Genomic DNA, 288,358 nt, shown 5'->3' on the forward strand with positions numbered 1-288,358 from the left:
AACAACAAAATACCCAGTAAAATATAACATTAGCTACACAAAATATTTTTGTAGGAACCAAAATATTTTAAGCAAAATATGGAAAAAGTACATATAAACTTGGTTTACATAAAATCCAAATCCCAAATATGATTATATCAATGATAACAATATTGTAATGTAAAGGTCATACTACATACAAATCTAAAAGGGAGCTAGATAGCTAGCCAAAAGAGTAAAAGCCATCTAAAAGGCCAGACCCAAAACTAGATGGGTAGCTAGAAAGGAGGCCGAAATTTAGCTTGATAACTAGAAAAAACAGATTTAAAAAAATGTAAAAAGCTAGATGGATAGCCTGCTACATAGCTAAAAATGTAGGAAGATAGCTAGCTACTAAGCTAAAAAAGTAGCCAGATAGGTAGCTAAAACGAAGAAAAAAAACCTGCACATTTTTTGCTCATTCACTTTATGAAACCCAAATACTGGATTAAAGTTTTTCGTGTACCACTAGGAGGCACTAAATATTCCACACAGTCCTTTTAAGAAAGACATGGCAAGTATTTCAAATATTTAATACCACTTCACCCAAAATCTAAACATGTTTCCTAGAAATCCTTGAAAATCTTCAACAATACAACATGAAAATTCAAGCAACTTCAAGGATTTCAAGATCCTGTGGGAACCCTGCAGACTACTCGCAGCCCTAGGTAGTTACAATAACTTGTACATTTACACAAAGATTAGGCAAGTCAAGTAACAATATAAATATACAATCAACAGTGACAGTAATGATGTTAAAAGGAAATGGCTTTGGCTCAGGAGGTAAAGCTCTCGCCTTGGGATCAAGAGGTTGCAAGTTTGATTCCCGGCTCCTCCCAATTATCTGTTGGGCAAGACACTGAATCCCTAATGCACCCGGATAGCAGGTAGTTGGCTTGCATGGCGCTGCTATCGGTTAGTTAGTGTGTAAAAAAGGGCTTGCATACCTGTCAACCTCCACGGCTCCATGCCCTTACAAACTGTTGTATTTTCCCTTACAAAATACGAAATAATCTTACACCATTTTTTTTCAGACGTGTTTATTTATGTTGTTTAACATGTTATATTGTACACGTGTTTCGTTATATCATATATATTGTTAATTAACATTTTTTTGGGTGAGATCCTGAGTTGCTCGACATGAATGAGGTTTATTACAAAAAAGTTCAGAAATTAAGTAGCTTGGACGTTTACTGTAGGAGGAAAAAACACATGCAAATGTAATTAAGTAGAATAGTACATTTTCTTATTCATATATGTATATATTGATTTATTTTCTGCACTAAATTATTGTTGGTAATGTACTGATTAAAGGGATAACCACACACCTCTTTTTTTCCTTTTTTTCCATTTATACTTCCTTTTTTTCTTAACTTCTTTATACAACATAATAATTCGTAATATAATGCATCAAAGCAAGTGAGCCGTTTGAGAGACGGCTCTCGCAACTAATGAGTTGAGCCTAAAAAGCCGGTTCTCTAAAAAGAGACGGAATTCCTTTCACTACGCACCTACCACGGAATAATGCATGATGGGAAATTCCCAGGCGGCAGACGCACGCGCACAGTAGCATCAAACCTCTCGCTTCGTTTGCAACGAAAAAAAACGATACCGAGATACCGAAATAGAGGCTACCGTGGCGAACTCCTTTGACTTGATTGATTTGCCGTATCGTGATAGTCGGTGTATACCGGATGGTACCCATAATTGACAAATTAGCCTTTTTCCGTACAGATTTTCTTGTACGTCGTACACGTCTTAAAATGCATAATAAACGTACTTTGTACGGCAAAAACGTACAGGTTGACAGGTATGGCTTTGGTAGGTCCTCATTGACTTCATTGACTTGAAATGTCAGACCATTTACATTTTCTTTATTTTTTTCCCTCAAACTGGCCATTGAAGGATACAAAGTGACAATGTAACATGATTTGATTTAGATTTGTAACACCCTTAGCATGTCTCAGCATTTATGAAATACCGGATAATATTTACAGGCTAACCGCAATTCTTGTCTTAGAAGACGGTGCATAAAGTAGGATGACGATGTTTCTGCAGCCCTTCATTTAATGCTGCACGTGCGGTTACGCATGAAGCACCCCTCCTACCTAACTTACAGCATTTTACATGTTAGTGTGGTAATTGCTATTCAAGTATTCAAAGTTGAAGTAAATAATTATTTTAATAGTTCAGTCTTTTTGAGGTTTTTTTCTCACTCAGATATCATTTATTTCTAAAATTGATTTCCCACCAAATGAAAGGAAAGACTTTCAGTCGTTGAATGGTTTGATGTTTTTTTTTTTAATTTACAAATGGAACAAAGAAACAATTGTCTTATAGGAAAAATGTGGAAAAGGGGAAACAAAGACTGAACTTTTTCGTTTTAACACATATACATTATTTTCTAGTCATGTTTAGAGTCACCGGTGAGCAAAAGCCTCGGAGCGAGCGCCCTACCATCCAGGCTATCTAATTTGCGTCACCGGTGTCAAAGGGCATGGCTGCAAAGTGCGCCAGCGCTGAGATCGTGGCCAACAATTTGAAATATGATATAACCAATCAATGAAAAAAAAAACACAACAAATACAAATTGAGAGTTCCAAAAAAAAATCTTTGTTCTGCTTTCATAACCAACTCAGAACCAAAAATTTACCCGAAAGGCATATCCCAGTTAGCAGTTGGTTCTGCCGACTTACGCCCATTTAGATGGCCGGTTACCGCAATTAATGTATTTGTTATTATTGTTTTTTTATGTTGTGGGTTTAGGTGTGTGGCGGGTGGTTAGGGTACCTTACACAAGCATGATTCCATTGTGGGGCCAGAATAGTTGGTTAGGATACCCGCGGTCACTTTAATTTTAAATGTAATTATTTTATTCTGTCATGTGTTTTAGTGTGGTGACATGTAAAATGTACATTGCTAATCCGGCTAGGTTGAGTGTGGGAAATTATCCATCCATCCATTTTGTGCACCGGTTATCCTCAGTCGGGACGCGGGGTATGCTTGTGCCAATGCCAGCTATCTTCGTGCAGTGGGCAAAGGACACCCTGAACTGTTCACCATCCAGTTGCAGGGCACACAGAGACAACCACTCATACTCTCACTCATACCCAGAGACAATTTTGGAGTAACCAATTGACCTGCCTTGGAATGTGGAAGATTAAAGAAGAAAACCCACGCAGGTACTGGGAGAACATGCAACCTCTGTGTAGGGAGGCCAGAAGCTGGGCCGACGACTCAGCCGCAGTGCCACCCTTGGGAAGATCATTTAAATGAAATTATTTAAAATTTGAACACTATCATGGTGGACTCAATTCTAACTGCTTCATGTCTGTTAACTTGAATTAAATAATTGTTTATGATTTAGTGCAAATGTTTTTGTGCAAATAATGACTCAAATTTGAAAAGCTCACGGCTTTAGTTTTTTTTTATTCAGTGCTTCATATTACTGTTGTCTGACGTGGCTTTTAATCCTCAGCCCCAGTGTTGTGGAATTATCTGCCCTCTGAGATTCGATCTGCAACCTCAGTGGAAGTGTTTAAATATACAGTATGTCACAAAGGTGATTACACCCCTCACCTTTCTGCAGAGATTTCATCATTATGTTATTAGACCCCACGAAGAAACATCGCTTTGTCACAATGAAAGGAAGTCTGTGTGAAGCTTATATAGCAGTGTAAATGTATTTTTTCCCTCAAAAAACTCAAAAGATAGCCATTTTTCGATTGTTCTCAGTTATTTTCGATTGTTCTCAGCTTAGGGATGCTGCTGGAAAAGTGAATTTCCCTTCGGGGATGAATAAAGTATCTATCTATCTATCTATCTATTAGTTGCTAAACCCCTGGTAACAAAAGTGAGTACACCCTAAAGTAAAAGTTACTGAAGTTAAATATTTTGTGTCGCCAATATGATTTTGCAGAAGCACCTTTATCCTCCTGGCCTTGGATTTCACCAGAGCCTCACAAAATTGCCACTGGAATGCTCTGCCACTCCTCTATGACAACATGACAGAGCTGGTGGATATTTGAGATCTTGTGCTTCTCCAACTTCCGCTTTAGGAGGCCCCAAAGATGTTCTAACGGGTTTAGATCTGGAGACATGCCTCGGTCATCTTTGAGGTGAATTTGGGGTCATTGTCAGGCTGTAAAATTGTCCTGTGAACCAGTTTCATTCATCGCTCCAGTATTTCACAGTAAATGCTTGAGTTCATGTTTAACTCAATGAAATGAACCTCCCCAACTAGATCGTAATAGTTTGGGCTGTTAACGATGTATGGACTATTGTCTGTTGCATTGGCTCGCAGACAGTTTGACCGTTTGTTCCATCTTTCTTTGCTTCATATAACTAATAGGATGTATTTTTTTATTCCTATGTAGTTATTTTATGTATGATTTTTCTCAATAATAATTTCAACTCATTTTGTAAATAGAGAGCACGTGAGAATGCTTGATGACCAAATTGAAGTTTAAAACATTTCCAAATGTCCTTGCAAATATGAAAAAAAAAACCTCGATTCAACCGAGTGCACATGCTAAAATATTATGAGACTATGAGTGGCTCCAGAGTATAAGTTGTACCATCCCAAAATATGCAAAATTAACAAGGAAAAACCACACATAAGTCGGACCGGACTGGGGGAAATTTATTTAACTTTATCTTGAAAGGCAATTTAAAATAAGAGAACTACGGGCTAAATAAATTTGTACGGTAAACGAACATTACATGATTGATATGCCTGTTAATTTCAGTAATGACACAATATATTAAAGCGCCATTATGTAATATTCAAGCACTAGATGGTACTTTTGTCCAATGCGAACGAAAATCAGTGCCACAGCAGGCAACAACATGGCAGACAAACATGGCCGCGAGTTAAGTAAGGATTTCACCATGTAAAAGAAATACAAATTTCTCGAACTGTGATTCTTTTTAAAAAATAACATTGGTATGATAGTCCATGTATTTTTGCCCAGTATTAAAATCAATGTTTTCTTTTTACTGAATTGTTTGTACTACTAGGAAGAACTAAATATTACACACTGTGCTTTTAAGAGTTATTCAGATAACTCTAGCATAAAATAAAATGCTAACCAAACCATCATTTTCACTCCAAATCCCTTAATTCAATTAAATATTCATCTTCTGTGTCACTGTCACAGTAAACAATCCGCTGCTTCCATCTTTCAGTTCCACGTCGCTTATGTTGGACTCTTAGTCAACAACGCTTTTTGATTTTCACTATTTTCTGTCACGAAGCGTGGTGGTGGCGTGGAAGGTGACCGGACCAGAACGGAGGCAGGAGGCATGAAGGGAGAACTCAAATGCGTTGACGATCCATAGGTTTTATTTAATAAAATAAAAGTCGCCCAATACTCCGAGGCAAAACAGAACAATACAGAGTTCCTCCGGCACGAACTCAACAGGACAAGGCATAACAGACTAAAACAGGACAAGGCATAACAGACCGGGATTGTGAATAATGAGTATTAACCAGCACCCGCCAAACCCAAAATCCAGCCTTAAATAGCAGAACAGCAATCAGCTGATCTGCTTCAGCTTGAGTTTGGGGGCGTGGCATACTGGTCGTCATGGCGACCGTGACATTTTCAGTCTGTTATTTGCAAAATATGATTTTCTTTTTTGGTGTCATTTTTGTTCAGTTAATTTTATAAATTACCGGTGTCGTGCCAAAAGATGTCCCCACGCATGAAATGTCCCCATAGCAGGAACACGCAAACGTCACTAAAACAAACAGTAAAGCTCAAAAAATAAACAAAAAATGTTTAACCCAAATACCCAAACACCCAAACAAGTTAAGCACCTCGGCACCCAAGTTGGTCATGCTTTCATCCCTCCAGATGAAACGGGACACAAGAAAGCGACCATGTCACTCGGGTCAGGGTGACACAACACACTTTTCTGTTCAACAGCAGGGCCCGACAGCTTTTACTGGTTTACCCCTGCCGCATCATCCGCATCATCCGTTAGAACACGTCTAAACATCCCACTATCCTTTTACAACACCACTCCGCTCATTCCTATCACCAATAAGAACTCTAGCTTCCACTATATTCAGAACTCTTTTCTGCAGTGCACTCACACCATCCATCCACGTCAAGTGCGGCCTTCCTCTTGGTCTCCTTCCATTACTTCTGCTCTATAGATCCTCTTCTACAGTCGCTCCTCATCCATCCTTTCCATGTGTCCATGCCAACCGAGTACTCTCTTATCCACACGCTTGCTCAGTTCCACTACGACTCCAGTTGTGTCTCTCACAATTTCATTTCTCAATCCATCCAATCTTGTCACTCCTAACATACTCCTCAAACACTTCATTTCAAAAACACTTAATTTCCTTCTCAAATCTGCATTCAGGCTCCAAGTCTCTGCACCATACAAATCAGTCGGCAGAATCACACTCTCATACAGTCCCCTCTTAACATCCATACTCATACTCTTGTTGCTCATCACTCTCCTCAGAGCACCCAAAACATTGCTTCCTTGATTCCCTCTGTGCAATACCTCGCACTCCATTCCACCAATTGCAACCACATCACAACCCAAGTACCTAAAACTTTCAACATCCTCCAGCACCTGTCCATGCAACCTTATTTTTAACGCCATGCCCACTCCATCAAGTGAACACTTCATCACCTTACTCTTCCAACATTCACTCATAACTTACGCCTATAACACACTCATGGCTGAAATTATATATCAGGTAATAATGTGTAAACAATTTCACATGAAAGTCTCACCGTAGTAGAAGTTGCACCCCTGGCCAAACTTGAAAAAAACTGTGACTTAGATTTCAGAACATACGGTAATCACTGCCGACTTCACTGCTTGTACAGCCTGGATCCCCGAACCTTTCTCCTGTCATTTTGGTAAAGCTTGTTTGCCTCAGGTGATCTGGACACTGTTGCTTTGTTGCCTGCCTTTCCTTGTGACAAACACTGCCCTAAAAAGGACAACCGTTTGACTTTACTAATCTGTGTTTCTGCATTGTGCTTCAACGCCATCATAAGAGGGTCCTTGACAAGGTAAAATAATACTTACAATAAGCAATTTTTCTTCTAATAGACCAGGAATGTTTTTTTAACCTACACATTGAATTAATATCATTATATCTCTTACATAGGGGTCACAGTAAAGATCTGGTCTAAAAAAGAAATTATTAACTTATCTTTAAAAATGAATTATCCTTTGAATTTATTTTCCTATTATGTAAAATAAGTATATGTTCCCATAATAATATATTTAAATTAGATCTTAGAAAGGATTTTAATCCTAATGCTTCTTTTTAAAAATGTCACAGGGTGCCCTCACACTACCCCAGAGGTATGCAAACCACCATTTGAAATCTACTGGTCTATTTTTTTTCACAGCATGTAAAGCAGGTTCATTTTTATTCAAAATGTGTCAGTTTAAATTGTATCAAAATTTCCATTGAGAAAAGTCAAGTCAAGTCATGTTTATTTGTATAGCCCTTAATCACAAAGAGTCTCAAAGGGCTGCACCTTTACATGTTGTATCTTATGAGGACTGGCTTCATTTGACTTTTATAATGTTAGCAAATTCTTTCAATGAAGCGCTAAAAAATCAGAAAGACCTGACTTGTGATGTTGATAAAATGGTAAATGGGCTTTGTTTCTCTGTTTTTCAGAAGTAACGTGTAAAAAGATCTACAATAATGAGATGATACCAGACCAGCAGATACATATCATCAATGATATTCTCTAAAGAACCTGTCCCCATTTTTCTGTCTTTTTTTTTTGCATGAATGGGATGTTTGAAATGAAAATGAGTTGATTTTTTTCATTTTTGTTTTTGTTAGTAATTATCAACGCTGCACATATTTGTATATATTTCATGTGGGTATTTTCTTCTGGCCACGTTGGCCAATACAGGATAATAAATACACAATGCTAATTGTTGTTGTTTTCATTATTACCTTCATATTTCACCTGCATATTTCTGGCAGATTTTTGGTTTTTGGGTGCGAATTATAGTCCTAAAAATACGGACTATTTTTAACATAATATATTGTGACGTGGGCAGCACGGCGGCGCAGTGGTTAGCGCGTGTGCGGCACAGTTCTAAGTTCTTGGGAACCTCCTGTGTGGGTTCAAATCCACCTACCGGATTTCCTGTGTTTGTATGTTCTCCCCGTGCTTGCTGGGTTTCCTCCGGGCACTCCGGTTTCCTCCCACATTCCAAAGACATGCATTTCAGGTGGATTGGCCGGTCCAAAATTGTCCCTAGGTGTGAATGAGCGAGTGAGTTGTCTGTCCCTGTGTGCCCTGCGATAGGCTGGCAACCAGTTCAGGGTGTCCCCTGCCCACTGCTCAATGATTGCTGGGATGGGCTCCAGCACCCCCGTGACCCTACTGAGGATAAGCGGTGCAGCTAATGAGATGAGATGAGATAATGTGACGTATTGTGTATTAAATTTCAGATTTTCAAAACAGATATTTAATCTATATACAGCAGATCCGATGCGATACTCCCTTTTTCCCCACAGTGACTGTGAAGAGCTGGAGGTGTCCTCAGGACGGGAGGGGAAGCGCATCAGTTCAACGGGTTCATGGAGTAGATCGCTCGCCTCCTCCCATCTCCCTGCCTTGCTTTCTCTCTTTCATTACTGCAATTCTTGGAGGGGATGCAAAAAATACATGTGAAATCAGCGATCGTGGGATGCAGCCACCAAATAATCGAGATTGACATTTTTTTAGGGACAACATACGCTAAAAGCTAATAGCTGCCATCTTGAGGTCATTTGAGGCAAACTTGTCACCAAGCTCCACGCTAGTGATGGCAATTTCGGCTCTCTTTAAGGAACCGGCGTTTTCGGCTCAGCTCATAGAAAAGAGCCGGCACTTTCAGCTCCCAAACGCTCCACTGATTTTTTTCCTGTAATCCAAATACATAATCCATATGTAATCCAAATATTGCCAATAATAGAAGAACATTAAGCATCAAATGAATTACAAATTTTAAAATTGCACAATGGCAATACTGTATATTATAATTGCCTTTATTGTTTCAATCTACAGCAGTTGTCCCCAAACTATGGCTCAATTCCACATTTTGTCTGACCCTGTAAACAATACCAGATAATATTTTGGTGCATTCTTTAACATAAGAAACCATTTAGGAAGTCTGGATACACGTTTTTGTTTGTAACAGGATTTATGCTAGGATGTCCTACCTACTCCTAATACCAAAGGGCCCCAACCAGGGTTTGAAATGGACACAGGTGTCCGATCACCTCACACTTGTTCCCAATTATTCTGCACCCTTCAAAGGACATTTTGATCTGCAGACGTTGTCAGGACATTCTTATTTTCCGCATTCATTTTCCACCATTTTCACTTTCTCCAGTGTCATTCTGATTTGTGAGGTTTGTGCTTTGTTTCTGGTTCTGACCGTTTTAATTGTTATTTTTGACCATTAGTTTGTTACTTTGTTGATTATTTTGTTATTAAAGGCCATCTGTTTTGAGCACCTCATCTTTTCCTGCTTCCCGCATTCGGGTCACCTCAAAATCACAACAATTCTAATTTGAATCGCTCTAAGGAAAAACTCAAACTTTTGGTCATAAAAACACAAATGTAACAATGTCATTGTGTCAACTATACCTTCCATTGGACAATATTTGAAAAATAAAGACAGAAAGTGCCAAAGGTGTTTACAGTAATGTTTTAATATCTTTTACACTATAGAAAAATAAAACAATTCTACAACAATTGTATCAGAAAAAAAGTCAAAAGAGAGTCATTCATGCTACCAGCTTACATTAGCCTCGTTTTTTTACAGTATTTATTTTAAAAATCCACTCATGTAGCAGCAGTTGCAAAAACTGTCGCATGAAAAACTCGAGAGTTGTGCTTTATTATACGAAACCTCAATCTAAGTAGTTAATCGGTATAAATAATATCCACATTCTTATCAACCCACCCACCCTCGCTGCTTTTATTGATGAACAGCCGATTCTCGTTGATTACTTCAGAGAGCCGGCTCTTAAAGCCGTCTCGTTCGTATACGACACATCACTACTCCACGCACGCCAGATGCCGGGGTGAAAGCGCTCAAGAATGGCGAGATCTCTGTGAAGGAGAATCCAAACATGATGCTGGCTGATGGATGTTACAGAGGAATGGAGAGAATAAGGGCTAAGATTGCGTCGGACTCTTTACCGAGAGCTTCCTCTTATCCCCTGCAATACGCGCCCCCCGCCGCTTCCCAGCTGCAGGGCAGCGACATCCAGGAGCTCGCCTCCAAACGCGTCGACATCCAGAAAAAACGCTTCTACCTGGATGTCAAGCAAAGCGTGCGGGGACGATTTTTAAAAATTGCCGAAGTGTGGATCGGAAGGGGCCGCCACGATAATATCCGCAAAAGCAAGTTGACCCTTTCCATGTCAATGGCCCCCGCGCTCCGCTATTGCTTAGGGGACTTTATCGATTATTACGCCCGGATCGGGCTACGGGGTAGCCCCTCGACACCGCCTCAGCTCGACACCCGCAAAAAAGCGCCAGAGCCAGGCTCGTCCCCAACCGGCTCCGCGGCGTCAGACGACCACACGCATCGCGTTCTCAAGAGCGAATTCATTGAAAGGGACAACAGAAAGTACTTTTTGGATCTGAAGGAGAACCAGAGGGGGAGGTTCCTGCGTATAAGACAGACTGTCATTAAAGGTAATCCCAAATGCTTAAACGTGCAAATTGTGTGGAGATAATTCATGGCTTTTGCGGGCCTTCATGGGGCCCTAGACAAAAATTAAATTTGGAGGCTGTAAACAACTACTTTCTGTTAACATTTTTTTGTAAATTAACGAGTAGCCTATTTGATAGTATATATCAATAATCATCACTCACACACGAGCAAAAATGTATTTAATATTAATTTTACTATAGACGCTAACTGCTCTAAGGGGCCCCTAGTGGTCGCCAGGCCCTAAGCATCCATAGTTGATTTATGCATAAATTCTGTATACTGTATCATTGCCCATGCCTGAATGGGGCCCAAAGCAAAAATTGACAAAAGAAAAATGATTGATGGTGCACCTTAAAACCCGGTGCGCTTGTAGTACAGAAAATACGGTACAGAGTTCCCTGCCCTCGCCCTCGCCCTCGCCCTCGCCCTCGTCCTCGCCCTAACCCTAACCCTAACCCTAACCCTAACGCTAACGCTAACACTAACACTAGCACTAGCACTAACACTAACACTAACACTAACCCAAACCCTAACCCTAACGATTTCATTGGAGGAACACCAGCCCCTTAACAAGCCAGAAGCCATATTGTTTTGGGTTCATTAGTTGAAGAGGTTACGGGTGTTTTCAGCAAAGCTTTGGCAGTTATTGTGGAGAATGCCTTGGTGTTGTCGTCGTCGTCGTTGAGTCACTCAAGGCGCCTAAGGTAATCCATAGTAGCGCCAGACTCGCTCGTGGGATGCTCCGTAGTTCTCCGAAGGAGAGGGGGCTGCGACTGTCCTGTGCCGCCAGGCCTGACGGGGTGTGACCCAAGCAAACCAAGCAGACGAAGCCTCTAAAGTCCTTAGTACGTTCGGACAGGCCGGTGCATGATTTATGGAAGCCCCGTGGACAGGTAGTATAGGTGATTGGGGTGTGGTCGCAGCGAATGGTTCGAAAGCACCACTGGCATTTGGACTGGGGGCCAGGGTTGCTCTCGAAGTCGCCCGCCCTAAGAAGAACAGAGAGAGGAGAGTAGAAGAGAGAGAAAGAAGGACAGATAGAAAGAGAGAAAGACAGACAGAGTAAAACGCAAGAAGGGGGAAAGAGAGTGAGAGAGGTGGGGAGAGAGTAGGAAAGAGAGGGATAGAGAAAATGAGAGACAAGAGTGTAAAGGGGGAAGAGAGAAAAGGAGAGACAAAGAAGGAGAGGACCAAGAAAGAAAGAGAGAGCGAGTCTGAGTGGATTGAGTTGGATTCGTAAGGCTCCCCCGGGAGAGAGCCCATCGCAGGACACCACGGGAAGGTTCCTAGTCTTCGTCCTGCCCTTGGTGTTGTCGCAGGAGGATGCAGTAACAGTACAAAAAGGGCAGCCTGACAAAAAAAGGGGCTACCTGGCAAAAAAAACACATGGAGTGCCGCTAATGGAGGGGCTAACTGGGACCGATCAATGAAAGACAGCCTCAAACTTATCACATAATTACTGTGTTGTTACTATGCTGTTACCTGGTTAATTATTAGAAATAGGGTTAACCCTCCTCTTGTGTTAGGGTAGCGACCCGTTTTGGATTTTAAAAGCATATAAAACATTGACCCAACACTGCTAGCTATTTTCAAAACTGGTCTGCGGACACCTCACCTGTCCTTAGGTGGCACCCTGGTGCCCGCGGGCAGCAATTTGGAGAACCCTGCTTCAGAGGAAACAAGCCAGATTGGTCAACTTTGAGACTAAAATTGTTGAATCCCCCGGCGTATGGAATATTTGGCAACATATTTGCATAATTATGTGTCTGTGCCTAATTGGAAAACAAAATCTGTTTGCCAATACCTTTAAAGGGCACGGCACAATGGGCTACTACGGTCAAGGCATCGAGCAGACCATCGTGCTACCCGCGCAGGGTCTCATTGAGTTCCGAGATGCACTCTCGCAGATCATCGAAGACTACGGCGAGGACGACTGTGACGATCACGTTCGAACCCCGGCGAGGGACCGCGAAGATGGCGCGGAGCTGCCGGAGGCCGCGTCCTTTCGCGTGGACAACAAGAGGTTCTACTTTGACGTGGGCTCCAACCGCTATGGAATCTTTTTGAAGATCAGCGAAGTGCGCCAACCGTACAGGAACACGATCACGGTTCCTTTAAAGGCCTGGGCAAGATTTGGAGAAAATTTTATCAAGTATGAGGAGGAGATGCGGCGGATTTTCAATTGTCACAAGGAGAAGAGCACGGACGCTCGGCAAGACAGCAACGAACAGGAGGACTGAGTCAGCGAGCTGAGTAGTAGGATGGACATACCGTCACTATGGGCAGTCCATTGGGGGCCTAGCCCCCCCGCCAGTAAGAGCTTGTGATCCCTGATCTCTGTTAATTGTACTACGCCATGCATTTGATATGCCCGCCTCAATGCTTATAAACTGTCTTCTTTTCTTAATTGCGGAAGTGTAAAAACTGAAAAAACACTTCCCTCAAGGAGGGCAGCTGCTTTCCCATCATGAGCTGGGGCTTCAGCTGGCCAATGAGCCAGTCCTCCGTTGCTTTCCTTTCGCAGTCGCCATACTTTTCAAACGAATTCTTGGCTCATCCCTAATTACATCTGACACTGAGTTGGAACAAAATTATCGATAATTAAAATATGATACTAAAATACAGTTTAGGCACAAATGTGATACATGTTTTCTTTTTAATGTTTTACACTACATGTGAGTTTTTTTTTAACTCAAATTTCGAATCCTTTTTAATGCACAGCTCTGATTGCTTTATAACCAAGCCAAATGGGCTTTGGAGCACCTTTTAAATATACAGTATATGATCGATGTTAACTTCATAGGAAGCGTTTTCTCATGGTTTCAAACCATATTCAGCTGACATTGGCTGACACGATTTTCTTTCATCTTGCTGCTACGGGTAGCTCTTAACAACTAAAATCTTGTGAAAGGCTGGGCATAAATATTAGAAGAAAAATGGTGTGTTTTGGTCTCTTTGAGTCTCCGTAATTTGTAATCTTCCTTGTGCGTCGTAGCACTCGTTTTCAGTTGCACTAGACCATACACAGTGTCACTTTAAGTGTAAATGGGAGCACAAATATTTGTGTTAGTTAACAAAAATTTCATTTAAACTTAACTGTGGAAAATGGTGCCCAGATCATATGTAATGTTTTTTTGGGGGGTTAGACGTCAAGTCACATTTATCTGTATACATGTTTTTTTAAAAAGTATTAAAAAGTATTGATTAACACGGGGATAGTGCAGCCCCACGGAGCACGGGGCTAGGGTTCAGTTCCAGCTACCGCGGCCTCCCAGTGCGGAGTTTGCATGTTTTCCCCGTGCCTGCCTGGGTTTCCTCCTGGCACTGCAGTCTTATCCCACATTCCAAAAACATGCATGTCAGGCTAATTGGCATAGGTGTGAATGAGCAAGTGAATGGTAGTACAGTATATGTCTGTGTGTGCTGGCAAACACCTCTTGAAGATAGCTGGCATGGGCTCCAGCACACTACTGAGGATAGGCGGTGCAGAAAATGTATATATATATATATATATATATATATATATATATATATATATATATATATATATATATATATATATATATATATATATATATATATATATATATATATATATATATATATCGGCGGCGCAGTTCATGTCATGGGAACCTCCTGCGTGGGTTCAAATCCAGCTCCAGATTTCCTGTGCGAAGTTTGTATGTTCTCCCCGTGCTTGCGTGGGTTTCCTCTGGGCACTCCGGTTTCCTCCCACGTTCCAAAAACATGCATTTCAGGTTAATTGGCCGGTCCAAATTGTCCCTAGGTGTGAATGAGCGAGTGAGTTGTCTGTCCCCGTGTGCCCTGCGATTGGCTGGCAACCGGTTCAGGGTGTCCCCTGCCCACTGCCCGCAGATAAGTGGGATGGGCTCCAGCCCCTCCGCGACCTTAATGAGGATAAGCGGTACGGCTAATGAGATGAGATGAGATATATATATATATATATATATATATATATATATATATATATATATATATATATATATACATGGTACATATTTTTTGATGTATAGCCAATCACTTATTTTATTTGCTTGTTGCTAAAGCTATGCAAGCAAAATGCTGCATTCAAGGTACTGTCACATCATTACTGACTTTTTTTTTATGTCATTTTTAAGTCGGTCATTTGATTGTTTTTGGCTAATGTCTTAAGGATCATAATTGACTGATTAAATGTTTAATGTTTAATTTGTTTAAATGGTATCCTCATATTTACAAATATTCAATCAAGGTAACTGAAATGAGTCTTACTAAGTCTATCTGGTTAAATGAATTGAACTGAATTTTCTTTATCGTCATAAATAAAACATTAAAACATTGTATGCAATGAGTTTAGAGATGGCTCGCCAGGATAAACACGTACTTAAGGCATTCAAGTGAAAATAAGATAAAACATTGTCAGGATTATTAGTGAAATCAATTATTGTTTATTTGTATGGCCCTTAATCACAAAAAAATCTTAAAGGGCTGCACAGACCACCTTTACAACATCCCCTGAACTGAAACCTATATCTTTACCAGCCAGCTTCGCTAGCATTAGCAGCTAGCATTTAAGAGCATCGGACTTTGGAACATTGTGATTTTATTTTACGTGATTATTTATGGTCAATTGATAATTTACTTTAAAATGTGATGAAATGTCCTTTTGAAGATTACAGTGATCTGCCTGTCACAACAATAAGTAAGACTGTTATCCTTCGCTTCTTTGTGGGTTAAAGAATATTTTGCGAAACATTATCCCTAGTCACATATTGCTGCAAGCGGCAGCAGGCAGCATACCTTTCTGTCTGGCCTGCTTGCTCTTTACACTGTGCTGTACACCAAAAAGTGAACTGTACTCGTGCGGCTGCGATCCATTAACCCCAATCCCATATTGCTACAAGTGGGGACCACTAAAAGGCACTTTTGTTGAAGAGATGTGCCGTTCTGCATAAAAGGAAAAGCACAGTGATAACCACGTTGCATTATCCCGGTCAACCATTGCAGGGAGCGCGTGTTGGCTATTATTTTTTCCGTACTTTCTGCCTAGAATGAACAGCACCCCTGCGGTTACGATCCTAGTCAAAATATTTAAAACACATTGCTTGGAGACTGGCCTAAGTTGTAATTATAGTGCGATGAAAAGAAGTGCAATACCATTTATCAACAACTAGAATTTAGGATTCTAAAAATAATAATTGATCATTCAGAGGGTCTGCATTGTTTGTGGGGTTTTTGTCTAAAAAGGTAGATTTTAGAATTTAATCTCTGTTAACGGTTAAAACCAAAACATCTTAATTGGAGGTCAACCTGATATATTATAGATATTTTGGAATTTGTAGAATATCGGTTTGGGCATTTTTATTTATTCAACGGGCTTATCATATAGGCTCAGATGCAGCCGAGCCTCTCCCTCTCTTTCCTGTCTTGCGGCTTCTGATTAGATAAGCTAAACCGGGCTCCATGGTCACAGACTGCAGGTCGGAGGGAGAGTTCAGACATGTAGAAGGTAAACTTCAAAAATTCCCCCCCAAAATGTAATAAACATTTCAATGCTCTACGTCTCAAACTCATTAGTTCCTCAATTAGGTGCGTGTTTTTGTCACTGAAAAGAGCATAAAAAGCATGCTTGAATGGGAGGCTGAGTGATTAGCTGTTACCTTAACGTTAGTTTGTCAATCTGGCTCTGAAACAGCACTGTTAGTTATTGGTTAAAGTGAAAGATTAGTCATGTTAGTTGTGTGTAAATTCTAATTTATTTACTGTAAAATGTTTCAGAGCACTATTAGAGTTTTAGTTGAATTTATAACAAGTAGTCTTTGTTTCTTTTTGCATTAGTAAAAAAATTCTTACACCAATGTCTAAGCTTTTAGGTGAATATTGGCTACAAATATCGGTTATCGGCCTCTTAATACTAATAATTGTTATTGCCCCTAAAAAACCTATATCGTCCAATCCTTAGTCTTAGTGTATGGAAAGCAAGCTGATGGCTTTGAAAGTCAACGATATACACCATACTTTTCGGACTATAAGGCGCACCCAATTTTTAGGTGTGCCTTATAGTCTGTTTTTTTTTAATATACCGGTACAGCAAATTTTAATAGTGTCCCAAACCATGGACATGCTTGTCTTTGGAGACGTATTGCATGTGTGGCATACTAGGATGTGGATTCATTTTAGGAACAACCAAAATCAGTTTATACTATAGAATAATAAAAGTCATATATTAAGACCGCGTTAACCTCAAACTTGATAGCTGAACATAAACAGACAAGAAACACACACATACACACACACACACACACACAGTTTTCAAAGAAAATTTTATTGGCATTTTTATGTTAATGACGATAAAAAATCTTGTAACTTAAAAAAAAGATACGACTAAATGTGTTACGTGGTAAATATGCATTTTGAAATGTGTCTTCATATAATGATCATTTTAACGACAATACATTTTTTTAATAGTTAAAAAAAACGACTATTCATCCAGGTTTGAAACTTGAATATCTGTTTTAAATGTAACAACTATATGAAATTGAATTATGTACAAAGGAGACAGATTTGTTGTTTAGGTGTTTGGTTGGGAAAAATAAATGTGCGTCGGGACTGGACTTTGTTCAGAGTTTCATAGAAAAACTGTTTTTATAACAAAGATCTATCTTTCCAACCTCAACGCCTTAAGGGACAGTGTGTATTATTAGCGCCACCTAGTGGTGAAAAAAATGTAATTCATGATAATAATAATTGTAGATTTGAATACTAAGCAAAAATATATTTACTATGATATGAACATGCATTTATTTAAATAATCGGAAGTGTAGAAATTTGTCTTTATTCGACATAGGATGAAGATCACCTAGAGGGAACTGACATGATTGGCCATCTTGGTGCCATTGGTACCCCCAAAAAACAAAACTTGTCTTTTTTCTTTCCTTTTCTTTCTTTTTTTGTGCTTTTTTTCTCCCCTTTCTCTTTATTTTTCTTATGTTTTCATTTATCTTTTTTTAATGTGTCCTCCTCCTTCTTTAATTTTTTTCTTCCTTTCTCTCTTTTTCTTTCATTTATTTTTTCCTTTTTTTTCTTTTGTCTTGCTTTTATCAAAATCTGGCACGCTACCCTTCCCCAGAGGGTGCCAACAGGGTGTGGAACTGGACACACCTGAAGCCAATCTCCCCACACCTGCTCCTAATTATCTCAAGACTTTATATTATCATGCTTGTTGACATATCAATTCCATTTCTGCTGTCTTCCACTATAATATTGGGTTTGGTTTGGAAATGTTGTTGCTTTGGGACCACCATTTTGTCAGGTTCTTTTTACCATTTTTTTTTATCAAATACCATCTGTATTGTTGAGCACATCTGCCTCTCTTCTGCATTCCCTGTGTTTCGGCACACCTGCAAAACTGACAGCTTTCTTATTTTTGTCTTGTTTCCCTTTCTTCTTTTCTTTCTTATTTTTTTCATTCCCTTTCTCTTTCTTTAAATTTTTAATTTTTTTTATTTCCTTTTTTCTTTTGTTTTTTTTTACCCTTTTGTCTTGTTTCTTTTCTTTTACTGTATTGCAAAATGATAGGTAAAATATGACAGGCAAAATGTTGCAATTTGGTCACTTTGAGTCTCCGTAGTTTGGATTATTCCTTGTGCTTTGTGGCCCTTTTTTCGGTTGTACCACACGATACAGAAACATATACACACCGTCTCTTTAAGTACTATGATAGTGAGTCGCTCTTAGATTTCTGTTGTTTTAATTTTGTAATAGAAATTTGCAATGTAGTTTATTCTAAATCTAATTTTAAGGCATGCAAGGAGTGTAAAGGTGGAATTATTGTTGAAAATGATAGCAAAAGAGTTCTTGTCATGCAGTTTGCTTCCTCGGTTTTGCCCTATCTAGTTTTCACAGTTCTCTATGGAAAAAAACACCAGTTAAGTTTTTGTTTGAAAGTGAATTAATGTGAAAAACAATGGTATGTTGTGTGCATTTTAGGTAAACGTGTATATTGGTGTGTCAAGTAGAAATTAAAAAAAAAAATTGAAGTTTAGTACGAAACTAATATATCCACTCTATGTAAAGTACTTTATTACCTGCCTTGTCATTTTTGGATTAAAGGTATGTTTAGAAATGATAACAAGCGGCAAAGTTTAGAACGTATGCATGTTACTGGTTGGTTTATAATAGGAAATATACTATGGGGGGGAAATGGTGCTATGAATATAAAGTATAAAGGTGCTTCTATGGACCCAACCTAAATGCATGCCAAAGGGAACCATAACACTTGAAAATAGAATCATACGATGTCTTAGTGCTGTTCAGTTTCCTATCAGACACATTAGTAATATTTGAAAAGGTCAGTTGGTGGATATCTTTGTTTAGTCTTAAAGGGACATTGTGTATTATTTAGCACCTCTTGTGGTAATATTAATTTGAATAATAAGCAAAAATACACAAACTATCATATAAATGGGCATATTTAAAAAATGACAGTAATCCCTAGTTTATGAGTTCCAAAAACGTCCCGTGGTAGTCAAAACCCGTTAAATAGAAGCTTTTTTTTATATTTTTAAATTATGTATGTATTACTCAAAAACAGACGGCACGGCAGCTGGGTAGTTGGCGTGCAGCCCCACGGTGCGGCAGTCCAAGCTTCAATTCCAGCTGCTGCAGTTTCCCTGTGCGGAGTTTGCATGTTTTCCCTGTGCCTGCATTGATTTTCGCTGTGCTCTCCAGTTTCCTCCCGTATTCCAAAAACAGGCATGTTAGGTTGACGGGCCGGTACAAATTGCCCCCTAGGGGTTACATCTGCCCACTTTCCAAAATCAGCTGGGATGGGCTCCAGCACCCCCGCATCCCTAGTGGGGTTAACTGGTGCAGAAAATGGATGGGTGGATGAATACTCAAAAACAAACCCAAGTTACATGTTGAAGTATTTGTTTGAAAAGATAAAAGTACTGTACTTTATATAGCTTTCGTGTTTTTTTTTTTTTTTTACAAATAACTTCTGTACTGTCAAATTATAATTTTAAAAAGAATCTTGCCGTTTTATTGGATAGCTGTATGGATTAAGGACACAGTCCACTTTACGTGATAGTTTGCTGCTACTATGTGGATGTTATGGAAAACTGCATTTACCTTCCTGTTTTGTCCTACATTTTGTAAAAAGCTTCAGAGAGATGTTATTAAGCGCCAAAGCCCTGCATGTGGCTCCAGAGTAAATTTAGCGGGTCGAGAAGTTTAACTTTATTGGCGATAGAAAGCCTTTTTCTCTGTTTAGCCAATAGGAAATTAGAACGCAATGCACAATGAAGTTCTGCAAAGTAACAAAACCGTAATAAGTAAACCCCGATACATCCTGGGATTACTGTTCCGTATTTCCGGACTAGAAGGCGCACTGGACTATAAGAAGCACTTTCAAAAATACTGATTTGGAAAAATTAAAAAAATCACATATAAGGCGCACCTGATCATAAAGCGGGTCAGATAATAAAAAACATATTTCAAAGACCATAAACAAAACTGGTTTTGCTGCTAAAATGAAGCATTTCCATCATACATGTAAGTAGCAGCATTTCACTGTAATGATGGACCTTCAATTTGATCTATCCCACTTTGAAATTCTTTATTTGTTTTTTGGGTGTGCCTTGTAGTTCAGAAATCACGGTACCCTTCACTCAAGAATTTAGCATTCATTTTACATAATATGAGCCTCACTTAGAGAGGAATAACATGATTGCCGGCCATCTTGCTACTACGGTTACCCAGAAACCTCAAAAGGACCGTATAAAAAAAAAAAATTGTGCATTTTAGTCACTTTGAATTCTTTGTTGCACTAATTTTCGGTTGTATGGTGTAGTGACTACACCATACAGTGACACCTAGTTGTCAAATAAAACACACTGTCCCTTTAAAAACAATGTCAGCTAACTGTTATATAGCCTGTGTGCCTGCAGCCATAAAGGCAAACAACATTGCTGAAAACATGTTCACTATGATTTAGATGTGTTTAAATATGGTTGATGTAGCAAAAAATGTAAAGCATCTTGGTTGTCTAATCCAGTGTTTTTCAAGCAGTGTGCTGGCGTATATTAGTGTGCCGTGAGACCTTGTCTAGCGTGCCGCAGGAAATTGCCCAAATTGCAAAAAAAAACACTAATAAAATATGCCAACCACTGTTCAATATACTGTATTTGATTTCTATAGTGATCACCAAGTAATTGTCACTTTCATATCAGTAGGAGGCAGTAGATTACTTAAAAAAAAATGATATACTAATTATCTGCTCATGAGGTACTACAAGGAAATATACAATAACTTATTGATATATTTATTGATATTGCTATGCCATTGGCAAAATAAAATAAAGCAAATCAAGTCAAAATCTTGCACATAAAACGGCAGATTATATTTAGCTTCTTTTTTGGGGGGGTAAAATCAAACAAGCAGTAAAATGAGAACGTAGTAAAAAAAACTCAGTTCCACTGGCGGATATGTTTTTGCGTATTTTAAATGTTTAACTGCTGTTCTTTGTTATTTCACTGGAAAAAACAAATTATAGTAAAAATTTAAAAAACGGTTAAAAAGAAGATAATATCCAATGTTAGAGCAAATAGGTTATCACAAATTATAAGTAAAACGTACTCTTTATTAAGGAAACATACTTTAAGCTTTGAAAAATTACACAAAACTGGTGCAGAATTTTATTTTTAAACATTTTTGATGGAAAAAAAGTTTGCCGTGGCTCAAAGTTGAAAAACACTGGTCTCATCATTGTTACTTGAGATAGGAAAATATGAGCTGAACGCATTTGCAAAGAAAAACCCATGCATATTTCATTGGTTTATTTTTTTATGTAATAAAGGTGGGTTTGATTCGCTGGTGTTTGCATCTTTTCTTTTCCTGTACTACTTCTACTTTTTTTTCCTCTTATATTTTCCAAAATTTGTCAAGACCAGAACAGAGACAGGACCCACTTGCGTTGCGTTTCTCACAAGTTTTAGTGGAAGAAAGAGAAAGGGTTACGCCCACGATCCGGTGATTGCTTGATGCGGGAAGCAGGTTACTCTGATACTCGGATTGTGCTCCGAACGCGGAGGTAGATCATCCGTGGCGAGTGATGGCGCTGTCGGGGATGGAAAAATGGGTCAGGAGCCGGGACAGGAGAGCAAAATCGTGGTCGGGGCGAGTCGTAAGTCAGAATAGGAGAGAAGACGTGGTCCGGGACAACAAGAGGTCGAAAGCTGAGACGGGAGAGTAGACGTGGTCAGGATCAAAAACGGGTCGAAGGTGGGGGACAGACGGGAGCAAAAAACGGGACAGGTGGGAGTCAGGGTCGACAAAGTCTTGCCTAGTGTTAACTGAAGTTCGCAGACAGACTGACTAAAGGGAACAGACAGGACTGGGTACAAATACTGATCGGGAGCCAATCAGAAGCCACGGCAGTTGGCGCCAAAGGAGCGGGCACAGCTGAGTCACATCAGTAATCATGACAATATTTACCACAATGCACATTCCAACACACTACTTGTTATTGTTTCAGTCACCATTACATAACTCTCTGCAGGTGCAGCAACACATATTGGAACACAATATAAACAGGTGTGAACAGATGTGCATGCTGTATCTGCGTTGTGTTTTTGGTTGTTAATATGGTGTGCAAGAAACCAGCACATAGGTCGACATGCGACTAAGACGTTCGCTTAAAATTCCTTGTGAAACAAAAATAAAGACTTCTTACTATTTGACAAAAGTACAGCTTTTGATTCATAACATGTCAAAGAAAATAAAACACCTGACGTTCTTTACTTAACTCACACAACAAAACGTGTCAACATGGCTTATTAGCATGCATTAATAACACAAATCATATGTACAGCATATTAAACATTGTTTTATATCGACAACTGATTAATGCATCCTCTCATCTTCTGAAAACAAAAGAAACACTGGTGTGAAAATTGGCAAAAAAATGGGCCTTGACTAGGTCAAAATAAAATCCCCTGCTTTAATTGAAAGAGAACACATAAACAATAGACAGTGTAAGCCTACCCCCTAGTGACGCCTTTTGATAACTGCCCCACATCCACTCCATCTTTAAAATTACTGTACTGAGCAACCACAGTAACGCCTAACATGAAGTCAAGACATGGTCATATAAAATGCATGCGCACACTCACAAAGTACAAAATAAACATTTTGTTCTGAGCCAAAATTACACACAGGTCGCTGCTCTTCTTATTTTGACCCTCTGCCACAACTGCCTTCCCCTTTCCAGCCTCATCTTGTCATCGTTCATCTCTACTACCTAGGCCTCAAAAGATGACCTATTGGAGGGGCTTACGCAGTTTTCTTGGTGGGTTTCTCTGTGGAGCTTCGGGAACAGATACTGTCCTGTCACAAGTGCCACTTTCTCTCTTGTCCTTGTTGGCTTATTTCCATGTCCAGCTCCACTATACTTGTAGTTCCATCCTGTTGGTCCATTGTATCTGTAAGAGCACTTTCTTCACATCCCACCATGTCATCCATTATTTCATCCTCTGCACTGTCAGAATCAGTCACAGAACCTCTTGCAAACTGACCTGGCTCGGCATTTGCTGCCCCTACTCCCTTTTGCACCGGGAGGTACATAGTTTGGGTGAGGAGCTTGAGGCGCACCACTCCTTCGGTGTCATACTCTTCAGATCGGACGAGCTAAACAGGTATGTTTGGTTGCTTCTTCACCACAATAGACAGACATGACACCCATCTGTCCCCTATTTTCTGCTTTCCCTCAACATGACATACCTCGACTAGTACTCTGTCCCAATGTCAATTGCCCCCTCCCCGTTTTGCCTGATTGGCTTCCCTCCTATTTAAACTCAGTGCTCTCACTCACCCTTTGTCAGTCCGTCAACGAACCTGTGCACCCGCAAGACGTGTGCTTTCTGTCACGGTTGCCCATTGCCCTCAATTACGTTTGGCGCCAGCTGCGGCTCATTGCCTGATTGGCTTCTCTCCTATTTAAGTTCAGTGCTCTCACTCACCCTTTGTCAGTCTGTCAAAGATCCTCTGCACCCGCAAGACATGTGTTCGACTTGTCCGGTATCCTGCTTGTGTATCGATCCCGTCTATCGCGTCCTGGTTGATATCTGTCTCCAGTATCTGGTATCGATCCTGTCTGTCTCGTCTTGTCTGGTATCAACCCTGTCTGTCCTGCATCTGCTTGTGTATCTGGTATCGATCCTGTCTGTCCCGTCCTGTCCGGTGTCGACGCCGTCTGTCCGGTATCTGTTTGTGTATCTGGTATCGATCTCGTCAGCCTCTGGTTTCCTGTTTTTTCCACTCCGGACTTTTGGAGACTGGCGCAAGATATAGGACAGGATGAGACAGACGGGATCAATACTAGACACTGGAGACTGATATCAAACAGGAATAGATAGACGGGATCGATACCCGATACTGGAGACTGGAGTCAGATATCAGACAGTACGAGACAGACGGGATCGATACCAGACACTAGAGACAGATATCAAAAAGGAAGAGATCGATACACAAGCAGGATACCAGACAGAGACAAAACACACGTCTGGCGGGTGCAGAGGTTCGTTGATGGACTGACAAAGGGTGAGTAAGAGCACTGAGCTTAAATAGGAGGGAAGCCAATCAGGCAACGAGCCGCAGCTGGCGCAAAAGGGGCGGGGCCAATTGAGGGCAATGGGCAACCGTGACACATGGACATGGATTTTTGGCAGGGGTACGGCATAACAGCTGGTCTTTTCCTACTTTCACCATTTTCATGCTTCACTAACATATAAAAAGGAAGAAAAAGACAGCGGGCAAACGCATGAAGTCATCTCCCAAATTAATTCAACCTATTTTTTCTGCTCCGAATAGCTTTGCTAAAAATAAGATACAAAGCAGATAAGTGCAGTGGAAAATAAAGCATAAGGTCTTTTTTCACTTATTATCACATACTTAATGGAGAAAACTATAACCTTTTTAAGGACACTTCAAACGACGCACTCCACATTTAAGGAGTGGAGAATGTTGAGTCCAATTGAATAGCAAACAGCCGTTTGTTAATTAATTTGTAACATGAGTCCGCACTAAAGAAAAAAATGATGTGGGGCAGATACTATGCACATGGCAACACAGAGAGGCTTCAATCTGATTGGTTAAACACATTAGAAGCTGGAGCGCCAAGAAACACACTACAGTATAGCATACTATACACAATTGTTTCTTCATTTTCCTCATTTTGAGGTTTCTAGTTTTTCCATGCCCTCATATAGGTTTTAGATGAGGGGATGGTGTAATAACAGCCAGTAGTTTGCAATAATCTGTGGTCTGGCAGCCCTTTGAGACTCCTTATGGTTAAGGGCTATATAAATAAACATGACTTAATTGACTGTGGAGGGAAAAATAAAGAGGAATCATGGAAGAGCAGTGAAAAGAAATTCGGGTTAATTCGGCAGGGGGCAGTAGTGCAACACATAGTTTTTATTTCAGAAGAGGAAGGCAAGGACGACTTTTTTAATGTGAGAAGGGAGGAAGGAATAACAATCAAACGCCGTGTATGGAAGGCCACTCCACACGTTTGTTTACGTATTATGAGGACGCTTATTTGTGTTTGGAGATCCCAAATCTGACAACCTGAAGACGCCGAGTCTGTATTCCATTATCATAAACACTGGTAAGTTTTGAGTGTGTAGTTTTTAAACATAATATATTTGGGACAGTACTAATTGTCTCCGTGTAGGAAAATAAATTGTATTTTTTATTTCTAAATCGAATGTTCACTTTGCTAGTGTTTACCTTGATTCAAGGCTTGCTACGTCGTGGAATGGTTGTTCAACGCTCATAATTAGCTAGAATTCACAACGTCCCGACACAGCTGAGCGTTAACATTCTTAATTGAAACAATTTAAATAAGGATCCATGGATGATGAACGCTGACTACAAAAGACAAACACAATCACCATTGTTGGATTAATAATGTTCATACTAAGTAAATACGTATTTTTTGTTTCTTATGCACCCGGTCAGACTTTTTCATACGGCCTAATGTTAAAAATGTAATAAAATATACACAAAAAGTTAAAAAAGGACCACTAATGACAGTATGGATTTGGAGCCACTCTGGTCCTGCGTGTCGCAAAAACAATGAAAAGTATTTTTTTTTCCATTACGTGGTGTTTTTATCATGTATTCATATGATTTATAAAGATATTGATCAAATTTGATGAAAAAAACAACTTCTGAACTAGCTGTATTGTTTTCTTTTTTAATTTTAAATGCATATCATCAAATTTAGTGCTTTAAAAAGAGACACAAAATCTCTGCTTTCATTCAGGGCACCAAAACCAATTTTATTAAGTGTTCACACAAAAAGGAATGTAACATGTACTTGTAAATATCTTTATCTTTGTTAATTGAGATATGCATATTGTCGCTGCCATTCTTAAAGTATTATCTTCATATTGTTTTCATTTTTTTAAATATTTGCCTGAATGGAATGTTCAAATTATAAATAAAAGTGAGATATGTCTGGTTGAAATGGGAGCGTCAATATGAAAAAAATTTGATAAGCCTACATTAATATTATTCTTCATGTATTGGTGCGGTATCAGATTTTACACCAAAAATCAGATGTTATTTTTTTTTTTTTCCTCCCTGCCCTTTTGCCATTTTTTTATAATCCAATGGGGCCTACACTATAGATACCTAATACTATAGAGCAGAAGTCTCCAACGTGGTGGCCATGGGCACCAGGGGGCCAAGGACAGCTGAGGTGCATGCGGACCTGTACTGAAAATAGCTCCCCAGTGCTAGGTCATTGTGATTTTCTAGTGAAAAGATTTTTTTAGTGGTAACCTGGTACTAACATAGTAAAAAATGTAATAACTTGATAGGTTGTTATTTTAGTCCAGCGTTTCAAATAGAATTTGTGATACACTGGCAGGTGGACAGTCTAGAGCGGTTCAGGACAATGATCCCCCGGTAGAAAAAGTTGTGCATTTTAAATTCAAGCGCATCGATTTGGAACATTTTTCGGACAAAACGAAGAAGCTAGATCGATGATCAACGTGTGCCCCTCTATTCCATTCTTCTATTCTAAGCATTGTAAGTGACAAATTGATTGTTATTGTAACATGTGAAACACACAACAAAATTAACATTCATCTTTGGTACCGTGACGAAAAATAGTGTGATAAGATCAAATTGACTGCCTTTTCATAGGTCATCCATACATCTTATGGTCCAGTAGTTAGAATGCGGTGCTCTCCCCGTTGTGACCCAGTTTTGATTCTTGTTGCATCCAGCAGCAAAGTTTGAGCTAAGAAAGAGTGAGACTAGAGTTTAAACTTATTTCTAATAAAAAAATAAGGGGTGTGCATAGTACTCAAGTGCATGTTATGCAGTGTTAAATACTGTATATCTCTCAATATTTCTTATTAATAATATAAGTTTATGAGACTCTGGTGGGGCCAAACCAGGAAGTAGTTCACCAATCATGCAGATGATTGCAGACTCCTGCTATTTCTCCTTCTTTATGTCCTAGCTACTCCAATCTCATCTTTAGTGAGAGTTCAAGTGTAAAGGAATAAAATAAGATACTGCAGAAATCTGCCTTACACTATGGAAACACTGTTTCAAAATTCCAAGGTGTTATTCGATGGCATCACAGTTAGCCGTTAACTTTATGACACTTTCATTCCAGTCAGGTGATGGGAGTTGTTAGGGCCTGACATAGTGTCCTAGAAATCATGGAGAATGACAGCAAGCCTCTGTTGAGTTCAGAGCAAGCTGGAGAGAGTTTTTCACACAGGGGCTCTACCGACTCGCTGGACTCCAGAGCTAAAAGGTATGATTCACACAACCACAATCTATCAATATATCTTTATACCTGTGCTGCACTTTTTCATCGCTGATTGATGAACAATTAGGGGGTGGGTATATTTGTGAACCTTATGATATTGAATATAATAGAAATGCCTTAATTGTCACTGATATCAATGTGGTGAAACATAGTATGCTTCAAGATTAGACATGGCACTCCAGGGTAAAGATTTTATAGGTGGAGTGCATCGTTGTTGGTGTCCTTAAAGCAGTGCTTCTCAATTATTTTCTGTCCCGCCCAGCATTGGAAGAACAAATCCTCTCTCCTTTCTGTTTTTGTCTTTCATTAGAGCTGTTAGGGGAGGAACACATTAGGGTTCAGGAATTGGGGATGAGGGGACTGCTGGAGAGTGATGTCATCCTCTTCCCCGCAGTTTTATTTTATATCTATTTCAGTGTATTATAATATTATAAAAGTAAGAAAAGGCCTGCTTTTAGTAGAGTGCAAACGCTAACCTAAAACCCCCCAAAATAGAAAATAGTTTATTCGAGCACACGTGTATCATAAATGAGCTGACTGAGGCTGCGATCATGACTCTAAGCCAGGAAATGGTGGTAGAGAGTAACATATTTGCAAATTCCTTACAACTCCCTTAAAGAGCAAAATAAGATAAGAGTGTCAGGATAAGTAGGCAAAACAGTTTACAACATAATGCTTAGAGACGTTACGAAGATATGGAATGAAAAAATGGTGCAATGGAAATAAGTATAATGAATATGAAATGGACCTTGATAAACCAGGCATAATTCAATTGTCCTGTGGCATGATTTGATACTACTTTACAGAATGCAATATGGAAAGAAACAATTACAGTAGTTAAATTAAAATTTTACATCTAAGGGTTTATTTAACAAGTGTGGAACCTGTTGACTCCAAGGTGGCGTACAGAAAGCTTTTCTTGCAAATAACAGGTTCAACTCAGGTAAGCTAGGAAAAATTAACGCAGGGGTTGGGAATGTATGACATTAGAGCTAGATATGCTTCTTGTCATGAACATATTTGGCTCGGCGATTTAAAAAAAGGGTGATGCTAAAATCCTCTGTTATGTTCCAATCGAAGCATATGCAAAGCAGAAACATTGCACTAAGGTTAGGTTCAGTCCAGTATATACAGTACCGTAATAAAGTATTTGCCCCCTTCCCGATTTCAGAGTTTTTTGCATATTTATCACTCACTAAGGTTTCAGACCATCATAAAATGTAATATCACACAGACAGAACCCAAGGAAATACAGAATGCAGTTTTGAAATGTTGATTTCATTTATTAAAGCACAAAAAATAAAAATAAATGGCTCTATGTGACAAAGTAATTGCCCCAGAAGCTAATGGCGAGTTGGGCCACCAATGGCAGTGATAACAAAAATCAAACATTTACAATAATTGGTAGTCTTTCACAATGCTGTGAATAAATTTTGGCCCTCACCTTTTTCCAAAATTGCTTCACATCTGCCATATTGAAAGTTTTTTTTACCATGAAATGACCGTTTAAGGTTTCACCACGATCCAAAGAAATTCTAGAAGATATTTGAAAATGAAATCTGTAATTTTGGAAAAGGGCACAAAAGCCAGTTACTTAAGTGTTGAGGCTCACTTTGACCATCATTTTTGTCCTAAATAGTGGTTTCAAAACAAGATGCGAGCAAAGTTATTTTGTGAAAATGTCACATATTACTACAAACGAGAATACTGACGTATCTTGAGGAAGAGAAGGGAGTGTTTGTACTATGTGTGTATAGCTCCACCCATCTCTACTGCTAACCCATTCAAATTGCTCCGGGTGTTTAGCTAGCACTTTGGAGTGTTTAATGTTTTTTTCTCTGGGTTTTTATCATAAAGTGTCTGAAAAGTAAACATAGATTGTTTAATGAGCTTCCATGTAAGGGCCTTCCCTGCGATGTACAGGCAAAACTGGGTCTGCTGGTGTGACACCGCGACTGTAAAATCGTTAAAACTTTGCCCTTTATAGACTGGACCGAACCAATTTATATCTCAGTGCAGTTTTGGCTTTGCCTGTTCTTAACTAATCCTTGCATAATTCATATATGGATCGTCGCAGACACAACTTGCAATGGTCACTTTTATCTCCGAGCCATATGTACATAGGTTCCTGAATGCTACAGCCTTCTAGTATACTCTTTTACTATACTTTGTGATGGGATATTTGAGTTTTTGGGCCTAATTTCTCATAATTCACAAACCACATGGAGCCAATGTCCTGTAATTCATTTCAAAATGCTCAGCAGGTTTTTTTGGGGGGTGCGTTTCTCAGCGGTTTACTTAAAATCTATTGTGTAACATTGAGGAAGTAGTACATTGGGTAAAGAAAAGCAGGCAGATATTAATTGCTGTTGTCAGCTGCAGGCTGTATTTGCGCCACTGAACACTTACACAGTTCAACTTTCAAACACATTTATGAACTATCATATCTTCAAGTATGTGACATAATATTGAATTACAACTGTTTATAGATGGTCATTGCTCATCCGCTGTGCCGTGAGAATCAAACTGGTGTTGCGCACCGAAGGTAAAAATTGATAATTTGATTATAAAAGCATTTTAGGTAAGGGGGTGGTCTCATACTAAAACCTTAGGCCACATGCGGCCTTTAGGCTTTTAAATCGGTAATATTACCCCTAATCAGTGTTCCCTTTAAGCTGCGCACTGCTCGCACAATTGCGCACTGCTCGCACGTTCTCAGCGCACAAGAAAATCTAGCCAGCGCACAAAAACGAGGGCTCAAAATTACTTATTAAGAAGCGACTTAAGTCAAAGTTACAGTGCATGAAAGTAAAAATACACGGGTTCCCCTGACATTGTGTCCTAAATGCGGTATTTTGAAGTCGAACGAAGTTGAGTAAAGTTAGTAGAGTATGTAGAGAACCGGCTTCTTTGGCTCGGCTCACTAAAAAGGGTCCTAAACGGCTCTTCAGGTTGTTTTTGCTTCTTTAATCCCAACATGACCAAATATTAAGTAAAAGTATGCACAAAATGACTCAAAGGAAGGGGGGAATAGAACAAAAAAGGAAAAAATACCCAAATGAAAAAGTAGTGAAAAGCTGAGAAAAAAAGAAACAAAAGGAAGAGGAAAAAAGAAGGAAACATTTAGAAAAAAGCCAGAAAAAAAGAAAAGAAAGAAATGTAGGAAAAAAGTAAATAGAGAACAAAAAAAGTAGCAGCTCGGAAAAAAATAAACACAATGAGATTTTTTTTAAAGGAATTTGAAAAAAAAGTAGAAAAAAAAACACCGAAAAAAGAATAAAAGGTTTGTGTTGCATTAAGATAATTTCCAATTTTATCAAGTGTATCTTGTTGCCAACATTGTACTTCCACTAAAAAATGTGATTAAGTACAGTTCTGTATCTTACAACCGACTAAATAAGCCCCCAAAAATGTTAATATTATGCAACAAAATATATCAGGAAATAAAAAGAAATGGATATCTTGTGAAAGAATTGCAAGAACAAACGACATTTGTAGGCCGTACAACCTTTGCAATAGTACATGAGTCAATTCATTCAAAAGAGAAAAATAATTTTGCATTGCCGGAAACTCAGCAAAATGTAACTTGATGTCAAGTTTTGGACATGTTTGATAATTAATTATCTTGCCACACTTGGGATTATGGTGGCTCACTATTGTTTCAAGCGTTGCTCACCAACTTTGTGTGAACGCTCAGACCCGTGTAAAATTAGAGGGAACATTGCCCCTAATGTGTAAACTGGAATACTTAATGCTTTTGTATGAAGCTGATGTGTATGAGATAAAAAGAGTTTTGTATTTAGGAGAGAGTCGGCCAAAAAGAACACCAAAATGTGGCTAAAGCCACAATAACCACCATGAGTAGAAGCCACTTCTAAACATTTGACTGTCTATGTCAAAGCTGAAAGTCAAGCAGAGCAAAATTGATTAAAAGGCCACTGATTTATCTTTGGCTTCTGACAAACAACTGATTGTTGGGTAATACTTTCGATGCAGTTAGTTGGCACTTGATTGTTTTTGAGGATATCATGAACATTCTAAGAATGAAGTGCTGACTCCTCAGAGCCGCATGCACTTGACAATAGCTTATTTAAAGTCAAAGGCTTCGTACACCGGCAAGCTTTGTCACTCTATAGTCCTTAAACACGAAGAAGTACAAGATAGGAGTAACAATTAAAAGTAAAAGTTGAAGTATTTTTGAAAATACTTTAAACTGAAAGAACATAAGTACCATATTTTCTGTACTATATAAGACGCACCTAAAAACCAGAAATTGTCCAGATATTTGAAAGTGTGCCTTATATACACCGCAGAATACGGTGAATAAGATTGCCATATAATTATACGTGTGCATTATTACAATAGGTTTTAAGGTATACAGGACTAGTGAATTTGTATAATGATTGATTGATTTATATACATTGCTTACTATAATCGCCAAACTTTGTATAGGGTGCAGTGACGAAAGCGCCGACACTTAACCGCCAGACAACCAGTAGTTCAAGTGACATTTGAAAAGGCTTTAGATTTTCTTATTATCACACTATTTTTGCTCATGGTGCCAGAAACGATTGTTAGAGAATGGAGAAAACAGAAATTTTGTTCTGAAAGATATAAATAAACACAATGTCCGAATCATCATCAGATACCACAAAGACTTCTTTCCTTCGTCGTGATTTTTTGTGTTTATATCTTTTTAATTCTTATCTTTCTCTAACAATCCTTTCTGGCACAGTGAGTAAAAATAGTGTGATAATGAGATTAATCAAATGCCTTTTTATATGTCGTCTGCATCACTAGTTGTCTAGTGGTTAGGTATCGGCTTTCTCGCCACCGCGACTCTGGTTTGATTCCATTTGCATACAATGTTTTGCTATTCTGGTCAGATTGATCAATCATTGCTCTAATATGTACCGTAAGTGTATGAAACGTGCAACAGTTACACGCGCAACAGTTATACACAAATGAATATGGTGGTTTTTACTGTTGTTTTAATTCCATGTGTCTTATAGTTCAGTGCGGCTTATGTATGAAAATATATACGACCAAATACTAACCACTATATTTGTGGTGTGCGCCTTGAAATTTGTTGCGCCTTATAGTACGTGAAATACGGTGCTCAATTTTAAATGTATTTAAGATAAAAAGCAAAAGTTCTTGCAACTGTGAGATGCAAGTATTGTACTATTTTACTTCAAATTGTTCCTTATTCACTGATTTGCATGAGACTGCATTTTTTAAGTTAAATTGAATTGAACATCTTAATTGTCATTGATAAAAACGTAGTGAAAAATTGTATGCAACAAGATTAGAAACTGCATTTTAGGTTTTACACGTAATAAATAATTTAAAGATATAAAAAGACAAGGAAAAATAGGCATAAATATTTACAACATAGTGCTTAGAGACTGGCCCAAGTTGTAATAATATTGCGGTGAAAAATGGTAGGAGTGCAATAACATACATAAGTCCAAGTTGTACTATATTTTTCAGTTTTGTGTGCCTATTTAGGGTGGTCATTGCCATGGGGAAGAAACTGTCTCTGAGCTACTCCTTGTTATAAGGGTCCTGTAGCGCCTCCCAGAGGGCAACAGGCTGTGGCTGGGGTGAGAAGAGTGTTTTAATAAGGTTGATGGGTCTTCTGCAGTGCCCTAAATTGAGAAGATTCTTGTAAATTAACCTCTGAAATGTCAGTTTTTCATATTATTGATGACAATTAAAAGGAAAAAATACGTTTTTTACCTTCGAAAATGAACACTGAAATCAGGTATGGCTCTCTCAAACGCAATAAACTATTTAAAAAAAAAAGTGCACCTATGAATGAAGTATCATGGGCTTTAATGTACTCTAATTTCTGAGGTCTACTATTAACCCAGCCCATGTACACACTCAGTCTAATTTCTATTTGTCACATACAATTCTAGCAATGCTGACACAACAAAATATATCTGAAATCCTCATGTTACCCAGACGTTGCTACAGACAATCTAATGGTAAATGTTTACTCAGCCAGCTCAATGCATTTCAGTCAAATAATGGACTCCAGGCAACTCAAGGGATTGTTAGTGTCTACCATTTCACGACCCTGCATGTCTGACATTTCTTATGTTTTCTGCTAAATAATAAACCGGGTGTTTCCATCACGTCGGTTTTCCAGGAATTTACTTCACATACCTCATCAATCGCAACTGTATTAGAAGACGGTATTAAAGGTTTTAATCTATTTAGGAATTTCACAGCGTCTGACTAACTTATAAAGCATTTCACATTCATGTGCCATACATTATTGGGCATTAAAAAAAGATAGATGGATAGATACTTCATTCATCCCCATAGGGAAATTCACACTTCCAGCAGTAAACTCTTGTTGTGTTCAATATGATTAAATGTTCAATTTTTAACTTGGATCAATTTTATGGTAAACAATCCGGTAAAACTCCTAAATTATACATACTCTAATCAAGTGAATATTTTATGAATGTACCAGAATTTCATATTGTAATTTGTTATTATCAATAACAAAGAAGACAATTCTAATTCTACTTTTTATGTTTTAATACATTGTCTCAGGTGTGTCACAGCCAAGGTTTTTGGTTTTAGGGATACCTTTAACAAGTTGGCAGGTACCTGTCAGCTGCCTGTAGGTTAGCTTTATGTTATGTAAAATGAACACAAATTACTTGACTACGCATATTTGAAAAATGTGTGTTTATACTATATGCGTTTATATTTCCCTTTCATATTGCGTTTAATTCATGTTAAAATACAATTTGTTTAATTTTAGGTTCCTCATTGATAAACGGAAACCTGAAGGAAGCTAATACCTGTATCACATGGTTGAGTCCGCGGGCAACATGCCCCCCAAACAGAAAAAGTCAAAATATATATACAAAGTACATTATGTACTACTAATGAAAAACAGTTTTTTGATCCATCGTCCCTTTGCTTGTCTACATCAAAAATATTACTACAGAAATACTACCAAAAATACTATTAAATTGCTATAAAACTAAAAATCAAATTTAGTGCTTAAAAACAGGGACCTTATTTTTTTGTGTGCTTTGATTCTGAAAAGAAAATAATAGTATAGAAACTTGACAAAAATACTACTACAATAATACTATAATACTAAAATAATACTGCAAGAATATTACCACAAAAGTTTTACTAAAATACAATTTCAGTAATAATTTAAAAATACTAAATAAAAACTACAATAATACGACTATGTAAATACTACAGAAATACCACCAAAACATTACTGCAGTAGTATTACGAAAATACTACAGTTATACTAAAAATAATCTACTATGGAATCAATACTCATAAATACTACATAAATATCACTACGGAATACTTTAATACAAAAATACTACAGCAGTAATAATATGGCAGAAATTCTACAAAATAGAACTACAGTAATATTACAAAACGACTACAGATATACTATATTTTCTACTATGGAAATACTACATAAATACTGCAAAAATTCCACTATGGAAATACTACAAAAGTACCATTAAAATACGACTGCAGAAATACTACAAAAATACTAAAATAAATAAAATATAAGTAATACTTGGTTGGTAAGCTGGTTGGATCCCTTAACCACTAGAACAGTAGGGGCACCATTTCATGTGGTGTGTTTTGGGCAAGTAGTCTGGTGGCGCGTATTCCTCTTCTGGCCAACATGTTTCCACCTGGTCTTGAACCGGGGACGTTTTGCTATGGAAAACTAGATAACATAGTTATTGCTAATATATTATTTTGCCTTAAGTGTTAGTGCTTTAAAATCAATGTGATGAGCCTAATATTATTAGATAGACATATCACATAAATATTTCATATGTATATTTATTCCCTAATGAAAAAATTGGATAATTCGTTAGGATCGGGCCCTTGGCCAAATATTTTTACCCAATGTGGCCCCGCCTCCAAAGCGTTGCCTACGATTGTTGTATCAAATAACATTACTAAAAAAAGGCTCGTATTGGCATGGATACTGGTAACTGGTATCCTTATCAAAAACATTTTTAAAAAACGCTAATAGCAGCACAGCTGATGCAGCCAACACCGCTAAATCAGTTGGAAAATTTGCTACTGTAAGTTTGTTGCCCCTCTGTCTGTAATAGACCAATTACTCAAAAATTGGTATAAGGTGCTTTATTCCTGGACCCTGGCTATTTCAGCTGAAAATGAAAATCTCCATTCTGATCCCTGATTTTGGTTTAACAAACAAAGCTCATTAAAAAACACACTTAAAATTTTATAGTCTTTTTATGTTGTTTTTTTTATACCTACAATGTTATACAACATTGCAAATTATTTGATAGTCACCACTCTAAATGTATTCAATTAAGGGAATTTGCTAGCCACATTTAAAAAAACAAAACTAAAAAAGCTTGAACACTTATTTGTCCGATATTTCTAGGCCTTTCTATGTGGAGCCTAGAAACATTGTCGATGATGAACCTCAGGAGCGTGTGTCAGCCGAGGCTGCCATCCTCAACAGTAGAGTGCACTACTACAGCAAATTGACTGGCTCTTCTGACAGGCTGCTGGTAGGTTTTTCTCATCTCTAAACACGGTGCTTCCATTCCAGAATTAGAAAATAATGGCATGTACAAAATACATGCGAGAAACAGGCACATTTGTTTAAGCTTCTTCAAACTCAAGACCTCTATTCGTTCTGAATAAGGTTAGTCACTTGCGTGGGTTTCCTCCGGGCACTCCGGTTTCCTCCCACATTCCAAAGACATGCATTTCAGGTGAATTGGCCGGTCCAAATTGTCCCTAGGTGTGAATGAGCAAATGAGTTGTCTGTCCCTGTGTGCCCTGCGATTGGCTGGCAACCAGTTCAGGGTGTACCCTGCCCACTGCCCGATGATTGCTGGGATGGGCTCCAGCCCCCCGCGACCCTACTGAGGATAAGCGGTACGGCTAATGAGATGAGATGAGACTTCATTTACACTGTACATTATTGTCCAGCAGGGGTCTCAAACTCAATTTACTTGGGGCTGCCAGAGCTTGGGTTTCTGTGAGGTTGTGTTGCATTATGTTTTTCACAAGAAAAGATCTACAAAAAATGTCTACTGTTTTCAAATATCTTTGATTTTTCTTTACAAAAGATCTAAAAAAAAAAACATTTGAAAAATGTATCCAAAATGCATTTTCTTCCCTGTGCCTGCATCGGTTTTCTCTGGCTTCCTCCCCATTCTAAAAAATATGCATGTAGGTTGATTGGTGAGTCAACATTTTCCTATGTATAAATAAGTGTGCATATGGATTGTCTGCTTCTCTGTGCCCCTTGAATTTGTTGAAAATTATGGTCTGTAGTGTGTACGTGATGCCAGGGGCCAAACCATAATTTAGCTAGCTAATCAAAATGCAGACTCGTATCAATACATTCTCCCTTTGCTTCACGTGTCTAATGAACAAAGACATGTTTGCCATTTTACGCAGTCAGTCATCATTCTTTTTTTTATTTTTTTTATTTTGACTTTAAGATTTTTTTTTCGACATCTCCTCAAACCCCCCTTTGTTCTCCAGAGTCCACCGAACCACGTGATCCCTCGGGCAGAAGAGATCTACATCTACAGCCCATTGGGGACAGCTTTTAAGGTGTCTGGCAAAGACTATGTAACAAAAAATCCCAGTATCATCACCATGTAAGGTTTATCAAAATCTTTGATTATATATCAAAGTTTTTTCCCAGGCTTACCGCGCACTGTGTTAATTCTTCTAGATTTGCAATATGGAACACAATGATGGGCACATCCATACTCAGCATACCTTGGGGAATAAAACAGGTTGAACATTAATTTAAGTATTCAAATAGTATATTTTATCTCTGTAAATGAATGTCAATATAAAAACGGTTATGTTTTTCTATTTTAGGCTGGTTTCACCCTTGGGATCTTCATCCTTATCTTCACAGGCTTACTTATGCTGTATTGTTGTTATATCGTCCTCAAATCACCAAAGGCAATACGTAAGTAACGCAACCTTCTACATTTTCATAAAAAATCAATTTGTATTTTTTTTAAGTTTGTGGAATCCCAGTCAAGAAGTCGCCGCTATGTTTGTCTCAGGTCTAGCTGCTACAAGCACCCAAAGCGATCAAAACTCGCAATGTGTTTTGATGGTGAAAAAAAATGCGTGAAGCTCCCAATTTGTCTCTTCATTTCACAAAAAAACAATATTAAGAGCAAACTGGCGAGGGTGCCTCGTGAAATTCCTTTATAAGCAGTGTAAAGTAACAATTAGCTTGAATAGTTTAGCTTTGTGTACAACAACCATGAAGACAAAAAAATCGACTCTGAATAAAGTACTAGAATATTTTCTTCCAAAACGCAAACAACTTTTCCCAGAGCCAAGTCTAATCTTGTTCCATACAATGCTTCACAACTTTCATATCAATGACAATAAAGACAATTGTAATTCTACCAGCCGAGTAAAAACTTTGAGTCCCATTAATCGAGAAGCATGAAACTAATAACATGGCTAGCAGTAGCAGTTGGAAAACAATGCCAAAACATAAGTAGAATAAAACCATGTGGCATAATCTTTTCTTCAAAACACAAATACACAATTCTCTTACCGATGCGGCAACTCAGTGCTTTGAGCAGGAGCACGGTGTGCTGCACCTATGACCTCTTCTTTCCACATTTGGTCTTAATGAACACAAGAAAAAATTGTACATTTATTGAATTTACTCTGGAATTGTACAAAATCAAAAAAAACTTATCTAAAACCAATTGGGCACCATTAGTATAGACATATATGCATAAATAAACCTTTGTCCGTTGTCTAGGAACAGGCAAATAACTACGTCAAAATCAGGTAAACATTTTTATCCCTGTAAACCAAGACCCGACGCATTAGCAGAAGAACAACAGTAAATTAAAAAGAAATGTCAATTTTGGTAAACCGCAAACTAAGTAACATAAGTACTTAACTATTATGGCACTTAACTACTACAGTTTTAACAACTGATGTTTGTTCTTTGGACTGCAACTTAAGAAGTTCTGGTATGCGTAGTTGATGTTGATGCCGCCTTTTCTGTAAGTTACCGCTCTAAAAAGAGGCGCTGTTGCGCATGAGCAAATCTCAGCGTAGATTTCTTAATGTAGAGATGCCTCACACAGTTGGAAAAACATTTCTGGCGACTATAATCGACAATGAAATCCATTGTTGACTATTTGTATTTTCAATATTTATTCACAACATCAATCAATCATTGCAGCCCTATTGTCAAGCTGACCTTTTCTCTCTTAGTAGTGAGCTTGAGCATCGAGTCTCTCTAGGTCAATCATTGCCTCTACTGCGCTGGATAAGTGCTAAAGTCATTATTATTGAAGGATGAGAAAATAAAAATGCAGAAGCCTTGTTAAATTCAAAGGTAGCCAAAATTTACATGGCGAGCACTTGCATAGAAATGAAGTGCTTTGGTAATGGAGTCCGTTTTTTTGCAAAAGTCTGCTTCGTATGGATTTCTCATTCCTTCTTAATGTCATTAAGGAAAAGTGGCTTTTGTTTACCATATTTAAGCTTATTGCCAAGCCAATTAATTACTCTGTGATGGCAGCACAAGGCATTTGTCACCTCTCTGTCTTTGTATGTGTGTGTTTTTTAGCTTATGTGGACACATCTGACTGGGAATTTCCTGATGTTTGTCGATACTATTTTGGCAAGTTCGGTCAGTGGTCCAGCCTCGCATTTTCAATGGTGTCTCTCATCGGAGCCATGGTGATTTATTGGGTCCTCATGTCCAACTTCCTCTACAATACTGGGCAGTTTATCTACAGTAAGACAACAGCACTCATTTCGAAACAGAATTATCGTTTTCCCATAAGATTTCACCTTCATTTAGAATTAGTTTGCACAGTAATACAAATGAGAGATTATGAAGGCAATTTAAGATCGGGCCTAAAAAACCCAGCCCGAGCCCTGACAAATGAACTTTATTTGCAGGACTGAGACAGACGCAAACCCAAAATTTAATTTTTCTTTTGAGAACTCAGGAGGAATTTATGATAACAAATTAAAGTATGTCTTCTGTAATGAAATATGAGCTAAACAGGGCTGTATAAACATTTATATTTTTTAGATTTCTGTGTGTGCGGAGTAGAGGTAAGATCAGGCCTAAAAAAATCCAGCCTGACCCAGGCCCACAGGTGTTAAAGTCCAGCCTGAGCCCGACCAATTAATTTATTTCCACGGCCATAAAAGTCTCGGATTTTCTTCAAATCGTGCAGTGCGCCCTATCATGTGGTGCGCCCTGGGTGTGATGTAAATTGGCGGGCGTAAGGTTGGATGCCCACCCCGAGACTGGGAGTTCACAGGTTCGAGCCTTGGCCGAGTCATACCTAAGACTTTTAACATTTTGGGATGAAATCCGGTGTTTGGTGATATCATCCAAATTTCCAATTGAATGTGACTTGTTTGCGACGCCATAAGCTTCCTGCTTGTGTATACGAGGACACATGACACACAATAAATTGTTGGCGGAAGTAATCATGAAAGAACGGTGAACATTATCTGCACCACTTATCCTCAGTAGGGTCCTGGGAGTGTTGGAGCCCATCTCGGCTATCTTCGGGCAGTGGGCAGGGCACACAGGGACAGACAATTCGCTCGCTCATTCTCACCGGGGGACAATTTGGACCGACCAACTAACCTAACATGCATGTTTTTGGAATGTGGGACGAAACCGGCGTGCCCGGAGGAAATTTACGCAAGCACGGGGAGAAAATGCAAACTCCACACAGGAGGTTCAATCTCATGACCTCAGACCTGTGCCACGCACGCGCTAACCACTGCATCGCCGTGCTGCCCCGTTGTAGTGTATGTAGAAATGTGAAAGTTATTGTGAAACTGGAGGCTGAACAGAGTTGTCCCCTCAAACATTAATTAAATCAAAAACCTCACTTTCCCACCACTGAATGCTTTCCATGTATTTGTCCGCTATGGTGTGTTGATTTCTACGCTACACACGGAAGATCATAGAAACCTAGCAGCCGTAAGAGATGTGCCTAAATTCGACTCGCCTGCAAAATCTGACTTCCTATCACGTAAACGCGCTCTATGCTTCTGACAGAACGTGTGTCGCGATCGTAATCTGTCTAATGTTGTACTGTATATTGATTGTCAAGATTAAAACAATAAAGTGATCGTTGTCTATATAATGACATATGCAAACATCATCAACACCGCACTGCTGAGATGCATAGTTCTTGCGAAAGGAAGTCTGACCTGAAAGTCCGGCCTGACGTGAACGTAATGAATGGCAATTTCATTTCTGACTTGGGCTTGGAATTAAGATTTTACCTCTCGGCAGTTTTCTTTTTCAACCCGTGCTTGCTTCTTTAATCCTATATTGAGGGTTTTTGCTTTAAACTATGCATTTCTATCCTGTTTACAGACTATGCTCATAATGTTAACGTGTCCGATTCAGAGTTTGGAACTAATGGCACAGACAGACGTAAGTCATAAAATAAATGTATTTAATTGTATTATGATTATTAAATTCTCAATTTCATTTTAGCTCAATTTGCTCTTGTACAGTGGCCCCTCTACATACAAGTTATTCAAGATGTTTTGCTTCTATTTCTCCCCCCAGTAATTTGTCCGTATCCAAACACTGACGCTGGAGGCAACCAGACTTTCAGTTCTTTGTATCACTCCATAAGTACAAATGAAACATCTGACGTCAACTCCTTTGAGCGCTGGTGGAGCAAAACCAACACCGTTCCTTTATTCCTCATTGTTCTACTGCTGCCATTGCTGTGCTTCCGATCAGCCTCCTTTTTTGCAAGATTTACATTCCTTGGTGAGTTGTAAAAATGTTGAAAGAGAAAACAAAAAAAATGTGTGTTTTAAAGGTAATTAATATTGGAAATAGATATTACTGTAAGTTCTGGCCTATAGAGTGCACCTGTCTAAAAGCGGCATGCTGAAATTCAAGAACAAAATTTAATTTTGTATAATTTTGTCTATTTACAAGCCGCACTTCATTTTAAGCCGCAGGCTTAACCATTCATAAAAATAAACTAATTCACTCTCATTGGGGTGGCAGTAGCTCAGGGGATAGAGCGGTCTTTTTGGGACCTAAGAGGTTCGATTCCAGGCTCCTCGGAGTTAAATGTCGAAGTGTCCTTGGGCGAGAACCTCTAATCTGCCTGCTAAGCATGGCTGACTGTATGATTGTGTGTTTGAATGGGTAAATTGTGAAGTGCATTGGATGCCCTTAGCAACTGGTTAAAGTGCTATATAAATACAGTCCATTTACCAGTTCTTGCATTTTAAACCCGGCGCACACCTGGTGCCAACCACTTGGGGAATTTGGCATTGACGCCATTGGCTACAGAACGCCAATGGTGCCGTGCCCCCACACACCTGACGCCGTTTTTAGCTGCGTCGTTTTCCGTTCGGCTCCAAAGTATGGATCTTTTGGCCAAGACAGCGATTGGAAATACGACCACATATTTACTACTGTGCTGAAAGAAACCGCAAATGACGGGTGCAACACGTAGAATGTGAGCCTTATTTCTATAGATTACAGTGCAGGGCCAACCATAGTGACAAATTGCAGCAGTTACATGTCTTTTTGTGTTGATGTTATTGGTGGTTTCAGCATTAAATTATCGTTCCTCAAGGATTAAGGGAAACTTCACAAACCTGACATCCACGCCGATGATACAGAATTGACAAGTGTAGCGTTTTTGATAGATAACTTACACTTCTGTTTGATTCAAAGGAATTAATTGAGGACTTGCTTTGTGGGTGAAAAAGTTGAAATATCTTGAGTATGTTGTAAATATTAAGTACTTTCAAACCTCCCGTTTTGCTCCTGTTAGGTATAATATGAATAATTTTGCAGAAACATGGACTCATTTTTCTCAAAGGGCATCATACATTTTTGCAGGTCCTTTCTTTAAAAGAGCGCATGCCGTGTTAAATAGAGCTGTTCTCTATGCCGCTATGAAAAAAACGCAATGTATTCAAAGCCGCCATGTTTAAAATGTAGCAACGTCCGTAACTTAAAGTGGATTCAAATTATTTGTTGTTATTATGTCATACATATATATGTACACTTCACTCAGTGATGATATGCTGTTCATTGTTTAGGCACCATCTCAGTTGTCTACCTTATCGTCTTGGTCACAATCAAAGCCGTTCGTCTCGGCTTTCACCTCGAGTTTCACTGGTTTGACACTACCAACTTCTATGTTCCAGGTAATCCTATACATGTCTACCTTATATCTTCCCACACTTTTCTCAACCCGTACTTTTCTTTGATTTAACTTATTTGTTATGTCCCAGCAAATTACAATCTTGACACTAAAATTGAAAGAATCATTTCTAAACAAAACATTGGGAAATGTCTTAAGGGACATTATGATCATTGAATATTTTTTAAAATCATGTATACTTCTGGTACAAGGAGACCAGACTTTTAAAATTTAACTTAAACTGTCAGCTTTTATCTTCCATTTAATTAAGAGCATTTTGTGGGTGGATTGGAGCGTGATGCAGAGTCTGTTACTACAATTTAGGGAAAAGCTGGTAGTCTTGTGGAAAATATTTTAACATGCAGGCAATTTTAGTTTAATATGTGAATATTGCTAATATTAAGGTTTTTTTAAAGACCATTTTCCCCATTTTGGACATAAACGCATCTGGCCTTTTCCACCATTTAGAGAGGGAAGGCATCCACTTTTTTTCCCTTCCATTTTTCATTGGTGATTAGTCGATTCTGTTAAAATATTTGACACAAAAGAGATTTCACAGGATGCCAGTTTGTGTTTTGCCGATTATCAGATTCAGAGATCAGATTCAGATTTACTTTATTGTCATTCGTGTACACGTGTATACAGAACGAAATGTCGATACATCTGACCCGCACAGTTTCCTTGAGCGTCAGCCGGGATAGATAAGATTAACCATGTCTTCGTCAGAATTTTAGCGCAGCAATTCGTCATCTCTCGGTTCGATGCCACTTCCAGTTGTTAATTGGTCCAGTTATTGGGTCTGTTGGTTGATTTCAACACCCATTAGGGCAAATCTGCTTTTGTAAACTAGGATTTGTTACCAAAATAAATGGCTCAGGTAAGGACCTTTAGAACAGGTTAGGCATTCTTATCTGAAGTCTTCTCTCTCTGTCCTACTCGCAAGTTAAAAATCCATTGCTGTCATCTCTCCTTATTTTAAATGTCTACTAAACTTTAGTATTAACACTAGGTCTCTTAGGTAAATGGTCCCCAACTTTTTCTGTACCACACTCTGGTTTAATATGACAATATTTTCATGGCCCCAGGCAATGTCGGCATTATACATGTTTGTATTGTGTCCTAAAATAATTAATATAATTTAAGTAATAACATTGATAATGATACTCTGCTAGCCTCTGGGAAGAGGTACTGCAGTGTGCGGTGCAGGACCACCAGGCTCCGCAATAGTCTAGTCCCCCTGGCCATTAGACTGTTAAATGGTCAATCTAACATATAGTTAACTTAAATCTAAACGGCTGCTAATTTGACTTTTTGCACTACTGGCAGTTTTTTTATAGCTTGCCACTCCTTGCACATTGCTCTCTGCACTATTGTAATTACAGCGTTATTGTTACAGTGTTAATGTTACTGTGTACCTGACTTGTTAACCTGACTGCCCATTTTGCACATCTGGGTAGCTACTCTTCTTGCACTATCGGCACTATGGTAAAATACTATACGTAGCCAAAATACAATACAACTTTATTTATATCTGTACATTCAAGGAAACTGTGGGGGTCAGATGCATCGACATTTCGTTCTGTATAAACGTGTACTAGAATGACAATAAAGTATATCTGAATCTGAATCTGAATAAAAACAACATTGATAATGACAACAATAATAATATTTGGCTGTCCTCGTCACATCACAAAATCACGTGACACAGGCAACTCTGCAGCAACTCACTGGGACCCACTCTGGTTGTTATTTGATAAATATACAAACCCTCCAAATGGACTGTTAGTGAATATCTGTTGGTGTTTTGTGGTCTGTGTGCACTACTTGTCGTGTTGATGGAAATGGGGTTACATGTACACTCAACCTGCAATAATCAAACATGTCTTTTCTCAATTTGCAAATGTTTTCCATGGCCACTACTTTGTTTTTCTATTGAAGATGTGTTCAGCATTAACTTTGTAACGACACATAGTGGGTTGCAGTTAACCCAGAGGTTGGAAACCTTTTTGACTCAAAGAGCCATAATATATATATATATATATATATATATATATATATATATATATAAAATTTCATTAATTTATTTTTTTTTAGAGGGAGCCATACCATATTATTTTAAGACAAAATTTAGCAAAACCGCCAGACACGAAGGATTTTTTTTAATTTATTGGTGCATTTTATTTTCCTTGTTACGTTAGATAATTTGATAAAATCTATGAAATAATAATAATCCCAGAGCCTGTGGCCCAAATTAATAAATATACAACTCTAAACTGGTCTCCCTCACACAGTTACTTAAGACCATTGAGGCTCATTTTGACCATCATTTTTTTAAAAATAATGTATTCAAAACAAGGTGTGTTTTTTTTGTCAATATGTCACAAAAAAACTGCAATTGAAAGGTTTTTGGATGTACTGTATTTTCCTTTAGCGCAGTGGGCGCTAGTTCAAGAGAGTGGATCGTGCTGTGTTGCATAGCTCCGCCTACCCCAACCGCTTACCTGATCAAATTGTTCTGTGTGCTTGGCTAGCATTTGTTGGTAATTACAGTTTTGTTGTGTGGGTTTCTATCATAGTGTCTCAACACTGAATATACATTCAAAGCCTATGCAATCAAGGACAGTACAAACATCTTCTTTGTTCCTTTATCTCTTTGTTTTCTTTATCCTCGCTGTAAAATGTGGACCTGGAGTGCCATGTTCAATTTCGTTGTCACAATATATTCAACCCATGTTGTAACAATGACAATAAAGGTCTATTCTATTCTATTCTATTTTATTCTTTTATCAGCTTTAGTGTGTGTGTGCAGCCAACACAGGGTCTGTTGGTGTGACACTATAACTGTAATCTGTAGGTAAAACTGTGCTCTTTATATATTGGACCAAACAACATGCAACACCTTCGTCATCCCGATAATTATTTGTTGTAAAAGCTTAAAATTTGGCGAAAGAACATTTTATTATTACGAAAAGAAACAATGGATATTTGTTATAAATTCAAATAAAACCTAAATAGCTTTCTAAAACCTTTTTAAGTAAATAAAATAGAATTTTAACACAACTATCATGACTACTCTTTCACTTAAACCAAACACTAACAGTGAAGGAAATAAGATTAGGCTTAGCAGCAACTCTCATAAAGGTACCTTAAAAAACGTGTATAGCTCCTTTGATTTTTTTTCTAACAATAGATAAATGAAAATGTCAATACAACCAACATGGCTTAAATTAACTTAAAACAAAAATTGCATTTAAATTTCAGCGAAGCTGACAAGTTGAAAAGTGTGGGCACTCCTCTTTTAGAGCCAGATAGACGAACCAATGTTATTGTAACAGCAAATCACTCAGCCTTCCACTTCAGTATGATTTTTATACTCTCTCTCAAGCACAAACACACACGCTTGATTGACGATCTAATGTTATGATAAGAGCGAATATATCAGTCTCCTACTGAACGTGCCTTTCTAAAACAAGGAACGTCACTTTTTACACCATCTCTTAATCATAAACATGCTTTTCTCCTACCGACTTTTTTAATATCTCAATATTATCGGTGGTCTACAGGCATGTCTGGACAACTTAGCAGAGCTGCCGCTCAATCGTTATTGTACCTGCTTCTATAGCTCCGCCCCCTGGTCGGTGATTCAATCAAAAGGCTCGGGGTGGGTAGTGTCCAAGGAGAGAGAGGAGTAGGAGAGAGGGAGAGCAAGGTTTGGCTTTATCTTGGCCTTGCTCTCTCGTTCTCCTGCTTCTCTAACTCAGTTTTAGATATATTTGATTTGAGTTTTTGTTTGTCTTTCTAGAGTTGCGACTGCTCTTCCCCCAGCTGACTGGTGTTCTCACGCTGGCTTTCTTCATTCATAACTGTATCATCACGTTGATGAAAAGCAACAAACATCAGGAAAACAATGTGAGATTTCATAACTACTGTTTGTAAACAGCCTCAGACAATGTAAAAATACATAAAACTCCCTCTTTAAGGTTATTCTTCTTTTGAGTGAATCATTTCCAGATGTGGTTCTACATTTTTACTGCTGGAAGAAGAAAGGGCCAGCCTCAAGTTTTACAAAATTAGAAGAAAAATAAACATGTAATAAAACAAGAAAAATTGTACTATTACAAAGCTGAAATATAGTAAGATATCTTTATACTATGGAATAAATTGCATTGTAAAAATGATAAGATTCTTTAAAGGGGCAGTGTATATTATTTGACCAGTAGACTTTGTTGTATTGTGAAGTGCAACTGAAAATGAGTGCTAAAAAAAACACAAGAAAAAGTACAAACTACAATCACTCAAAGTGACAAAACAGCACCATTTTTCTTCTCATTTATTTTTATTCAGCTTTTCATCAGGTTTTTTTTTTTTTGGGTATCTGTAGTAGCAAGATGACAATCATGTCAGCTCCCTTGAGGTGAGACTCATGATATTTAAATTAAATGCAAATTTCTCAACCTAAGAATATTTATTAAAAAATGCACGACTATATGATAGTTCATGTATTTTTGCTTATCTGATTCAAGGGATATTTTTTTTAATAACAGAAGGGTTTTTTTTTACCACGAAGAAATACACACTGTCCTTTTAATAATTTATATTATATATGTATGTAATATAATAACCACAAATTAATGAATACAAATAGTGAATAATACTTATTTTAACAGTTTAATTTTATAATCCTAGAATAATTTGGTAGAAATAGTTAAAAAAATGGCAACACCCATTATTTGATACATATTCTATTGATTATAATTGATAATATAATTGATAAATAGATGGCCTTTACTGTCGTCATACGTATGTATATTTAGATTTGAGCATCTGCATTCTGTGCAACAAAATAGAAATAAAACACATTCTTATGATAATGAGTAATCCACAATAACAATATAAAAACGTTTTATATACCAAACTTCCTATTCTTCTCAAATAATGAAAATGTAGTCGTCAAACCACTAAACTCCATGTTTTATTGTCATTTCTTGTTAAATTGTCTTCAAATTCACATCCTGAAGGAATTTATTGGTGCATTTGATACTTAAGGAAAAGAGACCCTAAAACCCACATTTGCCTATCTTAAAAAACATATCTTACCTCTAAAGCAATACGGACGCTGTACTACTTACAAACAAGATGCGTTCGGGACGATCGTAAGTTGAATTTGTTCGTAAGTTGCTTCGGTGCTATATTTTGTTTGTACTAACAAATAAAAATTTAATAAAATTATAACCAAAATGAAATGAAAATAGTTCCAAAAACGTAACCATAAATGCTAAATATATTACGAGAACAACATCTTATCAAATGTGGTAGAACATGAAAAATAATACTTAAAATGAGTAAAATCATCTGCCACCAGTACAAGGTAAACGGGAGACATGAGCTGTGTTTTTGAACTATTGTTAGCTTTTAAGACCTATAGTGGTACCTCTTAATAACAGCACCTCTAAACATGAGAATTTTGATATACAGTGGAACCTCGGTTCTCGACCATAATCCGTTCCAGAACCCTGTTCGAAAACTGATTTGTTCGATTACCGAAATCATTTTTCCCCATTAAAAATAATGTAAATCGTTTGAATCCGTTCCAACACCCTGAATGTTTACCTTTAATGTTTAACGCAAACATAAAGCTAACCCAGGCTAATCGTACGTTCGCGTTACGTTCGTACGAAAGATTATGCTAACATGAACGTGTAAAAATTTAAAAATCATGTCGTTTACAAGTCATTTAGCACCCGGGTCGCCACAACAAGTGGTGAGCGGTTCATTGGAAAGGGGGCTCCGTTCCAACACCCTGAATGTTCGGCTCCGTTCCAACACCCTGAATGTTTACCTCGAATGTTTAACGTGAACATAAAGCTAAGCCAGGCTAATCGTACGTTTGAGTTATCGTAATCTTCCGTACGAAAGATTACGCTAACATGAACGTGTAAAAATAAAAAAAAAGGATAAAGAAAATAATTATGAATAGGATTTTCTTACCTTTGTGGTTCACAGCCTCCTTATTCGTTAGTATCGTACTGAGCGTAGATTTAGCCATGCTGTATTCCCTAGCAAGATCAGACACTCGCACATCTCCTCCATATTTTGCTATTATTTCTTTCTTAAATGCAATAGTTGTACGCACTACTTTTCTTTTTTCACCTGTAGCAACTTTGCTGCTTGCACTGACTTTCTTCGGAGGCATAATTAGGGGCTAAAACACTTCGTACACCTATATTAAAAGCGAAAGCAAAACGTAGCACGTCCGCACGTGATAACAGTTGGTCACGACGCTCAGCATCGCACCGTACCGTACGCACTCACGTATTACCGGCGTTCGAACTCCGATTTTTTGACCGAACAGCGAAGCAAGAATTTCTCGAAATTTGTAGTCTGACTCCGATTTGTTCGAACTGAGAGGCGTTCGAAAACAGAGGTTCCACTGTATATACGTTTTTTTGGGAAGAAAAATCTTTCTCTGCGTACAATGGAAAATCCAGGTAATGATTCAAAACACAGGTAAAACATTTAAGTTGACAGGTACGCAATCTCTGTCACTCCTTTTGCAACCACTTTTACCGTACCACATGCTCACAGCTTCTAAGGAAAGTGCTCATAGTACACTCGCTATTTAGCATATTATATATATTTTACTACTGTAATTTTTCATGTTCATTTACTATTTGAATGTGTCTTTAGTGATCACAAATATGTGTTTTATAGCTATTTAGGTTTCACTTGGAATTTTTGGGAGGACAGTAACGGAACAATTAGTTTTTAATTATTTCATATCGTGAAAAAATTGCTCAATGCACAAGCTACAAGAACGAACTAAGCTTGTATGGAGAGGTACCACTGTTTTTCTACACTCAAGTTCCTTTGAACTGCCTTCAAGAACCTTTTTCATGAAACCACTAATCAAAACACACATGATTTTTTTACTTTCAGGTACGAGACTTATCCGTGGCTTATCTCCTTGTTGGACTGACATACATCTATGTAGGAGTTCTGATCTTTGCTGCTTTTCCTTCACCTCCTCTCAGCAAAGATTGCATAGAACCGGTAAGAGGAAAAATCTTCTCTACACACTTGATCACAGAATTTTCATGAATCCACATTCAAGTTAGACTGTAGGTATTATCATGTTTCCTCATGTAGGTTTTATATAATGGGATGTTGTATTGGTGTGTGCAGCTCTTTGAGATTGTTTGTAATAAAGGACGTGACTCAACTTAAAGAAATACCTTAAAGCCCAGAGCACACCTAGCGCCAACCGTGTGGGGAATTTTGCGTAGGAGCACCATGCAAAGTTTTTTACATCACATGTTTTTGTGTTTGGTCTGGCTGCCCTGTACTTGGTCCCGTCCTCTTGACTGCGACGGCTCGAGAATTGCCTCGACGTCTGGGTCGGTCCGTACCCAATCCAATCACGGACACCTTGGTCCCCCCCTCTGTCAAGGCCAGTCCCCTTTGGTGCCACCAATGTCTGGCTGCCCTTGTAAACCAACCCTCAGCCTTATTAATGATTGCAATTCTCCTTATTAAGCAATAGCAAACCTTACAAACACAACTCTGCAACTGTTTACTCACAGCAAAACAGACTATGTAGAAGACTGCGACAATATTAGCAATCTACAATAAAATGGGCAGGACGGGATCGTTAAAAAAATAGATTACCGTATTTTCTGCACTATAAGGCGCACCCAAAAGCCTTTATTTTTTTCAGAAACTGACCATGCGCCTTATGATACAGTGCGCCTTATATATGGATCAATATTAAGTCGCAAGGTCTCGTAACAAAGGCAAGCAGCCGCCGACTAGATTTTTCCTCGTAGGTGATGTGGTCCGCGGTGTATGCTGGGATACATATGCCGGCGTTTCATTTCCCAGCCAATGTGTCAATCATCATTTGAATCGATCACTATTGGCTAAAGTTATTCGGAGGTAAAGGGGGCGGATCCTTTTTATCATTTACAGGCTCGCATAGGCTAAAGGGGCAAAACAAAGCCTGCAATTGCCCGAAAAAGATGAATGTGAATAGCAAGTTTGGTTGTCTACGACATAGAGCAAACATGTTTTACCATTCTGTATTTGTAAATATTTTACTCTCCTGGATTTACTACACTCACGGATATAAGAGGACCATGGTTGCACATTATTATTAAACGCAACGACTTCGGTGAGCTACTCCGGCTATATATTTTCCCAGTATCTTGTTTCAGAGTGATATCGATGTTTCTGTGATGGGTCTTTTTTTAAATTAAACTCAATTCCAAGTGTTTATTGTCATATGCACAGTAAAGTTGCGAGCGAAAAAGAAAATAAAAACTAAGGAATGGTTGGCATTTCTTGAATCCCAAGACTTTAACCCTTCCGAATAATATTTGGAACGATGCATTTGAGTGACATCGTACAGACACCGCATCCGCACGTGTCTACGACACGTATTTGCTTCTTTGCAAGCTTTCGGAATGTTAAGGGGGTAATAAGTTTGACTGAACTATCTGACTGTTTTGTCGACGTTCCCATTGTAGCGCATTATAATCTGGTGCGCCTTATTATGCATGGAAGATATAGGACCGAAAACTATTTTTTTGGGGGTGCGCCCTATAACCCGGTGCGCCCTATAGTGTGGAAAAATACGGTAATAAAAATTAAATCTGTTAAAAAATGTTATTCTGCATACACATAAAAAAATACTTACAAATTATTTGTTTTAAAACTATGTGAAATACGGTGAAAATATAATATAGTATAAGTTGACAGATCGTGCATCCGGAAAGTAGTCACAGTGCTTCACTTTTTCCACATTTGGTTATGTTACAGCCTCATTCCAAATTGTATTAATTTAATCTCTTATCTCAAAATTCTACACAAAATACTCCATTATGACAATGTGAAAACTTTTTTTTTTTTACTTTTTTTGAATTTATTAAAAATAGAAAACTAAGAAATTACATTTACATAAGGATTCACAGCCTTTGCTTAATACTTTGTTGATCCACCTTTGGCAGCAAATACAGCCTCAAGTCTTTTTGAATATGATCCCACAAGTTTAGCACACCTATCTTTAGGCAGTTTTGCCCATTCTTCTTTGCAATAAGTCTCAAGCTCAATCAGGTTGGATGGGAGACGTTTTTGCACAGCCATTTTCAGATCTCTCCAGAGATGTTCGATCAGATTCAAGTCTGGACTCTGGCTGAGCCACTCCAGGACATTCACGGAGTGGTTCTGAAGCCAATCTTTTGAGATCTTGGCTGTGTGCTTTGGGTCGTTGTCCTGCTGAAAAATGAACCTTCGCCCCAGCCTGAGGTCAAGAGCGCTCTGGAGCAGGTTTTCATCCAGGATATCTCTATATATTGCTGCATTCATTTTTCCTTCTATCCTGACTAGTCTGCCAGTTCCTGCTGCTGAAAAACATCCCCACAGCATGATGCTGCCACCACCATGTTTCACTGTAGGGATGGTATCGGCCTGGTGATGAGCTGTGCCTGGTTTCCTCCAAACATGGCGCCTGGCATTCACACCAAAGAGTTCAATCTCATCAGACCAGAGAATTTTGTTTCTCATGGTCTGAGAGTCATTCAGGTGCTTTTTGGCAAATTCCAGACGGGCTTCCATGTTCCTTTTACTAAGGAGTGGCTTCCGTCTGGCCACTCTACCATACAGGCCTTATTGGTGGATTGCTGCAGAGATGGTTGTCCTTCTGGAAGGCTATCCACAGAGGAACGCTGGAGCTCTGACAGAGTGACCATCGGGTTCTTGGTCACCTCCCTGACTAAGGCCCTTCTTCCCCGATCGCTCAGTTTAGAAGGCCGGCCAGCTCTAGGAAGAGTCCTGGTGGTTCCAAATGTCTTCCATTTATGAATAAAGGAGGCCACTGTGCTCATTGGGACCTTCAAAGCAGCAGAATTTTTTCTGTATCCTTCTCCAGATTTGTGCCTCAAGACAATCCTGTCTTGCAGGTCTACAGACAGTTCTTTTGACTTCATGCTTGGTGTTTGTGCTCTGACATGCACACTCAAGTGTGGGACCTTATATAGACAGGTGTGGTTCTTTCCAAATCATGTCCAATCAACTGAATTTATTGCAGGTGGACTCCAATTAAGCTGTAGAAAGATCTCAAGGATGATCAGTGAAAAAATATGCACCTGAGCTCAATTTTGAGCTTCATGGCAAAGGCTGTGAATACTTACGTAAATGTGATTTCTTAGTTTTCTATTTTTAATAAATTCAAATAAAGTAAAAAAACAAAACTATTTACATTGTCATAATGGAGTATTTTGTGTAGAATTTTGAGATAAAAGATTAAATTAATACAATTTGGAATGAGGCTGTAACATAACAAAATGTGGAAAAAGTGAAGCGCTGTGAATACTTTCCGGATGCACTGTATGTCCAGTCTCTGTAACACATAAACTTCCATTACGCCGACTTCCTCTGTGGCAGAGGCTCATAATCAACTCGAATTTAATTTTGTTAATACAGGGGGACCTCGGTTATCGCGGTTAATGGGGACCAAAACCACCCGCGATAAGTTGAAAATCCGCGAAGTAGCGGCGCACCTTAAAAAAAAAATAATAAAAAAAAAATAAAAAAAAAAAATATATATATATATATATATTATTTATTATTATTATTATTTTTTAGACCCGTTAATGGGGACCAAAACCACCCGCGAAAAGTGAAAATCTGCGAAGTAGCGACACCCCTTCAGAAATGCTTAATTTAAAAAAAAATTTTTATTCTATTATTATTATTTTTTTAGGCCCGCGAAGCTCTGAATCCGCGAACGTCGAAGCGCGAAGTAGCCAGGTCCCACTGTATCATCTTATTCATCTTAGTACTGCTATTTCTTTTGTTTTTTGGGTGTGTTTTTAGTGATCAGGAAAATTGGATTTAGCTATTTATGGTTCATTTGGATGCTTTTCAATTATCAATCCATTATCTGCACCGCTTATCCTCAGTAGGGTCGCAGGGGTGCTGGAGCCCATCCCAGCTATCTTGGGGCAGTGGGCAGGCGACACCCTAAACTAGTTGCCAGCTGGTCGCAGGGCACACAGAGACAGGCAACTCACTCGCTCATTTACTCCTAGGGACAATTTGGACCGGCCAATTAACCTGACATGCATGTTTTTGGAATGTGGGAAGAAACCGGAGTTCCCGGAGGAAACCCATGCAGACACGGGAAGAACATGCAAACTCCACAAGGGGAGGCTGCGGTAGCTGGACTTAAACCCAGAATTTCTGCACCGTGGGGCTGCACGCTAACCACACATCCGCCGTGCCGCCGCGGACCAATAATAATAATAATGCATTATATTTAAAAGCGCCTTTCAAGCCACCCAAGGACACTGTGCAGACAATGAGAAGATACAATGTAAAAAATTGTAAGCGAAATATTAAATAAAAACAAGACATAAAATCATAAAAAACATAGGAAATGGAGAAGCTATGTGTTGTAGGCAGTCCTGAACAGGTGTGTTTTTAGACGGGACTTAAAAATCGAGAGAGGTGTGCAGTTTTGTAGGTCCGGAGGTAGATTGTTCCAAAGCTTTGGAGCAGTGCGACTTAAGGCTCTGGCTCCCATGGTGCTCAGGTGGGCAGGGGGCACTGACAGTCGGAGGGAGGACGAGGATCTGAGGAAGCGAGTGGGGACGTGCACCTGGAGAAGGTCGGACAGGTAAGGAGGGGCCAGGTTGTGAATGGCCATATATGTATATAGGATCAGTTTGTAGCTGATGCGATGTTGAACAGGAAGCCAGTGTAGCTGTTGGAGAACGGGGGTGATGTGCTGATGGGAAGATGTTTTTGTGATGATGCGAGCAGAGGCGTTTTGAACCAGCTGAATTTTATGGAGGGACTTTTGAGGAAGGCCGAAGAGGAGAGCATTGCAGTAGTCAAGGCGGGATGTGACAAGACTGTGGACGAGAATAGCAGTGGTGCGGGGGGTGAGGGAAGGGCGAAGTCTGGTAATATTGCGGAGGTGGAAATAAGCAGTGCGGGTGATGGTGTTGATATGTGAGTGGAAGGTAAGCATGCTATCCAGGATGACACCCAGACTCTTGACCTGGGGGGAGGGGAACACTAAGGAGCTGTCGATGTCGAGAGAGAAATTGTTTACTTTGGATAAAGTGGATTTGGTGCCAAGAAGGAGGATTTCTGTTTTATTGGCATTTAATTTAAGAAAGTTTGTTGTGAACCACGTTTTGAGTTCGGAAAGGCAAGAGGTGAGGGAGGGAGGTGGGAATATGGAGTTTGGTTTGCAGGAGAGGTAGAGTTGGGTGTCACCAGCAAAGCAGTGAAAGTGGATATTAAATTTGCGGAGGATATGACCAAGAGGCAAGAGGTAGACGATGAAGAGAAGAGGACCTAAGACAGATCCCTGGGGTACACTTGTGGTGACTAGGGAGGGCTTTGAGGTGAAGGATTTCAGCTGGACAAACTGAGTGCGGCCAGTGAGGTAGGAGTGGAACCAACTGAGGGGAGTGTGGGTGAGACCAATGGAGGAGATTCTATTGAGGAGGATAGGGTGAGAGATTGTGTCGAAGGCGGTGCTCAAGTCTAGGAGGATGAGGATGGAGACTAAACCGGAGTCAGATGCTATGAGGAGATCATTTACAATACGGATTAGGGCAGTCTCTGTGCTGTGGCGGGGGCGGAAACCAGACTGAAAGGGTTCATAGAGAGAGTGGAGGGACAGGTGGGAGTGGAGTTGAGCAGCAACAGTTTTTTCAAAGATTTTCGAAATAAATGGAAGGTTGGAGATGGAGCGGAGGTTGTCAAAGTTGTTGGGGTCAGCACCATGTTTTTTCAGTGTAGGGGTAACAGCAGCGGTTTTGAAAAGTGATGGGACAATACCAGAAGAGAGTGAGGAGTGGATAATGGCAGATATGAGAGGAAGCAGGGAAGGGAGGCAGGATTTAACAAGGGATGAAGGGAGGGGATCGAGCTGGCAAGTGGTGGGCTTGGATTTGAGTATGTGGTTGGATTATTCAGCAGTCGTGGGTTGAGCAAAACTGGAGAAGAAGTGACAAGGAGAAGGAAATTCAGATGGGGAGGGAGCAGACAGGTTTTTTTTTCAATTACCTTTTAATTATTTCATATTGGGAAAATTTGCTTTACGCTAAACTGCAAAACGGCGCTGAAAGCATGTGTTGATTATTTCAACCTTGCCTTGTTATCATTGGTGAGCACTTTTCTAATCGGAAGGAGGAAGGGGCTTATCGTCCCAAGTTGGAGGAGTTGTTTACCGGTAAAAGTGACACAGAGGATAAAGATTTCATTGGATCCAGTGATTTGGAGTAAAAATTTATGATTTAGTAAACATGTTTTTTATGTTATTTAAGTTATTTGAATAACTCTTAATATGTTCCGCTGTTACTGACTAGCATGTCTGAAATGGTCACGTACTTGTCACGGTAATCTTAACATAGTAATAACATGATGTCGTTAAATGCCAATCAATGTAGTAGCCCTTCGCGCTAATTAGTAACAAAAAAGAAGCCTTCTGCTTCAAAAATGTTGGTGACCCCTACACAATACAACTATACCTTGTGGTCAAATATTACAAAGTGTCCTTTTAAGATCAGTCGTACTTCTCTGAGAAGATATTGCTTGTAAAAGAACCTGCTGTTGTCCTTTTCAGAACTTTTTGGACAATTTCTCCAGCGGTGATGTGATGGTGTTCGTGGCGCGGTCCTTCCTGTTGTTCCAAATGATTACCGTCTATCCTTTGCTTGGATACCTGGTGCGAGTCCAGATGATGGGACAGATATTTGGCAACCATTATCCCAGGTATGGGTCAGGGATCAGCTACAAGCTGCTCTGGAGCCACATCCATCCCATTTGCGCTCCTCGTGGCTCCCTTTTTCTAAAATTTTCGATAATTAAAACATTTTATCGTTTCTGTAGAAGGACAAACATGACACAAGCATCCTTAATGCTTTCCAATAAATATACAGTATGTGTTGCCTTCCTTTTAAGGCCTATACAAAGCTTTTGATTTTTGTGGGTCCAAAAAATATATATTTTTTCTTCTTCCCTATACGGTTCTTTATACATTTTGGGTCGCCATAGCCTGATCTTTATCAGGTCATCGTAATCTTGTGCATGCATGTGTGTATCTAGGAGGCTGTTTGAAAATTAAATAATACATACAACACACTCTCATACAGATACAGTCATACACCAAGCACAAACACTACTATATTCACTCATACATACTACTGTGCTACACCCTCATACACACTATTATGTTCTCACCACCCTCTCTTTGCTTGCGGGTGATAAAAAGCAAGTACAGAAAAATGTAGCCAGCTTTTTGAATGTTTGCCATGAGTGCAAAGAAAATATAGTTTTAATGAGGGCCCCAAAAAGGACACGGGAAAAGAAAGACACAAAAAAATGTTTTTTTTTTTTATTAGTTGTACTTATATGTTAGTATTTTATCTAGGCCGGGTTAAAATGTCTGAGTAAATGATTCAGTCATTTTCTGCTTTTCTCCAATGTATTTTTTTTATGAAAATGTTTACCTGAATATTGGGACTTCTCTGTTAGATTTCAAATCTGTTATAGACAGCAGGTAAGGTTGTGAACTTTTGCAAAGAGACCTAGTTGTTATTTTTTAATTGTTTGTTTTTTAACCCAGCTGAGTGCAATTACATTGCTTTAAAGTGAAATAACATTGTGATGTTTCCTCAAATGTTCTTTGGTTGATGAATGAGTCAACAAATACAGACGCCGCCCTACTTACGAACAAGGTACCGGACGATCGTTCGTAAGTTGCTTCAGTGCTTTATTTTGTATGGAATGTATGTTTAAGGTCCAGTATTTTTAAGGGTTGTATGAGTAACCTGTATTTTTTTTTTTGTACTAAAAATAAACATTTCATAAAAGAATATGCTCTATAATGATGAATAAAGTTAAGTTTAACTTACTTTTGGAAGATGATCTTCAACAGTTAGGCGACTTCCTCCCCAGTGGTAGAAAGTGGCCGAAAAAAATCGATCCAGCCATTTTCTCAACCGCATCATGCTTTCTTATTCTACTTTCACTTCAAGTGAAACGGCTCGCCACTTCTTTACACTTCACACCAACCATATTGAATGGATGCACGAGATATTAAACAATAAAAATGTTAAAGTTCTTAGCACGCTAGAGACACATTTTAGAATTTTTACACACGAACTAGGAAGAGGAAGCAGATTTCTTCTTCAGGGTGGATGCTGGGTGACTTTTCACAGCACCACCACACGCCCGTAGCGGCGGATAGAAGCACTACAGTAATGTCCTGTACTCGGAAAAAGGTCCACACAACACAAAATCTAACTTACAGCAATGTCAAAATATTTTTCGACATCCCGGAAAAAATGTTGGTATCGACTGTTTTTCGTAAGTTAAATGGTCGTAAGTAGGGGAGTGTCTGTAGAGCTTTGGTAGAGGCACGTAGCTTTGGCGACATCCATCTGACATTTTTTTTAAAACCTGCAGGTCTATGTTTGACAGGATTGCAGCCCATTTTTCTTTTGTGCTTCTCTCAGTTTTGTCTCGTGGGCCAGCTTATATCCGTTGGCAGGCTTTATCAGGCCTGTGGGCTATAATTTGCTGTCTTAAAGCAACCTTTTAACGTCACAAAGATTGTATTTGTGAAGGCATCATGACAATCGGTGCCTCTCGTTGAATTTATGGTTTAAATAAAGGACATGTATTTTTTTCTCTCTAGTTTCTTCCATGTCCTCGCCCTGAACATTTTGATTGTTGGAGCAGGAGTCCTCATGGCAAAGTTTTATCCAAATATTGGATCTATTATTCGGTATATTTCAACTCTTTTTTTCATACTTTACTTAGTTGTCAAAAAAAGTGTATTAAAGTCGGCCTGTCTTTTGCAGGTTTTCCGGAGCAACATGCGGTTTGGCTTTGGTGTTTGTATTCCCTTCCTTAATCCACATGATCGCCTTAAAACGTCAGGGCGCCCTCCGCTGGCCGTCTGCTCTTTTTCACAGTATTCTTATCTTGTTGGGAATGACCAACCTGTTGGCTCAGTTTTTCATGTAAAGTCCCTGCAATTGACCTTTAAAATCTTGAAATGATACAATAGCCTATGCAATGTGTTAATCTTCACTAAAGCTTATATAGACATTTACAACATTCTGTGGAATCCAACTACATTTTTTTTTCTTTCCTGTTTTGCTATATCCATCCTTTGGGTTGAGATTTGATCAAATGTTACTTGGAGATAACATAAAGGGACAATGTGTGATATTTGACCTAGTACATGAATGACGTTTTCAAATTCACTTTGTCAGTGGAAAAAAAGTAAATAATTTATAAAGCTGTTCTTGTTACTTATCATGTATGTATCAATATATATTGAATATCTGGTAGAAAAACAAAAAGTTATGCATTTTGAGTTTTTTTAAATGCATATGAAAATCAAATTTAGTGCTTAAAAGGGGATATCATTTACTCATTTTCTTCAATTCGGAGTGTTTCAAAAGCAAAATTTGATTAATATAATCTATTTATAAAAACTTAAAACTGAAATATATGCATGTGTAAAGGTCTGCTAGTAAATGTATTAGCAAATGATATTTTTTCCTAACGTCTTGCTGAGTTATTGGATAATTTGATACAGAGAAAATCAATCAAATGTTTTTTTCTTGCTAGTCCTCTATAAAAAATTTAACCCAATTCCGACCGTGACTTAAAACGTTTGCCCACCAATCCCCTAAGGATGCAATATCAGGTAGCATTACAAGGTAAGGTCAGTACACCCAATTGATATACCCTTAAAGTAATAATAGTTACAGCTCTTTGAATCAGTAAGCAGATGAGTATTGGTCGCAAAAACGGTAATAGAGAGCTATGCTTTCCATTTAGCCTATGCATTTAAAATTATGTTTTATCATCTTTTGAAAGGTTATTCTTATTGAAGCAATCCTTTCACTGTTATGGTTTTTGTTTTTCAAATTTGGCAATTTTCAGTAAGAGAATGTGACAAGTTGTATTGTGTTTAATTACTTTAATCTGTACGTTTTGTTTCCAATACTTGAAAATACAAAGGGAAAATTTGTGAAAATAAATCTGAGATTAAAAAAAGTGGAGTATGTTATTTTATTAGCAAAAAAATGCAAAGCAGACAAAAACTACATAGAGATTACGATCAAAACAGCCCAAAAAATCTTTGGCTCCCATCCGAGTCCAGAGGACATTCTTAGCTTGCGATACTGAAGGATAGCCAAGAGCATTTTAAAGGACTCCTCTCACCCCCACGTTTAGACCTGCTCCAGGTTCCTAAAAACAAGGACTAAGAGGCTCAGTGACAGTTTCTTTCTTGGGGCCGTCACCACCCTAAACAAGTGTACAGGACTGTTAAAAAAAGTATCTTTCCTCGCCTTTCGTAAAGGGAGGAAGGCGAAGCATTCGGGCGCACAGGTGAAAAGGACATTTAATCTCTGGTTGGAAGTGAGTATTCATGGGGAATGGATGTATCATGAGATTTGGTCCTTTGTTTGTCAAAGGAAGGAATTATGTTGTTAAATGTTATAGAAGAATATAAATGTAAATATTCATATTCTCCACAAATAGAAATATAATTGTTGTCAGTGTTTTGAATTGTTGTGCACCCTCATTTCCATCTTGATAAGGCCCCATACATTTTGAAAGGGTGTTGACAGTCAACACTCCAATTGTTTAGGAATTAAAAAACATTTTGTGTCCAGGTCATGCTTGAAGATGATAGCTGCATATCTATACAGATACTGGGCCAAAGGAATGATAATATTTGACAAAACATTCCAGAAAGAAGATATGCCGCCATTTAAAGTGATAGGCACCTCCAGGTTACTAACTACAGGTTTCCCACTGCGGTGTCTGTTTGAAGCGTACAAGACCAGCAGTTTTTCTCAGTATGAAAACTTACACCCATTAAATCACTAATACAACTCCAAAGCCATGCCTGTGGGATTTCCTTGTTTGATGTGGGGCCCCCGCCAAAATGACACAGCCCTAAAGATTGCATTAACTACCTGAACTGTCCTCTTATTTGCATTTTAGAATTCCTTCAGGTATTTAGAAATTACATAGCCGCTCCCATCACACCACAGTTGCACTACATGGTTCACAAACCGTATGCTGACTAGTCCTGTCTTGACTTGTCCTGTCTTATCCTAAATTATTTACTACTTGTTATGACCACGTCCTCACTGGAAGTAGCACTGACTCTCCACCATAGTGACCTTGGGCAGCAGATTGGCCCCTAGGACCGGATGGGCAGTCCATGGGTCGGTTCTTGAAATAATTTTAAGGAGGATCCGCTGAAACAACATTATAGTGTTGGGTGATTTTAAAATGTCAATTTCTCACTAAAAGCAATCACCCATCTGTGATATTCACAGCTTATTCTGGTGAGGCATCCTGCGTTATTTTAACAATTCAACAATCCCTCGTTATTTGTGGGGGTTGCTTTCAAATACGATCCGCAATAGTCAAATGTTGCAAAGTAGCAAAACCATAAAAATGAACTGATGCAGTAAAGGATTACTGTGACTAAAACTATATCCATCCATCCATTATCCTCCCTAGGGTTGCGGGGGTGCTGGAGCCCATCCCAGCTATCCTCGGGAAGCCCTAAAAGAAAATGCATGAAAACACTGCTGATATAACTGATCCGTGTACTTAATTAGGCTCCTCCATGTTATATGTTGAAGTGTCCTCGGGCAAGACACTGAATCCCTAATGCCCCTAGATAGCAGGTAGTTGCCTAGCATGGCTGACGCTGCTATCGGTTAGTTAGTGTGTAAAAGCGCTATATAAATGCAGACCGTTTAATTTACATTTAATTAAAAGTTCCCCTAAACGAAGCTTGAAGGGATTCTTGTCAGTCATTTCAAGAGTGTGTTACGGGTCCCAGATTACCCCGGGTACCATACAACAATATTGATTTAAAGTGGCCTAAGCCTCGGGGTGTAAAATAAAGCGATTGTGTGTTGGAATGAGGCTGTGTGAACCACTCTTCTTGAATCTATCTATCTATTTGGGTGGAAATGACTCATGCTGTAAGTGTAAGGCGATTGGTGAACAGATACTTAACAATGGTTCCTACCCTCATGACATCACATTGCACTGTGTTCAAATAAATAAAACAAAATGAATTGTGTTCAAAACTTAGAATCTTAGAAAATGCAGTTATATATAGTAGTTTGTTTTTTTGCTAATCATTTAAATCAATTTTGTTTTCTGATGAATTAAGTTTTTCTTAACCACAAGTAGTCACAAAATAATACACTGCGGTCTCTTATTGGCTCCCTGTCCCTATTCAGATCCAGTCCTGTCACTCTCTTGTTGTCAGTCTCTCTGCAAACCTCTGTTGATACAAGGCAAGCCTTTTTTGACAGACTCCCGCCTGTCCCGTTTTTGCTCCCGTTTGTCTCCAACTACGACCTGTTTTGATCTCGACCACATCTGCTCCCCCGTCCCGGCTTACAACCCATTTTTGATCCCGACTACGCCTACTCTCCCATCCTGGCTTACGCCTCGTTTCAGACACCAACCATGATTTTGCTCTCCCTGTCCCTTCCGACCTGTTTTTCTGTCCCTGACATTGCCATCGCTCGCTATGGAAGATCCACTTTTGTATTCGGATCACAATACGAGTGCAAGAGCGACTTCCTTCCCGTGTCCAGCAAACACCGGATCGTGGGCGAAGCCCTTTCTCTTTCTTTCAATAAAACTTGTGGTAAACTTTACGCAATTGGGTCCTGATTCCGTTCTGGTCCTGACAAAACTACTGAGACTAAAAGTGACCAAAGCAACACCATTTTTCTTTGCATTTTTTTAGCCCAACATTTCTCAAGGCAATGTTCAGCAATGTTTTTTTTGCGTTTTTCTTTTAATTTATTTATGATTAAGGTTTCATAGACACTCAAAATAAGGAGAGAACACATCAATTGATTTTGAATTTGCAAGAACATAAGAAGCCAAACCTCTGATAAAACATGTCAACCTGTTGTAAAGACCCTCTCCTGAATCCTTTCTTTTTTTCTTGTTTTTTTGGGGGGGGGAATAAACTCCCATGTTACAAAAAGTAGATCTGCCCTAAGGGGTGTGGAAATCAAAAAACAGTACCATGAATGGTCGTAAGTGATAATGATGTGGACAGTTCATAGTAGTCGAACAACATGGCGCAATAATAGCCAAAGTAGGAAATTGGCATCCTAAACAATCAAAAATATTAAAAACAGAATAAGTTGATCCATAGATAACGTGACACCATTTTTAAAAATAGTAAAAGTACAGATGAAATGATCTGCATTTATATAGCGATTTTCAAGTCAAGACTTTCCAAAGCGCTTTACAGGGTGTTTTACATTTCCCAATAGCGGCCGTGCAGCCATGTAAGGCGCTAACCTGCTTATTGGGGGCATTAGGGTTTCAGTGTCTTACCCAAGGACACTTCAACATGTTACACGGAGGAGCCGGGATTCGAACTGCGACCTCTTGATACTAAGACGAGCCCACTACCTCCTGAGCCACTGCTGCCCCAAGCTAATGTTTAAATGATTAGACATAAAAGTTGAGTCACTATATTAAAGAAATACTCAATACAGTACATATTTCTTCATAGTGCTGAAGTACCAACAAATTACAGTAATGAACAAAAGTACTTAGTTACTTTCCAACCCAGTGTATGTAAATATAAAATTACCAGAATGCACACAATGACTGCCATCATAATAGATAGACTTCTCGGATCTTCCATTCAGCGTTATCAAGCACAAGGACAGAACACAAATGTAGATAAATGTATCATTCTAGTAATCCCAAGAGTACTAAATACTTTTAATACTACATTTGTTAGGAAGCTTTACGGAGGCCAGGTGCTTTGGGATCTTATGGATTCTGTTTTTATTGTCACCACTTTCAATTGGTAGATTTCTATCCTATACAATAATAAAATCATACAGGATTAATAAATATTCTGATCAAAAGGCCCAAACCTCCCTGCTATTTTGATTTGCCTTTGTGTCCATCGGCTTCTTGGAACAGACAAAGCGGATGAAAATGTAAGAGTGCAATCAATATGCAGGTCCCTAATTCAAGGGCCTGACAGGAAGTCCTTTCCCACAGATACCATTACTGGTATTAATTCTGTCAGAGGATTGGAAAAGGTCAAAGCAGGGTTAGCGTTCCGTGTAGAGGTGACCTGACCTTTCTTCATCTTGTTTAAGCTTTCGATCCCCCACAAGTCCTTGGATTGATCTGGGGGTCTTGTACCTGGTGTGGTTTGGGCAGGTAGTTTATAGTTTCATTGGTGGTCGGCTAAAATCCCCTTGTAGGATCAATTCCACCCAGCACCAGACGTTGTTTGAACATTGGAGTTTAGGCTAAATCTGGTCCGGTCCATTTCTGTCTTGATCTAATCAAAAAATAGAAATCTAAAATAGGATTACTGTTACGATTAGGGGGTGGATTCAAGTTATGGGGAAGCTGGAACAGGGGTGCTCAAAAAAAGGATCACATGTAATAAAAAAACAAAGGTCAAAGTAACAGACAAACAAGGGGTCTTAAAACCACATGTCCAAACAAAATTCAGCATAACAATATACAAACCAGAAACAAAGACCAACATTCAAATGCAAGAAACAACGTAACAAATAAACAAGGATTCAAAAAACAAATAACATGTACAAACAAAATCAAACCTGACAAATTTGTCTGGTGATTTCAACTCATACAACAAGGTCAAAATATATATATATTTTTTAAATTCTCTATTGATAAGTTTAAAGTTTAGTATACCCTAAAAATAAAGAGAGAAGACATTAGTGGATTTTGTACTTACAAGGAGAACAGGGAGAGAAACCAAACCTCAGATAAGCGATTCCAACCTGTTCCAAAGGCTGTCCCCTGAGCCCATTTTTTTTATTTTATCTTCTAGGTTACAAAAGCAGATCTTTCCTATAAGGTGTGGTAATCAAAGAACAAAAACATGACTAGTCTACAGTGAAAATTATGTAAACAAATTATATTTGTTAAAACAACAAACAACAGTTTATCAATCAAATTAATAAAATAATAATAATAATAATAATAATTTCCTTGTATTGTCATTCTGTGTAACAATGTACACAGAACGAAATGTCGATTGCATCTGACCCGATGCAGCCGCAGCCAAGAGAGGGCGCCGCCGACCACTTTTAAGTCTTAGGAATGACTCGGCCGGGGCGCGAACCCGAACCTCCAAAATGTAATTCTATGCAGGTTCCGTGATTCAAAACAGAATCAACATATCGTCTTTGTCATCATCATCAAGAAAGCACAACAATTACTTTTTTGGGTCTGAATTTGGACTACATTGAATGTGGAAAACACAGCCTATTTTAGAGAACACTGTTTATATCATTTGGCCAATAACCCAAGTGATTTAAAAAAACGCAAAGGCCTAGGGGAGGGTTTTAAGAACTCCTTGCCATGATGAAAATCCATTGATGTCTTCTCTCCTTATTTGAAGTGTCTACAAAACTATTAAATTATCAGTAGCATTTCATTGTAATTATGCATTTGCAATTTTATTTTACATATTTTCTGGCCTATGAGGCGCAATTGATACGTATTCCAGAAAATACGGTATACTTTTTAGTCTTGTGCGCTTGTTTAGGGTAGTGATCGCCCTGGGGAAGAAACTCCCTGTCCCAGTTTTAAGTTTTAGTTGAAAATTAAACGTTTGAAGGATGTGTGGTGAGTTTGACGCATACAAAATGTCAAAATTATTTTTTTAAATTGTCGTTGACCTTATTCATTATCATTATTGTCCGTGTTATTACTCAGTTACTTGAGAGGACTAGAACAAACTGGCTTTATCCTCCTGGGATGGATCGTATGCCTGCTTGCTTGGCTCCTTCCCCTAGACGCAAAACACACCCTTTGGCTTTGGCATAATCAATGGGGAGTGATGTTAGAGGAGGTGTCTCGACCGTTGGCCACCCTGCGATTGGCTGATACCGGCTCTTAATTGGATTAAGAAACTAGCTTGTTGTGATGCATTGTGCTGGGATTGGGAGCCACCGAGACAGGAAGAGACTGAGGGAGGGAGAAAAAGAGGACTGTCCCATTCGACACTTAGAAGAAAAAAGGGGAGGTACCCATCTTCTCTGCCCTTGTGCGCTGCTGCAGCCAGCCTACCCTCCTCCCTCTTACGTCCCCTCCTCCCTTCTCCTCTCTATCATTCTCTCTTCTTTCCCTTACTCATCTGTTTCTGAGGTTGCTCCGGAGAGGAAGGACACCTGCCTCTCCCTCATGATTAAGCCTTTCTGTTGCCCCCAAAGCCCGTAGGATCGACAAGACAGCATGTCCCACCTGCCACTGCAGTGTCTGGCCGTCCTGTCCGAAACATTTTCTCTCCGACTACGCCACCAACTCAGGTCAGTGAGCCTTCACTTTTCCTTTCCCTCCCGGATCCAATGAAATGTGTTCATTCTCATCCGCAGCATATCTGAATCTTCAACTTGTAGACACATAGGGCATTTCAATTAGAGTAATGAACTGCTCTCTGCCGTGCGCAGAAGGCCGTCTTTTTACACCCCACACTGCTAACAAGGTCACCATCGAGAACCTTTCCCCACTTTCTCCTCAATGACGTACGACATCCTGGCGGCCGACGCTGTCCGAGTTCATAGTGTTCAGGGATCCTGCTTCCGGCAGTTGAAACAAGATGACTGAAGGAGTGGAGGATTTCTCTGCAGCGCCCCTTCCCTCACCCGGATCGGCCTCCCCCTCTGGTTCCACTGTCGATACCGGACAAGTCCCAGAGGCGAAACCGGAGGAGGCAGATGAAGAGAACGGGGTGGAGGTTGCAGAGGTTGCAGAGGTAACTGCAGAGGGAGGAGACGACAACGAAGATGGTGGGGAGCGTCCGAGAGCTTTAGGAGTTATGGCTTTGCCGGGCACCTGCTGTGTGTGCATAAAGATGGAACAGATTAACAATTGTCTGCACTCAGAGAAAATCTGCATTCTGCCCATCTTGGCCTGTCTGCTTAGTTTAGCCCTGTGCACGGCAGGACTCAAATGGGTCTTCGCCGACAAGATCTTCCAGTACGAGCCCCCCACTCATTTAGATCCCAAACGCATTGGGCAGGACCCCATTATCATATCGGTGGACTCCACTCTAGGACTAACTATGTCAATCCCTCATTCGTCTGCATCGATGACCACCGCCGCAACGATAACCTCTGCCCGTCCCGAGGTTTTAATGGAGGACGAGGCCACACGAGGTTCTTACGTGCTCCCTCAAGGGACGCAGTCTCAACCGTCCACTACAGTTAAATCCGTCATCGAAATCCCCACCGTCTCGAAGCGTACGACGCAAGAAGTGAATGACATCTTCGTTCCAACCTGTGAGTACTTGTCTAAAAAAGAACTTACATACAGTAAACTTGGTTTCGCTACTTTGCGGATTTTCATCGATTGGCTAAAAAGTCGCCCTGCCCCTTTTCTGTCTGGACAAAGCCTTGTTGAACCTGTACAATGTTCGTGCAAATCTTTTTCAATTTCATGTTTCTCTAAAAGCCATCATGTTAACTAAACACTCTGAACTGACAAAGCACCAAAAGGCAGCGAAAAATACTTTCTATTGCCAACAAATGTGGACTTCTCGACACTTTAAATTTGCTATGGAGCCAGATGCGGCTCTTTGGCGCTCCCTTGTGGCTTCCTGGCACTTTTTAAAAATGTTTGAAAATGGAAATATATATGGCTTCTGTTGGAGGACAATAAGGACACATCCTTAACATTTCCCTAACATTAAATAACCGTTTTCCATAATGTCCACATGATGGCGACAATATATAATCCGAAGTCATCATTTCTGCCCTTAAATGCAATTCAGTATAGTAGAAGGAGTCTTTTTAAAATTATAAATTGACAGGAAGAAGTTATTTCACAAAAACTATAATTACATTAAAAACATTTATAGATTACAGTACTGATTTAAATGATATGCAAAAAAAAGATGCATCATCTCCACTCGATCACCATTCTCACACATAGTTCATAGGTCTGCTTGAATCCTGGTAACTGTGCTTTTTGATTGGTTCTTTAATAGGGAGGAAATGGCCACAAAATAAGCCAAGGTTTCGCCCATTTGCTTTACTTTCTTAAAAGCACGTTGTGTATTATTTTGTGCCTCCTAGTGGTAAAAAACCTTCACTCGTTAAAAAAACAATTGTGATTTGAATAATAAGCAAAAATACATGAACTATGTATATATATAATGATGAATGTTTTTAAATACTCATAGGTCGAGAAATTATATTTCTTTTACATAATAGGAGCTTCACCCAAAGGGAACTGACATAAATGTCAATCATATTGCTTCTACAGATACCCACAAAACCCCCAAAACTTTGCAAAAGTCTAGCCAAAAAGTGGGAAGAAAAATGCAGTTTGGTCATTTTGAGTCTCTGTTGTTTGGATTTTTTTCATCTGCTTTTTAGGACCCTTTTTTTTACCCAACACAATACAGTGACATCTGGTGGTCCAATAATACACCGTGTCCATTCAACAAAATAAAAACGTCAAAAAAAGGGTGCGTTTTGGTCACACTTTGAGTGTCTGTAGTTTGTATTCTACCTTGTGCTTTTAAGCACTTATTTTCCGTTAAAGGACACAATACAGAGACAGCTAGTGGTCAAATAATACACACTATCCCTTTAAGAAAATGAATTTAAGGCTTTAATTTCATTTTTTAAGTTTCACAATACAGTTATCCCTCACTATTATGCGGCTCACCTTTGACAGTCTCGCTGCTTCACAGACTCTCATCTTGCATTGTGTTCTGCATTCTGATTGGCTTAACAGTTCCTAAGAGAATATTTTTGGTAAAATATAAATAAATGAATGTTTACAGGTATAGTAAACAGTACTTTTATGAATGCTTGTGCCTGTAAAAAGGGTTTGTTCTTTGGTTTTAATGTGTTATGGTTTTGGGGGTGAATGTGCCTAGTTCAAACCCCAGTTGGGACCCTCCAGTTGGTATGAGGTATGTCAGACCCTAACACAATGTACTTTATAATAGAATATTAGGTTGCATAATAACAAGAAGTTGTATAATAATAAGAAAAAAGGGGTTTTACCACATGCTTCTCACCTATATAGATTCACTTTTAACGTAACACCCGCAATAAAGAGGATTCACTGTATAAAGTTGTTTTTATTATTAGTGCCCATCGTGGCTAAAGAAGAAATAAAGGATTTTTATTTAGGTTCATGATTTTGCTGTAACTTATTATTTTACTATATTTTTATCTGTTTTTCAAGTTTTACTCCATTTGTTTCTTGCAATACCTCAAAAGAGTGGAATTATATCCCACTGGAACAATAAAGTTTTTAGCACATTCCGTAATGTTTTGTTTTAATAAAATGAGAAAATCAATAACTGAATGCAATATTTTGAGTAAAACAGAACTTTTTAAGCCTTATTTTCCATGTACAATGGAGCCTTATTGATCGCAGGCGTTACGTTCCAAAATCCATGAAGTAGAAACCCTTTTTTTCTTTTTACAATTATCATTGAAATACATATGTATTATACATTCAAACCAGAGAAGAAACCCTTTTTACAGGCCCAAACATCCATTTAACAGATAAAGAATAAATATATATGCAGATAACTATATATTATACTTTTTATATTTGTCTTCAAAAGATTTGTTTTATTACATTGGTTTTGAAATGTTCAGAATTGAAGTAAAATATATATTATGAGCCAGTTTTTAAGCACTAAAATTGATGTTTTGTAGTCATTTTATAGTATACATGTATTACTGTTGTAGCATTTTGTAGTGCAGTATTTCCGTAGTATTCATGGAGTAGTATTTCTGTGGTAGTTTGTAGTATTTCTGTATCATTACTATAGTAGTATTTATGTAGTATCTCTGTAGTATCATTTCAATAATATTATTTTTTTATTACAGAAATACTTTTCTAATATTTTATTGTATTTTTGTATTTCTTGTTATTTACAGAATTAAAGCAAAATATATTAGGTCCCTGTTATTATGCACCAAATTTGATATTTGGTGTTTTTTGTTGTAATTCTGTTGTATTTCTGTAGTAGTAATTTTGTGGTATTTCTGTAGTAGTGTTTTTGTAGTATTTATGTCCAATCTCTGTAGTATTTATGTATTTCTGTAGATTTTTTGTTGTATTTCTGTGTAATCTCCCTGTCACGCACTGATATGGATAAATAATACTCCAATCACTGTAAGAAAGCACAGATAATCAACAAATAATTTTTGAAAAGTATTGAGCAGTTTTAGTCACCAATTGTGCAGTTCCCTGCAGTACACTAGATAAGGCTTCAAGGCACAGCGCACTCGCTTTTTATCTGCATGGAAAAAGGTGATTTTGATCAGAAAAAGGTGATTTTGATAGGAAAAGGGGCATTCTGTTCTTGAGGAATTATCTGTTCACTCAACTGCTGCGGGAAAGGTAAGCTATCGGCTTTTTGCCTTGGTGCGAACGTGTTGTAGCTTGCAAGGAGGCGGATGACTAAACCCCGCAAAAATTGCTGCCCTCTGGGTGTGTGCAAGTCAACCTGACTTCAACTTTCAAAAGTTTCAAGTTGGACACTCTTATATCGGCATGTAATCATGGAGAGAGCTTATGCACTTGGAAAAAAAAACTGTAGAAAATAAAACAAAATACTTGTACTCGCGCCTACTCATGAATGAACCATGAAGTTAGCCGGGCACATTAAACTGTTATTCTGCTGTCCCTTTTCGGGAGGGAGGTGATCAAACCCCAATAAGGGCCATTCATTCAAGAAACAAAAACAGCTTCACTAATGATAAGAGAGAGTAGAACAGGGACTACTGAGGAGGTAAAACTTGAGAGGGGATTATGGGATAATGATAATATTGAAAAGGAAACTTGGAAATACTTTTAAGAAGGTGGTTGAGGTCTTGGGATGAGGAGGGAAGACTTGAGAGGGAGACTTGAGGAAAAAACTTGAGAGAGGTTCTTGGGATGGTGAGAATCTTGAAGAGAAACTTGGGAATAACCTTTAAGAAGAAGCTTGGGGTGGCAGGTCTTGGAGTGAGGAACTTGGAACAAGGAGAAGCTTGAATGTCTTTAGGAAACAACAAAATTACTACGCAACTAAATATCAAAGTAGTGCTTAAACCAAGATCTAAGGGTTATTGTTCTATCTTCGTTATTCATTATCCATTATCCGTTATCGGTCAGTTCATAATACGCTACAAAGCCTAGGAGCCGGGACACTTTCTCTCAGCCAAAAGGCCAAGCTAAGGTCCTAGCCCTAAAGCCTTGCTGCGATCATTGCGAATGCACCGTTCCCGGAGGTACTGCAATACCGGGCCGATGCGTGGAGTGGACAGAGCAAGCTCTTATTCCATCTCCGGATTGCAAAAATCAAAGATCAAAGGCCAAGCGACACACAACTTCAAGCATCCACATCAAACTCAAACCCGCACCAAACTATCGTCTCGAATTGAGACCCCTGCTTTAATATATTTAACAGTACTCTAGTTCATTGGTGGGTAAACTACTGCCCGTGGGTCACATGTGGCCTGTCAGGCTTTTGATACGGCGCACCAACAAACAAATGAAAAATAAAATGACAATGTATATGTATATAATAATAAATAAAGCACTACAGATAAGAACGTTTGTTTTGTCCTCGTTGTCCCTACGCTAATGTTATTATACACAAATACTACTATACCATACCTGTCAAGCTGTACGTTTTTGCCGTACAAAATAAGTTTTTTATGCATTTTAAGAGGAGTACGACATACAAGGAAATCTGTACGGAAAAACGCAAATTTGTTAATCGCATGCGTCTGCCGCCTGGGGATTTCCCATCATGCATCATTCCGGAAAAAAAAGATATAGTGTACGATTATTTTGTATTTTGTACGGGAAAATACGACAGTTTGTACGGGCATGGATCCGTGGAGGTTGACAGGTATGCTATATACCATATACACAAATACTAATGATACTACCAAAATACTACTACAGAAATTACACACAAATACTGCCACAGTAATACTACAATACAAAAATACCACTACAGAAATACTCAAGAATAACTATAAAACTAAATATCACATTTTGTGCTTAAAAACAGGGTTTATATATATTATTTTGCCTGGGACGAGAGTGGAAGACTTGAAAGAGAGACTTTTCTACTAAGAAATACTACAGAAATACTACTACGGTAACACTGAAATACTACTACGGTAACACTGTACTACAAAAATACTACAACAGAAATACTAAAGAAACACAACAAAATTACTACGCAACTAAATATCAAAGTAGTGCTTAAACCAAGATCTAATATATTTATTTGCTTTAATTTTGAAAAGAAAAAAAGCAATACTACAAAAATTCTACATAAATACCACTACAGTAATACGATAGTAAAATACCACTACTATAGAAATATTACTATTGAAACACTACAGTAATACTTCAACAAAATACTACAAAAAAGCAATGACAGTAACACTAAAGAAATACTACAAAAATCGTACTACTAAAATTCTACTGCAGTTTTACTACAGAAATGCTTCAGAACTACTACAAAACTAATGTAGGGCCTTAAACAGCAACTTACTATGTATTATTAATGATTTAAGCGTTTCAAAACCAATTTGATAACCTATTTAAAGACAAATATAAAATAAATAATAAAGGTAGATATCATGATCTGATTTGGATCACGTCATTTGGCGCCAGCCGCAGCGGGCTACCTGATTGGTTCCCTGTCCTTTTTTTAAGCCCAGTCCTGTCACTCTCCGGTTGTCAGTCCGTCAGCGAACCTCTGTTGTTACAAGGAAAACATTTTGACCCTGACTCCCACCTGTTCTGTTTTTGCACCCATGTTTCCACCCGTCCATTCCTGATCTCCCCGTTTGTCTCCGGCTCCGACCTGTTTTTGATTCAGACCACGTCTGCTCTCCCGTCCCGGCTTATGACCCGTTTTTTGATCCCAACCATGTTTTTGCTCTTCTGTCCCGTCCATCGACCTGTCTTTTCCGTTTTTGACACCGCCATCTCCCGCTACGGAAGATCCACTTCCGTATTCGGATCACGATCCGATTGCATGAGCGGCTTGCTTCCCGCGTCCAGCGAGAACCGGATCGCGGGCGCTGCCCTTCCTCTTTCCATCAATAAACTTGTGGTTGATGCTATGCATTTGGGTCCTGATTCCGTTCTGGTCGTCACAGTAGACGTCTGCATGTATCTTTATTCTTTGTCCACGTTGTCCCAGGACTCACACTACTGTAGAAAATAATATTACAGAAATACTACATGAATGCTCCTACACAATTACTACTAAAGTAGTTAATTTAATTTATGTAGTATTTCTTTTTTAACAGTAGTTTGTTTTATTTTTGTATTTATTGCCTGTTTTATTACAGTTTTATTGTATTTTTATAATCTGTGTACAGCAACCCTGGGTGTCCAGGAAGGTATCTCTTTAACTTATATTTAATGCTGAGGTATGGATTCAAGGAATTTTACTATCCTTCAAACTCAAAAATTGCTGCCTGCATTGGTATTATACTTTGTAATTTTGAGGAATCGAGCGGCAGTAGCTCCGGAGGTAGAGCGCTCGTCTTGGGATCAAGGGATCCCAGTTCGAATCCTGGCTCGTCCGTGTTTCATGTCGAAGTGTCCTTGGTTAAGACACTGAACCCCCAATGCCCCCAATAAGCAGGTTAGCGTCTTACATGGCTGCAATACAAGGCTGCTATTGGGAAATGTGGAGCACATTGTAAAGCGCTTTGGGAAGTCATTGACTTGAAAAGCGCTATATAAATGCAGATCATTTCATTTAGATCATTTCATTTCTTATTCTTAGCCAAGTGCAGCACAGTCGCCAAACTTTCATTGCTTGCACTACTTTGCACATCTGCACTTGCAGGCAGCTAGCATACAATATTAGCGTCATGTGAAAAAGTGAAAATCAATAATGCATGACACAAACTGAAACAGCAGGCTGTACTTCCTGTACACTGACGGTTCTTCTTTCAAGGTCATAGCTCGGCTGAAGCTAATTGATACCTCCGATATAACTTTACTACAAAAGGAAAAAAAACTGACGTTCATGCTGCCTGTAGTCGGGGTTGGGGAGTAACAGCACATGTGACAGCGTTACGTAATTAGGATACAAAAAGTGAAATCTACTTGTATTCCGTTAGAGTTACAGAAAAAAAGACGTATATAGGTTAAAGATGCATTTAGCTAAAATAAGGGTTACCGTGCAGCATTACAATGTTATGTAAAACTAGACAATTCACCTGACAAATGTGAGAGTTGGGGCTGGGCTCTGGCGGGTAGTCGTTATCATCTACCTGATAGCAAGTAGTCTTTAGTATAAATTGTTAGCATATAGCCGTTAGAATGACTCGTTAGGATGTAGCTGTTAGCATGACTCATTAGCATATAGTGGTTAGCGAGACTCGTGAGCATGTAGCCATTACCAAGACCCGTTATCAATCACTTGATAGCATATAGCCGCTAGCACGTAGCTCTTATCATAACTCGTTAGCATATAGCAGTAAGCTTGACATGTTAGCATGTAGCTGTTAGCAATTTTCCGCTGGCATATAGTCGTTAGCATGTAGCTTTTAACATAACTAGTTAGCTTTTAGCATAAATCGTTAGCATATAGCTGTTAGCATGACTCGTTAGCATCTTCTCGTTAACATGTAATCGTTAGCATGCCTTTTGCTCATGGTTAAACTTAACGTGGGTAGGTGAATGTACCCACTCTTTATGGATGGCAAATAAGGAAATGCCTTCAGGGGCAGTCCAAAATCACAGCCACAGTTATAACATAGTAATAACACAGTTATAACATACTCCCGATGGAAAACAAGGAGATGCCTTCAGGGTCAGTCTAAAAACACAGTCATTAGCAATTACATTGCTTAATACCACAGTAATTACATAGTAATAACAAAGTGGCGTTCTCAGTTGCAGAGTGTTTTGTTTACATTTAGCTCCCACACAGTGCATTAAGCACAAAAGAAAAAAATTGAGAATCACTGATGTAAAGTAACTTTGAATGATTAGTTATTGAAGTCACAAACATTAAAGTTGCATTGAAAAATCTCACCACACAAGTATATGTTGAAAATAAATACAGTGATACATCTACATCTGGTTACCCAAGCTATGAGAAATTCGAGATACGAGATGTTTTTCGGGCATAAATTTTGCCTGATAAAATAGAGAAAAACGAAGTAACAAGATTTGCTAGATGTAACCACGAGAGACCGGGTATTTGAAGTATTATTGTTATGATTTTATTTATCTTATTATGATATTTGTATGTCCAATTACAATTTGATTATGTTTTTAGTTCAGGAAGATGTACTTTAGAGCTATTTAGGGGTTAACTTTAATTCTTTAGCGAGGCTGGGAATGAAATATGTTTTCGGTTATTTCATCAGGAAAATTTGCTCAAGATACGAGCAATTTTAAAATACGAATCCTGTTTGGTTAAAAAAATATCTCGTATGTGGACGTATCAAAATTACAAAATCTTCCGGACATTTATTTCGCAAGTCCTCTCGTTGTCATCAATATGAAATACTGGCGTCTAGTGGCGCTGAGCCGTCACTTTGCGGATATTGTAGATAACATGCATTGTGGGAAATGTAGTTTAGACTAAAAACACTCATTTGACTCTTTTGTTTCGTTTTAGAGGTTTATACATTTTAAGCTCTCGCAGGCCACATAAAATGATATGGCAAGCCAAACACACGTTAAATATTTTATCCACTGTAAGATACTTTTCTTTGAACAACTTTTGCACTTTCTTTTTTGAATTTCATCCATTTTTATTCAAAACATTTTAGATGAGAATGAAAAAAATGTTCAAAACTTTTGGGGGAAGTCAATTTTTTGCCCACCTTTGCTAAAATAGAAACTGTAGGCTCTTTAGGGTGCCCAAATTTATGCACCTGCCTACTTTTGTTCAAGCAATTATTCCACATTTTCTGTAAATCCTATAAACTTCATTTCACTTCTCGGATATCACTGTGTTTGTCTGCTATTTGATATATTTAACTGAAATTGCTGATCCGAACAACCAATGATTTATACAGGCAAATCTTGAAAATGATCAGGGGTGCCCATACTTTTGCATACGACTGTAAATACTTTTTTGTGACCAAATCCAGATAGTGACTTTTTTGTTAAAACTAACATGAGACAGTTTTCCTTCTCAGCCACCCATATGAGGTTGAATTAAATGTTGCTAAATAAACAACACCTCCAATGTGTGAGGTGCAGAGAATATGTTTTTTTGCTCGGTCAAATATCCGAGTAAGGTGGTAAAAGGCATAGTTTGTAACTTTTTAACAGATTTGTCATCATTTGTTTTTCAAGTACCGGTAGTTGTCAATTGTGGTGTAGAGATTCAAATCTCAATACTATCGATACTAAGCAAGTACTTGTATCAGACTGATGCCACCCGACTGTGTAGAATCTACAAAGAGAAGCAGCGCTTTCTACAGTGTAGATAGCGCAGCCCTATTCTCTCTCACCCAGCACCCTCTGACACTCTCTAAGTTTAGGCACACAAATGAGCCTAGCCGTCAGGCAGACTTTTAGGACCTCTTCTTACCTGGCCTGCTGCTGGATCGTGTCTGCCATACAGAAAAGAGGGCCAAATTTATGTGCCCAACCCTGCCAGAAGCTAAAAATGACAGAAGCAAAGAAGAAGTGCAGTGTGGTGTGGAATTTTTTTCCAACCACAAAAAACGACAATGCAATATATACTTTGTGTAGTTAAGTGGTCTGCTACTGAGGCAACACCCCAAATGTATATAAAAACAAGGTAATCCTGTTGAGAGGAACAAGATGAAACCAAAAAATGTAAACCTGCTACTGGTCCTGAACAAAAACCTGTAAATCCGTGGTCACTATGGCTAAAGAACCAAAAGAGTTTCTCACTGACTTTATTTTCAAAATATTGCACAATGGAAGGTATTTTGGTTATCTTTTTTAATGCCGTATTGTATTTTCGTTACATATATCATTTTTTTGGTTTGAATCTTTTGGATTTTGTTCTGAAACATGTGCAATGGAAATATATTTATTTTTATACTAGTAGTATAGTTATTTAACGACAATCATCTTAGTGCTCAATAGTTTTTGCTGTGTATTTTGTTAATATAAGCTAATCTAGGGGGGAAGGGTTCTATTATTCAATGATCATGAAGTTTCCAAGCAAAAAGTATCTGTATCGGACCAGTAACTATTGATATTAACCTGAAACTGATACCAAAATTCCCAGTATCACCATTTAACTATTGATATTAACCTGAAACTGATACCAAAATTCCCAGTATCACCATTCCCTACCAAGTACTTTATAAATGATAATAATTAGTAACTTTTCAACATATTTTACATCATTTGTTATCTGAGTAGATATCATTTGTGGTGCTAGTTCGCAACTGCCCATTTGTCACCCCTTTGGAATTTGCTCTCTTCCTCTTTTATTGTGTATGACAAGTATCTTAGCAAGAAGGAACTTGTCTCAGATATTTCTTGGGAAACAAGCGCTGAGAATCTTGTTGTCTGCAATACTAACATAAACAATGCCACTTATATACCCACATGGCAAAACTAAGAGTCATGCAGGTGAATGAACGTGTACTGAAAGATTACAACACTTAGCTTAACTGTTGTGTTGAATAGAAGAATAGATAGATAGAATAGAATATACCTTTATTGTCATTGTTACAAAATGGGTTAACATATTGTGACAACGAAATTGGGCATGACACTCCAGTTTTACACATTCACAGTGAGGTATGAGCCAAGAAGAATAGGGGAACAGAGAAGATAAGGTTATAAAACAAGGGGGATAAGGCTATAGTTATAATTTACATGGTATTTACACAAGAAATGTCGGCATGTGGGATGTTACATACAGTGTTATCGTGATACCGTTGGTATCGTAAGGGTTGTGCAATATTGCATTTGGTGCAAAGTCATATAGTGCAAAAAAATAGATAGATAGATAGATAGATAGATAGATACTTTGTTCATCCCCGAAGGGAAATTCACATTTCCAGCAGCATCCCTGAGCTGAGAACAATCGAGAACAATCGAAAATAACACGGGAGCTGCTGGAGTGGCTGCCATTCGTGACGGCGCCGGAAGAAAAGATTCAATTTGAATCATGTACAAACAAACAAACAATAGTCAGCATATGCATTGGTGCAAATAGACATGGGGGTTTTTACACAAGTGGAGCTTTATTTCTTTACAAATGATCTATTTTACAATTACCTGAAAGTGATGTATACATATCATGACCCCCAAAAAGTACACATTTGAGGCACATCTTCTATTTAATAGGCAAAGTGAATTATCAAAATCTTTCCTGACGATTATCATTATTATGTTTTCCAAGGAGCTACGTGTATCTGACCCGTGATATTTTCTCATTGCATCGTTGCTCCCTTTTTGGTTTGTGTACGTGCTTGTGTACGTGCATTTGTGTTTCTTTGTGCTCTTCAATTTATATATTCGTAGTATCTTTGACCCTTGGCTCTTTCAAGTAGTCAGGAGACAGAAAAAGCTGAAAGGCCAAAAAAAATTGTTCAGTTTGCCATTTTATATTCCCTCACCAGAGGCAAATTTTACCCAAAGCCAGTGCCTATCTTCAGAAAGTAAAAGAAGAGGCAGAGTGTTAACCACACACTCCACTATCATCTAAAATTTTAAATCACCTTGGGGCTTTACACTGTTGGGTTGATGAAGATTCATTCACGCCATGTTATTCATTCATTCATGCATTCATTCATTCATTCATTCATTCATTCATTTCAAGAATTTACATTCCTTGTGAACACATGTAAAAATAAATTCAATCATAACAAAATGCCTGAAAGGAAATGGAACAAAGAAAAATTAAAACTAACTTACTACGTTTATAGATTACTATACACTCAGGATAAGGAGAGATGATATCAATGGATGTTGAACTGGCTAAGAGTTCAAGCCCAAATGCCAGATAAGAAATTCCAACATGTACTATTCAAAACAACAAAAGGCAGTAACGTATTATAGTCAAAATAACGAACTGTCATCCCATGCAATCTCTTATGCAGCTTTCCAATACTAAAATTTGAAAAAACTTATCATTTCGAGAGCCTAGCATGCAGGAAACACCCAAAGGCTGCAAAGCTGTCATCAAGTGCCATATGATGTGACACCCCCTACCGCACCCCCTAACAAAAAAATCCCGATACCCGGCCGCACGAGGGCACGGCGGAGAACCAGAGCCACACCAAACAGCCTGAGCCCAGCGTAGGAGTACGTAGCCCAGCCAAACGGCCTGAGCCCTGCGTAGGAGTACGGAGCCCAGCCAGCCCACATGCATCCCCACGGGCCCCATATCACCCCACCCCTTCTCTTTCCCTCCAGCCCTGCCCAGTGGGTAGATATACAGGGCCGTCCAGCCAAATTGTCCTATCCCACAACCCCACTCAGGTCATCAGGGGGCTTCATCCTGTGAACAGGGCAACCAAACCCCAGGATGCAAAACCATATTTGGTTTACGTTTCCACTTAAAACGGATATTTTTGCAATGGTGATAATGTTAAACTTTAACAGACTCAAAAGAAGGAGAGAAGACATCAGTGGATTTTGAGCTTGCAAGAAGAACAGGTGAGAGAGACCTCGGACTTTGATAAAAAAATTCCAAAAGGCCCTCCTCTGAGTCCTTTCTTTTTCTTAAATAGCCTGGTTTACAAAAGCAGATCCGCCCTAAAGGTTGTTGGTATCAAAGAACAGCATCATAATTGGCTGAGAGTGTCAATAATCTAAACAGTTCATAAAAGTCAAAACAACAGTGTGCAACAATGATCATCCTGTGCAATCTCCTCTGAAGGTGTGCAATGTTAAAAGCAAAATAAACTTATCAGATAGAAAAAGCGACCAGAACTGACTGAGTTTGTTTATGTGGTTTATTAGCTATCGATAAATCACAGAGTATACAAACTTGTGACAAATGGGGATCTTGCATTCCAATTTACCAGAGATCTTTCCTATAACTTTGGTCCAAAAGCTTTTGACAAAAAGCAGATCCACGTTAAATTCAGATTCAGATTCAGATTCAGATCTACTTTATTGTCATTCTAGTACACGTGTATACAGAACGAAATGTCGATGCATCTGACCCCCACAGTTTCCTTGAATGTACAGATATAAATAAAGTTGTATTGTATTTTGGCTACGTATAGTATTTTACCATAGTGCCGATAGTGCAAGAAGAGTAGCTAACCAGATGTGCAAAATGGGCAGTCAGGTTAACAAGTCAGGTACACAGTAACATTAACACTGTTACAATAACGCTGTAATTACAATAGTGCAGAGAGCAATGTGCAAGGAGTGGCAAGCTATAAAAAACTGCCAGTAGTGCAAAAAGTCAGATTAGCAGCCGTTTAGATTTAAGTTAACTATATGTTAGATTGACCATTTAACAGTCTAATGGCCAGGGGGACTAGACTATTGCGGAGCCTGGTGGTCCTGCACCGCACACTGCAGTACCTCTTCCCAGAGGCTAGCAGAGTGAACAGTCCATGATGGGGGTGAGAGGGGTCCCCGGTAATGTTCTTAGCATGGGATAGGCAGCGCTTCTGGCCAATGTCCTGAATGGAGGGAAGTGTAGTCCCGATTATTTTCTCTGCTGTCCTCGTTACCCTCCTCACACTACCCCAGTCGGTAGCGCTGCAGCCTCCACACCACACAGAGATACAGCTGGTCAGGATACTCTCTATGGTGCCCCTGTAGAATGTGATGAGGGAGGGTGGGGGCAGGTGGGCTCTCCTCATCCTCCGCAGGAAGTACAGGCGCTGCTGTGCCCTCTTAACCAGTGATGCAGTGTTCACGGACCAGGTATGCCCCACAAAAAACGAAAAGCAAAAAAAAAAAGTACAAAATGTCACATCTTTGAAGTGGTGATGGATCATAAATGACTTTCAATCTGATCAAAGTCCAGAAATAACATCGTTTGAATGACAGCGAAGATGAACGCTGAAGGCACCGTTTTTCATCTGTTTGTTTTGTCTTAAAATACCAAGAAGGAATACGAAACAGTAAACTATGACTTTTGCTGTACATTTATTCTGTCACATTTTAACGACAGAAAAGGCGCCCTTCATCCCTAGCTGGCGAAAAAGAAAAACACAAAAATAGGAAAAGAAAACAGTGCACCACTCTTCCATTCTTCATCCTTTGTCCCCACCCCACATCCAGGCATACTGTCATTTGGTGAACATCCTGGATAATTAATATTTAGAAATGAGGCAAAATAGGTCTTATTGTCCATCAAGCAGTAAAATGTTAATTATCGGTATACATTGGTCACAGCAGCGAGGCCTGCCCCGTTTGTGTGGTGTCGCTTCAGCGGCTATCCAAGCAAGAATGTCGACATAAAAGAAAAAAAATATATATATATATCCATGAGTGCAGGTTGGAAAAAAAAATGCAAACTTTGAAACAGTGGTCTCTCGGAAAGAGGGAGATGGTGGTGAAAAAAGGCAGGCCCTTTCCTTCGGAACAGTACAATTTTTGCATCTTCCAACAGTAACTAGCATAGAAAATGTGCAATGGAAGGTTAAGTCAAGGCAGATAATCTCATTTCTTCAGAATAATGGGCTGTTTTCTCTTTTCGAATGGAACTTAGTCTTTCAGTGCCTCCAATGTGGAACAAGACAACTCCTGGTTTCTTTCGCCACGCAAAATGTACAAATTAAAGTTAATATTTCTTGCCGTAGCAAAAAGACAGGGGGGGAAAAAAAAAGGATCTTCGGTTCACAACTAAATAAGCTATACAGAGTGCGTCACATTCCAAAGCAAAGAAGGAACCAGAAAAAATAATTGATACAGATGAAAGGTGAAGCCGGCGGTACAACTCCCCGCTCTTATCAGCGGCGTTGGGGTGTGTAGCGGGATTCACCGAGACCACCAGAGCCCCTTCCGGCTCCCATGCCCGGCTTGGAGGCCATACCGCCTCTGGGCGGAGGGCCCCTGCCGTCACGCTCTCGCATCATGCCACTTCCCAAGATGCCTCGAGGGCCTCCAGGCCCTCGGTCCATGCGCCTCAGGTCCCGACGGTCGTCACCTCCGCCGCCCCGGATCTCTCGCTCACGTGCCGCCCGTGTTTTCTTTTCCTCTACGTTCAGACGTACTTCGCCTCGGAACATGATGGGCTTGGCCCCAAGGATTTTTTGCACAGGATCAGAGTCGTCAAACACCACAAATCCAAAGTTAGGGAGCTTCCCGCTGACACCCTTGGTGTTGATACGCAGTTCGACGACAGTCCCATAGGTCATGAAGAAATCTTTCAGCTCGCCCTCATCGATGTCGTGTGGAAGGTTGCCGACAAAAAGTTGGTGGCTGTCGGGGTATCGCACTGTTCGTCTGACGTCCATTTCGCCGGATTCATTGTCCCCTCTTCCGCCTTTGTTAACAAAACTCAGGTGCGGTTTTCCCATATGTGTATCAGATGCTTGGATGTGTAATCAAAAAACAGCAGCAACACGATTGGCTGATAGTAACAATGATGTAAAAAGTGCACAATAATCAAAACAAAGAACAATAGTGAGGAGTTATAGTCAAAGCCACGAACTGGCATCCAATATTAAAACCAGAATACTATTATCACATGTCACGGCCAGAATTCGTTTTAAGAGCCACTATGTCAATTGATTTTCAGTAGATTGGAAAGGAATTGACCAGATGTGCTCTTGTGTTCGAAGTTCCAATATCTCAACTTCTGTTATACAAATGAATGCAACTTTTATTTCGAAATGACAAAAGCAAACACAAAACAATATGATATGTGCATTACAAAGACAAGGTACGGGAGCTTGAGCCAGATGCCTCCAGAATCAAGCTCCCACTTGCCTGCCCTTACCATGAGATGTGAAAATATGTCCCCATTTATTTAGTTTTTGTTTGTTTTTCACCATCCTCACTAACATATCTATTCACCTCATAGTAGTTTATAAATATAGGTCCAGATTGAGATGGATTTGTATGATATGATGGTGACAATTATATAATAACAATAAGAATAGACATATAGATGATAATAATAATAATAATAACAACAATAAAAATAATCATAGTCATGATAGTCATGGCAATAATGATAAGCTTAATTATTAGCTTGACCCATCAATTGACTGTATAAGGCTTCTACTCACTTAGATTATTTGTATACCAACAATACTAATCATAATAACAATATTAGTCACATAAATGTTATGATAATAATCATCATAACAGTTATAAGTTTTACCCATCTATTACCTTTACAATGCTAGTAATCACTAAATATCGTTCAGACACTAATAATGACAAAAATAACAATAAATTACAGTTAGATTAATTACAATAATGATTAATATTATTATATTAATATAATAATAATCACAACAACAATGTCAATTTGCTTGCTCCGTCCATTTGTTATATCATTCAGATGCCATTTTTCTTCCTCTCTGTACTTTGCCATTATTGTTTTTTTTTTATCTGAATTTGAACAGTTGAATATTGACATTGTTTGAGCTCTTCCTATAATTTGTTCCAAAGTTTAACTCCACATACAGACACACACATACTTTTCCTGGCGGTATGTTGCACATGCATCAGTTAGGTGTTTGGTTTTACCTTTGTTGTTTTTCCAGTTTCTTTTAATAATACCGATAAAGTATCATGTTACCTCTAATTAACACTCTCCCTGTTTTCCTAGAGGAAAGGCAAATATGTGTTTTGAGAGTACGGTAATTTAATGCCTTCTCTTCTCTTATTTTCTTATCAGACTCGACATCATTAAGTAGTAATGTGTTGAAGTGGCAAGTCTGCAGTTGTCGCAATAAAGTCTATTCAAAGGCGTAACTAGATTAGTGCATGGTTGCTATTAGTAACAGGTATGAATTATTTGTAACAGAAAAAAAAACGTAATTTACTACTGATGGTGCCTGATTGATACCGCCTTCTTTCATTTCATTTTCATCTCATGGAATTCTTATACAATATCTGTTTATCTTTTTGGCCTGTTCAAAATGAGAGATTACTGAAAGAGAGATAAGAAAATATTGCTTAACTTATCTGTTCGTATTAGAATGTAATTGTAAGGTTTTCAAAGGGTTCAATTGGGTTCGTTAGACTATATGTGTCATTAAAAAGATTGTCAACATCGATAAGTCAATTTTTCTATTTCTATTTTTTAAATTTGGCTACTAGATTTTGACAGCCCTGCTATAAGTGGACACCCAGATCTTTTTAGTTGATTTGTACCTTGTGACTGCGTGCGTTTTTCAACCATCAAGTAAAAACCATTGGACCCTCAATCCCTCTAGTGAAACTAGGACAGAGGGGATAATGCATTTCTATCCTCTTTGTTGACTTACTTGTTGGAGAAATGATCAAAATGTTAAAGTGTAACGCTAGTGCTTGTACTGTGTGTTCAAGCACACTGGACTTTTGTTGAGCAGAACTGCCCTGTCACAACTTCTGTTTTTTCAGTTCAAACACCAAATTAATTGAAGACTTTAATGTAACCCAAAAAAAGGCAAATATCGCTATTTCCTAACTACAGAGAGCAGCTGATTACAATTTTGTCATGGTTGCCATGGCGCCCACTTGGCCACGCCCGTGTGTGTCACGGTTGCCGTGGTGCCCAATTGGCCCCTGAAAATGTTAAAAAAAATGATTTAAAGATGGGGAATTGGGCTCCATATTTGTGGCCATGTCACTTAAAATACTCTCAATAAAATGTTGTGCCAGCTGCGGCTCATTTAGAGATCTACTTTCTATGTGTATAAAGCTCAGCGCTCTCTTGCTTCAGTGTCAGCCCATCAACAAACTTCTGCCCCACAAGACGTGGATTCTGTCCTGTTTTCCTGTGATATCTGAAGTCCGTTACTGTTCCCGTTTATTTTTGTACTGTTTAATTTCGGGTTCCAGTTTTGTTTTCCGTCTATTCTTGTCCTGTTGGTTAGTTTCTCCTGTTTATTTTCATTACCCTGATTCGTTATCGATCTCGTCGGTCTCTGGCGTCCTGTCCTTCCACGCTAGACCGGCTTCCTAACCTGCATGACTCCCCATTTCCCATAAAATAAAAAGCTTGTGTGAGAACGTCACGCGATTGGGTCCTGTATCTGTTCCGGTACTGACAAATTTTAGAACAAAACTGAATTTTGTCTTTGTATAAGCCCTACAGGATTTTAAGCCGTAGGTTTAAACCCAGCTCTTGCCTTGCGCCAACCACGTCAGAAATTTGGCATCCATCGACGCTTTTGGCTACAGATCGCCAGAGGCGCAGTGCCCTTACACACGCTGTTTTCAGTTGAACTGCAAAATGTCTACTTCATTTGTTTTCCTATCAAGATGGAGACTACGTAAGCCACTGGTGTCCAAACTTTTCAGAAAGTGGGCCAGATTTGGTAAGCTGAAAATGTGTGATGGCTGACTATTCAATCCGGTATTCTTTAAACAATTCACCCTTCGTGAAAGGTTTGCAGTGTTTGGCGATCAGCGTCGCAGCCTTGTAATACGCTTTTGTAGCTCGCCCTTGTAGTTCGCCTTTGTAGATCGCTTTTGTAGCATTTTCATTTGACTCGCAGGGTCTTGTGAAAAAGAGTTGTGTGCCATTAAAACAGCTTCTTGTTGCTTCACCTTTTCACCACGTTCATTTACAGTTAAAATTCTTGTAGTCAGCATGTTTGGTCTCATAGTGCTCCTTGGTATTATATGCAGCATGCTTTTACTTCAACTCAAGTGATTATTTAGATGACTGCTTTTTACTTCTACTTGAGTAATATTTTCGAAAGTAACAGTACTTACACTTGGATGTCACACTCCGGCGCTGCAGTTTGGTGCCGAAGTTATCTCAATCAGATAACTCTCATAGAGAACGTGCTTATCAAACTATCAGTTTAACTCAATATCATGAAATCCAAAGAAATTTTCATCCTTGTTATCACAGTAGAAGACGTGCCTCCTCTTTCCACCTCTACGTCCCTTACGTCAGAGGTCATTTCCGCTTCTCGCTAGTAGCTTACAAGCTTTACAAACTCTCTTTCTGCATTTTGGCTCACTATTTCACAATTTGCATCTTGCAATCTACAGAATATGATTTTGTTTTCGGTACTAATTTTGTTCATTTCGGCGCCAAAGTGCGCATTTTCGGAGCTGCACTCTGAAGTAAAACAGAAGTGCACACTTTGGCGCCAAAATGCACACTTCGGGATTATTTCGGGGGCAAAATAAAGGCGAGTCACTCAAATCAAGTAAATCGGTCAGGTTCTGGCAGGTTCGGGCTTATTTACCCGCAGGGCGGGTTGGGTTGGGCAGAATTTTTTTAGCCCAGTTCTTACCTCTTTGTACGGTCAAATTCCCCATTTTGCTCCTGTTATGTCTTATATGAAGAACATTGTCAAAAACATAGATTAATTTATCCTCCAGAAAGGCTTCATAAATATTTTCAGATGTCATCGCAATGTTTTGTATTAAGACTGCATGCGTCATGGATAAGGGCAGCTCGGTTTTCTTCTGTCCCTGAATGGAATAACGCAAGTTGTGATTAGTCATCCAATTTAATTGTACCTCTGTGAACCTACTCATTCATTTCATTGTTGCTGGGTGAAATGTTTCCCGCCACGAAAGACAAAGCGAAAATAAAGCCACAATGTTTTTTATGTAGCAAAAAAATTGTGGCTTGTAGTGCTGAATTTAAGGTAATTAAATGAACAAATCTGGTGGAAACTCAACAGAATAGAATGGGTCTCCTTTATTAGATGAATAAAGAGATGAGCTAACGAATTGGCATTTTTTTTTTAAGATCACACCCCGATAAGGTCTGATGCATACAATATTGTAATAACCCTATGTTGGGCTATGTGTTTTTACTGCTAGGATGATTTATTGAATTACCGCCTGGTGGTTGTTTGTCAACTCACAAGCATGCTGAGTTGCTCTTTTATATGCGTTAAAATTCAATCGTGTAAAACGATAGTGTCTTTGATTTGTACACATTTTAAGAGCAACTGTTCCCTGAATTTCTTAGAGACCAAGCCACACCCCGATACTGCAACAGTAGACGTTACTCATACATTACCCGTGTCTGCCACACTCTCCTCAACAGAGCTCTGCACCACAATGACAATACCCTTCTGGCAACTGCAGCATCTGATGCACAAATTGCCCTTTGGGATTCATAAAGATGACCCTCTTCTCATTGATTAACCATACATACTTAGCTAATGAACGAACATGTGTTTTTTTGTTGTTTTTGATGCTCAAAGACACTTTTACAAGGGCTCATATAACAAATCTAAGTAATTGACAGGTTGCAAGGGATGCCCAGATATGTTATAAAATGAGTAGCTATATAGGGTGAACGGAATGCTACAGAAATTGCAGGGAGTAAAATGAAACAGGATTTTGCATTAAAGAAAATAGAGCACCTCCTTTAAAGCAAACTTGCTGATTGTGCAACGTGCAGGATGCATGATTCAACAGGGACCCTCAAAAGCAGGAGTGGGCAACTATTTGGAGTTGGGGGCCGCATTGGGATCAAAAACTTGGCCAAGGGGCAGATCATGGAGACATATCCTATGTTTTACTTTTATGAATATACATGCGAACATCTACAATGTATATTTGTTTTGAAATACATTAGTCAGAGGAAATTGTTTTTGTTATTTTTGGTGTAGTCCTGTTTTTTTGTAGTATTATTGTAGTTTTATTTTGTAGCCTATTTGTTGTATTCCTGCAATAGTATTTTGGAGTATTTTTATAGTAATGTTTTCCTGGTATTTTGTAGATTTTCTTGAAATGTTTCCAAAGTAGTATTTTAGTTATATTAATAACTGTAGGGGCAGCACGGCGGCGCTGTGGTTAGCGCGTATGCGGCACAGTTATTAGGTCGTGAGATCAAACCTCCTGTGTGGAGTTTGCATGTTCTCTCCGTGCTTGCATGGGATTCCTCCGGGCATTCCGGTTTCCTCCCACATTCCAAAAACATGCATGTCAGGTTAATTGGCCGGTCCAAATTGTCCCCTAGGTGTGAATGAGCGAGTGCGTTGCCTGTCTCTGTGTGCCCTGCGACTGGCTGGAAACCAGTTCAGGGTGTCCCCTGCCCATTGCCCGAAGATAGCAGGGATGGGCTCCAGCACCCCCGTGACCCTACTGAGGATAAGCGGTGCAGATAATGGATGCATGGATGGATAATAACTGTAGAATCTTTGTAGTATTTCCATTATTTTCCAGTATTTATTTTTTAGTATTTCTGGGGTAATATTTCTATCGAAGTATAATATTACTGTGGTGGTATTTTGTAGTACATAAAGTATGTGTTCTAGTTTCAGTATAAAAGCAAAATAATATATGAGGTCCCTGTTTTCAAGCATTAAAGTTGATTTTTTTTTTTTGTCATTTTAGAGTATTTCTATTGTATTTCTGAGGTAGTATTTCTGTTGCAGACACACAAAGGGACCACTGGGAGAATGTTGGGACAATAAAACACGTTTTTATTAGTAGCACTTTATTTACTATTGTAATTACCTTTTGACTTGTTTTATTTGGAGGGCCGAAATCCTGATAGCCTCATGTGGCCCGGGGCCGTAGTTTGCCCACCTCTGCTTTAAAGGAAAAATGTATCAAATACCTGACAGAAAAATTGCATTCAATGACGTTTGAGTCCACTTAGGGTCACAGAGGGAGAAAGGAACTGTCAGATAGAGCAAGTACTTGGAGTGAGCGTAATGGCAGAGATCTGAGGAGGCGGAAATGTACTTTTGGGGATTGCGGTTAGCACACAATCATTATTTTATGAAGGCCTTCATGCTGAAGATTTTTTGGCGTAGGGAAATCTTTTAGTTTTTGTAAGAATGTGCACTACAAGTTCAAGTTTTTCGTCAAGTAGGGCATTGCAAAAAGGGGTTAAAGACTAAGTGCAGGGAAACGGGAGCAAACGTGTATGTATAAATAAATTAATGTTTGGATCCCTTAACCACTAGGGTCGCAGGGGCACCATTTCCTGTAGTGTGTCTTGGGCCAGTACAGCTTGATGGTGCCCATCTGTTCCCAGGCCAACAAATGTTTCCACCCGGTCTCAAACCGAGGACCTTTGATATATTAGGCGAATGTGCTAACCACTGCACTACGGAAACACAATATGTGCCTACATATACTGTGTATATGCAATAAGTCACTTAATACCTAAATATATGATTAATGCAACCTATTAATTTATGTATGCTTTTCGTCATTTATTTTGTCATTTATTTATGTTATATATTTTGTCATGTATTTTACTGTATTTTTTGCCTGTATTTTGTCACAACAAAATGCTTCAAATCAGAGGGCAGCCTAGTTGCCCGAGCTTTTCAGTGACGATAAATCAGCTACTAATGTCTTGGTTCCTTCATCTTGAGGGAAGAAAGGCATTGCAGTGGTTTGGTGCACTCATCGATCAACCAATAGGCGAAAAGCTCAGGTACTTCGACTCGCCCCCTCATTTGAACAACATTTGTTGTGACAAAATAGACAACAAAATAAATGACAAAATAAATGGTAAAATACACAACACAATACACCACATAATTCATGTATACATCTACAGATTAGCTGTCTTTATATTTGTTTTAAATTAGTTTAATCAAATTGGTCTTGAAACGCTCACATTTAAAATAAAATGTTATATTAGGTCCCTGTTTTAGGCACTCAGTTTGGTTTTTAGTTTTATAGTGTTTGTCAGGGAGGACCAGAACAGAGCAGGAGACCCCAGAGCGTTCGTACAGTTCAGGACTGAAGAGAAGATCGTAGCGTGGGACGAAAGCAGGTCGAATCGGAGGCAGGTCGGATCGGAGGCAGGCAGGCAGAATCAGGTAAACAAGAAGGCACATGTAATCGGGAGAGTCTTACGGGGTACAGAAGTAATCCTCAGACAAATAGTTCTCCGCGTAACGCGTTTAAAAAGGGAGCATTAACCAATCAGGAAGCACATTCCAGCGCGCCACATGATTACCCCAGGTGGCTCCACTTGGGTAATCATGACAGAACCCCCCCCCCTCAAGGAACGGCTCCAGAAGTTCCCCAGGAAAAAAAATAAATAAACCCACGGCACGTCACAGGGTAACACAGGAAAATCAGGAGAGTCAACTCAGAAGAGTCGGACTCAGGGGGGTCGGATTCAGAAGAGTCGGACTCAGGGCGGGCATGTTCAGAAGACTCGGACTCAGGGCGGACAGGTTCAGAAGACTCGGACTCAGGGCGGACAGGTTCAGAAGAGTCGGACTCAGGGCGGACAGGTTCAGAAGAGTCGGACTCAGGGCGGGCAGGTTCAGAAGAGTCGGACTCAGGGCGGGCAGATTCAGAAGAGTCGGACTCAGGGCGGGCAGATTCAGAAGAGTCGGACTCAGGGCGGGCAGATTCAGAAGAGTCGGACTCAGGGCGGGCAGATTCAGAAGAGTCGGACTCAGGGCGGGCAGGCAGCGGAGTCGGAGTCGAACAGGCAGGCATGGGAGTCGAACAGGCAGGCATGGGAGTCGAACAGGCAGGCATGGGAGTCGAACAGGCAGGCATGGGAGTCGAACAGGCAGGCATGGGAGTCGAACAGGCAGGCATGGGAGTCGAACAGGCAGGCATGGGAGTCGAACAGGCAGGCATGGGAGTCGAACAGGCAGGCATGGGAGTCGAACAGGCAGGCATGGGAGTCGAACAGGCAGGCATGGGAGTCATTGCGCAGTCATACGGCCGGAGGTGCCTTAGCCAATTTTGCCACGTCGGAAAGGACTTGCCGAACTGCACATTCTGAAGGGGAATTGCGCTGCTGATTCAGGCTTTCATAGTGGTCAGGGGGCAAATGTACGAACGCGGGGTCCATTCTGGTCTGAGGATTCTGTCAGGGAGGACCAGAACAGAGCAGGAGACCCCAGAGCGTTCGTACAGTTCAGGACTGAAGAGAAGATCGTAGCGTGGGACGAAAGCAGGTCGAATCGGAGGCAGGTCGGATCGGAGGCAGGCAGGCAGAATCAGGTAAACAAGAAGGCACATGTAATCGGGAGAGTCTTACGGGGTACAGAAGTAATCCTCAGACAAAGAGTTCTCCGCGTAACGCGTTTAAAAAGGGAGCATTAACCAATCAGGAAGCACATTCCAGCGCGCCACATGATTACCCCAGGTGGCTCCACTTGGGTAATCATGACAGTGTTACTTTTTATTTTTTCTATTTTTATTTTTGTCGTATTTCCGCTGTCAGATTCTTGTAGTATTTTTGTAGTAATTTTGTAGAATAATCAGTTTTATTTTACGGTAGTAGTATTTTTTAGTATTTCTGCAGTGGTATTTTCCAGTATTTCTAGTAGTATTTTTTGTATTTCTGTTGTATTTTTTTATTATTTCCATAATAGATTTTTTTGTAGTATATTTGTAGCATTTTGTAGTATTACTGTAGATATATTTTCGAAGTATTTCCAGTTTCAGATCAGGTGATAATGTAATGGTAGTCTATAGTCTGTACAGCTCCTTGAGACTTCTTGTGATTAAGGGCCTGACTCATAATTCTGTAGGAGTATTTTTGCAGTATTAGTATTTTGTAATATTTTTAAAATAGTATTTTTGTATTATAGCATTACTCTACTGGTATTTTTGAAGTATTTCCTTTGTAGTTGTTTGTATTTTTTTGGTTATGTTTCTTTAGTATTTCTGAAGCATTTTTGTTGTATTCCCCAAGTAGTATTTTTGTAGAATTACTGCAGTTTCATTTTTTGTAGTATTGCTGTCATAATATTTATGCAGTAGTATTTGTTCTAATATGTGTGTAGTTCTTCTGTATATTGTACAAAAGTAGTGGTATCTTTATAATATCAGTCTTTGTATTTTTGTCATAACTCTGTTGTCATATTTCTGTTGTAATATTTTCCTATTATATTATTACTGTATTAGTATTTTTATAGTATTTTTCTTTTCGGAATGAAAGAAAATAACATATTAGGTCCCTTTTTACACACAAAATTTAGATAAAAACGAGAGGATTTAAAAACATGGATTCTGAGAGAGAAATAGGCAAACATAACCCCATATTCTGCAGATGATAAAATCCAGATGCAGATGATTATTTTATATTTTCCATATGTGGAATCAAATTGAGCTCTGACACATTATGAAGGTCTAAAACCTGCAGTTTTGGTAAACGTTTCTAAAAAAAAGAAGTATAAAAAAATACAATTGAAAAGAAAAGTGTGTGTAAAATCTTACATTAAAAGGGTAAGTTGGACACTGGGCATTAATTATTTAAAGTGCTAGATTGCTCTTCTTCAGTCGGGGCTTAACAACCGCAATTTTAAAGGCGAGAAGGAGGAAGTCCATTTGAAGAGCATTTGTCGGCACTGTGGGGACTTTCAGCTTGAGTTAAGAGGGTCGAAGATGGAGAAAAGGAATTTGGGGTCATTTTTGTTTTCTGTAATAAGATTTGAGGAGCATGCTCTCCTTGCCTGTATAAGTGTATTTGTCTCCTTAAGACCTGAACAAACTGCAGTGCCTTTCCTGATGTGTTGTGTTTTACTGGGTGTCTTGTGCAGCTTCCACCAGCACCATCACTACAACCAAGACTTCCAGTCATGTGACACGCTGCAGCTCTAGCCAGAAGAACTACTGTGTCAATGGAGGGGAGTGTTTTACACTTGAAATCATGCCTGGCAGCACCAAGTTTTTGTGCAGGTGAGGATTTGAAACTTAGAGAACTTGGTTTGATTTCAGTTTCAGTTGTTCGTGTTTACTGCCTTTTTTCTATGACAAACACACTCCAAGAACAATACTTGGTTCGGTTTGAAACAGATGCTACCTCTTGTATGATATCGTAAGGTATTGTTCTCTCTTTAATAAAGACATTGTCCCCCAAAAAAAGAAAACTCAACAAACTTTTCAATAGCTAAATATCTAAGTACAAATGTATTACTGTACACCCCACAGTAAACATTTCTGTTTAGACCAAATGATAGAGACTTCTGGTGAAAGTGTCGAATGTTATACTAAAGTTACGGTTCTTGTTTTTCCCCCCAAAAAAACTGCGACCTGATGAAACAACAAGTTGTTTGATTTACCTGTTTACCTAGATGTGTTGAAGAAAGGGAGAGCTGTAGTTCTGTTGCTGCTACACAGTCACAGCTATGGCAAAATGGCCCTGGGAACAGGCCGAACTAACTGCCTGTTTGAGGGGTGGTACTCCATCTGCATCTTTAATACCACTCTTATCCCTTGTGAGGATAGTGTCAAGAGACTGTGTGATTGTATTCAAAGATAATCCCAAATTCTTAAACATGCAAAAAGTGAGAAAATGGTATGTTTTTTGGATGAAACTACACATATGTGTGTATATATATATATATATATATATATATATATATATATATATATATATATATACACATGTGTATTTAATCGTTACAATCCAATTATTTGAAGAGCCGCCAATGGTGGGCTAACCGGGACCATCTAACAAAAGGTTGCTGTGGCCTTGGCGGAAACGTGAGACTGGTAGACCAAAAAACAAGCCGTGAGCAGCCAGGCTAGCTGGGAAAAGACGAAAACAACGAAAGGTGGCAACGGTTGCGGCGATAAACGTGACACCGGGTAGGAATAAACAGAGGGACTTGGCAAAGCCGGCACTAACACCAGACTTTAAGGCCAGCGAGCGCCAATCGGGAGCCGGCAAAACAGGAGAGCCCTTGGCAGCCCTAACGCTAACAGGGAGCTAGGCGGACAAAATACAATCAAAAAGACATACTCGCCTATCTAAAAACGCTGTCTGTTTTGGATCTGCATCACATGTTTTGTTAATAGCGTTCACCAATTTGTGTCAATGACGTCACAGCTCTACAGCAAACATGCCAGACGGCTTAACTTTGAGACTAAATTTCCTGAGTCCCTCAGCGCATGAAATATTCTGCAACACATCTGCATAATTGTAGGGAGCAACACTACTCGTTCAGTGCTTAATTGAAGAAAGAAAAATCAGTTTGGGAATATTTTTAACAAAAGAATGATGTACAGAACCAGGATTCAAAATGTACTGGGTTAGGGTTGTTGGATTAACTGAGACTAAGGATGGTTTGTGGATGTGTTGTATGCTGCTGATGGTTCACCATTTTACTTAAAACAGATGCCCGTTTGGCAAAAGCGTCATCCTTTCTTCTACAGATATCAGTAGGATGGATGCTACAGCAAGTCCAGGCCAGTCCAGTCCAGTCCAGTCCAGCCTCTCATTGGTGGAGCTGTACAAGTTTCACATTATCGTACATTTTTAAAACATTTTCATTTTCTGGCTGAGGCCCTTTTCCTGGTTTCGTCTGTGTTTAAGTTCAAGTGGAAAAAGACAAGTTCTAATTCAGTGTTTTTGTTATCCATTCTATTTCTATTAAGATTCTCGATTGGCAATAATTGTCCATGAGCTTTAATATGTCCAGCACATGCAAAATTATTGGCATCAAAGGTGACAGATCTGGTGTGATTTTGTGCAAACTACATTTGAGTCAAGGACTCACTCGGGTTGGTGCAGAAGCACAGTGCAGAAACACAGATTAGTGTAATAATGGAGTGTTCGGTACACGGAAAGTCAAATAGAGAGGCAACAATTATGGTCCAAGATGCAGATGAGTGGACAGCTTCCAGTAAACTCCTAACAGCAAGGCTTACCAAGAATTCGTCAAGCGGTACTTGTGATAGGAAAGGGCAGGCAAGAGTTTAGTACACATAAATCTAAACGGTGTGGACAACTGCTTGGGACGTGACAAGTAAGGCAACAACCTAGCACAGAAACGAGGGGACAGAGTTTTTGAATATTGATGGGAGAGAAATCAGGACAAGTGACCACAGCTGTGAGTAGGAAAATTGAACCAGGAAACAAGTGAACAAATTGTTACAGTGCTAAAAACACATTCAAATCCCAATTAAACATAAACATACAGCAATAAGATAAAATAGTTTGTAATGAAATTACTTTTCCGTTCTTCGTCCATCCTTCCTGCATCCCAAGAGTACGAAAGATGCAACCCGATTAAAAAAGGCCACACAAACTTGTGGGATCAAGTCTGTGTGGCGGAAAACGCAAGCAAACTGAGACGAGCTGCCGCTAGCAGTTAACGGTCACTAGTGGTAGCGTGTGGAACTTTTTGTCTTGGGTTTCTCTCTCATTTCCGAGAAGATTTGTGTTCGAAGACATCTTATGGCTCCAATTTCTCATATCTCGAGCAGCTTGTATGTAGGAGCATCACTGCATTCAGTTCTGGCCTATTCCACCTTTTCACCTGCAATCATTTCGTCGCAAAGCTGGTGAATAATGTTGTTTGTGGTTTCACATCATCTCTTGTGGATTTGTGCAGTTTCTACCATAATAGTAATTCGTCTGTACTGAATTCATTCATTTCACCATTCTTTCACAGCATGGGGTTCATGAAGTAAGAAATTGAAATGAACCCAGAAGATTTTTCTCCCATGATCAGCGTTCTTTTTGGTCTTGTGTTTTGATTCATTTTTTGGTCCATCTTGTTTGTCCGGTATGTAACATCTCGGTACTGTTATTCTTTTGTCCTTTCTACCCATTGACCAGGTGCTTGACCGGATTCACTGGGCACCGATGTGAACAAGCTGTGCTTAAGAAAGTCTCAAACCCAAAACGTATGTGACCACTGTATTCAGTCCCACATGTCATTACTGGTGTTTCATTCTCATATTTCTAAAACTTGACAAATTCATCTTTCTTTTGACAGAGTTATGGTTGAATTGGGTCATTTGAAAGGCCCCATTTGATGTTCTGTAATCTGGTTTTGATGGAGGACTGACGTCCTCTCGATGAGCAACGATTTACTGCATGTACCGTAATTTCTGGACTATAAGCAGCGACTTTTGTCTCGCCATTTCAACCCTGTGGCTTATGCAGAAATGCAGCGCACAAACAGAAAAGTTAAAAGTGTGACAGGTGGTGTCAAGAAGGGCACAAACAACAACCAATAAACCAAGCCACTAACTATTATAGAAGAAGAAGATTACTTAGAGTAATGTGCTCTGTACATGAATAATCATCATAAATTGATCCTCATAACGGAAAATGCTAAAAGAAAAGCATATGACGTAGCTTTTAAAAACAAACGAGCTAGCCGATATACAAATGGAAAACAAAGCTGCTACACATAAGATTTGCATTCATGAATCGATAACAAAACGCCGAGAACGGCAGCGGTAAAAACTAGAGCAATGTAAAAAGTCTTAAGGCTTGAAAAAAGCAGGTGGCTGAAACTAGAACACATAAAGGCTTTTGAATGCAGATGTCTAAGGTGTTTCCACTGTGCCAATGCGACTTATAGTCAGGTGCGGCTTGTGTATATACAAAATGTTTTTTTCTTTTAAATGTGTAATGGGTGCGACTAATAGTCAGGTGCTGCTTATAGTCCGGAAATTACCTAAATCTCATCACATCTCATTCAGTCCCCTACTGAAGAAGTCTCTCTTTTTATTACTTAACCTTATCCCTCTACTAATTTTTCATTTAGCACACCCTTCTGACACCAGAGGCTAACACTTGCACGAACAATGCTAGGTTGTGGTTTGTATGTTTTTGATCAAAAGTTTGAAAACACTGCGATTTCTGTGACCATTGCGGGCTGAGACTCTTGATGTGTTCTTTGGGAGACCCGTGTACATGGGTTTGTGGAATTGTTGGATTGAGCTTCACAAAACAATATATGTATATAATATTTTTTATCTGTATTATTATACATATATACTGACTGTAATTGGAAACTACCATTTCTTGCAGGAAAGGATTAACCCAAGGGGCTTCCTTCTTACATGCACATTTCAGTAATGTAAAACCATTTTTTATTTAAATTGTAAATACAATTGTCAAATGGTGACTAGACTTTCGTCTAGTTCGCCTTTCCTGGGAACACCAGTGATGACTATTGTGGGTTCTTCTTCACTATTATAAATTAACTGCCTGTCTTTTCTTGTCTTCTTCTCTTTTTCTCATCATCAGGTGTCCAAATGAATTTACTGGTGATCGCTGCCAAAACTATGTAATGGCCAGCTTTTACAGTATGTCTATTTCCACTTTTCTCTCTCTTTTTCTCTCTCTCTCTTCTTTTTATTTTATTTTTACCCTGTAGTTCCCATGGGTCAACATATTCTAAAACAGAAAAGGGTTGTTGAATTCTTTAGGGTTAAATGGTGCATGTTTAATGTGCTGTTTATGTGTGGTTTTGTTACCTCTTTATTTACAGTGTTGTGAATTTTTTCTGTGTTTTTTGGATAAGTATCACTCACAAAGGTTTCAGATCATCAAACCAATTTTAAAAATCACACAGAGACAACCCAAGGAATTACAAAATGCAGTTTTGAAATGTTGATTGGATTTATTAAGGCACAGAATAAACGTATTTGGCCCTATTTGAAATAATATTTGCCCCCTGAACCTACCAGAGAGTTGGGCAGCGATAACAAAAAAAAAGATTCAGAGAAATGGGGGGAGCAAGAAAAATTTAAAAAATGTTAAAAAAGGAAAAAAAAAGAAAAAAAAAACATGAAGAAATTTAAAGAAAGGGGGACAAACAAGAAAAAAGAACACTGGGAAAAAAAATGATTCCGAGAAATGGGGGGATAAAAAGCAAGAAAAAGTATAAAAATGTAAAAAAAAGGAATAGAAAAACATGAAGACATTTTAAGAAAGGGGGGAAACAAGAAAAAGGAACACTGAAAAAAGAAAGGGAAGAGAAAAAAGAAAAAAGAAAAGAAGGAAAAATAGACTTTAAAAAAATTGTATGGTGTGGTGCAACTGAAAACAAGGTGCTAAAAAGCACATACGCATTTTTACGAACATTTTAAAGACTTTTTTTGTAATAACTGAAATATGCTGATATTTACCTACAATAACATTATTTATATCCTTATAACACATTCAACCTGTCTATTGATAAGTTTATAGTTAAGTAGACACTCAAAATATAGAGAAGACGTCAATTAATTTTTAACTTGGAAGAAGGACAATGGAGGGCTGTAAAAAACCCTCACGACACAACATTTTCAAAACCTGAGCCTTTTCTTTTTATGAAAACCCTCTGACTTAAAGGGAGTAAAAATTAAATAACACCAACATTATTGGCCGATAGTGAAAATGATGTAAACAAGGCATAATAGTCAAAATAACAAACAACCCTGGCATCTTCTGCAATCTCTTTTAAAAGTGTCCTATATTAAAAACATAAAACAAGCAGGATAAAGTTATCATGAATTGTATCTTAATATTCTGTAATTCTCTCTAATAGATTTGAGTAAGTAAGTATGGACTATTGTTTTTATTTTGGTAGTTTGAAAATGCTGTTTATCACTACAGATAGGGACTGTACATCCAGGACCACGAATACAATCCCTGGGACAATTAAACAGTAAAAACAAAATCATGAAAAGCTATTTAAACGCTTTGAAAATAAGACTCACATCAGGGCATTGAAGGCCATCAACTCCAAATATAAAGTATTTTTAATTAGATGCTGTAACATTGTCTCAAAAGGCACTGGTTACAATTTTTTTTTTTTCTGATTCGTAAACGATGAATCCTTTACAGCAGGCATGTCCAAAGTCCATCCCAGAGGCCAGTAACGAGCCAAGAACAATTTTTTTATTAGCCCGCAGCCTTTGTCATTAAATTATTAATATTTGGCCCGCTGGTAATGTTGACTGCACTCCAAAAACAATTTTACCATTTCACCAGATGATGGCAGTAGCTCTTTGACCACCTTGCCTTTGGCTTTCTGTGAGAATTTTAGCCGACCCCATTTTCCAAAATGGCGACTGTAAATATAAACAAGGAAATCTGACTATGACAAGTGGAAATTTGAGTAGTTTTCACTCAAATCCGAAACAACTCGGTCTGTCTAATTTGCCAAGAGACTGTGGCTGTTTTCAAAGAATATAGTATGTGAAAATGTGAAGCAACTGGTAGATGTTTTAACGGCACAGCAGCGCTTTTTCACAAGTCAAATTAATATGCTACAAAGGCAAGCTAGGAGGTCACGACGCTGATCACCAAGCACTGAAAACCTGTCACGGAGTGTGAATTTATTTAAGACTGTTCCGAAATTACTGGGCTGAATAGTCGGCCGTGACACATTTTCAGCCTACCATATCTGGCCCGCTCTCTGAAAAGTTTTACAGTATCTTATTTTTCATATTCTATCATTGTAGGTTTAATGAGCTGAAAGCCAAATGTGTAAAGGTAAAATTATAATTACTTGAAAATATTTGAAATTGCTAAAAACAGTGAGCCCTGAATCAATAATGTACCGACCTACCTACCTACTTACTTACCTATCTACCTACCTAACTATTTACGTATCTACCTTGCTTCCTACATTTCCACCTACCTGCCTGCCTGTCTGACTGCCTGCCTACCTACCTTCCTACCACCCTAGCTACCAACCTATCTACCAACCTACTTACCTACCTATATATATATCCCTAATGTGAAACAACAAAATTAACTTTTTTATCTTAATTTTTTAAAATGGGTCCTTGTATTTGTGTCTGTGCCTGTGTGCTTGTGTACCTCGGTATTGTTGAGACGTGAAATTGAACTTATCTACTGTCCTCTTTTTCAGAAGCTGAGGAGCTGTATCAGAAACGTATTTTAACAATAACGGGGATCTGCATTGCACTCCTAGTCGTTGGAATCATGTGTGTGGTTGCCTACTGCAAAACAAAGTACAGTATACCACAGTGGACCTATATTTTTTGTATCACTAACGCCAAATATTTATTCATGTAATCCATTAATGTCCAAATACATATGTACGTCATTATGATACAGAACTAGAATGACAAAAATTTCAACAAATTGCAGTATTTTTACTGAAAACAAGTAGCGGTTTCCCTTATATTGCTTAATGTCTTTCTGCCCACATGTTTAATATTTTTGCAACTTTGCCTACACTCCAACAATAATAACCTACATTTTCAAACTAAGAGCTGGTTTTCGTTACTATTTAACACAAAGGGCACCCAATTTGATATGCATTTAAAAAATAACAACTTATCCTGTTATTACTATGTTGTTACAATGTTATTACCAGGTTACATATTGGAGTATGGTTAAATAGTCTCAGTCAACCACTAAAACAAAATCAATCATTTTACTGTAAAAACACTTTGACCCAGCACTGGAGGTTTTTTTCCCAGAACATGTTCACAGGCACCTAAGCTGTCCTTAATGTGGAGACCCTTGATCTAGTGAAATTAAGAGTCATCAAATAAATAGTACATATATGCTATTAGTAGCCTCAAGGTTTGTTTCTTTATAAACAGGAAGCAAAGGAAGAAGCTCCACGACCGGCTCAGGCAGAACCTGAGAATAAAGAGGAAAAAGCTGGCAAAATCGGCTAGCCGGCGTATGGTGTCCAATTTGCCTCTACAGGATTTGCAGCAAATTCATGTATACTTCAACTCACTCTCATTAAACATCAAATACATAAGTATACTAATGATGCTCACGCTTCGCCTGTTTTTTTCACAGCAGTGTAATGGACCAGCAATCCCAGACGCTGCTGAGAAAGAGACGGAAACACCACTCTCCACAAGCAATTATGCCTTAGCGACACAACAACCAACCACACTCACCAACATCTCCAGTCAAAGGTAAAGAGATTTCCAGCAACCAAAAAAGCACATATTGACACCTATATAGAGGTTTGTTTCTGTTCAGATCATTTTTACAGTGATGGTGAAAAAACATTCTATAATTGCACTATTTCAGTTTAATTGCCACCCCCATAGATAATGTTATTAGTAATTAATCGTTGTAATTGTTCTACTCTTGTTTTTCAAGCATTAGACCTCAACTAGAAAGCCCCCCTCGCTATCTTTCGAAGAAAATAGTGTTCACGTACCTCTGTGTTCCAATTTATCTAAAACGGTCATGTTTTGCGGATGGACCTAAATGCAGGGAAGCCAGAACTGAGACAGGTGTGCTTAAAAAGATGAATTGTATTCAATAACAAAAGGTAGTAGTGCATAGTAACAGACAAGTGGTTGCAAAACAGCAAAATGTCCAAACCAAACCTGATATGATGATGGAAGACAGCAGAAAAAATATGAATATGGCAACCAGGATGACAAAGGTAACCAACCACCAAACGACCCAGCAGGAAAGCGTCCTTCTCCTCTGTCCGATTTTCGTCGCCATTTTCATCCTGGTTGCCCTATCCATGTGATTTCTGCTGTCTCCCAGTAGCGTATCAGGTTTTGTTTGGACATTTCATTGTTTTGTATTTGTTTCTTACTTTGTACTTTCTTGTTGTCAAAGATCATCTCTCCTTTTGAACTTACGTGCCTCTGTTCTGGCTTACCTGTGTTTTAGTCCACCCACCAAACGGGCCAACCATGCTATGAGAAGCGTAATATTCACATTGTATCCATTTGAATGCAATTATCATGGAGGTTCCAAAACTTCAATAGGGATTCGATAGTGCTGATTTTGGTGTCCTTTGGTAAAGATGTTATGCACTATGGGATTTATGTTCTTGCCCATGATAAACTACCCTGGTTAGTGATTGTATGGTTTATTTCTATTGTGGATTTTTTTTCATTGTTAAAAGCTCCTGTAAACATTTAAATTTGTACTTTTAGTATGCCAGAATATGCTGTTATAGAAAGATATATTAAACCGAACATAATTGTGTTTTAGCAAATTTAATTAAAATTTTGTTCTAAAAAAATAATTAAAATATTATAAATATTTAGTCATGACCTTGAACAAATCCACTAAAGTGCTTCTAGCTTGTGTTCAGAATAAATAGTTTTGTGATTACTGCTTGCAGTTACCTCAGATTATGTCACATACCTGACTCACAACATATTGTGTCCTCCATCGTCCACCTGGCTGTGTCTGATCATAAATGTCATTTTTTAACATTAATACTTTCAATCACTGGGTGGCTTTAGTGAAACAATTGGGAAATGCTATCTAACTTCTGAAGAGGATGCACATTTTATTGGAGTTTTAAAGGTCACTTGTTGACACTTTTCTAGCATCCTGTGATTTTATTGTTGATTTTAACAGACAATTGATATCAACACTTAAGCAAATAATACCTCTTTTAACAAAAACAATAACAACAAAGACTAAATCTCTGTTGACAAATATTATGGCAAAAAAGCCTGGTAAAAACATGACTTATTTTTGCAGGGAACATTTTTGATGGCAATGATTGTTCCGAGAAAGAAATGTAATAATCGTTGCGCGGATCTTGGCCCCAGTAAAACCGACCAAAGCAACAGAAAAAAAGATAGAAAACCCAAAGAAATCAATACGTGATCCTTTGAAGAGGTATAGCATTTTCTTGCCTAGATCACAGATGAAAATGTGCAAAGGCGGGTTGATTGGTGCACAAGGAATGAGAGGGTGTTCCAAGGGATCGTGAAAAGACGAGGTTGCATGGTTTTGTGGAACCTCGGTTCAACACTGTGAAAAATGTTAAAACAATTCCAAGGGATTTGTATTGGACTCATCCCAACATCTCAACTTTGGGTTTTTTAGTACTGTGCTGAAGCCTTACTTTTCCCCCTGTGGACCGCACTTCATTACACTACCAAACTGTATCCGGGTCCAGCTGACTTAAAAATATACATTATCACGTCGATTCACGCAAGAATATGTTTTCGCAATCGGGCAGTTATTTTTTCCACTCATCAGCACCATGAAGAGTAGATTTCACAACGCATTACCAGTTTTCTTTTTTTTCTCTTCTGGTCGTTCACTATATACATCGCACATACGTCTGTACATGGCCTCCTGGTTACGTTTCATGCGGCGACTACTACCGAGGCTGTGGGCATGTGTAGGCTATCGTAGCATGCTAAGGCCATCTCTCCCAAGCGTGTACTCTTGGGGATCCTTGCTAAGGCGCAGATTAATATTGCCCGACCTACCTCTTAACTCTGGTCTTCATCTTGACCCTGCTGCACAGTCTGCAGTTCTGAAGCTGTCTTCGATTGGATAAGGGAGACAGACCTAGAGTCCAGTGTAGATGTGGCGCATGCAGACAGCTCCTACTCCACTTACTTCCTTGTGCCAATAAAAACTGTTGTTGTTCAGTCAATCGGGGACTTGCAGGAGCTAAACCTCCTCTCCCAAGTGGCCCACTTGGGCTTCCGGGTCGATCTTCCCAAGTATTTTTTCATCCTCTCTCAAAAGACCAACTTCATCGAGGTTGTGTAGTTTACCATGTCGATGATGCCCCAGCATCCACTCGCACAGTGGTTGATGCTTTATGATGCCTATTTTTGGCTTTTGGGCAAGCTGTTGTGATTTTATTGGCTTCTAAATTCTAGTCTGTACTGTACATTGAGTTTTGTTTTGAGAATTTTTTTTCTGCTTCTGCATATATGTTAATGCCAATTGAATTTACTGCTGCGCTCGTTAATCAAGATTGATAGCTGCAGACACTGACCGCAAACAAGTGCATTAAGCGCAGCACAATGTATTACTTTTCTGTACTAGACATTTAAAAAGTGTAGTGTACATATTTTAATGATTTGCACTCCTTTAGCAAGTCATCCAAGCCATACATTTGCTCCTTGTGTGCCCAAATGAGTGACCTCTCAAGCTGTAATTAGACAAACATTAGGTGCTTTATGTAGTTTCCCCTATCCTTTAGTATTTGTACATTTATCTTAATTAATCCTAACTAAGGATGGCAAGATAGCTGAGTGGTTTGCGTGTCCATGGTCCAGTCCTGAGGTCATAGGATCAAATCCAGCTACCAGCTTTCAGTGCATAGTTTGCATGTTTCCGAGTGCGTGCGTGGGTTTCGTCCCATATTCCAAAGACATTAGTGGCAGGTTAGTTGGTGACTAAAAATTGTCCCTATGTGTGAGTGGTTGCCTGTCCCTGGGTGCCCTACAACTGACTTCTTGTGTGGGCACTCTAGTTTCCTCCCATATTCCCAAAACAAATTGTCCCTAGGTCTGAATGGGCGAGTGAGTTGTCTGTGTGCTCTGTAACTGGCTGGCAACCAGTTCAGGGTGTCCCCTGCTCACTGCCCAAAGATAGCTGGGATAGGCCCCTGCGGCCTTACTGAGGATAAGCGGTGCAGATAGTGGATGGATGAATAATTATAACTACTACTAATAATAACAATAATAATATAATAATTTCCTTGTATTGTCATTCTGTGTGACAATGTACACAGAACGAAATGTCGATTGCACCTGACCCGTTGTAGCGAGCCGATGCAGCCGCAGCCAACAGAGGGCGCCGCCGACCACTTTTTAATGTGTACAACTGAGATAATGCCAGTCGGGGGCGGCAGTAGCTCAGGAGGTAGAGCTCGTCTTGGGATCAAGGGATCCCAGTTCGAATCCCGGCTCATCCGTGTTACCTGTCGAAGTGTCCTTGGGTAAGACACTGAACCCCTAATACCCCTAATAAGCAGGTTAGCGCCTTACATGGCTGCAATACAAGGCCACTATTGGGAAATGTGGAGCACATTGTAATGCGCTTTGGGAAGTCATTGACTTGAAAAGCGCTATATAAATGCAGATCATTTCATTTCATTTCACTTTATGATTCATATCTTTTCTCAGCCAAGGCATGTGTGCCCTTCATTAATGGAACACTTGTATTGTTTGTTGTATTTTCACATAAAGAACACACCCATAATCATATTCATATGCACTTTCTACAATATTTGTTTGTCAGTGTTATGGTGCTCATAACAATATCCTGTTATTATAGTGATCATAGTTATTACTGAAAAAGGTATGTATAGAATGATTGATTGATTGATCATATGATTGATTGACAAAACCAGCCTGTAGTACAGCACTACTTTTTGGGGAAAATGCTTACCCAAGCTGTATAATTTCATGATATTTGTAAATAAATATAAAGACACAGATAGAAATATTTTTGTGTGGTTTAGGGGGAAAAAACGTTTGCACTATTGGACTCGTTATTTAGAAGCTTAGCAAAGCTGTGTGAAACTGGGTTGACATTTAACTGGACCACTCAAAAACCCAATTTGCACCAATTTATGCTGTCCATCTGGCCTGCAAAGTTGCTACTGAGTTGGTGCCGTCGTAATCAGGAAGAAGGCTTGTGAATAGACAGCTTGGAAAAACACTGTTCGGCAAAAGTGAGTTTTTGAAGATAAACAACCCATCGAGACCCTTGGGTTGCAGCTTGCAATGTTGAAGACTGCTGGTTTGTTCCAGAGTTGTATATACTGTCTTAACTGTCCTGGCTTGGACCTGGAGATAACCTGGCTAGTCTTTCAAGCCTGGCAGCTTATTTGGAGTGTTATTTTAAACTTGGGCCTGTCATGACAGCTATCCACGTGTTGGGGAAAAATGAAGCGCACACTTTTAAGAACATAAGAAGAAATATTACAAGCACAAAGGAGCTTGAGCAGCTCGAGCAGCAGAAAAAAACAACAGCTTATAAACATGTCATTAGTAAGAGGACAAAGCTTCTCATGTTTTGCGGACGTATGCCAACCAACCTCCCCACCATTTTGTTTTTCCAAAGGTATGAGGGAGACATTTTCTATTCTTTAGCTATTTCTTAAAAAAAGATATTGATACGAATATTTTTACCCATCGGACAACAGAGTTAGGAGTCTAATGAAACGAGACATACAGTGCAGCCTGGGAATTAACTTTAACAAAAGTAAAGACTTTCAGTTACTCAGCTACATTTCTAAAAACAAATGTCATTCTGGATCATCTTATTATTCGATAGGCAAAATGAATAGTTTTGACGTATGAAACAGAAAAAAGCTATAACGCTTCTCAGTTCATTGTTCTGTTATAAAAAGGAAGGACTCTTGAATCAGCATGAGATTGGTCGTTGCGTGTTCGGGGGCAGAGAAGGGGGTGCACATCACAAGTGCACTGCTTGACTGAAGAATTGTTGAGTCAACGATGGTTTTGCCCACCTATGATGAAATTATCCTACTGGATACTGGCGTACACCTAGATAATCATAATGTAATTTGACCAGCAAACCAGAGATGTCATTCTAAAGAAGCCTGCCTGACAACCACACTACATATAAACATTCCCCTCCCTGTCTCCACAGCTGGAGTAATGACTGGAGTAACAGTGTTGCATCTGAAACTGAATCAGTCTCCGCGATGTCATTGACGGAGAATAGCCAGCATGCCACACAAGCCCGTAGGGGTCGGCTGAATGCCATTGGTGGCGTCAAAGACCTAAGTGCTCATTCAAAGAACAGCAGAGACATATCCAACTTCAACAGAGATGTGCCTTAAAGTATGAGGTAACTGATTCATTGTAACTTTGCCTCATAGGCAGTTTTGGGCACGTTACTTTGAAAAAGTAATTAGTTATAGTTACTCACTACTTCATCAAATAAGTAACTAAATGGACAAATTATCAGTTTCGAGCTTGATAGATTTGCAGTGGTCTGCTACTCCTTCCATTTCAATATTATTGCTTGCACAGTGCTCCTTGGGATGTTTAAAGCTTGGGAAATCTTTTTGTATCCAAATTCAGCTTTAAATTTCTCCACAACAATATCTCGGACCTGCCTGGTGTGTTCCTCGTTCTCTATGATGCTCTCTGCGCTTTTATCAGACCTCTGAGACTATCACAGTGCATGTGCATTTATACAGAGACTTGATTACACACAGGTGCATTCCATTTATCATCGTTAGTCATTAAGATCAACATTGAATCATTCATAGATACTCACTGAACTTCTGGACAGAGTTTGCTGCACTGAAAGTAAAGGGGGTGAATAATTTTGCACACCGACTTTTTCGTTTTTTATTTGTTAAAAAGGTTTAAAATATCCAATAAAGTGTGTTCCACTTCATGATTGTGTCCCACTTATTGTTGATGCTTCACAAGAAATTACAGTTTTATATCTTGATGTTTGAAGTCTGAAATGTGGCAAAAGGTCACAAAGTTCAAGGGGGCCAAATAGTTTTGCAAGACACTGTAAGTGAATTTATAACAAATAAATGAGTAATGGTATTATTGAAGTAATGCTGTGATGATTAAATAATAAACTTAATACAGCTTCAAAACTCAAGCATTAGTGACAACATACTAAGTGATATATTTTAATAATCTAACATTACACGTGTAGGATTTTTGTTTTTTATCAAGAAGGAAATCGTTTTCGGATTTCTGAATCTGACGACTGCATTTACCTCAGATTATCAAAAGAGGACACCATATGTATCTATTAAATAACAATCAGTCAAATTTGAAGGAGGTACAATTTTCTTATTAATTTGTGGTTCCTTGATTGGATACATTACTGATTTGGTCAAAAAGCCACGCACAAAGATTGATAAAAACACAATTAAATTTATTAAACCTAGAATTAATAACAAAACATTTTCAACAAGATGGAAATTGGAATGTGATGGATTTTCCAGAGTGTTTGAAAACATTGTGGGTATATTTTGGTAAGTGAAGATAGTTAGTGAAATTAATAAGCAGAGATGTTCGAAGGTAGGTTTGAAGAATTTGATCCGCAGCACCAAATCGGTGGTTAGGGTTATGTAGGGGCCCAAAAGTGCCTTGTCTGAGTATAAGAGAGTCGTTTGAAGTCAGTTCTAGTCTCGGAGAGAGAGAGACAAAGTTGTTGGTAGTGCTTTGGTCATGAGAGCGAGACACATGGGACGAGGCTTGTCTTTGAAACGGTTTTAAGCGCACTTTGCATGAACCTGGGCGCTTGCAGTTCTGGTGGAAAGAGAGCGAGGCAGTGCTCCTGTTTTTGAAGCCACTTAGTGACGTCAGCGACCCCCAGAATTCTTTGTTTGAACCTGCAACGCCACTTAAAGCTTTCCTTATTAACAAAAAAGTTCTCACCTAGATGCCAAGAGTGGCTGTTGTCGTCAAACATGTAATAACACAAAAGGCACCACGATAAGAATAAAAGCATCCTGCAAGTAAACATACAGCAATGTAGGCATAAATCATGATTCATGATTTAATAATCATCACACAAAAGTACATTGCTAATCTTTTGATAGATAGATAGATAGATAGATAGATAGATAGATACTTTATTCATCCCCGAAGGGAAATTCACTTTTCCAGCAGCATCCCTAAGCTGAGAACAATCGAAAATAACTGAGCACAATCGAAAATAACACGGGAGCTGCTGGAGTGGCTGCCATTCGTGACGGCGCCGGAGAAACGATTCAATTGGCTTTTTTATGTGTCTGTAGCTTGCATTGGTACTCCAATAATCTTGGGAGCCTGAGTCCATCTTTTTGACATTCTGTATAAGGCTGGAAGGAGTTGAGGGGTCAGTTGTATCCCTGTGTCCAAGTGGCAAGGTATCACTCTATAGCAGACATGGGACCAAGTCACACATGTGCAAGTCTCAAGTAAGTCCCAAGTATTTTTTTCTTGGGCAAGTCAAGTCAAGTCAAGTCACAGGCTGTGTCAAGTCAAGTCAAGTCAAGTCCTGTAATAGGTCAAGTCAAGTCCAAGTCAAGTCACCTTTGGCGTACTGTTGTAATTTTAGCTTCAGAATCTGATCTTAATAAAGTGAAAGGCAATATATAAGAAATCAAGTAATCATCCTTGGCTAATGTGCCTAACCTGTAATAAAATATTTGTATCCTAAATACTCATGTTCAGTAAAATACATCATAGACTCAAACAAACAGTGATATCGTCAGTATTTGGTATTTATTGACAGAAAAAGTGATCTGTAGATCGAAACCCAAACTTTTACTTTTTTTTTACTTTTACAAAGTAACAATAACAGCTAAAACAAATACTAACTTACAGAGGATTAAACTGTCACATTTCTCTTGCTCTTTTCTTTGCAGATTTCTCTCTCACACGCTTTCTGTCACTCACTCAAACAGTATATCCATAAGTCAATCCCTATTTATGAGGAAACAAATAACAGCTAAAACAAATAGCTTATTATTATTAAACTTTGTTACATTTCTCCTCTCTCTCTCACTCACACACTCACACACACTCACACACTCTCACTCACTCACTCACTCACTCACTCACTCACTCACTCACTCACTCACTCACTCACTCACTCACTCACTCACTCACAATGACACAAATTAACTCACTCACTCAGTCACTGTATATCCATCAGTCATTCCCTTTTTACAAGGTATTGCATTTGCAAAATAGAAGATTAGACAGGGTCTTATCTGCAAGCCGAGCTCGATGGGGTCTCATAATGATTCCACCATGGCTGAAGACTCTTTCCACTGGGGAACTTGAGGCTGGCACTGACAAAGCTTTCATTGCAACAGGAAAAAGGGCAGGGAGGACAGCCCTGTTTGCGTCCCAGAAGGACAGACAAGGCTGCCCACAACAAAGAGAAAAATAGTTATTTAGTTGTGTCTCTGGGTTGGTGGTTGGGTCCTGCTTGCGGCGTTTTTTGTAGCCTGAGAATAGGCCAGTGCTGTCTTCTTGCTGGCTTTCGCTTTCCTCCTCTAGGAATTCAGGACTCTGGGATGTTGTGTGAGGTTGCACCTCACGTAGAATCAGATCTAATTAAAACAAAGAAAAAAAAGGGCAAGCGTAAGATCTCATGAGCATTATTCAAAATTGAACATCCACAGTTTGATACGCTTGCAAAATCATCTCTAAAATGGATTATAATACTCATATAACTGTTTTGAATTACATTTCCATAATTTGATAATGGTGACACGCCTAAGTGTACATCACGTTAAAAAAAAAAAATCCACTGACCTTTTACCATGTCAACAATGTTATTCTTGACATCATCGGTGACAAGCACATCATGCTGAAGCCACATCATGGAGAAAGCCGGGTCCAGGACAGCTGACCTGATGTAGACTGGGTCTGCAAATGGCAGCTCTTCCCCTGATGCAGCTGACAACATCTTCACATTAACGAAGATTCCCCGGAACCGTTTCTTCAAAGAGAATTGCAGGCTATGGATCATGCTTCCCAGGAAGCGCACTTGCGGCTTGAGTCTTTCCAAGTGGTGGTTAAGAGACAATACACAGGGGAGGACAGAGCTAATCGTCACAATCTTCTCTCCCTGAGTAAGATCAGTGGCCTCTGCAAATGGCTGTAGCACATCACAAAGTTCCTTCATCAAGTTCCACTCCCTAATTGAGAAGACCAGCTCACTGTGTCCCGTGTTCTGAACAACACTGCACAAGTCCTGGTGACTGAATGAGAGCACTGCCTTGACTTGTCGGAAAGTTGAATTCCACCGTGTGTTTACAGCAGCGGGTATCCCTCGCTGATCAAACTTCTCCTCAAACGCATCTTTAAAGGTGCTGGATGTATGCAAGAGAGAGCTAAGCTTGGAGCATTTTGCAAAGGAACTGTTCATGATCCGTGCATCCTTGAGACCATCACCAACAGCTAACTGCAGAGTATGCGCAAAGCATTGCTGACGTTTAGGGCTTCCTCTGTTGATTGTGCGGTCCACAGTCTCCCAGTCACCTCTGGAGAGGTCTTCCCACAATTCTTCATCATCCAGATTGTCATCATCGGTTACTTCGTCATCTTGATCCTTCGGAAAACAGACTGAAAATGCTCGCTTCATATTCGCAGCATTATCACAGATTATGAAGTCGAGTTTTTTCCGAATGCCATAATCCTCACACAGGGAATCAAAGGCTTCAGCAATGCGCTCTCCTGTGTGAGATCCCTTGAATCTGCTGCATGCCAGCAGGTATGACTTCAGCATGACTCCTTCTGAGGTTGTTAAGACATGGCCAGTGACTCCCAAAAAGCCGCGCATCCTCCTATCTGACCAAATGTCTATGGTAACCGACACATGGTCTACACCAGCAAGAATCACTTTGATCTTTTCTTGCATGTCTGCAACAAGTGATTCTATTGTTGAAGTTATTGTTCTGCGGCAGATAGGCTGGTATTTGGAGTCGACCACAGACATGAAGTGCCTGAAATGTTTATTTTCCGTCATTGAAAGGGGCATGCTACATCCAATCACAAGATCTGTAACAATAGCATTGGTTATGGACTTCTGTTTGGGATGATTTGCTGAATATGCTTCCAGAGGACGAGACTGGATGAACTGTGATATTGCAGGCTGTGTAGTATCAGTGCAGGCGTTTCTTGTCCTTTCATACTCTGCATATCTGTGAAGCAGATGCAAAAACAAGAATGAGATGTCCTGTATGGTTGGGCAGACATGAAATCATGACATATGGTTAAAAAAACAGTTGTTTGAAACTTTCTGTATTTTTTTTTATCTATCTTCTGGATGATATTACTTAATATCAAATCAACTGTAACTGAAGCTTTTACCACATTTTTTTACTTTTTTATGCTCATAAAGCTGGTATATCTTAACCATGTGATAGTTAATAAATAAAACAATTTATTTAACATTTCCAACCATGAAATCAAAATTTTTAAAGAAAATAATGAGCTAATATTTATTTTTATACTAAAAAGTTACTAAAAAAAAACTACAAAAAAAACTTCCATAATTGTCGACTTAGTGGTCTTAATTATAAGATTGGATTAACATTATTGTCACTATTTGATTTGGAGACTACTGGCATAACTTTTGATCTAGCCTGCACGATTGAGGCGGTTTTAGCGTGATGACGTTGTAGTCTGATTGGTTGTAGCATAGTCCAGTAGTACACAGAGGCATTTGATCAACGCAGCCTCTCGGATGGTTGGCCAGACTAAACTCGTGTGATGAGTTTATCACACGTTTATCACAGTTTATTAATAGTCGCGATAGCCAGGCTTTATTGTTGCACTTTTATTGCACTTTATTGTTGTCAATGTCTACGCATAGGACAGTGTGGAACGTAATTTCGATTCCGTTTTATGTCAAGTACATTTGAAGGAACTGGCAAATAAAACTGACTTTGACTTGACTATGTACGATCAGCATGCCTGTGAAAAAGAGCGGATCCCCCTGCAGCTGCCGCCAACCCCACACTCTCCCCAATCGTGGAAGGTGCCCTTTTGCCAACACTTCCAAATTATATGCAGATTGAGACTATAACATTAAGGCAAAGACACATTTTTCAGGGATGTGATTTTTCCGCTAATTCGCGGAATTCCGCTTTCGCTCCAAAAATAAAATTTTAAAATTTCCGATTCTTTTAAATGGTAAAAAAAACGATTTCGTCTCGACAGCGTTCCATTTTAGTGTTTCCGTAACTGAAATGAAACGTACTTGCGATTGGTTGAAGTCTCCGTGTTGACCAATAAACGCGCTCCTTATAAAGGCGTAGGAGTATGCCATTGTTCATTTCTCACACGTTTTTGCCGAGTGTTTAAAGAAAGATGTCCGAGATCGAACGCAAAGATGCTCCGCGAGTTAAAGAAATTGCTAAGATCGTAAAAAAACAAGTTTCGATCGGACTGGTTAGAGAAGGAATTATCTACAAATGTTGGTGACCCCGACGTGATCCAATGTAGCGAGCAGAGACGGGAGTCGTAAGCGGAGTGTCAAACAAAGGTGCCAACGAAAGCTGCTTTAATGACATTTAAACTGGCGATAACAAAACAAACACGAGAGTGGCTAGAACCGGCCGAATTAAGAGTCCCCCTAGGAACTCGCTAACTAAACAATGGTTCCGTGGGTGAATTATGTACAACCCACTACAGTACTTTCATTTATAGATAACATCTTCTTCTATAACAAAGACATTTATGGTATGTTCTAATATGAGTTACTTTTCATTTGGTCATGATACAATTATTTGTTCATGAAATTTGAACTCTTCAACATGATTTATGTGTTAACTTAGTAATCACATGAGTTAGATATGATGATATTCTCAGTGATAGTTTTTAATAGCAAAGGCAGTCCAATGTTTTTTAATGTGACTGATTTTGAGTTGACTTAAACTGTAATTTTATATGGGATAGTTCAAAATACATTGAAAATGTATGCTGTTGTTTTGTCTATTTCTTTGTCATCTGAGTGCATTGAAAGTACTTAAAAACACGGAAAACCCATGACCTCCGGGGGGCTTCGCCCCACTTCTCCCCCCACCAGGGCACTGCCCTGGACCTAGCTGGGTGCCCGCGGCCCCCAGACCCCCGCCTAATTTTCAGATAATTTCACTTTGGTCAAATCACATCCCTGATTTTTGATCATGTACAGTGCACGTGTCCTTCTCAACTTCACCGCTTAGCCTACCCTATTTTCTCAATTAGACAGCCCGTTTATCCGTAGCTCCTAGCTCAATATGCCTGGCTTGTCTTTTGCGTTACCCGTTGTAGGATAGACGAGGCACTATGAGCACAAATGCATTCGTTTTACTCAAACATACTGCAATGTTTATAAAAGTAAATGAATGAAGCATCATTGACGCAGGTTACGATAACCTCTCGTCTCTGCATAAGAATGTCACAATGATAAACTGAAACCCCCCTGTGCAGCGGCTAAATCGCCCTGCCGCTCACTCTTAGCTAACAACCAAAGAGTAAGCAACTGGACTTTTTAGAGATTGAGCTGTAGATGTTCCTCATGGAAGTTCCTCAAGCTCAAATTAGAAGTCCAGTTGCCTACAACTAAACTGTATGGATAAAATGACCTGGGTGAATGACAATATTCACAGACATTAGCCAACATCCAACTCACCAGATATTAACACATTGACAAACAGATATTAACACTGACAAACACTTACTGGGCAGAATGGCTCTTCAAATGTCGGATGAAATTTGAGGTGGTGTCCGAAATTTTCCCGTTGCAAAATTTGCACTGCGCTGTTCGCCGTTTACCTTCTTCACAGAAGTTTTTGAAGCCAAAAGTTACTACCCTCGGAGCAGACATGCTGACTTCAGGTGGTTGCCGTGGAGGTGTGTGGCGCATGGGCAGAGTGGGCGTGACATGAGAGCGTTTCTCAGCCCGCATCCCGTACTGTAATTGTCAACATTATTTAAATAATGAAATATATATATATATATGAACACGCAAGTCATTCAAGTCATCGTGGCTCAAGTCAAGTCAAGTCCCGAGTCTTAGATTGCCAAGTCCAAGTCAAGTCACAAGTCATAAAAACAGCGACTCGAGTCGACTCGAGTCCAAGTCGCTAAGTCTCAAGTCCCCATGTCTGCTCTATAGTAATAATGTGCACATGCAATCAGACCATTTAAAGGTGTACACATGCCCAAGTAATCTAAAAATGTATTTTTATTTCTCAGCCTTATACATCAGTGGGAACAAAACCTTCCAAAACATTACTTTTTTGAAAGAAAGACTGGCAGGAGCTTCAGCACCAACTTTTGGCTATCTATGTATGGCACTGGACTTCATTCATTCACAACTTTTTACTAACTTTTACCCATTTTTAGTTTTCCTCTTAGTGTGCTTAGTGCATTTTTGGAGTTGTTATATGTGTTTTATATGTATATGTCTTGTGAATTTTTTGTTACAGGAATTTATCAGCGGAAAGAAAGCTGCCTCATTTTTCTACCGTTTCCTGCAGCCCTCCTGCAACTCCGAGCTCTCCACCCTCAGAAATGTCCTCCAATCTTTCCAGCCAGGCCATTTCTTACCCTTCTGTGGTTTTGAGCCCCTATGCTGAGGAGAATCGACCCCTGCTGTTGTCCAAGGCCAATCAGCCACCCAAGTCCTTAAGCCGAGACGAACTCAAGAGGACCTCTGCACATTACAACCATGGCCAGGAGGTGCATAGCTTACCATCTAGCCCACTTTGTGCCATGAAGAATGATAACCACCAAGTCACAGTCACTACTGCAGCAAAACGTATGATGGCAGCATCTACAGAGAAGCTAGTGAATGCAAACAACCTTATCAATAACCACAGCATCAAAGAAGCAGCGGCAGTTATTAATGGCTATGTACTCCAGAATAAAGAGTTGAGTGTTGACAGCATGTTACCCAATGAAGCAGAAGATGCAAAAGGGGATCACACACCTTTTATTTTCATAGAAAATGCAAAAGCGCTGCTGTTCAGGGCTAAAGATAGTGGTAGGACTACTGTGGCGTCACGGAACCTGCAACTCACATCATCTGGTGTCTGCAACAAACAAGACCCAAGGACTGTGTAAAGAAGGGATGCAAAGTTGCTTGTTTAGAAAACATTAAAGTCACTATTTAATCTTGTTTTCTACTAAATATTTGCAGCAGAACACTTGTAGGGAAAATGAAAAGCAAGACTTTTATTTTAATGATGTAGCAGAGTTTTATAGACTATAAATATGTACAAACTTGTTGATGTCTTGTAGATGAAGTGCCATACACAAGTATACAGAAGTGTGTAAAAATATTTATGTACATAGTAGTGAGTAAAAATATCAACGGTGCCTTTCTGTTGAGTATGCTTAAGGCAAATGTAGGTAAACAGGGCCATAAATCCACCCTTCTAATTTTCCAATCCAAACTAACATGCTTGTGGCCTTTATTGTCTTTTATTTTGAAGTGAAGATGACTTATCTTTTTTGTAAGAAAGTTTAAAATGCATGCTACATCCTGTCCTGATACTAAAACATGTTCTTGTTTCCCTGGGTCATTGTCCATGGTTTTAGATACAGTATAGAATCGCAAAGCAGACTCCATAGTGAATGAAGCGTGATTATGATCATTTCTTAATTTTAATGTTACATCAGAAGATGTTCCGACCAGTGAATGCTGAAACAATTAAGTAATGTCAGTTCTGGCTAATAGGGACCATGGTCAACATCCTAAACTTCTTTCAGGTTCTTTCAGTTTCAATATGAATACAGTAATTTATTATATTCATATGGTCTAAATGATACCACGAGAATTCTGAGTTATAATCGACAATGCGGTGGGCCAGTTTCGCGGATTAGTCCTTTGAAGGCAAATAACTGATGCTTGTTTGAAACATGAATAAATGGAAGGCTCCTGTTTTCCTGTGTGAAGACAACTACGTGACTTGAGCAATGCTTTTTAAGAATAAAAAATTGCACCATATGTTAAAATGTTGTGTCTATTCTAATCTAAGTATTACATTCATTCATATGGCACTCGTTCTCTCAAGGGTTGGGGGGTAATGGTGGCGCTCAGAACAAGTGACTTCAGGGACACCCTAGACCATTTCTGGGCACACAGACACATATCCAGACCATCCACTCATACCCCATTAAGGGAAATTTGGACCCGCCAATTAACCTGCCATGCATATTTTTGAGAGGTAGAGAAAACATCTCTTTCTCTCTCTCCCTCTCTCTTTCTCTCTCTCTCTCTCTGTCTCACTCACTTTCCGCTTAGCATATACAGGGATCAGAATTTTCCGCAGATCCGCGGATTTCCGCTGTTTTTGAACCCCAAAGGCATTCCGACTTTTTCACTTTTTCTCTTGCGTAGCAAACAAATTCAAAATCCGACTGTCTCACTCTTTCCTTTATTGCTCTGGCGCACCCTGGCGGCCGTTAGAAAAATTGGCCGCATTGTCGCACAAGCTGCAGGGACTGAACTGCATTTGAACTTATCTTGCAGTATTTACAAAAAAATCAGTTATGTGGGCAAATTATTTTAATCTTCTAAAAATGTTACTTAAATGATAAATATAAGCATGGTTTTGGACAAGTAAATTGCCTAAAACCCAGGTTTTTTTTTTTTTTGGGGGGGGGGGGGGGGGGGGGGGGGGCTGGTGCTCCGCCCTGGTTTATTCCTGGACGCTGGCTATTTCAGCTGAAAATGAAAATCTCCATTCTGATCCCTGCATATAGCCTCAAGGTCCTCGACTTGTGGTGGAACCCTCCGTGTATGGTGAGGAGCTTTCTTGTCTATATATATATATATATATATATATATATATATATATATATATATATATATATATATATACAGATGCTGCCTTACTTACGAACGAGACGTAAGTTGAAATTGTTCGTAAGTTGCTTCAGTGCTATATTTTGTATGTTTAAGGTTTATGTAAGTATGTTTAAGGCTTGTATAAGTAACCTGGATTGTTTTGTACTAAAAAAATGAACAATTTATAAAAAAAAAAAATGCTCTATAAAGACATATAAAGTTAAGTGTAACTTACTTTTGGAAGATATGCTTTAAGAGGTCCTCCTCCGTGGTAGAGTGTGGACGAAAAGAAAAGCGATCCAACCATTTTTTTCAACCGCATCAAGCTTTCTTATTCCACTTTCATTTAAAAATAAATGGGTCGCCTCTTCGCTATACTTTACACCAACCATATTGAATGAATGCACAAGATATTAAACAATTAAAATGGCAAAGTTCTTAGCACGCTTGAGATAGCGTGATTTTCCCCTCCCGGTTGGATGCTGGGTGACCTCTCACAGCACCACACACCAGTAGCGGTGGAAAGAAGCACTACAGTAATGTCCTGTACTCGGGAAAAGGTGGACACAATACTAAATCTAACTTACCACAATGTCCGAATATTTTTCAACAAGTCGAATGGTCCTAAGTAGGGGAGCGTTGCTCCGGAATTCTTTGCTTTTTCACTCCCTTCAGAGGAATTTGTGCTTGTGTTTTATGTGGACACGGCCCAGGAAAATTCTCATTGTACTGTTGTTAGAGAGTAAGGATACAATGGGGATACAATCGCAAAGATATACATTTTAATAAGAACACAAAACAGCCATTTTCTGCATAACTCATCATGAGGGCAAACGAGTGAGCGCTTGATGCTGGAGGCTCAAGCTCCCATGTTTTGTCTTTTTAATGCACAGATCAGGACACTTAGCAATGAGTGGTCTTGCTGCCTCGGGGCGGACACCTTCTAGCAGCAGCTAAACAAAATATTTTGTATGATAGACAAAACACACAAAACAGTCAGTTGTCAATATCAGCAATAGATACACTTATTATATTGCATGCTGAAAATGTATAGAAACAGCAATGATAATAACGATTATGGTGAAAATGGTGATCAAATCAAATTATTTGTAAAGCACTTTTCAGGCAAAAAATGCCACTCGAATTGATGTATTAAAGCATTTAGCATACAACAAGACAGTAATCCCCTCTCCACCCGACAACCCAAAACACATCATACACAGACACACGCAATGGTTAAAATACAATAAAAACAAAATACAGTGGAACCTCGATTTTCGAACGCCTCTCAGTTCGAACAAATCGGTTCTCGACCCAAAATTTCGAGAAATTCTTGCTTCGCTTTTCGTTCAAAAAATCGGAGTTCGAACGCCGGTACGCTACGGGCGACGCTGAGCGGCGTACGAGTGTAGATTGCCCCCACTCCTCGTGAAGAACTGTTGTCACTGCAACGCGCACTCCTTTTCTGTTTTCGTTTTTCAAAAGCGGTGAAGGGAGTGTTTTAACCCCTAATTATGCCTCGGAAGAAGGTTGGTGCAAGCAGCAAGTTGTTACAGGTGAAAAAAGAGGAGTGGTGCGTACAACTATTGCATTTAAGAAAGAAATAATAGCAAAATATGAAGAAGGTGTGCGAGTTTCCCTTCTTTCAGGAATACAGCATGGCTTTTGCCGACCGGTAAGAAATCCTATTTATAATTATTTTCTTTATCCTTTAACCGCTCACCACTTGTTGTGGAGACCCGGGTGCTAAATGACGTGTAAACGACCTGATTTTTTTATTTTACACGTTCATGTTAGCGTAATCTTTCGTACGGAAGATTACGCTAACGCGAACGTACAATTAGCCTGGGTTAGCTTTACGTTAAATATTCAAGATAAACATTCAGGGTGTTGGAATGGATTAAAACAATTTTACATTACTTTTAATGGGAAAAAACGGCTTCGGTGATCGTACAAATCGGTTTTCGTACAAAGAAATGGAACGGATTATGGTCGAGAACCGAGGTTCCACTGTAGATAGTAATATAGATGAATTATAATTATTGCAATTACCAGCTCGGTGGCCTTGGGGGTATGGCGCCCGCCCCGAGACTGGGAGGTTGTGGTTCAAGCCTCGGCCGAGTCATACCTAAGACTTAAACATTGGTACCCGTTGCCTCCCTGCTTGGCGTTCAGCATTAGGTGTTGGAATTGTGTGGTTTGGTCACTTAATGACTCCCAACACCTCAGTTGGGTTGAGCGAGGGGGCTGGGAATCCCCTCCTCTGAATCAATCTCCCAAAAAGAGTCAGAAATGACTCTAGCCACCTAGCACCTCCCACTAGGGGGATATGGCCGTGGTATATATGTATATATATATATATATATATATATATATATATATATATATATATATATATATATATATATATATATATATATATATATATATATATATATATATATATGTATACATATATATATATATGTATACATATATATATATAAATATATGTATACATATATATATATATATACACATATACACGTGCTGCTTGCTTGGGGTTGTCCATCGACTCGATGATGACCATCTTCTTTTTATTGTGAGTCTGCTGATGTTTGAACAGTCCGATCCTGGATCCACAGATGCGGTTACAGACAGAGCATGTGAAGGGGGTGCTGGGGGGAGCAGGGGTGGCCTCGCGAGCATGTCTCTTTGCACGCTTTGCTGCACGGTCTTGCATGCGCTGTTCCTCCATGTAATCCACTCCCTGTGAGCAGTGGGAGCGCCAGAGGTCTCGGCAGGAAGCAAGTTCCTCCAGTGAGGAAGGGTTTATCCGACATCTCTTCAGGATGTTCTTCATTTGGTCTTTGAACCGCTTCTTCTGCCCACCAGCACTGCGTTGGCCTAGATGTAACTGACCATAGAGGATACGGCGTGGCAGTCTGTGGCTGAACAACATGCCCCAGCCACCTGAGTTGGCGTTGGGCCATAATGGATTCCATGCTGCAGCTGCCTGCCCTCTCCAACACCTCTGTGTGCGGCACTCTGTCCCTCCATGTGATGCCAAGGATCTTCTGAAGACATCTTACATGGAAGGTCTCGAGGCTCTTCAGATGGCGGCTGTAGATAGTCCATGCCTCACATCCATACAGTAATGTAGTGATGCATACAGCTCTGTAGAACAGCATTTTGGTGTGGAGTCTAAGGTTGTTGTTTTGAAAGACCCTTCTCCTTAGTCGACCGAAAGATGCTGATGCTTGCTTGAGACGGCTCTGGATCTCATCATCCAATGAGCAGGTGTAAGACACTATGCTCCCCAGATATTTGAAGGTGGGCACCATGAGCAGGTGTTGCCCTACTGCAGTGAGGATTATTGGGTTTGGTAAGAGGTCAGCACTGGACTGACAGAGTACCTCTGTCTTCTGGGTGTTGATCGTCAGTCCCATTCTGGTGTATGCAGTTACAGCTGCCGAGAGAATGTTTTGCAGAGCCTCCGGTGTATGGGCAACCAGTGTACAGTCATCAGCATACGGTAGCTCAATGATGGTCTCTGAAGTCAGTTTGGTAGTTGCCTGTAGCCTCCTGATGTTAAACAGGTTACCATCAACCCTGAAGTTGATGGTAACTCCAGCCTGCTTCTCCATCCTTCTACGTAGCAGTGTTGTAACACAGACGAGGAAGATGTTGAAGAGAACTGGATCCAGCACACAGCCTTGCCTCACTCCAGTTTCGACGCCAAAGGGCTCTGAGCTGTGTCTTCCAACTACCACTCTGGCCATCATCCCTGAATGGAACTGTGCAAGAATGGTGAGAAACTTGGGTGGACACCCAAATCTCTTCAGGACTTGCCACAGTAGCTCCCTGTTCACTGTGTCAAATGCCTTTGAGAGATCGACAAAGGCGATGAACAAGTCCTTGTGCTGCTCCCGGCATTTCTCTTGGAGCTGACGTGTCATAAAGATCATGTCGACTGTTCCCCTGTCCTTTCGAAAACCACACTGTGACTCTGGGATGACGCGTTCCGATATTGTGGAGATGAGTCTGCGGAGCATGACCTTGGCAAGGACCTTTCCAGCAGTGGCCAACAAAGAGATACCCCTACTGTTGGAGCAGATGGATTGATCTCCTTTATTCTTGAAGATGGTCAAGTCAAGTCAAGTCATTTTTATTTGTATAGCCCTAAATCACGAAGAGTCTCAAAGGGCTTCACAGATTGTTACACTATATTACACAAACTATTTTCAACCGACAAGAGGAGTAGGTTATTCGTATGCAATGGAGTAGAAGTTTAGATTTAAACATTTCCACTGAGGTTGCAGATCGAATCTCAGGGGGAAGAGCATTCCACAGCACCGGTGGCCTGATGGAGAACGCTCTCGAACCAGCAGAAGACTTCTTTGCTCTCGGGATCATCAGAAGACCAGCACTCTCAGATCGTAGGCTTCGGACCGGGACATAGTGGCAGTTTAGATCTGAAAGATAAGAGGGAGCAAGTCCATGTATGATTTTGTACAATACTAAGAGAACTTTGAAGTCACATCTTTGGCTAACTGGGAGCCAATGCAGGTTAGCCAAAATCGGTGTTATGTGATCGTGCTTTTTTGTCCTAGTTAAAAGCCTCGCTGCGGCATTTTGTACTAGCTGAAGAGACTTGATTCTGGACTTTGGGAGACCGGAGAGTAGTGCATTGCAGTAATCGAGACGGGAGGTAACAAATGCATGAATTATTGTTTCCGCATCAGACTGAGACAGTATTGAACGGATTTTAGCAATGTTGCGAAGATCGAAGAAGGCAGTTCTAGTAATTTGCTTTACATGCATCTCAAAGGATAGATCAGGGTCAAATATGACACCTAAATTTTTAACTGAGTCACTCTGTGTGATGTGACATTTGTCAATGTTCACAGCAGTTTTTGAGAATAAGTCCCGGCATTTAGAAGGACCAATGACTAACATTTCGGTCTTTTCAGAGTTAAGACGCAAGAAATTGAGTGACATCCACTCTTTTATCTCAGTGAGACAGGCCTCCAAATTTCCACAGTTTAGTGTGGAAGATTCCTCCAACGGAAGATATAGTTGAGTGTCGTCTGCGTAGCAGTGGAAGCTGATATTGTACTTGCGAATAATATCACCTAATGGAAGCATGTAAATGTTGAAAAGTAGGGGGCCGAGCACTGAACCCTGCGGAACACCGCAGGTAACATTAAAGGGCTCAGATGTCGTTTCACCATATTTAACACAGTGCGTCCTATCTGAGAGGTAGGATTTGAACCACGAGAGGACGGCTCCTGAGAGACCAATCCATTTTTCCAACCGTTCTAGTAGGATATTGTGGCGCACTGTGTCAAAAGCAGCACTAAGATCCAGCAGCAGCAAAAGTGATGAAGCGCCAGAATCCATTGACATTAGGAGATCATTTGTTACCTTGATCAGAGCTGTCTCAGTAGAGTGGTTAGCCCTGAATCCTGATTGCATGGATTCAAAAAGGTTATTCTCCGATATGAAAGCATTCAGCTGCTGTGCCACTACTCTTTCGAGTACTTTAGAGAGGAAAGGTAGGTTTGACACAGGTCTGTAATTACTTAATATTTCTGGATCAAGGTTGGGTCGTTTCAGTGTGGGTTTAATAACGGCGGACTTAAAAGCTGCTGGAACTACACCTGAGGAGAGTGATGTATTTATAATATTTAGAACTGAAGGCCCAAGGACGCTAAAAAGACTTTTAATAAGTGAACCTGGGAGCGGGTCGAACTGGCAAGTTGTCGGTTTGGCCGCATTCACCACTTGTTTGAGATCATCAAGTGACAGTTCACTAAAACCGGCCATTTTCCCAGGGCAGCCACCTTGTCGTGCATCTGTAAATTTCAGTCCTTTAATACGTGTGGTACTAACAATATCTTTTGCAATTTCTTCCTGTATGCATTGAATCTTCTTAGTGAAGAAGACCATTAAGTCCTGAGCAGAGTGTGTCGAACTGTCTGCGATAGGCTGTTGCCTTGTAAGCGATGCTACAGTGTCAAAAAGGGCTTTGGGGTTGTTCTTTTGAGACGCAATCACCTTCGAAAGGTAGGCCGATTTTGCAGAGGCAAGGGCCGCTTTATACTTTAACAAGCTGTCACACCAGGTTTGATGGAAAACCTCAAGCTTGGTAGCGCGCCATTTTCTCTCCCATTTCCTGCATTCTTTTTTAAGGGTTCTAGTTTCATCAGTAAACCAAGGTGTGCGTCTTTTAGGACGTGATTTTAGTTTTATGGGCGCTATTGAATCCAGCACACTAGTCAGGGTGGTATTGAACTCATTCATGAGTGAGTCAATCGAGCCATTGTATTTAGGAAAGGACGCAACTGCTCCAGGAAGGAGTTCAAAGAGCTCAGAAACTGTGCCAGTGCTTATATTGCGTCCGCTAAATCCCTCAGCTTTATTAACTCTACATTTAGTTAGCACCTCAAATGTCACTAAATAATGATCAGAGATAACAGTAGTACACGGTAGCACCATAATGTTTGAGGTTAAAACTCCTCGAGTCAGAATCAAGTCTAGCGTGTTCCCATTTTTATGGGTTGGCAAGTCAACCAGTTGAGTAAAACCAAATGCATCAATTAGAGAACTAAACGCAATAGTAAGTGAACTGTGTGGGGAGTTCATATGAATGTTAAAGTCTCCCATAATTATAATTTTGTCTGCATAGGTTACTAGTTCAGACAAAAGTTCAGCAAATTCGTCTAAGAAAGTTGTGTATGGCCCAGGTGCACGATAGATAGTTATTACATCAATTGACAATTGAGGGGACCGCATCACAAGAGCCTCAAACGTTTTGTAATTATTAGAGGTACGTGTATTAAATTTGAGCGATTTTTCAGAGATTAGCGCAACACCACCACCCCTTTTCAGCGTGCGTGCTATATGACTACTCTCGTAGTCTGGGGGAGAGGCATAATTTAGCGCTAAGTGCTCATCCGGGCGTAACCACGTTTCACAAAGACCCATACAGTTAAGTTTATAATCACGAATAATGTTATCAACAAGTAAAGCTTTTGGAGCAAGCGATCTAATATTTAACAGACCAAATTTCAGCTTTGCTGAATCATTTGACTTAGCTGAACTCTTTGTAGTCTTTGTCGAGATCTTCAAAAGCTCCCGGCGTTGTGGCCAGTCGTGAGCGCTGAGTTTAAAGCGTCGGTTGTCCGGCGAGGAATGAATGGTGGAATTAGTTACATCCTCGCGTCCATCCTCGCGTCCATCTTGCTGCTTGGACTTCACACGCTTCACACATCTACCTGCACGGCAACCACGCTTCTGTTTCCTTTCTTTACGGCGCCGCCGCCGTCGTTTATTAAGAGGAATAGCTGTCCACAAGGATGCCGGGTCTCTTTGAAGTTATATATATCGGTATATCATAGGCGGTATAAAGAGTGCCCGAAAAATCGAAATTTAGACGCCCACCCAACCGAATAAGTTCGTCCCTACTGTAAGTGTTTTTGGCCACACATGTGTCCAAAAGTGAAAGCAAAAAAGACAAGAGAACGGCAATAAATAGAAGATTAGCTGGAGAGCTACGAGCCGCAAGCATGTATCCATGCGCAGCCGCCATCTTGAATCTGGTCACAATGTTCGCATCTTTCCTCAGTTGCGGGACACACTCTCGTCTCCACACCTCTGAAATGTATTGAAACAGTGTCCGTGTACAGAGGTAGCCTCCTACCTTGAGAAGTTCAGCTGGGATGTTGTCAGGTCCAGGGGATTTATTGTTTTTCAGGGTTTTGACTGCATGCAGGATTTCATTGAAAGTTGGCGGGAGGTCGAGGTCTGGCAATGTAGGATGTTCAGGGAGCTCTGAAAGGACAGTTGGGTCCACTGGGGTGGGCTGGTTGAGCAGGGTGTTGAAATGCTCAGCCCACCGCTCCACTATCATAGCCTGATCCTTGATTGGAGATGTTCCATCAGCAGATCTAACAGGTGCCAGGGAGCAGTTTCTGGGGCCATAGATGGTTTTTACTGCATCATAGAAACTGTGCATATCGCTTCTATCAGCGTGAGACTGGATTTCATTGGCTTTTGAGATCCACCACTCATCTTGCAGTTTTCTGAGAGTTCTTTGGGCCTCGGAACGAAGGGCTTGCCATAGCTTTTTATGGAATTGAGATTGTGGGTTGTTAAGGGTGGCTCTGTGCGCCTTGTGCATTCTGTCCAGGAGGGTTGAGATCTCTCTGGCATTCTGGTCAAACCAGTCCTGGTGTTTTTTGGGCTGCAGTGTCAAAGAGGGTGGTAGATATATAGGTCCACTTCTCAACCATCCCAGCCTCTGACATGACCAGCTGCTCAATGTTTGCCAGCCTCTCAGCTAGAGAGCAACGGAAGTTGTCAAGGGTGTCGCTACTGGAGAGTTTGGCACAGTTGAGTGTCTTCCTCTTTGAACCACCCTGACGTGCTAGGGGCCGGACATGCATTCTGACCTTTGTCAGAATCATGCGGTGGTCGGTCCAGAAGTCTGCCCCACGCATAGCTCTTGTAATGAGCACGTCCTTCAGGTCAGCCCTCCTCACGATCGCGTAGTCGATCAGGTGCCAGTGTTTGGACCTGGGATGCATCCAGGATGCCTTATATTTATTCTTTTGTTGAAAGATGGTGTTTGTGATGGTAAGGTTATGTTCCGCGCACAGACTAAGAAGTCTCATGCCATTGGAATTATCTTTTCCAATGCCATGGGCACCAATCACACCATTCCAGTTTAGCAAGTTCTTTCCGACTCTTGCATTGAAATCACCAAGCAGCATGATTTTGCATTCCTCGGGATGTGACTGAGGATGTCATCGAGTGCCTGGTAGAAGCGATCCTTCTCTTCATCATTCGATGGCAGTGCATAGGCACTAACTAATGTGACGTGTCTGCATTTTGCAAGTGGGATGCGAAGAGTCATTAGTCTTTCACTGACACCCACTGGTGACTGTGAGCTTCAGCAGTAGGGTGTTCTTAATTGCAAAACCAACTCCGTGAAGATGGTGTCCGCCCATGGGGTATCCCTTCCAAAAGAATGTATAACCCTACCCCTCTTCGTTGAGTCAGCCTTCCTCAAGGAGTCTGGTCTCGCTGAGCGCTGCCACATCCACATTATATCGCTTCAGCTCGTTGGCAACGAGTGCTGTTCTGCGCTGTGGTCTGTCCAGACTGGTATCCAGGAGTGTCCTTATGTTCCATATTGCAATTCTAAATGCTATTGTTTTTCTACCGCATAGTGGAATGTCCCGACAGGCGCGGTTTCCTGTCCGGGTACTGTGCTGAGTGGGCAATCTTTAGGCCACCTTTTCTAGGCCTTTCCCCAATTGGGGTGAGCAGTGCGGCAACTAAATAGTGCTGCTCAGACGCACAGGGGTCTGCCGGAAACAGCTGCCACTCAATCCCAGCTGCTAACGACCCTTGCCCTGTGCCGCTGACGTGCAGAGGTCCAGCTAAGAGCTTCCAGCTCATTCAAGCCTGCTCCCGTCACTGGATACTTCATCGCCGCCAGACTTTTGTGGTCGGAGATTCAGGTAAAAGAGGATACCTGCGCAATGATGGTTTTTAAAGTGGCGTAAGGGGTGCGCTTTCCCCAACGCCACTATCTTGATTGTAAAGAAGATGGTTCCAGTGGCAAGGGAGACCCTAGACGACCGGCATCTTCCTACAACTGCAGGCGGCTGCCGGGATCCAGGTCTGTGGGAAACCGCCTCAAAGCGTGCCGCCACCAGCTTTTGGGATCACTCTTAGTCTGGACTCTACCCTTCGACCTGTTCGGCTTGGGTAACCCTGCCAGGAGTACGAGACTCCCGCCGACATAGCTCTAGGGGTCATGGAGACCCACAAAGTGCCCCACCACGATAAGATGGATTGATCTCCTTTATATATATATATATATATATATACATATATATACATATATATATATATATATATATATATATATAGGTAGCGAGAGCAGGCTATGTCCTCCAGACTGGGCAGAGAGCAACCAACGATTCTCTGGGATGTGTTGATGACCCTCTGAAGTGTTTTCCTGTCTTCTGCCGTGCGCCCTGCATGCCACACCGTAATGCAGTATGTCAGAACGCTCTCCACTGTGGCTCTGTAGAAGGACACCAGCAGCTGCTGTTTCAGATTATTTTTCCTGAGCACTCTCAGGAAATGGAGTCGCTGACAGGTGCGGCGTTGAGGCCGACAGGCGCGGCGTTGAGGCCGACAGGCGCGGCGTTGAGGCCGACCGGCGCGGCGTTGAGGCCGACCGGCGTGGCGTTGAGGCCGACCGGCGCAGCGTTGAGGCCGACGGGGACCTAGGACAGATCGGCGCCAAATTTTGCCGGGAACCCCATTCGAGGCACAGCAATTCCCATGGCGGGCGAGTCCGTGGGCCAAATGGGAGGGAAAGGCGGCAGCGCGGCAGGTGAAGAGACCCCGGGAGGCGGGGCCGTTGCAACGCGACGCGACAGGAGCTCAGTCAGCTGAGCTAATTGCTCCTGCTGGCGCTGCATGCTCCATAGATTTCGCTCGAGCAGCAGTTGAAGGGTCGTGACGTCACTGGACAATCGCCAGACAGCGTCCTCTGTCCGGTCCAACTGCTGCAGAGTGTATCTAGCTCCACCCAATCCGCGCTTGTGTGAGTGTTTGCTGGTTTCATTTTGTGTTGAGAGCGATTTGAATGAGAACCCAATTGCGTAACGTTACTCACAGTTTATTGGGGGAGAGGAGGAATGAGCGCACACTCCATCCGGGGATCGATGGTCGCGGGAGTAGCTTGAAATCAGAACTAAGGAGTGGTCAAAATCAAACAGATCAGGCCGAAACTAAAACAGGATCAAACACAGGCAAAAACAGAGATTCACAGGACCTGGCATGTCACACAGAGTCTAGCAGGAGTGTCACAGACGCTCTCACACCAGGCGACTCACAAGACCGCGTTTAAATAGTCCGGCAGCAATCTGTCACGAGTTACAGCTGGTGTCAATGGGCGGGGCCAATTGGGCGCCGTGGCAACCGTGACAGAACCTGGCGCCACACGGCAGGGACCAATTGGGCACCATGGAAACCATGACAAAATTGTATATCTTACATTATAATGGGATAAAAAGCTTGACCTGATTTTTGTCATTTTATTTCTGAAGTGGTCTGCAAAGTCCTCACAAAGAGCATTTGTCTGCTCCTGTGGGAACTTTTTAAAATCAGCTTTAGTTAAAGGTTTGAAGATGGAGAAAATAAATTTGGGGTTATGATAATGATAATAATAAGGTGACTGTGTAAAAATTACTCATGAATTTCACCTGTGCCCGCTCGTTCGGAGCCAGCCACTGCTGGCTTCCTGATTGGTTCCCTGTCCTACTTAAGCTCAGTCCTTTCACTCTCCTCTTGTCAGTCCGTCAGTAAACCTCTGTTTCTACAAGGCAAGCAGTATAACGCTGACTCCCGTCGGCCCCACTTTTTGCATCCGTTTTCTAACCGTCTGTTCCTGATTTCCCCGTTTGTCTCCGGCTACGACTTTTTTTTGATCCCGACCACGTTTTGCTCTCCCGTCCTGGCTTACGACCTGTTTTTTGATCCTGACCACGTTTTGCTCTCCTGTCCCGGCTATCGACCTGTTTTTTTTCCCATCATCACGATCTCCCGCTCCGGAAGATTCACTTCCGCATTTGGAACTCGTTCCTATTCTGTGAGAGGCTTGCTCCCCACGTCCAGCGAACGCCGGATCGTGGGCGCTTTCCCCATTTATCTCAATAAACTTGTGAATAAACGTTACGCGATTGGGTCTACCATTTGCCCTGGCTGTGATAGACTGTGCATTTACAGAACCTATGTAAATATGTATATTCATGAGGTGTTTGTTACATGTCAATACACAAGAGATCTTGCTGTAAGACACACTTATTAAGGAATTCAGGTGGTAAGATTGAATAAGGATATGCTTCTTTCTATGTGTTTCGTACATGTTAGGTTCACATTGTTTTTGTTTTTGACTTGTTGTTTTGTTTTTGTCATGTTCGAAACAAATCTTTATTCATTCATTCACGTTTTCCACGTATTTTATACGTTTTTTGATCATTCCAAATTGTGTATGCTGAATAACAAAATGTGTACGAGATTTTGTTCTTTTTTTAAAATATATTGTTACGCACAATAAGCAAACCCTAGATTTACTGCAAGTGGAAAAATAACTAAGAAAGAAGCTAAAACTTGTGTTGTTATTTGGTGAATCAAATTGAGTCGTGGGCAGCACGGCGGCGCAGTGGTTAACGCTTGTGCGGCACAGTTCATGTCATGGGAACTTGTCGTGGGTTCAAATCCAGCTCCAGACTTTCTGTGCGGAGTTTGTATGTTCTCCCCGTGCTTGCGTGGGTTTCCTCCGGGCACTCCGGTTTCCTCCCACATTCCAAAAACATGCATTTCAGGTGAATTGGCCGGTCCAAATTGTCCCTAGGTGTGAATGAGTGAATGAGTTCTCTGTCCCTGTGTGCCCTGCGATTGGCTGGCAACCAGTTCAGGGTGTCCCCTGCCCACTGCCTGGAGATGGCTGGGATGGGCTCCAGCCCCCCCCCCCCCCCCCCCCCCCCCCCCCCCCCCCCCCCGCGACCCTAATGAGGATAAGCGGTACGGCTAATGAGATGAGAAATTAAGTCGTTTTACACCCATTATCTTTGTTTTTTATTCTGCATAGTCTGTTTTGCTGTGAGTCCCCGCGTTGTGTTTGCGGGGAATGAGAGGAACAAGGGTTGCAATTGGCTGAGGTTGACAGGTATGTTACAACACATTGAATTTCACATTGGATTTTCAGTTTAATGCCAATCTCGTCATAAGATAATCATGACTCAGACAAAGCAATTTCTGACATTTTCTTTTCAAAATAAAACAATATCATTGATATTTAAATAATGACATGATAATGCATGTTAAAATCCCGGCATTCAATTGTTCACGTTATAGTTTTGTTGTGACGAATCCAAACAGGAAGTGCTTCTATTGTTACGGGTAACTGCTGTAGCAAGGCGAGGAAGAGAGAGAGGCTGTATCCTCCTTGCTTCTGTCAAACAGGTTTGTTCTTCATTTAAAAAATATATATATATTTATCTCTGATGTCACATTCGCTTTCCACAATTTGTGTTGTGGTTTAATACAGATATGAAACTGCCAAAAATACGAACAATTGTTGATAACTATCGAGTCAAAGTCGCTCAATTCAGCTCTCATTTGACGCCACACACGCCTTATATAATGACATTTACAACGCCATTTATGCGTAGCCATTAATGATGATTTTCCACGTTTGTATTTTTGATTATTGTAGCTAGTGACAGCAAACCGGTGCTGGTCGGTTATCGGGCCCTAATAAATTTGACAACGCGTATACATCGGTAATGCTCATCATTCGGATGTAACGCGTCAGTTGTTGAAAGATTGAAGTCTGAATTAAGGGACTTGTCGCTTTATGTTGCTTGTGGCTCAGATTTGCCCCTGTCCAAATGCTGACGACGCCGCACCATGACAGGCCTCTGCAGTTTTTAGTCCCCCACCCCCTTGTCTCCCCCTGTCTCTCCCAGTCTCTTTCTGTATTTTTCTCTGCGCTTGCCCCTCTATTTTTCTGTCTTAGTCAATCTCTGGTTCGGTGGGTTTTTATTTTTAGTTTTTTTTTTGTATTCTTTTATTTTGCAAAGATGTACTGTAATCGTGGTATTGCAGCCAACATGCTGGATGCCTCCTGATTTTTTTTTCTCACGAATTTCGTGACTTTAAGGGACAGTGTATTCTATTTAGCGCCTCCTTGTGGTTAATAAACGTCATGCGTTAAAATAACAAACAATGAACAATTTTGAAAAAACAAGCAAACCTAGATTAATTGTCATATAAACATGCATATGTAAAAATCCCTCCTTTTTCACGGTGGGTTGCGTTTCAAAAAGGACTCGCGATTGTCATAACTGGCAAAGTTTATTAAAAATTCTCTACTACAGGGGTCCAGAAACTTATGGCTCTTCATGAGTACATACGACTCTGAGATCGACTTTGGTTATTGCACATTTCTGTATAGCATTCCAAAGTCGAGTGATTACCGTAAAATTCTAACTATAAGGCGCACCCGATTATAAGCCACACCCAGTACATTTTTAAAGGAAAAAACATTCTGTACATACATAAGCCGCACCTAACAATAAGCCGCATGTGCCCACATTGAAACTCATCTGAGATATTTAGAAAGAAAGACTGTACACAGAAAGAGTTTTAATCAAATACTGCTCGCTGGTGGGCCGCCGGGCTTTTGATAAATAAGTTTCTGTACGATGTTACCAGTGACTGAAATACATCATGGCACACATCATTGGAAAGCTAAATTCTTTGAGATTTAGGATATGATGACTATTTCACAAGACTCATTAGAAAAACGCCACGATCAGTCCGAAACAAGATACGCGGCTTCGGGTAACTAGTCAAGTCATGTTTATTTGTATTGCCCTTAATCACAAACTCACCATTATGTCCCCTGGGCTGTCTTCAACTTCTTTGATTGTCTGCGAAAATGGCTTTGTTACACCAGAGACAATCCATACAATCCAACCGTGTAAAATATTTACTTAGAAACACACGATAATGCCGACAGATAAAGTCAAGTCAAGTCATGTTTATTTGTAAAGCGCTTAATCACAAAGAGTCTCAAAGGGCTGCACAGACCACAGATTATTGCAAACTACAGACTATTATGACAGCATCACCTGATCTAAAACCTACATGACACAGATATTGTCAACATAAAATGTAGGTTATTCATATGCTATAAAATAGAAGTGTGTTTTAAGCTTCGATTTAAACATTTCCACTGAGGTTGCAAGATTGAATCTCAGGGGAAAGAGCATTCCACAGCACCAAGACCCGAATGGAGAACGCTCTCGAACCTGCGGATTTCTTCTTGGCTCTTGGGATCACTAGTAGACCAGCATTTTCAAAAAAATCCGCCTGAAACATTTCTGCTTCGTTAGACGTTCCTTCTTGTATGATGTTCGTTTCGCCACATAATTTCCATTTAAAAATAAACAGACTTTTAAAATTATTCCAAATATGGTAGTTAGCGCTCCCCTTTTGATTGACACCTTTTCCATGGTTCATGCTAGTTTCATTCATGCACAAATCAAGAAGTTGCGTTAAACTTTTATATTCCTCGACACATATATTCCACGTGTCTCACTCTAACCCATACTGCTAGGGCGCTCCTTGTGGCCGTTGGAAAAAAAATGCATAAATTGGCCGTATCGTTGCATGAGCCGCAGGATTGAAAGCTTTGGAAAAAAGTTGCAGCCTTATAGACCGAATTTTACGGTATATACGAAGCCGAAGCAACATTAACTTTGATAAAAGTTCGGTCTAGTATATATTGGGCATTTTCAACTACTGTTTAAAGTCAGGGTCTCACACCAACATCGGGAGTAGGTTGCCAAGAAACCCTTTTAATAGAAGGTTATTAAACTATGTATTTCACTGTTGAGATACTTTATGAAAGAAAACAATGTTCAAACAGTAAATAATTAAAAACGCCAGCAAGCCACTCAAAGCAATTTGATTTGGTGGGCGCAAGGCATTCCTCTCTCTCTCTCGCTAAGTGCAGTATGCGCCAAAGGGAGATATGACTATATCCTTCTCGTTTGCTGTATTTTGCGACATCTTTACAAAAGAACTTTGCTTGGACCATGTTTTGAAAACATTATTTAGGACAAAATTGTCTGTCGAAATGAGCCTCAACTCTCTTAAGTAACTGATGGCGGGAGACAAATTTGAAGTGGTATATTTATGTTGATTTGGGACACAGGCTCTGGTATTATTATTATTATTATTATTATTCATCCATAGATGTGATCTAATGACACACAGTGAAATTGTTGGCTTAAAAAAATATTCGGTATGGTGCTATCAATTTAAAAAAATAAATAAAAAATTATAATTATATATGTTTGCTTTTATGGTTCTTTGAGTCATAAAGGTTTCCGAACCCCTGCTCTACTATACATTGAAGAACAAACCCTATTTACTGGCTCAAGCATTTGTTTACCAACTACAAGTATTGTACTTTATAAACGTTCAACAATTGGTAAATGCTCTGCATTTCCATAGCGCTTTTCAAGTCACTGAAGACCTCCCAAAGCGCTTTGTACTGTCAATTTTAAATTCTGAAAACAATTTAAAAATTATCTTCAAAAGACCAACAAAACTTTGTTTGGAGAATTCATTCATCAAATAATTAAAAGAAAATACAAAATCCACAGAATAAACATCCAGAATCAATATACATAAACAACCCAAAACCCACAAATGACCCAATACAAACATTAAAAGTGTGGACATGGTACTATAAAAACTCCAGCATGAGTCAATGTTAAAGTGTAATTGTGTCAGATGGTCATAATTATTCACTCGGGAACAAAATGGAGAATGTGGTGAGTGCCATATTGCATTAATGATTCCAAAAATGAGTGGAAATAATTTCAGGACACTGCATTTTTACTTCTGATGATATTTTGCCGCCATCACGTGTACCCTACCGGAAAATGTGGCGTCAAAATGCTTTCACCTTCCTTAAGCACATTTCTTCTCAATTATTTACTTTCAAACCCACTATAGGAAGAAGAAAACGTCTCGCTCAAAATTACCTGAGACAGAGGTCCTTCTCTTCTTTTTTGTAGAGGACGGTGCGTGCGTCCATTGCAAAACGATTTCGATAGAATTGAGGTTTGAAGATGTGGATTGTTAATGTGAGTGTCACCTGTCATCTCATTTTCGTTTCATTGTGCCATTTCATTTCAAATCACCCACAAAACTATGGGTTGGCGATGACGTAGGAATCTCTTCTAACAAGGCTTTGGACGTAGCAAAGCGCGTTTCAACGGTTTAGGCGTGATCATAATTGTATTCAACACATACCTCGATGCTTTGTGTCAGATTTTTTTAGGTTTACTCAGTATGCGCATAGTTGCCTCAGCACGCAGGGCACATCACTAAAATAAAGAGCCCTCCAAACTCATGCAACCGTCGTGTCCAGGTACTGGAATATTGAAACCTGAAAAAGTAGAAATTAAGCAACTTGAATCTTTATTACGAATATGGAAATATCCATGTATGTCATTTTCCTGAAAATAAAACCAGGACTATGTCGTCCTGATGCGCACTTGAGAATTTTAAAGCTGTTCTTTAGGGGGCGTAGAAAGACTGTTGTAGTTCTGTCTATCTGGGGGCGTAAAAAAACAGGCATAGTTCTGTTCATCAGGGGGCCTTGGCACTTCAATAAATGAGGGGCTTAGTTCCTTCTTTTTGACATGTCTGTAGCTTTCATTGGTACCGCAAAAATCCCAGAGTCCTTCTTTGTGGCATTAGGGGTGTAGTCGTGGGTCCAAAGAGCAAGGATTCACTCTACAGTGGAACCTCGGTTCTCGACCATAATCCGTTCCAGAACCCTGTTCGAAAACCGATTTGTTCGATCACCGAAAATCGTTTTTCCCATTAAAAGTAATGTAAAATCGTTTTAATCCGTTCCAACACCCTGAATGTTTACCATGTTAGTAAACATGAAGCTAACCCAGGCTAATCGTACGTTCGCGTTAGCGTAATCTTCTGTACGAAACATTACGCTAACATGAACGTGTACAAATAAAAAAAATCAGGTCGTTTATACGTCATTTAGCAAGTGGTGAGCAATTAAAGGATAAAGAAAAGAATTATGAATAGGATTTCTTACCTTTGTGGTGCTCAGCAGAAGCCATGCTGTATGTATAGCAAGATCGGAAACTCGCACACCTTCTTCATATTTTGCTATTATTTCTTTCTTAAATGCAATAGTTGTACGCACTACTCTCTGTAGCAACTTCGCTGCTTGCACCGACCTTCTTCGGAGGCATAATTAGGGGCTAAAATACTCCGTTCACCGATATTAAAAGCAAAAGCGAAAAGAAGTGCGCGCGCACGTCATAACAGTTCTTCACGAGGGGTGGGGGCAATCTACACGATCTACACCCGTACGCCGCTCAGCATCGCACCCTAGCGTACCGGCGTTCGAACTCCGATTTTTTTGAACGAAAAGGGAAGCAAGAATTTCTGGAAATTTTTGGTCGAGAACCGATTTGTTCGAACTGAGAGGCGTTCGAAAACTGAGGTTCCACTGTACTTAAAAATACTTGGGCCCGGGCAATATGACAAAAATTGTTATCACGATATAAAATTTCTTATTAGTCGGTATTGATTATTATCACATCTTTTTTCTTTCACATTTTAAGTCCCTGAGTGAAAGTTGACAAAACAGATGCTGCTTTAATCAATCTTTAATGTCAAAACAAAGGCACGTCAAGTCAAGTCATTTTATTTGTATAGCCCTTAATCACAAAGAGTCTCAAAGGGCTGCAAACTACTGCACAGCATTCCACAAATATGAGGAACATTAAACAAAATCAAAAGTTAACAAACCGAGGTAATCAAAACGCAGAACATTGTCACGAATGGCAGCCACTCCAGCAGCTCCCGTGTTATTTTCGATTGTTCTCGATTGTTCTCAGCTCAGGGATGCTGCTGGAAATGTGAATTTCCCTTCGGGGATGAACAAAGTATCTATCTATCTATCTATCTATCTATCTATCTATCTATCTATCTATCTATCTATCTATCTATCTATCTATCTATAAGCTGACGTAGACCTGCAATCCCCCAAAATTAAATAACCATGAATACACTCATTTATACTCTGCAACGAACATGTTAAAGCTTTTCTGTGCGACAAGTCTTAAAATTAAAATGTGTTACTGTGCTGACAAAATAAATAGACAAAAGGAAATGGCACATGGCTGGAAAACGGTGTAATGAGCATTTGTTGCTGTTTGGGCTCAACACTCGATGGCTCGGTGCTTGGCCCGCTTGTACTCGTTTAGGGTAGAACTGTTTTGAATTCTCCATTCTATAGCGGGTGATACTGTTTTAAACGACGCAATAAATTTGTCATATTGTTTCGGTAACTAAACATTATTGGCAAAATTTCCCGGTGTTCTTTTATCCAAAATACCTCCAAACAACTAAAGAAGGTCCTCTCCTGTCTTTAACTCGTTCAGTGGGTATGCTGGTGTTATATTTTGTCTTTTTCGCTCATTTTGACTGTGTTGTTGTTATTTCCCTTTCACTCTGTGTGAGGCGCGCCATTGCCATTTCTGCAAATTGATTTGTTGGTTCCAGTCATCTTCTTTGTCTCCTGAATGTTGGTCTGAAACTTGCATTTTATTGCATTAGCACCGCACTTTTCTACTGTGTTCGGTTGGTGTAATTACAGTTCAAATATATCGACTTTTATGATACGTTTCTATTATTAGGGCAAAATATTTTATCACAATAATTATAGTTATAGTGGTATCACCCTGGCCTAAATATACCCATCCTCTAGTTTTCCAGAATATGTCAACTTTATTTGTCTCCGTTTTATCCACCAATTCAGGTCTGTAAAGATGGAAGTGAATCTCAGTGGAGTGTCTAGGGCTCATGTTTCTATTCTACCTGCAGCTGAGATCAAAGCTTCATTAAAAGCAGAGGCTGAAAGACCCCGATGTGCCAGCACGCCATGCTCCCCCATCAGAGGTACTGTAGCAGGATACCAGATTCTTCACATGGACTCAAATTACTTAGTAGGTTTCACAACCGGCGAGGAGCTGCTTAAATTGGCCCACAAATGGTCGGAAAAGCCCTCAGAAATGTCAGAGGCTGTGCCCAGCCCCATCCCGACCGGCGGACCGTCCAAATCTTTAGACGCGGGCATCCACCGGTCCTCACGAATTTTCAAAGCCAAAAATCGCTACTACCAGCCTTATGACATTCCTGCTGCTAACGGTCGGAGAAGGCGGCGCATGCCCAGCTCCAGCGACACCTTCCTCAGGTCCATGACTGCAGGAGAACACGGAAGAGCCATGCACCCACCACTACCTCAATGTCGACTTAAGGGGAAGAGGACCCAGTCCAAGTCTTTGGACTACCTTAACATCGACAAAATTACCATAAAAGAGTCATCAGACACTGAGGTTTTACAGTACCAACTGCAGCATCTTACCCTTCGTGGAGAACACATGTTTGCCAGGAACAAAACATAAAAAGAAAACAGAAGGATGTCTTACGCACCGGTTGGCAAATACCTAGGTGCTATTTACGATTTCTGTCTGCTCGAATTAGAAACAAGACGCTCTGATAATCGTTCTCTCGCTACATCGTTTGAGTCAGTGAACGGGTTAAGTGAGATTCAAACTGCACTGAACACAACATTGAAGAGAACACTTTGTTTTCTCACTGTATCGAGACAGTGGAGGTTAAAATGTGAATGATATCTTGGCAATAATTGGTTTACTTACTGTATTTATTGCAGCTTAATCATGCACATAACACATTGCAGCAGATTTCAGCTACTATGATGCCAGTTTTACTGCTTTAAAAAGCAGTGTCGTGTGTGATTTTTCGTTTAATAAATCCCTGAGTACTACTGTCAAATTATCATATTTGTTTTACATAAATGATGTAATTTATTTCGTTTCGTCAATTCCAATACAGACCTACTGATGCATGCTTAATAATCTAATTTAATTAACTAACTATTAATTTATTCATAGTTAACTTAGCTAATATTTTATCTCTTTGACCTGATAGAGTGTCTAACACTCAAGGGGTGTATGACACCAGACTCACCTCAGGAGGTGGTTAAAAGCAAATCCTGAAGCGAATGTCAAGTTTGGACGAATGTTCGTAGCCAACGATAAAGAAATTCTATGTTCATAACTTTATACATTGTTAAGCCTCAACATTCTGAACACAAAAACTATAGAGGTGTCCTCATGCATTTTCAGTTCTGCTACGATACTGATATTTTGGCCAAGATACGCTAATGTTCATATAACTTGGGGGCGGGCAAACCTGGTCCTCTAGGGCCTTATTCCTGCATGTTTTGGGGGTTTCTCTGTCCAATACAGGTGATTCTAATCACGAGGATTATTATCAAGTTCTTGCACAGCTTGCTAACAAGCTGAATATTTGAATCTGCTGAGACCCTTGTTTTAGGTGATGTGATGAGTTCATCAAAAATCTGCATTTAACAAAATAATTAGTTCGTCTTTGTTTGAATGTGTTTGAGAAGTCCATACACTGCAAAAGTAGACTACAGACATCAAAGATCCCTATTCGAGAAGCTTCCATTGAACACTTTGAATGGCAAAGATCCTATCTGGCTAGGCTGTCGTTGACGGCTACAGATGTCAAAGATGCATTTTAGCTAGGCTGTTTTAGATGACTTCAGACATCAAAAGTCCATGTTAGCTAAGCTCCTATTACTCGCTATAGATGTCAAAGATTCAATACAAATAGGATGTTGTGTATGTCTATATGTCAAAGATGCATTTAAACTAGGTGGCCTCGGATTACTATAGATATCAAAGATTTGTTTTAGCGAGGAAGGCAGTGAAATAATTTTCTTACGTTCTACATTTAATTTTAAACCAAGCAGACATATTTACTTTTTGTGTACTTTATTACAAACCGAACAGTTATTGTGCTCCAGAATGTTTTAATACAAAAGATGCAACTCTTGTATAAAATCCGGTAAAACATTTCATCTCTAAGGAGGTCACATTTGTCAAAGAAAGTCAGACCAAAGGCTGCTCGAAAAGTTACTTTTTTTAGACTTAGCAACTCTAATGTCAACATGCTCACTTCCTAGTATAACATTTTTAAAGTCTGAACTCCTACTTTCTTTAAACACGGCATTATAGCCCAAAAATCAAATAGTTTGTTGCAGACTTTGGCATGCTATTAACGAGCCTGCGTGTTCCGTTGCTAACTTGATTTGACTGAGAACACTTTTTCCAAGCAAGTGTGGGAGTAATCCGTAGAAATGTTATTGTAGGCTTTAGATTATTTTTGGGAGTAATTTCAGTAATTGTCAGAAATCGTCTGCATTCATGTTTTTTTTGTATAGCTTTGCCTTTAGCCCCCACTGCACCCCGCACCCCCAACTAGTTACAGAGAGTGGTCCACCCAAAGGCTTTCCGAAAAGTAATTCTATCAAAGCAGGCCACTTTTGATTTATACATCGCTTTCTGCTTTACTTCTCTAAGAACCATTTATATGGAAGCTCATTCAACAATAAATGTTCACTGTTGAGACGCTTAATGATGAAAGCCCACAAAAGAAACTGTAAACCCCCCCCAAAATACCAGCCAACTACTCAGGGCAATTTGATTGGGTGAGCTGTAGGCGTGGGCAGGTCTCTGCACACACTGCATGCGCCCCTCTCTCGCTTTTGCACTCTGCGCTGAAGGGAAATACTCCGTTAACTTTTTGTTTGCAGTATTTCATGATATTTTTACAAAAGAACTCTGCTTGCACCTTATTTTAAAACTATTTTATCCCCGCAGCACCCCCCCCCCCCCCCCACCAAATAGGATGTTGAAAAAGAACCTCAACAATCTTAAGTAACTGCAAGAGGAAGACAAGGCCAAAGTGGTATATTTGTTGATAAGGGACACAGGCCCTGTTATTATTATTTCATGAATTCTAGCAAATCATCAAATGTCACACAGTGAAATAAAAGGCGCTAAAAATTAACTTTTGTCTAGAGCTTGGGTTTGCCTGTTTTGGTGATTTTCTTTCTTAAAATACGCCGTGGCTCTCAAACAAAAATCGATGTTTTTCTTTTATGGCTCTAGGTCAAAAAGGTTCTTACCCCCTGATCAAGAGACTCGCTTCTTTTTTGACCCACTCAGAAATTTATGGCGGGCCGGATAAAATCGTGCCACTGACGTATGCTTGACATTGCAGGTTTAGAACTTCCTGGTAACATGTTCTCTAACCTTGACAACACCGCAGTCAAATCTAAAAAGTCTTAGTTGTGTCCGCTTAAAGTCGCACACTTTGTTGCTTCATTTCATGCTAAAAAGTCATGAGGGCAGCTGCAGTTTTCTACACCATTATTTTGTTCTTGCTAATGGTTGAAACAGTTATTTTGACCCATAATAAGCATCTCCTGTGAGGGATGTGATATGCAATATGATACATGACATATTTATTTGAAGTACCTCGAAGACATTGTGTTTTTGAGAGCATTCAAAGGGTGTACAAACCAAGCTGTACTGTATATAAAGTCACTCTGTCTCACTAATAACACGTGTACTCTCCACTCGATGTTAAACGATGACTGTTACAGTGCTGATTAAAGCTTATTGCGATCCAAAATGACTGGGACGTTTGTATCCCTTTGTGTTTACTTATTACTGTAGTGATTACGGTGAGTAGTAACGAGTTACACATACTCTTTTACGGTTACTTGTGTAAATATAGTGAGTACATGAATAAAAGTTATCTGCGCAAATTTAAGGAAAAAAGAACTTTGTTTTTGTACAAGCCGCTTCATATTTTAGGCCGCAAGCTAAAATCAACAGTGTGTACAATCTTGTGCCTCCTAGTGGTACAAAAAACATTGATTTGAATGGTAGGCAAAAATACATATACTATCATACCAATGTTAATTTAAAAAAAAAAAATCGTAGGTCAAGAAATTTGTATTTCCTTTACACCTTGGAATCCACTTAGGTCGGTGCCATGTTTGTCCGTCATACTGCCGCCATGCTGTGCCGTGTATTACTGGGCCTCCCTCATACCAGACAACACAGGGCCATCTACTGGTCAAATATTACACATTGGGGCTTTAAACAGTCAGAAAAATGTCTATTTTTTACAAATTAAAAATCAGCTGGGAAATGTTTAGTATAGAAAAGTAACAATTGTGCTGCAATTAAGACACTGGTTGTGTCCACAGCTGTCAATCTTAACTAGTGCACCAGTCAATACGAACTAAATTGACATTTACAGAAGCGCAAATTAACATTCTTAAAACAGTTCTCAATGTACTGTACTGACTACAATTCAGAAGCCGGTACAATCACAACAGCCTTAAAAGCATATGCGAGACAGTCCATGAGTTCCTCAGGCAGAACTTGTGATCCGGAGGTGCAGGTAAGAGTTCAGCACACTGGAATAACAAGGCTGAGACAACAGTGCTTGGGAAGAGACAAGGAAGCCAACAGACTAGCACAGAGCCAAGGGAGCAAAGTGTTTGTATAGTGATGAGGATGATCCGTCATTGGAAGGAAATAAGGACAAAAATAGACCAGGAAGCGAGTGAACAAATAAGGTAAGGGCGAGTGACATAGAGGGGGGAGATAGAGAGGAAACTTACAGAGAGACACAGGAATTATAGTGCAGAACTGTGGTACGGTTCCAAAATCGACATCTGAGAAGACATTAGCCACGGCAAATTGGATACAAGACAACATTGTGATATCTACTTTCATACAGGATATCAAAATGTCTCTTGGTAAGAACAATTTTAAAACCAGGTATATACGAATTAATTGTTCTAATGGAATTAATTTTATATTGAAGTAATTTATAACTAGTTACTGTTTTTTTTTAGTAACACGCCCATCATCTGAAATATACATTAATGCCCTTCTCCCCTGTATTTTCCTCCAAAAATGTTTGGAGTTCCACTCATGTGGGTGAGCACAAAATGCATGATTGCTTTCCTGAAAAACAATCACTAACACAAATCCAAGGATAACTCAAATAACACCAGGTTGATTTGCAAACACTTTATTACACAAATACCATTGTTACTAAAATAGTACCTTTGCAGCAAAACCAGTGTCACAATAAATACAGTATCAGTTGACGTGACAGCGACAATATATTTCTATGGCATGCTTATAATACGTTAATCATTCAAATGACAAATCAAATAGATAGACTGTAATGTCATGGAGGAAATAAAAAAACTCGTTACACTGGTTGAAAAACAATGTTCTAAAGTAACAATATATCCAACTAGCATAACTTATTTTAATCAGTTTACTACAGTACTTTTCCCTTGCCAATTTTACAAGCAAATACAGAATGTGTTACGTTTGTGGAGTTGGACCCAAATGCAGGGAAGCCAGAATGGAGGCTGCAGCAAACGGGTTCTTTTCAACTGGAATGGGACGGTGGAAACCGACGGTCCTTGTCCGTACCCTCTGAAACAGGACTGGAAGCAGTCGGGGGCTTTCTTTGCCGCAAGGACAGGGACTTTCTCCTTCACTGCCTGGGCAGGTTAACAGGAGCGGTCGAGGGACTGCTGAGTCCTTGCCATTACCATGCCAATTTTATTCTATCTTCTGTTACGATGTCAAGTTTCATTTTTGTTTTAAGACCTTGCTTGTTTTGTGCGTTGTTCCTGGTTTTTGTAATAAATACCATCCTTGGTTGAGTATGCCAGCTTCCCTCCATTTCGGTCCACCGCCAAAAACATGACAGAATATGTACTTTGGGTCTCTTGAACCGAGTGAAGGAAAATTGGACGGAGTATTTTTGAGTAAAGTGACATAATCGTGGAATTTCACCAAAGTCCAGTTCATTTACATTCTTGAAAAAAAACAAAAAATGTTTAGTTTTTGCTGACGGTGAAGGGAGAAAAATTTGTACAAGAGTACAAGCCATAGCAGCAGCAGCGGTCCCTCTCCTGTGATACATTTTGTTATGACAGATGTGACAAAAGGCAAATTATGAAAAGGCACATAAATCACATAATAAACGGAACTAAATAATAAATGGTCCATAAATAAATGATATTGTTTTAAACGTTGTGTAAGGACGAATCGGAAGTGGCAAATCCAGGTTCCGTAACTAAAAACTTCGCTAACAATTTGCCTTCGCCATCGGTGTTGCTAATTTACCAACAGGTAGACAAGCACTTGAGTAGAAGTACCTGTGGCTTAAAGGGACAATGTGTATTATTTGACCACTAGATGTTGCTGTATCTTTTGGGCAACTGAAAACAAGTGCTACAAAGCGCTACGAAGAATAGAAACTACGGAGACCAAAATGCACCATAACTCCTCATCTTTTTACAAGGTTTTTGGGGTTACTCATACAAGCAAGATCTTACCTTATGTCAAATAAAAGGAATTTTAAGGACCTATGAGCTTTTAAAAAAATGCTCATTCATACCATAGTTCATGTTTTATTCTTACCACTAGAAGGCACTAACTAATCACAATGCCCCTTTGAGTGTAGCTCATGTACCGGACATGGATTTGCCACCTCTGGGAAGAATGCACTTTGCTACTAAAAATAATGAAAATCCTCCCCAAATGCACATTAAAATAAAATATGAAATTTTTATTTTAAAACAGTTAACAAGTTCTAGTGTCTTATGTTACTACATATTTGCAAAATCTTAAAAAAAAATCGTTTTAAACAAAAAGCATTTGACCAAAACAAAATAAATATCTAACCAATAACAGTAATTTCTTCCCCTACTATGATCATTTTTAGCATCGCTATTTGTTTATGCTCATGGTAGTTTAATGCAGACGTGTGAAAATATTTAATGCGAAAACGTTTAAAATTTAAAACACCCTAAAGGGACAGTGTGTATTATTTGACCACTAGATGTCACTGTATTGTGTAGCGCAACCAAAAACAAGTGCTAAAAAACACGAGGTTTCAAACCTATGAGACTAAGAGTGACCTACCACACCATTTTACTTCTTTTTTTTTTCCACGGTCTTTAAGTTTTACAGCACCCGTAGCAGCAAGATGATGAACAAATATGTCAGCTCCCTGTAGATGAGCCTCACGTTATGTATAATACATATTTCTCGACTTATGAGTATTTAAAATGAAAATGTATGTATTTTTTATTAATATTCAAATCTTTATTGTTTTAAAATATTTTTACCACTAGGAGGCAGTAAATAATACACAATATCCCTTTAACAAAAGCACAAAAGTTTCAATTACCGTAATTTTGGACAATAAGAGGAACTTGAAAAAAATCCCATTTTCCTGAAATACCAAAGTGCGCTTTATACGTCAGAAAATACGACACATACAATTGGAAATGCATAGTTACAATGAATTGCTACTACATACGGTAACCTCTCATAAATTAAACAAATACACTTAGTGCAGATAACAGATTTCATAATATTTTTATTCTGTGAATAACGCACATTTTTTGCGTGAGCGTAATACACAACGTTTCACGTTAGTATATTACTGTATTTGTGCAATGATTGATCAGTCGAAAAATATTGCATAACATTGGATGCAACGGGACTCAAACCAGGCTCACAGCGGTGAGAGTACTGAATCCTAACCACTTGTTCGTTTGAAAAAGCATAAGATTTCACTTTATCACACTATTTTTATTCACGGTACCAGAGACGGATGTTAGGGAATGAAGAAAACAAAGTCTTCCTAAATGACAAAAATATCCTTTCCGCAAAAAAAGCACAACAAGGGAAACAATTCTTACCAACAGACCCCATTTTGACTGTACGTTGCTAAGGAAGCCTTTATATGGAAGCTCATTAGACAATCTGTGTAAATTAGACTTTGAAGGACATTAAATCAATAACATTATACATTTTATATAATAGTTTTTATAGTTTACGTCCTTAATAAACAATTTAAATCATGGGGCATGTAATTCAACATTTGTCACTTAACAGCTGGGAAAAAGTGAAAATATCTTATACAAATTTTTCCTCAAAAATTAAGGGTGTGCATTATGCACGAATAAATACGGTAACTACGTTCTAAGAAATTCATTTTTAAACATTTTCTTTTGACGCAACACAAGCTCTTACCAGACCAATTATCAGGCAGGCCGATTATCGGCACCAGTATTTGGGAATTTGACGGATACCGGTATCGGCATTTTTGTTTATTCTATGGGCCGGTTATTCAGTCTCGGATGCAGCCGAGCACCTCTCCCCCTCTCTTTTATCCATATGGTTTCAACCACTACCAATCCTGCGCCTTCTGATTGGCTAAGCAATCGGGAGCATAGCCAATGAAGCAGGAAGAATAACGTTAAAGCAGGGTAAAGGACAGCAACTCTGCTAACTCCCTTCTAAATATTCTGCTGTTATGCCTCCTTGGGTCGAAGAGGTTCTCGACCCCTGGTTTAATGCCTTGACGCATGTCAATTTTACCACTTGTGGTCTGGTAGTAAAGAATTGGCACTCCTACCGCCACTAGTCAGGTTTGATTCCCATTCCACACAATGTTTTGCAGTTTAGCTCAATGACGTTTAACGATTCGATCAAGCATTGCTCAAATACAGTATTACCGTAAAACTTTGTATGGTAACGAATACCTATAATTACTATCTGCATTTCCAATCTTGCGTGGTGCATTCAGCGGTATTTGGCGCACTTTTAAATTTCTGGCCATATTGGAGTTTTTAGGTGTGCCTTTAATTCAGAAAATACGATTAGTTAATTAATTTACCAACTGCAAAATAAACCAATGTACAGTCTATACTGAAATATATAAACAACTATTACACAATTATGAATAACATGATAAACACCCTGACTTTGTAAGCAGAAGGAAATCTAAGAGGATGATGGCGGCGGCTGGGGTCGGGCACTGTACTCTTCATTTTCAGATTCGCTGCTCTCATCGTTCCTTTCCTGGTCGCTTCCTTCCGTGCTAAGTTGGTCGAAGCCTTGCCGACTGTAACCTTTATGAGAGGCAAAGAAGTTGCCCAAGTTGAGGCCGCTTACCGCTTTACCTGACCAGACAAGAGACATTACAAATATGTCATTCAAATAAATCGAAAAAGCACCTGCAGGGTTGTACACATTTTTCACGGTCAAATCCAAGCAAGTTTGAAACACTTTCAAGGTCAATTTTCCAATTTCTCCAGTACCATGAAAAGAGGATATCTGTTGTGAATCAATTCTGCTGTTTTAGGTGACTGAGCGCTGCCCGCAGGAAAAAGAACCAGAAAACTTGAAAAATCCTAAGCCAAACATTAAACCAGTAGCTGAATGCGGCATAGAGTATGAAACTGAGTTTCTGTGCTCCATTTTATTAATATTTGCTGCTGTCTCTGTTTGGTTGATGTTGAATCAAACTTTCCTGTTATCTTTACCACGGACAGCACTCGATGGTGGCATTTTGGTCTGAAGAAAAGTACAAGGAATGGACATCACCTCCACTTTGCACAATACACTGAGACAGCAAGTTAACATTCCAGCAATGTGCACCAGTTGGAGGAGCATCTTACAGGGTCAAGTCAAGTCATGTTTATTTGTATAGCCCCTAATCACAAAAAGTCTCAAGGGGCTGCCCATACAGATCAGAGATGCAGAGCGGCTCAAACTGCTTGGTTTACTGATGTACAAGAAGCTACCCAATGAAACATGTGGAGCGATTATTGAGCGGTTGACATGCAAGTTGCTACAGAACTGGTGCTGTGCTGACAAAGTTGTCAACATGGCATTTGAGACCACTGCATCGCCAGAACACCTCTGGCTTCGGTGCCTCACACTCGAGAAGGCCTGTTACCACCGCTGACTTGAAATTCTCCATCGGTGAACTAAGGACCCTCTCACATGCGAGTCTAGTGCTACTGAGGATTATCCTCAGGCGCCACGAGTGACTCAACAACAACAATAACCACGGCATCAAACTTTGGCCTTCCCACAGCAGCCTGCATTGCCATACAGCTCTCAGTGGGCCGACCACCGCTTTGGTCTAGGTGCCCAAACTACATTGGTGAGGTCTGCCTGAACCAGGTTTTTGTAGACCTGAAGGTAGCCCATTGAGACTTCATGTGATTTAGGGCTATACAAATAAACATGACTCAACTTTAACCAGAGACATTGCCAAGGCACAGCTTCGCCTATTTCATCCACAAAACGTTCTTGTTACCACAAAGCTGACAATGGCACAAAATGTTTAGAGTTATATACTTTAAATGGCACTCAAAAGTCGGGCCCCTTTAACACAAACTCTTGAAGAGAAACCTTGGATAAAAAATGACTTACCGCTGATTTTTCCCCAAATTCCGCTTACACCACTGGGTTCAGTCTTTGTATCATACCGGTCTGCAGACATAAATATGCGAGTGATTGAAAGAAATTACCCACCATATTATGTTCTTTTTATTAATCTGTTTTAATATCTTGGTAAGGACGTGCTGGCTTAACATAACTATACCGAACTTTTTCTTTCTTGATGTTCATTATGTTTACTTTTGTTGAAAGAAAAAGTCAAACAAACATACCGTAAATTCCAGACTACAAACCTGATCAAAAGCGGCATGCTCAAATTTAAGAACAAAACTCAATTTTGTCTTTCTATGAGGTTCATTAGGTTTAAAGCCGCAGACTTAAGCCCGGCGCAAATCTGACGCCAACCGTGCGGTGAATTTAGCATTGAAGCCTTTGGTTGCAGAACGCAAATGGCATGTATACTGGCGCAGAAGCAGTTTTCAGCTCCACTGAAAGTTGTTTATCGTCATGTGTTTTTGTATAATGTGACCATTCAAGATGGATACTACTAGAGCGATTACAAAAACTCAGTGGTGGGCCATCAGGGTCTGCAAGGCCTTTTATGCTGACCTAAAAAATATCTCAATCGTGATGTCAATTATATGTTGTCCCACAATACTTGTGAAATAATAACAAATCGTCTGTCAGCTTACTTTCATTGCTCTTAACCTGGTTGCACTGCTTCCAGATTAACCAATGACATTTCAGCAGTTAGTTGTTGCTTGGCTCAGAAATCTACCAAGAAGCATTTAGAAAGTTTTCTGAAGGCAGTTAAACATATCAGTGTTCAAGAAAGCTGTTGGTCTAGCCAATCAAATTCCAAATTGGCGTCCAAGTGCCCGCAAGCGGGCGCTAGGAAACGTCACAATTCATAAACTATATTTGGCTATCGGTCAAATATTCACCAAAGTGATTAGGCCAACAACCATTAAACATAAAAAGATTGAACTACACAAGGAAATTTATTGTTTTTATGATTTAATAGCAAAAAAATCTGATAAGTTTGAAGCAAGCAAGACTTTCACAAGCTGGATTAGATTTTGTTTTTAGGTTTTCAGCCTAGAGGTAATATCTTGAGTACGAGCCCAAACTCATCCAAATGTCTGGACAGGTCGGGCATGAAAATGTCAATCATTATGTTACAGTCAGGCCGAGCTTCTCTCTCATTGACTTTTATTTCATTATCCAAACAGAATTGTTCTTCTTTGTCTCTGTTTATAAAGTCTTGTTTAACTTAGATTTTGTTACAAGACAGGCTTTACATGTCGCGCTTCAAGGCATGCCAAAACCGCTTTTAACATACCACCAAAAATGCCTTTTCTTCAAGAAATTTCCATGATAATAAGGGATAGTAAATAAGTGAAAGATTACAGTAACGTAGGTTGGAATTCATCATACAATTGACCTATGGCTAAGACCCGCCTTCAAACGTTACGAGCCAATCACAGTGCGCATAGCCAACTCAATACATCAGTCATTGAAATCCATTGCATGATGTCAGTTTGCGTTTTTTTCTTTACATTTTAAGCTTTAAAATGGTTATCACTGTGCATGGGGTACATGAAAATCTGATACGAGGTATCCTGAGAGGCTGAGTGATGGGGTGTATTCTTGACCCTTTCCGAAGCCACATCTATAAAAAGACAAGTTGTCTAAAGTTATGCGGTCGACCACAGCACCAACTCAACGTGGATAACGTTAATAAAGGTGTTTACATCTGTTCTAAGGTAAGTCAACATAGTATTTGAGGCAACACTTTTCTGGAGAGAAATATAAAGTTTTTGAGAACAACATCCCTAACATTAGGCCGATGCCAGTTAACATTAGCGCTTGGCTGCGTTGTACATCACATCAGTTTGTTTACTTGGAAAGGCCCATTATGTGCTAGTTTTTTGTACTTTGGTAATCATAATTTCAGCAGAGCAGAAAACATCATCAAGGACTTTTCTCACCCCGGCCACCATCTCTTCGACCTGCTGCCTTCCGGCAAGCGCTACAGGTCACACAAAGCAAAAACGAACAGACTCAGAGACAGTTTCTTCCCCACAGCCATTACCACCCTAAACAGACACCGCACAAAAAACTGAAAACTGTTGCAAAAAACTACCTCACACGTATGTAAAATGGTACTCACGTACATGCTGTCTGCACTATGTTTGTTCACTGCTCAAACAGACACCGCACAAAAAACTGAAAACTCGTGCCAACACTACCTCATACGAATATAATGTTACTCATGTCTTGTTCTTGCACATGTCGACTGCACTACGTTTAATGCTCAAATTGCACAATGTCTGACCATTTCCTGTTTCATGCTGACTATTTTTGCACTATGATGACTTTGCACCAAATGCAATATTGCACAACCGTTACGATACCGACGTTATCACGACAACCCTGTATGTAACATCCCACATGCCGACATTTCTTGTGTAAATACCATGTAAATTATAACTATAGCCTTATCCCCCTTGTCTTATAACATTATCTTCTCTGTTCCTTTATCTTCTTGCTCATACCTCACTATGAATGTGTAAAACTGGAGTGTCATGCCCAATTTCGTTGTCACAATATGTTAGCCCATTTGTAACAATGACAATAAAGGTATATTCTATTCTATTCTATTCTATAAGAAATTGTTAGCTGTGATCCAAAGGTCTCTACTCATAGTAACGTACACTTTTGGAGCTCAACTTCTATAACTTACCTGTACATAACTAAGCTAACAAATGTTGGCAATGTTATGTTAAAAGATCCAACGTAAATACTGCAGCACTAAACTAACGGAGGGGCACTCCTGGTAACCTACAGATGGTAAAAGGGGTGTTCTTGAAAAATATTCAGTTTGGACTTAGACTAGCTGAAGCTTTTTAATAGACCTCCTCAACGATGAAATCATTAATATAACCCTCCAGCACATAGTTCAGACCCTTTTGGGGACTTTTCTGTGCCCAAAAAGGATCAATTGCCTCTTGCGAAATGTCTTCTACTGTGACATTTGCCAAAGCGCTCTTCACAGAATATTGAATGTTTGGCTGAGTGAGTAAAGGGGGCGGGGTTAAGCCTTAGGTCAATTGATACTCATTAATTTTATTGGTCAACCACAAAAAAATAATAATAATAAGCTGTACCATAGCTGCATTGTTTGAAATGTAGAAAAAAGGTAGTGGCTTGTAAGTCAGGCCTTGACGGTATTCCAAAACTGTTTCATAACCGAGATGTATACGGTTAACAGAACCGGAAGTCTTCTACTTACTGTTTTTTCTCCAGCAAATGAAGACCCCAATGGCAATGACGAGCAGAAGCGGAATGAGCATGAGCATAGTTATGACAACCGGTAGGAGACCTTGCTGTTTAGTTGGATTATCAACAATCTTTTTCTTCTCATCTTCGTGTGGCTTTAAGTGTTGAAGCGAGTATGGTTTCTGTTGAACTGCAGGAGCCTTCGACATGTTTTTCTCTGATGTCACCTTGGTCCGGACAAAAGCCTCAATTTCTGCACAGAAGAAAAAAAACAAACTACAAATCGAGGCAAATAATAACACAACATTTTTATCATGGCACAATAGTATGCCACAGCAATCTGGTAGAGAAACACTGTTCTTGAAGAATTATTTTCATACATTATGTGTTGTTGTTTGATAACTTGTAGATAAGAAGGGTAAGAACTTTGAATACGGGTTACAATGTCAAAGTAATTTCCATCACAGGTATTGGGCTGCTAAGCGTGGCCAAGTGCCCACTGTGGGCACAGTACACAAAAAACTATCATAAAAATAACAGAATATGTTCCTTTTCTGTGCTTAACACCTGTATAACTATGCCCTAAAGCAGGGGTGGATAAAATAATAGGCCACGTTGAGTTAAAACATTTGGCAGAAGGGCCAGGAGAAATTGTGATTGATCTATTTCATTGTTTTTGCATGCCAATACAGAGTCTCAATCCGATACCTTGGCAATGCATGAGGAAAAAAGGTATTCTTCTAATATGAATTCATGAATAAATAAACATGCAAACATCTACACACACATCTCACATGTTGTTTATGAATAAAAATAGTTTTTAAAGACTTAGAATTAAAGGAAAATCATATATTATTATAGTCCTTTTTGAACACTTACTTTGATAATAATCATCAAAGAACTCAAAATGAAAAGTGTTTTTGGCGGGTCATTTTCTTAAATGTCTTGGTAAATAAAAAATACACCAGAAACAATCACAAATACAAAAAAATGCCTAGTAAAAAATGATATTAAGCGGCGGCCATCAGACTGATAAAAAGCAAAGATGTATCAGAATGACATCACAAGTCACTGTTCCTTTTGGAGTCTTGCCATGGACAATTTTGGAAACGCCTAGACTTATCCTGAGAAAAATAAAATAAAAAATACTAATATTTAGTTTTTTAGATTGTAATACATTTTGAGCTGGGACCAGGTAAGGCTCATGCTATTGTCCCAGCTGTTTTCCAGCAAAGATGCCTATGCTGATCATCTGCAGGCATTTGATTGGAAATAAAATTCAGGTAAGAATAATAACCTTCTACTTATGTGTTTTCCAACTTAAATTTCTCAATGTTACATGTAGTATCACTTGCATTCACAATTTCAGTCCAAATCTTCCAAAAGGTTCAACAATAGCATTTAATAGGAATGGTTTTTGATACAACACTGCCCTCTTTCGTCCAGTATTTGGACCGCAAAACCAGGGGAAATAGGACTATTGACCTACTGCACATGTGTCAACCTCCCGGCCCGTGGGCCACATACGGCCAGCCGTGTGATCACATCCAGCCCGCAAGACTATTTAACATCTTTGTTATTAATGGTCAGTTCTCCATCTCGTTCAAAACATTAATCCCGTTCAGATACACGCAAAGCCAAACCAAAACTGAATTGCAGTGCAGTACTTTTCAGAATATATATGGCACGTTTTCACTACGATTTATAGTCAAGGTGCCACAAAAAAAAATAATAATAATAATAAAAAAAACCTCGTTTTGGCTGTACAACGCTAAAGAATCCTTGATATAAAAGCTCACTATATAATCTGTGTTCAGTGTTCAGATACTTTTTGATGAATCCACGGAACAAATTGTAAATACGGCAAAACACCGGAAGAGAACTTAAAGTTATTTGATTGGGTGAGTGGGAGGGATGGAGCTATGCAAAAAGTGCAAGCACTCCCTCCCATCTCTCGCCCTACTCCGTCTGCGCACATCAGGCTCCCTATTCGCAGAATGTTGTGACGTTTTTACAAAATAACTGATTGCATCTGGTTTTGAAACCAATATGTATGAAAAAAAGGGTCTAAATGAGTTTAACCGATCTTGAGTAATTGCAAGAAAGACAGGAACTTTTGACAGGAGATATATTAAGGAGAGCAAAATCTTTTGGGATATTTAATTTTTTTTTAATATATACATTGACATAAGAGCAAAGGAATTTGAATGTTATTTCAATGTTAAGTTGTTTAAGTTAAGTTCTAATTTGTATAATTTAACAAGCTATTTTTATTTAGAGCAAAATAATAAATACTGTATAAGTGATTTAAGGTTTAAATTTAATATTCTTGTCTGTTTTTATTCATATTTATGTTCCAAAAACATTAAGTTTAAGTGTGTTCAATAAATGTTTATCCTTGTTGGCCCGCGACCTTAAGTGTGTTTTGAATTTTGGCCCCTTGTGCAATTGAGTTTGACATCCATGACCTACTGTATGCAAACGTTAAGGACGCATACAGTGCTACGCCACTGAATGCCCTTGGGAAAGGGGACCATAACCTCATTCTGCTTAAACCTCATTACAAACCAAAAGTGAGGAGACTACCAACAACCACACGCTCATTCAGGAAATGGTCTACTGAGGAAGAGCAGGCTCTGAGAGACTGCTTTGGACGTACAGACTGGGATGTCCTGCTAGGGTCCAGCAGTGGGGACATTGAGGAGGTAGCAAACTGCACTACTGACTACATTAACTTCTGTATGGACAATGTTGTTCCTGTAAAAACTGTACGCTGCTATGCCAACAACAAGCCCTGGATCACGAGCGACATCAAGTGCCTTCTTAACCAAAAGAAGAGGACCTTTAAAGATGGTGATCAAAAGGAGCTAAAACGAGTACAGAGGGAGCTCAGAGTCCGGCTCAGGGAAGCGAAGGAGCAGTACAGGAGGAAGTTGAAGAAAAAGCTGCAGAACAACAGCATGAAGGAGGTTTGGAAAGGGATGAAAACCATTACCAGCTGCAGCACCAAAAAACAGGGGAAATAGGTGTGGCCGTGGACATAAATGTGGGGAGAGTCAACCAGTTAAACAACTTTTTCAACAAGTTTGACCACCCCAACTCGTCCTCACCCCAGAGTACTGCAGCTGTCCCTCCCCCTCTGGACGCCAGCATGGAGGAGGACACCCCCTCACTCAAGATAACTGCAGCCCAGGCGTGTGGAGAGCTGAGGAGGCTGCGAACCAGCAAGGCAGCTGGTCCAGATGGAGTATCCCCCAACTTCTGAAGGCCTGTGCGTTGGAGCTGGGAGACCCTCTACAGCGCATCTTCAACCTGAGCCTGGAACAGGGGAGGGTCCCTCAGCTGTGGAAAACATCCTGCATCATCCCAGTCCCAAAGAAATCAAGACCAGAGGAACTCAACGACTTCAGGCCGGTCGCCCTGACATCACATGTGATGAAAACCATGGAGCGGTTGCTGCTGCACCACCTGAGGCTACAGGTCCGCCATGCCACGGACTCTCTGCAATTTGCTTACCAGGAGAAGGTGGGAGTGGAGGATGCTATAGTCTACATGCTACACCGATCCCTCTCTCAACTGGATAGGGCTAAGGGGGCTGCGAGGATTACATTTTTGGACTTCTCCAGTGCCTTCAATACCATACAGCCTCTGCTACATAGTAGGAAACTGACAGAGATGGGAGTTAGCTCACACCTTGTAGAATGGATTACGGAGTACCTGACAGGCAGACCCCAGTATGTGAAACAGGGGGGCTGTACATCGGACACTGTGGTTAGCAGCACAGGATCTCCGCAGGGGACCGTGCTCTCTCCGTTCCTATTCACCCTGTATACGTCGGACTTTCAGTACCACTCCTGCCACGTGCAGAAGTTTGTTGATGACACTGCGATCGTGGGATGTATCAGAAGTGGGCAGGAGGAGGAGTACAGGAAATTGATTCAGGAGTTTGTCAAATGGAGCGACGTAAACCACCTGCACCTGAACACCACCAAGACCAGGGAGATGGTGGTGGACTTCAGGAGAACTAAAACTCACCCGGTTCCTGTGACCAACAAAGGAGAATGTGTAAAATTTGTCCAGACCTACAAATACCTGGGTGTGCAGCTGGACAATAAACTGGACTGGACTGCAAACATAGAAGCTCTATGTAGGAAAGGTCAAAGCCGACTTTACTTCCTCAGAAGGCTGGCGTCATTCAACATCTGCAAAAAGCTCCTGAAAATATTCTATGAGACTGTTGTGGCCAGCGCCCTCTTCTATGCAGCAGCGTGTTGGGGAGCCAGCGTCAAGAAGAAGGATGCCTCTCGTCTCAATAAACTGGTGAGGAAAGCGAGCTCTGTTGTGGGCACAGAGCTGGACAGCCTGACAACAGTAGCTGAGAGACGGGCAATGGAAAAGCTGGGGTCAATCATGGACAGTTCATCACATCCACTACACAGCATTATCTCCAGACAGAACAGCAGCTTCAGCGACAGACTGCTGTCACAGTCTTGTACCACGGACAGACTGAGGAGATCTTTTCTTCCTCATGCCATGAGGCTCTTTAACTCCACCCGGCGGAGTAAAGGCCCACATTAAACCACACCCCCCACATTGCATATTACCGTATTTTTTATTGCAGTGTGTATTCTGTGATACTCTATATAACACGCTACATTGGGTATTAACATGTCACATTGGGTATTTGTGTATTGTATTCTTTTTGCTTTATTGTTTTGTTCTCCAGTGCAGGGATGCTGCTGGAAGTGTGAATTTCCCTGCGGGGATGAATAAAGTATCTTGTCATTTATATAGCACTTTTCAAGTCACTGAAAACCTCCCAAAGGGATTTACAATGTTCTACACACACACACGCACGCTGCCTAACCTGCTAATCAGGGGCATTAGAGGTTCAGTGTCTTGCCCAAGGATAATTCGCTTGGTGTACGTCTTTGAGGGTATGCTTTATAATCCTGAGCGATATGTGAAGTATATATATAATATATATATTATGTGTAGTATTTTTTTATCTTTGTTCAGCGGGACGGATTATAAATCCTGGCAGGCCTAATGTGGCCCGTGGGCTCTAGTTTTCCCATCCCTGCCCTTAAAGTTTGTGTAAATATGTTGATGTTTAACAACCATAATAATGGCCTGCAAATAAAATAATTAAAAATCTGACAATGTGATTGAGGTATATGTACCTATGATGGCCATCACAGACTTTTCTTATATTTTGAAGTAGGAGAACATGCACAATTGGTAGTTCACAAACTATGTTTCTTCACTGAAAGGAAAGCTTGGATTAGAAGAATGATAATAAATTGGAGATTTAAGACTCTTGTGCCACAATATAATGCATTCACGTTTGTGGATCATGTAAAAGGGTTGAAAACCTCAAGAGCTGTGTTTATTTTTGATAATTCTAATTGCATTACATGCATTTAAACCTACCCTCAAGTTCTTGAACTTCAATGCCAGCCTTCTTGACAGAACGATGTGTTTCTGGATTATGGGAGAGGGAAAACACACTTTTTTTTTTTTTAACAAAATGTGGAAAAAAGGTAGAGTAGCAGTAAAGGTACTTACTCTCAGATATGAACTTAAAAACATTCTTGGTGGTTGCATCACCCACAAAGATGGTCCCATTTTTTGTTACAGCTATGTCGTGAGGCATTTTAAACTTCTGAAAAGATTTTTTTTCATTATAGTAAATAATTAAATTAAAAATTCTACTTAAAATTTGTGTGAGTAGAAAGGTTTGTTTACCCTTTTTACTGGGCTGAAAGTATCCAGAATATCCTTGGTTGCGTAATCTACTGCAAAGCCGGTTGGATAAATTGTGTTTCCATCCATAGATTTTCCATTCACTGCAAATATTATTCCTTCTTCACCTGCACACAAGACCATTCAAAATAAATCCCATTTTATCATTTATAATAATACCATATAAGTTCATGTTATCGTAGAAATCCGTACCATATTTTTGAGAATATAAAATGCATACTAAAAAACCCAAATGGCCAGAAAAATGTAAGCGTGCCTTATAACCTGATGTAGATACAGTAGAAATGCATACAATATTTGTACATGTGGGTTAGTACTCAAGGTTTTAATGACACATAAAAAAAAATAGTGGTGTCATCAAGTGGTTTGGTTTTGGCACTCTCATCACCGTGACCCGGGTTTGGTTTCCGTTGCACCTAATGTTTTTTTTGATTATGTTCAGTGAAACGTTACAACTGATAAAGCGTTGCACTAATATATACTATTAGTGTATAAGGCAAGGCAAGGCAAAAAAATGTGCAACAGTTGCAATGGTTAAACACGGAAAATACAATAGATATGACTGTAGTTTTAATTTAATGTGACTTATCGTCCAGTGTGTCTTATTCATGTAAATATCTTCTTTGGGGTGCACCTTATAATAAAGCGGTATACGTTTTCTTAGGTATTCGTAAATGAAAAGCGGATGAATTGTCAAAAAAAAAAAAAACCTCCTGATTAATTGTAAATGGAAAGTTTTAATCTCTGGACAGGTGCATCAACTCACCTCCATCTGGACTGAAAGCGATGGCAAAGACGCTCTCACCAAACTCCTCCTTTTTGATTTCCTTGACAAATTCTCCAGTTTGAGCTATGAAGCATTGAATGCGTCCATTTTCCCGGTCAGCTACACACAATTCCTTTCTTTTGGACAAAAATACAAGACTATGTGGGATCCGGAATGGTATACGTCTTCTCCGGTCTGACGAGCCTAAATTGGAAGATTCCCAAGTACATCAATTTATTAGCTCCAATTTACTACCAAAAATGAGAGCAGGTAAATAACCACTGAGTTTTAAAGCCATTGCCTCATATACAATAAATAAAACCAACCGAACCTCAAATTAGCAAGCAACACAGCAACAGACAGAAGGGAAAACTCTCAGGAAAGAAACTTTGCACAGAACTGTGAAATGGTGTGAGATTGGAGATGCATGATCCAAATCATAATCTTTATTCATTTAAAGTTTGACCGAATGCCCATTGATTTTCATAAATGTATATAGGGAACTGGTATTCGAAATTGTCCTCATCTTGAACTTGAATAGAACAGCTTTGAATACATAACTTTAGCTTTTAAAATGATTGAAGTAGCTGTCAACTTCAATATTGTGTTGATGTTGTGATGTTTAAATTCTTACCAGCTCCCCACTCGGAAATGTATTTGCCATCAGAAGAGAATTGCAGTATCCTTGCATTACAGTACCCATCAGACACAAAAATGTTCCCAGTTTCGAAATCTACTGCAACATCAGTCGGCTGACAAAAATGGTTACGGTCGCTCCCTGGGGTGAAAGCCTCTCCGAGAGACAACAATGTTCGGTCATTGCCATCATTGCTCACTTTTGAAACCTGAATGTAAAGAAAAGAACATTGTATTGGTTGCTCTTCTAATTGCTCTACAAATGATCAACAAACACTGCATTCTTACATTTTTGGCCAATTTGATTATTGGGAGCCCCACATTTAATGGTATACTAATTCAAAATAGAGCAGAGAGTAACGGGAAAACCCTCCCTGTTTAGGATTTGGGTACATTTGGGTTGGGACTCAGTCCCATTAATGTAATTTCCCCTTATTTATAGTCCTTACTCTAGAGTAGCACATTCACAATAAGGGTAAGAAAGGCTGAATCCTTTGCAAAGCGAAGAGTACTGTAGAAGAGCAAGAGAAACAAGCTCTGTTTCATCAATTCAGCTCGGGAGTGCCCATGTTATCCCTTACCACCTCCCCTTGGCATTACTGACCATCTGGAAGAAATTGTGGGAGAGAATCAACCAATTATTACAGGTGTATCAAATATACGTCACACGGGCCGATTCAGGCCCACCAACCAATTTAATCCTGCACACAAGACAACCCGAGCAAAGGAAAAATGGCCTCATCATGTAAATTAATGACCTGCTTTCCTAAATTTGTCCTTTTGATGGTGCAATGCCAGGCACCCCTGCCCAAGAAAACCACCCATAACCAGCAGAGCAAGTCAGGGAAAGGGAGGCATTTGAATTGAAACAAATGCAATGACGTCCGATGGGATCTTGCGACTCTGTGTATCCAAAGCATTAAATTGGCTCTGTCAAAGAACCCACAAGACCTTGACCAAACAATATTTTCAGGTCTTTGCGTGCATTTGGTAGCCAATTGGCAGCCACAGAATATCACAAATGTTACCCCACAATGCCATGCTTCAGAGACAGGTAGGGACACAGCTGTCGTATGAAAATGTGCGGCAATGGGGTGGGATGTGTGCCAATGAACAGATTGATAACTGAGTTAAAACGGTTAATTCTAGGCCTGCACCAACGAATGGATGAAACCCTTTACTATAAAAAGCGCAGACAAAGAATGTGATCATCGATTTGTTGTGCCGAACGATTTATGCGCCACTCAGCACGTTTATTCACCTCAAATAAGAGTGGAGTTGAGGGGACATGCTTGTAGAAGCACTTTGATCCTGCAGAGGATGTCTTGAGGCCGTATTTGTAAGGGGTATAATATACATTTGTATGTATTTTTGTTTATTGTTTAACATTGGATTTAATTGTTCAATATAATAGAATATTTATTTGTTTTGTGCACTATTTTTCTATTTGTCCAAAACTTCAATATCTGAATAAATAAGAGGGAATAAAATATGTGTTTTTAGAAATCCCATTCATCGATTAATCGAAAAAAATAATCAAAAGGCATTAAATACCCTAATGCAGGGGTCTCAGACTAAATTAACATAGAGGCTGCTATGGTCTTGGTGAGGTTGGGCTCCAAAAAAAGCTCTCAGGAAAACGGTCCAAAGTTCTCAGATATATTTTTTCTAACACAAAATAAAGTCTAAAAACACTATATGAGGAACAAAATGAATTTGTGATAAATACATGAAATAAGAATACAGTATAAATACAAACTTAAACTTAAAATGGCTCTGTCTGGGGCCAGACTATCATGATATCTTAAAAAATAATAAATAACATACCAATGTATCATGCAAGCTAAACAGAGTAAAGATGTAAGTTACAAACATGGACATTTTTTTTTTAATTAACAAAAACCATTAACTAGTCATAGTTATTAAAAACAAGGTTTCTTTCCAACATAGGAAACTGGTACGCTTGTTGTAACTATGTGAAAATATGCATTTTTCAATATCTACTTTGCGGAAATACACTTATCGCGGGCATCAATTAATTATTTGAAAAATGATACATTTATTCTATTTTTATTATTGCACACCTGCAAAGGAGATTGCATAGGATGCCAGTTTGTAGTTTTTATTTTGACTATTATCAACTGTTCACATCATTGTCACTTTTGGCCAATCGGGTTAGTGTTCTTTGATTTTCACACCCTTTAGATTCAGTTCTGCTTTTGTGACCTTGGAGATTTAATAAAAACAAAGAGCTCAGGTAAGGGCCTTGAGAAAAAGTTGGAATTTCTTATTGGATGTTTGGGCTTTCCTGTTCTCCTTGTGAGTTTAAAATCCATTGATGTATTCTCTTTCTAATTGTGAGAGTCAACTAAACTTTAAACTTCTCACAAACAGTAAAGAAAAGTGTTATGACAACAGTAGCTGAGAGACGGGCACTAAAAAACCTGCGGTCAATCATGGACAATTCATCACATCCCCTACACAGCATTATATTCAGACAGAAGAGCAGCTTCAGCGACAGTCTGCTGTCACTGTCTTGTACCACGGACAGACTGAAGAGATCTTTTCTTCCTCATGCCATGAGGCTCTTTAACTCCACCCGGCAGAGTAAAGGCCCACATTAAACCACAACCCCTACATTGCATATTACCGAATTTTATTGCAATATGTATTCTGTGTAGCACTAGCTAGATACTCTATATAACACGCTACAGTGGGTGTTAGCACGTCACATTGGGTATTTGTATATTGTATTCTTTTTGCTTTATTATTATATTGTTCTCAGCGCAGGGATGCTGCTGGAAATGTGAATTTCCCTGCGGGAGTGAATAAAGTATCTATCTATCTATGAAATGAAAATCCAAAGATAATACACTAGTTCATCGTCACAACAGTCATGCCAGATATAAAATAGGCAAAAGCTGATTAAGTTCAGGTAAAAAAAGAGTTGTCTTACCTGATGAAGTGCCACATCAGTTACCCAGTAGTTATTGTCCTTGTCCATTGTTATACCATGTGGTAGGTAAAACCTTGACAATCGGAAAAAAACGTTGCAGCCATAAAAGGTTATTATTCAATAAAATAAGTGGCGAGGGAAACATTTGTTTCTACATTACTCTAAACATTTACATCAAGTGTATGACTTACATATTCCTGCCAGAAGCTTTGACAATGTCACCGCTGTCTGTGTTAACAACCAAAATTGTGGACTGTTGAATAGGGCCAAGGAATCTCTGCCTGTACACAGCTTGGCTGTTAAATGAACTGAAAAAGAAAATTGTGTTAAATCTAAAGATTATCTTACAAAGTTAGTACATAAACATTTTAAATGATTCAACCCCCAAGCTGTTTTTCCCATAATGTATCTAAATGTTTAATTAAAACATCTACCATTTCTAGCTACTGGTGCAAGAGGAAGAAAAATGTTCAAACACTTTAGGGGTAAGCGCACTACAAAAGTATCGCAAGTGAAAATTTCAATTAAAAACAAAATAAAAAAACATAAAAAGACCCAAGAACATATGTACAATGGTTATGAATTGTAGAACAAAATGAAGGCCAACAGAAAATCCAGTTCTGTAGCTATATAGGCATAGCATATATCAAATGAAAGCGTGAAACCTCATCTTTCATTAAAAATGTATGTTTCTAGCTCTCACCATTGTTTGGTAAACAACAGTTGAACATTGCTAAGTTTCTTGAAAATACTAGTTTTGAAAAAAACTTCAGAGAAAACGACTTTTAGTGAAAGGATGGATTTCAAGCAGAACTTTCACTTTGGTTATTTTATTTTGTTTGCATTTGTGATACCTCCGATAATTTAACAATGCCTTGCTTGCTAAATACCATTTTATTGCAAGAACACTGATTTCATGCATAAAGCATGCATGAACTTTTCAGCACCTGATGTTTCTAGTAAAGAGATCACATGATTTTTGGTCACCATGGGGATCCCGAACATACACAAAATGTCATCCCTCTTTGCACCACGATGACAAAATGACTCAGTCATCTTTTTTTTTTTGAAAGAATAAAGCTTTAAAGCGTTAACCGCCCGTACTTGTATCTTTTTTCTTACCACACTGCTTCACTCCGCCTACTCAGAATATGGGCTGCCTACTCCCTGTCATAACAGAAGGTAAAACTAGGCAATGGGTGTGTGGACAACAATCTGATCAAAGCCATTCCTGACATCTAGTGGTTATTTATCATACTGAAATCCTTCCCAAAAGTTGGATAATTACTGATAAGCAGTGACAAAGCTTTTGGAAAAGTTTTTTAAAATGAAAATAAAAAAGGATTCAGAAAACGTTTTTTTTTTTTTATGTTATGGCACTGAATTAGTAAATTCTCAACAGCTCGCTTGATTCTTTGTTGCACTCAAAATCCCATACTCTCAGTGAATTATTATTGTTACTCACTCTGCTTCCCAGTGGTGGTCACCCCTATGGAAAATGACCAGATTGGACTCTGAGTCAATTGCAAGTCCTGACACTTGGCCAAGCTGGAGTGAACTTTGTGGCCATGTAGACTCTTCCACCAAATGAACATCTAAACAGAGTAACCTATTAAATACACTTGTTGAATTTCATGGATATATAAACAAGGCGAAATCCCGCCAAAAGGAGCGCATAACCTGTTTTGATTTTCATCACAACAGCAGAACATTTTATTATGATGCAGCGGTGGAAATATTAGTTTAGTAGGAAGACACAGTGGAAATAAGAAAGATATTAAACATAAATAGGCAATACAACTGATTGGTAGACAAGAATTTGTATGTACGGTGAAGTATATATCGAAGTGGCTAAGCGGTTTTTAAAACGGCTTGATGGTTACTTATGGTGCATTCACACTAGGGTCATTTCTCTTACATCGTGCTGAGCCTGTCTTTCCCCCTTGGGCAGAACTCAGTTGACATGTAACTGTATCTGCCATTTGAGGCAACCCCTCTGTTAATTTGAGGACATTTGGAGGCTTGCCTTGCCAAGATAAAAAGATGTATGCCGCTTAATTGATTGTTGGTCCAACTCTTTGTTGTGATATGCTCTCAAACACAGCTCTGAACCTTGACAAACCTAATTTCACTCAGAGTGACTTAGTCAAAAATCTAGGTGTCATATTTCATCCTAATCTGGGGTTTCAGTTACATGTGAAAAATATTACTAGAATAGCTTATTTCCATCCTCACAATCTTGTAAAGATTCACCAGATGCTGTAGCAAGCTGATGCTAAGATAATAATTCAAGTGTTTGTTACTTCTCGTCTCGATTACTGTAATGTATTGCTCTCTGATCTCCCGGTATGTAGAATCAAAAGTTTGTAGCTGGTTCAAAATGTGGCAGTGAGACTTTTGAATAAAGTTCATCCACATTTTAGCTGACTTGCACCGGCTACCTGTCTGTTTAAGGCAGAGTTGGGCACTCCGGTCCTGGAGGGCCGTATGTTCTTCATGATTTTTTAGGTTTCTCTGATCCAATACAGGTGATTCCAATCACCAGTATCGTTAACGAGCACTTGCTAGCTTGCTAACGAGGTTATAATTTGTATCACCTGAGTTAAAGAAGCGCAAACTTCAAAATCTGGCAGGACGTATGGCCCTCCAGGACCGGAGCGCCCAGGTCTGGTTTAAGGTGTGACTTTAAGGTTCTGTTACCAACATGGAAAATTTTGCATGGTCTTGCCCCTCTCTTTTGGATTTAGTTTTCCCATAGGTTAAAATGTTGGTCTACTTCTGACTCAAAGAGTCAAGAAGAAATCCGTAGGTTCAAGAGCGTTCTCTAGTGCTGTGGAATGCTTTGCCCTCTGAAATAAGATCTGCAAGCTCTGTGCAAGTGTTTAAATCTAAAATTCTATAATTTATGATTGATGCCGACCGTATACTTTTGTTTCCTTATCCTTTCCTGACTCTACCTAACTGCGCCCAGTTGCCACCAAAATACACATCTTCTTGTTGATTTACCAAAGAAAAATGAGACGCCAGGTGGGCTATTGTTTTATCGAATAGGCAGTGCAATGGAGTGTGAACTTAAAAAAAACAGTAGCAAAAACGTTTCATTAGCAATTTTGCTTGCTTGCTCTATATGTATGTTTTGCATGGAAACTACTCCCACAGTTGTGTGCATATTCCAGCAATTGTACCATGCTGTGGCTCACCTTTCCCAAGCATGCCCATTTAGGGATCTGTGCAGTGATCAGGCATGGATCAATTGCACTTACACCCACTATTGGTAAGGCGCCCGCTTTGAGACTGGGAGGTCGGTGGTTCGCGCCCCGGCCGAGTCATTCCTAAGACTTAAAAAGTGGTCAGCGGCGCCCTCTGTTGGCTGCGGCTGCATCGGCTCGCTACAACGGGTCAGGTGCAATCGACATTTCGTTCTGTGTACATTGTTACACAGAATGACAATACAAGGAAATTATTATTATTATTATTATTATAAAACAAGCACTTTAGCAGCAAGCGTGCTTGGGTACAGTACAATAGCCCTAGTGTGAGTACGCCTTTCCAGTTATGGTGACATGGGGAATTTTTTGGGGATATCACAAAAAGTATGACTTACGACATGACATCCTAGACCTACCTTTTTTCTGAGACAGCATCTTTGTTAATTTAGGCACAGCCTCAATTTGATGGAATTTGTGGACCCTGTCCCTCATCAAAATCGGGTGTCTGCTGGTTTGGAGGGCAAGTGAAGCACTAGGAGAACCCAAGTTTTTCTTTTGCATTAAACTGTGAATCTGATCCACCAGCTTAGACTGGACTTTTTCATTATAACTGGGATTGTATTTATGAATATGGACTACGTCCTTGTTTTGGCCGAGAAGCTTGGACATTAGAGAATAGAGGTCACCTGCATACACAAGAGAGGAAAGAAAGGAAATGTGAGAGAAAAGTGGAAGCTTTGATGTTAAAGCTTGTTTGGATGGGCAAAGTGGTAAAAAAATTAGCCAGGCTTTGCACCCCACATCCATTAGGTGTATGGGTAGAGAAAATAATAGGGGAGGCAGAAAGAACAAGATGCTGAATGTTATGGTTATGATTGCCATTTTAAGTTATTCAAATTTGAATAGAATTAACTGGATAAAATTAATACTATGACAATGGCAATTAAAGAAACATGTTGTAAAAATGGAATGTGTTACTGCATTTATAGTCAGGCAGCTTTACCCTATTAATTAGTTACTTCATTTATATTTCATTAATTTATTAAATTAATATACATTATGATTAGTCATTTACGAGTGTATCTGTGATCTTTTATTTCTTGATGTAATCATTTGACTTCTCAAAATATAATTTTGTTTAGTTATTATACAGTATTTCCATTCTTCCAAATGAGGTTTTAGTTTGCTGTTGGTATATGGCTTATCCACACTTGGTGCTCGGTAGAGTTTTTTTTTAACATGGTCACGTTTTTGGCATAGCACACCCTCTTGGTATTAAGGAAACGTTGTCCTTCACACATTATTTTTTTGCATCTTATTTACATACCTTAAATCGAGATTCTGAATAAATCATGTTAAACTTTGTGTATTTAGAAAGTTGAAATTGTATGACACTTAAATTTATACAGCATTGCATTGAAAAAATTGTGTAGTATAAACAGCTTTGGGTGTCACATTGGCTGACTTGGTGGATGGGTTATCTTACATTTCAGAGGTCCTTGGTTAAATTCAAACTACCGGCTTGGCCTCACTGTGTGAAGTTCTTCAAGTGCTTGAGTGGATTTTGTCCAAGTAGTCCGGTTACAAGAAGATCAATAAGAGTGTTAGATTAGGCCTCTCAGATATTATATTGGATACTAGATCTGAACTACGAGGTTTCTGTGACTTGCCGTTACGTGGTGCATTTCCATCCTCTTGCACCCATAATACAGTTTGAACCAATAAGACCACTCGGTCACGCATTCACAAGACCAAATTATCCCTATTGTGAATAAACGTGTAGATGGTCTCTCTGTGCCCTGTAATTGGCTGGAAACAATTCCTAGGGCATCTGTGACCCTTGTGAGGGTTTTGAAAATTAAAGATTGAACGAATATACACCATGTTGGAAATGTATCATTGTAATCAAAGTTGAGATTAAATAAAGTTAGTAAAAAAAAAAAAAAATCGTATTTAAGAATTTTAATTCTTTCCTAGCCCTTGCAGTTATACTCACTCCAATGATCACACCCACAGAAACCCACTCAAAAAATATTGTAGTTATATGCTTACCTTGATCGAAAGATTGTTCTTCACTGGTTGTGCCGGGTGTTGATCTGCTATCTTGTTGACCTTTGAAGAGATTTGGGTAGAACAGTAAGCTCACTAAAACTATTATTTAAAAAAATATACTCATATAACCCAAGTATTAACATCAATGTCACAATATTTTATTGCTTTAATTCTGTAATGGGTAAAAAAAATTTCTAGTGCCAAATATTCTGGGTTGTGGATATAAATAAAATATATTTCTAATAATAAAAAAAACAATTTTGATCTGTTTTGTTTGGTGATATACTGAAACTAATTCAATTTTAAAAAATCTAAAATAATGAATAAAACATTTTGTACTAATAAACTAACCAACATGTTTTAACAGTGCAGACAAATAAAAACAATGCCCATTTGGCAGATCATTTTGCTTGATTATTTATATCTACTAATATTAGTTTTATTAATAATACTATCATTACTTTGAACTAATTTATTTTCCGTGATATGAGAAAAATAATTATTAAAATTAGTTAAGTTTTCTAAAGACAGAGCAAATCATTTGCACATTCTAAGTATTCTATTTTATAACTATCCATCCATTATCTGCACCGCTTATCCTCAGTAGGGTCGCGGGGGTGCTGGAGCCCATCCCAGCTATCTTCAGGCAGTGGGCAGGGGACACCCTGAACTGGTTGCCAGCCAGTCGCAGGGCACACAGAGACAGACAAGTTACTCGCTCATTTACACCAAGGGACAATTTGGACCGGCCAATTAACCTGAAGTTATAACTAAAACATAGTAAAAAAATAAATAATCATTATGTAATGACATTTAATTATTCATTCATCTATTATTTTAGTATGTTTTAAAAAATATTTCCTAAAACATGCTAAATGTTCTTGCTAATTAGGGTATATTTTGACAATTATCCTTATTTTACTTAATTCATTGAACTTCTAAAAAAACTTTTTTTTAGCTTGTTTTCTATTATATTAGGAAATTGCTTTTTTGTTTGTTTGACTAGAGTAAAAGTAAAGCAAAACTAGAAAAATCACCTTCAAGTTAAGCTAATGAAATGCTAATTTGCAAGATTTAGTGTTTATTGTGTTGGGAGAAAAGCAGCATTTATTGAGAATAATGTATTTAAAAAGAAAGTTACTTACATTTTTACATATTTGCATTAATTTGGTTTTATAGTGTTCATGTCTTCCTGAATGTTGACAAAATATATCATTACATTTAAAAACGTTTTAAATGTAATGGAAAAAGAGAATAATATAAAGCCCTAGAAGTTGAAAATAAACCACTTTAGAGAATATGTCTGAATATTATTCCACATTTAACTGTGCTCTTAACTCCATTTAGATATATTCATTTGTACATTTTGGATGAAAATAAGTAATCCATTTAGAAAAGCATGGTTAAAATGTTTGAAAGTTTAAAAAAAAAAAATAATAATAATTTCCAGATACACCTTGTTGACAATTTACAAAATATTTGCATCTTACAATATAGGATTTGTAATATAAAAAGTACCTGTTGAATGAGTCATATGCGTCATGAATTTCATATTTTCTGGACTGACAGCTATAGGAATATTTGCTTCAGGTGGAATGTGCTGAAACAATTTCTCAGAGCCATGCTTCATGCAGTTCATGTAGGGGATGGCATGTTTGCTGTCCATGTAGTACATAATATAAAAGTTGCACATTTCATCATCTGAGGCCCCCCTGCAAGTGGGATTAATAAAGGAAAAACAAATTATGATAAGCTAAATGACACTTCATTTGTAAATGCTTAGTAAATCTAAAGATAAGTGTGTTCCAGGTAAATATCCTGAAGGGGATCAATGTGGACTCGTTAGCACAATCCAAGAATCATGTAGTTTTCTTTGTTTGAAGCAAACTCAATGTTAGAACTGGCATTAGCAAGATTGTAAATGTACTAGAACATCATTTTATTGTGAGTTGTAGGAACCCTCATGATAAAAAATGATTGTGTGATTTTCAAAAGCTGCATTCTCAAAATTTACTCTTAGAAAAATTTATTTTGTGCAAACAAAAAGAGAAAATAAGAAGATAGTTAGGAATCATGAAAAAGGAAGGAACAAGACAACAAGGTGACACTGAAATCAGTAAGGCAGGTTTTCCCAAGCACCATCTCCCTCAAAAAGTTGCAAGGAGAGCCAATAAAAATCATCTTCAATATCAACCTTTACATATGGCAAGGACGGATAGGCCCGCTAACAGATTTATTCCGGCCCGCGAGACAATGCTGAGAGGAGCTCAAGAGAAAAATGGACAGCATCAAGTCAAACAATAACCCGCAGTTTTAGCAGTATTCCATTCAAATGTAAGATTTTTTAAGCCCTCTTCAAGACTACATCCAATTACATTCAAGACCAATCTTGCACCCATTATGGCATACAAATGCGGCAGGCGCCAGCGTCAGTCACAATTCAGCCGCCACAGCAGGGATTTTAAAGCCCCGCCTGCGCCGAAGGTATTGCGTACCCGGCAGCTGAGGATAGGGTTGTAAGGGCACGCCCATGGCCAGCCGTGAACTAAGGCCTGAACTGAGGCGGCCTTGACTGTGTGGGGGGTCGGGGACGGGTACGGACCGACCCAGGTACCAAAGCCTCTCGACGGGTCAAAGTCATCATTTGCACTTAAATTTGTGTTCCAGTGCGATTATTGTCACCGAGTTTCCCTGAGTTAAATCAACTGTCGTGGAAAATAACTTTTTTTCTTTTTTTAACAAATGCACTGTTGATAAACTATACAAGATATTACATTTTAGTGGAGGAAAAACATATTGAGGGGAAAAACGTATTATTATTTTTTTTTTTAAATTAAATCTTACCCCCCCGAATCATAATCATAAGCCTCCAAGAGACCCAAAGCCCTACAGCTGAGGCAGACCATTAATTTACCAGACCGGCCCCTCATGAGAGTGCTTTTTCTTCCATGTTTCCTCTGAGCTAAAATGAGTTTGATACCCCTTGTTAAACAGTATATATTGTGTGACAATTGCGTCAAGCTGGTGGTTTTGTTATAATTTGGTCCCACCAAACACCAAACCTATGCCCTTGATCCCAAGAGTGATCAATGGTTACTTATTAGAATGATCGAGGTGCCATCTTGTTTCAAGCGAACTTAAAAAATGGGAAATGCAGTGCAACATGTCTCCGAATTTAGGAAAGAGCTTACCCAATATACGTTTCTTCACTTCTGCCTTCACCAGTGAACATGCATCTGGCTGCGAGCGTGTCGCCATTCTGCACATCCAAATCATGACTTGCAGGATAAAAAGCCTAATGAAAGAAGGAAATCAGAGCTGATATGAGGCGTATTGAGCCAACGTTCGTCCTGTAACATGTCAAACAACATCCATTTAAGATTGAGTAGTTTTTTTACAAAATGTAGAAGCAAGCTTAAGCTAACTTTCTAAACCTATTGAATTTTAAAACTAGCTAAATGCATAGTTTACACTTTTCAGAATCAATTATATGGATACAAATAATTTTATCAAAGAAGATATACGGATGTTAATGTGATGAATAAATCGGGTTGCATCATGCTAACTTGTTGGGAGAAAGGCAATAAACACAATTTTACTTTGTGAGTGATTAATATGCAAAAACAAAGAAATCAGGATTGGGGCAAATACTTTTTCAAAGCACTGTATATTTGTAGGTATTTATTTATACATGTATTTCTACACATGGCAGGATTGGTCCTCAATATCAGCATTGCAGCAAAACTGTAGATGCAACAAAAACAAATAAGAAACATGGACAGCTAACACTAAATCATATTCCTAAACTTAGAAGATAGCATTTAAAAAAAAAAAATTCTAAAATAGAAAAACATCAACTCTTTTTAAAAACAAATTCAACATAAATTGGGGGGAAAAAATCTAATTAAATAGAATCCAAACACATAAAAGCTAACAGAACGAAGTTGCAGGATACCTGTGGTAGTTGAGGAGACTGTCTCCCAATCAGTGTCCACTTTCCATTTCGGATTCTGTAGCCACTGACAACTTTTCCTGTTTTAAAAAAGAAAAGTCAAAGTAGAATAGAGCCATGTGCTTCAAAATATTTCTGACACGGTGATTTTGCTGATATACATCAGAACTGGGCCATTACTGGCGTTATCACAAGAGAAAATGTCCCCATTAATCTAATGTCAATCGAGCCTAATGAGGATTGGGAAAGGCATGCAGAATTCTTTAAGAGTAGGGCATATAAAAATCCTGATTAGCTCAGCAATATTTAAGTCTTCTGTCTTTCAACATACACTCCAATTGAATTTTTATTTTTATTTTTTAAATGTATTTATTTATTTATTTTCACATTACTTACCTAGACGATGTGTGTGGGTCCTAAAAGCAAATGGATGGATTGGATACGAGGTGTAGTCACAGGCGATGTCAGCATTTGTAACTGATAAAATAAATATACATTAAGTAACAACAGACTTCAATACAAATACAAGAACAAATATTGTTTTTGAGTCCTGTCAAATAATAGAGGTTAAAATTAATCGATGAGGTCATGATATCACGAATGATATTCACGTGGTTTCTCTGTTGAAAAGAAAAGGCTTGGTGTCGATTGCTGAGCTTAAATTACAAGGCAACTTTTTGTCACTACGGTCTAAATCATAGGTATCAAACTCACGATCTATGGGCCACATCTGTCCTGACCTATAATTATATCCTGCCCGTGAAATCATATTCTATAGATCTACTATAATGGCCCGGATATAGGAAACACTGATAAATCTCAAACTACATATTCCACAATGCAGCGCTTCTGCTGCCGCCACAATAAATTATTCCTTATTCCTTCTGTAGAGTAAGCTGCAGCCTGACAAGCGCAGCCACTTTTAAAACGATCTACTGAAGGACAACATGTCGGCCAGTTGAAAAACAAGACCGACAATTGTATTAATAGGGAGTCTTTAGTGTCAGGAAGCGGAGATGTAATGCCCAGGGACGGACTTCTATCTATCACGACGTAACGTGAGGTTGGACGGGAAAAGCAGGGTGACGATTCTGTTGCTGTGGATTACGCCAAAGCTAAACCCTCACAATGGCCAGGCAAAAAGTTGATTTGGAAAACGGAGCCTTTCAAACGAGTAGAGGCTGGAGCTAATGTGGCCATAATAAAATAATTTAATGTAAATTAACTTATAAACTTTATCCTGTTCAGCCTGCCCCCTCATTTGTTGCAAAATATAATATGCATATATCACACATATTGTGTACAGAATCAAAGGTTACCTCTATTTCCTGGCTTGATAACAGTGTCCATGGACACAAGCAGGTATATACCAGCAATGAATGGCTGCCTGCAAAACAAATAAAGTAAAAAAAATCACAGGATTGCTGATATTGTTGTCCTACAGCCTGCAAAAGTCAATTTTTAGTAATTTAGCGCAATACAGCTAGCAGACAAAAGTTATCTGAGCTAATACAAATTAGTATTAATGTTGGATTTTGTGTGATGTTACAGTTATTTGAAGTATCTCAATTGCCACAAACTCACCACGGCACTGTTAAGTGCTAAGTTGCCCGCAAACCAAAGAATACCTAAACATGCCTATAGAACAATAAGTCTATTGATTTAACATCCATTAAAATACATTATGCACTTTATGCACATATTGATGTGTGTTTTGTACAGTTTCACCCGATATTGTGTGAATAAACATGGTGGAAAGAATAACGTTTGGAGAGTTTTTACACGACTGATTTTAAAAAGTCACAAGGCATATTCAAACACCTAATTGAGTGTTAAAACATGTGGCCAGGAGCCCAGGCCTGGAGGCCGATCCAGTTTTTCTCATTTGCATTTTTTGATTAAAAACTGTAAATCCAGACATCAACATAATTTGTTGATTTTCATGTTATTTTTAAAATATATTTGTTGTTTCATCAAATTGGTTTTGCCTTGAATAAGAGGTAGGTGCCTTGGATGGTTGACTCCTCCACAATCAGTCTGGGTGTAAAGCACATTATAAAACACTTTGGGAGGTCTTTATTGACCTGAAAAGCGCTATATAAATGCAGACCATTTAATTTAAGTACTAAGTCCCTGTTTTAAACACTTATTTTATTTATTTATATTTAAGTATTTTGTAGCATTTTGACTATTATATATAGCTGTTGTTCATTTGACTATTGTGCAGTTTATATCATTGTCATGATTAGCCAATAATGTTGCTGTTCTTTGATTTCCACACCCTTTAGGGCAGAAATGATTTTTGGAACCTAGGATTTTTGATTACAAGAAATACACAAGGGAAAGCGCTTTCAGAACAAATTTGTAATCTGGCATTGTGAGCATTTTCTTTGTACAGTCCTCTCCTGTTCTCCATGCAAGTTCAAATGTAATTGATGTCTTCTCTCCTATTTTGAGTTTTTTAATATACAATAATTTAACATAACCCAACAAAATCAAATTGCAATTTCTAAACGAGCCCCCCGACCCTAGTGATTTAAATTAGTGGCCCTCTCTTACTGAGCATAACATAATTTATAGAATTGTTGTTACAACAAACGTGCAAATAGAAAATGAATAAGGTACTCACAGGGTGGATGTTAAGCTTAGAGTGAGACCTGAGCAATCTCTGTGATTATCTGTGGAAAAAAGAAAATGCAAACAATATAGGCATCTTTTTTTTTTATATACAAACAGACAAATAAGTATAAAATCATCCTAAACAGTATTAAATTGTCATATTTTCACTTTGCACAAATTAAATAAGAACAGAATGGTACAATATTTCAGTGTCAAAACAGACAAGGAAGGACAGAAGGACATGGGTCAGGTATATCTCTCCATACAGAGGTTTTGCAGGCAAGTCAAAATTTCAGTAGTTACCCTGGAAAGTGCTGACATCTCCATAATGTATCTGGAGGACCAAGTAAGACACTCCTGAACTCCTTCCAATTTCAAAACCCACATCTATTGAAGAACAGAGACACAATTAAAAAAATTAAAATGTAATGTCGACGTTCCCATTGTAGCGCCTTATAATCCGGTGTGCCTTATCTATGGAAGATATAGGACCAAAAACTATTTTTTGGGGGTGCGCCCTATAACCCGGTGCGCCCTATAGTGCGGAAAATACGGTAGTCTTTATTCCAAACGCTAACGATTATCAGTGTGTCACACAGCTTATAAATTAAAATGCTTGTAATTTCACCATCACATTTTAGGTCAGCTAGCGACATACATTGTGAGCTTGGGCTTTAACTACACAAGACCCGGCAACCGGTTGGGTAAAACTTGCCTTTTGGTAGCTTTGTTGGCGGTGCATTCCGAGCCCATGCATACAAAATGGATGCTTCATCCTTACAAGTACCCTGTACACTGCCACAGTCCCTTGATAGAAAAACGTCAGAGTGAGTAAATTCAGACACTTTGTTTTGTAGCACTAAAAACAGTTATCTGCAAAGAAAAAAAAAAAATTAAAAAAAAAAAAAACTAATGCCTAATCTGATTAAAATCAAGCACACCTTAGGGCACCAGAATGGCTAATACCTTACTCTAAAACTGACATGATGACTTAAATGAAGTTTAACATTAATCTTAATAATAAATAATAATAGACTTGTATGGAGTCTTAATAGACACTCGAAAACCCTTGACAGTTATTTTCATTACATAGAGGGAAATACATAATTGGCAATATTCCGGTATTTAAAGCCATGTTAATGTGCACCGAAATCTGATTAGGTTCTTAGTCTGACCTTAAGTAATCCCATTGAAATGGTTGGGTTAGTCCTTTATTTTCTGATTTCTCTTGCATGTATACCAATTTAAATAATCTTTTAACTTGTGCTCATCACTGTAAATACGCGGTTTTAATCATCCTGGATATTTGGGTACGACAAAGAACTGTAGTACAAAGACAAAGGATTCTCGCTAAACAAGCTTCATGTGTTAAGTGGATTTCTCTGAGACATTTCCATTTTACTTTCTGTCTTTACGGCTTAAATGCTACAGCTGTTAATATTCACGTACGGATTAAGTCTATGCTTTTAGCTAGTTGTATACAAGTACAACTTGTAAAGGGACAGTAGGCAGCAGTGGAGTGAGGAGCAAACAAGCATGGTACTTTGTTTACTTATACGAGTGACATAAATGAAATTATCCTTTATACAATGTCAAAAGTTAAATGCAGAAAAGACGCTTATTTGCATAATGACGTCGCTTGTGCTTGCCCTTCCCTGAACGGAGTGCTCGCAAATGGTATGTACACAAGGGTTATTGTTTGTCAAAGGTCTATTTATACTCTAGACACACCTGTAGGCATTAACCTGCCAGCACAGTACCACAAAAGTGATTGGCTATTATACTTTAACTTGCTTTGATGATAGACTGATGTGCTGCAGCTTCCCTCAAAGTCGGGCTGTGTCACTACAGTTGGCAATGAATGGGATGCCCTAGTTGTGGTTGCGTCACATCCTTTGGCCAAACACAAAAATACTTTGTTTTGTAACTAAATATGATAGAACGTTCTAAATAATTTTAGGAGATCAGCTTGTATGTGAATACATATTGTACATGTTTATGCAATGTTTTACCTTCCATTGCATTTTTTTAATGCAAAAGCAGAAGTTGGCAACCCAAAATGTTAAAAGAACCATATTGGACTCTACGGAAACCCCCCCCCCCCCCGCCCACACACACACACACACACACACACACACACATGCCTGACACACAAAAAAGTCTGCAATAGGAATCGGGGCCACCACACTGTACTTGCCCGAGACTCAACGGGAAATTGTGTCCCTATGACCCGAGTGGTTAAGGGATCCAACCAACCAACTATCTTACAAAAGTGAGTATACAGCTTCAAGTATTTTTGAAAAAATGCCTTTGGGGGCCACTAAGAAGCGCCAGAGAGCCACTAGGAAGCGCCAGAAAGCCACATGCGGCTCCAGATACGACTATTGCTGACCCCCAATCCAAACCAACCGAGGCTAAAAAGATTTTTTTGAATAATTGCTGGCCAGTGGCGACATCCACAGTACTAGCGCGCCAAAATGAAAAATACAGTAAATTAATACATGAAAAACAAACATCAAGTTAGATCTTACCAGTAGTTTTTGGTGGAGACTGGGGAACTGCAGCCAAACAGCAGCATGTGATGGACTGTATTCATACTAGCTTGAGGAATGAAGTCCACTGAGGAAAAAAAACTTTTTTTGAGAATATATAACATATGAATACAGTACGACACAAATATAACACTGGTTTGGAAAAAAATGAGAAAAAAATGCCCCCAACTATTTCTGAAAGCAGGCAAAGTAATTTGAACAGAATAGTATTCAGAAGAGAATAGTCTTTATTGTCATTGATAAACGTTGTGAAACATGTATAAAACGAGATTAGACATGGCACTCCATTTGATGATTGAACAGAATTAGTAGTTGAATTGATAGGTCCAATATAAAGAAATACAACAGTATTGTTCAAATAAAAGTTAATGTTATTTACAGGAAAATTTCATAACAAACAAGAAGGGTCTCCAGCGTGGGGCCAAGTAGCCCCCTAAGAACGCCAGAGTAGCCCACGGACAGGTTCTGAAAATAGCTCGCCAGTAAGAGTCATTGCGATTTTCTGGTAAACTTGATTTCTGGCTGACATGAGGTTTTAGTGGTTGACTTTAACTTTTAATCATTTTAATCTGCTAAAAACATAGTAACAACATTAGTAATATCATAAGTTGATATTTTTTAAATTTTTAACGAAAAATGGTAGCCTTTCCCAACAATCACTAAAAAAAAAAGTCTTATTCTACTGTCATTATGATATTGATAATAAATGCAATGAGTGATCGAGGGGATTAACAAGTACCTCGGCTACTTGAATCTCAAAAATCTGTCAACACAAAAGAATATTAAAAACAAAAAAGGGGGTTGACTATTAAACACATGGACTGAGTCGACAATTGTAAGTTCTAGTTATATTCTATAATACTAAATATAGTGATTTAATTGTCATCAATAAACTGTCTGTGTTGTCTTTCACTCTTTTGTGGGACATTCTAAACATGTGATCAGTGTACCTCAGGGCTATTCAATTACTGGCCAGTACCAACTCACGACTGGCCCAACTTGTTATCCAGCTCATTTTCACTGAATCACATTCCAAAGATGCAGAGAGCAACGGGGTTTGCGAGGTTTCAGAAATTCCAATCGTTTGACACTGTGAATCCAATTATTGCCTAGCAGCAGACTTACCCCATTGCCGGGCATCGTTTTTATGCTAGCGATTATAACACCCAGTCACATATTGTACAACTGATTTAGTTATTTTACCTATGCAGACCCTTCAACTGATACTCACTCATACTTATTGATTAATTCAATCCACAAACCATTCACATTTTAGCTGCTGTTTACTTGGTGCTTAACATTTCTGGCCTGGCAACATTACTTGATTTGAAAATCTGTAATAAATGATTATCTAAGTCAATAGTCCTAAATCATAATCAAACATTCACCAAGATCATTAGAGTGGATCTGTGTAGTTTCTTCATACATTAAATTATATGTTTCCTTCACATATAATGATATTAGTAATATATTAGATTACATACAAATGTAATGTTTAAAAAAAAATTAAAGATAACAAAAATCTATAAGCTATCCAATATGGAATGCAACACATTTCTACCCAAAAGAATCCTTTTTACTTTACAACTTTGTTTTTTAGAAAATGATACTCACCGACATATGCAGCATGACGAGTTGGCACAGGAAAAGCCATACATAGGTAAGTGTCCGACTGAAAAAGAAATACAGAACAAATAATCCAGAAATTATCAACAGTAAAATATTATTTGCCGACAAATTACTCACGTAACAGTGATGCCATAATAACCAGTTTCAAAGTGAGTTAAAAGTAAACCAGAAGTGCATTAGACAACTATGTATTGAACCAATTTTGTTTTGTTATGGCCATTTAGTTTAAAATTATCGATATACAGTAAGAAATGTATGAAATATAAAAGAGACCGATGACAATGAAACAGTTCACAGGTAGTCTGTGCAGCCCTTTGAGACTGTGATAAAGGGCTATACAAATAAACATGACTTGACTTGATTTATAATACAAGTCTGAGACATGCCTTCATCAAAATATATAAGCATAAGAAATACACTCAAAACGCAGTATCTTTTCTCATGTACATTTTTTAAAAATGTACAGATTACTTTCTTGGTTTTGTAATTTCAGTCCAGACTGCGCTATCAAATCACTTAAAGATTGTTTCACAAAATGTTTAGATATAATTCTGGTGGAAAAAAAGTCAAAATACAAATTTCTCTCTTTTTGAGAAATGTTGTGTCCTGGTGTTTATTAATGTATATTTTATGATCATATTTGATTGACAACATCCTTGCTACTTTACTCTGTGGCGTGGTAGCCAAAGGGATATAAACAAGAAACCGTTGCAGCGCTGATGAATAAGGCAGCAAAATATTTTCGGTTTTCTGGGGCATGTCCGGTGGTACAGTGGCTGAGTGAGCGTCAGCCCCACCATTCACAGGTCCAGGATTCAAATACAGCTACCTGCCACATTGTGTGGAGTTTACATATTCTCTCTGTGTATGTGTGGGTTTCTTCCAGGTACTCCGTTTTCCTCCTACATTCCAAACAGATGCAGATGTTAATTGGTAATTACAGGTTAATTAACCTAAATCGTCCCTAGGTTTAAGTGAGCATTTGAATGGTTGTCTCTGTGTGCCCTGCGACTGGCTGGCAACCAATTCAGACTGTCCCCTGCCCACTGCCGAAGATAGCTGGGATTGGCTCCAGTACCCCCCACGACCCGAGTGATGATAAGTGTTACAGAAAATGGATGGATGAATGGAGCAAAATGTCATTTTTGAACTTGAAAAATTGAAATACCAACAAATTTGATTTAAGGATAACCTTTTGAAAACAGATAGCTAAGGACAGTCAAATGTTATTTCTTCTGTAGAAAAAAAAAGAATTATATAAATAATCGAGCAAAATTCCGTTTACAAGATGTTTGTAATGTCTACATTTAATTTGGAGCAGCATCAAGTACAAGACCAAATGTATTTCTGAACTCATACTATTTACCAGTCCCCAAAGATGGAATGTTATTTCCCCATATTTGGTACTTGCAAATTTTGTTTTACAATAAAATACTGAAGAATAAAGTACTGTTAAAAGGTGATTATTTTCTTTCCAGTTTGGTTGTATAGTTCAGCATGCTTACCGCAGCTGGAGTGACACCGGGCATCCGTAGATCCATAGTGAAGTTGGGAGAGTTTGTGTTTGTTGAAATATGTGGCCCATTTGTGCTTGTCAAACAATTACTAGAATCTGATGCAACACTTTCCTGAATCCTTTGGAACATACAAATGGATGAGATATATTTACGGCTACAACAGTAATGTTTGTGCTGTAAGTACAACAAAAGATATTCTTACAAGAATTAAGCAGCAAAATAAGTATATACACCGTAAATTCCGGACTATAGAGCGCACCTGATTATAAGCCGCACCCACAACATATTAAGAGGAAAACCGATTTTGTACTTACACAAGCCGCACCTGTATATAAGCCGCATGCGAACCCAAACCCGACTTTAAGTCCCGTGATTGAAACTAAATGTCCTGAACGGAAAATTATACCGGTACTTAAGGTTTGATGCAGACCTGCAGAGTCCAGGTCCCGTTGAAAGTAATCCAAGGAAAAAAGTGTATATTTCCAAAGGTAAGGGTGGGAAAAATATATATCCACTACTGTCCGCCGCATCCACAAACAGGTCTGTCTGTTCCTCATCTTTACCCCACTTCCCGTCACCCCCGGTTGTTCCGCCCCTCCTTTTTCATTTGCCCATGCAAAACATATCAGAATAAGTGTCTAAAATAAATACAAATAAATACATTACAAAAATATACAGTTGCAAATACATATTATACATGGGTTACACATATTTACAAAGAAAGACGGTACACCGAGAGAATTTTCAAAGCTTTAATAATAATAATATAACTTTCATCCCAAAAGGTGCCTGTAACAGGGCAGTTAATGGTAGCAACACGCTAGCAACACGCTCGCAACACAGTAAACGGGTCTGGTAAAAAAAACATACCATACTTGTAAAATTCCCCGCAAACCGTCCTCATCTTTCTCCTTAGAACTGAAGCCATCAAAGTCGTCTTCCTCAGTGTCGGAAAGAAACTTTGTCATATAGACGTCGTCCCACGCTCCCTTATTCCAAAACACGCTAGCAACACGCTCGCAACACAGTAAACGGGTCTGGTAAAAAAAACATACCGTACTAGTAAAAATCACGGTAAACCGTCCAGACTGCTCGATTGCTTTTAGCTTGAAAGCTGCGTCATGTGCCTTTCTTTTTGCATTATGGATAATGAGGGTATGTTTACGCTAATTTAATTTACAAGCCAAGAAGTTGCAGTCTTCCTCGGCGCATATATTCCACCCGTCTAAATCTTACCTTTTGTACTCGAGCGCCGCTGGCGGCCATTAGAAAAATTACATAAATTGGCCGCATCACTGAATAAGCCTCAGGGTTGAAATTTTGGGAAAAAAGTAGCGGCTTATAGTCCGGAATTTACCGTAAATAAAAAATGAACCTAATCGATAAACAAAAATAAACACACCCTACCTTTTGGACCTATAAAGTGGATTTAATGCTTCTTGGCCATAAGTGTTGCAAATGAACCCAAGTAGGATCAAGCAAATACCCAGGTAACGCATCTTGGTTGTGTTCATACCAGCTACAAAAATGAAACAGCAACGGTCAGCTATGAACTGTGGAACAGGTAAAACAACAAAACAAAGATTCCGTACAAACCTCTTACCTTGCTCACTTTGTCAAAAAATGAGGGAAGTTCATTTAAAGAAGCAGATTCTTACTCGATTGGCATGTTGAGTGTCTTGTTGGGGCTCTGCTGGCTAGGCAAAGACGTAAATTTAAGGTACATTATTACTTGTGAAATGAAATAATCGTAAAAAACCTTTTTTTTCAATATGACATTCAATTTTTATCTTTCTAGTTTCTAGTAGCATTAGTCTAGCCGTTAGTTTTACAATTATCTTCATACTTTTTTATCTCATTGTTGGTCTTTACAGAGACAAATACAAACAAATTAATTAATTAATTAATGATCATATCTACAGCTGCGAATTTCTAGTACCCAATACCGTATTACTCAGACCAACACCAACTCAATTATCCATTAGGACTGATACCAGAGCAGAAGTCAATGGAAGGAGACCAAGAGGAAGGCCGCGATTGACGTGGATGGATGGTGTTATGAGTGCACTGCAGGAAAGAGGTCTAAATCTAGTGAAAGATAGAGCTATTGTTGATGATAGGAATGAGTGGAGAGGTGTTGTAAAAGGATAGTGGGATGTTTGGGCGCGTTCTAAAGGATGGGCAGGGCACCTGTATGATGCGGCAGGGGGTAAACCAGTGAAAGCTGTCGTGCCCTGCTGTTGAACAAAAGCAAGAGTGTGTTGTGTCACCCTGACCCGAGTGACATGGCCGCTTTCTTGTGTCCCGTTTCATCTGGAGGGACAAAAGCATGACCGACTTAGGTGCCGAAGTGCCTAACTTGTTTGGGTGTTTGGGCATTTGGGTTGGCCATGGTCCAAACATTTTTGTATGTGCTTTTTGCAATTTTTCCCTTTTATTTTCTTTGTAATTGTATATGTTTGTCTTGCTGTCGGTCACCCCTCTTGAGGGATATGAAGAAGGAAGGAAGGAAGGAAGGAAGGTAGATGGACTGATACCAGATACAGACATCACTAATAATTTCCTCCACAAAGAATGGTTGGTAGTTGTGTTGCTCTTACAGCAACTGTTTGTTTTTCCTTAATAAATAAGTTACTGTCTGTATAGTATTAAAATACAAGGCTAAAAACTGATGTAAGTTCATAAGGAAGTGTCCTGCATACATATTTTGTGTTTTTGAAGCTTTAAGTTGAAAAGTGTAACGAAATAATACTACTTCTGAGTGGCTCGTGTCACTTCCAGTCCCGCTAGCTCAAAATAAACAGAGACTCAGACAATAATTGACAGGACTGTTGCATGTCCAATGCATCCTCATCCACATTGAAGGATTAACAAGGCAATGCCGTAAGTTTCTAAAGGTGTTTATATGATGCATAAACAACTATATCTTGTAATAGTTCAGACAAATGTAAAGTTTATACTTTACCTTTTTCATGAGCTTAAATGTATTGTACTTTTGCGGTTTTCACCACCCAGACAATGGAATTTAAGCTTCATTAACACGTCCTTCTTTGGTGGTTTAACTTGGTGTCATATTGATAACACTAAAGTAGTTTCAAAGTCAAGTCTTTTAGGTTTGTTTTTATCTGGAGGATTTTTTATATAATTGCTCAATGAATCTTAAATGTACGAGGTTGACTTCTAGTCAATTCAAGTCAAGTCATGTTTATTTGTATAGCCCTTAATCACAAAGAGTATCAAAGGGCTGCACGGATCAAAGACTATTGCAAACTACAGACTATTATGACACCATCCCCTTATATTGTCAACATAAAATATAGGTTATTCATATGCTATAAAATAGAAGTGTGTTTTAAGCTTAGATTTAAACATTTCCACTGAGGTTACAGATTGAATCTCAGGGGGAAGAGCATTCGACAGCACCGGGGCCTGAATGGAGAACGCTCTCGAACCTGCGGATCTCTGCTTGGCTCACTAAAGTAATACAAAAACATAATGGTTTTCCTTTAAATTGCATGCATTTTTAATATCACTACAATTCACTGGCTCTTGCTGGTAAAACAGCCATTAGGAACCATCACATGTGCTGCATCTTCAACAACTGGTTCTCAAACTGAGGAATGTGTACCCCTGGCCTGTGTGTGGGTCCGTCAAGGTGAATACTTCATGCAAAAATCAGGTAAAATCATTCTAGTTTTTCTTTAGTAAAACAGAAATAATTATTAAATAGTTTTCTTATTTTAATAGTCTGCATTTATATCGAGCTTTTCAAGTCAATGAAGACCTCTCAAAGCACTTACAATAAGATTCACACTTTCCCTTTTTACACAAACCAACCGATAGCAGCGTCAGCCATGCAAAGGCAACTACCGGCTGATCGGGGGCATTAGGGATTCAGTGTCTTGCCCAAGGACACTTTGACATATAACACGAAGGAGCAGGGAATCGAACCTGCGACCTCTTAAACCCAAGATGAGCGATTTACCTCCTGACAACATATTTAACTTTTTTTCCAAGCAAAATAACAAAATGTATATTAATTGTGTGATCGGCACATAGCATATAAATTGTATTGTTTTAGATAGAATGAAATGTAGGCAACATGTAAAAGTATAAATACATCAAAATACGTAAAGTATGCATCCAGTGACATAAATTTATACAGTTTCAAAATTTATAACCAAACTAAAAATGTATTTTCAAGCATGCCCATACAGTGTTTGTCCATTCTTGATGCCTAACTGTGAAAGGGGGGAATCATTACTGCAGAGAGCCTTTCCGATGCAAAGGTTATTACCATGTACAGTTTGTTTGACTATGCCTTTTTGTTTTTGTCACATGCATGCGATATCATGCCCCCAAACACAATTTTAAAATATGCAGCCTCCGGACAAGTTATTCTTGTGTGTATTTGTAATCACAACTGCTGCCAGATTTCACATTGCAGAGCAAGTTTAATGCGACAGCTTTTTCAGTGTGTTAGTCAGGGACCAACATAACCAAGAACACAAACGTATATCCTTTAAGCAAGCAAAATTTAAGCCAAATTCAAAAGCAGGAATTATTTGTTTGGCGGCAAGGGGAAAACAATTATATTTCATAAATAAGTCACTGATTTACTCAACTAAAACATAAAATCTTAATACAAATCATCCCATTGCAATTGCTTTTGGATTTAATGTGCCATAAAGGAATATTTGTTTGTTTTTTAATCCCTCCATTAAATTCATTCTATATCACCTATCCAAACCAGAGGAATGATGGGTGTGACCCCAAGTGTCTTCGGGCAATAGGCTGGGTACACCCTAGGTATAAGTGATACTGGGAATTTTTGTATAGAGCCGATTCAAGTCAATACAGGGTTGTATCAAACGAGACTGATACATTTTGCTTTGAAATGTCATGATCAATGACTAATACAACCAATCCCCTTCTGTTAGTTTACAATTACGATTAACACAGCACAAAGATGTTAAGCACTTTTATTAAATAACTACAATGCAAACATTAGCAATATATTCAATGATATATATATATATATTGCAACGGTTTCACGACAAAATTCAAGAAAGTCAAACCAAATAAAGCAGCAACATAACCAAAATACGGATATTACATTGTCAACATGACAACTCTAGAACCTACCATTGCATTTTATTTTGAGAATAAAGTCAGAAATAGCAAATTGCGTAAACCCAACAATGTAAAACAACGGTAAAAATGGTTTTAATAGTTTTACTAATTAACTGATTCATTACTGATAATCAGCTAATAACAGAACACGCAGACACAATCATTTACAGTCAGAATCAGAATTTGCTAAACATTCATAATAATGTACTCCTAACCGACTCTCAGATGAAAACATTCCTACTGACACTTGAGTGTTTAAAATATCTAAAGATTAATAAAAAGGGGTGTTATTGCTGTTTCAGAACCACCCATACAGGATGAAAAAAAAAACAAATACTTACAGTGCCTTGCGAAAGTATTTGGGGCATTTTAACAATTCAATCTATTGTCACCTATTTGGCTAAAAATGAAGATAGAAAATTTATTTTTTTGTCATTAATGAACAACAAGTGAGACAGAAACATATTGGATATTTTATACTTTTAAACAATTACAACACTGAAAAGAGGGGCATACAATATTATTTGTCCCCTTTACATTCAGTGCAGAGTACTAACTCTAGAATTTCAGTAACAATCTTTAAATGGTCCAATGTTACCCTAAATGATTCATGATGATAAATAGAATCCACTTGGCTAAAATCAAGTCTCTGTATAAATTCACCTCTGTAATAGTCTCAGGGTCATGTTTAAAGTGCAGTGATTATCATGAAGAACAAGGAACACAAAGGCAGATACTGCTGTTGAGAAGTTTAAAGCGGGATTTAGATACCAAAACATTTCTAAAGCCTTAAATATCTCAAGGAACAATGCACAGTGTGCAAGCAATTATATTGAAAGGAAGCAGTATGACACCCCTGCAAATCCACCAAGATCCGGCTGTCCCTCTAAACTTTCACCAAAAAAAAGCTTTGGATGAAGTGCAAAGATCTATGGCGAAGTTGAAAGATTTGTTTATTAGACAACAATCAGTCGTACGCTGCAAAAATCTGGCATTTTTAGAAGATTGGCAAAAAGAAGGACATTATCCATAAAAAGACTCATTTAAAATTTGGCACAAACCAACCTGAAGATACACTAAACATGTGGTCCGATCTGACCAAAACATAAGACCATCACCCTGAACACACCATTCCCTTTGTCTAACAATTTGTTGGTAGCCTTGTGGTTTGGGCCAGCCTTTCTTCAGCGGGAACAGGGAAGATGGTTAACATTGATGGGAAAAGAATGGAGCTAAATATAGGACCGTTCTGAAAGAAATAGGACCCGAGACTAGGTCGGAGATTTATCTTTTAACACAGTGTTTCTTAACTGGGGTGTACCGACCCACTTTTGGGGCACAGACCTTTTTCAGTGGGCCGTGGGCCTTTGCCTTGGAAAATAATGATAAGAAGAAGAAAAATACAGAGAACGAGTTATACTCCAACAGTAAATGGCGATAATTCCCTGCTTGATTTTGTCTTTCTATTTAGTCAATTGGAGCTGCCATGACCTTACTTACCTTCGTGAGTAGGCCAATGTTCGTACGCAAGTTAAGGCACACTTTGGAATAATATAAATAAATATGTGAGATAGAGTGACAGTTTTTACTTTCTACAGTACAGGAGTCATCGACTGGAAATATGCGCTGGAATCAGGCAAGGTCTTAAATAAGCATAAAATTTAAAATAAACATGAGCATGTGAAACAAAGTGGAGATATTCAAAAATGCGTAGAGGAACAAGAAAATAAATTTCCACTATAGTAAATTCAGAACAACTGGCTCGTAATTGATATTTCGTGTCAGCCCAAATAGATACTGTGGAATTTTTAGCTGTGAATAAACTGCCGTTACGAGGAGATTGATGGAGGACACAGACTATCTGGTTTTTCTCGTCTCTTTTTGAGTTCTCCATGCGCAAAAAATCAGGACTGACCAGGAATGCAGAAAAATAACCACATAATGTGCACTATACAAGCCCCCCCCCAAAAAAAAAACAGAACAAGATAATCAAATTGATAAGCAAACTGGTGACAGAGGAGATAGCGAGACAAGTCGGGGTAGATAGTATTTAATTAAAGTGGATGGCACACGAGATCTTATGTGCCAGGAAAATAGATCTAGAATTGTGTGTTTTGTCGTCATAACTATGCAGCATGTGAGAACCTCTTGGTAATGGCTGCAGCACAGGTGTAATCATTGATGACCTTACCAACGCTGGGCTGATACATCGCTGCGATGCTTTTTCTCATTGAGAGATGTTCTGATGTTATGTCTGTTTTTGTGGATATTAATAACATTTCTCCATTTCTTGATTTGAATAAATAAATCTGATGTAAACTATTGCTGAATATGCCATGGGTTATGTTTAATATGCATCAGAGCTGTGAAAATAAATTTTCTTGGTAATAATAACATTGCCCTGCCTGCCCCCGTCCACCCCTTAGGCGTTTGATATGCCCCAGTCTGTTACTGATGCATGGTGTCAGTCCTGTAATTTTAATACATAATTGTTGCTTTTTGTTTGGAAACCAACCCAGCACATTAAGGATTCATCATTCATTAACATACGTCCTCCAGACAAAAACAAACCTAGAAAATGGGAATTCTGTAATCAGTAATGTTAAGATCGGAAGCTGTTATGCAAGAATTAACGGGCAAGAATTTCAATCTCTTGAAGTACAAAGCTTTTAGTACATAAACCAAGCACCTTTCAGCTGTGATTGGTGTAAAAGGTGGCACTACAAAGTATAAATGCAAGACTGTACATGCTTTACGTATATAATTTGTGCATTTTGCCTAGAAGTCTCAGTCGGATGCGAAGATTATAATTCATGCGTTTGTTACCTCCCGTCTCGATTACTGTAATGCACTACTCTCCGATCTGCAGAAGTCCAAAATCAAGAGCCTTCAGCTGGTACAAAATGCTGCAGCAAGGCTTTTAACTAAGAAAAGAAAGTTTGATCACATTACCCCGATTTTAGCTAACCTGCATCGGCTCCCTGTTAGCTTAAGATGTGATTTTAAGGTTCTGTTGGTAGTATACAAAATCATGCATGGACTTGCTCCCTCATATCTTTCAGATTTGATTTCCCTCTATGTTACGGTCCGGAGCTTTCGCTCTGAAAACACTGGTCTACTTGTGATCCCAAGAGCCAAGAAGAGATCCGCAGGTTCGAGAGCATTCTCCATTCGGGCCCCGGTGCTGTGGAATGCTCTTCCCCCTGATATTCGATCTGCAACCTCAGTGGAAATGTTTAAATCTAAGCTTAAAACACACTTCTATTCTATGGCATATGAATAACCTGTATTTTATGTTGACAATATCTGTGTATTATTTATCCTCATGTACGTTTTCAATCAGGGGAGGGTGTCATAATAGACTGTGGTTTGCAATAATCTGTGGTCTGTGCAGCCCTTTGAGACTCTTTGAGGCAAAGGGCTATACAAATAGACTTGACTTGACTTGAATTGACCAGAAGTCAACCTCGTACATTTAAGATTCATTGAGCAATTATATAAAAAATCCTCTAGATAAAAACAAACCTAAAAGATGACAATGATATCAATGCTGATACCAGTAATGTAAAGATCTGGAGCTGCTTTACAGGAAAGAATGGACTAGATTTCAGCAATAGGTGGCACTACAAAATATTAATGCAAGACTGTAAATACTGTTCATATATAATTTGTGTGTTTTGTTTGGAAACAAACATAGTACATACAGGAGTAATCCAGCAATGATAACGAAAGTGCTCCAGACAAAAACAAATCTAGAAGATGACAATGATAGCAATGCTGTAATCAGTAATGTAAAGATCAGTATGACTCACTGTGTGACTCATCCCTAACAACAGTAAGGTGGAAGTAACTGGGAGGAGGCGCAGTTATATTGTGACGTCACAAAAATGGGAGAAGACGGGTTGGAACTATGGAAACAGGGCTGAATCCGATCAGTAAAACCGCACCAAATCCTAGAGTATATATTATCCACATGCATACTAAAAAAACCTGTCATTTCTGCATCACAGAAGGAATGCAGTTTGATTTCTGTTACGGAACCCTATACCATATCAAACCTGTAGCTAACTTGTAGCTGGAATTGGTTCCAAAACAAACAATAGATTACACTGAATACGACATTGTCGTCTTGAATACAAAACGATTAGATTCAATTTTGTTATTAAAGAATGGCATGTCATTTTTGAATAGGTGCGCTTCACATAAACAGGAACCAATTGTTGGCTACAAAAAAAAAGCTGTTTTCATCGCCGTACGTTCTCATTACTGTGAGCATCCACACTAAAAAAGCCATCGATTTCATTTCCTATCTGTTCACCCAGCCTTTCAACGCCATCTTGATATGACACATTTGACAAATATAGTTAAAAAATGTCGAACCACCCAACTAATTTGCTTCGAAGATGCATTAATTGTTTCCTTAATCGAATGCTCAGCCAAACAACTAACCAATGCAAGGCCACTTGAGCTTTAAACTATTAAAAATGGCTTACCTGTACACTGTAGATATGTTCCTTCTGGCTATATTAAAGAGGGAACTTTAATCATACCATCGGATTTATCTGGTCAGTAGCATACGCCAATTCGTCCGGTTTTGTTGCATTTCAAAATAAAAGTTTAATTCATTCTGCGTGTTTGTTTCCATTTTAGTACAGTGTAACCCGTTTTTAGATAAAGATTGTTGGTAGCTCTCTAAACTGCGCAAATGTAAGATTTTTGTCTTACTTCAAACAGATTGTGTGGATAACCTTTTAATATGAATGGCTTTTATGTATACAAATTAAAACCAAAACGGAGATAAAATTGACTTTAAAAAATGTAAAACAAGAATAACAATAATATGAAATAAAAATGATTCTATAATAAGTCCCCACGACCCAACTGGGGATAAGCGGTGCAGATAATGGACACTTGCGGTGGAATAACATTGCTCCCGGGTTATTGAATATTTACTTCCGGTTCTCTGTCACGAAAAGGCAACACTTTCGTTCACACTAGATAATTTGCAATTTATAGAATAGAAATGTGTTGCAAATTGTTTAATTTTGTACCGATTGCTATGTGAACCAATAGATTTTAGGTGAGTTGTATTTCCTTGCGTGTGGTCATTCCGCCATGTATAATCTAACACGATTGTTTTCAAGTTTTAATGTGAACGGGTTTGCGGGCGTGCGCACTAGTCTGCGCATTTGTAGGCTACTTTGAGTCAGTTTTTCTGCATCTTGCCTTTTGCTTTTGGGTGTCTAATAAAACAAAGGCTTGGTAACGTGAACATGAATGAAAATGATAATACAAGTTAAAGTCATAACCTTGTTTACAAATTGTACGAAGCAAATTTAATAGAGTTTATTGTACTGCATCAGATTAAAATTTACAATTGAAAAACGGTAAACTAATCAGGGTATCGTTTTTTTTCTTTTTAGTGAACCTTTTTTCATCAGCATTTGATTTGTTTGTGCCATTGCAAAACCCCTCCTACTGTGCGTTGTATGCCAAAATTGCAAGTCAAATTTATTTGATTTCATCCACTTTATTTGAAACCAGTTTTAAAAGGGGGCGTAGATTAGTACAATTGCTAGAGCGAAGGATAGAGTGATGGATGGAGAGATTGATAGATGGAGCGAGTAATGGTTGAATGGATAAAGCAAGATAGAGTGTGGGATAGATAGATAGATAGTGTCGACATAAGACAATCCGCGTCTCACTGCGTGTTCAATTTCTGGGACAATATCGAGTATTCGGACACAGAAAGAAAAAGCTGGAGAGAAAAAGTTCTTATGAGGACATTTATTACAAAGTTACAAATAAAATTAGAACAGAGTGCACTCAGGACCAATTGATCAGGGCAGTGCTCTCCCACCAAAGGCAAAAAGTGCTCTAGTATCAATTTGTACTGAACACAATAATAATCGTTTTAAATGTTCTTCAATCCTCAAAAATGTAAATTCTAAATTGTTATCGAAAATTAAATCACATTAGCTCAGGCTTCGGATAATGAATTACTAACTGCATCTCATGGTTTCTATTTTTTGCTGCAGCGCAACATGGGTCGTCAAAGGAGGACTTCATTCCGAGAGAGTACACCTGTGGTGGCGCTCTGCCTTGCAGCTTTACTCATGATTAACATCTCAATATACTTTTATTTAGACTCTGTGTATCAGTCGGATGGACAACCTGTGGCCCCTCATACCGGCTGCATGACCCAACAATTTAAAATGGCAACAATGAAGAACTGCACACCTTGGCTGCAATGTACTCAGATACAAGTGGAAGTCCGCAAGCTGAGACTTATCGGCCAAGGGGCAGTTAAAAAGGTACATCTCACGAGTCCCGGATGTCTTTTGGACCTCGGGCTTTTGGGCTATATCTGGTCCACTTCTTTACAGACATTTTAGTCAAAAAAGGAAATAAGTTGTATTGCCCATTTGATATTTACCAAATATACTCCAAAAAGTAAAGCTTTTTTTTTTTTTACTTTTCTGAAGTGTTTGAATTTTCACATTTTCACCCAAGTAAACACAACCCTTACATCTTTTCAAAAACTTTTAAACCAGTTTTTGCTGGGTGGCATCAGTTTTAACTAACGCTTGCTCTTAAGTACTGTTCTGTGCGACTGACTAAAAAAATCCACAAAATGTGAGTAATGTAACAAAATATACCTTTTTTTAAACTTGGACTTATCTCGTAAAATTTCCAATAGTAGTCAATTCATTAAAATATGATTTTTATTTATCTTTTAATTTCCTGTTAACTTAGCCTAATGTAACTTAATTTAATCTAAGCTTTTGGACCTGTGTGATAAAGGTTTGATTGCCATACGCATGACTGTTGTTGCGTACCATTATTTCAAGAAATGCTCACAAACAATGTTTGAATTATCTTGTCAAATATATTTTTTTGTTTCGGGAATGTTTTGACTCAAAGAGCCATAATTGTAAAATATATTTTTTTTTCCACAGAGTGAGCAACACCATATATTTTAAGACAAAATTCAGCATAACCACCCGACTTGCTTCCCAGACATAAGCAAATTTTTCAGCACGTTTTATTGTGATATTAGATTATTTGATAAAATGTATAGAAAAATAATAATCCCAGATAGCCTTTGTCCCATTTCAACAATGATACCACTTTAAACATGTCTCCCTCCTACAGTTTAGATCATTGAGGCTCATTTTACTAGCATTCTGTTTTTCCGTAAATAATAATTGTAAAACAAGGTGCAAGCAGAGTCATTTTGTATGTATGTCACAAATAACTGCAAAAAAAAGTTCATGGATGTATTTCCCAGTACAGTGGGCGCGTGAGAGAGAGAGAGGGGAGCATGTTGTGTGTGCATAGCTTTGCCTACTGCTACAACTCACCCAATCAAATTGTTCTGAATGCTTGACTAGGGGTTCAGGTAATTGCAGTTTATTCTGTGGCTTTTTAATCAAAAAGTGTCTCAACAGTGAACATACATTATTTAATAGGCTTACATATATAGGATTTTTTAGCGATGTTCAGCCAAAACAGAGTATGTTGTTGTGCCACCTTGACTGTAAACTGTAGTGCCCTTTATATACTGGACCGAAATGACATTTGTAATAAGCGTTGCTCACACACACACACCAAACCCGACATGGAGCTCACTGTTATTGGAACGTAATGGAGGAATATGTGCTCATAAAAAGAGCCATATATGGCTTGCAAGCCATAGTTTCCTGACCCCTCATATAGATGATTGAAGAAGTAATCAAATCCCTTTAAAAAAAAGCGTGGTGAAATACAACATCTAAATTATCCATTGCTTCTCCCCGGAAGATTTTGTTGCTTTACTTTAAAATCATGAAATGACAATTGGTGAGTAAGTAGTTCTCCAGAAAATATTGATGAACTTTAATGCATAATATGAAATTATTATTGAATACTTTGAAAAATAATGGTTAGAACAACAATGCATTTGAGGAATATCGGAAATGTTTTCCTAGAGCACATTTACTTAAATTTACACTTTATCTAAGGCTAAAACATCTGTATTGACATGGAATGCTGCTTGAACCATCAAACATGCACAATAGCCCAATTCTCATATAAATAATAAACACAAACTAAATTATCCGTACGACATTTTATTTTTATTGTGCTACAATTATTAGCATTAGTGCAGTACACTGGCCAATACAAATATGATGACGTATGATCTTATCTGATTGTCTGGCAAGGTAGTAGTATTTCTTTTAAACAAAATATAAAACTACCATAATATGAACATTTACACCATGATAAAAGATATTGACGAAAAACTTTTAGAGAGTAACACAACCATTACTACCATGTGTGTTAATTCTACACTTTTCCAACACTTTTAGGTGTTCTTAGCAGAATGGAAGGGACAAAAGGTAGCTGTGTCCATACTGTCGTCTCCGCACTACGCTCAGGATTTTCTTCATGGATTGTCAATGATAAAAGAACTACAGGGTCCCCTGGTGGTACAGCTGGTAGGATTTTGTCTTGAAGATCATACCTTCGTCACAGAGTACCATCCATTGGGCTCACTTTTAAATTTGAATTCAGTTCTAGAACAGGAGCAGCAAAAACACCGTAACACTTGGCAGACGCGTATGTTGTTAGCAATAGATTATGTCTCAATCCTCCATTATCTTCACAACAGTCCAGCCGGTCAGAGAGTGATGTGCGATTCCAACACACTGGAAAAAACACTTTCTCAGTTTCTGCTCACAAATGACTTTCACCTTGTAGTAAATGACCTGGACGCGCTGCCAGAAGTGGATGCAACCAGGGGCTTGATGGTCAAATGTGGCCACAGGGAGCTCATTGGTGAATTTGTGGCACCTGAGCAGTTGTGGCCATTTATTCAACCGGAGAAGCCATTTTCAGATGATCTCATGCATGAGTACGATGAAAGGACAGATATCTGGAAAATCCCAGATTTGGTACGGTTCCTGATGGGAAATGTGACTGGAGGAGATTTGATTCACTTTCATCTTTTTCAAACTCATAAAGAGTGTAAGGCAAAAGACCCAAAACTCCGCCCGTCTGCTCTTGATGTGTTGAAAGTTTACAAGGGAGTTTATAGCAACATGACGCGAGACAATGCTCAGATCAGTTAAATAATTTTATTATTTCTGTTAAATGTACACTATTGTAAATGTCTATAGCAGTGGTCCACAGCCTTTACTGTACCACAGACCGATTCAATGTCTGACAATATTCTTGTGGCCTGACCACATAATAACATAAGTAATAATAATAACAAAAGTAATGAACATAAATCGACTGTATTGACTAGACCACTACAGATCTAGATAACATAGGAAAAGGCATTAGGTTGTATCTCATTATCATTTTGGTTTTCTGTCTCTCACTGCCCTGCAACTGCCTGGCAACCAGTTCAGACTGTCCAGACACTGTTTTCTCTCTCTTTCTTTCTTTTTCTTTAGTCTGCTAGTTTATTTTCTCTCATGTGGCAAAGTGTGATGTTCCAAGGAAAGCAAAGTGTCTATACTGTGTCGATCTGATCAATTATGGTACGCGAGGTTGTGTGGCACTGATCGATCATGCTAAAATGAACAAGCACAAAGCAAAAATAGCTTGCCGGTGATCAAATTATGCACTCGGATCCGCATTTAAAATCGGCAGTGAAACTAACAGTAACACCACTGGTTCAACATTATTGTTCCAAATCCTTCCACTTCAAATACTAGCAGCAGTCAACCACTGGTTCCCCTGTGTGACAGAAAATCCCAATCTGAGGTATTTATAAATTTATTTATTTATGAAATGATTTTATCTTTTGTGTTTATACAATATTTAGAACAGGATAAACAAAATTTATGACATGTATTTTCTTTAAGCATGTTCAGTTTGTGCATTCTATTTTCAAATTAATTATGAATGGTTATTAATGTATATATTTTCATACTGGACTGTCTCAGAAAATTAGAATATTGTAATAAAGTTCTTTATTTTCTGTAATGCAATTAAAAAAACAAAAATGTCATACATTCTGGATTCATTACACATCAACTGAACTATTTCAAGCCTTTTATTATTTTAATATTGCTGAATTTGGCTTACAGCTTAAGAAAACTCAAAAATCCTATTTCAAAATATTAGAATATCATGAAAAAGTATACAAGTAGGCTATTCAACTAATCACCTGGATCATCTAATTAACTCGAAACACCTTGCGAGGGTTTCCTGAGCCTTAAAAACACTTAGCTTGGTTCAGTAAACTCAATCACAAGTATGGGGAATACTGCTGATCTGACTGATGTCCAGAGGACCATCATTGATACCCTCCATCAGGAGGGTAAGACACAAAATTAAATTTCTCAAAGAGCAGGCTGTTCACAGAGTGCAGTTTCAAAGCATATCTACAAAAAGTCTGTTGGAAGGGAAAAATGTGGCCGGAAACGCTGCACAACCAAGAGAGATGACCGCAGCCTTAACAAAATTGTGAAGAAGAGCCGCTTCCAGAATTTGGGGGAGCTTCAAAGACAGTGGGCTGAAGCTGGAGTCCAGGTATCAAAAACCACAGTTCACAGACGTGTCCGGGAAATGGGCTACAATAGCCGTATTCCCATGGTCAAGCCACTTCTGAACTCAAGACAACGGAAGAAGCGTCTGACTTGGGCTATGGAGAAGAAGCACTGGACAGATGCAGAGTGGTCCAAAGTCCTCTTTTCAGACGAAAGCAAGTTTTGCATTTCATTTGGAAGTCAAGGCGCCAGAGTCTGGAGAAAGGCTGGAGAGGAGCAAAATCCAAGTTGCTTGAAATCCAGTATGAAGTTCCCACAGTCAGCAATGGTTTGGGGAGCCGTGTCAGCTGCTGGTGTTGGTCCACTGTGTTTCATCAAGTCCAGAGTAAATGCAACTGTGTACCAAAAGATTTTAGAGCACTACATGCTTCCATCTACTGAAAAGCTCTATGGAGATGAGGATTTCATTTTCCAGTATGATCTGGCACCTGCCCACAGTGCCAAAACCACCAGTAACTGGTGCACTGACCATGGCATCACTGTCCTTGATTGGCCTGCTAACTCCCCTGACCTGAACCCCATCGAGAATTTGTGGAGTATGGTTAAGAAGAAGATGAAAGACACCAGACCTACAAATGCAAATGAGCTGAAGGCCGCTATCGAAGCATCCTGGGCATCAATAACACCTCTGCAATGCCACAGGCTGATTGCCTCCATGCCACGCCAGATTGATGCAGTAATCCGTGCAAAAGGATTCCCAACCAAGTACTGGGTGCATCAATGGACATTTTCAAATGTTTGATTTAGTTTTGCTGTTATAAAATTATTTTTTTACTTGGTCTGAGGAAGTATTCTAATATTTTGAGATATGATTTTTGAGTTTTCTTAAGCTGTAAGCCAAATTCAGCAATATTAAAATAATAAGGCTTGAAATAGTTTAGTTGATGTGTAATGAATCCAGAATGTATGACATTTTTGTTTTTTTAATTGCATTACAGAAAATAAAGAACTTTATCACAATATTCTAATTTTCTGAGACAGTCCAGTATATATTGTCGATTAGTAGCTAAATACATGGTCCATCTTCATCATCAAAACACAACAACAATGGTGATGGTTGTAACATTGTAATCCCCCAATTGTTTTAAACATCTTAAAACTGAAAACAAATACATGGTTTCTGTTTTGTTGGATTTAATTCATTCTAGTGCAATTTTCACATAGCAAATAAGATAAATGCTGTTGGCTTCAGGGGGGCTTTGCCCCCCGCAACCCCTCACCGGGTTCCGCCCTGGACCTGGCCGGGGCCTGCGGCCCCTGGACCCTGGCTATTTCAGCTGAAAATGAAAATCTCCATTCTGATCCCTGGATAACTGAGTGGACACAACATTTTGCCCAAACTTGAAACGGTAGAAGAAAAATATATTTTACCAGATCACTGAGAGAAATGCAAAGAATGCGAGACGACCGGACAAGACGTTAACGAAACTAGACTAAAGACTACTCAAAAATATAGATCCGTGTTTCTCAACTGGTGGGTCTGAACCCAAAAAAAGAGTCTCTTCCTTGGCAAACAAATGCTAAGAAGAATGAAAAAACAGAGGGTCAATTACACTTTGTTTTAATCTTCTTTTTTTTTCTTAATGCAGTACCAATCCTCCCATTCCCACACCAAGAGTATGTGGAACACCAGACCAAAAGCATAAAGTTGCAATAAAACAAAGGAAACTAAAAGTGAGAGAGACAATGCATATTTATGTATACACATATATGGAAAACAGAATACGTAAATGAATGAAAAAAGGAATAAAAAGATATACTGTATATACATATGTGAACACGGAACAATACATTTAAAAGAGAATACTCATTCTTATGCTTTCCTAATTATTTTCCCCCCATTTTATTAACACTCCACTTATTGAAACATAAATATTTTGTTTGTACATGATTCAATTGTTTGTTTGTTTGTACATGATTCAAATTGAATCGTTTCTTCCGGCGCCGTCACGAATGGCAGCCACTCCAGCAGCTCCCGTGTTATTTTCGATTGTTCTCAGCTCAGGGATGCTGCTGGAAATGTGAATTTCCCTTCGGGGATGAATAAAGTATCTATCTATCTATCTATCTATCTATCTATCTACAGCCCGGTCAGTATTGAAACCGTGCATCCAGTAAGCTGCAACCAGCATGGGCTTAGTCACGATTTATAATATGAGTATAAATGCCAAGGTGCTGTAACATAAATGTTAAGTAGGTCTTACCTTAAGTTAAACAATATATTTTAAAATCGGACCACAGACAGAGAAATGTGTTCCTAGAGCCCCTGAAAGTATATTTAATTTTCTACAATTGTATAAATTGTACCAGGTCACCAAACCAAAGCGACACCTTGGGCAGGTGTTTAGATCTCCACTGCAGTAATATTCTCCTTTGTGCAAGCAGGGTGGTAGAAGCCATTATGTATACATCCCTTCTCCTCAATGTTGTGTGTTTATCCGAGGTGCCCAAAATTGGGTTGAAGATCAATATTCAGTGCTTCTGTTAATGTTTTAAAGATAGTGTACTAGTAGGCCATAAGGGCTGGACATAACAAAAACATATGGGTTGGATTGGGAGGTGTGTTTCCACACCTATTACAGCTTGCATCAGTGTTAGGAAATATTCTAGCCAGCCTGGCTTTGCAGTAGTGAATGCCACATAAGATCTTAAATTGTATGATATGTGACTTTGCACAGGAGGTGCTATCATTTACTCTCAAGAGGGCATTCTCCCAAGTCTCCTAGTCCATATCCTCGCCCAACTCATCTGTCCAGTCCACTCTAACATTTGTCACCGTCGTATTTTTGAAATAGGTAGTACTAAAGCTAATTCTGGATATTAGTCCTATATCCTTAAATTTAGATCTAAATAAATTATCTAACCCAGAAGGTAATGCTATCTATGGAAGGTTAGGATAATGAAGCTGACGGAAGTGGCAGACTTGGAAATAATGAAATAGGCTCGACCAAGGGAGCTCAAATTTCTACGTTAACTCGTTAAAGCTTGTAAAAATAGAGTCTATTTACATATCCTTGAAATGATGAATGCCTCGTTTCTGCCACGGATTAAAATCCCAAATCCATCTTGGCTGGAGGGAAGAGGTGGTTATTTTGTATGGGATTCAAAAGAAGGTTTTTAAACCCAAAGAGGTGTCTGAGTTGTCCTAAATACTCTTGAAATATGGGCACAACAGGGTTATTAGTGCATTTTTAGGCACCAATCTCCATAAGGGAATGGAGCCAATACATAATTTTTGGGATATTCGAGGCCCCATAGCAATGACAAATGTTAAGGAGAGCCAAGCCACCCTGAATTTTAGGCCTCTGTAACAGCTCCAACCATCATATTCTAGACTTTTTCCCATGTCATAGGCAAGCAATTAGAGCCTTGTCAATACATTAAAAAATATATATTGGGGAGATAGAGCGGGGCAGTGTATTCATTTAGGCCCAGTGGTTAGCGCGTGTGCGGCACAGTTCTGAGGTCATGAAATCGAACCTCCTGTGTGGAGTTTGCATGTTGTCCCTGTGCTTGTGTGGGTTTCCGGTTTCCTCTCACATTCACAAAACATGCATGTCAGGTTGATCGGCCGGTCCAAATTGTCCCTTGGTGTGAATAAGCGAGTGAATTGTCTGTCTCTGTGTGCCCTGCGATTGCCTGGAAACCAGTCCAGGGTGTACCCTGCCCACTGCCCGAGGATGGCTGCGATGGGCTCCTGCACCCCCGCGACCCTAGTGAGGATAAGCGGTGCAGATAATGGATGGATGGAGATAGAGCGGAATACATTGAAACAGGTAAAGAAACTTTGGAAGCACAATTATTTGTTCACGATTTACTTTACCTAAGGATATATAGAGCCTTCTCCACTTCTGTAGGTCCTATTTTACTTTTTCAAATAATGGATAGAAGATTTCTTGGTAAAGATTTCACATCTCTCTTGTAATGTATAGGCCCAAGTATTTAAAGCCATTTTTAGAGATTTTGAAAAGAAGATGATCATCTTGTATTTGGAGAGCTAGGTTGTTGACGGGGTATCATTCACTTTTATTGAAGTTTAGTTTGTACCCAGAGATGGCACCAAAGCTTCTCAGGGTGTGGATAATGTAGGGAGAACACAAAACGGGGTCGGATATGTACAATAATAAATCATCCGCATAAAGTAATATTCTGTGGCTATTTTAGAGCAGTTTAAGGCGGTCGCTTATATGCGATGCAGGCTTATATGCGGGTTTATGCAGTAGTAGAAGTCGTTTTGGTTTTCCTGGTCATTTTGTCTTTGGGAAAAATAGGTGAATATATTTTCTTACCTATAATTTAAACTGCACAATCCTACCATTGGATACATTTGAGAACTGGAAATGTTTTCTTGATCTGAGTTGCAGCTTGTCATTAGGGTGAAATGGTGGGTCCTGAAGTCAGACCAGTTGAGAACCAGTGACATAGATGAAATGAAAATGAAATGAAATGATCTGCATTTCTATAGCGCTTTTCAAGTCAATGACTTCCCAAAGCGCTTTACATTGTGCTTCACATTTCCCAATAGCGGCCGTGATCTGTGCAGCCATGTAAGGCGCTAACCTGCTTATTGGGGGTAATTGGGGGTTCAATGTCTTACCCAAGGACACTTCGACATGTAACACGGACAAGCCGGGATTCGAACTAGGATCCCTAAATCCTAAGACAATCGCTCTACCTCCTGAGCTACTGCCGCCCCACCAAGATAGATAATCATAAAGTGTATTAATCACAACCAAATTAATAATGATGATCAAAATAATAAGGTGAGGATTAAATAATTAAACACAAGTTTGTTGCTAAACCATTTCCATATGGACATCTTCAGGAATATAATATTTGCCTAATGTGCAGATTTCCCTGCTTTTAAACATGTTGTGCCTTAAAGTGACAACTCGATTTCACTGCTGTTCCTCTAGAACATCGGTTTTCAAATTGTGGGACAGGCTCTGTCAAGGGGGGCGTGTTTGACCTCTTAATTTAGAAAAAAATGTTTTTTTAACTGTGCCACAATAAAGTGCAACTGCACTTCCACTACATTAGGGAGCAGTGGCACTCTCACTTGCAGGGGGAACGGGTACAAGAGGTTTTTCTTCTTCCTAGCGGGGGGCATGACAGAAAACAATGGAATAAATAACATTCGTATGATAGTTAATGTATTTTGCTTAGTATTCAAATTTATGTTTTTTTTTTAACTGAATGTAAGTTTTTTGGGCCACTAGGTAGCACTAAAATTACACACTTTTGCTTTAAGATTGAATTGTACTTATTTTCATGAAAAATGAAACATTTTAGGTGCTCTAAATATTTGCAAATTGCATGCAATCAAAACACTGTAGCCATTTTTCTTTTATTTTGTTCTTTTCTTTGCGGCCCGGTCCTTGTCCATACAGACTACCCAGATGTTTTGGATGTGCATTTTCTTCATGTGATTGTTAGTTACCAAGAATAAAAACACATAGGGTTGAAGCAAAGATGAATTTATGTTCACATAATAAAATTCTTATATGGCGTACCCAATTTGATATTATCAATACTGAAATGTTTTCAAATTTGGGGAAAATATATAAGTTAACACATATATACTGGACTGTCTCAGAAAATTAGAATATTGTGATAAAGTTCTTTATTTTCTGTAATGCAATTAAAAAAACAAAAATGTCATACATTCTGGATTCATTACACATCCACTGAACTATTTCAAGCCTTTTATTATTTGAATATTGCTGATTTTGGCTTACAGCTGAAAAAACTCAAAAATCCTATCTTAAAATATTAGAATACTTCCCCAGACCAAGTAAAAAAATAATTTTATAACAGCAAAACTAAATCAAACATTTGAAAATGTCCATTGATGCACTCAGTACTTGGTTGGGAATCCTTTTGCACGGATTACTGCATCAATCCGGCGTGGCATGGAGGCAATCAGCCTGTGGCATTGCTGAGGTGCTATTGATGCCCAGGATGCTTCGATAGCGGCCTTCAGCTCATTTGCATTTGTATGTCTGGTGTCTTTCATCTTCTTCTTAACTATACCTCACAAATTCTCGATGGGGTTCAGGTCAGGGGAATTAGCAGGCCAATCAAGGACAGTGATGCCATGGTCAGTGCACCAGTTACTGGTGGTTTTGGCACTGTGGGCAGGTGCCAGATCATGCTGGAAAATGAAATCCTCATCTCCATAGAGCTTTTCAGCAGATGGAAGCATGTAGTGCTCTAAAATCTCTTGGTACACAGTTGCATTTACTCTGGACTTGATGAAACACAGTGGACCAACACCAGCAGCTGACATGGCTTCCCAAACCATTGCTGACTGTGGGAACATCACACTGGATTTCAAGCAACTTGGATTTTGCTCCTCTCCAGCCTTTCTCCAGACTCTGGCGCCTTGACTTCCAAATGAAATGCAAAACTTGCTTTCGTCTGAAAAGAGGACTTTGGACCACTCTGCAACTGTCCAGTGCTTCTTCTCCATAGCCCAAGTCAGACGCTTCTTCCATTGTCTTGAGTTCAGAAGTGGCTTGACCATGGGAATACGGCTATTGTAGCCCATTTCCCGGACACGTCTGTGAACTGTGGCTTTTGATACCTGGACTCCAGCTTCAGCCCACTGTCTTTGAAGCTCCCCCAAATTCTGGAAGCGGCTCTTCTTCACAATTTTGTTAAGGCTGCGGTCATCTCTCTTGGTTGTGCAGCGTTTCCGGCCACATTTTTCCCTTCCAACAGACTTTTTGTGGATATGCTTTGAAACTGCACTCTGTAAACAGCCTGCTCTTTGAGAAATTTCTTTTTGAGTCTTACCCTCCTGATGGAGGGTATCAATGATGGTCCTCTGGACAGCAGTCTTCCCCATACTTGTGATTTAGTTTACTGAACCACTGAGTGTTTTTAAGGCTCAGGAAACCCTCACAAGGTGTTTCGAGTTATTTAGATGATTCAGGTGATTAGTTGAATAGCCTACTTGTATACTTTTTCATGATATCCTAATATTTTGAGTTGGATTTTTGAGTTTTCTTAAGCTGTAAGCCAAATTCAGCAATATTAAAATAATAAAAGGCTTGAAATAGTTCAGTTGATGTGTAATGAATCCAGAATGTATGACATTTTTGTTTTTTTTAATTGCATTACAGAAAATAAAGAACTTTATCACAATATTCTAATTTTCTGAGACAGTCCAGTACATACTTTGGACATTAGGTGTATAATACTTACATTTATTTATTTTGATCTTGAATTTTTTTTAAAGTGGGTTTACATCTGATATTTTTGTCTATAATAAATTTGTCTTTACATAAAATGATATTTCTTGCTCTTTCATCCTTGTCTTGTATGGTAACATATCTGTCAACCTCAGCCAATTGAGTTTCTTATGAATGATTGCAATTCTCATTATTAAGCAATAATAAACCTGGACCGGAGAGTAGTACATTACAGTAATAGATAGATAGATAGATACTTTATTCATCCCCGAAGGGAAATTCACATTTCCAGCAGCATCCCTGAGCTGAGAACAATCGAAAATAACACGGGAGCTGCTGGAGTGGCTGCCATTCGTGACGGCGCCGGAAGAAACGATTCAATTTGAATCATGTACAAACAAACAAACAATTGAATCATGTACAAACAAACAAACAAACAAAATATTTATGTTTCAATAAGTGGAGTGTTAATAAAATGGGGGGAAAATAATTAGGAAAGCATAAGAGTGAATTAAAACCTTCTTCTCCTTCTTCTCTTTTCAGTTCTTACCTTGTTCTTCTCCTTTCAGTTCTTACCTTGTTCTTCTTCTCCTCTCAGTTCTTACCTTGTTCTTTAGGGTGGATCTGTAATAGCGACGGGAGGTAACAAACGCATGAATTATAATCTCTGCATCGGACTGGGACGGCATAGGGCAAATTTGAAGAATGTTGCGAAGATGGAAAAAAAGCTGTTCTAGTAATATTCTTAACGTGTGTTTGAAAGGACAGATTGGTTTCAAATATGACACCTAAATTTTAGACTGTGTCACTCTGGGTGATATTACATTTGTCAGTGTTCAGAGCAGTTTTGAGAACAAGTCACTGCATTTAGATAGACCAATAGTTAACATTTCGGTCTTTTCAGAGTTTAGGCGCAAGAAGTTGAGTGACATCCATTTTTTTATCTCAGTGAGGCAGGCCTCCGAATTTCCAGTTTAGTGTGGCAGATTCCTCCATCAGAAGATGTAGTTGAGTGTCATCTGCGTAGCAATGGAAACTGATATTATACTTGCAAATAATATCACCTAATAGAAGCATGTGAATGCTGAAAAGAAGGGGTCAAGTACTGATAACTAAATGTAACAGTAAAGGGCTCAGAGGTCATTTCACCATATTTAACACACTGCGTCCTACCTGAGAGGTAGGATTTGAATCATAAGAGGAAGGTTCCTGAGAGACCAATCCATTTTCCTAACCGGTTTAGGAAGACATTGTGGTCCACACTGTCAAAAGCAGCACGAATGTGCAGCAGCAGCGAGAATGATAAAGCGTGGGAGTCCATTGCCAGTAGAATCATTGGTTACCTTAGTCAGGGCTCAGTAGAGTGGTTAGCCCTGAATCCTGATTGCATGTGTGTGTATGTATATAACAGTATACTGGACTGTCTCAGAAAATTAGAATATTGTGATAAAGTTCTTTATTTTCTGTTATCCAATTAAAAAAACAAAAATGTCATACATTCTGGATTCATTACACATCAACTGAACTATTTCAAGCCTTTTATTATTTGAATATTGCTGATTTTGGCTTACAGCTGAAAAAAACTCAAAAATCCTATCTCAAAATATTAGAATACTTCCTCAGACCAAGTAAAAAAATAATTTTACAACAGCAAAACTAAATCAATCTTTTGAAAATGTCCATTGATGCACTCAGTAGTTGGTTGGGAATCCTTTTGCACGGATTACTGCATCAATACGGCGTGGCATGGAGGCAATCAGCCTGTGGAATCACTGAGGTGTTATTGATGCCCAGGATGCTTCGATAGCGGCCTTCAGCTCAATTGCATTTGTAGGTCTGGTGTTTTTCATCTTCTTCTTAACTATACCCCACAGATTCTCGATGGGGTTCAGGTCAGGGGAATTAGAAGGCCAATCAAGGACAGTGATGCCATGGTCAGTGCACCAGTTACTGGTGGTTTTGGCACTGTGGGCAGGTGCCAGATCATGCTGGAAGATGAAATCCTCATCTCCATAGAGCTTTTCAGCAGATGGAAGCATGTAGTGCTCTAAAATCTCTTGGTACTGTCAAAGCTAACCATATTTAGTTAATTGTGTATTTCTCTGTCTTCTATGTTACAAATAATCCTGATGAGCTTGACTTATATTACAACTCGTTTTCCACTATTGTACTATTTTTGAACCGAAAGATATATATGACGTCGTTGGTTATTACTGCGCATGTGCGAACTTTGAACCGTAGACGTATGTGTGACGTCATTGATACTTTCTGCGCATGCGCACGCTTTTGAACAAAATCCGGTTGCAACGCGGGAAACTTGTGAGACGGTGAGACTTTTTGAATCCGTCTGCCCACTGCAGTGAATAAATTCTAAAACTACATTTGCCTCTCTTACTGATCACTCCAGTTTAACCTATTACGAAAATATTAACCCTAACATTTTTGATGTCGAAACCCGGACGGTACGTAGTATTTTGAAGTTGAAAACGAAAAAAAAAAAAAAACAATGAATTCTACCGCGTGGTCTAGAACAAAGGAAACCCTTCAAAGTCCGCGTCACCGTCAACGAACCAGGATAAAGTGGTTGGTAAGAGATGCATTTGTAATATAAAAATTTGGAATAATTCTAAGAACGAAGCCATTTTTATAAAAAGATAAAGTTGAATTGGCCACAGAGAGAGACAATAGTGTTGGACGGGCGCCATATGTGGGCTTGAGAAGCCATTACAAAACCTTAGCTAAGTAAATACCCAAAAGGAATCAGAATAAAATACGAAGTATTTTAAATACTCAAACTTTTTGTTTGAGACGGAATGGATTGATTGCCTCGGGACGGAAATGTCGACACTAACCCCGCGGTGGGGTCGGTAGAATGGGAAAGAAAAGTAAGGGGGAGGGGTACAGAGACGACCCCCCACTTTTCCCATTGTCCTTTTTCAAAAAAAGGACGGGTCCCTCTGTGGTTATATAAAATAAAATAAGGTTTAAGTAAACTGCATGGCTTCATAAAAAAGTGTACACGGTCTAAAATTAAACTAATTTTTTGTGGGCCCACTCTGTCTTGTCAAATGTTTTATGTTTGTTCAATGTGTAAATGTTTGTATTCTTTCCTATATTCTTATTCTTCTTGTCTTATATGTTTGAGCTAGCTTTTTAATCGGCCCACGTAACTGAAAAGAAAAAAAAAATATAGAAAAATACGAAGATTATTGCCGCAAACGAGAGAGCGCGCGCATTTTTAAAAGGAAAAAAAATAGGAAGCGAAGTGCACATTGCAACGAGAGAAACGTTTTTTTTTAAGAGTAAGACAGTTTAAAAAATGTTGTTTTTGGGTGGAACCGAGAGCACATCGCGTTAGGAATCGAAAACGTTCGTTTTTTGGGAAATCGGCGTTTGACGCTAACGGTGTACAACATAACGCCTGCGGGCCTAAGGGGTTCCAAAAAATATTTTTTTTCGGTCCAAATTTTTTTTTGTTTTTTCAATTGGAAAACGATAAATTTAGGTGTGCTAAGTTTAGAAAACTTATGTTTGAGTTATTTTAGATGCATTAAATGAGTTAATGCCAGAATAACACTTACTAAAGATACAATAACAAAAATAAAGATAGAATATTCCGGTTTTCAGTTCTAAATTAGAAAATTAAGGACTGTAAAGACGGGGGAAGTATCAAATTGAGCAAATTGGAATGGATAAAAGTTATTGCCAAATTAATACAAAACAATAAAAAAAAAAATTTATTCGATGAATTTTTTTTGTTTCTTGATTTTTTTTATGTATTTGGGTTTGTGTATTCTCAACTTTGAATATTTTTTTTATATATATAAATCAAGGATTACAAGAATAGAAAGAAAATTCTATTTGGTTAATTAACTTTTTATGAAACCAGGGTTGTTGTTTTTTTGTTTTTCTCTTTTTGGTTAAAGGAAGAAAATGGGTCAGACCAATAGGGAGTTGTTAGATGGACAGTGAAAGTTCGAAGTTTTTGAAGAAAGGTTTTAAAGGAAGTAGGCACGAAGATCAGATTGAAGGCTGAATTAGTTCACGAAAAGATGAGGAAAGGAAGAGACACAAGATGTGGATTGATCAGAGCGGAAAAAGAAGAAAGGATAATGCAAGTAAATAAGAGTTGGTAGAAGGAAGTGGAATACAAGTAAGAGAAAGAAGGAATGTAAAAGGGAAAAGTTATTTAAAGAAAAAAAATAATTCGCTGAAAATTGGATATGAAAAACTTGAGACAAAAGTATGAAAAACATCACATTAGTGTTTTTGGAGTTCCTCTAGGGTCTTGAAAAACACTATATAAATGCAAACCATTTATAATAGATTAGAATATACCTTTACCGACATAGTTACAAAATGGGTTAACATATTGTGACTGACAATGAAATTTGGCATAACAATCCATCTTTAGAGTAAGGTAAAGGAACAGAGAAGTAAGGTTATAGTTATAATTGATACAATATTTACACAAAAATAATTGCATGTAAGATGTTACATACAATTGAGGTTTGTGTAATATGCATTTGGTGAATAGACATCACAGTAAAAAAGTTGTCAGCATTGTGCAAAACATGTGACAGTATTTTTATAGATAAGCTATAAAAATTAACGGAAATTATTGAAAGGATGAAAATCTATTTGAAGGCAAATGAACATAGATATACTATCGAACACTACACTATTTCGTTGCCATAATGGAAAATATTATAGACTATAGAAAAATAGTTGGAACCATCATGAAACACTACAAAGGACCTAAGGTAAAGTTTGAGTTTACAGCAAAAGTGTTGCACTAACAATGTTTTGAGTTCTAGAATTTTGGTTCTTGTCTCATTTGGACTCAACAACCCGCTGAGGAGAAAATGGGAGAAAATGGGATCAGCGAAAGGTAGCACAAATAACATGATGAAGATATTACATGTGATGAACAATGGTAAGTGAAAAACCAATTTTTATGATATTAAAGGAATATGTCATCAATAAAGGTGTTACAGGTGAGAACCAGAAAAGTTTTGTGTTCATATTCGGCCGGTATGAACCATAACTATGACAAGTAGATCTCATCTTGTTGGAGTCCATCACAGCAATCATCGAGCAGCGATTGGAGGACACCCTGAACTGGTTGCAAGCCAATTGCAGGGCACACAAAGATACACAATTCACTAGCTCATTCACACGTAGGGACAATTTGGACCAGCCAGTCCACCTGAAATGCATGTTTTTGAATGAGGTAAGTAATCCGGATAGCCGGACGGAAACAATGAGATCATGCAGGCTCCGCACAAGAGCCAGTGGCTGGCTTGGAACACACACACCTGTTCCCAGGTCCTTAGTAATGCCGCACACGTGCTGGCCAATGCGCCACCGTGCTGCACACACATATATAATATATATATATATGAAACAATTTTAATACTGAACTATCAATAATGATAATATGATAGGGATTTTGAATTCCCTGTACTAGCTTGCTAAAAGATTTATAGATCTTGGGAGAGATCTAATAACCCCTGAAATTAAGTGTTACAAAGATATCTGCGTATTCATTCAGTTTTGATCATCAAATTATTAATTTATTTTCTGCATTTGTTAATGGTAATTGCAAATAACAGGCTTGTCTTTTTTCCATTTTTCTACTTTCTGTACTTCTCTCTTTAACATCTTAGTACAACACAATTCGTGATATCAATCATCAAAGCAAATGAGCCGTAAAAGCAAGCTCTCTTTGATGAATTGAACAAGGAAAAAAGCCGTTTGTCTAATAAAGACTGACCTTCACTCGACAAGAATTACCAACAACAATGACGTAATCTCGAAGCGATGAGATCTCGTTAGCTAAGATCGGCGTGCAGGAAAATAAAACTCGTATAACAAAACCAAATTAATGATTAGGCTTGTAATGTGTTAAATCTTTGTTAAAGAGTAACTAAATGATAATGACAATTTAAAGGGAAAAAAGTTGCGTCCCCAGCATAAATAACGTGGGGAAATGAAAACAATGAGTGTATAATACAAGATAACTATACAGAATAGTTTAAAAAGAAAGAATATTTGAGTAACCGAACTAATCATTTTTTGTTGAATATGCGAATAGCAAAAGGGTAATAACTTTAAGACATGTAGTTTTGCTCCTGATAAAGCAGGGACGAAAAAAGCAATGAAGATGACTGGAAAAACGTCCATAATTTTAGTGTTCATCTTCTCGTTCGTAAATGGACAAATTCAAAAGAGGCGTAATATGTAAAGGTTATTTCCTTAGTTGTTCTCGTATTCAATAATAGATTACTCTCAATAGGTCATTTGAACCATTTCAAATGATCAAAATTTTGAAAGAAGTTTGAAAATGACGACAAATTAACACAAAAAAGAATTGGAGACTAGAAATCATAACGTAGCTGAAGCTATTTCAGTCACTGAATCTATTTTTTTCTTTTAAACAGGAAAAAAAAGAAACAAGTATTAAGTCGGACCAGATCGTTAATTTGTTTAGCTTTAATCACAAGGGATCTCGAAAGGATGCTTAGAACGAAGACTAGTGCGTAGAAACAAAGATTGTTGCGCAAAATAAAAGATAATGAATAAACAAAATAGATACACTCAACAAGATAATTCATAAGTGACAAGTATGTATTCTATATTGAATCAATAACAAAAGATTGATTATGGTTACAGAGAGAACAAAATACAATTAGAAAACTTATGACATTAAGTTCGATTTGGCATTTTTTGAGAATTTTTTTTTAGATCTTTTGAGATTTTTGATGTTTAGATAGTGTGAGAATTTGGAATTTTGACAAATTTAGCCCAAAGGAAATTGGGAGGACAATTGATTACACACTGAATTTTTTTAGATTGAATGTTACGATTGACAAATGATAAACAAATGTGTAACAAATACTGACTTATGGTTTGGTTAAGTTAAAAGGAAACGGTTTCTATGGAAGAGCATTTTTAGAAGACAATGAGAAACTGATCAATCTTGAAGAGGGCCATAGTAAATAACGGATTAGTTGATTTTGAGACATATCGGGCTAATTTAAGAATAATTGCATGGGAAATAAATGAATAGAAATTGATTAAACTAAGATAATGTCTACTAGTACTTAAATTTAGAGAAAAATTTAAGACATTGAATAATCCGGCCAATTTACTAAAAAAATCCCAGTACGTAAGCACAATGGAATTTGACTCTTAAATGCCAGTGAATTCCACAAAAAGACTCTTTCTTTTTGAAAGTCCATTTACTCTTCAAAGGACATACCACCCTGTCAAAAAGAAATCATGGACAAAAATCATTTGCTGAAAGAGCCAAAGACATCAGTCATCCATTATCTGCGCCGCTTATCAACAGCGAGGCCAAGGGAGTGAGATGGAGCACATCCCAGCTACGCTCATCAACAACGACATCAAGGGAGTGATGGGGCACATCCCAACTGCTTTTCAGACAGCAGTCGTTACCAGTGAAATTGACAAAAAAGTCAATAAAGTCATTTTGTGTTTGACATAGGACACATTTTTGAAAAACTATTTTTGATGGGCCAAAAGCAACATTCAAATGGTGAATGAAATGTGGAATAAGCAAATCAAAAGACTGAAAGACAACAACATTCAAGAATACGTCTGCTTGAAGTTATATAGAGTCTTGTTAATACAAAGTGTAAATGTATTTGAGGAAGATTGATAAATTCATCTTGCAAATTTATAAATGTGTCTGATTTCACTCCTATTCATAGATTGTGAACTTAGGTTTTAACTCAGGGGGGAAAATTGAGACATTCAGTAAAAAATAAGTTAAAACCTAGTTTTTTCCGAAATTGATGAAAAATTGTCTTTTGAATAAGCTCTCCATATAACTGTTTTTTGAGATTCAAATTACGAAATTTGGACGGATAGAAAAATATTACACAGAAGAAATGTTGTAATATAACAAAATTTACAATGTTTATCAAATTGATTAACAAAAATCAATTAAAATAACCATTCACCATTAGAAAATCGCCCACATTGAGAACATTTTGGGATGGTATTTTTCATTTTTGGCAAAATCATTCACTTTGAGCGTGAATTACCTGCTTTCTTTGCAAAATACTGTTATTTTGGAAAAAGTTTACTTACTGAAAAGATAATATATAGGTTATGATTTTTACAAAAGGCAAAACAAAGGGTGAATCATAACAATAAAAACGTCTTTTCTTGGGTTAAATTGACAATTTAACAATCTATCCTGGTCATCTGCCTCGAGGGGAATGGCCAACAGCAAGATAACACATTGAAAATCAAAAGAAAATGCAAATAAAAAGTGCATACAAATTTTTTTCTCGAATGTGGTCAATCTACAAAAGAGAAAACACTCAAATCAGGGTAAATGATTCTGACAAGGATAATGGTTAAACTGATTCAGTGACTAGATTTAGTGAAAAAGGAAAATTTGAAATTTAGAACTGACAATTTAAAAAATTGTTTATCTTCGAGTTGGAATTTTGGGATAGAATGCTCAAAATGGATAGGGCATCTTATAGTGGGGATTTTGATTTTCACTTATAATAATATAAAGACAACTTGAGAAAATATACAAATCTATAAATGAATTTTTTTTAATTTGTTTTGAGCCATGAAGTCTCAACAGGGGGGGAGAGTAAATTATGGATAGCACAATCTAATTAATTAAAAAAAAATAATAATAAGTCCTGACTATCCTTTTTTCCCCATCTATAGCTTTCCCTGAATATTCAGTTCTATGGTATTGATTTATGCTTCTCTCATCCATACAGAAGGTGACCCCTGCTGATCAGATGATGGAGTTCTGTCAGCCCAGGGAGTGTCCAACATAACTTCTTTCCAAGGACAGCGGTCAGGATTCTGGGGAGTGTGCTAGCACTCGCGCCATCAACTGTGTCTCCTACACACGTCCGCCTCGACGCAGGAGGCTGTTGTAATCTCAGGGAAGAAGCTAACTTGCCAGATCCGAAAAGAGGAGCAATCCAATGTGGACAACTGGATGGTGTCATCTCATCTACAAGTAACACATCATCACGCCAGGAGGTGTGGGGATCCTTACGGTGCCCATGCTCATGAAAAACAGCATCAAAGCTGCCAATAGTGCCCTAATCTATTCTTCCGAAAGAATAGGCATTAGATTCTACAATGATATCTAGAGAAATGGTCGTAAAAGTACCAAAATGAGAATCCTAACAACTGAGGGAAGAGACGAGATTAGGTTCAATTTCTTCTATCGTAATGTTGAAAATTTTGGACTTTGCGGACTGCTTTGTTACATTGGTATCAGTTCCCATACACCAAATTTAAATGGACTTAGACAACATTGTCTAAAAGGACTTATCCCTAAAAGGAAACCTCCCTATTGCACATGCGAAGATCTGAGCGGGTAAGCTAATCGAGTCCCGTTCACCAAGTCATTCAGGCCCTGTGGAGACCAACGCACAGGCAGGGTTCTTTGTTTTGTGTTTTTAACCATCGCTCATTACTACTACGTTTTCTAGCATAAGAAACACTCTCGACCTCATGGAAATGAGGTGGGAAGAGGGGAATTTTTTCCTTTACGAAGGTTTTTCGCCCCTCCACGAAACTACTAACCTGTTGTATTTCTTAATGATGTGTTAACTTGAAAATCTCTGGTATTATCACTGATGTCCTTCGAAATCCACAACAGGGGGGAAATGTCAAAGCTAACCATATTTAGTTAATTGTGTATTTCTCTGTCTTCTATGTTACAAATAATCCTGATGAGCTTGACTTATATTACAACTCGTTTTCCACTATTGTACTATTTTTGAACCGAAAGATATATATGACGTCGTTGGTTATTACTGCGCATGTGCGAACTTTGAACCGTAGACGTATGTGTGACGTCATTGATACTTTCTGCGCATGCGCACGCTTTTGAACAAAATCCGGTTGCAACGCGGGAAACTTGTGAGACGGTGAGACTTTTTGAATCCGTCTGCCCACTGCAGTGAATAAATTCTAAAACTACATTTGCCTCTCTTACTGATCACTCCAGTTTAACCTATTACGAAAATATTAACCCTAACAGTACACAGTTGCATTTACTCTGGACTTGATGAAACACAGTGGACCAACACCAGCAGCTGACATGGCTCCCCAAACCATTGCTGACTGTCGGAACTTCACACTGGATTTCAAGCAACTTTGATTTTGCTCCTCTCTAGCCTTTCTCCATACTCTGGCGGCTTGACTTCCAAATTAAATGCAAAACTTGCTTTCGTCTGAAAAGAGGACTTTGGACCACTCTGCAACTGTCCTGTGCTTCTTCTCCATAGCCCAAGTCAGACGCTTCTTCCGTTGTCTTGAGTTCAGAAGTGGCTTGACCATGGGAATACGGCTATTGTAGTCCATTTCCCGGACACGTCTGTGAACTGTGTCTTTTCATACCTGGACTCAGGCTTCAGCCCACTGTCTTTGAAGCTCCCCCAAATTCTGGAAGCGGCTCTTCTTCACAATTTTGTTAAGGCTGCGGTCATCTCTATTGGTTGTGCAGCGTTTCCGGCCACATTTTTCCCTTCCAACAGACTTTTTGTGGATATGCTTTGAAACTGCACTCTGTGAACAGCCTGCTCTTTGAGAAATTTCTTTTTGTGTCTTACCCTCCTGATGGAGGGTATCAATGATGGTCCTCTGGACAGCAGTCTTCCCCATACTTGTGATTTAGTTTACTGAACCAAGCTGAGTGTTTTTAAGGCTCAGGAAACCCTCACAAGGTGTTTCGAGTTATTTAGATGATTCAGGTGATTAGTTGAATAGCCTACTTGTATACCTTTTCATGATATTCTAATATTTTGAGATAGGATTTTTGAGTTTTCTTAAGCTGTAAGCCAAATTCAGCAATATTAAAATAATAAAAGGCTTGAAATAGTTCAGTTGATGTGTAATGAATCCAGAATGTATGAAATTTTTGTTTTTTTAATTGCATTACAGAAAATAAAGAACTTTATCACAATATTCAAATTTTCTGAGACAGTCCAGTATATATCTCATCTCACCTCATTAGCCATACCGCTTATCCTCATTAGGGTCGCAGGGGGGCTGGAGCCCATCCCAGCCATCTCCGGGCAGTGGGCAGGGGACATCCTGAACTGGTTGCCAGCCAATTGTATGTATGTATGTATATATATATAATATATATATATATATATATAATATATATATATATATATATATCTATGGGCAGCACGGCGGCGCAGTGGTTAGCGCTTGTGCGGCACAGTTCATGTCATGGGATCCTGTCGTGGGTTCAAATCCAGCTCCAGACTTCCTGTGCGGAGTTTGTATGGTTTCCCCGTGCTTGCGTGGGTTTCCTCCGGGCACTCCGGTTTCCTCCCACGTTCCAAAAAAAAAAAAAGTATTTCAGGTGAAATGGCCGGTCCAAATAGTCCATAGGTGTGAATGAGCGAAAGAGTTGTCAGTCCCTGTGTGCCCTGCAATTGGCTGGCAACCAGTTCAGGGTGTCCCCTGCCCACTGCCCGGAGATGGCTGGGATGGGCTCCAGCCCCCCTGCGACCCTAATGAGGATAAGCGGTATGGCTAATGAGATGAGATATATATAATGGACTGTCTCGGAAAATTAGAATATTGTGATAAAGTTCTTTATTTTCTGTATATATATATATATATATATAAGTAGTAGATCAACGATGTGAGCCGAAATGGGCAAAATTAAATTGGTATAACAAAAAGCGAGTTTTTAGAAAATAACTTTACTTTATAAAATAATAAAAAAACCAACCGTATCAAAAACAGCGTATAAATTGACAGCTATTTGAAATTAAACTGAACTAATTTCCGTACGGTTGATGTTTTTCACGCTTTGGCTTTGAACACATAGTTTGTTTGACTCGTTAAATAACTGACATTTACAAACGCCAATAGGAACGAGGCATTACAACATCCTCCTAAAGAGCAACCAATAAAATTATGAGAAGGCGGGACTCACACGCTAGCTAACGTACGCTTGTTAGACGGAAGAAGAAGCCGATTCTGGAAGCCATTACGTTGCGCATATCAATTGAGTACTATTTTTTGCGTATAGTACGCACAACTACTTCTTTCAAATTGTGACTTTACCAAATGATGGTGTCGGTGGCGAAAAAGAGAAAAATGAATTTCTCTGAAAGAGAGGTTGAAATTATTGTGGAAGAAATAGAGAAACAAAAACACACACTGGTTAACCACTTCAATGCTGGAGTTACCCACATGGCAAAGAACAACGCTTGGTCGGAGATTCTAAAAAAGGTGAACGCCGTAACGACTTGCCCTAGAGAGTTGCCCGAGGTTAAGAAAAAGTGGTCCGATATGAAGACTGAGGTCCGAAGGAAAGTGGCCCAGGCGAGAGCTTCGATAGAAGGGACGCCCACAGATTCCGCGCCGGGTCCAGTTCTTCTCACTGCCATGCAACAGAGGATCTGCAACCTTCTTGGAGAGGCAACCATCATTTGTGTACCTGCAGGAGACTCGGATCCTGAGATCACTCTACCTGCCACACCAACCGCCACTACCACAGTCACGCTGACGGAAAGTAAGTTGGCATCTTCTCAAAAGTAACTACAGACTGGTTTCTTGCGCAGATCAGCAGTGTTTGGCACGTTACAAAAAGAAGTAATTAGTTATAGCAACTCACTACTTCTTCCAGAAAGTAACTGAATGAGTAAATGATTTTTTTATAGTAAAAGTAACTTCTTAAAAGGGAAAGTAACGCATTACCTTAATTTAAAAATAAGTTGTTCTTAAGGCCTAACGTCAAATAATTAGACATTTTCTGAGCAAATTCAAAACACCGCGGTGACGTTTTTTGTAAGGATGGGAATTCCGTCTATTTTTAGAGCACCGGCTTTTTCAGCTAACTAAAAAGAGCCAACTCTTTCGGTTCCCAAATGGCTCTAAACCCTGTAAGACCCAGGTAAAATAAATAACTTGCAATTTTTGTTTTAGATATTCTTGTAGGGGACGTGATGCGATAATGAAAGAAATTTGTAAAAGTGCTTTACAAATCATATTTATTTAATTTTGATTTACTGTACTTAGTGTTTTGAGTTTTTCTTAAACATTAACTAAACATTAACTGCATGATTTTTCCCCCCACGCATTGCTTCGTGCAAACCAAAATACCAGAGTTGTAGAGCTCCTGGACCACAATGTCTTAGTACTCTAATTGTTAGGCCACAGTTACTCTTTCATTTGAATAGTATTTTCATTATCTCGCAGATTATTGACACCAAAAAGTAGTGCATTAGTCTGAAAACAACTATCTAGTTTTTAATTAGCGTGTATACTAGGATTGAAGCCACCCCCTAAAACTGCTTAAAATTAGCCACATAATAAGAGAATGTGTACACCTACCTTTGTCAATTTATTTATTTTTTTCGTTTTTTTTATTTTCGCATTTGTGGTCCTCCATAGATAACCAATGCTCAGGTGTTATTTTTTTCTCCTTTTTACTATTTTTTTCTTTTAGCCCTTACCGCAGTTTCCGCACCAGTTTGTGATGAAGGAAAAACACTTACTGGTAAGTCATTATTTTTTTGACTTCCTATACATTTCCGAAGATGTAAATCCATCACTACAATGTGGTTCATCTTACACTGTCTCAGTGTTTCTAATGATGTCATTACTAAGAGAGAATACAACTTGGGAATGAAAACAGAAAAAAGACAGAATATCCATTCATCCATTATCTGCACCACTCATTCTCAGTAGGGTCGCGGGGGTGCTGGAGCCCATCCCAGCTGTCTTCGGGCAGTGGGCAGGGGACACGGAGACATACAACTCTTTCGCTCATTCACACCTATGGACGATTTTGACAGGCCAATTAACTTGACATGCATGTTTTTGGAATGTGGGAGGAAACCGGAGTGCCCGGAGGAAACCCACGCAAGCACAGGGTGAACATGCAAACTCCACACAGGAAGGTTCGATCTCATGACTTCATAACTGTGCCGAACACGGGCTAACCACTGCGCTGCTGTGCCGCCCACAGAATATCCCACCACCCATTTTATTTTAACAATGTGTAAAGCATACAATCTTCTTAGATTTCTAATCAGATTGAGTGGTACTTTTACGATCAACCCATTTTGCACCGAGTGGAGGAGTTCAAGTATCTTGGGGTTTTGTTCAGGAGTGAGGGTAGGATGGAACGGAAGATCGACAGACGGGTCAGTGCAGCGTCTGCCGTCATTCAGACCCTTTACCGGTCCGTCGTGGTGAAGAGGGAGTTGAGCCGAAAGGCAAAGCTCTCGATCTACCGGTCGATCTACGTTCCTACCCTCACCTATGGTCATGAACTGTAGGTTATGACCGAAAGAACACGATCCTTGATGCAAGTGGCAGAAATGAGTTTCCTCCGCAGGATGTCTGGGTTTTCCCTTAGAGATAAGGTGAGAAGCTCAGTCATCCGGGAAGGACTCTGTGTAGAGCCACTGCTTCTCCGCATTGAGAGGAGCCAGTTGAGGTGGCTCGGGCATCTGATAAGGATGCCTCCTGGACGCCTCCCTCTGGAGGTGTTTCAGGCGTGTCCCACCGGCAGGAGGCCCCGGGGGCGACCCAGGACATGCTGCAGAGACTATGTCTCTCGGCTGGCTTGGGAACGCCTCGGGATCCCGTCGGATGAGCTGGAGGAGGTGGCTGGAGATAGGGACGTCTGGGCTTCCCTTTTAAGGCTGCTGCCTCCGTGACCCGAGCCCGGATAAGCAGAAGATAATGGATGGAGTGATGGATGGATGAATGAATACAAGTGAAGCATATTCACAATCTCCACAGTTTTAAGACAAAAAGAAACCCCAAAGTCTGTGACAGTGGCCTGGGTATCACTGTTTTATCAAGCCGGAGGATGGAAATAAATAAAGATATGAAAAAGCTTCTTGTGATTTGAGTTGCAATTTGACCACAGAAGTCGTTACTGACGGCAGAAATTAAGGAAACGTTCGCATGTTGTATTTATACTAAGTGGTATTTAAATGAAAATTCACTTAACATTAATCTACCTACATAGCATTTACAGTAAATATATGTTTAGTTTAGTTTCATTTGATAACCTTGTAACAGATTAATACCGTTTCAATTCATTTAAATGGAAAACATGTTTCGGTTAACAATGGTTTCATTATACAGCATCGCTGCTAGAACAAAATACATTTGTAAAGTTAGGTACGACTGTATAAGAAATAATTTATCGAACGACTAAAGAAACAATAGAGCCAGTCATATAACAAAGATGGACACAAAATTAAGGCAGAAAAAAAAAGGACATCGGACCCATGTTTCTTCTTAACTTTTTGATAGAGTTGTCCTGTTTTGACCACAGACAATAGACTTAAGTTAATAACAATGAATGGATTAGACTCACAAATTTTGAAGTAAAAATGGGGGCAAGAGTGTCACTAAAATTATATATGTTTTTAGTTGTAGTATTTTTTTTTTTACCATTTTATATTAATTATATATATTATATTTTCCTTTGGCGGGCAGGATTAAAAAGGATGATGGGCTATAGTTTACCCACCCTGCACTGGCTTGACCACTGATGTGTTTGTTTGTTGGTTCTTTGTGAGTGTAAATATTTCTCTTTTCTGTAAAATTAATATTGCAATCATTGTTTTCTCAAAAGTGCATGATTTATTCTTTTTCCCCAGCTGAAACTGCTTACCATGCATTAGAGGACGGCGGCGTAGTGGAGTACTGTACCACAACTATAAGCGATTCAACTCCAACTGTGGTGGCAACTGTTGAGGCACCGGTGGAGGTGTTAGCATCATCTTCAGCTTCCTCACCTCCTCCACCACAGACCCATGCGAAACCTCAAGAGCTGAAAAGCCGCATCGCCCTTAATTCAGCTCGACTTCTGCAGGAGCAGAGGGTTACTAACGTCCACATCCGACAGATTGCTCAGCATATTGAGGGTCAGAACCAGTTGCTTCAGATGATGCGGAACTCCCAGGAGGCCCAAGCGTTTGCACAGGAACGACAAGCCCAGGCCTTGGAAGGGACTCAGGCTGCACTGCTTGCGCTTGTGCAGATGCTCAGGCCGGCTCTAAAAGAAGTGCGCAAGTTCCTACAGAGCGGGAATGAGGTCTCAAGCTTGCAAAGCTCAGCAGCTGGAGTTACATCCGATGGGGTATTAACAGAGGAACAGAACAGGGCAGTGACACCGCCACCTGCTCCAAAACACACTGAGGAGACACAGTAGACTCTTTACCTGGCATCTACACCTGCCGTCCAGTGGAAACTTATATTGAGGAATCCCTGCACCAAGCCTTTAAATATATTGCCTTAGCAAGCGTATATACAGTGTGCCTGTGTGTGTGTGTGTGTGTGTGTGTGTGTGTGTATACATACACTGCAGTTTAAAAGTATGGGATTACCCAGACAGTTTTGTGTTTTCCATGAAAAAGTCACATTGTTGTCAAATAAGTTTACCAATGTTTGTGTTCTTTTGCCCATATTAATATTCTCTTTTTTGTTGGACAGTCTCAGGGAGGGCTTTTTTGCCTCTGTAGCAGCTACTATTTAACCAAGCTGCTAGTTACGGACCTGTTGGGCATCTATCTCTCAAACTAAGAAGGAATCTACTTGTCATCTTTCTTGGGTGGACTCCCAATTCTCTTTCTATACCGATGAGAGCCTGTTGTTAATGTTCTCTGGAGATAGAAGTACACTCCGTTGTAGAACTTCAGTTTCTGGGCCGTTTCTCACATGGAATAGCATTAATTTCTTACACTGACGAGTTTCACCCAAAAGTTATGTTATTCAGGCCATTGTGATTGTCCAATCACATCTGAAAAAAGAGATGCTCCAGATAGTTGACTAGCTCAAAGTAAGGTCAGGTGTATAGCTTTTGTAGTTAGCTAAACTGTTTTCAGCTGTGCTAAGATGATAGTACAAGGGTTTTTAATCATCCAGTAACCTTTTGACGCAATTATCAAACGCGATGTACCATTAGAATACATGCTGGAGTGAATTTTCTTAACTGTTTCGTGACCTAGCCACCTACGCAGACAAAATGATAAATATGGGGGACTTAAACATTCACATGAATTAGCCACTTAGCTTATCTACTGTTGCATTTTAGTTCGCTAATTAATAAATTTGGTTCTAATCAAAAAGTTAATGTGCCGACACCTTAAGCTTATTTCTGACCCCATGCGTGGCAGCCTCAAATGTGATAAGTGTTACCGTATACTAACGCTATCTCTGATCATTATGTAGTTACGTTTGAGGTGCTAGCGAACTATTGTGTTAAGGAGAGCCAAGAGTTTAGCAGTCGCAATATCTGCCCTTCTACGTCGTCTGCCCTCCTCGATCTTTTGCCAAGGGCAATTGTGTCCTTTACTTTGTTTAATCGTTCCGTTTATTAACTTATGGAGATATTGCATCAAAAAGCAGACAATTGCAGCTAAAATAGTAATTTACCGCGTTGACAATGAATGGAGTGTATTTCTGATTAGTTTCATGTTATCTTAGTTGAAAATATCTGTGCTTTTCTTTAAAAAATAGCAAGATTTTTATGTGACCCCCAAACCTTTAAACAATAGTGTAGGGAAAATCGGGTACAGTTGTAATACATTTTGCTTTCTCCCATTTTATGATCCTTTGTGCTAGTCCTCTCGAACTTTTATACAGAATACATTGATTCGTATTTTACAAGTAGGCATCAATAGTAGAGTGCTAAGGCGCCCAAAACTCGTAAGAAGTTTCTCAAAAAGAGGGATACAGTGTTACAACCCAGTATTTGTCCATACAGATTATCCAGAAGTTGTCATTTTTGGATGTGTTACAACTGTCCCCGTACCTATCAGCCATCATCAAGTTAACATTTACTTCCTGGGATTGTTGGCTAGCATGAAAAAATCCAAATAGGGTTGAAGGAAATATTGCAAACATTACAGCTATGTGCCAGAAATGTCTTAGTCTTTAGCATATTTGACATGAAACAAAGAACTGTGAGAAAGAAAAATATTGAAACCTCACCTGAAAATGTAATTCTTTCACCATAAAATGGAGACAATGTCACTCAGTCTTCAACTGTCTTGTGTGACATCAAAATGGAAAGGGGAGTATCCTTTATCAGTGGCTTCAATAAAACTCTACCATTTGGTCAAACTTGGACTGTTAAACTGTCCCTGTGTTACAACTGTACACGGTCTCATGTGTGTGTTTGTGTATATATGTATAATATGTATGGCTTAAGCTTTGCATTGAAAGTCAAGTCAACTAAACTATTTTCCCCCCCAAATTATGTGATTTATTTGCATTGACTGGCGTGAACGCATATTGATCAAAGGCACACTCACAACAAGGCCATCATGCCGTGCCCAAGTACTCCTTATATTTCTAGATGACGGTGCTAGGGCAACCTCACTGTGGAGAATAATGCCAGATTGCAACACAAATGTGTATTTTATTGTTTTTGTCAATGGTGATTGCGGCATAATAGACCAAATTGCATCTGCTTGTTTTCGGTATTAGAGATTTAAAGGAATCTCATTGAACAACATTGATGCTGATGAGAGAAGCAGAAAGAGAGGCCTAGCATTTTTAATAGATAACTTCCACTGCTGTTCAATTCGGATATATAAACTGAGGACTTTATTTGTGGATGAAAATTTTGAAATATTGTTAGTACGCTGTAAATGTTGAATAAAGTACTGTCACACCTTCCGTTTTGCTCCTGTAATGTATTATGAGAATACTGATGGCAAAACACAGACTAATTTCTCTTGAAGGAGGTAATACATATTTCCAGACGTCAAATCTGTGTTTTTTTATTTTTTCATTTTTTTATTGAGCTGGTTCAACTTAACAACCGCTCACTTATAAAAATGTGTTATTCTCCTTGTGAGAATCGACTTGATGTATATTGTGCTACCAAATATTAAACTAATCTTTAACAGTTTACTATGCCAGTTTATAGCAAACTACAACATTTATATTTTCTATTAAAACTATTTAGATACAGTGGGGGGAGAGGTTAATAAATGCTCATTTTTGTAATGACAAAGTTGATCGTTCCTTGGTTATCAGTGCCACCTGCTTTACAATTGCCGTTGTTGTGCCCTTTTCCGACTCCTATGCAAATTCCTCCCCCCCTCGCGTGAACGCGCATTCTGCTGCGCTTCCAACTAAAGCGATCGTATTCTATATAAAACGCTTATTAAAACAATAAAGCGAGCTAGTTATAATAATTGGGAGATTATATAACGCATTTATTTAAACAATAAAGCGTGATCTTATTCTACAAATTGCGTTTTTTAACGCGGATGAAAATGTCACCAACGTCAATGTACGCTTCTGACAAAAGCGATCGTATTCCAATTATGATAATTGGGAGATCCTAGTCTATATAACGCGTTTATTTAAACAATAAAGCGCGATCTTATTCTATAAATTGCGTTTTATAACGCAGATGAAAATGTCACCAACGTCAATGTACGCTTCCGACAAAAGCGATCGTATTCTATATAATACGCTTTAAAAAAATAAAGCGAGCTAATTATGACAATTGGGAGATCCTAGTCTGTATAACACGTTTATTTAAACAATAAAGTGTGATTTTATTCTACAAAATGCGTTTGTTAACGCGGATAAAAAAATCACCAACGTCAATGTACGCTATGATTTCCGCAATCACAACTAATCGTACACAAATAATATTTATTTGATTTACTATAATATCCGTATGTAATGTCTTTTTTATTGTGAATGAAACCCTGGTTGCATTGGATCCCGCGGTGTAAACAAATTGTTGTTGTTTTTTTTTTCATTTGAAATCGGACTTCCCTGTCTATACTGTTTGGAAAATAAGACACGCTTTAAACCTTATCAAGCTCTTTGGTTTTGGGATCCAACTACAGAGGAATACCTCCACTTTGCGATGTGTTACAATGGGTGTTCGATCAATTTAGTTCGTTTTTATTACTACTATTAATAATGATAATAGTAGTATTATGAGAAACGTCTGAAAGTTTTCAAATTCACTGTGCTGACATATTGATGCCACAGAAGTTTACTCTACAAGTTACAAGTCTGTATCTCCAACAGAGTCTGTTTTAGCAGGGGGGGGGGATTTTTTTGCCTGCCCAAATCCTCCCCCTCTGCTAACTCCTGAATAAAAACTCCAAGTGACCCCAAATCCACTGCGCTGACTTATTAATGCCACAGAAGGTTAAACTAGAAGTTACAAGTCTGTATCTCCAACAGAGTCTGTTTTAGCAGGGGGGGAGGATTTGGGCAGGCAAAATCCTCCCTCCCCCTGCTAACTCCTGAATAAAAACTCCAAATGACCCCAAATTCACTGTGCTGACTTATTAATGCCACAGAAGGTTACTCTAGAAGTTACAAGTCTGTATCTCTAACAGAGTCTGTTTTAGCAGGGGGGGGTTGGGCAGGCAAAATGAAATGCCTGCCCAAATCCTCCCCCCCTGTTAACTCTTGAATAAAAACTCCAAAATGACCCCAAATTCACTGTGCTGACTTATTAATGCCACAGAAGGTTACTCTAGAAGTTACAAGTCTGTATCTCTAACAGAGTCTGTTTTAGCAGGGGGGGGGGGGATTTGGGCAGGCAAAATGAAATGCCTGCCCAAATCCCCCCCCCCCTGCTAACTCCTGATTAAAAACTCCAAATGACCCCAAATTCACTCTGCTGACTTATTAATGCCACAGAAGGTTACTCTAGAAGTTACAAGTCTGTATCTTTAACAGAGTCTGTTTTAGCACGGATCACAACGGCCTTATGGCGGAGCTCCAATAGTGTATTTTAAAGTTGCTGCAGTTAAAAAGCCCGAAGTTACCGATTCGACTTGCCACGCCACTAGTGGCTGAATCCCTCGCGGGAGCACTAGTGGCGGGCACGCCCAAAGGAAAAAAGAAAACCAGGTCATCGCAGGGCCCAAAGCGTTTACTTTGAGCACTGACTTAGAGGTGTCACACGAAACAGCCCGCCACTATTGGCTGAAATCCGTCGGTCGTATGCAATAACTGCCCCCGAGTGGCCGCCGCGGGGCCGAAACACTGACCAAGCGGGAAGCACTGCTTGATCTTGATTTTCAGTATGAATACAGACCGCAAAAGCGGCAACCAGTCCCCAAACACAAGCCGGGGACCGGCCCCCGGCCCTTGCGCCCAGTGCGGTAACGGTCCCCGGCCGGTGTTTCGGGCCCACTCGGCTCATTGCGGCGTCGTACTGCGCCCCCTCAGCCGGTGTTGTGCCCTTTTCCTACTCCTATGCAAATTCCTCCCCCCCTGATCATATTCTATATAAAACGCTTATTAAAACAATAATGCAAGCTAATTATAATAATTGGGTGATCCTAGTCTATATAACTCGTTTATTTAAACAATAAAGCGTGATCTTATTCTACAAATTGCGTTTTTTAACGCAGATGAAAATGTCACCAACGTCAATGTACACTTCCGACAAAAGCAATCGTATTCTATATAATTCGCTTTAAAAAAAATAAAGCAAGCTAATTATTATAATTGGGAGATCTTAGTCTATATAACACGTTTATTTAAACAATAAAGTGCGATCCTATTTTACAAAATGCGTTTGTTAACGCGGATGGAAAAGTCACCAACGTCACTGTACGCTATGATTTCTGCAATCACAACTAATTGTACACAAATAATATTTATTTGATTTACTATAATATCCGTATGTAATGTTTTATTTTATTGTGAATGAAACCCTGGTTGCATTGGATCCCGCGGTGTAAACAAATTGTTGTTTTTTTTTTTTCATTTAAAATCGGAGGGGGGGAGGAATTTGCATAGGAGTCGGAAAAGGGCACAACACCTGCCGTCTAGCGAAACCACAGCCAAAACCCCCAAAAAAGCCAAATTAAGTGGCATCACGGGGGCTTTTGCCGAGGTGACTTTAACTTCTCCCGGATATATGCCCACAAGTCCCCAAACGGCCTGGCACGAGATTTTTGTAATGAAAATTGCCGCTGCGTGGATTTACAGCCGCACACCCTCGGGGTGCCGCCCTACCGCAGCGCTTGGAACCGTAAAACCGGGCCAATGTTTGGGGACTTGTGCCCGCCAGGGCCTGGGGATTCCTCCGGAGCGTGAACCGTGCACAACCCGCCCCGGGGTCAGTCGGCCGGCACAAGCCGGTGTTTGGGCGTGCGGGGGTCCCCGGCTTGCGTGCGATGAGCCGGTTTAGGGCGCTCGACTATCGGTCTCGTGCCAGTATTTAAAATTTGAAAAACTTAGAATCAGGGCCGCACCACTAGTGGCTCAAATCCGACAGCCGCCGTGGCGCAATACACCCGGCGCGCCGGAACCCTCAAAAAGCCAAATTAAGTAGGAAGTTGGCGCCCGAGACGTGTGTCGGCCCGGGTCTGGCGGCGCTTTTGGCGGACGTAAAACGGCCCACTAGTGTCAGGCACAAGTCTTTGAAGTTGGATGGCCCGGATTTGAGCCACTAGTGGCGGGCACAAGTAGATCAAAAAGCGACGTCGCTGTGGACACTTCGCCGGACGGACCGGCGGAATGTTGCGGGTCGGGTTTTCAGCCACTAGTGGCGGGATTTCAGCCACTATTGGCGGGCACAAGTCCCCAAACAATAGCGATCACCACTTCGCCTCCTGTGGTCTGGATCCCGCCTTGCGTTTGGGGAAGCCCGGATTTCAGCCACTAGTGGCAAAAAAAGCCAAATTAAGTCTAAACGCGCCCCCCGTCCCGGTTCTACGCTCGGGCCTGACACGATTCGGCGACCAGACTCGCGCGGTGTCCGGCAGGCGGGGGCTCAGCCGTTGTGCACCGTTTTTATGCCCATAAGTCCCCCAACACTAGCCTGGATCTCATCTGATCTGAGGGCGTGCGCGTAAAAAAAGCAAAATTAAGTCAAAACTTAAAGGCTCGGGCCTGACACGCTTCGGCAACCGTGTTTTTTTAAACACTCCGCCTCTCGCAGCAAGACTTAAATTTTTCGAAAACCACTGCGGACAGTGCGCGGCCGGCCGAGGGGGTGCGGTACGACGCCGCGACGAGCCGAGTGGGCCCCAAACACCGGCCGCGGACCATTACTGCACTGCGTGCGAGGGCCGGGGGCCGGTCCCTGGCTTGCGTTTGGGGACTGGCTGCCGCTTTTGCGGTCTGTATGTAACGGGTGTAATAATAACTTTTATTTTATTGAAATTCCTGCTAAAATATGTGTATAGTTTTTGGTAAATGTCCTGCAATGCTGAGTCCAACAGTGCCATCTGCTGGTATGGGGTGGGGTTTGGTTTTGGCTTCTAACATGTGACCAGGAGGCGGGGTTTTGTCAGTTTAACCAGAGTACTACAAAGGTAAGACATATCTTTTGGTGCTCCACAAAATAAGTTAATTTTAAACATTATAACCCCAGCTGACAAATCTCTCACCATGCATAGTAATGTGATTGATATTGTCAAGCTGTTTTGATTTATTTTCGTTTTGTTTCTGTTTTACTAAATATTAATTCCCCTTGTAGAGATCAAAGAGATCAAACCCAGCAGAAAAAGCTAATGTTGTGACTCATCCATTTGCAGGTAAATTGTACCCATTTTTATACTCATTATTGTTTTTATTCCTATTTTTTCATATACATTAAAAAAGGATGATGTTGGTTAAAATTCAGAGTAAAGAAAAACATGTTGAATTCATTGTAAACGTTAAAAATCCACTATACGATCTCTTGTTAAAAGTATCTTGTTAAAATGCAAAGATTTATAAATGTATTGTGATATTCTAAAATGTATTTTCTGTAAAGTGAAAAGACAGCTCTTTGATATGCTTTGTTGTCAGTTTAACCAGAGTACTACAAAGAGATCAAAGAGATCAAACCCAGCAGAAAAAGCTAATGTTGTGACTCATCCATTTGCAGAACTGTAATAATAAAAACCTCATCATCCAGTCCAGCGTGAATGTGGATCTTTGGTGGGACACGTACAACGCGGTTACATTGGTGCCGTGACCCGTGACTTCTATCAAACTCTCCGAACCGAGGACTGTCCTACCTGCCACATTGTTTCATGATGCCATCAGCTCACAGTATTTAAAATTGCTATACAGTGACGTGTTACGCAGGCTCCTGATTTATTTTGTGATTTTGACTCATTTACATATTTGAAACATGTTTAATCAGAGCACGAGTGACATTTCTGAGGGTGTAGCTGATCAGATGACAAATGTTATTCAGGAGATAGGACATAAATTGGCTGATAGCATATTCTCAAATATACAGTCACATAATATAGTAGCTCCTAACGCTGCTGCCACACAAGATGAAGCAAACAGATTGAGTCAGGTGGTAACGCAGAGAAAGGTTAAGGAACCGCCGTCATTTATTGGGGATGGCTCAGACTCAATAACAATACATGAGTGGGAAGATCTAATGAGGACATTTATAAAAAGGAGTGATGTGAAACTTGAAGAGCAAGCGGAGGAAATCCTTATACATTTGAGAGGAAAAGCTAAAGATGTAGTTAGGTTTAGCATTAGAAACAGTAATATAGACGTCTATACCCGCCCTGACATGATTTATAGTCTTCTCAGGAAATACTTTAGCTGTACCAAGTACTCTGCTGTCCCTTTAGCTGACTTTTATTCAACTTTGCCCAAAGACCAGGAAGACCCCTATGACTACTGGCTGAGACTAAACAGAGCAGCTGACCTTGCCTCTGAGTGCTTGAGTGAGCAGGGCAAAACATTTGACAACCCTGAAATAGAGGTCACTCGCATGTTTATTAGGAACTGCCCATGCAAGGAACTGGCACTCACTTACAGATCAAAAACCATCGAAAAGTGGTCAGCATGTGAGGTACTAGAGGTGCTGAATGAATACCACGCTGAGAAGAGCTACAAAGCAGATTCCCTACAACAATCTGCGAATAGAGCGGAAATTGCCGTACACAAAGCTGAGGTGAACCATGGTCCAACCCTCATGCACGAGCCACCTCAGACTTCGAGCCCACAGTATGTCTCTCTAACGGACGTTATTAGTATGTTGGAGAAGGTTCTGATACGTGTTACCTCAAACCAGTTTCAAGGGAGAAGGCGAGCTCCAACCAGGCGACCTGGAGACAGAATTAATGGTTTCACTGACAAGCCATGTATCATTTGCAAAGAAGTCGAACACAGTGCTCTCTCTCATTGCCGAGACAAAAACCTTTGCTTTCACTGCCATGCCCCAGGGCATTCTCGACGTGATTGTCCAGTGACGAAAGTTGTCCCACTGCCTCAGGGAAACTAACTGATCTGCGCTTAGGGGAGAACAGTGCAGATCAACTGAGTATACCTCCCACCACTAATGTGAAGCCTGACATGCAAGACAATAAATCAATTTATGAGTTGTATAGCAACAAGATACCTCCATCGAAGAAGCTGATCTTTCAGGGGTTTCAGAGAATAGCGGAGACTGACGAACTGTTTTACACACCTGTACTTGTGCAAGAAGGCCCCACTTTCAGAGCGCTATTGGACAGCGGGTCGATGGCTTGTACAGTAAGTGAGGACACGGCTAAGTCCCTCCTGCAGCAATTCCCTGATATGATGAGTTACACGGCCGATGATTATGTCATTGTAGGCTGCGGTGGACACCAAGTTTCTCCCAGAGATATGTACGACATTCACGTCACAGTTTACGGGTGCCAAATGATAATACCAGTAATGGTGGTGCCAGGCCAGACAGAACAGATGATCCTTGGCAGCAATGCCATCAAATATATTTTGACTCAATTGAAAAGTACTGATGGCTATTGGAGATTAGTTTCCACTCCTGACAACGGTCTGTCCGATAACCACAGTCAATTCCTGTCAATGCTTTCCAACACAGAGAGATGGAGAGGTGATTGCATTCCAGACAAGGTAGGGACAGTAAAGATCAAGAGTTGCGTGACGCTGAATCCACGGACCGAGTACGTTATTTGGGGCAAGTTACCTGAGTTGGCCGGGGCATCAGCGGGCAGCACAGTGGTCGTTGAGCCAACCCAATCTAAGGCTGCGCCCAGACAAGTCCTTGTCGGACGAGTTGTTACTCCACTCTGGGGAGATGGATGGGTGCCTGTTAAAGTCTTTAATCCCACGGACAGAGTTGTGGTGCTGAGAAGAAACAGGAAAATTGCAGATGTGTCTCCTTGTATCGCAGCGGAAGACCTGCCCAATGCAGAGGAGGTCAAGTGCAACGTGCAGAGTGTACAGAGCAAAGAGGTCCGACCCAGGTCAGAAGAGGACATGATGCGTGCATTGGAAGCTCTGGGACTGCAAGACATTGACCTGAAGTCATGTGAGGTTTCGCTGCAGTGTAAAGACAAGCTCCTTCATATCATCGAACAATTCGAGTCAATCTTTTCTCGCCATAAGATGGACTGTGGAGAGGCCAAAGAGTTTGTACATCGTATCCACCTTGTTGATGATAAGCCGTTCCGTCTACCCTACAGACGTATACCACCAAGTCAGTATGAAAAACTGAGGACGACTCTGAACGAGATGGAAGAGAAAGGAATTATTCAGAAGTCGACTAGCGACTATGCATCTGCGCTTGTTCTCATATGGAAGCGGAATGGAGAACTAAGGGTATGTACTGATTTCAGAAGGCTTAATGCAAGAACCATAAAGGATGCCTACCCACTACCGCATCAAGCTGATGCTTTGGCCGCACTTGGGGGAAATGCCTTTTTCTCCACAATGGATCTGACGTCAGGCTACTACAATGTCCCCTTGCACCCTGACGACAAAAAGTACACGGCATTCTCCTCACCATTCGGCCTTCACGAGTACAACCGGCTCCCTCAGGGACTTTGCAACAGCCCAGCAACATTTATGAGGATGATGATGTCAATATTTGGTGATCAGAATTTCATGAGCCTATTATGTTACCTCGACGATCTGATGGTGTTTGCCCCCACAGAGGAAGTTGCACTCCAACGCCTGCAGATGGTGTTTACTCGCCTTAAGGAACACAACCTCAAGCTCGCACCCAAAAAGTGTTTTTTCCTCAGACGGACTGTGAAATTTCTTGGGCATGTCATCAGTGAGGATGGAATTCGGACTGACCCCGAGAAAGTGAGAGCGATAAATGACGTACAAGTCACTGATCTAATGGAGTCGGATGGCAAGACGCCATGCCCTAGTAAAATCAGATCTTTTCTAGGCATGGTGATGTATTTCCAAAGCTTTATTGAAGCATGTTCTGCGAAGGCAAAACCTCTGTTCAGGCTCACATCTGAATCTGGTGACAAGCATAAGCGCAAGAGAGCCCGCAAGAAAGGTCAAGTGAAGCTGACGCCTGCAGATTGGTCCGATGCATGCCAGAACGCCTTTGAAACACTGAAGCACGACCTCGTGACAGGTGTCACTCTGGCCCACCCAGATTTTGATGCGCCGTTTATTCTGGCTGTCGACGCATCCTTTGATGGGATTGGAGCAGTCCTGTCACAGCTGCCACCTGGTGGAAAAGTAGCCAGACCAGTCGCCTTTGCAAGTAAGACGCTCTCTCGCTCCCAGCTCAACTACCCTGCACACAGGCTCGAATTTCTTGCCTTGAAATGGGCGGTATGTGATAAATTCAGCCATTGGTTGAAAGGAAGACACTTTACCACGTGGACCGACAATAACCCACTGACATACATTTTGACCAAACCAAGACTTGATGCGTGTGAACAGCGGTGGGTAGCGAAGCTAGCTGCATACAATTTTGACCTGAAGTACATTCCCGGCCCAAAGAACATCGTAGCCGACGCTCTGAGCCGTGAGCCATTTGTACGGTCATGTGTGGGTCATCGCCTTGTTACCGAGCCCTATACTTCGCTCTTGGACCAAGTCAACAGGGTGAACAACAGTACTGTGCAAGAGGTGTTCAGAGTATCCAACAATTGTCACGCTGTTGTAGACGAGAGTGCTGGGACATCAGACGAGTCAGTAAAAAGGGCAATTCCACCAGGCTCCAATGGTTCTGTGACATCAGAAGAGGTTGCTGCTGTCTTCAGTGCTCAGTCCACTGGTGGCGTGGGTCAAGTGATGGGAACAGACGCCAACTTCAATCTTCTGCAGAAGGGAGATCAGTCAACGGCACTCCCACAGAGTCAGCTTGTTGGTTTACAAGAACAGGACAACACAATAAGCAGGACCATGTACTTTGTGCATAGACACAAGAGACCTACCAGGCGTGAGAGAGCTGTCGAGTCGCCTAGTGTGATGAAACTACTGAAGCATTGGAGCCGACTCACCATACAGAATGGCATGCTCTACAAAATAAGGAAAGATCCTCACATGGCCAAGAAAATCTTCCAGTTTGTGGTGCCTGATTCATTGAAACAGAAAGTCCTTCAAGGTTTACATGACTCAGCAGGTCACCAAGGCCAGAACCGTACTTTGTCTCTGGTGCGGCAACGATTCTTCTGGAATGGCATGGAACGTGATGTTGTGAATTATGTCAAATCCTGTCAGCGCTGTGTAGTAGGGAAAACACCGGAACCACACAACCGTGCACCACTCAAGAACATAGTCACCTCTGAGCCTATGGAGTTGGTCTGTATAGACTTTTGGACTGCTGAGCAAGAGAACAAGTCTGTAGATGTCCTGGTCGTAACTGATCATTTCTCCAAGATGGCGCACGCCTTCCCTTGCAGAAATCAAACCGCCAAACAAGTTGCTCGCCGTCTGTGGCAGGATTTCTTCCTTGTCTATGGTTTCCCACGGCGTATCCACTCTGATCAGGGAGCTAATTTTGAGAGCAAACTGATCAAAGAGCTTCTAGAGATGGCAGGGGTGCAGAAATCCCATACCACTCCGTACCACCCCATGGGAAATGGCATCGCAGAACGATTCAACCGAACATTGGGAGATATGATCAGAACCCTTCCCCCTCAGCCCAAAGCAAAGTGGCCACAAATGCTGCAGCAGCTCACATTCTGCTATAACTGCACAGAGCATGAGACAACAGGGTTTGCACCGTTTTACCTAGTGTTTGGTAGGATCCCTCGTCTCCCTGTCGATGTCATGTTTCAACATGCTAATACCAATGATGCTGTTGTCAGCTACTCTGACTTTGTACGCCATCTGAAGAAAGATCTACATGAAGCTGCTCAGATTGTACAGAGGAATACTCTCAGAGAACAGACTCGTCATGCCAAGCTGTACAACCGTAGGGCCAAAGGATCACCTCTCGTCGTGGGAGACCGGGTGTTGATCGCCAACAGAGGTGTCCCGGGGAAACGCAAAGTTGCAGACAAGTGGGAGTCAACCCCGTATGAAGTCATATCAGTCAAGCCTGATCTCAATGTCTACAGAGTCAAGGATTGTCTGACGGGCAAAGAGAAGGTAGTTCACAGGAATTTGCTGCTCTCTGTTAGCTTCTTGCCCTGTGAGGATGATCTGGCCAGCAAATCTGAACACTCAGAGTCTGACGCTGCTATGCATGGAAGTGATGTATGCCCTGATTTACCTGACGCGGTTGAAGACAGTGATGTCCGTACAGTAAACTGGGTGATACAGGCAGGTGAAGAGCAAGTTCATCCAGAGGTAGAGGATAACTCACTAGACAGCAGATCTGATGCCCAGTCCGACTCTCGCAGTGTTGATACATCCAGCCGAGGAAGTCAGCACATCCCCGAACAAGATGTTGACCATACTTCAAGTGACAATACGGAAAGCCCATCACAGTGCTCTGAAAACATGATCCCTTTGGGTATGGGTCTCCCAGACGAGACCCCATTGAACACTGACCATCTGGACGCAGACTCCCCTGATACTGACTGTTTAGACTTGACTGCCCCAGACCTTCAAGCTCAGGTTATTTGTGCTCAACCTAACCGTTATGGTCTTAGGGTCCGCCAGTCCATCAGGCCTCCTAGTCGTCTTATTTGTCAGATGAATGACCATGTGGTAGGTGACAATCATCTGTCCGCAATATCTGCAAGTTCCTAGTTTAAGTTCAGTAGAGATGCACTTTCAGTTTGAGTAACAAAGCTTGAGTAAGAAACAAGAATTGTGCCTATGTGAGCACTTACAACTACAGGAACAATGTTTGATATTTCAGAGATGTAACAGGCATCTTTGAGTCTGTGCTTAGTTAGGAGTTTGCTCGCCTCCTTTCTTTTCACACTCCGTTTGGGAGAGTTTTAGAACTGACATGCACTTCAGTTTGTTCCTTGTAATACTGTACCAGTTTTCGTGTCCTCTTTTTCATCAGTATTTGCCTTTTTGGCATGTGATTTTTTTTCTTTTTAGTGTAGCACTCCCATATTTAGCAGAATTTCAGGGGGGTGTATGTAACGGGTGTAATAATAACTTTTATTTTATTGAAATTCCTGCTAAAATATGTGTATAGTTTTTGGTAAATGTCCTGCAATGCTGAGTCCAACAGTGCCATCTGCTGGTATGGGGTGGGGTTTGGTTTTGGCTTCTAACATGTGACCAGGAGGCGGGGTTTTGTCAGTTTAACCAGAGTACTACAAAGGTAAGACATATCTTTTGGTGCTCCACAAAATAAGTTAATTTTAAACATTATAACCCCAGCTGACAAATCTCTCACCATGCATAGTAATGTGATTGATATTGTCAAGCTGTTTTGATTTATTTTCGTTTTGTTTCTGTTTTACTAAATATTAATTCCCCTTGTAGAGATCAAAGAGATCAAACCCAGCAGAAAAAGCTAATGTTGTGACTCATCCATTTGCAGGTAAATTGTACCCATTTTTATACTCATTATTGTTTTTATTCCTATTTTTTCATATACATTAAAAAAGGATGATGTTGGTTAAAATTCAGAGTAAAGAAAAACATGTTGAATTCATTGTAAACGTTAAAAATCCACTATACGATCTCTTGTTAAAAGTATCTTGTTAAAATGCAAAGATTTATAAATGTATTGTGATATTCTAAAATGTATTTTCTGTAAAGTGAAAAGACAGCTCTTTGATATGCTTTGTTGTCAGTTTAACCAGAGTACTACAAAGAGATCAAAGAGATCAAACCCAGCAGAAAAAGCTAATGTTGTGACTCATCCATTTGCAGAACTGTAATAATAAAAACCTCATCATCCAGTCCAGCGTGAATGTGGATCTTTGGTGGGACACGTACAACGCGGTTACATGTATTCATACTTAAAATCAAGATCAAGCAGCGCTTCCCGCTCGGTCAGTGTTTCGGCCCCGCGGCGGCCACTCGGGGGCAGTTATTGCATACCATCGACGGATTTCAGGCATTAGTGGCGGGCTGTTTCGTGCGACGCCTCTAAGTCAGTGCTCAAAGTAAACGCTTTGGGCCCCGCGATGACCTGGTTTTATTTTTTCTTTTGGGTGTGCCCGCCACGAGTGCTCCCGCGAGGGATTCAGCCACTAGTGGCGGGGCAAGTCGGATCCGTAACTTCGGGCTTTTTAACTGCAGCAACTTTAAAATACGCTATTGGAGCTCTGCCATACGGCCGTTGTGATCCGTGCGGGGATCCCGCGCCGCACGGACACGCGACACCGCCGGCCAGACACCGTGTGGGTTTTTGTGTCTGATAAATGCTCCGGTTCAGCTTGGAAGGGCCCGGTCACCGCTGCCGGCCTCCAGCAGAGTTTCCTCTGACTTCGCGAAACCCCTAAAAAAAGCCAAATTAAGTGTTTGGGGATTTATGGCGGAAATCTGCGAACCGGGGATTAATGTAAAATGACCCCGTTTTCTTTTTACCGGGCCGGTGTTTGGAGCTGGAATTACCGCGAACACCGGCCGGGGACCTGCCCACAGAGCTGCATTGCCGCAAAAGTTTTTTAAATTTTAAAATATTGAAACCGGACTCAAAACGCCCAAAGGGGAAATGATGTAAAATGACTCGATTTTGCTTTGACACAATTCCCCAAACACCGGCACAAATCCCCAAACAGCCGGTGGAACGAGGAACGATGCGCGCTCCCGTGACCGCTTCCGGTTTGGCTTGGAAGGGCCCATTGCGGGGTCACCAGCCCGTAACCGTTGGGGGACTTGTGGGCGTATAACCGGTCGAGTTTGCGGTGCTGAGGCCGGTGTTGTGCCATTTTCTGACTCCTATGCAAATTCCTCCCCCCCTCGCGTGAACGCGCATTCTGCTGCGTTATATAGACTAGGATCTCCCAATTATTATAATTAGCTCGCTTTATTTTTTTTTAAAGCGTATTATATATGTAACGGGTGTAATAATAACTTTTATTTTATTGAAATTCCTGCTAAAATATGCGTATAGTTTTTGGTAAATGTCCTGCAATGCTGAGTCCAACAGTGCCATCTGCTGGTATGGGGTGGGGTTTGGTTTTGGCTTCTAACATGTGACTAGGAGGCGGGGTTTGTTGTCAGTTTTACCAGAGTACTACAAAGGTAATACATATCTTTTGGTGCTCCACAAAATAAGTTAATTTTAAACATTATAACCCCAGCTGACAAATCTCTCACCATGCATAGTAATGTGATTGATATTGTCAAGCTGTTTTGATTTATTTTCGTTTTGTTTCTGTTTTACTAAATATTGATTCCCCTTGTAGAGATCAAAGAGATCAGACCCAGCAGAAAAAGCTAATGTTGTGACTCATCCATTTGCAGGTAAATTGTACCCATTTTTATACTCATTATTGTTTTTATTCCTATTTTCTCATATACATTAAAAAAGGATGATGTTGGTTAAAATTCAGAGTAAAGAAAAACATGTTGAATTCATTGTAAACGTTAAAAATCCACTATACGATCTCTTGTTAAAAGTATCTTGTTAAAATGCACAGATTTATAAATGTATTGTGATATTCTAAAATGTATTTTCTGTAAAGTGAAAAGAAAGCTCTTTGATATGCTTTGTTGTCAGTTTTACCAGAGTACTACAAAGAGATCAAAGAGATCAGACCCAGCAGAAAAAGCTAATGTTGTGACTCATTCATTTGCAGAAACTGTAATAATAAAAACCTCATCATCCAGTCCAGCGTGAATGTGGATCTTTGGTGGGACACGTACACCGCGGTTACATATAGAATGGGCAGCACGGCGGCGCAGTGGTTAGCGCTTGTGCGGCACAGTTCATGTCATGGGAACCTGTCGTGGGTTCAAATCCACCTTCAGACTTTCTGTGCGGAGTTTGTATGTTCTCCCCGTGCTTGCGTGGGTTTCCTCCGGGCACTCCGGTTTCCTCCCACATTCCAAAAACATGCATTTCAGGTGAATTGGCCGGTCCAAATTGTCCCTAGGTGTGAATGAGCGAATGAGTTGTCTGTCCCGGTGTGCCCTGCGATTGGCTGGCAACCAGTTCAGGGTGTCCCCTGCCCACTGCCCGAAGATGGCTGGGATGGGTTCCAGCCCCCCCCGCGACCCTAATGAGGATAAGCGGTACGGCTGATGAGATGAGATTATATAGAATACGATCGCTTTTGTCGGAAGCGTACATTGACGTTGGTGACATTTTCATCCGCGTTAAAAATGCAATTTGTAAAATAAGATGGCGCTTTATTGTTTAAATAAACGGGTTATATAGACTAGGATCTCCCAATTATTATAATTAGAATATGATCGCTTTTGTCGGAAGCGTACATTGACGTTGGTGACATTTTCATCTGCGTTAAAAAATGCAATTTGTAGAATAAGATCGCTCTTTATTGTTTAAATAAACACCTTATGTAGTCTAGGATCTCCCAATTGTTATAATTAGCTCGCTTTATTTTTTTTTAAAGCGTATTATATAGAACACGATCGCTTTTGTCGGAAGCGTACATTGACGTTGGTGACATTTTCATCCGCGTTAAAAAACGCAATTTGTAGAATAAGATCGCACTTTATTGTTTAAATAAACGCGTTATATAGACTAGGATCTCCCAATTATTATAATTAACTCGCTTTATTGTTTTAATAAGTGTTTTATATAGAATATGATCGCTTTAGTTGTAAGCGCAGCAGAATGCGCGTTCAGGCAAGGGGGGGGGGAAAGAATTTGCATAGGAGTCGGAAAAGGGCACAAAGTGTTGTGCCCAAATCCGACTCCTGTGCAGATTCCTACCCCCCCCCCCCCCTCGCGTGAACGCGCATTCTGCTATTCTGCTGTGCTTCCAACAAAAGCGATCATATTCTATATAAAACGCTTATTAAAACAATAAAGCGAGCTAATTATAACAATTGGGAGATCCTAGTCTATATAACGCGTTTATTTAAACAATAAAGCGCGATATAACGCGTTTATTTAAACAATAAAGCGCGAAGTGCGATCGTATTCTACAAATTGCGTTTGTCACCAATGTCAATGTACGCTATGATTTCCACGATCGCAAGTTATTGCACACAAATAGCCTTTATTTGATGTACTATAATAGCCTTATGTAATTTATTTTTTATTGTAGGTAGTTATTCACTGATCGCTGGTTATTTTGGTAACCAGGCGACCATTGTATTTTCAGAGTATTGATTGTTCGTTTTGTACTTAATTTCGCATGGTCATAATGTATATTCTGCTGTTCTGTCCTTTCCATATGCACCTTATTCCACAGTGTGTCATCTCCGTTTTTCATGACCCAGGGATGATTCCATTTACAATGGGAAAATAAACACATCTTGTAATCGTAACGTATTTAAACTCCTTTGTCTTGTGACTGCCCTGTGTTTCAAAGCACTCCAATGTTCTGTTCTGTTACTAAAATGAAACTGTGAAAATAATATATCATTTTACACAAAACTTTAAAAATATATACTTTGTGAATTCTGTTTTTGAATTGCTGGTGCTAAATGCCATAGTACTTATTTTCATTGCACTATTGTTACAATGCACTGTTCTTTGCAGTATAATCATCACTTAGGTAAGTTTTCTGAGCACTCCGCAAAGGTTTTTCGCCTATTTATTCCGGCTAAAATGTTGTGGTGTGTGTGACATGAGTTCTTGGAGCATACTCGACTGAAGAGCCATGATTAGCAATGAAAAATAAAAACATTAGTCCACTTAATTTAAAAATGTAATTTGATTTACTGCCTTAAAACATGAGTTAACACACCTTGTAATGGCAATTGTTTTCAATATCGTAAGTTATCTAAACTCTAAATTGTGAGTTGAAATAATATTAAATTTTTTGTTTGTTCAACAAGATAAAGCAAGTTTTCTTAAATGAATAATATAACATGAGTTTTATTGACTCAGTATCAAGTTCAAACAACAAATGATCATCAATTGAACAACTTGTTTGACTGAACCTTGTGTGTGAGAACAAATCTTTTCTTTCAGTTGTGTTTACACATACCTTTTAAGGCAGCAAATGAACTTAAATTCTTAAATTGAACCACATAGATTTTTATTACAGTTTAGTGCACCTAAGCCCTATTTAGAGAGCCTAATGTGTTATCTTTTTATGGAGAGGGTCATGTATATTGAGTAGTGCTTTCTGCTAAGCCAACCGAATTGCATACCTAAGAGTATATTGTATGATAATATTTGATTTGTTTTTAAAAATGTAGGATAAGTTGTAGCCTGTGTTGTATGTGGTGTGCTTGTTTATTTGTGACTTGACTCCTCCCTATTAGCATCATTCCACATTATCACTGTGTAAACTTTTGTGTCCAAAAATAAGACAAATGCAAAAGTATACTTGCTTGTTTTCTTCTGTTCTTTTCAATGTTTCACGAGATTGTAACAAAAATGCAACTTTTTACACATTAACACAAAGAACTTGTCAAGTCAAGTCACATTTATTTATATTGTTCTCAATCACAGAGTGTCTCAAGAAAAGTATGAGGGGGCATCAATCAGCTATTGAATAGAACTTCTAAAAAAATAACTAAATAATGATAAATAACATAAATATATAAATAAAAGACATGTTTAAGGTTATCCAGCCACTACTGTTTGTCCAGGCCTTCTCGGTCAAAAATACACGCAGGACAGTAAAAATGACTGGTGGCAATGCAAGCCTGAACACAGCTTGTATGGAACCACAAATTGCAGCTTTCACAGGAAATCTGAAAAAAGATATTGACAAAATAAAATGAAGAGTCCAAACTTTGCAAGTACTTTTGATAACTTGGCACATACAACCAATTTCTGTGCCACTGACACTAACATGTGTTTAAAAATTATAAACAGATGATAGCATTTCTCACCCAGTCTGTCTGTGTTTGTTTTCCTGACATTTCCCTGGGGTCGGTCTCACCACAGATGCGGCACAGGTTAGAAAGGTCCTCTACAAAAATATAATGACAAATTACTCCTAAATGGCTATACATTTGTTTATTATTACTGTTAAGATTAAATGTATAGATACCTGTATTCTCAAGAAGAGCAGCTGCAATCCCCCAGCGCAATTCCCGAACGCATTCTAATGATGCTGGAAATGTAATTCTTTCCTTTGTAAGAAAACATTCAGCAAACTGTAGAAAAGAGTTTAAGAAATCAACATTTATCTTCCAAAGCTGCCTTTATGTTACTATTAGGAATACTATTTGTTTTGGATTAATTGTCACAAGTTCACATCCCATTTTGATCATGTTGACAGAGAACTAAATAATTGCACTATCCACTGGCACTTACCTTTAATACAAAAGGACCACAAGAAGTGGAATCTGTCTGGCGTGGGTGTGGGACTGTGTGACATGTCCATCGTGAAATGTTGACCCCCTGAGCTCTTATGAATGCTCTGAGAAATAACAAAGCACTGTTACAATGCATTTTTGATCTTTGTCCTAATGGACAATACTCATTTAGCAGATGCTTTTGTAAAAAGCAACTGACACAATACTTGCATTTCATATAGGATGTTATTGTACTTGTAATCAACAGAACTCAAAACTGTATCTTCTTTCTAAACAAGTGACTGTAAGTTTAACCAACATTTACAACAGACATTAAACAAGTGAATGTATAGATACCTTGTAACATTTTGGCATCTTTTTATTTGGTGCTTGGATTCCCCAAGAGGGTCTAGAAAGAGGGCCCTCTTTTGTGGAGGGATCATTATCTGTTTTTAATTATATGAAATACATTAGTAGAAATGTATGCAGATATTCAATTCACCCACACATACAGTGAAGAAAGCATCATGCTTTGGGATGTTTTTCTGCACATGGGACAGGACAAGTGCACTGCACTAAAGAGGATGACTGGGGTGGGGCCCTGCATTGTGAGATTTTGGGGAACAACCTCCTTCCCTCAGTCTGAGCATTGAAGATGGGTCTTGGCTGGGTCTTTTAACACAAGAGCGACCCGAAGCCCAAACAGCCAGGAAAACTAAGGAGTGACTCAGTAAGAAGCATACCAAGGTTCTAGCATGGCACAGCCAGTCTCCAGACCTGAACCCAATCAAAAATATTTTAGTGAGCTCAAACTCTGTTTCCCAGCGACAACCCAGAAACCTGACTGATGTAGAAAACATCTGTGTGGAGGAGTAGGCCAACATCCCTCCTGCAGTGTGTGCAAACCTGGCGAAAGACTACAGGAAATATTTGACCTTTGTAATAGCAAACAAGGGCTACTGTACCAAATGTCAACATTCATTTTCTCAGGTGTTCAAATACGTATTTGCAGCTATACTACACAAATAAATAGTTAAAAAAATCATGCATTGTCCTTTCTGGATTTTTCTTTTTAGTTTATCTCAATTGCAGTGGACATGCACTTACGATGAAAATGTCAGACCCCTCCAAGATTACTAAGTGGGAGAAATTGCAAAATAGCAGGGTGTTGAAATACTTATTTTCTTCACTGTAGACACAAAAGACTTATTTTACAAACATTATAATGGAATGTAGACAGCAATGGATACGGTAGAATAAATTGAGAATGGTCCATCTATGAATGAAATAATATTTATCTTACAGTCAGCATGAAATGATTGTTCTCGTTGATGATGCCAAAGATGTATTTGAACCGCAGAGGATCCAACTGAAAATATCAATATTATTCATAGAGTTAATAGGATTGTGCAGAAAATGAGTTTCATGTTGAAAATATAAAAGTGATTACTAACATTTACTCTTTGTTTTTTGTGTTGCCAAAGTTTTGACATGGCAAAAGAGTCAAGTGCCACAGCTTTTTCAGTGGATCTCTTATTGAAGTCCCTCACTAAAATGGACATGTAGCCATTCAGGACCTGAAAGACAGAAATAGAACAAGATATATATCTTAACAAAATGTGTACTGTAATATTACTGATGTCAAACTACAATGTAGTACTGCTTACCTCACTTTCGACTTCTACATTTGGGGCCATTCTTTCTATGCCAGCATAGAATATTTTATATGGGCCTATCTTAGAAAGCAAGACATATACTGACTTTCCTGCCCACGCCTCTGCTATTCCTGCAATTGAACATGATATTTAGAATGTGTCAAAGCAACAGTGTTATATCATGGATGTCATAATATCCACATACATTCTCTCCTTCTCCACCCCACTCTCACTTTTACACTTTCCTTTTCCCCTCTTCTTTCTTCTTTTTCTACCTCCCTGTCCTTCTCCCTCTATCTCTCCCAACTCTCTTCATCTCCCTTTTTCTCTCTTCCCCTCTCTCTCTCACACACACTCTCTCTTGCTCTCTCTCCTCCCCCTCCTCTTCTCTGTATCAATCTCATGAAAATGACATACATTCTCTTTATCTCTTCTCTAGCCCTCTCACAACCTCCCATTTTTTTCACACTCTCAAAACATACGTTGGGATGTTGATCCACATGCAGTTGTAGGTGTTGGAGTGGCGTTATATGACAGTTGTGCAGGTGTATTTGAGGAGGGAGATGCAGGCGCTGGTGTTGGGTTGTTTTTTGAGGATGGTGGTGTGATTGCCGGTGATGGGGTCGTCGTGGAAGACAGTTGTGCAGGCGCCGGTGTTGGGTATTTTTTTGAGGATGGTGGTGTGATTGCCGGTGATGGGGTCGTCGTGGAAGACAGTTGTGCAGGCGCCGGTGTTGGGTATTTTTTTGAGGATGGTGGTGTGATTGCCGGTGATGGGGTCATCGTGGCAGACAGTTGTGCAGGCGCTGGTGTTGGGTATTTTTTTGAGGATGGTGGTGTGATTGCCGGTGATGGGGACAACGTTGAAGACAGTTGTGCAGGCGCCGGTGTTGGGTTCTTCTTCGGGGATGGTGGTGTGATTGCCGGTGATGGGGTCATCGTGGAAGACAGTTGTGCAGGCGCCGGTGTTGGGTTCTTCTTCGGGGATGGTGGTGTGATTGCCGGTGATGGGGTCATCGTGGAAGACAGTTGTGCAGGCGCCGGTGTTGGGTTGTTTTTTGAGGATGGTGGTGTGATTGCCGGTGATGGGGACAACGTGGAAGACAGTTGTGCAGGCGCCGGTGTTGGGTTCTTCTTCGGGGATGGTGGTGTGATTGCCGGTGATGGGGACAACGTGGAAGACAGTTGTGCAGGCGCCGGTGTTGGGTTCTTCTTTGGGGATGGTGGTGTGATTGCCGGTGATGGGGTCATCGTGGAAGACAGTTGTGCAGGCGCCGGTGTTGGGTTGTTTTTGAGGATGGTGGTGTGATTGCCGGTGATGGGGTCGTCGTGGAAGACAGTTGTGCAGGCGCCGGTGTTGGGTTGTTTTTTGAAGATGGTGGTGTGATTGCCGGTGATGGGGACAACGTGGAAGACAGTTGTGCAGGCGCCGGTGTTGGGTTCTTCTTCGAGGATGGTGTTGCGGTGGACTGAGACGATGGTAGTGCAGGGGACGGGGTGGTGTCTGGGATTTTTTTTAAAGTCTTTTTGGTATGCGAGGGAATGTTGGAATGTGTATCTTCAAGTGGTCTACAATTATATTTTTTAACACAGCCCCTTTGGCATCAACCAACTCTGTACTTTTGCTTTCAATCGCTGTGATCGTGTAGGGCCCCGTGTAGTTTGGATCCAGTTTCCCCCCCTTTCTTTGCTGGCTCCGGATGTTCATCCTCCACACCTTGTCCCCAACATGATATTCAACAGGTGAATAATTTTTTGTTTTTTTGGTCATTTTTCCCTGGGCTGCCATGATGTTTTCCTTTGCTCTGGAAAGCAGCTCAGGGATATTGAGAGCATCAGTCACCTCTTCCTTCTCCACCGTCTCCTCGACACTGCCATCAATCTAAAAAATAAGGTACACTTATGAAAAGATATTTAGTGTCAAGTTCAGACAATTTATTGGTGGTATTTAAAGCTTAAGGGCTTGATTGTACTTTTCCCTCCTGAAAACAAGCAAGCTAATCACATATACCAGGTTGGTCATTTCCTGGTACAATGATACTCCAAATACTTGGCATACAATACATTACAACACACCCTAAATATTGAGCCTGAAAATATTGCCCTCTGCCACAGAATTTAAATGCACTTTTCCTGACATTTTTTCTTCGAACTGTAACTGTATTTAATTACTATGACTATTACTACCAATGCATTGTTTGTGTTGTTTTTGTGTCTGTGTTTTGAGTAATATTGAATTATTGTAGTTCCCCAAACCCAGGACTAACCCTGTATTGCTCTGGGATTTGTGAAGGATACCGTGCCTCTCTTCCAAACATTAAAAGAAATGGTGAAAACTTAGTAGTCATTTGTTTTTTGGTTCTCAAACCAAACATGACGGCATCCAAGTGTTTGTCCGATTCTTTCGGCTGTCGCTCCACCAGCTTGCACAGTGATCTGAGGACATGACATAGATTAAAGATTATTCATATATTTAAAGGGTTTTACCCACCCATGACTCATTTTATTGTAAATATTAGGTTATTTAAATATTTGGTAACACTTAACCAGAAGAATTGTTCATCAGACAGTCATGATGCCGTCATATATGTGTTAAATCATGTTGACTTCAATTCAATATGTGTCCACCACGTGGATTACTGTCTTTATTATTGCCCTATGGTTCCAGCAAGATAATATTCAAAATGAAAAATTGGCACTCCATCTACAGTTCAATCCCCACCACTAAAAACACAACATTTCATAACTCTATCATTCTAATTCAAACCTGCAGTTCCCACCTTTGGATTGTCCCGTTCATCTTCTCCACTAACCCATTAGTTTGGGGGTGATAGGGCGCACAAAGACTTCTTTGGATGTTTAGAACATCGCAGACCTCTTTGTTTAACTGTAGTTTGTGAATACATTTTTACACATGGGAACAGTTAATGCCATTTTATTTAAAAAAAAAAAAAAAAAAAATTAATCAAACTTACTGCATTTACAAACTCCGTCCCCTGGTCTGTGAGGATTCTCTTTGGTGCCTCAAACTGGTGAACAAATTTCAAAAGACAGCCAGTGACGTCTTTTGCACTTTTGGTGGGGATGGAATAGGCTTGAGACCATTTGGTAAGGTAGTCAACCATTACACAAATGTATTGATTTCCATTTTCTGTGAGGGACAGCTTACCAACTAAGTCCATCCCCACCAGTTCAAAGGGCTCCTTAACCTTTAGAATAGAATCGAAAAAAATGAGAAATGTACCCTTGAAAATTTAACTGTTTTATTGCTAAGTTTTATAATGCATACGGTATGTATATTCACACATATTTACCTAAACGTAACGTTGAAAAATAGGACAATAGAAAATATAACTTACTGTTATTGGAATGATTTCGGTGTCAGCCTTTATTGATATTCTGTCTGACTGGCACGGGACACACTGTCTCACCTTTAATAAAACACCATCATTTAAACTGTCAAAAGTTCAATAAATTCTCACTTGACAAATGGTTTAAAGAAGTACATTTAGAACACAGATGTAATGTAGGCAACAATTGTCTTCAGGTACTACACTGATAAATAAAAATTTGTACAAAAGTTGCAAGGAGTGGACAACATTTGCCAATATTCTCTTATAGTACGACTAAATTTGAGTTATTATAATAGTTAGTCACCCATGCTTCGATGTCATCAGACATGCCAGGCCAATAGAAGCGCTTAGAAAGTGCATCTTTCGTTTTGCGCTGTCCACAGTGAGCACCAACGCTGCTGTTGTGGAATTCGTTGAAAAGATGATTCGCCTGTTCTGCACCACGGACGACTTTAGTTTTATAGGCAGTAGACAGGTTTTATTACGTTCATAGTAGAGTTCTCCATCTGCAGAAAATAATAATAGTCTATATCAACATGTATCACCAATCCAACCATGCAAAGATGAATTGTGCGTGCATTGTTGTATCTTTTGCACTAGCATAGAAAAAAACATCCATATCTTATTTTACTTTTTGTATATAAAGCCCAATATATCATATTACATATTTTAAACGGCCTCCCATTTTTATTTAATGTAAAATGCATCTATTTAATACGCAATAGTACGACTGGAAACCATAAGAGTATTAATTGTGGGGGGTGGTAAAAGTTTAGTCAGAAAAATGTAATTGGTTGTTTTTAACTCACTTTCAATGCAGAATTCATTTCCCTTCTTGCAGAACAATTCTTTGTCGCCTTTTTTGAATTATTTGGATAAACTCCATTGAGTTTATAATCCAAAATCTGCTGGTAAAGTATTGGGTCCATGGTTGATTAGGTAGGGGTCCTGATGAGAATAATATCACAGGTACAACACTTAACTGGGCCAGGACTACTTTTCGCGGATGAATATATGTCACGCATCACCCCTGTGCGTAAAAGGTGTACTGTATTATAATATTCTTTTGTATGACATATAATACAAAATCACTATTTTTATCACTTCACTTTTGGAAATGTTATCAGTGGATTTTAAGACATCTTATTGTAAAACAAGTGGTACATAGAAAAACAAAATAGTTTACGCACATTACTTTATATGGTAAGGGGGTGATGCGTGACATATATTTATCCGCAGAAAGTAGTCCTGGACCAGTTAAGTGTTATACCTGTGATATTATTCTCATCACGACCCACGCTCTACCTATTGTGCCAAACATATCTTAATTTGAGAAATATTTCAATAGATATGAATACATCTTAAGTTAACTCTGAGATGGGCAGTAGACAGGTTTTTATTTCGTTCATAGTAGAGTTCTCCATCTGCAGAATATAATAATAGTCTTTATCAACAAGTATCACCTATCAAACCATGCAGAGGTGAATTGTGCGTGCATTGTTGTATCTTTTGCACTAGCATAGAAAAAAAAATTCATATCTGATTTTTCTTCTTTTTGTATATAAAGCCCAATATATAACATTAAATATTTTAAACGCCTTCCATATCTTATTAAATGTAAAATGCACCAATTTAGTACGCTATAGTACGACTGGAAACCATAGGGGTGTTAATTGTGGGGGATGGTAAAAGTTTAGCCAGAAAAATGTAATTGGTTGTTTTTAACTCACTTTCAATGCAGAATCTATTTGCCTTCTTGCGGAAACAATTCTTTGTCGTCTTGTTTGTACTATCTGGATAAACTCCATCGAGTTTATAATCCCAAATCTGCTGGTAAAGTATTGGGTCCATGGTTGATTAGGTAGGGGTCGTGATGAGAATAATATCACAGGTACAACACTTAACTGGGCCAGGACTACTTTTCGCGGATAAATATATGTCATGCATCACCCCTGTGCGTAAAAGGTGTACTGTATTATAATATTCTTTTGTATGGCATATAATACAAAATCGCTATTTTTATCACTTCACTTTTGGAAATGTTATCAGTGGATTTTAAGACATCTTATTATAAAACAAGTGGTACATAGAAAAACAAAATAGTTTACGCACATTACTTTAATTGGTAAAGGGGTGATGCGTGACATATATTTATCCGCAGAAAGTAGTCCTGGACCAGTTAAGTGTTATACCTGTGATATTATTCTCATCACGACCCACGCCCTACCTATTGCGCCAATCATATTTTAATTTGTGAAATATTTCAATAGATATGATTACATTTTAAGTTAACTCTGAGGTGAAAAAATGTTGAAAGGTAACTAATTTGAAAGTAATTTCAGGCTGATTTGAATAACAGGTCAAATCTGACCTGCTAAAACATTTTTTTTTTTTAAGTTTTCTAAAAAATTACAAGGATCGGTTCAAAGATTCCAAGTACAATATAAAAACTTTATAGTCAATAAATTGTCTATTTAATGCAAACAGCATTAAAACTAGATTTACCCATTTTAAAATGCTTATTTTTTTGTACCTTCTATATTGCTTGTTATGTCCTCATAATAAAACCACGCACATCAAAACAATGGCACTTGGTTACTTTTAAATTTGATGCACAAAAAAAGGCAAACGAACAATAGGGCTTGGCCAAAACGGTTGCTTGGAAGAGCGCAGAATGTTGATAAAAATTGTAGCAAAACAGAAGTGTCTCAAACCGTAATTTTCACAGCCCTTTTCCACATTCCTCTATAAATCTTCTTTTTAAAAGGGCCCAGCTCTAATCATGGCCTTGTTGCAAATGGAGGCAATTGGGCCATTATCAGCAGCAGGAATTGATGAGAACAAAAACACAACGACAGGCATTTTGCCTGCCCAAATCCTCCCCCCCTGCTAAAACAGACTCTGTTGGAGATACAGACTTGTAACTTCTAGAGTAACCTTCTGTGGCATTAATAAGTCAGCACAGTGAATTTGGGGTCATTTGGAGTTTTTATTCAGGAGTTGGCAGGGAAGGTGGATTTGGGCAGGCATTTCATTTTCACTGCCCAAATCCTCCCCCCCTGATAAAACAGACTCTGTTGGAGATACAGACTTGTAACTTCTAGAGTAACCTTCTGTGGCATTAATAAGTCAGCACAGTGAATTTGGGGCCACTTGGAATTTTTATTCAGGAGTTAGCAGAGGGGGGGAGGATTTTGCCTGCCCAAATTTCCCCCCCCCCCCCCCCCCCCCCCCCTGCTAAAACAGACTCTGTTGGAGATACACACTTGTAACTTCTAGAGTAACATTCTGTGGCATTAATAAGTCAGCACAGTGAATTTGGGGACATTTGGAGTTTTTATTCAGGAGTTGCCAGGGGGGGAGGATTTGGGCAGGCATTTCATTTTCCCTGCCCAAATCCCCCCCCCCCCCCCCCTGCTAAAACAGACTCTGTTAGAGATACAGACTAGTAACTTCTAGAGTAACCTTCTGTGGCATTAATAAGTCAGCACAGTGAATTTGGGGTCACTTGGACTTTTTATTCAGGAGTTAGCAGGGGGGGGGGGATTTTGCCTGCCCAAATCCTCCCCCCCCCCTGCTAAAACAGACTCTGTTGGAGATACAGACTTGTAACTTCTAGAGTAACCTTCTGTGGCATTAATAAGTCAGCACAGTGAATTTGGGGTCACTTGGAGTTTTTATTCAGGAGTTAGCAGAGGGGGGGAGGATTTTGCCTGACCAAATCCTCCCCCCCCCTGCTAAAACAGACTCTATTGGAGATACAGACTTGTAACTTCTAGAGTAACCTTCTGTGGCATTAATAAGTCAGCACAGTGAATTTGGGGTCATTTGGAGTTTTTATTCAGGGGTTGGCAGGGGGGGAGGATTTGGGCAGGCATTTCATTTTGCCTGCCCAAATCTTCCCCCCTGCTAAAACAGACTCTGTTGGAGATACAGACTTGTAAATTCTAGAGTAACCTTCTGTGGCATTAATAAGTCAGCACAGTGAATTTGGGGTCACTTGGAGTTTTTATTCAGGAGTTAGCAGAGGGCGGGAGGATTTTGCCTGCCCAAATCCTCCCCCCCTGCTAAAACAGGCTCTGTTAGAGATACTGACTTGTAACTTCTAGTGTAACCTTCTGTGGCATTAATGAGTCAGCACAGTGAATTTGGGGTCATTTGGAGTTTTTATTCAGGAATTGGCAGGGGGGGAGGATTTGGGCAGGCATTTCATTTTGCCTGCCCAAATCCTCCCCCCTGCTAAAACAGACTCTGTTAGAGATACAGACTTGTAACTTCTAGAGTAACCTTCTGTGGCATTAATAAGTCAGCACAGTGAATTTGGGGTCACTTGGACTTTTTATTCAGGACTTAGCAGGGGGGGGGAGGATTTTGCCTGCCCAAATCCCCCCCCCCCCCTGCTAAAACAGACTCTGTTGGAGATACAGACTTGTAACTTCTAGAGTAACCTTCTGTGGCATTAATGAGTCAGCACAGTGAATTTGGGGTCATTTGGAGTTTTTATTCAGGAGTTGGCAGGGAAGGAGGATTTGGGCAGGCATTTCATTTTGCCTGCCCAAATCCTCCCCCCCTGATAAAACAGACTCTGTTGGAGATACAGACTTGTAACTTCTAGAGTAACCTTCTGTGGCATTAATAAGTCAGCACAGTGAAATTGGGGACATTTGGAGTTTTTATTCAGGAGTTGCCAGGGGGGTGGATTTGGGCAGGCATTTCATTTTGCCTGCCCAAATCCTCCCCCCCATGCTAAAACAGACTCTGTTAGAGATACAGACTTGTAACTTCTAGAGTAACCTTCTGTGGCATTAATAAGTCAGCACAGTGAATTTGGGGTCACTTGGACTTTTTATTCAGGAGTTAGCAGGGGGGGGGGGATTTGCCTGCCCAAATCCTCCCCCCCCCTGCTAAAACAGACTCTGTTGGAGATACAGACTTGTAACTTCTAGAGTAACCTTCTGTGGCATTAATAAGTCAGCACAGTGAATTTGGGGTCACTTGGAGTTTTTATTCAGGAGTTAGCAGAGGGGGGGAGGATTTTGCCTGCCCAAATCCTCCCCCCCCCCTGCTAAAACAGACTCTGTTGGAGATACAGACTTGTAACTTCTAGAGTAACCTTCTGTGGCATTAATGAGTCAGCAAAGTGAATTTGGGGTCATTTGGAGTTTTTATTCAGGAGTTGGAAGGGGGGGAGGATTTGGGCAGGCATTTCATTTTGCCTGCCCAAATCTTCCCCCCTGCTAAAACAGACTCTGTTGGAGATACAGACTTGTAACTTCTAGAGTAACCTTCTGTGGCATTAATAAGTCAGCACAGTGAATTTGGGGTCATTTGGAGTTTTTATTCAGGAGTTGGCAGGGAAGGTGGATTTGGGCAGGCATTTCATTTTCACTGCCCAAATCCTCCCCCCCTGATAAAACAGACTCTGTTGGAGATACAGACTTGTAACTTCTAGAGTAACCTTCTGTGGCATTAATAAGTCAGCACAGTGAATTTGGGGCCACTTGGAATTTTTATTCAGGAGTTAGCAGAGGGGGGGAGGATTTTGCCTGCCCAAATCCCCCCCCCCCCCCCTGCTAAAACAGACTCTGTTGGAGATACACACTTGTAACTTCTAGAGTAACATTCTGTGGCATTAATAAGTCAGCACAGTGAATTTGGGGACATTTGGAGTTTTTATTCAGGAGTTGCCAGGGGGGGAGGATTTGGGCAGGCATTTCATTTTGCCTGCCCAAATCCCCCCCCCTGCTAAAACAGACTCTGTTAGAGATACAGACTTGTAACTTCTAGAGTAACCTTCTGTGGCATTAATAAGTCAGCACAGTGAATTTGGGGTCACTTGGACTTTTTATTCAGGAGTTAGCAGGGGGGGGGGGGGGGGGGGGGATTTTGCCTGCCCAAATCCCCCCCCCCCCCCTGCTAAAACAGACTCTGTTGGATATACAGACTTGTAACTTCTAGAGTAACCTTCTGTGGCATTAATAAGTCAGCACAGTGAATTTGGGGTCACTTGGAGTTTTTATTCAGGAGTTAGCAGAGGGGGGGAGGATTTTGCCTGACCAAATCCTCCCCCCCCCTGCTAAAACAGACTCTATTGGAGATACAGACTTGTAACTTCTAGAGTAACCTTCTGTGGCATTAATAAGTCAGCACAGTGAATTTGGGGTCATTTGGAGTTTTTATTCAGGGGTTGGCAGGGGGGGAGGATTTGGGCAGGCATTTCATTTTGCCTGCCCAAATCTTCCCCCCTGCTAAAACAGACTCTGTTGGAGATACAGACTTGTAAATTCTAGAGTAACCTTCTGTGGCATTAATAAGTCAGCACAGTGAATTTGGGGTCACTTGGAGTTTTTATTCAGGAGTTAGCAGAGGGCGGGAGGATTTTGCCTGCCCAAATCCTCCCCCCCCTGCTAAAACAGGCTCTGTTAGAGATACTGACTTGTAACTTCTAGTGTAACCTTCTGTGGCATTAATGAGTCAGCACAGTGAATTTGGGGTCATTTGGAGTTTTTATTCAGGAATTGGCAGGGGGGGAGGATTTGGGCAGGCATTTCATTTTGCCTGCCCAAATCCTCCCCCCTGCTAAAACAGACTCTGTTAGAGATACAGACTTGTAACTTCTAGAGTAACCTTCTGTGGCATTAATAAGTCAGCACAGTGAATTTGGGGTCACTTGGACTTTTTATTCAGGACTTAGCAGGGGGGGGGAGGATTTTGCCTGCCCAAATCCCCCCCCCCCCCCCCCCCCCCTGCTAAAACAGACTCTGTTGGAGATACAGACTTGTAACTTCTAGAGTAACCTTCTGTGGCATTAATGAGTCAGCACAGTGAATTTGGGGTCATTTGGAGTTTTTATTCAGGAGTTGGCAGGGAAGGAGGATTTGGGCAGGCATTTCATTTTGCCTGCCCAAATCCTCCCCCCCTGATAAAACAGACTCTGTTGGAGATACAGACTTGTAACTTCTAGAGTAACCTTCTGTGGCATTAATAAGTCAGCACAGTGAAATTGGGGACATTTGGAGTTTTTATTCAGGAGTTGCCAGGGGGGGTGGATTTGGGCAGGCATTTCATTTTGCCTGCCCAAATCCTCCCCCCCATGCTAAAACAGACTCTGTTAGAGATACAGACTTGTAACTTCTAGAGTAACCTTCTGTGGCATTAATAAGTCAGCACAGTGAATTTGGGGTCACTTGGACTTTTTATTCAGGAGTTAGCAGGGGGGGGGGGGGGGTTTGCCTGCCCAAATCCTCCCCCCCCCCTGCTAAAACAGACTCTGTTGGAGATACAGACTTGTAACTTCTAGAGTAACCTTCTGTGGCATTAATAAGTCAGCACAGTGAATTTGGGGTCACTTGGAGTTTTTATTCAGGAGTTAGCAGAGGGGGGGAGGATTTTGCCTGCCCAAATCCTCCCCCCCCCCTGCTAAAACAGACTCTGTTGGAGATACAGACTTGTAACTTCTAGAGTAACCTTCTGTGGCATTAATGAGTCAGCAAAGTGAATTTGGGGTCATTTGGAGTTTTTATTCAGGAGTTGGAAGGGGGGGAGGATTTGGGCAGGCATTTCATTTTGCCTGCCCAAATCTTCCCCCCTGCTAAAACAGACTCTGTTGGAGATACAGACTTGTAACTTCTAGAGTAACCTTCTGTGGCATTAATAAGTCAGCACAGTGAATTTGGGGTCACTTGGAGTTTTTATTCAGGAGTTAGCAGAGGGGGGGGAGGATTTTGCCTGCCCAAATCCCCCCCCTTGCTAAAACAGACTCTGTTGGAGGTACAGACTTGTAACTTCTAGAGTAACCTTCTGTGGCATTAATAAGTCAGCACAGTGAATTTGGGGTCACTTGGACTTTTTATTCAGGACTTAGCAGGGGGGGGGGGATTTTGCCTGCCCAAATCCCCCCCCCCCTGCTAAAACAGACTCTGTTGGAGATACAGACTTGTAACTTCTAGAGTAACCTTCTGTGGCATTAATAAGTCAGCACAGTGAATTCGGGGTCATTTGGAGTTTTTATTCAGGAGTTGGCAGGGGGGGAGGATTTGGGCAGGCATTTCATTTTGCCTGCCCAAATCCTCCCCCCCTGCTAAAACAGACTCTGTAAGAGATACAGACTTGTAACTTCTAGAGTAACCTTCTGTGGCATTAATAAGTCAGCACAGTGAATTTGGGGTCATTTGGAGTTTTTATTCAGGAGTTGGCAGGGAAGGTGGATTTGGGCAGGCATTTCATTTTCACTGCCCAAATCCTCCCCCCCTGATAAAACAGACTCTGTTGGAGATACAGACTTGTAACTTCTAGAGTAACCTTCTGTGGCATTAATAAGTCAGCACAGTGAATTTGGGGCCACTTGGAATTTTTATTCAGGAGTTAGCAGAGGGGGGGAGGATTTTGCCTGCCCAAATTCCCCCCCCCCCCCCCCCCTGCTAAAACAGACTCTGTTGGAGATACAGACTTGTAACTTCTAGAGTAACCTTCTGTGGCATTAATAAGTCAGCACAGTGAATTTGCGGTCATTTGGAGTTTTTATTCAGGAGTTGGCAGGGGGGGAGGATTTGGGCAGGCATTTCATTTTGCCTGCCCAAATCCTCCCCCCCTGCTAAAACAGACTCTGTTAGAGATACAGACTTGTAACTTCTAGAGTGACCTTCTGTGGCATTAATGAGTCAGCACAGTGAATTTGGGGTCATTTGGAGTTTTTATTCAGGAGTTGGCAGGGAAGGAGGATTTGGGCAGGCATTTCATTTTGCCTGCCCAAATCCTCCCCCCTGCTAAAACAGACTCTGTTAGAGATACAGACTTGTAACTTCTAGAGTAACCTTCTGTGGCATTAATAAGTCAGCACAGTGAATTTGGGGTCACTTGGACTTTTTATTCAGGAGTTAGCAGGGGGGGGGGGATTTGCCTGCCCAAATCCTCCCCCCCCCCCTGCTAAAACAGACTCTGTTGGAGATACAGACTTGTAACTTCTAGAGTAACCTTCTGTGGCATTAATAAGTCAGCACAGTGAATTTGGGGTCACTTGGAGTTTTTATTCAGGAGTTAGCAGAGGGGGGGAGGATTTTGCCTGCCCAAATCCTCCCCCCCCCCTGCTAAAACAGACTCTGTTGGAGATACAGACTTGTAACTTCTAGAGTAACCTTCTGTGGCATTAATGAGTCAGCAAAGTGAATTTGGGGTCATTTGGAGTTTTTATTCAGGAGTTGGAAGGGGGGGAGGATTTGGGCAGGCATTTCATTTTGCCTGCCCAAATCTTCCCCCCTGCTAAAACAGACTCTGTTGGAGATACAGACTTGTAACTTCTAGAGTAACCTTCTGTGGCATTAATAAGTCAGCACAGTGAATTTGGGGTCACTTGGAGTTTTTATTCAGGAGTTAGCAGAGGGGGGGGGGAGGATTTTGCCTGCCCAAATCCCCCCCCCCCCTTGCTAAAACAGACTCTGTTGGAGGTAGAGACTTGTAACTTCTAGAGTAACCTTCTGTGGCATTAATAAGTCAGCACAGTGAATTTGGGGTCACTTGGACTTTTTATTCAGGACTTAGCAAGGGGGGGGGGGGGGGGGGGGATTTTGCCTGCCCAAATCCCCCCCCCCCCCTGCCAAAACAGACTCTGTTGGAGATACAGACATGTAACTTCTAGAGTAACCTTCTTTGGCATTAATAAGTCAGCACAGTGAATTCGGGGTCATTTGGAGTTTTTATTCAGGAGTTGGCAGGGGGGGAGGATTTGGGCAGGCATTTCATTTTGCCTGCCCAAATCCTCCCCCCCTGCTAAAACAGACTCTGTAAGAGATACAGACTTGTAACTTCTAGAGTAACCTTCTGTGGCATTAATGAGTCAGCACAGTGAATTTGGGGTCATTTGGAGTTTTTATTCAGGAGTTGGCAGGGAAGGAGGATTTGGGCAGGCATTTCATTTTGCCTGCCCAAATCTTCCCCCCTGCTAAAACAGACTCTGTTGGAGATACAGACTTGTAACTTCTAGAGTAACCTTCTGTGGCATTAATAAGTCAGCACAGTGAATTTGGGGTCACTTGGAGTTTTTATTCAGGAGTTAGCAGAGGGGGGGAGGATTTTGCCTGCCCAAATCCCCCCCCCCCCTGCTAAAACAGACTCTGTTGGAGATACAGACTTGTAACTTCTAGAGTAACCTTCTGTGGCATTAATAAGTCAGCACAGTGAATTTGGGGTCATTTGGAGTTTTTATTCAGGAGTTAGCAGAGGGGGGGGAGGATTTTGCCTGCCCAAATCCCCCCCCCCCTTGCTAAAACAGACTCTCTTGGAGATACAGACTTGTAACTTCTAGAGTAACCTTCTGTGGCATTAATAAGTCAGCACAGTGAATTTGGGGTCACTTGGACTTTTTATTCAGGACTTAGCAGGGGGGGGGGATTTTGCCTGCCCAAATCCCCCCCCCCCCTGCTAAAACAGACTCTGTTGGAGATACAGACTTGTAACTTCTAGAGTAACCTTCTGTGGCATTAATAAGTCAGCACAGTGAATTTGGGGTCATTTGGAGTTTTTATTCAGGAGTTGGCAGGGGGGGAGGATTTGGGCAGGCATTTCATTTTGCCTGCCCAAATCCTCCCCCCCTGCTAAAACAGACTCTGTTAGAGATACAGACTTGTAACTTCTAGAGTAACCTTCTGTGGCATTAATGAGTCAGCACAGTGAATTTGGGGTCATTTGGAGTTTTTATTCAGGAGTTGGCAGGGAAGGAGGATTTGGGCAGGCATTTCATTTTGCCTGCCCAAATCCTCCCCCCCTGATAAAACAGACTCTGTTGGAGATACAGACTTGTAACTTCTAGAGTAACCTTCTGTGGCATTAATAAGTCAGCACAGTGAATTTGGGGACATTTGGAGTTTTTATTCAGGAGTTGCCAGGGGGGGTGGATTTGGGCAGGCATTTCATTTTGCCTGCCCAAATCCTCCCCCCCTGCTAAAACAGACTCTGTTAGAGATACGGACTTGTAACTTCTAGAGTAACCTTCTGTGGCATTAATAAGTCAGCACAGTGAATTTGGGGTCATTTGGACTTTTTATTCAGGAGTTAGCAGGGGGGGGGGGGATTTGCCTGCCCAAATCCTCCCCCCCCCCTGCTAAAACAGACTCTGTTGGAGATACAGACTTGTAACTTCTAGAGTAACCTTCTGTGGCATTAATAAGTCAGCACAGTGAATTTGGGGTCACTTGGAGTTTTTATTCAGGAGTTAGCAGAGGGGGGGGAGGATTTTGCCTGCCCAAATCCCCCCCGTGCTAAAACAGACTCTGTTGGAGATACAGACTTGTAACTTCTAGAGTAACCTTCTGTGGCATTAATGAGTCAGCAAAGTGAATTTGGGGTCATTTGGAGTTTTTATTCAGGAGTTGGGAGGGGGGGAGGATTTGGGCAGGCATTTCATTTTGCCTGCCCAAATCTTCCCCCCTGCTAAAACAGACTCTGTTGGAGATACAGACTTGTAACTTCTAGAGTAACCTTCTGTGGCATTAATAAGTCAGCACAGTGAATTTGGGGTCATTTGGAGTTTTTATTCAGGAGTTGGCAGGGGGGGAGGATTTGGGCAGGCATATCATTTTGCCTGCCCAAATCTTCCACCCTGCTAAAACAGACTCTGTTGGAGATACAGACTTGTAACTTCTAGAGTAACCTTCTGTGGCATTAATAAGTCAGCACAGTGAATTTGGGGTCACTTGGAGTTTTTATTCAGGAGTTAGCAGAGGGCGGGAGGAATTTGCCTGCCCAAATCCTCTCCCCCCCTGCTAAAACAGACTCTGTTCGAGATACAGACTTGTAACTTCTTGAGTAACCTTCTGTGGCATTAATGAGTCAGCACAGTGAATTTGGGGTCATTTGGAGTTTTTCTTCAGGAGTTGGCAGGGGGGGAGGATTTGGGCAGGCATTTCATTTTGCCTGCCCAAATCCTCCCCCACTGATAAAACAGACTCTGTTGGAGATACAGACTTGTAACTTCTAGAGTAACCTTCTGTGGCATTAACAAGTCAGCACAGTGAATTTGGGGTCACTTGGACTTTTTATTCAGGAGTTAGCAGGGGGGGATTTTGCCTGCCCAAATCCTCCCCCCCTGCTAAAACAGACTCTGTTGGAGATACAGACTTGTAACTTCTAGAGTAACCTTCTGTGGCATTAATATGTCAACACAGTGAATTTGGGGTCATTTGGAGTTTTTATTCAGGAGTTGGCAGGGGGGAAGGATTTGCGCAGGCATTTCATTTTGCCTGCCCAAATCCTCCCCCCGTGCTAAAACAGACTCTGTTAGAGTTACAGACTTGTAACTTCTAGAGTAACCTTCTGTGGCATTAATAAGTCAGCACAGTGAATTTGGGGTCACTTGGAGTTTTTATTCAGGAGTTAGCAGAGGGGGGGAGGATTTTGCCTGCCCAAATCCTCCCCCCCCCCTGCTAAAACAGACTCTGTTAGAGATACAGACTTGTAACTTCTAGAGTAACCTTCTGTGGCATTAATAAGTCAGCACAATGAATTTGGGGTCACTTGGACTTTTTATTCAGGAGTTAGCAGAGGGGGGGGGAGGATTTTGCCTGCCCAAACCCCCCCCCCCTGCTAAAACAGACTCTGTACGAGATACAGACTTGTAACTTCTAGAGTAACCTTCTGTGGCATTAATAAGTCAGCACAATGAATTTGGGGTCACTTGGACTTTTTATTCAGGAGTTAGCAGAGGGGGGGGGAGGATTTTGCCTGCCCAAACCCCCCCCCCCTGCTAAAACAGACTCTGTTAGAGATACAGACTTGTAACTTCTAGAGTAACCTTCTGTGGCATTAATAAGTCAGCACAGTGAATTTGGGGTCACTTGGAGTTTTTATTCAGGAGTTAGCAGAGGGGGGGGATGATTTTGCCTGCCCAAATGCCCCACCTCCCCCCCCCTTGCTAAAACAGACTCTGTTGGAGATACAGACTTGTAACTTCTAGAGTAACCTTCTGTGGCATTAATGAGTCAGCACAGTGAATTTGGGGTCATTTGAAGTTTTTATTCAGGAGTTGGCAGGGAGGGGGGGATTTTGCCTGCCCAAATTCCCCCCCCCCCCTGCTAAAACAGACTCTGTTGGAGATACAGACTTGTAACTTCTAGAGTAACCTTCTGTGGCATTAATAAGTCAGCACAGTGAATTTGGGGTCATTTGGAGTTTTTATTCAGGAGTTGGCAGGGGGGGAGGATTTGGGCAGGCATTTCATTTTGCCTGCCCAAATCCTCCCCCCCTGCTAAAACAGACTCTGTTAGAAATACAGACTTGTAACTTCTAGAGTAACCTTCTGTGGCATTAATGAGTCAGCACAGTAAATTTTGGGTCATTTGGAGTTTTTATTCAGGAGTTGGCAGGGAAGGAGGATTTGGGCAGGCATTTCATTTTGCCTGCCCAAATCCCCCCCCCCCTGATAAAACAGACTCTGTTGGAGATACAGACTTGTAACTTCTAGAGTAACCTTCTGTGGCATTAATAAGTCAGCACAGTGAATTTGGGGACATTTGGAGTTTTTATTCAGGAGTCGCCAGGGGGGGTGGATTTGGGCAGGCATTTCATTTTGCCTGCCCAAATCCCCCCCCTGCTAAAACAGACTCTGTTAGAGATACAGACTTGTAACTTCTAGAGTAACCTTCTGTGGCATTAATAAGTCAGCACAGTGAATTTGGGGTCACTTGGAGTTTTTATTCAGGAGTTAGCAGAGGGCGGGAGGATTTTGCCTGCCCAAATCCCCCCCCCCCTGCTAAAAAAGACAGATTTTGCCTGCCCAAATCCCCCCCCCCCTTGTAACTTCTAGAGTAACCTTCTGTGGCATTAATAAGTCAGCACAGTAAATTTGGGGTCACTTGGAGTTTTTATTCAGGAGTTAGCAGAGGGCGGGAAGATTTTGCCTGCCCAAATCCCCCCCCCCCCCTGCTAAAACAGACTCTGTTGGAGATACAGACTTGTAACTTCTAGAGTAACCTTCTGTGGCATTAATAAGTCAGCACAGTGAATTTGGGGTCACTTGGAGTTTTTATTCAGGAGTTAGCAGAGGGCGGGAAGATTTTGCCTGCCCAAATCCCCCCCCCCCCCTGCTAAAACAGACTCTGTTGGAGATACAGACTTGTAACTTCTAGAGTAACCTTCTGTGGCATTAATGAGTCAGCACAGTGAATTTGGGGTCATTTGAAGTTTTTATTCAGGAGTTGGCAGGGGGGGAGGATTTGGGCAGGCATTTCATTTTGCCTGCCCAAATCTTCCCCCCTGCTAAAACAGACTCTGTTGGAGATACAGACTTGTAACTTCTAGAGTAACCTTCTGTGGCATTAATAAGTCAGCACAGTGAATTTGGGGTCACTTGGAGTTTTTCTTCAGGAGTTGGCAGGGGGGGGAGGATTTGGGCAGGCATTTCATTTTGCCTGCCCAAATCCTCCCCCACTGATAAAACAGACTCTGTTGGAGATACAGACTTGTAACTTCTAGAGTAACCTTCTGTGGCATTAACAAGTCAGCACAGTGAATTTGGGGTCACTTGGACTTTTTATTCAGGAGTTAGCAGGGGGGGGGGGGAGGATTTTGCCTGCCCAAATCCTCCCCCCCTGCTAAAACAGACTCTGTTGGAGATACAGACTTGTAACTTCTAGAGTAACCTTCTGTGGCATTAGTATGTCAACACAGTGAATTTGGGGTCATTTGGAGTTTTTATTCAGGAGTTGGCAGGGGGGAAGGATTTGCGCAGGCATTTCATTTTGCCTGCCCAAATCCTCCCCCCGTGCTAAAACAGACTCTGTTAAAGTTACAGACTTGTAACTTCTAGAGTAACCTTCTGTGGCATTAATAAGTCAGCACAGTGAATTTGGGGTCACTTGGACTTTTTATTCAGGAGTTAGCAGAGGGGGGGAGGAATTTGCCTGCCCAAACCCCCCCCCCCCCTGCTAAAACAGACTCTGTTGGAGATACAGACTTGTAACTTCTAGAGTAACCTTCTGTGGCATTAATAAGTCAGCACAGTGAATTTGGGGTCACTTGGCGTTTTTATTCAGGAGTTAGCAGAGGGCGGGAGGATTTTGCCTGCCCAAATCCTCCCCCCCCCTGCTAAAACAGACTCTGTTGGAGATACAGACTGGTAACTTCTAGAGTAACCTTCTGTGGCATTAATAAATCAGCACAGTGAATTTGGGGTCACTTGGAGTTTTTATTCAGGAGTTAGCAGAGGGCGGGAGGATTTTGCCTGCCCAAATCCCCCCCCCCCTGCTAAAACAGACTCTGTTGGAGATACAGACTTGTAACTTCTAGAGTAACCTTCTGTGGCATTAATGAGTCAGCACAGTGAATTTGGGGTCATTTGAAGTTTTTATTCAGGAGTTGGCAGGGGGGGAGGATTTGGGCAGGCATTTCATTTTGCCTGCCCAAATCTTCCCCCCTGCTAAAACAGACTCTGTTGGAGATACAGACTTGTAACTTCTAGAGTAACCTTCTGTGGCATTAATAAGTCAGCACAGTGAATTTGGGGTCACTTGGAGTTTTTCTTCAGGAGTTGGCAGGGGGGGGAGGATTTGGGCAGGCATTTCATTTTGCCTGCCCAAATCCTCCCCCACTGATAAAACAGACTCTGTTGGAGATACAGACTTGTAACTTCTAGAGTAACCTTCTGTGGCATTAACAAGTCAGCACAGTGAATTTGGGGTCACTTGGACTTTTTATTCAGGAGTTAGCAGGGGGGGGGGGGGATTTTGCCTGCCCAAATCCTCCCCCCCTGCTAAAACAGACTCTGTTGGAGATACAGACTTGTAACTTCTAGAGTAACCTTCTGTGGCATTAGTATGTCAACACAGTGAATTTGGGGTCATTTGGAGTTTTTATTCAGGAGTTGGCAGGGGGGAAGGATTTGCGCAGGCATTTCATTTTGCCTGCCCAAATCCTCCCCCCGTGCTAAAACAGACTCTGTTAGAGTTACAGACTTGTAACTTCTAGAGTAATCTTCTGTGGCATTAATAAGTCAGCACAGTGAATTTGGGGTCACTTGGACTTTTTATTCAGGAGTTAGCAGAGGGGGGGAGGAATTTGCCTGCCCAAATCCCCCCCCCCTGCTAAAACAGACTCTGTTGGAGATACAGACTTGTAACTTCTAGAGTAACCTTCTGTGGCATTAATAAGTCAGCACAGTGAATTTGGGGTCACTTGGAGTTTTTATTCAGGAGTTAGCAGAGGGCGGGAGGATTTTGCCTGCCCAAATCCTCCCCCCCCCTGCTAAAACAGACTCTGTTGGAGATACAGACTTGTAACTTCTAGAGTAACCTTCTGTGGCATTAATAAGTCAGCACAGTGAATTTGGGGTCACTTGGAGTTTTTATTCAGGAGTTAGCAGAGGGCGGGAGGATTTTGCCTGCCCAAATTCCCCCCCCCCCCCCCCCCCTGCTAAAACAGACTCTGTTGGAGATACAGACTTGTAACTTCTAGAGTAACCTTCTGTGGCATTAATGAGTCAGCACAGTGAATTTGGGGTCATTTTGAGTTTTTATTCAGGAGTTGGCAGGGGGGGAGGATTTGGGCAAGCATTTCATTTTGCCTGCCCAAATCCTCCCCCCCCCTGCTAAAACAGACTCTGTTAGAGATACAGACTTGTAACTTCTAGAGTAACCTTCTGTGGCATTAATAAGTCAGCACAGTGAATTTGGGGTCACTTGGACTTTTTATTCAGGAGTTAGCAGGGGGGGATTTTGCCTGCCCAAATCCTCCCCCCCTGCTAAAACAGACTCTGTTGGAGATACAGACTTGTAACTTCTAGAGTAACCTTCTGTGGCATTAATATGTCAACACAGTGAATTTGGGGTCATTTGGAGTTTTTATTCAGGAGTTGGCAGGGGGGAAGGATTTGCGCAGGCATTTCATTTTGCCTGCCCAAATCCTCCCCCCGTGCTAAAACAGACTCTGTTAGAGTTACAGACTTGTAACTTCTAGGTAACCTTCTGTGGCATTAATAAGTAAGCACAGTGAATTTGGGGTCACTTGGAGTTTTTATTCAGGAGTTAGCAGAGGGGGGGGAGGATTTTGCCTGCCCAAATCCTCCCCCCCCCTGCTAAAACAGACTCTGTTGGAGATACAGACTTGTAAATTCTAGAGTAACCTTCTGTGGCATTAATAAGTCAGCACAGTGAATTTGGGGTCACTTGGAGTTTTTATTCAGGAGTTAGCAGAGGGCGGGAGGATTTTGCCTGCCCAAATCCCCCCCCCCCCTGCTAAAACAGGCTCTGTTAGAGATACTGACTTGTAACTTCTAGTGTAACCTTCTGTGGCATTAATGAGTCAGCACAGTGAATTTGGGGTCATTTGGAGTTTTTATTCAGGAATTGGCAGGGGGGGAGGATTTGGGCAGGCATTTCATTTTGCCTGCCCAAATCCTCCCCCCTGCTAAAACAGACTCTGTTAGAGATACAGACTTGTAACTTCTAGAGTAACCTTCTGTGGCATTAATAAGTCAGCACAGTGAATTTGGGGTCACTTGGACTTTTTATTCAGGACTTAGCAGGGGGGGGGAGGATTTTGCCTGCCCAAATTCCCCCCCCCCCCCCCCCCCTGCTAAAACAGACTCTGTTGGAGATACAGACTTGTAACTTCTAGAGTAACCTTCTGTGGCATTAATAAGTCAGCACAGTGAATTTGCGGTCATTTGGAGTTTTTATTCAGGAGTTGGCAGGGGGGGAGGATTTGGGCAGGCATTTCATTTTGCCTGCCCAAATCCTCCCCCCCTGCTAAAACAGACTCTGTTAGAGATACAGACTTGTAACTTCTAGAGTGACCTTCTGTGGCATTAATGAGTCAGCACAGTGAATTTGGGGTCATTTGGAGTTTTTATTCAGGAGTTGGCAGGGAAGGAGGATTTGGGCAGGCATTTCATTTTGCCTGCCCAAATCCTCCCCCCTGCTAAAACAGACTCTGTTAGAGATACAGACTTGTAACTTCTAGAGTAACCTTCTGTGGCATTAATAAGTCAGCACAGTGAATTTGGGGTCACTTGGACTTTTTATTCAGGAGTTAGCAGGGGGGGGGGGATTTGCCTGCCCAAATCCCCCCCCCCCCCCCTGCTAAAACAGACTCTGTTGGAGATACAGACTTGTAACTTCTAGAGTAACCTTCTGTGGCATTAATAAGTCAGCACAGTGAATTTGGGGTCACTTGGAGTTTTTATTCAGGAGTTAGCAGAGGGGGGGAGGATTTTGCCTGCCCAAATCCTCCCCCCCCCCTGCTAAAACAGACTCTGTTGGAGATACAGACTTGTAACTTCTAGAGTAACCTTCTGTGGCATTAATGAGTCAGCAAAGTGAATTTGGGGTCATTTGGAGTTTTTATTCAGGAGTTGGAAGGGGGGGAGGATTTGGGCAGGCATTTCATTTTGCCTGCCCAAATCTTCCCCCCTGCTAAAACAGACTCTGTTGGAGATACAGACTTGTAACTTCTAGAGTAACCTTCTGTGGCATTAATAAGTCAGCACAGTGAATTTGGGGTCACTTGGAGTTTTTATTCAGGAGTTAGCAGAGGGGGGGGGGAGGATTTTGCCTGCCCAAATCCCCCCCCCCCCCCCTGGCTAAAACAGACTCTGTTGGAGGTACAGACTTGTAACTTCTAGAGTAACCTTCTGTGGCATTAATAAGTCAGCACAGTGAATTTGGGGTCACTTGGACTTTTTATTCAGGACTTAGCAGGGGGGGGGGGGGGGTGGGGATTTTGCCTGCCCAAATCCCCCCCCCCCCCCTGCCAAAACAGACTCTGTTGGAGATACAGACATGTAACTTCTAGAGTAACCTTCTTTGGCATTAATAAGTCAGCACAGTGAATTCGGGGTCATTTGGAGTTTTTATTCAGGAGTTGGCAGGGGGGGAGGATTTGGGCAGGCATTTCATTTTGCCTGCCCAAATCCTCCCCCCCTGCTAAAACAGACTCTGTAAGAGATACAGACTTGTAACTTCTAGAGTAACCTTCTGTGGCATTAATGAGTCAGCACAGTGAATTTGGGGTCATTTGGAGTTTTTATTCAGGAGTTGGCAGGGAAGGAGGATTTGGGCAGGCATTTCATTTTGCCTGCCCAAATCTTCCCCCCTGCTAAAACAGACTCTGTTGGAGATACAGACTTGTAACTTCTAGAGTAACCTTCTGTGGCATTAATAAGTCAGCACAGTGAATTTGGGGTCACTTGGAGTTTTTATTCAGGAGTTAGCAGAGGGGGGGAGGATTTTGCCTGCCCAAATCCCCCCCCCCTGCTAAAACAGACTCTGTTGGAGATACAGACTTGTAACTTCTAGAGTAACCTTCTGTGGCATTAATAAGTCAGCACAGTGAATTTGGGGTCATTTGGAGTTTTTATTCAGGAGTTAGCAGAGGGGGGGGAGGATTTTGCCTGCCCAAATCCCCCCCCCCCCCTTGCTAAAACAGACTCTCTTGGAGATACAGACTTGTAACTTCTAGAGTAACCTTCTGTGGCATTAATAAGTCAGCACAGTGAATTTGGGGTCACTTGGACTTTTTATTCAGGACTTAGCAGGGGGGGGGGGATTTTGCCTGCCCAAATCCCCCCCCCCCTGCTAAAACAGACTCTGTTGGAGATACAGACTTGTAACTTCTAGAGTAACCTTCTGTGGCATTAATAAGTCAGCACAGTGAATTTGGGGTCATTTGGAGTTTTTATTCAGGAGTTGGCAGGGGGGGAGGATTTGGGCAGGCATTTCATTTTGCCTGCCCAAATCCTCCCCCCCTGCTAAAACAGACTCTGTTAGAGATACAGACTTGTAACTTCTAGAGTAACCTTCTGTGGCATTAATGAGTCAGCACAGTGAATTTGGGGTCATTTGGAGTTTTTATTCAGGAGTTGGCAGGGAAGGAGGATTTGGGCAGGCATTTCATTTTGCCTGCCCAAATCCTCCCCCCCTGATAAAACAGACTCTGTTGGAGATACAGACTTGTAACTTCTAGAGTAACCTTCTGTGGCATTAATAAGTCAGCACAGTGAATTTGGGGACATTTGGAGTTTTTATTCAGGAGTTGCCAGGGGGGGTGGATTTGGGCAGGCATTTCATTTTGCCTGCCCAAATCCTCCCCCCCTGCTAAAACAGACTCTGTTAGAGATACGGACTTGTAACTTCTAGAGTAACCTTCTGTGGCATTAATAAGTCAGCACAGTGAATTTGGGGTCATTTGGACTTTTTATTCAGGAGTTAGCAGGGGGGGGGGGGGGGGGGGATTTGCCTGCCCAAATCCTCCCCCCCCCCTGCTAAAACAGACTCTGTTGGAGATACAGACTTGTAACTTCTAGAGTAACCTTCTGTGGCATTAATAAGTCAGCACAGTGAATTTGGGGTCACTTGGAGTTTTTATTCAGGAGTTAGCAGAGGGGGGGGAGGATTTTGCCTGCCCAAATCCCCCCCGTGCTAAAACAGACTCTGTTGGAGATACAGACTTGTAACTTCTAGAGTAACCTTCTGTGGCATTAATGAGTCAGCAAAGTGAATTTGGGGTCATTTGGAGTTTTTATTCAGGAGTTGGGAGGGGGGGAGGATTTGGGCAGGCATTTCATTTTGCCTGCCCAAATCTTCCCCCCTGCTAAAACAGACTCTGTTGGAGATACAGACTTGTAACTTCTAGAGTAACCTTCTGTGGCATTAATAAGTCAGCACAGTGAATTTGGGGTCATTTGGAGTTTTTATTCAGGAGTTGGCAGGGGGGGAGGATTTGGGCAGGCATATCATTTTGCCTGCCCAAATCTTCCACCCTGCTAAAACAGACTCTGTTGGAGATACAGACTTGTAACTTCTAGAGTAACCTTCTGTGGCATTAATAAGTCAGCACAGTGAATTTGGGGTCACTTGGAGTTTTTATTCAGGAGTTAGCAGAGGGCGGGAGGAATTTGCCTGCCCAAATCCTCTCCCCCCCTGCTAAAACAGACTCTGTTCGAGATACAGACTTGTAACTTCTTGAGTAACCTTCTGTGGCATTAATGAGTCAGCACAGTGAATTTGGGGTCATTTGGAGTTTTTCTTCAGGAGTTGGCAGGGGGGGAGGATTTGGGCAGGCATTTCATTTTGCCTGCCCAAATCCTCCCCCACTGATAAAACAGACTCTGTTGGAGATACAGACTTGTAACTTCTAGAGTAACCTTCTGTGGCATTAACAAGTCAGCACAGTGAATTTGGGGTCACTTGGACTTTTTATTCAGGAGTTAGCAGGGGGGGATTTTGCCTGCCCAAATCCTCCCCCCCTGCTAAAACAGACTCTGTTGGAGATACAGACTTGTAACTTCTAGAGTAACCTTCTGTGGCATTAATATGTCAACACAGTGAATTTGGGGTCATTTGGAGTTTTTATTCAGGAGTTGGCAGGGGGGAAGGATTTGCACAGGCATTTCATTTTGCCTGCCCAAATCCTCCCCCCGTGCTAAAACAGACTCTGTTAGAGTTACAGACTTGTAACTTCTAGAGTAACCTTCTGTGGCATTAATAAGTCAGCACAGTGAATTTGGGGTCACTTGGAGTTTTTATTCAGGAGTTAGCAGAGGGGGGGAGGATTTTGCCTGCCCAAATCCTCCCCCCCCCCTGCTAAAACAGACTCTGTTAGAGATACAGACTTGTAACTTCTAGAGTAACCTTCTGTGGCATTAATAAGTCAGCACAATGAATTTGGGGTCACTTGGACTTTTTATTCAGGAGTTAGCAGAGGGGGGGGGAGGATTTTGCCTGCCCAACCCCCCCCCCCCCTGCTAAAACAGACTCTGTACGAGATACAGACTTGTAACTTCTAGAGTAACCTTCTGTGGCATTAATAAGTCAGCACAGTGAATTTGGGGTCACTTGGAGTTTTTATTCAGGAGTTAGCAGAGGGGGGGGATGATTTTGCCTGCCCAAATGCCCCACCTCCCCCCCCCTTGCTAAAACAGACTCTGTTGGAGATACAGACTTGTAACTTCTAGAGTAACCTTCTGTGGCATTAATGAGTCAGCACAGTGAATTTGGGGTCATTTGAAGTTTTTATTCAGGAGTTGGCAGGGAGGGGGGGATTTTGCCTGCCCAAATTCCCCCCCCCCCCTGCTAAAACAGACTCTGTTGGAGATACAGACTTGTAACTTCTAGAGTAACCTTCTGTGGCATTAATAAGTCAGCACAGTGAATTTGGGGTCATTTGGAGTTTTTATTCAGGAGTTGGCAGGGGGGGAGGATTTGGGCAGGCATTTCATTTTGCCTGCCCAAATCCTCCCCCCCTGCTAAAACAGACTCTGTTAGAAATACAGACTTGTAACTTCTAGAGTAACCTTCTGTGGCATTAATGAGTCAGCACAGTAAATTTTGGGTCATTTGGAGTTTTTATTCAGGAGTTGGCAGGGAAGGAGGATTTGGGCAGGCATTTCATTTTGCCTGCCCAAATCCCCCCCCCCCTGATAAAACAGACTCTGTTGGAGATACAGACTTGTAACTTCTAGAGTAACCTTCTGTGGCATTAATAAGTCAGCACAGTGAATTTGGGGACATTTGGAGTTTTTATTCAGGAGTCGCCAGGGGGGGTGGATTTGGGCAGGCATTTCATTTTGCCTGCCCAAATCCCCCCCCTGCTAAAACAGACTCTGTTAGAGATACAGACTTGTAACTTCTAGAGTAACCTTCTGTGGCATTAATAAGTCAGCACAGTGAATTTGGGGTCACTTGGAGTTTTTATTCAGGAGTTAGCAGAGGGCGGGAGGATTTTGCCTGCCCAAATCCCCCCCCCCTGCTAAAAAAGACAGATTTTGCCTGCCCAAATCCCCCCTCCCCCCTTGTAACTTCTAGAGTAACCTTCTGTGGCATTAATAAGTCAGCACAGTAAATTTGGGGTCACTTGGAGTTTTTATTCAGGAGTTAGCAGAGGGCGGGAGGTTTTTGCCTGCCCAAATCCCCCCCCCCCTGCTAAAACAGACTCTGTTGGAGATACAGACTTGTAACTTCTAGAGTAACCTTCTGTGGCATTAATAAGTCAGCACAGTGAATTTGGGGTCACTTGGAGTTTTTATTCAGGAGTTAGCAGAGGGCGGGAAGATTTTGCCTGCCCAAATCCCCCCCCCCCTGCTAAAACAGACTCTGTTGGAGATACAGACTTGTAACTTCTAGAGTAACCTTCTGTGGCATTAATGAGTCAGCACAGTGAATTTGGGGTCATTTGAAGTTTTTATTCAGGAGTTGGCAGGGGGGGAGGATTTGGGCAGGCATTTCATTTTGCCTGCCCAAATCTTCCCCCCTGCTAAAACAGACTCTGTTGGAGATACAGACTTGTAACTTCTAGAGTAACCTTCTGTGGCATTAATAAGTCAGCACAGTGAATTTGGGGTCACTTGGAGTTTTTCTTCAGGAGTTGGCAGGGGGGGGAGGATTTGGGCAGGCATTTCATTTTGCCTGCCCAAATCCTCCCCCACTGATAAAACAGACTCTGTTGGAGATACAGACTTGTAACTTCTAGAGTAACCTTCTGTGGCATTAACAAGTCAGCACAGTGAATTTGGGGTCACTTGGACTTTTTATTCAGGAGTTAGCAGGGGGGGGGGGAGGATTTTGCCTGCCCAAATCCTCCCCCCCTGCTAAAACAGACTCTGTTGGAGATACAGACTTGTAACTTCTAGAGTAACCTTCTGTGGCATTAGTATGTCAACACAGTGAATTTGGGGTCATTTGGAGTTTTTATTCAGGAGTTGGCAGGGGGGAAGGATTTGCGCAGGCATTTCATTTTGCCTGCCCAAATCCTCCCCCCGTGCTAAAACAGACTCTGTTAAAGTTACAGACTTGTAACTTCTAGAGTAACCTTCTGTGGCATTAATAAGTCAGCACAGTGAATTTGGGGTCACTTGGACTTTTTATTCAGGAGTTAGCAGAGGGGGGGAGGAATTTGCCTGCCCAAACCCCCCCCCCCCTGCTAAAACAGACTCTGTTGGAGATACAGACTTGTAACTTCTAGAGTAACCTTCTGTGGCATTAATAAGTCAGCACAGTGAATTTGGGGTCACTTGGCGTTTTTATTCAGGAGTTAGCAGAGGGCGGGAGGATTTTGCCTGCCCAAATCCTCCCCCCCCCTGCTAAAACAGACTCTGTTGGAGATACAGACTGGTAACTTCTAGAGTAACCTTCTGTGGCATTAATAAATCAGCACAGTGAATTTGGGGTCACTTGGAGTTTTTATTCAGGAGTTAGCAGAGGGCGGGAGGATTTTGCCTGCCCAAATCCCCCCCCCCCTGCTAAAACAGACTCTGTTGGAGATACAGACTTGTAACTTCTAGAGTAACCTTCTGTGGCATTAATGAGTCAGCACAGTGAATTTGGGGTCATTTGAAGTTTTTATTCAGGAGTTGGCAGGGGGGGAGGATTTGGGCAGGCATTTCATTTTGCCTGCCCAAATCTTCCCCCTGCTAAAACAGACTCTGTTGGAGATACAGACTTGTAACTTCTAGAGTAACCTTCTGTGGCATTAATAAGTCAGCACAGTGAATTTGGGGTCACTTGGAGTTTTTCTTCAGGAGTTGGCAGGGGGGGAGGATTTGGGCAGGCATTTCATTTTGCCTGCCCAAATCCTCCCCCACTGATAAAACAGACTCTGTTGGAGATACAGACTTGTAACTTCTAGAGTAACCTTCTGTGGCATTAACAAGTCAGCACAGTGAATTTGGGGTCACTTGGACTTTTTATTCAGGAGTTAGCAGGGGGGGGGGGGGATTTTGCCTGCCCAAATCCTCCCCCCCTGCTAAAACAGACTCTGTTGGAGATACAGACTTGTAACTTCTAGAGTAACCTTCTGTGGCATTAGTATGTCAACACAGTGAATTTGGGGTCATTTGGAGTTTTTATTCAGGAGTTGGCAGGGGGGAAGGATTTGCGCAGGCATTTCATTTTGCCTGCCCAAATCCTCCCCCCGTGCTAAAACAGACTCTGTTAGAGTTACAGACTTGTAACTTCTAGAGTAATCTTCTGTGGCATTAATAAGTCAGCACAGTGAATTTGGGGTCACTTGGACTTTTTATTCAGGAGTTAGCAGAGGGGGGGAGGAATTTGCCTGCCCAAATCCCCCCCCCCTGCTAAAACAGACTCTGTTGGAGATACAGACTTGTAACTTCTAGAGTAACCTTCTGTGGCATTAGTATGTCAACACAGTGAATTTGGGGTCATTTGGAGTTTTTATTCAGGAGTTGGCAGGGGGGAAGGATTTGCGCAGGCATTTCATTTTGCCTGCCCAAATCCTCCCCCCGTGCTAAAACAGACTCTGTTAGAGTTACAGACTTGTAACTTCTAGAGTAATCTTCTGTGGCATTAATAAGTCAGCACAGTGAATTTGGGGTCACTTGGACTTTTTATTCAGGAGTTAGCAGAGGGGGGGAGGAATTTGCCTGCCCAAATCCCCCCCCCCTGCTAAAACAGACTCTGTTGGAGATACAGACTTGTAACTTCTAGAGTAACCTTCTGTGGCATTAATAAGTCAGCACAGTGAATTTGGGGTCACTTGGAGTTTTTATTCAGGAGTTAGCAGAGGGCGGGAGGATTTTGCCTGCCCAAATCCTCCCCCCCCCTGCTAAAACAGACTCTGTTGGAGATACAGACTTGTAACTTCTAGAGTAACCTTCTGTGGCATTAATAAGTCAGCACAGTGAATTTGGGGTCACTTGGAGTTTTTATTCAGGAGTTAGCAGAGGGCGGGAGGATTTTGCCTGCCCAAATTCCCCCCCCCCCCCCCCCCTGCTAAAACAGACTCTGTTGGAGATACAGACTTGTAACTTCTAGAGTAACCTTCTGTGGCATTAATGAGTCAGCACAGTGAATTTGGGGTCATTTTGAGTTTTTATTCAGGAGTTGGCAGGGGGGGAGGATTTGGGCAAGCATTTCATTTTGCCTGCCCAAATCCTCCCCCCCCTGCTAAAACAGACTCTGTTAGAGATACAGACTTGTAACTTCTAGAGTAACCTTCTGTGGCATTAATAAGTCAGCACAGTGAATTTGGGGTCACTTGGACTTTTTATTCAGGAGTTAGCAGGGGGGGATTTTGCCTGCCCAAATCCTCCCCCCCTGCTAAAACAGACTCTGTTGGAGATACAGACTTGTAACTTCTAGAGTAACCTTCTGTGGCATTAATATGTCAACACAGTGAATTTGGGGTCATTTGGAGTTTTTATTCAGGAGTTGGCAGGGGGGAAGGATTTGCGCAGGCATTTCATTTTGCCTGCCCAAATCCTCCCCCCGTGCTAAAACAGACTCTGTTAGAGTTACAGACTTGTAACTTCTAGAGTAACCTTCTGTGGCATTAATAAGTCAGCACAATGAATTTGGGGTCACTTGGACTTTTTATTCAGGAGTTAGCAGAGGGGGGGGGGATTTTGCTGCCCAAATCCCCCCCCCCCCTGCTAAAACAGACTCTGTTGGAGATACAGACTTGTAACTTCTAGAGTAACCTTCTGTGGCATTAATAAGTCAGCACAGTGAATTTGGGGTCACTTGGAGTTTTTATTCAGGAGTTAGCAGAGGGGGGGGAGGATTTTTGCCTGCCCAAATGCCCCACCTCCCCCCCCCTTGCTAAAACAGACTCTGTTGGAGATACAGACTTGTAACTTCTAGAGTAACCTTCTGTGGCATTAATAAGTCAGCACAGTGAATTTGGGGTCACTTGGACTTTTTATTCAGGACTTAGCAGGGAGGGGGGGATTTTGCCTGCCCAAATTCCCCCCCCCCCTGCTAAAACAGACTCTGTTGGAGATACAGACTTGTAACTTCTAGAGTAACCTTCTGTGGCATTAATAAGTCAGCACAGTGAATTTGGGGTCATTTGGAGTTTTTATTCAGGAGTTGGCAGGGGGGGAGGATTTGGGCAGGCATTTCATTTTGCCTGCCCAAATCCCCCCCCCCCCCTGATAAAACAGACTCTGTTGGAGATACAGACTTGTAACTTCTAGAGTAACCTTCTGTGGCATTAATAAGTCAGCACAGTGAATTTGGGGACATTTGGAGTTTTTATTCAGGAGTCGCCAGGGGGGGTGGATTTGGGCAGGCATTTCATTTTGCCTGCCCAAATCCCCCCCCTGCTAAAACAGACTCTGTTAGAGATACAGACTTGTAACTTCTAGAGTAACCTTCTGTGGCATTAATAAGTCAGCACAGTGAATTTGGGGTCACTTGGAGTTTTTATTCAGGAGTTAGCAGAGGGCGGGAGGATTTTGCCTGCCCAAATCCCCCCCCCCTGCTAAAAAAGACAGATTTTGCCTGCCCAAATCCCCCCCCTGCTAAAACAGACTCTGTTAGAGATACAGACTTGTAACTTCTAGAGTAACCTTCTGTGGCATTAATAAGTCAGCACAGTGAATTTGGGGTCACTTGGAGTTTTTATTCAGGAGTTAGCAGAGGGCGGGAGGATTTTGCCTGCCCAAATCCTCCCCCCCCCCCTGCTAAAACAGACTCTGTTGGAGATACAGACTTGTAACTTCTAGAGTAACCTTCTGTGGCATTAATAAGTCAGCACAGTGAATTTGGGGTCACTTGGAGTTTTTATTCAGGAGTTAGCAGAGGGCGGGAGGATTTTGCCTGCCCAAATCCCCCCCCCCCTGCTAAAACAGACTCTGTTGGAGATACAGACTTGTAACTTCTAGAGTAACCTTCTGTGGCATTAATGAGTCAGCACAGTGAATTTGGGGTCATTTGAAGTTTTTATTCAGGAGTTGGCAGGGGGGGAGGATTTGGGCAGGCATTTCATTTTGCCTGCCCAAATCTTCCCCCCTGCTAAAACAGACTCTGTTGGAGATACAGACTTGTAACTTCTAGAGTAACCTTCTGTGGCATTAATAAGTCAGCACAGTGAATTTGGGGTCACTTGGAGTTTTTCTTCAGGAGTTGGCAGGGGGGGGAGGATTTGGGCAGGCATTTCATTTTGCCTGCCCAAATCCTCCCCCACTGATAAAACAGACTCTGTTGGAGATACAGACTTGTAACTTCTAGAGTAACCTTCTGTGGCATTAACAAGTCAGCACAGTGAATTTGGGGTCACTTGGACTTTTTATTCAGGAGTTAGCAGGGGGGGGGGGGGGGGGGGGGGATTTTGCCTGCCAAAATCCTCCCCCCCTGCTAAAACAGACTCTGTTGGAGATACAGACTTGTAACTTCTAGAGTAACCTTCTGTGGCATTAGTATGTCAACACAGTGAATTTGGGGTCATTTGGAGTTTTTATTCAGGAGTTGGCAGGGGGGAAGGATTTGCGCAGGCATTTCATTTTGCCTGCCCAAATCCTCCCCCCGTGCTAAAACAGACTCTGTTAGAGTTACAGACTTGTAACTTCTAGAGTAACCTTCTGTGGCATTAATAAGTCAGCACAGTGAATTTGGGGTCACTTGGACTTTTTATTCAGGAGTTAGCAGAGGGGGGGAGGAATTTGCCTGCCCAAATCCCCCCCCCCTGCTAAAACAGACTCTGTTGGAGATACAGACTTGTAACTTCTAGAGTAACCTTCTGTGGCATTAATAAGTCAGCACAGTGAATTTGGGGTCACTTGGAGTTTTTATTCAGGAGTTAGCAGAGGGCGGGAGGATTTTGCCTGCCCAAATCCTCCCCCCCCCTGCTAAAACAGACTCTGTTGGAGATACAGACTGGTAACTTCTAGAGTAACCTTCTGTGGCATTAATAAGTCAGCACAGTGAATTTGGGGTCACTTGGAGTTTTTATTCAGGAGTTAGCAGAGGGCGGGAGGATTTTGCCTGCCCAAATCCCCCCCCCCCCTGCTAAAACAGACTCTGTTGGAGATACAGACTTGTAACTTCTAGAGTAACCTTCTGTGGCATTAATGAGTCAGCACAGTGAATTTGGGGTCATTTGAAGTTTTTATTCAGGAGTTGGCAGGGGGGGAGGATTTGGGCAGGCATTTCATTTTGCCTGCCCAAATCCTCCCCCCGTGCTAAAACAGACTCTGTTAGAGTTACAGACTTGTAACTTCTAGAGTAACCTTCTGTGGCATTAATAAGTCAGCACAGTGAATTTGGGGTCACTTGGACTTTTTATTCAGGAGTTAGCAGAGGGGGGGAGGAATTTGCCTGCCCAAATCCCCCCCCCCTGCTAAAACAGACTCTGTTGGAGATACAGACTTGTAACTTCTAGAGTAACCTTCTGTGGCATTAATAAGTCAGCACAGTGAATTTGGGGTCACTTGGAGTTTTTATTCAGGAGTTAGCAGAGGGCGGGAGGATTTTGCCTGCCCAAATTCCCCCCCCCCCCCCTGCTAAAACAGACTCTGTTGGAGATACAGACTTGTAACTTCTAGAGTAACCTTCTGTGGCATTAATAAGTCAGCACAGTGAATTTGGGGTCATTTGGAGTTTTTATTCAGGAGTTGGCAGGGGGGGAGGATTTGGGCAGGCATTTCATTTTGCCTGCCCAAATCCCCCCCCCCCCCTGATAAAACAGACTCTGTTGGAGATACAGACTTGTAACTTCTAGAGTAACCTTCTGTGGCATTAATAAGTCAGCACAGTGAATTTGGGGTCACTTGGAGTTTTTATTCAGGAGTTAGCAGAGGGCGGGAGGATTTTGCCTGCCCAAATCCTCCCCCCCCCTGCTAAAACAGACTCTGTTGGAGATACAGACTTGTAACTTCTAGAGTAACCTTCTGTGGCATTAATAAGTCAGCACAGTGAATTTGGGGTCACTTGGAGTTTTTATTCAGGAGTTAGCAGAGGGCGGGAGGATTTTGCCTGCCCAAATCCCCCCCCCCTGCTAAAACAGACTCTGTTGGAGATACAGACTTGTAACTTCTAGAGTAACCTTCTGTGGCATTAATGAGTCAGCACAGTGAATTTGGGGTCATTTGAAGTTTTTATTCAGGAGTTGGCAGGGGGGGAGGATTTGGGCAGGCATTTCATTTTGCCTGCCCAAATCTTCCCCCCTGCTAAAACAGACTCTGTTGGAGATACAGACTTGTAACTTCTAGAGTAACCTTCTGTGGCATTAATAAGTCAGCACAGTGAATTTGGGGTCACTTGGAGTTTTTCTTCAGGAGTTGGCAGGGGGGGGAGGATTTGGGCAGGCATTTCATTTTGCCTGCCCAAATCCTCCCCCACTGATAAAACAGACTCTGTTGGAGATACAGACTTGTAACTTCTAGAGTAACCTTCTGTGGCATTAACAAGTCAGCACAGTGAATTTGGGGTCACTTGGACTTTTTATTCAGGAGTTAGCAGGGGGGGGGGGGGGGGGGGGGGGGAGGATTTTGCCTGCCAAAATCCTCCCCCCCTGCTAAAACAGACTCTGTTGGAGATACAGACTTGTAACTTCTAGAGTAACCTTCTGTGGCATTAGTATGTCAACACAGTGAATTTGGGGTCATTTGGAGTTTTTATTCAGGAGTTGGCAGGGGGGAAGGATTTGCGCAGGCATTTCATTTTGCCTGCCCAAATCCTCCCCCCGTGCTAAAACAGACTCTGTTAGAGTTACAGACTTGTAACTTCTAGAGTAACCTTCTGTGGCATTAATAAGTCAGCACAGTGAATTTGGGGTCACTTGGACTTTTTATTCAGGAGTTAGCAGAGGGGGGAGGAATTTGCCTGCCCAAATCCCCCCCCCCTGCTAAAACAGACTCTGTTGGAGATACAGACTTGTAACTTCTAGAGTAACCTTCTGTGGCATTAATAAGTCAGCACAGTGAATTTGGGGTCACTTGGAGTTTTTATTCAGGAGTTAGCAGAGGGCGGGAGGATTTTGCCTGCCCAAATCCTCCCCCCCCCTGCTAAAACAGACTCTGTTGGAGATACAGACTGGTAACTTCTAGAGTAACCTTCTGTGGCATTAATAAGTCAGCACAGTGAATTTGGGGTCACTTGGAGTTTTTATTCAGGAGTTAGCAGAGGGCGGGAGGATTTTGCCTGCCCAAATCCCCCCCCCCCCCTGCTAAAACAGACTCTGTTGGAGATACAGACTTGTAACTTCTAGAGTAACCTTCTGTGGCATTAATGAGTCAGCACAGTGAATTTGGGGTCATTTGAAGTTTTTATTCAGGAGTTGGCAGGGGGGGAGGATTTGGGCAGGCATTTCATTTTGCCTGCCCAAATCCTCCCCCCGTGCTAAAACAGACTCTGTTAGAGTTACAGACTTGTAACTTCTAGAGTAACCTTCTGTGGCATTAATAAGTCAGCACAGTGAATTTGGGGTCACTTGGACTTTTTATTCAGGAGTTAGCAGAGGGGGGGAGGAATTTGCCTGCCCAAATCCCCCCCCCCTGCTAAAACAGACTCTGTTGGAGATACAGACTTGTAACTTCTAGAGTAACCTTCTGTGGCATTAATAAGTCAGCACAGTGAATTTGGGGTCACTTGGAGTTTTTATTCAGGAGTTAGCAGAGGGCGGGAGGATTTTGCCTGCCCAAATCCTCCCCCCCCCTGCTAAAACAGACTCTGTTGGAGATACAGACTGGTAACTTCTAGAGTAACCTTCTGTGGCATTAATAAGTCAGCACAGTGAATTTGGGGTCACTTGGAGTTTTTATTCAGGAGTTAGCAGAGGGCGGGAGGATTTTGCCTGCCCAAATCCCCCCCCCCCCTGCTAAAACAGACTCTGTTGGAGATACAGACTTGTAACTTCTAGAGTAACCTTCTGTGGCATTAATGAGTCAGCACAGTGAATTTGGGGTCATTTGAAGTTTTTATTCAGGAGTTGGCAGGGGGGGAGGATTTGGGCAGGCATTTCATTTTGCCTGCCCAAATCTTCCCCCCTGCTAAAACAGACTCTGTTGGAGATACAGACTTGTAACTTCTAGAGTAACCTTCTGTGGCATTAATAAGTCAGCACAGTGAATTTGGGGTCACTTGGAGTTTTTCTTCAGGAGTTGGCAGGGGGGGGAGGATTTGGGCAGGCATTTCATTTTGCCTGCCCAAATCCTCCCCCACTGATAAAACAGACTCTGTTGGAGATACAGACTTGTAACTTCTAGAGTAACCTTCTGTGGCATTAACAAGTCAGCACAGTGAATTTGGGGTCACTTGGACTTTTTATTCAGGAGTTAGCAGGGGGGGGGGGGAGGATTTTGCCTGCCCAAATCCTCCCCCCCTGCTAAAACAGACTCTGTTGGAGATACAGACTTGTAACTTCTAGAGTAACCTTCTGTGGCATTAGTATGTCAACACAGTGAATTTGGGGTCATTTGGAGTTTTTATTCAGGAGTTGGCAGGGGGGAAGGATTTGCGCAGGCATTTCATTTTGCCTGCCCAAATCCTCCCCCCGTGCTAAAACAGACTCTGTTAGAGTTACAGACTTGTAACTTCTAGAGTAACCTTCTGTGGCATTAATAAGTCAGCACAGTGAATTTGGGGTCACTTGGACTTTTTATTCAGGAGTTAGCAGAGGGGGGGAGGAATTTGCCTGCCCAAATCCCCCCCCCCCTGCTAAAACAGACTCTGTTGGAGATACAGACTTGTAACTTCTAGAGTAACCTTCTGTGGCATTAATAAGTCAGCACAGTGAATTTGGGGTCACTTGGAGTTTTTATTCAGGAGTTAGCAGAGGACGGGAGGATTTTGCCTGCCCAAATCCTCCCCCCCCCCTGCTAAAACAGACTCTGTTGGAGATACAGACTTGTAACTTCTAGAGTAACCTTCTGTGGCATTAATAAGTCAGCACAGTGAATTTGGGGTCACTTGGAGTTTTTATTCAGGAGTTAGCAGAGGGCGGGAGGATTTTGCCTGCCCAAATCCTCCCCCCCCCCCCCCCCCTGCTAAAACAGACTCTGTTGGAGATACAGACTTGTAACTTCTAGAGTAACCTTCTGTGGCATTAATGAGTCAGCACAGTGAATTTGGGGTCATTTTGAGTTTTTATTCAGGAGTTGGCAGGGGGGGAGGATTTGGGCAAGCATTTCATTTTGCCTGCCCAAATCCTCCCCCCCTGCTAAAACATACTCTGTTAGAGATACAGACTTGTAACTTCTAGAGCAGGTGTCACCAACACGGTGCCCGCGGGCACCCGGTCGCCCGCAAGGACCACATGAGTCGCCCGCGGGCCTGTTCCAAAAATAGCACATCTCATAGAGAGCTGCGTCTAAAAATTAATTTTGTTCTGTTGCTATTATTTTTTAATCACACTTGTATGTATATAGATTTAAAAAATACTATCTTAAAAATACTTTAAGGTTAACGCGCACAATATTTACCTATGGGCAGTAAAGTAGAGCTTGTGGGATGTGGAGAGTAAGCTAGCGGGCGCTGTATGCACTTTCGTACCCCAAAAACATGGCAGAAAAAAGAAAGAAAACGTATCTCTTTCACAGTGAATGGGAAGAGGAGTTCTTTTTTACGACTGTAAAAGAAACCTGCGTGTGTCTGATTTGCGGGACGACCGTGGCGACAGCAAAACGGCACAATGTGGAGAGACATTTCAATACGTGTCACAAAAGCTACCATGATAAATATCCACCTGCAAGCGCCCTACGGGCAGAAAAAGCCCGTGAGCTAAAGACCGCTCTGGGTAAGCAACAGTCTTTTTTTACGAGGCCGGCCAAAAACTCACAAAAAGCAACCGAAGCCTCGTTTAGAGCTACACATTTTCTGATCAAGAAAAAAAAGGCATTTACAGATGGAGAAGTTGTCAAAGAAGCGATGTTATTAATTGCTAACACTGTATTTAAAGACGAGAAAAATGGAAGCGACCTAATCTCCACTCTTTCCGACGTCCAACTGGGGGCATCTACGATGGCAAGACGAGTATCAGCTATGTCCAGTAACTTGGTCGATCAGTTGGAGCAGGATCTGGCGAAGTGCAAGTGGTTTAGCCTCCAGTGCGATGAGTCCGTGGACAGCAGCAGTACAGCGCAGTTATTGGTTTTTATCCGGATGGTGTTTAATGATTTCTCCACAAAAGAAGAACTCCTGACACTACTGCCCTTAAAGACAACTACGAGAGGAGTTGACATTTATAACACGGTGAAGGAGTTTTTCGTGCAGAAAAAGGTGCCATTGGAAAAGCTGGTAGCGGTGACAACAGACGGGGCTCCTGCTATGGTCGGCCGACAGACAGGTTTCATCGCTCACTGTAAACGTGACCCAGACTTCCCCAAATTTCTGCATTACCATTGCATCATTCACCAGCAGGCGTTGTGTGCGAAAGTGATCGGCTTTGGGCACGTGATGACTCCCGTTGTGAAAATCATAAACAACATCCGCTCCAAAGCAAAGCAGCACAGGATTTTCAAGGTACTATTAGAGGAGATGTCAGCAGAATATGGGGACCTACTGCTACACACAGAAATCAGATGGCTCAGCAGAGGACGAGTTTTGCATCGTTTTTTGTCTCTTTTGCGTGAAATCAAAGAGTTCATGCAGTCCAAAGGCGAAGATGTCTCACTGCTAGAGGACACAGAGTGGACACTTGACCTTGCATTTTTGGTGGACATTACTGGGAAATTAAACCTCCTGAACTGCCAGCTGCAAGGCAAAGGTAAGACTGTTGTCGATATGATAAGTGCTTTAAATGCATTTAAAGCCAAAATGAATGCATTCTCTGCAGATTTACAGAGAAAAAAAGTTCTGCACTTTCCCTCTGTGCAGTCAGTGCTGAAAGACAATGCTTCTGCATCTGAGACATTTGAAAAAGTGGCAGAAAAGTACATTGAAGTAATAAACAGACTTGGGCAAGAGTTTGAGAATAGGTTTTGTGACCTTCATCAGCTTGAACCATGTGTGTTCTTCATTTCCAACCCTTTCATGAATGGGGACACAACATGCTTTGCTGAGCAGTTAAGTGCAACGTTCAACTTGGATGCTGGACAGGTGGAGATTGAAATTATAACATTGCAAAATGATCTCCATCTCAAAGCCTACCAGGCCGCACCAAACTTTTGACGCCTTGTTGACACAGAGAAGTACAGTGGAGTATGCACAGCAGCCATGAAGGTTGCCAGCCTGTTTGGCTCAACCTATCTCTGTGAATCAGCATTTTCTGACATGAACTTCATCAAAAACAAACACAGAACACGCCTCACTGATGCACATCTGAGAGACTCACTCACAGTTGCAGTGTCAAGTTACACACCAGATTACAACACACTGGTGAACAGCATGCAATGCCAGTCTTCCCACTAACCAAGGACGGATACCAGATGTAGTCAGTGACAACATGGTAGTGCCATGGCAAAGTTGAATTAAAATATTGAAGAATTGTGTTCAATTTAAAAGTGTGTTCATGACATTTAAAAGTTATAATTTTGTTAAACATAACACAGACTTGGCCATTAGTTCAAAATGTGAAATAAAAAATGTATTACATATTTAAAAATATGTAAGTTGATTTTGTTTAACATTACATAATTGTTAACTTTTTGAAACATGTTGCAACATAGTTCATGATTTGTTAACAGGGCATGTCAGTGGCTTGTGCAAATGGGATATTTTTTGCTAAAATGTAGTGATGTAAGTGATCATCTGAAAATGTAACAAATACTGTGATTAATAGAGATAAAGTGTTGAATATTGATATCTGTTTCCCACCTTGTTGTCATTTTTGATAATCATTGTTAGAAATCATTAACATGATCAGTGTCTTTACATAGGTGAGTATTACTAATCATTATAAATAATGTATAACTAAAGGCAAACTGAGCAAATTTGTTATTTCAGAAGAGCGTATCAAACTGGTAGCCCTTCGTATGATTCAGTAACCGTGAAGTAGCTCTCAGTTTCAAAAAGGTTGGTGACCCCTGTTCTAGAGTAACCTTCTGTGGCATTAATAAGTCAGCACAGTGAATTTGGGGTCACTTGGACTTTTTATTCAGGAGTTAGCAGAGGGGGGGGAGGATTTTGCCTGAAAAGTTTCGGGTAAGTATCTCGGACGATTGGCGCAAGGTAAGTGCTGCGCACAATTGTTTTACAGTCGGAAGCTGCTGCCGATCGTTGTTGAAGGATATCCCCTCCCACGGCTGCTAGGACGCTCTTGGCATCCGACGCTTACAAGTGAGTATGGGTTGCTGTAAAGGTTGCTCCCGTGTCCGTAGGCAGGTTGCCCTTCTAGAGGGACGTGTCCGTGAGCTAGAGCAGTTTAAACGGAAAATGTTAGGTGCCTCGGACACCACTGCTAGCGTGGGTTGTAGCGAACCTGCTAGTCCGGTTAGCATTAGCCCTAAACGGCATGCTAATCGCGGTGAGCCAATTCAGACGCATAACAAGTTCAGCCCCCTAGCTAGTCCCACTCCACCCCGGTCTACTGTCTCCCGCACCCTAGTTATAGGTGACTCCATCACCCGTAACATAAAGCTTAGCACCCCAGCCACGGTTATGTGTATTTCTGGGGCCAGAGCACCCGACATTGAGGCTTATTTGAGGGAGCTGACGAGCAAACCTCGACACCAGGACAGGGCTAGCTACACCGATATAGTCATTCACGTCGGCTCCAATGATACTAGAATGAGACAATCTGAGATTACAAAGAAAAATATTGCTAGAACCTGTAATCTCGCCAGAAAGATGAGTCGGCATCGAGTAATTGTCTCTGGCCCCTTGCCTGCGAGAGGCAATGATGAGAGGTTTAGCAGACTAGTCTCGCTAAACCGATGGCTGGCAAGTTTTTGCAATCAGAAGGGATTTAGGTTTGTGGATAACTGGCCTGCTTTCTGGGGCCGACCTGACCTGCTGAGGAGAGACGGCCTTCACCCTAACTGGGAAGGTGCTCTCACTCTTTCTAAAAATATAGATTACTGTTTAAGCCTTCCATGACAGGATACACTAGTGCAGGCCAGGTCACAGGTGATTAGTGAACCTGTTACCATGGGTGTGGAGTCTGTAACGCTAGAGCTAACTAGCGCTATGCTAGATTCATGCAATTCACATAGTTTTTGTAGTTTAGAGTCTTCTACTGACTGCACCATACACCCTGATTTATACTATTCTATAGCATCTTCTTCTGTGCCTCTTACCTCTGTTTCTCCCTTGTTAGGTGAGGAGGGAGAAGAAATAACATTATTTTTTACCAATAGTCATCCTGCTACTCCACCTGTCAACAATATTCCTGTGGTATGGAATTCGGGCCGCATCTGCCGTCATGCAAGGCACAAGACCCGGGACCGGCAGTCGAATCCTGTGGTGGTTACCACTAAGGTGCAAAACTCGCGAAAGGTTTCAGCTCAGTCCACAGTGCTGAAGCTTGGCCTTCTTAATATTAGATCACTAGCCTCCAAAGCTTTACTTGTTAATGACCTTATTAATGAACACAATCTTAACCTTATTGGCCTTTGTGAGACCTGGTTGAAACCAAATGAGTTTGTAGTGTTAAATGAGGCTTCTCCCCCTAACTTTGTGAGTGCGCACTTGGCACGACCATGCAAAAAAGGTGGAGGTGTTGCTCTTATATCGGAAAATAGGTTGAAATTTACTTCTAATACCCCTACTAGTTTTAAAACGTTTGAAGCACTTGTTATAAGGTCCTTAATGTCAACACCAATTTATGTAGTTGTTGTGTCTCGCCCACCTGGACCATACTCAAATTTTTTGGAAGAATTTTCTGATTTGTTAACAGACTTAGTTACGTATGCGGACAATGTTGTAATTATTGGTGATTTTAATGTTCACATAAACTCCCCATCAAATTCACTTGCAATTGCATTTAAGTCACTGATGGATACATTTGGTTTCAATCAAATAGTTGATGTGCCAACTGATAAAGATGGGAACACTCTAGATCTTGTCCTGACCCGTGGCGTAGTAGCCTCAAATGTTACAGTGTTACCGTATCCTAATGCCATCTCTGATCACTATTTTGTTAAATGTGAGGTGTTGTTTAATGTTTACTGTGATAAGGAAAATATAGGCTTTAGCAATCGCAATATCCGCCCTAAAACTGTGTTAGCCTTAAAAGAATTATTACCTATGGTAACTGCAGCCTTCCCTTCGTACACTGGGTCTGTTGACTCACTTACAAACAACTTCAATACTGCTTTGGTAAATGTTCTTGATTCTGTGGCTCCCCTAAAGTATAAATTCCGACCCAAGAAGAATACACCTTGGTTTACTGAAGAAACTAGGTTACTCAAACAAAGTTGCAGAAAAATTGAACGAAAATGGCGCACTACTAAGCTGGAGGTTTTTCGACTGGCCTGGTGTGACAGTTTGCTGAAATATAAAGTAGCTCTTGCCTCAGCTAAAGCTTCGTATTTCTCTAAGATTATTGTTGAACATAAGAATAATCCAAAATTTTTATTTGACACAGTGGCGAAACTTACCAGACAACAACTTAACCCAAATGGTTGCACTCATTCTGCTAATGACATTATGGAATTTTTTAATAAAAAGATTCAACTAATCAGGAATGAAATTTTAAAAGAACGCTCTGTTTCCTCCTCCTATATCAAAGATGTGGAGGTGCTAGGTATGGACTGTGTCAGCGGTTGTTTAGAAACATTCTCCAGTTTCAATGAATTGTCCCTTGATAATCTAACACAGATGGTCAGTAGGGCCAAGCAAACTACGTGCCTGCTTGATCCGTTTCCAGCTTCACTGGTGAAGGATCTGTTTGAGATCTTAGGACCATCAGTTTTAAATATTATTAATATATCGCTATCCTCGGGTATTGTTCCTATAGCCTTCAAGTCTGCCGTCATTAAACCCACGCTTAAGCGACCTAACCTTGACCCAGAAAGCCTAGGTAATTATAGGCCAGTGTCAAATCTGCCATTTCTTGCGAAATTACTTGAAAAGGTCATTGCACAGCAGCTAAATGACTTCATGTCAGAAAATAACCTTTTTGAAACTGTCCAGTCAGCATTTAGAGCAAATCATTCTACAGAGACAGCCCTTGCAAAAGTAACCAATGATCTCCTTTTAACAATAGATTCTGGTGCCTCATCAATGTTACTGCTGCTGGATCTCAGCGCTGCTTTTGATACGGTCGACCACAACATATTATTGATTCGTCTAGAACGCATTGGTATCTCAGGAACTGTACTCTCGTGGTTTAGGTCCTACCTGTCAGACAGGATGCAATGTGTTAACTATGGCAATATGACCTCTAAACAATCTAATGTCCCTTGTGGTGTTCCTCAAGGCTCTGTACTTGGCCCCCTTCTTTTTAGTATTTATATGATCCCGCTTGGTGACATTATCCGCAAGTATAATATTAGTTTCCATTGCTATGCAGATGACACTCAACTGTATGTGCCACTGGAAAAAACTGGACATTTAAGTTTTAGAAATCTGGAGGATTGCCTTACTGAGATTCAAAGATGGATGTCAAATAATTTTTTACGCCTTAACCCAGAAAAAACTGAAATGTTGATTATTGGTCCAGCTCACTGTCGTCATTTGTTTTCAAACATTACCCTGAACCTAGACAAATGTAATATCACCCATAGTGACTCGGTCAAAAATCTAGGTGTTATATTTGATCCTAATCTGTCGTTTCAGTTACATGTGAAAAATATTACTAGAATAGCTTTCTACCACCTCCGTAATATTGCGAAGATTCGTTCAATGCTGTCCCAATCAGATGCAGAGATTTTAATTCATGCGTTTATTACTTCTCGGCTTGATTACTGTAATGTATTGCTTTCTGGTCTCCCGATGTCTAGCATTAAAAGTTTGCAGCTGGTTCAGAATGCGGCAGCTAGACTTTTGACTAAGACTAAAAAGTTTGAGCATATTACACCTGTATTGGCCAACTTGCACTGGCTCCCAGTCCACTTAAGATGTGACTTTAAGGTTCTCTTATTAACATATAAATGTTTGCATGGGCTAGCACCCTCTTATCTCTCCGATTTGATTTCCCCCTATGTTCCTTCACGGAGTCTGCGCTCGGAAAATGCTGGTCTACTTGTGACTCCGAGAGCCAAGAAGTCTGCGGGCTCGAGAGCGTTCTCCATCCGGGCCCCGGTGTTGTGGAACGCCCTGCCTCTGGAGATAAGATCTGCAACCTCAACGGAAGTTTTTAAATTGAGGCTTAAGACACACTTCTATTCCAAAGCATATGATTGATGCCCACCTCGTATTCTGTTTTGTCCTGTCTTTTTCTGAGGCCTGCCTGGCTGATACGAAGGAGAAGGATGATTTGGGATGGGTCAGCGGACCGGGGTCTGACCTGCAGCATGTCAACCCCTGCATTTACCAGCTGGCGTCGTCGTTGATGTCATGCTCTTTCCGGACATTTTCAACATCTTACCTAGTGTTTACTATTCTGTGTACAGTAATGCTAATTGTAATTCACCCTGTTCAATCCTGGAAGGGGGATTACCACATGTGAGGTCCTTTCTCAAGGTTTCTCTTTTCTCCTCACACTGAGGTTTTTGAGTTTTTCCTTGCCCGCATGCTGGTTTGCTAGTTTAAGATCAGGTAATTGTGTAATTTTGTAACTGTAATCCTGTGCAGTCCTTTGAGACATTTTTGTGATTAAGGGCTATATAAATAAATTTGACTTGACTTGACTTGACTTGACTTGTAACTTCTAGAGTAACCTTCTGTGGCATTAATAAGTCAGCACAGTGAACTTGGGGTCATTTGGAGTTTTTATTCAGGAGTTGGCAGGGGGGGAGGATTTGGGCAGGCATTTCATTTTGCCTGCCCAAATCCTCCCCCCCTGCTAAAACAGACTCTGTTAGAGATACAGACTTGTAACTTCTAGAGTAACCTTCTGTGGCATTAATAAGTCAGCACAGTGAATTTGGGGTCACTTGGACTTTTTATTCAGGAGTTAGCAGGGGGGGGGGGGGATTTTGCCTGCCCAAATCCTCGCCCCCCCCCTGCTAAAACAGACTCTGTTGGAGATACAGACTTGTAACTTCTAGAGTAACCTTCTGTGGCATTAATAAGTCAGCACAGTGAATTTGGGGTCATTTGGAGTTTTTATTCAGGAGTTGGCAGGGGGGGAGGATTTGGGGAGGCATTTCATTTTGCCTGCCCAAATCCTCCCCCCCTGCTAAAACAGACTCTGTTAGAGATACAGACTTGTAACTTCTAGGGTAACCTTCTGTGGCATTAATGAGTCAGCACAGTGAATTTGGGGTCACTTGGAGTTTTTATTCAGGAGTTGGCAGGGAAGGAGGATTTGGGCAGGCATTTCAGTTTGCCTGCCCAAATCCTCCCCCCTGCTAAAACAGACTCTGTTAGAGATACAGACTTGTAACTTCTAGAGTAACCTTCTGTGGCATTAATAAGTCAGCACAGGGAATTTGGGGTCACTTGGACTTTTTATTCAGGAGTTAGCAGGGGGGGGGGAGGATTTTGCCTGCCTAAATCCTCCCCCCCCTGCTAAAACAGACTCTGTTGGAGATACAGACTTGTAACTTGTAGAGTAAACTTCTGTGGCATCAATATGTCAGCACAGTGAATTTGAAAACTTTCAGACCTTTCTCATAATACTACTATTATTATTATTAATAGTAGTAATACAAACGAACTAAATTGGTCGAACACCTGTTTAGTAACACATTGCAAAGTGGAGGTATTCCTCTGTAGTTGGATCCCAAAACCAAAGAGCATAATAAGGTTTAAAGTGTGTCTTATTTTGCAAACAGTATAGACAGGGAAGTCCGATTTTAAATGAAAAAAACAACAACAACAATTTGTTTACACTGCGGGATCCAATGCAACCAGGGTTTCATTCACAATAAAAAAGACTTTACATACGGATATTATAGTAAATCAAGTAAATATTATTTGTGTACAATTAGTTGTGATTGCAGAAATCATAGCGTACATATCCGCGTTAACAAACGCATTTTGTAGAATACGATCACGCTTTATTGTTTAAATAAACGCGTTATATAGACTAGGATTTCCCAATTGTTATAATTAGCTCGCTTTTTTGTTTTAATAAGCGTTTTATATAGAATATGATCGGTTTTGTTGGAAGCGCAGCAGAATGCGCGTTCACGCGAGGGGGGGAGGAATCTGCATAGGAGTCGGATTTGGGCACAACACCGTCACTGTTTGGAAGAAATGGCCTTACGGTGGTGTGGTCCCAGGGTCCTATGGTCCATCCAACCATTGTTTTTGTGGAATATCCTTTAGGTAACAATATCTACCCATTTGCAGTCATCTTGGGTCTACTGTTTTACCATTTTCTGACAATTGGATCAGTTAAGATTTTTTGTCATGTAGAGCCAAGTCTAAGTTACGAAAGTAATTATTTTATAATTTTCATTCAACCGAAGTGGCGAAATAGCTGTGCTCAGGATGGATACAGAAAGGTAAATTTGGAATAAAAACTCCAAGTGACCCCAAATTCACTGTGCTGACTTAATAATGCCACAAAAGGTTACTCTAGAAGTTACAAGTCTGCATATTTGTCCAATATAAATTAAAATGTGTACATTTGCCTGGAAGCAGCACGGCGGCGCAGTGGTTAGCGCTTGTGCGGCACAGTTCATGTCATGGGAACCTGTCGTGGGTTCAAATCCAGCTCCAGACTTTCTGTGCGGAGTTTGTATGTTCTCCCCGTGCTTGCGTGGGTTTCCTCCGGGCACTCCGGTTTCCTCCCACGTTCCAAAAAACATGCATTTCAGGTGAATTGGCCGGTCCAAATTGTCCCTAGGTGCGAATGAGTTGTCTGTCCCTGTGTGCCCTGCGATTGGCTGGCAACCAGTTCAAGGTGCCCCCTGCCCACTGTCCGATGATTGCCGGGATGGGCTCCGGCCCCCCCCGCGACCCTACTGAGGATAAGTGGTACGGCTGATGAGATGAGATGAGATGAGACGTTTGCCTGGAACGCGAAAGATCCTCTGCTCGAGACCGGGTGGAGACATTCGTTGGCCTGGAGAGGGATGGGCGCCACCAGGCTTTACTTGACAAGGACGCACCACAGGAAATGGTGTCCCTAAAACCCTAGTAGTTAAGGGAACCAACTAACAATCCAACCATTTAGACTACTCAAGTTGCATAGAGCATACTGTTGTTAAGGCTTTGTTCGTGTTGACTTCCACTTTAAAATCAATTGACTGTGACTTTAGAAGTAAATGTGTTTTTCGTGCAGAACACCACTGCTCAGTAATTGTTTTTACACATTCACCAGCAGCAACAAAATAGGGGGAAATGCTCAAAACAAGTTAGTGTTTAAAAGAAAACAGCACATGTCATTGCTGCAAATCAGGAAAGTATACACTGCAACTAGTATTTCAGCAGTCCCTGGATTGTTTTTTTATTTTACTGTTCATGAGTAATTTAGTGAACAAGAGACTGACAGTGTCTTAAAATGTGTGGACAGTTTCATCATGTCCCACCTTAGTGGGGAAATGTCAGATTAATTTGGGATATTAATCTTTGGCTGATATGAGAGTCAAGGAAGATGCAGGTTTGATATCAACAGGAGGCCTCCAGTAACCGCGGGGAGAAAAACGGACCCACTCCATTGAATGACTCCCTTTCTCTCACCGTGGCCCAGTGACCTGAATGTTTTTATTTGGAAGAAGTCAAGCAGTTGTAAAAACATACCAAGATGACTTTCCTGTATCCTTCAAAATAAAGACTGAAAGTGTGCATATATTTTAAACAGAATCATATAAAAGAGTAGAAAAATAGAGAATAAGTAATAAAAATAGTATGAACTCAAGTTCATTCCATCAGAGCCATTTGTGACGTGAATAATAGAGATAATAGAGAAAATTACAAATAACTAGATTTAATATACCTTACATTTCCCCCCTGTTGTAAATTTCGAAGAACATCCGTGAAAACAATACCAGAGGTTTCAAGTTTACACATCATTAAGAAATCCATCAGGTAGGTAGCTTTGTGGAGGGGCGAAAAACCTTCGTAAAGGAAAAAATTCCCCTCCTCCCACCTCGTTTTTATGAGGTCGAGAGTGTTTCTTATAAAACATAGAAAACATAGTAGTAATAAGTGATGGTTAACTATAAGAATCATAGCTAAAACAAACAAAAACCAAAACACACAAAAAAACAAAAAAAAAACGAAATCCTGCCTGCGCGTTGGTCCCCACAGGGCCTAACCCGAGCCTGTGTGACATCGTAGGTCGCCTGCCGACGACGGTGTAAGCAGGGGCCCGACCGGCCTTACCCACTCGGATCTTCGTGTGTCAGTGGTGTATACAGTGAGGGGGTTTTCCCTTTTAGTTGGTAGGGATAAGTCCATTAGACAACGCTGTCTGGGTCAGTATCATCATCATCAGAGTATTGTGGGACAGAAATCAATTTGTAATGGTACATATGAGCAATAAACATTCTTGACACCATCTTCTTTGTCATGGGCACGATGCAGCAAGAACATACGCCACACAGGAGAATAAAGATCACTAGGATTCCGACAAATGGTGCCAGGATCTTCACCAGAATCTGGGACCAGCTGCCAGAGTACAGCCAATCGAGCCATCCCGGCTGAACGTCCTTCTCCTGGGTCAATGTGTTTTCATCCGGGATGTAGGTGCAGAAGTGTTCTCCTATCAATGCACATACACCACCTTGACCAGGTGTATTCCCCTTCTATTGGCTTTATGACAGGACATGTCGTTTGTTGGCTTTCTGGACCCCAAATTTTCGTGCGGATGTTGGCTTGCATCGATTGGGCTGGCAAGAGGAGCAGGGTGAGGATGAGTCCCCACCCTAGGATGGTGACAAGCATGTTTATTTGAGTTCGGTGATTTTTTTGCAGTGACTCTGGTGAATCCAGGTGTCTCTTTCAGCTATCTTTATAGCTGTCGGCGTGGTGAGCAGGACTGTATATGGCCCGTCCCAACGTGGACTGGACCAGCTCTTTCTTTTCACCACTTTTACGAGCACCAGGTCACCAGGAGTCACTGTCTCCTGAAACAAAGGAATAGAACCAGGCGGCAGATCATTTGCAGACACAACTTGTTTCTCTCTAAATAGTTTACATAACCACTCTGTCATTGGATCTGCTTGGTTTTTTTCTTCTGAGAATGGCTGACCTTCCCACATTGGAAGGTGGAAAGGTCTGCCATGCACAGCCTCAAATGGTGTGATGCCTGTGTTTATTGGTGTAATTCTCATATATGTTTTAACTAGACTTAGACATTCAGGCCATGGTTTGCCTGTTTCTTCCATTGTCTTTTTGAGTCTTAGTTTAACTGTCCCATTAGTTCTTTCAACAAGCCCTGCACTCTGTGGATGATAGGAACAGTGGTATCTGAGTGTTATACCCAGATGGGTAGCCATGTTGTCAATAATGTCATTGACAAAATGGCTGCCATTATCACTCCAGAGCACTCTTGGAATGCCATGCTCTGGGATGATGTGTTTACAAATGGCTTTGGCAACTGAAAGTGCATTGTTATATTTTGACGGTACAATTTCTACCCACTTTGAAAACGAATCAACAAGCACAAGACAGTATTTATATGGACCACTTTTAGACAGTTCAATGTAATCCATATGTACGATTTCAAAAGGGTAAGTCCCAGCTGGGGTCTTCCCTCGTTTTGGCCTAATGTTACCTTGGATGTTGTGTTGGCAACAAACCAAACAAGATCTACAAAATTTTTTAAAATAGGTCTGTAATCCTAACGGTACTATAAATGCTTGTCGTACCACGGAACACATCCCCGGTGTTGAGACGTGGCTTTTACCATGGCTCAAAATAGCGACCGCGTGATACAGACTGCGGGGAATGACGGGTTTGTTGTCTTTTTGAAAAAGTCCTTCAAGAGTTCTTGTGACTCCCATGTCCATCCATTGTTGCTTTTCTTTGTCAGGTGCATTGTCTTGCATGTCTATTAAAATTTCTGTTGGAATATGAGACGAATTTTCTTGATTCGTTTGGGTGAAAGTATCTGATTGTCGAAGTGCAGCTTTTTTCGCAGCTGCATCAGCTTTTGCATTTCCAAGTGAAACAGGGTCTTTGTTTGTTGTATGTGCTTTGCATTTGCACACTGCTAATTTAGAGGGCAGTAGTACTGCTCTCAACAGTTCTGTTAGCAGTTTTGCATGTTGGACTGGTTTGCCGGATGAGGTCTTCATTCCTCGTCTTGCCCATATGGTAGCAAAGGTGTGGATGGTTGAAAAGGCATACTGGCTATCTGTATAGATAGTGACAGGTTTGTCTTTGAACAGTTTACAGGCTTCTGTCAGGGCAATTATCTCTGCAGCTTGAGCTGAGTAGTTGCTGGGCAGTGGTTCAGATTTTAAAGTCTTTGTCTGGCTGACCACTGCATAGCCTGGGTTGTTCTGTCCAAACTGGTCTTTGCCTGATGATCCATCCACAAAAATGGTGTCTCCTTCGTCGAGTGGTGAGTCTTTGAGATCTGGGCGAGGTTTGTAAACCTCTTCAGTCTTTTCTGTATAGTTATGCGGTTGTCCATCTTCTTCTGTAGGTAAGAGGGTTGCTGGGTTGAGGGTGTTACACCTTTTGATGGTTAGGTGAGGTTGGGATAATAAGACAGCCGTCATTGCTATGTGTCTTGCTGGGGACAAGAATGACATCTTTGTTTGCGTGAGTAGTATGTCCACCGAATGGCTAACCCATAAAGTTAGTGGATGAAATAGTACTACTTCTGCTGATAAACGTATAGCCATTGCTGCTGCACAAACTGATTGGACACAATGTGGCAAGGCTTGGGCTACTGTGTCCAATCTCTTTGAGTAGTAGGCTACCGGGCGGAGT

General features: G+C 40.2%; 10 protein-coding genes and 1 pseudogene across 17 annotated transcripts; 7 read left to right on the forward strand and 4 right to left on the reverse strand.

The window, feature by feature from the left end:
- The first annotated feature begins 10,104 nt into the window (after positions 1–10,104).
- Positions 10,105–14,213, forward strand: purg (purine-rich element binding protein G). Its single transcript, XM_088355871.1, has 2 exons — positions 10,105–10,718; positions 12,550–14,213. The coding sequence occupies exons 1-2, from the start codon at positions 10,148–10,150 to the stop codon at positions 12,975–12,977; spliced, it is 999 nt and encodes a 332-aa protein (XP_088211997.1). The 5' UTR covers positions 10,105–10,147; the 3' UTR covers positions 12,978–14,213.
- Positions 14,214–25,210: 10,997 nt separating this feature from the next.
- On the forward strand, positions 25,211–59,149 carry slc38a9 (solute carrier family 38 member 9). Its single transcript, XM_088319818.1, has 15 exons — positions 25,211–25,405; positions 27,434–27,577; positions 36,024–36,153; positions 37,142–37,260; positions 37,338–37,401; positions 37,490–37,583; positions 39,228–39,398; positions 41,016–41,075; positions 41,214–41,423; positions 42,722–42,829; positions 46,628–46,734; positions 49,762–49,875; positions 56,462–56,610; positions 58,538–58,627; positions 58,704–59,149. Exons 2-15 carry the CDS (start codon positions 27,480–27,482, stop codon positions 58,867–58,869), a joined length of 1,680 nt encoding a protein of 559 aa, XP_088175944.1. The 5' UTR covers positions 25,211–25,405; positions 27,434–27,479; the 3' UTR covers positions 58,870–59,149.
- Positions 59,150–65,972: 6,823 nt separating this feature from the next.
- On the forward strand, positions 65,973–115,843 carry nrg1 (neuregulin 1). Of its 2 annotated transcripts, none has more exons than XM_088355962.1 (8): positions 65,973–66,236; positions 66,303–67,208; positions 92,472–92,610; positions 95,498–95,565; positions 99,540–99,642; positions 100,243–100,369; positions 100,451–100,572; positions 114,321–115,843. In XM_088355962.1, the coding sequence occupies exons 2-8, from the start codon at positions 66,527–66,529 to the stop codon at positions 114,955–114,957; spliced, it is 1,878 nt and encodes a 625-aa protein (XP_088212088.1). In that variant the 5' UTR covers positions 65,973–66,236; positions 66,303–66,526; the 3' UTR covers positions 114,958–115,843. The 2 variants fall into 2 exon arrangements, with proteins under 2 accessions (XP_088212088.1, XP_088212089.1); XM_088355963.1 differs by lacking the exon at positions 95,498–95,565 and adding an exon at positions 96,923–96,981 and having other exon boundaries at positions 65,975–66,236.
- On the reverse strand, positions 71,153–71,267 carry LOC148351086 (U2 spliceosomal RNA; annotated as a pseudogene).
- Positions 108,665–114,231, reverse strand: LOC148351087 (zinc finger BED domain-containing protein 4-like). Its single transcript, XM_088319969.1, has 3 exons — positions 114,228–114,231; positions 109,654–110,445; positions 108,665–109,448 (listed from the first exon to the last, which is right to left on the reverse strand). The coding sequence occupies exons 1-3, from the start codon at positions 114,229–114,231 to the stop codon at positions 109,057–109,059; spliced, it is 1,188 nt and encodes a 395-aa protein (XP_088176095.1). The 3' UTR covers positions 108,665–109,056.
- Positions 115,844–129,627: 13,784 nt separating the features above from the next.
- macir (macrophage immunometabolism regulator) lies at positions 129,628–139,906 on the forward strand. Its single transcript, XM_088355601.1, has 2 exons — positions 129,628–129,718; positions 136,134–139,906. The coding sequence occupies exon 2, from the start codon at positions 136,144–136,146 to the stop codon at positions 136,777–136,779; it is 636 nt and encodes a 211-aa protein (XP_088211727.1). The 5' UTR covers positions 129,628–129,718; positions 136,134–136,143; the 3' UTR covers positions 136,780–139,906.
- A 1,400-nt stretch (positions 139,907–141,306) lies between these two features.
- On the reverse strand, positions 141,307–187,498 carry pam (peptidylglycine alpha-amidating monooxygenase). Of its 5 annotated transcripts, none has more exons than XM_088355594.1 (28): positions 187,083–187,498; positions 179,647–179,769; positions 179,060–179,153; positions 178,864–178,975; positions 177,445–177,574; positions 175,925–175,982; positions 174,290–174,377; positions 172,474–172,565; positions 172,062–172,145; positions 171,769–171,817; positions 170,459–170,526; positions 169,536–169,616; positions 169,143–169,219; positions 168,379–168,482; positions 166,706–166,899; positions 165,188–165,247; positions 163,552–163,821; positions 161,392–161,521; positions 160,118–160,234; positions 159,927–159,999; positions 156,969–157,179; positions 156,335–156,538; positions 155,551–155,675; positions 155,371–155,467; positions 155,236–155,286; positions 149,816–150,055; positions 146,554–146,613; positions 141,307–145,292 (listed from the first exon to the last, which is right to left on the reverse strand). In XM_088355594.1, the coding sequence occupies exons 4-28, from the start codon at positions 178,968–178,970 to the stop codon at positions 145,114–145,116; spliced, it is 2,949 nt and encodes a 982-aa protein (XP_088211720.1). In that variant the 5' UTR covers positions 178,971–178,975; positions 179,060–179,153; positions 179,647–179,769; positions 187,083–187,498; the 3' UTR covers positions 141,307–145,113. The 5 variants fall into 5 exon arrangements, with proteins under 5 accessions (XP_088211720.1, XP_088211722.1, XP_088211719.1 ...); XM_088355596.1 differs by having other exon boundaries at positions 179,053–179,153; XM_088355593.1 differs by lacking the exon at positions 179,647–179,769.
- On the forward strand, positions 180,294–210,327 carry pomk (protein O-mannose kinase). Of its 3 annotated transcripts, XM_088355600.1 has the most exons (4): positions 187,519–187,669; positions 188,628–188,903; positions 190,941–191,069; positions 209,104–210,327. In XM_088355600.1, exons 2-4 carry the CDS (start codon positions 188,634–188,636, stop codon positions 209,161–209,163), a joined length of 459 nt encoding a protein of 152 aa, XP_088211726.1. In that variant the 5' UTR covers positions 187,519–187,669; positions 188,628–188,633; the 3' UTR covers positions 209,164–210,327. The 3 variants fall into 3 exon arrangements, with proteins under 3 accessions (XP_088211725.1, XP_088211726.1, XP_088211724.1); XM_088355599.1 differs by lacking the exons at positions 187,519–187,669; positions 209,104–210,327 and adding an exon at positions 180,294–180,339 and having other exon boundaries at positions 190,941–194,271; XM_088355598.1 differs by lacking the exon at positions 209,104–210,327 and having other exon boundaries at positions 190,941–194,271.
- A 2,017-nt stretch (positions 210,328–212,344) lies between these two features.
- Positions 212,345–218,984, forward strand: naif1 (nuclear apoptosis inducing factor 1). The gene is made up of 3 exons (XM_088356015.1): positions 212,345–212,885; positions 213,822–213,872; positions 215,998–218,984. Exons 1-3 carry the CDS (start codon positions 212,438–212,440, stop codon positions 216,549–216,551), a joined length of 1,053 nt encoding a protein of 350 aa, XP_088212141.1. The 5' UTR covers positions 212,345–212,437; the 3' UTR covers positions 216,552–218,984.
- Positions 218,985–236,879: 17,895 nt separating this feature from the next.
- LOC148351092 (uncharacterized) lies at positions 236,880–239,153 on the reverse strand (the record flags this gene model as incomplete). Its single annotated transcript, XM_088320030.1, has 6 exons — positions 238,950–239,153; positions 238,480–238,598; positions 238,267–238,389; positions 238,116–238,181; positions 237,170–237,258; positions 236,880–236,937 (listed from the first exon to the last, which is right to left on the reverse strand). Coding segments are annotated over exons 2-6 (366 nt in total), but the record flags the coding sequence as incomplete, so codon positions are not given.
- Positions 239,154–274,888: 35,735 nt separating this feature from the next.
- LOC148351093 (general transcription factor II-I repeat domain-containing protein 2-like) lies at positions 274,889–276,649 on the forward strand. Its single transcript, XM_088320032.1, has 2 exons — positions 274,889–275,276; positions 275,439–276,649. Exons 1-2 carry the CDS (start codon positions 275,042–275,044, stop codon positions 276,647–276,649), a joined length of 1,446 nt encoding a protein of 481 aa, XP_088176158.1. The 5' UTR covers positions 274,889–275,041.
- The last annotated feature ends 11,709 nt before the right edge of the window (positions 276,650–288,358 follow it).

Source organism: Urocampus carinirostris, chromosome 16, assembly GCF_059441175.1.
Source record: "Urocampus carinirostris isolate Australia breed hairy pipefish chromosome 16, RoL_Ucar_1.0, whole genome shotgun sequence".
Taxonomy (NCBI): Eukaryota; Metazoa; Chordata; class Actinopteri; order Syngnathiformes; family Syngnathidae; genus Urocampus; species Urocampus carinirostris.

Excerpts from the sequence above, each read along its gene's own strand:
- nrg1 (XM_088355962.1), top strand. The coding sequence starts at position 66,527 with ATGACTGAAGGAGTGGAGGATTTCTCTGCAGCGCCCCTTCCCTCACCC. Across the intron at positions 92,611-95,497 it reads AGCACCAAGTTTTTGTGCAG|GTGCTTGACCGGATTCACTG; the intron begins GTGAGGATTTGA and ends CCCATTGACCAG. Across the intron at positions 100,370-100,450 it reads AGGATTTGCAGCAAATTCAT|CAGTGTAATGGACCAGCAAT; the intron begins GTATACTTCAAC and ends TTTTTTTCACAG.
- pomk (XM_088355599.1), top strand. The coding sequence starts at position 188,634 with ATGGGTCGTCAAAGGAGGACTTCATTCCGAGAGAGTACACCTGTGGTG. Across the intron at positions 188,904-190,940 it reads GCCAAGGGGCAGTTAAAAAG|GTGTTCTTAGCAGAATGGAA; the intron begins GTACATCTCACG and ends CAACACTTTTAG.
- slc38a9 (XM_088319818.1), top strand. The coding sequence starts at position 27,480 with ATGGAGAATGACAGCAAGCCTCTGTTGAGTTCAGAGCAAGCTGGAGAG. Across the intron at positions 42,830-46,627 it reads TACCAACTTCTATGTTCCAG|AGTTGCGACTGCTCTTCCCC; the intron begins GTAATCCTATAC and ends TTGTCTTTCTAG. Across the intron at positions 58,628-58,703 it reads AATATTGGATCTATTATTCG|GTTTTCCGGAGCAACATGCG; the intron begins GTATATTTCAAC and ends TGTCTTTTGCAG.
- purg (XM_088355871.1), top strand. The coding sequence starts at position 10,148 with ATGATGCTGGCTGATGGATGTTACAGAGGAATGGAGAGAATAAGGGCT. Across the intron at positions 10,719-12,549 it reads AAGACAGACTGTCATTAAAG|GGCACGGCACAATGGGCTAC; the intron begins GTAATCCCAAAT and ends ATACCTTTAAAG.
- pam (XM_088355593.1), bottom strand. The coding sequence starts at position 178,970 with ATGAACACAACCAAGATGCGTTACCTGGGTATTTGCTTGATCCTACTT. Across the intron at positions 172,566-174,289 it reads GTCTCCACCAAAAACTACTG|GGACTGTGGCAGTGTACAGG; the intron begins GTAAGATCTAAC and ends TTTTCTATCAAG. Across the intron at positions 146,614-149,815 it reads CATTTGCTGGAGAAAAAACA|ACCGGTATGATACAAAGACT; the intron begins GTAAGTAGAAGA and ends TTATGTCTGCAG.
- LOC148351087 (XM_088319969.1), bottom strand. Across the intron at positions 109,449-109,653 it reads CATTGTTGACATGGTAAAAG|ATCTGATTCTACGTGAGGTG; the intron begins GTCAGTGGATTT and ends TGTTTTAATTAG.
- LOC148351093 (XM_088320032.1), top strand. The coding sequence starts at position 275,042 with ATGGCAGAAAAAAGAAAGAAAACGTATCTCTTTCACAGTGAATGGGAA. Across the intron at positions 275,277-275,438 it reads TGAGCTAAAGACCGCTCTGG|ACGAGAAAAATGGAAGCGAC; the intron begins GTAAGCAACAGT and ends CTGTATTTAAAG.
- macir (XM_088355601.1), top strand. The coding sequence starts at position 136,144 with ATGGAAGTGAATCTCAGTGGAGTGTCTAGGGCTCATGTTTCTATTCTA.
- naif1 (XM_088356015.1), top strand. The coding sequence starts at position 212,438 with ATGATGGTGTCGGTGGCGAAAAAGAGAAAAATGAATTTCTCTGAAAGA. Across the intron at positions 212,886-213,821 it reads CACAGTCACGCTGACGGAAA|CCCTTACCGCAGTTTCCGCA; the intron begins GTAAGTTGGCAT and ends TTTTTCTTTTAG. Across the intron at positions 213,873-215,997 it reads TGAAGGAAAAACACTTACTG|CTGAAACTGCTTACCATGCA; the intron begins GTAAGTCATTAT and ends CTTTTTCCCCAG.